The sequence below is a fragment of the Pinus tabuliformis genome, chromosome 2_2 (genome assembly GCF_031772625.1).
Source record: "Pinus tabuliformis cultivar Carrire ecotype Pingquan chromosome 2_2, CPIR1, whole genome shotgun sequence".
NCBI classification, from domain to species: Eukaryota; Viridiplantae; Streptophyta; class Pinopsida; order Pinales; family Pinaceae; genus Pinus; species Pinus tabuliformis.
In genome coordinates, this window is record NC_142300.1 from 392,074,186 (window position 1) to 392,335,617 (window position 261,432).

Sequence of the window (261,432 nt, forward strand, 5' to 3'; positions counted from 1 at the left end):
AATTGGATGAAACGTGGCCCTCAGATTATGGTGTTATGCTTCAGGAGTATCCAGTTTGAAAATTTATGAAATGTAGTCCCTGGAGGATGAGAGAAGATTGTAGGCCAGCGCCTACATACTAGTACATCAGCTAGTACAAGAGCTAAGGGGGTGGTATCTCCCTTCCAGTAGCAGCTGGAAAACGAGTAAAGAGTGGAGAATTTCAGTAGGTCGGCACCTACATACTAGTAAATGGATCGGCTAGTACAAGAGCTAAGGGGGTTGTAGCTCCCTTCCAGGAGAGTCTGGAGAACGAGAGAAGGTTGTAGCCGTCTACAAGTAGAAGCCCACGTACTGGTATAAGTCTTCACTAGTACAGAACTATTGTAAAAGAAGTTTCTTATTAAAAAGAAGATTGAGACGACTTGCAGCAAGTGGTTTTCACCCACATTGGGTTTCCACCTTACATCATGGTGTTCATGTGTGCTTCTTGTGTGTGATGATCTGTTCTATTTTACTACTTCTGTTTACTGTTCATATGGTTATTAATGTTCTGATGCACTCATTAAGGATCAACTAACTGAATCATAAGTTTACTGGATATACGCTTGTTGCATTACACACAGTTGCATATACACACTGTTTTCCTTAACTGAAGTAGTGTATATGAATCTTAATATGGAAATGAAAAAGTTATATTGATTTGATAATACTGATTCACCCCCCCAAGTATTATTTCCAACAATATCCTGTCTCGGAACCTGACCAATCCATCTGTCGTAAGACAATAATCTAATTCCTATGCACCTGCACATGTACCTATACATGTACATGTACTGCCACCTGTACCTATGCCTATACCTACACATGTACCTATACCATGATCTGTACTTGTACCTACACAATCACCTTGCTACAACCTGTGCACAATCTCCATATATCTAACATCCTATTGTCCTACCCGCAAGATCCTATCCTACAAATTTGTCCCATAAGAGCTCATAGCTGCCAAGTGATGTATCTGTATCCATCTACTGAGAGCATTTACCACCCTGTTCTCCTTACCTTTGATGTACCTGATCTCGAAGTCAAACTCGTTGATTGTGGCCAACCATCTAGCCTTCCTGGAGTTCAGATTCGGCTGGTCAAACAAATACCTCAACCCAATGTGATCACTCATAAGCACAAGCCACTTGCCAATAAGGTAGTTTCTCCACATCTTCAATGCATGTATAATCACTGCCAACTCGAGATCATGCGTGGGATAGTTCTTCTTATGCTCATTTAGTTTCTGGGACTCATAACATACCACCTGTCCATCCTACATAAGGACTCCACCAAGCCCTCTCTTTCAATCATTTGTACATACTACGAACTCTCTGTCCGGATCTAAAATTTGTAGCACTGGTGCATGTGTCAGCAACTGATTAAGCTTCTCAAAGCTAACCACACACTCTTCAGTCCATTTGAACTTCTTACCTTTCCTCTGCAATGATGTGATAGGATAAGAAATTTGTGAGAAGTTCATGATGAACCTCCTATAATAGCCTACCAAACCCATGAAATATCTCACCTCATCCACACTCTTAGGAGCTACTCACTCCATAATGGCCCTTATCTTCTTTGGATCTACTGAAATGCCTTCTTTGGAGACAACATGTCCCAAGTAGTGCACCTCTGTCTGAAAGAAACTACACTTGCTGAGCTTAGCATATAACTGATGCTCCCTCAACAACCTCAACACTGCTGTTAAATTCTCAGCATGTTCTTCCTCATTTTTAGAATATACCAATATATCATCAATGAACATAATAACAAACTTATCCAAATACGGACGCAACACACTATTCATAAAACACATGAATGTAGCTAGAGCATTAGTTAAGCCAAATGGAACAACAACAAACTCATAATGCCCATACCTGATCCTGAATGCAGTCTTGTATATGTCCTCCCCTTGGATGCGTACATGATGGTATCCGGATCTCAATTCAATCTTTGAGAACATTACTGCTTCCTTCAGTTGATCAAACAAGTCATCAATCCTCGACAAAGGATACCTGTCCTTGATAGTCACTTTGTTCAAATGCTTGTAATCATTACATAACCTGTGGGTACCATATTTCTTCTTCATAAACAAGACATGTGCACCCCAAGGTGATACACTTGGCCTAATGTACCCCTTGTCCAACATTTCCTCTAGCTACAACTTTGACTCAACCAACTTAGGTGTTCTCATCCCGTAAGGTGCTTTCGATGTTGGAGCTGCCCCTAACACTAGCTCAATAGAAAAATATGCCTCCCTATGAGGTGGAAACTCTGTAATGTCCTCAGGAAATACATCCCTGAACTACTCTAAAACTGGGTACTTGTTCAACACATTTGCACCCTCAACCTCCTTACACTTATCACTAGAAACATGTACTACAAATAGCTTGCACCCTTTCTTGCGGCTATGCTTTTCTTTCATACTTGTCACCATCCTAACCAATGTAGCTTTCTTCTTACCCTATAAGACTCTCGGTTCTCTATTGTCATCCACAAATTCATTAGCTTTTTCATAACAATCAACCTTTGTTCTATGTATATACAACTAATCCATGCTCAATAACATATTGTATGACCCCAACAGTAAAACATTCAAATGTGTTGCGGTAGGCATACCATTTAAGTCAATTGCGCAAGCTCTTACCTAATGATGAAGTCGCTTCTTCGTACGTATAGCCAGCTGAGCTAACCAAGACTCTGCATGCAAATCCTTATTCAACCCACACTTATCCACCAAGTTAGGACCAACATAGCTATAATTAGATCTAGGGTCAATCAAAATAGAAATAACTTGATCACAAAGCTTACTGTCCATCTCAATGATAGATGCCTAGTGCTTTGCTTTCCCGTTGTCCACAACTGCATGGATACAAGGAATACTCTGGACATAATCTCCAACAGTCTACGCCTCTTGTGCACTATATATATGGGGTTTACCACCTTGATTCTACGGACAATCTCTCTGTGATGGTCTTTGCCACAAGTCCAACATTCTATAGGCCTCCAACCTCCATCCTTGTTCTTCTCTTCAACTTTGTGTCCCTGTCCTCTATCTAATGCATTGAACCTCTTAGGTGGTGCAACATTCTCCTTTTCATTTGTACCCTACGGCCTTGCTCGCTTTTTATCCCATTTTCCTTTGTTCTTTACATTACTTCTCCAGTTTGGCTTAGTCTCAGTTCTGCGCTTTGATTTCTCATAGCAATGCTTTAGCTTTCGAATGGCCTCCTCCAATGATCTAGGCTCATCGAATTCAATCTTGTATTTGAATGCAACCGGTAATCCACTAATGAACCTATGAATCTTAGCCTTCTCCTCTGTGAGGTAAGGCACATACCTTAGTAACTCCAAGAACCTACTAGTGTACTCATCATATGTCATGGAACCCATCTTTAGTTCATAAAATTATTTTTCTCTATCATCAAAGTACCTTTCTGACAAGTATTTCTTCTTAAATAGCCGCTCAAACTCACTCCAAGACAAATCTTCCTCATGAATACACTTGACATTCTTCACATATTCCCACCAGATGTCTGCTTTACCTTTGAGACTGAAGGTATCTAGTCTAGCTTTCATGTTCTTTGAATAATCATGCAACCGGAAGAACTTCCTCATGACAAGCAGCCATGCCTATGCATCCTGTAGTTTCTTCATTGCCCCGTTAAAAGTACGTGGCTTCACTTTCTTAAATTCATCCAGAAAATACCCCCTTTCACTCCCCTTGTATGGTTGATACCGATGACGATCATAATGCCTATCTGAATCAGAACTAGAATCATACCTGTGCCTATCACTTCTCCTCTTCAGAGTGTCCAACAATCTACCATCTCGGATGGTGTTAGATCTATTTGACCCATGTCTACTATGAGGCTTGCTGCCATATGCCCCATTAGTTTTTTCCTCTTGCTCATGACTATCCGGAGCGGTCCTTGTCACTGCAAATCCAACAAGCTCTGAAGTATGATTACATTTACCTCTACTAACTTTCCCTGTGACTGCATGATTATGTCATTATTCACTTTACAACTCCTGATCTCTTTCTTTAAACTTCTCAATGTCACTACCAAGTCAGAAGAGTTCCCAACACCATACTGCTCTTCGGATTCGTAGGGAGAGTCTCTATAGTCAACCATCTTGCTAGTCATTTGATATTTCTTCCTGCAAGGCATAATATGTCAAATAACCAAATCACAATAAACCAACATACCTTAGTATAGCTCGGGGAGGATACTTGTCTGCAAGATTACCAATTCAGCGTGATACATGTATAACATAATCATAACAACATATAGACATGCACAAATAAATGTACCAACTCATAAACATTACTCTAACTAGGGTCCATTCATCAATGCAAGGCCATATCAATCAATGCATGTTATGACCCCATGCATGACAACAACCATTACTCCATTGTACACATTGCCACATGCAACCAGCAATATGCATAAGCAATTCCAAACCAACTACAAATATGCATAACCGCATGTAGTCGAACATAATCGATCAGTTCTTGTAATCAACCTACAAGACTGATGCATGTAATTAAAATATTCAAACAATGTAACCTAACATACAAGGATGTAAGTAGGTGCCATGAAATCAACATGTAAGTGACATATAATCCATACACAGTCAGTCACATACTCATTTCAAATACATTTCATGAAATCAATAACAAATTCTCCATGATAACCATACTACAACCCTAATCCGACATCAAGAAATTGCAACAAGTATATAAGTGTAAGAGACACACATGCAATTGACATGCATGCATAACCAACACATAGCCCATCCAGTCTGAGGGGTGAATTCTATGATAACACTCTGTAACACCCTCCTCCCACATCTACCCAAGCAACTGATCAGTCGGGGTAAACATGCGACAAGAGGCCACTATGATATGATTTGACCCCTAATTCACCTTGAGGAAGTGGACCGGACAGAAACACACTATACAAACATCCAACATCATCAACAAAACACTTAGAGGAAAAGTCAGCCACTCAGACAACCTGTCCATGGGTCCCACTGTTGTTTTAGGTCTCTTGGGCAATAGTTGCTCTCATGCCATGGGCAAGGGAGCGACCAGCAACCTAAAATCGCTCTCACAAGCTTGCCTGCAAGTGACTGTGGATGAAAATTGTCAATGCTATGCCAGTGACTCTGGGATTTGAGCCAATTTTTCAAGCCCAGAGCCCAGGTCACTACCCAAAACTAACCATCTCTTCAAATCAGTAAATTAACCTGGAAATGAAAGTACTAAAGAAAATACTTGTTGAAGACCTTAACCAGATCCCTAGTAGCCATGACAAGCATTTTGTCAAACATATCATCGACATAATCTACAGGTGTAAATAATAGAGTTAAGTGTAGGGATCTCATACTTATCTGAGAATCGCTATGAACCATTGTTCCCTCATGCCATTTGTTGCAATATCATCTATTTGGTCATAGACACATTATCCATTTACATACAAGTAAAAACATGTTGAGAGCCATACATAGCTGTTGTCATAAAATGTGCATATAACCAACATAATGGGAACATAAATACAATAAACATGACAGCCATCAAATCCATAAATACGTCAGTAACTTTACACATGGAAATCAAGAAAAGGATTTCTCATTAATTAATGCAATGAACCAACTAGAGATGGGACTACGACGTTCCACCCAACTGTAGAGTGGCTGAGCCAAATGTCTCTTCAACCATTCACCCCCGTGCTATATTCCAAGCATGAATGTGGGATCTCATAGAACACATCAATCAAAACTCATCCAGGGCTTCCACAGGCCATCCAACTCAACCCATCAAACAGTGATTCCACCTCACGGTTGGACATCACTAAAACCATCATCAGATTGGTCTCCATCCAAGCCTTCTAGGGCTTCCAGAGCGTTCATTCCAACCAAGGCTTCCAAGACTAGTAATTCAACCCACAATTGCTACCAGGCTTTTGGAGCGTTTGTCCAACCAAGGCTTCTAGGACTAGTATCTCAACCCGCCAAGGGATTCCAAAGTGTTTTTCCAACCAAGGCTTCCAAGACTAGTGACTCAGTCCAAGTTGTTACAGGGCTTCTTGGAACTAATAACTCAACCCAAGATAAGGAAACATGAGAGCCAACCAAAAACAAACAATGAAAATAAACCCACAATCACCATGACTATCCAGGAAATGGCAAGGCTAGGTAAACAACTATCAATCTACGCAATCCTCCGTCTCAATGATAGATCACAACCAAGAAACCACATGCATATGCCATGCATGCCAAAAATAGTGAAGAAATCATACATGCAACTCGGTACCTACAAGAAAATCTAATGTAGTTGGTGATGTCAATGCCTTCTTGCGCTTTCCTTCTCTTCCTTTACCTTCTTGCTCCAACAATCCAAGCATGCCACACCCTCTAAGAGTGCTCCAAGAAAACTCTAAGTGTCCAAGAGTACGAGAGAGAGAATTATGAGAGAAAGGTCTAACACTAAATTGAAAAAAGGTTCCCAACGGATCCTAAAAAGCCTTTTTATGGATGAGGCCTCTATTTTCTTCATTTTCTGTTATTTTTCTTCATTTTCCTCCTCACATGAAACCTGTGACCTTTCACCTCCTTTTTTCTCCTAATTTCCATTATTTTCATAAATAAATGTGCCAAAATGCCTTTTAATGCCTTAGCCATTTTCTTTTCCAATTTCCTTATCCATAAACAACCAAATGAACACCCCCTAGGATGTCTTGCCCAACACATCTTGGAATAAGTGTCTCAATAATCCATGGTTATTGTTTTTAACATTTATTACATGGAATTTTCACTAGGGCTATTATAGGTGCATTATGATTTGGATTGTAATAAGAGTAATGTGCACCTTACATGCCTTATTGATATGGCTGAGGTCCTGTTGTGCTCTACAACAACCCCCCATTTCATATCATTTTTATTCACAAACTATAATATGAAATGGGTCCCTTTTTTATTTTAATTGGTATCAACTTTGTATTATTCAAAAAGGTCCGAAAACAAAATGAGAACATTATAAAACCTTTTTGATAAACCGATTATTTGATATAAATGATTAATCTTTTATCATTGCGATAAAGCGATCGCAAGATCGCATGTCGCAATGACAAAGGAGGCATAATTTAAAGACCCATTGGTTTTCTCCGACGCGACAACATGCAATAGGCTATCGGATATCGGCAATTATAAGTTACCATAACAAAAGTGCCTTTTGCTCCAATGCGATGCGATAAAGTCCCTTTCGCTCCGATGCAATGCGATATCGCTATCGGCGATCAAGGATGTATCATGCATGCTTTTCAAAGTGCTCAATTAATATTCCCGATGCGATGCGATATCGCTATCGGCGATCGGGGATTCCAAAAGGAACCAATATAACGATTTAAGTTTTCCCTCGACGCCCGATTGCGATAAAGCCAAAAGCGCAAACTTCAAAGAATTGTTAAAGCGGGGATATTACGATTAATTCGTATTAAAGGCCTTATCTTCCAAACAGTGATTCACCTGCGCTCAACCGCCAAAACATCCAAGGCACGCTTAGACAAATCATTCGGCCAATAAAACGATATGATGGGCATTTAAAGGATTGGCAGGTTTTAACGGCCATTTAATGAAATAGTAAGCTTAAAAAATCTTTTCACAGATTGTATCCGCGGCCACTTTAAGTTAATCCTTCATCGTGCATTGATCAATATATCTCGCTCGTATGTGGTTTTCGCTACCAAGTCTCTGTATTACGTTCATTTTCACTCCTGTGCAGAACTCTTCCGAAGTGATAGATTCAAGCAGAATGGGGAAGAAGTCTAAGAAAACTGCAATCGCTTCTGCTTCACCAGCCCCAAGACAACCTGTCGCTGATCCAGGAACTAAAAAGAAAGGGTTGATATCTGATACTACATGTTCAGGACTCGACAGAACTACTTGGAAAAGTACCTATAATTTGATTGAGGCCGAAGAACCAGAGGTGACAGCAGTACAAGCCACAGCAGATACCAATCGAAAATCTGATGCTACTTTAAAGGACTTAGCCGACTCTTTTCTTCATCAGATAGCAGCTCGGGAACAAATTCTCCCATATACGGGTGTAGTGAGGTGGGCAATTGAGGAAATCCCAATCACAGATAAAACCTTCTGCACCAGAGATGGGTGAATCTTCGGTTCATTTCAGGCTAATGATTTGAGGCAAATGTATCATTTGCTTGTGCCAGAGAAGAAGTACAACAAGGCATTTCTGGAGAAATTCTGAAATGAGAACGAAACTAAATCCGAACCCATTCGGGATTGGAGGCAAAATCTGGAAAAACACAAGCATGAATCCTCCGGTAAGTATTCTGTTGATTCCCTATGTTCTCCTTATTGTTATGCTGGGATAATGATGTGTAGATTGTGGGGATTGCACGATTCCGCTAATTTCACTATAGAAATGGTTCCCTTGATGGAAGCGGCGTGTAATAGTGAAATAATGGATTGGGCAACTATACTGTCAGATAAGCTAGCAACAGCAGTTCTTGATTTTAGAACCAAAACCCGCGTCACTAAAAGGCTTATTCCCCCATTCTACTACAGTGCTTATATACTAGACACCCTGTGTTTTAATTCTGAATTTCCCATGTTTGGCTGGAGGTGGACTTCACAAGACTCCATGCCTATTCACATATACCATCAGAAATTGTGGAAAACTTCCTATAAGCACCATTTATACCAAGTCTGCAACGGCTTTATGTTACCCATTCATTACTCTATTTTTGATAAACCTGCTCCCAAGATTTCTTACCAAGCAGGGATTGATTTGACATCAATAGGAAGATGGTCCGGAGAGGAAAAATTTACTTATATAAGAATTTTCGGCAGCCAAACCGAACCTCATGTCCTTCCTTTGTACATACCTGATAAATTGTTGGCGAGGGAGATAGCCTATCAGATTATCTCCGAAGGAGTTACACAAACTCTAAAGAAAAATAAGAAGCAGGTCTGGCCCTCTTTTCCTCTGAGATGTGGTGTATACACTTTGCATGATTTCAAACATGCAGAGAAAGAATCTACAAAGATGAAGTCATTAACTTTAGCAACTCTCCCTAATAGGAGATTTGATCCCAACAAAGTTGCCTATAATGCACTTGAACAGGCCAAATTGACAAAGTTTGACCATAAAGAAGATAATTTTGATGACCTGTTCTCCTCAGCTGAGTCGATGTCCCAAGTTAGATCGCTGGCCATAATGGAATACAAAGATGAAGGGTTAGTTGAATTCAACAGACTTAGAGAACAGAGGTTGCAAACTCTACCTCTAGATCTGTTAGCGACAACCCCAACAACAGAATCAAGTGAGCCTGAACAACAACATACTAAGGAACCTCCTGTTACATCAAAAGAACAGGAGGAAGTGCATATGAAAAGACAAGAGGAAACCCAGACGAAAGAGCAGGAACAGAGCAGCATAGAGGTGAATGTAGATACTCAAATTGACCCGAAATTGCTCCAGGAATGGCAGCAATTCGATTCAATTATCAGTAATCTTGAATGCTCAAAAGATGCCAAGACATCAAAAGCAACAGATACACAGGAGACCACTTCAAAACAGGTTCCAAGTGGAACCAGCGTCCTACCCAGTTCGAAAGAAGTAGAGATAATACCAAAAGATCCCTCCAATCAGATTATTTTGCAAATAGAAGAAATTCCTCCCTTGGATGTATTCTATAGCCTAAGACACAAAGCTGTGGTAAAACGACAGAGGAAGAGGAGAAGGACTGATCAACCTTCTCTGTTCCCAGAAAAAATAGTGACGGGCAACGTGGTTTGGAAGGAGGAATTTGACCCCTCTGATGACCTAACAAAACTATCACAATATGTTGGAGCCTATTCGGCAACAACAATAGATAAGGCATCAGAGGTGAGCCTTTTATTGAAAACAAAAGACCAGGAGATCTTTTCATTGAAAGCGCAACTATCAGAAGCACAACAGAAGGCGGAACAGGCAGAGCGACAATTGTTAACACAACAACAAATAAATAATCAATTAACTCAACAATTGCAGGAAGAGAAACAGAGGATTGATCACAGCACAGTCCAAAAGCAGAAAGAGTTGTCTGAGGCATTGGCACAATTGAAAGCAGCGAATGAACAAATGTTGAAGTCAAAAGATGAGCAGATTGCTCAACTATCAGCGCAGCTAGAGAAAACAAAGAATCTTCCACAGATAGCAGAATTCAAAGTGGAGGCATTACAGATAAACAAGGCATTAATAACACAAATAAATCTTTTATGTGAACAAATCGCCCAGGCGGAACCATTATGCGATTTGACAACGTCAATAAGTGAAAAATCAGAAAAAGCTAGAACAGACTTGGATCAAGCCGATGAAACATTAACTAATTTTCTTGAGTGGCAAGATACCGATCAGGGACAGGCAGCTAATTTACCAAAGATTTTAAAATCACACAAGGAAATATTATTTACAGAATGGAAGTCCCAGTTAATGAAAGCAGAGAGAGCAATTTCAAGATGCAAATCAACCACAAGTAATTTGGTTGAATTGGTCAATAATACTCTCTACTTGTCTAACATGATTTCCCAATGTACTCCAGGTAAATTGATAGCAGCGAAAACATTGGAGCAGTCATGTTATCCAGAACTAGAGAAAAATGGGAGATTAATCACAGGAATTAACAGTTTGACATGGGACGCCTATTGGTTCTTCTTAGTCAAACCACACAGCCAGAGAGCCGCCCTCAAATGCCTTACAGATGCAATCGGGTATATCATTCCCGATATTCAGGATGCCACCTATGCCGCCCAACTCAACTCTCGCCTCAACAGACCGCCCGAAGTGGAGCCAATGCTTGCGATATGTCAGCTCAGGTTTAAAGGCAAACAGCCTAAATGATGATTCATCCCGCTGACTGCCAGATTGCTGTGAAGGAGATATTCAAGATCAAATTGATACCAATTAAGTAGGATTTTAGTTTCATAGATAGTTAGCTTAATTAAGTATTTATAGACCCTTTCATTGTATTTGGAAAGGGTCGTAAGTTTTTTACATGACTTAAAGCCTGAAGTTGCACTACTGTACTTCAAGCATATTCTTTTATAAAACTGGACCAATTATTCTGATTTTGACAAAGAAAATTTTATGCGAATGTGCACTACCGTCTTTGTTTGAAAGTATTTCTGAGTCGGAAGAAGAATCTCAAATAGAGATTGATATTGGGAGTGACTAGCAGCTCATATGGTACTATTATCTATGTCTGAATTCATTCTTTTTATATGAATTGTCATTTGATCGCTTTTGCTATCATCGGATATATGTATGTGCTTTAACAACATTCTTTATTCCTTCCACTATTGGATGTTTACTGTATGCTTTTCTTTTGATCATATATGTATCGATGATATAAATGATAAGTGTAGCAATATTGTGTTAATCACTTTGTTTAACTATTTAAACAAAGTAATCCTTAAATGAATGAATGTCCATGTTTATTAGATAGAGTCATCTATATGCCTGTCAATAGACATAGATCATCAAGCGCTACATTTCAAAGTACAATAGTTCCCGGGATTAGTAGTAGTTCTTTTATTTTGCTGATAAATTAAGTTATTCGCCTATCATTAGATTAGACAATCAATCATTCATACACCCCCTTTTTTTATTCTGGGAAACTGGTCCCATTATCCCCAGTCGGAGCCACCATTCCAAACGGAAAAGGAGCTGTATTAAGGTCCGGACCGGGTGGTTATCCCCCAATGTTGATACAACGATTTTCAGGGCATCAACAGGTCCTTAAGACCTTCTTTGATTAATGAAGCAAAGTTTCTCTGACTCACCTTTTGCACCTTGGTATACAAATTTTAGGTCTAACAAAGAGGGGAATTTGTTTGTTGCATGATTTTCTTCATAGACTAGGCAAAATTTTATGACATTCAATTGGCATTCATTCCTAGGATGTCTTTTAGTGCATCTAGGATAGAAAATAGCTAGTGCCCTCTATGTTTCCTCCTGATGTCTTTTGATTTTCATGGTATACATTTTCAATGCAAAGGTATGCAAAATTTCACTCTTGAAATCATCCAACATGTTCCATGTCTCAGTCTTGTTGGATGTTGTGGAGGGAGAGGAACTGACCAAGCCTTGACTAGCCCTACCCTTCTTCCTAGTAGCCCTAGAGTGATTCTTGAATACAATTTTGATGTCAACACAGGGTAATTGATATATATCTCCTCCAAACAGCATGTTGAGGGTTTCCAACATATCCTCCCTTATCCTTCAAATAAGAACTAGCTTGAGTGACTCAGGATCAAAGGTACAGTTGTGTTGGGTGTGGAGCCTGATTATCTTCTGTATTCAAAGGTATCGCCACATTGGACCCCATTTCGAAATGGGGCAGCAATGTCGCCCGTAAAATATTCGCTGCAGGGGGGGCAGTTGCAACCTTTTGGGAGCCCCCCCCCCCCGGCGGGGGGTTTCGGGGGTAGCGCCCCCGAAGCTAAAAACAAATGTAAAATTGCCTTATAAAAGTATAGTAATTTCTAGTCAATCTGGGCCATTCATTAGGCAGATGATCTGATGGTAGAACTTATGTTTAGTTTAGGGTTTTTTGCCCTAGAAGGCAACCCCTCTCTTTGTATGAGGGCATTGTATTGATTCTGTGTAATATATGTGTATTCTCTGAGCGAGAAGTAGTGATGTGAGACTGTGAGAAAAAACAGAGGATTTTACAGCGGATCTGTTGTAGGTTGTGTCTCTTCATTTTGCTGGATAATAGAAAGGAAGAACTGGCTGTTCGGGGTGGACGTAGCCCAAACTGGGTGAACCACATATATCTGTGTCTCACTTGTTTTATGTGTTTTCTGTGTTTATATCTCTGCGATATTTTATGTGTTCCATTGCTTCGTAATATATAATTTTCTAACAAGTTGGCCCTACTATAACTAAGTTGAAATATATCCTCATTGTCTTCTAGGGATTCATCAGGTCTAAGAGTCATCTTAAACATTTATTCCTTGGTTTCTTTGGACCTGCACTAGTCCCTATACTTGCTATTGAAGGCATGTTTCATTTGGGCCCATGTAGTGATGTGATCCTTAGGCAGACCCATAAACCAGTGCAAGGATGCATCTTTAAGGGTAGAGGGGAACAACTTCAGCTTCTGGTCATTAGAGGCATAGTCATAGGTCCTACAAACAACAAAAAATTCAAACATGAAGGTGTCAGGATCCTCAGAGGTTAAGCCATGGAAGTGTGGAAAGGAAACGTGGCTTATATTCTTCATTCTAGCCTATCCAATGGTTTCTCTGATGAGGAAAACCTAATTGTTCCTGTTTTCAACCATAGTTTGGGTAGGTGAAACGGGTTCTTCTTCTTCCGTAATAGGTTCTTTAAAAATTTCGGGTTCCTCACCTAGAGGGTCTTCTAAATCCACTACATTCAAAGAGGGAATTTCACAGTCACCGAAGAAGAGTGAAGGTTGACTGCTTGAGGGTGTGGGGGTTTTTGGTAAAATATTTCCTTGACTATCCCTACTCCTATGATGCATGAATGAAAAATTGTTTTGATTTTTCACTTTTTTCAAAACTAAATGGAAAACAAAAAACAATACTCAAGTGGAAACAGCATCTACTTAGACACCTCCCCGGAAACAGTGCAAAAAAGTGGTGAGCCCTGGTATTGCACCAAGAATGTTGCAACTCCCAAGGGCTCCTCAACTAAATTATCAACCTGGGTTCATACAAACTTAGAGGTGACAATGATATATGCATAGTAGATTATATTCTACTCATGCCACCCTCAGTCATGACATTATATCAAGGTGTTCAAAGACCATTCCTCCTACTGTACTATGGTGAAAGCTTGTTGATGAAAGCACAATTGAAAACTGATTCTAGCTATGAAAGTGGAAATGCCATTTGTTCAACTTGTCGATGCTAATTAATCATTTCATGAAAGGAAAAGGGCTAATCTACTTGTTGAAAGAAAGTAACTCTATCTTTCATAATTCATCAAACCAACAACATAATTGCATGTATCATCTACCTATTTCACACTTGAAAATCAGAAACCTAACTTGCATCATACTTGTGATTGAAAAAAACTAATTATTGTATGTTTTGCAGTGAGGAAAAGGAATGGTTGGAGTGGTTTAGGATCTTCCATTTATCATCAAATCACAAATTGGGGTCATTATTAATCTTGACTAAGCTAAGGTTGAAGTGGGGAGCAAAACAAGTGAAGAAAAGTGTTTCTACAGGTGTTGCTACAAAAGGTCTTATATTGCTACACGAGGGCCTATAATGTTACAGGAGGGGTTTTGAGAGACTTTTTAGGGTGGATATGATGTCTTAAGGGAACGAAGAGGTGGCCAGACGTTAGACAGAGTGAAGGAAGGTTGGGTTGAGCCCCCTAGCAAAGCCCAAGACCTCTCAAAGGTTTGTCTTACGCCAAGATGAATGCACACAAAGTCCTAAATTTACTACGCAGAGCGACTTTGGAAACAGAGCTTTGGGACAGAATTCAGGGATGGAAAGAGAAGATAGAGGATTCCAAGATGGAGGTGATAAAGGTGCCCTCCCCTGCAGATTAATACAACCCTACAACCAACCACATGCATACATCCATTGTTCATTAACATAATGATATAAACTATGATGGAAAATATGAGTTGAATTTTAATAACATCTATTTTATGCCATAACACTTCTCTGACCACTGAACTGACTTCTAAGCTACAAAGAGAAAATGTGAAGAAGAAAAACTAACATTCATCTATTTCCAAGAAATCATAAACACAATATTTTTGGAATGAGATTGTTTATCATTCCAACCATTCTCCTACAAGAGAGGTGATGTAGAAGCTTGCAATCACAGGTTTTTATAGCTTAACCTCTACTGAAATGAAAGAAAGTTATGAAATGATTGGAACCAAGAACAAAACAAAAGTACAAAAGAGAGACCCAAGACTCTGGGTTGGGCCCAAACCCAAGGGTCTCAGCCCTCTGAAACTAACTCAGATGCAACTTAATAACCAACTTCTCATTATCAGAAAGTAAAAGTCTCATACATCACATGAAAGTATAAATAACAGTGTCAAGCTCTTAGCTCAATAGCTACACCTATATGAATCAAAACTTCGAATCCTAATGATCTTTTCATCTTGTTTATTTATAAGAAAGGGTAGTTGATAGAAACTCCCTTGAAAATAGGAGTGATTCCCTCCTTGATCTCGAAGATGGTGGATTTGGTCCCTCTTGAGCTTCATTTGTACTAGGAGTTACTCAGATGTCAATGAATTCGAACTGGTGAGAGAGGATGTTGTGATCCCAAGCCGAGTTAGGGATTTAAGGAGGTGGAAAAACCCCCTATATTCTCTCCTGGTTGTCTCCATCAAGCCCCTGCATAGTAAATGCCTAAAAATGCTTCTTTTTCCTGCAATTAAACCACATTAGGCCACATACTATGACAAAGACCTTTTACTCTTCTTTATAAGCCTATTGTAACAAAAAATTGAATTAATGTGAGAAAAGGATAGTTTTAAGGCTCGAGGATGGAATGATGATCTTCAAAATATACCTATTGATGGGACTCATCAATTTTTACAAATGAGTTTGTTGAGACATTCAACAAAATCCGACGTCAAATTGGGGATTTGTAACTCAAGGTTACAAAGGAATTTATTGTAGAAGCAATTGAATTTCCAATGGAAGGTGAAAACTGGTTTAAGAATCATAATATGAACAATTATAGCTGGAAACAGTAGCTTAAAAACCCCGAAGTGGTAGTCAATTGTACAAAAGGGATTCCTAGAGATATGTTAAAGAATAAATGACAGGATACCCTCTTCATCATTCAAAAATACGTGAACTGTGAAGGTCGAAATGGTTTAATTTTCCTCCACCATTTTATATTGTTGATGCATTTTGAATGTAACAAAACACTAAACCTTTTGTTTTATTTTCTTAATAGCTTGACTAGATGGAAAAGATAATACAAAAAAACCCTAGAAACCCTCAACAAAGTTTATACCATTCTGGTTTTGTGAAAATCTTAGTTTTGCATGAGCTACATCATAGAAGGGAAAGACAGGAACAATTCTTGCCCATAAATTTGTTTGTTTTACCACTAGAGGCAATGGAGCAAGAACAACACCATGAAAATATTCAAGGAAAAATTCAAGAAGTAAAAAGAAGGGTAAAATGAAGGGGAAGAAGAGAAAAACATAAACAAGTTAAACCCTTGTACACAAATAGTCAACTCCGCTAAAAGAACATGAATACCTCGAGCTCCACGAACAAGGTCTTCTCCAAAGGAAACGAAAGAGAAAGTATTAACAACAAAATCCAAAAATTGAAGAGAGCAGTTAATTAAAGAAAAGGGGACTCCTCTAGAGTGGAAACCTCTACAAGGAGAATAACTGAGAGAAATATGACTAAGAGTCAGAAGTAATAGAAAAGTGAAGAAAAAACTTAGTGAAAATAATTTTATTAAAGTTGATGAGTCAAAAGAGGAACACGTTGATGATGATATATTGTTGAAAAATCTAGTAAAATAATTCAAGAAAAACCCTATTTCCAAACAATGTCTGAAGAAGACCCTCATGAGAAATATGAAGATAAAGAGAAGCACGTTGTAGAACATCCAATTTTTTCACATTAGGATCTGAAGATAGTTATGTACTTGAGTAAGGTGCAATCGATTGGCCACAAGAAGAAGAAGTGTCACCAAAAGGTCTACCACATGGGTAGGGTTTAAAATAACAAGAATTTGCACCTTCAACAAACCCAAAACCGAAGGTAAGAAAAGTTAAAAAGTTGAAGAAAGAAAATTAAGGCTATAAGTATGCTTGTATATTCACAAAAAATAATCATACATGATTCTCACTCATAAGGCCTCGCATTATAGAATTGAGGTTCTCATAACAAATTACCAATTTGGCGCATTGGTTGAACATTCTCCAAAATATCTCCACGAATATCTCCACAAATATCTTAGCTGATTTTGTGTGATCTCCATCCCTAACTTCTCTCATTATCCTCATCCTTGGTCATACATAGACTTCTAAAGTAAGTCTACTTTCATGATTAATACTTTCACAATTTCATTATTTTGTGAATACGTGGACTTATTGACTGTTTATATGAGTATGAGGCTAACAAGAAATCCTTGATAAACAGATCAAAGAGGAAAATGAGAGATTAAAATCTACTATGGAGAAGTTACATAAAGAAAAAGACCAACTCATAAAGGAAAATAAAATTCTAGTGGAGCAAGCAAGGAAATGGTACAAAAGGAGCATATGCAATGTCAATAGAAACATAAGGCTACAGATCAAGCTCATCCAAATAGGAGAACAATAGGCCAATACCTTAGATTTGAACGTGTTATTGGATGCTACATATAAAATTGAGAAAGAAGAGTAATAGGGGGAAACCCATAAAAACAACATAGGATTTTTGCAATAAAATCGTTGCATAAGGGACATGCAACACCTTCGATGTGGGGGAGATCTTGGGGTCAGGAATTCAATCACTTTTGTTACAAATTTCACCACATTAAACCCACAAACTCCAATTTTATACCTTTTATCACCCAATCACTTGATTTTCGATGGTTTTTCCATTAACACATGACCATATTACATGATGAATTTAAGGTAACTTTGCTAAGATTTTATACATATATTGTCTTATGATTTAGCACTACGTGTTAAAAATGATCCTCTAATAGGTCATTATATAAATTAACACATTTTTTGTAACAACCATGTTATTTAGAGGAACAAAAAAAGGGTTGATGATTAAGGTAGTTGCAACCAGCCAGGTAACAAATTGTGAATTGAGAAAGATTAATGGATCAGTGAGGATGGTTCAATGTTCATCCAATAGGGCATACATGCAAGCAAACACATGCCATTAGATGGTCAACACTAAATGTCAACAAGCATGGTCATGTGTTCAAACACGCAGGTGAAAAAGTGGCCAAGTTGACAGTTAATGCGTCGATTGATTGGATGCATATGATAACAGTAAAATTGAGAGTATAGAGGAATGAATCGAGATTCGAGATACTCTAGCTTAGATCCCCTCTTTTGTGGCACAAGATATTCATTGAATTGGATTCCCTTTTATAGCTATAAGAATAATTCAATTTCAAATCCTTGAACGATTTGAGGGTGTTTTGTGTAATGATTGCTATAGAAACCTATTAAGGAGACTCGAAAGACGGTCAATAATCTCTTTATTTTGGTGATATTCATAAATGTTTATACCTCTGTTCCTTTTTTCTTTAATATAATCAATAGTAGTTTGCAAATTTAGTCTTTGATTTGGAGCATATTTGAGCGTGTTATTCTAATTGGTTTTTAGGTAAAAAATAACCTTGAAGACATGGCCCACTATGTAGGAGATTTGGTTTCCATTCCATTTAATTTATCCATTACTTTGTTTTTGTAGTTTAATTACAACGATAATTTCAAATAGTGTGGTGTGGTTTATATTTACAAAAGAATATTGTTGTGTTCAAAATTTCAATTATTTTTGAAGCATATTCCTAGTAACTCCAATGGATCATATGTTAGGTCCCTATACTACTAGTGTAACCCCTTATTGTTATTAGTACAACCCCCTTATAATATTGTTGTGCCCATGTAGTCCCCATATTGTTATTAGTGTGCCCCATAGAAGCTCATTAATGTTATTATTGTGCCCTTACATTATTATTTTTATGTCAGCTCTGATTATATTATGACCCCTTAGACTCCTATATATAAAAAGGAGATCTTATCATTTATATCATCAAAGAATTGTTCATTTGTGTAATGTAAAGGAGGTTTCCCCCTCGAAGAGGCTGAATTCTAAGGTGTTTATCTCTTTTTTCTATCTTTTTGTGAGCTGGTTTCATAACATTTGGTATCAGAGCTTTGGATTCTAGGGTTTCGCTGCTCCAAAACAGGTCAACATGATATTTTCGCTATAACTTCTTTGCTCTAACATTTCAGAATCTACAAAAAAAAACCATTGAGAAGAAATCGCGCTGAATCTCGCGTCGCAATTTCAGATCTTTTCTCGCTATATTTTCAGATATATGATCTGCGGAAGTTAAGGTTTTTGAAAGCTCCATAATTTCATCTAAAATAAGTCATCGTGGAATTCTCGCTATAACATTTTCGCTATGAAGTTTCAGAAGCTAAAGAAGAAACCCATTTGAGAAGAAATCGGTCTGAAGCTTGGGTCCTAATTTTAGATCTTGTCTCGCTATATTTTCAGATATATGATCTGAGGAAATTCGGGTTTCTGCAGACTCCCAAATTACATCCTAAACAGGTGACCTTGGGAAAATCGTCATAACTTTCTCTCTGAGCATCAAATTGAAATTTCGTAAGAAGTTGCAGAAAGAGGACAGACTTTAGTTTTCTGTGTATCAATTTCAGGTCCTAATGTTGAAACAGTGACACGTGGAACTTCGTACAAGTTCACTCTACTGAACCAGTCTATAATCGAGTCATCATGGGAGATCTGACATAACGCTTCCTTACAGAATCCAATCTTGATCAGACTTTCGGGGTTAGAAATAGGACTTAGAGGGCTATTACAGGCCGAAATTTCAGAACTTAAAGATCCAAAATTACAGAGTTAGTTGTTTCAAGATTGAGCTCCTAAAATCAAGAAAAAGTGAGATGAGGAAGTTTGATGGCAAGGATCCAGTAAATTGGATACTACATATGGAGAAATATTTTGATCTACATGGTGTACCACTGTTAAAAAAGGTACATATTGCATCTAATTATTTAGAAGCGGATCAATTTTTATGGTATAAAGGGATTTGTTCTCATAAACCACTTGTTACGTGGTCAATTTTCACGAAGGAAATGATAGCACATTATGAGGATACAAAGAGAAACACCTTCTTTAGCCAATTGATAAATCTCAAACAAAAGGGTTCAATGGCAGAGCACATTGAGGACTTTCAAAAATTGAATATAAGGGTAAATGATATTCCAGAGAAGCAAAGGATTGATGTCTTCATAGGGACTTTAAAGGATAACATTCAACATGAGGTTCATCTTTGGGAACCTGATTCATTGGAGAAGGCATTCAGGTTGGCAAGAAAAATTGAAAGCGAAATTATGGAAACAAGGAAGCCCACCACTCACAACTATAAATATGGAAGTGTTTTTTCTCCTAGCCTTCCACAACCTACAAGGTTTACACCACAACAATTTGAAGAAAAAAGAGAAAGAGGGCTTTGTTACATTTGTGATAACAAATACACTAAAGGTCATAAGTGTGCTGAGGAAAAATTATTTTACACGGATTATGAAGAGGAGGAAGAAAAGGATCAACAAACATCAAAAGAAAGGGATATACACGAGGAACCAACCCTAGATAAAGAAGAAATGAATCTGACCATATCTTGTAAAGCATTGGCAAGAATTACCATCCTCAAACTCGCAAGATAGAAGGACATATCAAGAAGAAAAAGGTTCAAGAAGTGAAATATCACATCGAGAAAGAAGAAATGAATCTGACTATATCTTGTAATGCATTGGCCGGAATTATCACTCCTCAAACTATCAAGATAGAAGGACATATTAAGAAGAAAAATGTTCAAGAAGTGAAAGATCACATTGAGCATCAAGAAATGAATCCAGCCATATCTTGTAATGCATTTGAAGAAATTACGACTTCTCAAACTCTCAAGATAGAAGGACATATCAAGAAGAAAAATATTCAAGCAGTGAAATATCACATCCAGCATCAACAACAAGTTCTCCAAATTTTAAAGGATAACACCACTTTGGTGCAGAATCAAATGAAACAACAGGCAAATCAACATCGCAGTGAAAAAAGTTTTGATGTAGGCGATTGCGTATTTTTATGGCTACATCTCAAGCAAGCTATTTATGAGAAGGAAATGTTGGCAATACTACATGCACTTAAGAAATGACGACCTTACCTAATGGGAAGACACTTCAAGGTAAAAATGGATCATGGTAGTCTTAAATACTTTTTAGAACAAATATTATCTTTAGAAGAACAGGGAAAATGGGTCACAAATATGTTGGGTTATGGCTTTGAAATGATCTACAAAAAAGGGAAGTAAAATGTTGTTGCAAATGCACTTTCAAGAAAGGATGAGGATGTGGAAGCATTGTTTTGTACTATTTCTATTATCCAACCAGATTCAATAAATGAAGCAACGGATGAATGGAAGAAGGACGAAGAAGTGTGGCCACTCATTCAAAAGTTTCAGAAGGTCCCAGTTCAAACAATATTGCCAAAACTTGACGAGGAAGGAAAAATCATATTGGAGCCTGGAGCAGTCACAAAAACAAGAACCCGACAGCTACGAAATCGATCAATTTCAGAGTATCTCATCAAGTGGAAGAACTTACCCGCTGAAGATTCCACATGGGAGGACAATAATTTTATATAGAAGCATCGAGAACTACTCAAGTGTTGAGGACAACACTTTTTGAACGAGAGGGGCATGTTAGGTCCCTATACTACTAGTGTAACCCCTTATTGTTATTAGTACAACCCCCTTATTATATTGTTGTGCCCATTTAGTCCCCATATTATTATTAGTGTGCCCATAAAAGCCCACTAATGTTATTATTGTGCCCTTACATTATTATTGTTATGTCGGCTCTGATTATATTATGACCCCTTAGACTACTATATATAGAAAGGAGATGTTGTCATTTGTATCATCCAAGAATTTTTCATTTGTGTAATGTAAAGGAGGTTGCCCCCTCGAAGATGCTGAATTCTAAGGTGTTTATCGCTCTTTTCTATCTTTTTGTGAGCTGGTTTCATAACATCATATTTGTAACATGATTTCCATTGCTTTTACAAAATTAGAAGTCTATAGCATTTCAACATGCTTAGATTAAAACTGATACCTAAGTGTGATATTTTTACATAGTTACAGAGGATACAACACTTCTTTTTGCATAGATTAAATTGTTAATTGAATTTGAAGAAGACTTGAGTCATAGGAGCACGCTATCCTCTGTAGTAGAATGCCTTGTATTCATTTAGTAAACCAATTCATGCATACATTGTGTCTATGCTTAGTAAGGTTACGAACTCTGGTTGACAAATTCAATTCAGTAATTTAAAATAATTAAATTACCAGACAATAATTAAATAGTAAGATACAAGATAATTAAATTCCTTATTAGTCAGTTTCTCTCTTACCCTAGATCCTTCAAATGCGCAGTGAGTGAGTGAACTTCTGTGAGAATGGTTGGTCTATTAGTGTTTCCACACATCTAATCCACCTAAGGCTTTTCCACTCACATGTCAATGTTATCTTCAAATTACAAAATTGACATTCCATACCATATGATAAAAGAGGTTGATAAAGACAATTTCCATTTCCCTTTCATGGAATTTTTGAGTAAAATGTCTGCAATATTTTAGAAACAAAAAAAAGTGGGACGATGGACGAAAAATTGTAACTACAAGTCTCGGTACTTAACAAAAAAATTTAGTGTTTAAGTTTGAAATATTAAATAGGTCCAACACAAAAAAGGAGCTAAAAACATACATAAGGAAGTAAGGAGCTAAAAGCAAACAAACATGAGTGGTAGCTTGCTAACCATAATAAAGATATCCACCAATCTAAGTAGTAATGGACCCCTATTAGTCATTATCATGAATGATGGGGCCCTATCTAGTATATGTTTGATCAATAAGATGTTGGTTAATGTTTCATTCACATCACTTCTTCATCAAGATAGTAAGTTTTGTTTAGCGAACTTGTTGTTCAGTGGTTGAGAGGGAGTAGAGCCACAGTGCGGCTCATTGATTTAGCTTTGATATTCATTGTTCTTTCAAACTAGTGGGCTTCTATTGTTGCATGTCCTACAATGAGATTGATGTGAAGGGGTTGAGTGGGGGAGATAATGAACTTCTAAGATGAGTGGTATGATAATGCATGTGGCTAACCTGAGTATTACATTAGTGGTTTTAGATGTACCAAATCCAATTCCACCTTCCTAAACTATACCTAATCCAGAATAGCATAGCTTTGCACAAATCAAAGCTTTAACATATTGGGTGAACTAACCATTTTTTAAATAATATATATATATGTTGACATGGTATAACTTTAATTTCCATCATACCATTCTTTTAAACAACGCAAATCAATTTCATCAACAAATCTAATTCCCGACCATCCATGGGAAAGCAATGTAAATTTTAAGTGCACACCCTTATCATGATCTGACACATATCTATATATTTCTTGATATGTATTATTGAGTGAATTGAATTGAGAGTCTCAAACCATGTTCCTCTTTTTTCATTTTCTTCATTTTTTGCATTATATTCATGCATTTATCTATTGTTTAGAAAATACAAAAAAGAAAAAAGAACAACCAACAATATAAAAATCCAGGGAAAAAGATATTGGGTTCATTACACACAAATAGAAAGATAACGCAATATACTAGAATTGTCTAGTACAATCTCTCAAGATAATGTTAGCAATGATACACTTGCTAAAATAATACAAGCACAAACGAGACTTAAGCATTCTTTATGAATATCTTTTCAGACCACTTATGATGTGGACCCTCACTCAAGTAGATTCATCTCTCAAATCTACCATAGAGGATTCATATACCATGTATCTAAGAATTGGATCTACTAGACCTAAGACACATTAATTACACACCAAAGAGTTTATCATTTCTTTATATGTAATCATCTACTACAAAAACATTGTAAAATAACAAAAAAATAAATCAAAATAATTTGTTTATTTATTCACTAACCATATAGATATTGTATTTGTTTGTATACATGTCACCGACAAAAGAGACCCCAATCATTACAAGTTGGGGAAAATATAGTAGATTAATGGGTTGTTCTTTAATGAAACAACAATGCCATGAAAGACCCAACAACAATCATAATAAGAAGGCATTCACTCATTGAGGACCTATATTGATGTCCATGAATGACTTTTGATGGAATAGATGGTGATACCAAGTCATATTTGACACCTCCACCTACAATTGACATTGTTTTAGACACCAACTCATTAGACATATTTTGAATCTCCACAATGTAATTTATGATACAAAACTGAAATTAAGAAGTAGTGTTTCTTGCTTGTCTAGGAAGAGGTTTTAGATTGTATTTTCAAACTTGATAAATGCCTTTCATTTGGTTACATATTAATTCCAAGTTGGTGAATAACATAATGTCATTAGCACTGTATTTTTTTTGTTGCTTTTAGCCTTTCAACAAGGGCAATATAATATGCCTCATTATTTGTAGTCCTTCCAAGAACTTCTCTCTTAGTTTGGAGCACTTGATTTAGTGCCCTATTACGAAGAACATTTGTGATAATTGTTCGAATAGGTTTGGATAACAAGAAACTTCAATGCATAGTGGCCACTTTTGCACCAGATTTATGCTCGAAGGATTTGGAGAATAAGAAAACAAAAAAAATTATCAGAAAATAAGCATTTAGAAAAGTCAATGACTTATTTGAGTATCATTGTGATCATGTTCTATTGAAAAGAAAAGGAAAACAAGGGAATTAATAAAAGGGCGAGGGTGGAGAGACATTTCCAAGATAAAAGTTCAAGTTTGTGCTACCTAAATAACCGTGTAAAGGAAATTTGGTCTTGAGGCCTTTTGTGATTGGTAGTATCTAGAGGTTGAAAATATGAGGTAAATTGTAATGAGCTTGGAACCTGCATATGTGATGACCTATCACTGAATAGTTTGCTAGAAGTGCAACATAACATGATGGCAAAGCTCAATGCCTTTGTAGTTGTGTGCATATGTGTAACATATACCATATTGTGAGAGGCCCATTTTATCTTGGAATTGCAATCCAAGGTAGCATTAAGTATAGGTCTCAACGTTTGTGCATGTTTTACTTGGGTATGGAGACTAGGCACAAGGGGCTTGAATACATGAGAATATCAATGTACCATAGTTGCATTCTTGTTGTGGAAAATCCAAATGTTTGACATATACTTTGATGACATTATGGAAACTTTTTTAGTAGATTGGAAACATACTCAAAGAAACATAGAATGCCTATATCTAGTGGTTTGACTTCTAGATGTTGGTTATTGATAAATCCTTCTAATCTCGCTATCACATTAGAGCCTCTTATTATATACATCCAAGTTTCATTTTATAGGAGCATTTTGTATGTTGTTTACAAATTTCAACTTTGAAGAGAGTAATGGAAAATATTGCAGTCAAGTTGGAGCTTGTTCCTTCTATAAAGATCACAAGACCCATCTTTGGGGATTATTTTAGATGTTAATTTTGTATAGCAAAAGAGTACTAGCTTTAAAAACTTGTTGATTTGTAACTTTATTACTTATATTCTATGAAATTGCAACATCAATCCAGTTTAGGAACTTAACAAGATGCATTAGTATGAAGGAAAGATTAAGGTGGAAAAAATATACTAGTTAATACTCAACAATTTTTTCTCAATAGATATTTTAAAATAGAACTCAATAGTGTTGTAATTTGTTAAGGAGAAAAGGAGGGAAGGGTAGGGATATGAGCATTGGGAAAGAAAATAATTGATGTTCAAGATATATAGCATAAGAATTCCTAAACCAATCATTGTTAGGTTCGCTCTCTCACCTACAACTCTTTCTTCACTAATTAATAAAGTTCCAAACGAGACATCTTTAGAAAGTCAGAATTGGGATAAATGAAACACTGCCTTGAAGGTGTTTTAAAGCCACTTTCTTATTTTAATGAGTTTGTTCCATTTCTAATTCTATGTGTTATATAAAGGTCATATTCTAATTGTATGCATTCTACATCTACTCATTCTACACGTCCAAAGTTAAGACATGTCATCCAAGCAAGAAACATGTGGTTTGCGACATCAACTATTCATGTTCCAACTAGCTTTAAAAATGTCTAATAACACTAGTAATTATTACGGTATTATTACAAAATATGAGAATTGATGTCTAATTAGTGCTTCTACGATAAGTGTTTATACTCCCATTGAAATTTTTTCAATCCATATAAGACATTTGGAAAGTATGAAACTTTGCTATTATGCTTTTATTTCACCAGGAATATGTTCAGGCCAACAATTATATATCTAGTTTACATTGGATTGTCACATGCTTTGATGACCAATAACATACAAGGGCATCCAACTTTTCCAAACCCAACATTTCCAAATTCTGTTTTGCATTAATGAATTCAACATACAGGAGCATCAATAGACAGACACCATAGATATACATGATATACAAAGATGCACTCCTTATATATATATATATATATATATATATATATGTGCTAGCTTTGTTAAGTGCCGAGCACTGGATCGAGTTGAATGCCGAAATAAGGAGGAGGAGAAGGTGCATGGGAATAAAAAGCATGAAGGTCCAATTTCATTTCGTTGCAACAAGGTGGTGTCATCACTGTTTGCACATTCTCTAGCTGAAAAGAAATAGGAGATGGTGTAAGTTGTAGTAACATAGTTAGCTTTGTAACGAAGATTGAATATATGGTGGTGATGAAGAGGTGAGGGTGCAAGATTTGAGGTTGTCGAAGGACAGAGAAAAACGATTGTCGGGAAGTCAAAAACGTCTAATGGATAGACCACTCTATTCTATTATCAAATTTTTATAATTTTTATTTTATTTTATAATCTAATAGAATGATGTTCAAAAATCATATTGATTATTATTTCTTTTAAATGAAAATTTAAAGACAAATAAGTAACTTTTACTTACAAAATTATAACCATCACATTCTTAATATTTAAATATATATCTATAAAAAAATAAAAAGTGAAATTAATTTTCACATTAAATAAAATATATAATCTCAACAATAAATATAAAACAATTTTAGATTTATTTTATATGATTTTAAAAATATAAAAAATATAAAAATAATTTCGAGATTTTTATAATATAATTTTGTTTAATAAAATAATAATTTTTTATTAATGTATATTTAAACTAAATACTATGATAATTAACTTAAAAAAATGATATGTATTTTCGGTTCTTATTTATCCATATGTATCTTTGGTTTTTATTTATCGTCGCCATGTTATTTAGGAATGACACTAGCCACAAAACAAGGGATCATTAGTTTGAGTAGTTTTTAAGTGCATTGAAACAATAAACTTAACATAGTAATATTGTCTATGCCAAAGAACATCAAAATAACTATGGACCCATAACAAAGTTGCCTTAACAAGCTTTAAAATCAATGCAAACAAAAGTCAATAAGAGTGCATGATCGTAATATAGACTAAGAAGACATAGACACATCAACTTCGATGGACACATACACTTCTGCTACAGTGGTTGGTAATGGGACTAGGAACCACAATTGCTTCAATGTGTACCATCCAAGTGTATAGATCTTTTAGTTGATGCCAAATATCATTAGGAACCAAGAGAATCTCATCCTTGGCATCATTCTTGTTGAGCAAGACTTTGCCTAGAAGGGACTTCATACACCATAATAGATCAAAAGTGTACAAATATTGATTTTTCCAACCACAAGTGTGTTCCAAAGTTAGGGATCTAGTCCTCGACTATTACAACCACTTTTGAATGTAACAAACAAGCCCACTCACCAACAACCTTCTTTGCTTTTATCTGTAATTCTCCTTGGATTGCTTATAGTATGTGCTTATGATAAATTCCAACAACAACAATTATCCAGCATGCTGCGTGATAGTTAATACATAACCACTGTATATGTGCATCATTAAATCTAAGCGAGTACATTTAATGTTGGGGATCCAATAATACACATATACAACCATTGCACATTAACTTCCGCAACAAAATAAATAATTATTGCCTACTCCAACAACCATCTCAAAAACAACGAGAAAACCATAGCCACATTATAAAGCAGTAGTCTATAACGCGACTTTTTGAAAGCCTTTCCGGCGGGTTTTTCCGGTCGAAATCCGGCAGGAATTTATTGGAATCGCAAGTTTGATAGCTAGTTTCTGCACAATGAAAGCATCCCAGGGGTTTTCGAGGGTGCTGAATCCAAATATGCAGTTAAAAAACCATTTTAACTGCAACAAATCAAGATTTAACCTCAATTTCTTCCGCCGGATTCCGTCACCAAAATCTCCAAAAAGTCACATTATAGACAACTCCCATTATAAATCTACACCTAACTTGCAGGTGAGTCATAGCTATCGGAACTACGAGGGAAAGTAGCTGGAGAGCAACACGCTGGAGGGCCAGAAGACGATACAAGCACTCGAGGAAGCTAGCGGAGGATGGAAAAATACCAAAACGCGACTACCTTGCAGCCATTTTTTATTAATATTTAATTATTTTAAATCCATTTGTTATATGAGAATTTAAATCACTTGGATAACACTGTTATCCCTTGGCTTGAAATTTAAACCTTACTTTATGAAACCGATTAACTAGAAAAACCAAAAACAAAAGATTAACTCAGCCACTGATATAAAATGAAGAATCTTCACACTACAATCGCTTCAAAATTTAAAATGGGAAAAGGGAAACTAACAAGATACGAAATCATTCCGAATCCACACGTTGCTTTTAACAATTGTCTATCCTCTTGCCAGTACACCGCAGTTCGATGAGCGACCATGGATTTCCAAATTCTCTCCTCAGGTCGCCTAGACAGATTCTTCATACACCCAAGCTACGTAATCAGATGTGGTGAACTGCCACCTGCAAATTATTATGCCAACATAGCTGCCAGATCCACCAGGGCTTCCGCACCCAACATTGCTCTTCTGTCACGGGAATCTTCCCTTACAGTGGACAGGAGGGCTTCCTGCATTAATGTCGTTAGAAATGGTGGGAGGCATTTGTTTGATCTTGCCGAAGAAAATACTGGTAACAAAGAAGAAGAAGAAGGGCCAATTGAATTACCGCAGGGACTTAATCCCTTTGAAGTTCCGGATGCCTCTCCACTGCAAAAAACAGCCAGCGTTCTGCTCACAGGTGCCATTGCGGTTCTCCTCTATCGCTCCGTGAAAAGAAGGGCCAAAAGAGCCACTGAAATGGTATTAGCTTAGCTGACATGTTATCATATCAATGGACTTTTTATAGTAATGAATTCTGTCACTGGGGAGAAGGAAGCTGTCTAATGCATGGATTTGATTTACTGTATTTTGAGGCAGAAATTTCGATCTTCAGGGGTTGAAAGTGTGAGAGAAGAAGCCAAGTCGGAAGCCCTGAAATCCCTGAAAAAACTGAAGGCTGGCCAGGAAGTGAAGCTAGAAGGCTCTCCTTCAGCAATTCAGACCTTGTTGGGGGCAGTTATAGCGGGAGTGATTGCATTTGTGCTTTACAATTTCACCATTTCTGTAGAATCAACCTTAGACAAGCAAGTCATTTCAACAAACTATTCGGTTTGTTCATTCTCTTCCCATTTTAGTGAATAACTAGATTGCTAATAATTGCGCTAGGATGTTGACAGACATGGTTAACTCTTTGTCATGTTAATTGCTTGTGCTTAAAATTGACCATCAAGGATAAGGCCACACATTCGAATTTGGTATTGTTTGAAAGTTGAAATTAGTGGAAAATTTTACCTCAGGACTCGGGAGGTATAGATTTGGTGCATTACAATAGGTTGTTTTATTTTGCCTAGCTGCCCATTATTATTTTCACAAGTCAACAAAGCTAGAGTGCTAAGCAGGGTTAGTTTGCTGAATCCTAGCCAAAGGGCAGGCAGGTCTTTTTTTTAATTGTTTCTCTCTTTTGATCGTTTTATAAATAAATAAAATCCAAGCTGGTGAAGCTTATGGTTCAAAGGGAAATTCTATGATTATCAGGCACTTCATTGGTTTGTGGACTGCTGATGAATACTCTTCTCCAGGCTCTGTCAGTGCACAAACTGCATAACAATGATGGAATTCTGAACTTCCTCCGCCTTAGGAGTGATTAGCTTAACCTTATTTATTTCTAATAACCAAAGAATACTTACACCCAAAAAATTGTACAGGAAATATAACTGCGTGCACTATCCTCAATTTCTTTTGAGCCTTTTTCAATATAAAGAGAGATAAAACTCAGAAGAGTTTGACTCTTACACCAACAATAACCAGAAAAACTGCAGACAGGTTTTCAAATAATATTTACAGAGGACTGAAAACATATAAGGATTCAATGCGTGTATAATTACAATTTCCCAACATCTCATTTTTAAATCACGCTAGATTAACAAGATAAAGAAATGGTCGTTGAGTTCCATTTCGGACAGGCTCATCAGTGCTATTTGTCCTGATAGGCACACTTATGGATGTTGTTCGTGGATGTTTTGTGGTGGTTTTGATGGGGGAAGACCAGAGGAAAAATCAGAAGAAAGAGGCCAGAGAGTTAAGCAACATTGTAGCCCATCAAATGGAAAGACCACAACGTTTAAATCGCAGATCAGATTCAGAAACTAACACAGGCATTTCATCATACATGATTGCATACCCTCGGAATCTAGTTCCTGATACACTTTTAATTTTTCAAATTGGAGCTATGGTTGAAATATCGTGGTCGTTTTACTGAAGGTTGTACAGGAGGAAAGTATGATTAAACAGCAAGCCTCCTCTCACCATTGTGATGTCAACAATCTGCATGATGATGTCAACATTTTCTTCTTCATAAGTTAATGGTCACCTTGCTATGTCATTACCCTGTCATGGCATGACCATGCCATGTCATGGAATTTTCCATCAGCATTCGACAACATAAAAATAGAAGTAACTAAGGAGAAACTTCCGTGTGATTTAATGGCAACCTATTGAAGATTCATTCTCAATCGATGCTAGAAAAATGATATAAAAGAAGTTATAATTCATATAACCACTCAATACAGATATTGGTAAAGGGAAGAAGCTTAAATATCATTGATTTTCAAAATAGGTCCAAAATTTCTTAAGTCCCAAAGGAATATAAAACCATTTATCAAAGTTCAGTAACAGATTGAGCTTGAGCATGAAGGCGGTCACTGAAACACTGAAAAATATTTTGAATGTCTGGATAATGTTCAAATAACACGACCAATATGGATCTTCTTCCATTACAAGATTTGGAATGACATACACAGGTAGACTGAGAAAATGAACACAAGGCAACAGAAGACACGGCAGATCATGCATAAATAAAAGACAAATGAATGACATAAAAGGGTGACTTAATACCAGCACTGCCAGGTGGGAAAAGGCCTTTCTCTCTGGATCTCCAACTTTAATGAGCTCCCCTCCAAGAAAAGTTGACAACTTCAAAAACCATCTTTACTTCTGCAGCCTTGGGAATAACTGTTGGAAGGTTTGAAGGAATTCTTCAATCTTCATCATGTCAGTGGTGGCTAGGAACCTGATACGAGCTCTGGCTTTGGTCAATTCATCTTGCATTTCTATGATTTCTCCATCTTTTCTCTAAGTAATGGAATGGAACGTTGATTAAAATGGTATATACTTAGGATGCGTGCATGCATACCTGGCTTGTTAATAATTCTTTTCTCTTTTAGTTGCTTCAGGACCTCCTTTTTACTTTAGGAAACTGATTGAGAAAGCGCCCTTCTACTCTTCATAATGTATTAGAGGTAACTATGTGGTTCTTGTCACATGCTAGAGATTTCAACACAAGCACCACTCTCCCTGTGGCATGATGTTCCAGTTCGCACTTGGTCATGAGCACTTCAAATTCGTCTTTTAGAGCACATATGTCGGAGATCTTGTTGCATGATTATTTTTCCACATAGTGGATATGCCCACCCTCGATGATTTTATGATGATGCTAGCATGGTTCAGTTGATCTGGCATTGTGATGATGATGCTGTACACATGATGAGAGCACCTCAGCACTCTATTGATGGTTATGATGATGAGGCTTAATGTATTGGATACTGTCATATCTTTTATTCTTGCTCATGCATGGTGATAGTGTTTCATATATTGTCATGACCACCATGAACATTGTTGAATTTTAATTTAGGATCATAATGCTCTATTTTGTTATTATTTGCCTTCAATGGTGGATCATAGTCTTCCTTTAGATGAGTGTTGTCACTCTTGGGTTGAGTTGTACTGCCAGAGACCTAGGATGTTGTAGTGCATCCATTACCCCCGACCATATTTCATTTACGTGCATGTATTCCATATTCCCTCTCATTGTTGGCTTGTCATATGTCATAGCAAGGTCCATTCTTAATAGTCCCATGAGGAAAGCCTCATCTAAAGGGTCAGAAGCCCAAGGCTGATGAAACCAAAGTAAAAATCCAAAGATGCCACATTGTGAAAAGATACAATGCCCCAAGTTCCATGCGGAAGAATGCATATCTTAAGAAAGGGATTGGTCAAATAAAGGAAAAGTAAAGAAAAGGGGCAGTAAGAAAAATGGCTAAGCAACGGTACTCAATGCTAAGTGTATCCTCTCTTTAAAGGCATTCATGTTGATGAATATCTTTAACCAACCTTATGTGGCTATGAGAGTCAACTCACGAAGTTATTGGCCTTAACCTCGCATCCATCACATTACATAATCCTCCCTTAGTGTCCTAGGAAATGCCTTTTATCTTAGGAGTTTCCACATGTAATAGTGGTTGATGTTGTCCCTACTGTTGTGACTCGTACTCTCACCAAAAGCTAAAAGTGCTAATCCTAGTGGGAGAACTAAGGAGCAACTATCAGGCAAGCTACCACCTGCTGTCTCCTTGGTGGCATTGCCTCTTGCTTTATGGCTAAGGAACATAGGTTCCTAACCAAAAGAGGGTTTTCCTTAAGGGATAAGCTAAGTGAGGTCGAGCAGTAAAAAGGGCAAGTTCCTCTAGCTAAGCTTGACGAAGACAATTTGATATTCAATCTCAAAAAAGATGTAGGAAAATATTTTGGCAGTATGAATACCAACTTATCAATGTGAATAAATTGGGACGATATTCAATGTAAAACAATAGCTCATTTAAGTACTGCGTGGAAACGAAAGAGATTTCTGCTCAACAAACCAGTCAAATTGTTCAATTCATACCACGGAACTCAAAATTTTCAAATATTTCAATGCAAGACAGAATCACATATCAATATTCAGTGTTATCATGAAGCCAATCTAAAGATGCTACCCCGTTTCAAGATTGTAGTGTTTAGAATAGAACTACACCACCATGAGTAAAAGCTACAAAAGATAATATGCTGACAGAAATTGTAGTGAAAACATACCGAAAACAACATCAATCTTTGTCTGTAAAACAATCCACAATCTTTGTCATGCAAGCAACAAGTTTCATATTAAAAAAGCCTTTAGCAATATTATTACATGCAAAGTTTGACCACAGAAAAATGAAGAACTTCCTTGAGCAATGATGTCGTATATTTATTCTTAAAATTGATCAAGAACTAGGCACTAAACAATGATGAAAAGTTACATCAAATATCAACAGTGCATTAGCATATTATCATCATTAATTCAGGTTGAGATATGCTCATTCAACAGTGATTCGAGGTGCATTTGTGTTGTCAAGCAAATGAGAAACCATTTCACATATCTAGCATCATTAATTCATATGTGCTCAGGTATATTATGAAAGAAGGTTAGACTTATGCCGCTAGTGTATGATAATGTAACTGATGCTTAACACATGATTAGTGCTTAAGAATGAGAAGAGGTGCTAGGACTTAAGCCTCAGTTATTAAGTATTGTATAACAACACTCAGTGGTGAAGCTCAAACAACGAGTAGAATAGTGTTCATGTAAATACTAGATGTGTCTGCCAACGGACATCAAAAGCAGTATTCAAACACTCAGCGCATTTCTTGTCATTGTACATCAACAACCCATAACCTTGATCTCTATGTGCCAATGGTGCATTCAAAGCATACATCATAGGGAACTGTTACCCATCCACATGCATAGGTAAACATAGGAGAAGAATTTTCTCCTATGATGAAAATTTCCAGCCTGTAGTTATATATGTTCTTCACTTTTCCACAGTGCATTTGATGCCTTTGATGCCTTGCTTAGCTATCATTGAGGTTAGATGGATATGGTGCTACATTCTCACATGGAACATTATTTCTATTGTTCATAATGCGTGCTATTTTCATATATAGGGGTTATCCAACTGATTGTTGGGAGATTTGTTTAATGGATCAAGACACTCTTTATTTGTGCCTTCTATCTTGTTTTTAGTTCAATCGGAGGCCATCACCCTTTTCTAGTGAAGTGTGGGATTTCTTGGAGCCAGTTGTGATATTAAGAAGTCCCTAAAAGGGGTATTGTGTCCATATCCGCACCATACATAACATTTTCCCTCTTTCCTTCATACTCCAATTCATGGTTGAATTGTACATGTTCCCTACCAAAGGTCCACTTCTTAGTAGTCCCATGAGAAGGGGCTAATAAGCTGGAGGATGATGCGAATGAAAAGAAAGTTAAAGAGTAATTATGAAATGTCAAAATGAAAAATATTAGTAAAAGGGATACATAATGCCATAAAAGCCAAGGCAAAGTGAGCAATGCCCCCTCATATGAGGCCATCACCTTTAGTCCTATGCATTTAATGCATCTACTAGAAAAGGGCTAATGAAATATCTCAATGTCCCATGAGAGAAATTGCATATGACCCGCTAAACATGATTATAAATGTGTGTTTATATACGATCATTATGAAAGGAAAAGCAAGATGCCCTAATCAAACATTGAGGAAGGGCAAAGAAAGTTAAAAGGCAAAATAAAGGGGTGGAAAGACATATAGTGCTGAGGAGAGGGTAACTCAAAGCATTAGGGAAATCCTCTACAAAGACACTTAAGGGATGAATATTCATTGACCTTACATTGTATAAGACAACCAATGAGCACTTCCTTTTTCACCTTGACCATACTCATCTTACACTTCACATATGTTAATTTTTCTTAGGGCATCATTGTTCTTTACTATGATAGTTGCATTTCTTCATAAATACAATAAATTCACCCCATATCATCATTACATTATTTAGATCTACACCATTATACATCAACATGTGAAATAACATCGAAAGAAACAACATCACCATCATCATCAATGCATCGGAACATAAAAGGAATAGTAGAAGAAAACATGCACACATAGAGACACTAGGATTGGTTCGAGACGAGGGCAAAACCCACTATGGGGAAAGCCCTTGCAAATCTTCTTCTTCTTTGATCGTCATCAAATGATGCAGCGAAAAGAGAGTACAATGAGCCCAATACATATAATCAACAACAGGAAACAGTAAACCAGATCTACAAATCTACAGATCTGTTATAGCAGCAGAGAAAACCAAATCTATCAGATCACTGAAGACAGCTGATGCCAAGATGCCAAAACCCCAGATCTGAACTGGGTTGCCCTCATCAACACTGTCTGTGAGCGACTAAACACTTTAGGGTCACACTCATGAAGACAGTACACGAGCGACTGTAACTGCAAAGTTGCTCCTAGGAGGTCTCTATTGCTGCGACTATGGCTCATAACAGTAAATACCCAATGTTGCTCTCTTGCTGGGCTGTCCAAGCGACCAGAAAGGCAAAGTCGCACCCTCACAGTGTTATCCGAGCGACTGTAATGACAGAGTCGCTCCCGGGGCTACTTGAAGCGAGTGACCGGGGACCGGAACTTTCCGATCTGCCTTTGAACCCAAAGTCGCTCCCTCTGAACTGCCTCCGAGCGACCAGAGGGCCAAAGTTGCTCCCTTGCCCACTCTGTGCCTGCGACTATGGGTCTATAGTCACTCTCATAAGCCTCTGTGCCTGTGACTATGGACCAAAATGCCCAGTTCTGTGCCAGCGACCGAGATCCAGAAGACCCTAACCCAGAGCAAACCTTTCGCCTATGATTTCAGACCCTTGAGCGAACTCCTTCCGTCAAACTTGTGCGAACCAAGACAAAAGAGAAGAGAAGATGTGTGTTCAAATGATCTTGAGGTCTCTTCTATTTATAGGATTTCCTGAGGGGTCACTTGGGGTTAATACTGACCCAAGCAATTACTCATGTGGTTAGGGTCGACCCATTCCATAATACATGTGTGAATAAAATAATTCATAACTTAACTTTCGCTTAACCAAATTGGGCGATCTTTAGGTCGATTTTGGTCCTCTTGAAAAGAGGAATCTAATGCAATCATTATATCGGTCATTTGAGTTGTCCAAGGTGGAATTTTACCACAATTGCAAAAATTAACACTCCCTCTCAACTAGGGAGAATTCCACTTGCCAATATCTGTCCATCGAACAATATGCCGTTCTGGAATCTTCGAGTGTCATTACGTATCATCACGGATCATCTCTGTCATGTAGTCGTCGTGCTATGTCCATCTCAAGTGTCTAATTATCACAAATCATCATTGTACATCTCGATCTATCCTTTGCTTATTCCTGCTTATATGCTGAACATTCTCGGATCTAGAAGAAGAAGAATTTGTTACCGGAGGGGAGCTCAATCTACCACCCTCTATCCATCAGGCTGCTATCTGGAATCTCTGCTAGTGGGCTACTACCTGGAATATCATCAGGCTACTACCTGGAAATGTCATCGGGCTACTACCCAGAAACACCAGCGGGGAGTCAGATCTATGACTCGCATCATCATCGGAGAGCATATCATCAAGGAGCACGTCTCAACTTGGAACCACATCGGGGAGCAATAGCTTCCACCCATACCGAGAAATAGGATACCTCATCACATAGGGGAGTAAACGGTCGACCCTGGAATTTCATAGGGGAGCTACACTCTCAACCCGGAATCATATCGGGTTATCTCAACCCATCCTATTGCCTACTGATCTTCCCATCGATGGTAGAACACCTGCATCATAATCAACTTGGGTTGTACACCCCAAGTACACTCTCAACTCGTTGGCCAAAACGAGGAGCGGTATTCCCATCAAGCTGGCCTGCTTGAGGGTATGATGTCGACTGGGGTATACTCTGCAAAGACCAAGAGGGGAGCAGCATTCTTCGACCCTATAAAGATAGGGGAGCAACATTCTTCAACCTTGGGTAACAGATAGGGTATTGCCCTATTGCCCAAAGTTCCCTCAACCATAGGATCCCTCTATCTCAATTCCTCACCCTAGGACCTCAGGCAGGGTGGGAAGAGTATGCTCATTGTCCTCAATCAGCATTGCTCTCATCATCATGTTGTCTCAATAGCAGCTATTTCCTATTCATACAAAACATCAAATCAAATATCATATCAGATCATATATAATCATATGAATCACAAAAGGAGGCACCATATCTGCTAAGGATTATCCCATCTAGGACTTCAACAAATCTCCCACAAGTGCTTGAGCATTGAACATACTATACCTCATGTAGTTTCCATAAACCAAGGTTTTCTCTCCAACACTAACATCATATAATCCATCAAACCCTAATCATCAAGATGCCTAGGGTTTTCTTCAAACCCTAGAATTCTTTTAGGTCTCCACCATCCTCTTCTTGCTTCCATCAAAAGTGTCTCCATGGGGGTGATCTTCATGGCTTTTCTTCAACCCAACTCTGATACCATGTTAATTTTTCTTAGGGCAACATTGTTCTTTACTATGATAGTTGCATTTCTTCATAAATACATTAAGTTTACCCCATATCATCATTACGTTATTCAGATCTACGCCATTATACATCAACATGTGCAATAACATAGCAAGAAACAACATCACCATCATCATCAATGTAGCGGAACATAAAAGGAACAGTAGAAGAAAGCATGCACACATAGAGACACCAGGATTGGTCTGAGACCAGGGAAAAACCCACTATGGGGAAAACCGTTGCAAATCTTCTTTTTCTTTGATCGTCATCAAATGATGCAGCAAAAAGAGAGTACAATGAGCCCAATACATATAATCAGCAGCAGGTAACAATAAACCAATTCTACAAATCTGTTACAACAACGGAGAAATCTAGATCTACTAGATCACTGAAGACAGCTGATGCCGAGATACCAAAACCCTAGATCTAAACTGGGTCGCCCTCATCAACACTGTTTGTGAGCGACTGAAAACTCCAGGGTCACACTCATGAAGACAATATGCAAGCGACTGTAACTGCAAAGTTGCTCCCAGGAGGTCTTTATGCTCGCGACTATGGCTCAGAACAGTAAATACCCAAAGTCGCTCTCTTGCCGGGCTGTTCGAGCGACTAGATGTAAGAACTAAGAATAATGAATAATTTAAACAACTATTCCCTGTGAACAGAATATGAAATAATAGAATATTACAGCCATTGCAGAAACAATAAAGGCTTCTAAAATTAAACATCATGAGCCTGTGATAAAAATTCCTGAGTTTTATAAATTTAACTGATAGAACCAATGAGAGTACTTACCTGTAATCCTATGGTTGATGATGCCTCAAACTGCTCCTGCTTCGGTTACCAAAAGACCGAAACCACCTAGCCAAACTGAGCAGAACCTCGCTTACTCAGTCCAGTAAGCTTCTTAGTTGAAGCAGACTGTTCCCCCGTGCCCAGAAACCTCAGAACAAGCAAGGCTCAATTGTTTCTCATGAACTCTGTGTGCCAATTTTTCCTCCTGTTTCTTCCCCCCTCTCAAAATTGTTCCCTGCTCCTTATATGTTGTTTCTTGGTGGTGGTCGCTCCCTCCACCTGCAACCCACTGCTTCACCTTCTCGTGACACCCTTCCCATGTCACGTGATATAAATATTCTACTTCACCTTCTCGTGACACCCTTCCCATGTCACGTGATATATATATATTTCTTTTTTTTAAAGGTATATTGATTTTTGATTTAATATCCTTTTGTTTGTTTTTAATATAATATTTTATCTTTAATTTATTTTTATTATTTTATTAACTGATTAATATAATTTATTTTTATTTATTTTATAGATAGGTTGTTACACCAGAAAGGCAAAGTCGCACCCTCGCAGTGCTATTCGAGTGACTGTAATGACAAAGTCGCTCCCTGGGCTACCTGAAGCGAGCGACAGGGACCAGAACTTTCCAATCTCCCTCTAAACCCAAATTCACTCCCTCCAAATTGCCTCCGAGCGACCAGAGGGCCAAATTTGCTCCCTTGCCCACTCTATGCCTGCGACTAAGGACGAAAAACCTCAGATCTGTCTTTGAAGTCATAGTCGCTACCATAAGCCTTTGTGCCTGCAACTATGGACCAGAATGGCCAGTTCTGTGCTAGCGACCGAGATCCAGAAGATCCTAACCTAGAGTGAACCTTTCGCTTATGATTTCAGGCCCTTGAGCGAACTCCTTTCGTCCAACTTGTGCGAACCAAGACAAAAGAGAAGAGAAGATGTGTGTCCAAGTGATCTTGAGGTCTCTTCTATTTATAGGATTTCCTGAGGGGTCACTTGGGGTTAAGACTGACCCAAGCAGTTACTCATGTGGTTAGGGCTGACCCATTCCATAATACATATGTGAATAAAATAATTCATAACTTAACTTCCGCTTAACCAAATTGGGCGATCTTTAGGTTGATTTTGGTCCTCTCGAAAAGAGGAATTTAATGTAATCATTATCTTAGTCATTTGAGCTGTCCAAGGTGGAATGTTACCGCAGTTGCAAAAATTAACAACATATCCCTTGATGAGCTTTTGGGCTCTATTTCCCTCCTCGGGTTTTGTTTCATGTGATAGGGGTAGGTAATGGTTGTAGTATATACCATATTTAGGATTGTAAATTGTATTGAATATTGTGCTATTGTGGATTTTGATGAGGATTCTTGGTGTGGTCTAACCTAATGGCCCTTATATATGGCATGACACACTTATTATGTTGTTTTGGAAGTATGTGCCTCAAATGTATGATGATAGGAGACCACACAAATGATGACACACGATCATGGAGAGAACCTTCTTACCATGATGATGATGATTACACTCACTCCATGATGCTTGAGGATGTTCTCCAATTTTGATAATGATTTGGACCATTCTTAAGGACATTGGGCTTCCTCCTGACCTTGTATCCCTTGGAGATGGCATGACACCCCCATGATGGTATTGTACCTATTCGATGGACGTTGAGCCTTCTCTTGACAATGATGAATGTGATGATGATAACACACCCATTTAGAGGGGTCATGGCACCTTCTCCCTTGATGGTGTCATGCCCTAGTTGGAGGGTATTGCACTTATGATGGGATGTTTCACTTGATGATGATGTATGACTACTTTGGAGTTGACCTAGCATGATGAGCAGACATGACATGTTTTGGTGATGAGGTGTGATTTTGGATGAGGAGACATGACCTTTTATGAGACATTGCACCCTTTCATGGAGAACACACAACTTTTGGAGCATCACCTTTGTTTGAAGATGATGTCACACATTTCACTCACTCACTCACATGGGTGACTTTAGGAGAGTATTTATGGTGGACATATTGCATTATGGCATCTTTTACTCATTGATGAGGCATCTTTCTTCGGGTATTTCTTGATCTATCCACCTTGTATCATGTATGTTATGCACATATGGGCTTTTAGAGGATATTAGCCTATTATAGAGGAATAGTGCTTAGTTACCTCATATGAATAGAGGGAGTGCTTTCCTCATTTGGATCATTGCACATTGTGGAGACTTCTCTTCTCTTGCCTTCTATCTCTTTTCTCTTGTGAGCTATGGTTGTCTAAGTAGAGTCACCTCTGAAGGAGGACTTGTTGATGTGAATGGTTCTTTTTTCTTGGATGCTTATTGGTGAACTTTGATGGATCCATGCTAAATTGAGTATGTTGTTGTTCTTTATATTGTTTATGTTGATGGATAATGGTTATTAAGTATTCACTAGAGTAATTGTTGACACTTTTATCTCATTATCTTCCTTGGACAAGATTTTTCATTAAGTTCTTTGAGGTGACCTAAATGAACCTCCTTCCCCCATTTATCCTTGAAGATTGTAGGATGCCTAGGTCAAACCTGTAAGGGACACAAGTGATTCTCCCTTAGTCTTTGAACTTGTTACCCACCAAAATGGGTAACCCCACAGGAGAAAACTTTTCTCTGACATTTGACAACCAATGAGACAAACAACCAGCTAGCAGCTCTTGACAACCACTATTTGACGATGATATGCCATGTGCCTCCACCATTTGCATCAACCATGTGCCTCTCACCATCTGACATTACCACTTGAATGAAGGTGGGCTACTATTCAAAAGGTACTTGGATCATTTTGCAATTGGGTGCTTATACTTGTTTGTTTGGGCATTTAGTATGGATAAAGGGGTGATCCGAAAGATTGATCGATCTTGATTGTAAATCTATTTTCTCACCTTACAAGGGGGTTAATCTTTATCCCTAGTCTAGTGGGACTTCTCTTACGGCCTTGGGGTTATAGAAGCGGCACTACTTGGAAAACCCAGATTGAGATAGCGTGTACATTATCCCTATACCATACTTGACACTTTCCATGACACATTACAAGCCCCATATACCACATCCGTTCTTCGGGTCTAACTTGTCATTGGTTCATTGGGATGTGGCACCAATATGATAACACTCCTTGAGTAGGGCCAGAAAGCATTGCCTTAGAGGTTGTTCCAGCTAAATGAATGAAAAAGCTTATCATGGGCACAAAAAAAAAGAAGAGAAGAAAATCAAAATGTAAAAGATGGCTAGGGACATAAATTAGCGTGTGGAAAAAAGCCTAGCATGAGCTCTCCCCTCCTCAATAGTCGTCACCCGGTTCTTGAGCACATGATGCTCCTTTACATAAAAAAGAACCCTTGTGTGTCCCAACCCTGATGAGTGATGAATTGTCTCATCTTAGGGGGTAATAAAAATGCTACAGCATAAATAGCAAGCTCTAACCCTTGAGCTATATGTGATAATACAAAACATTAATAAGAAGAAGTAAAAGGCCCACAAGAGGTGTGGAAAAGACAGGACGAGCAGGGTAACTCATGCAACCATAATTGCTCCCTCCTTTACATTCATACACTCAAGATGTGGACACCACATTAGATGGTCCCCTTAACCATGGCACTTGGCCATGAAGCCTTTCCCCTCCATCATCATACATCTACATTAATACCTATTGATTGAGGGGTTGACTTTGGAAATGCCACTCCCCCTTGAGGGTTGGAAGCACCTAAGAGGGTTGACCATTAGCCACCTCTATTAAGGGAACACCTTTATAGGACTTGGTGTAGTTAGATATCAAAAGGTGATCCTTGTTTGAAATATTAATATGCCCTTAACATTCAATTTTGGTCCACTTAGATGCATATATGGTCTTAGTCTCTAATGGATGGTTGCTTTCACTTGAGTTCATGTTGTTTTTGTTAGGTGGTCCACAGTGGTCGAGGCCTTAAGGGCACCCTTTCCATAGGTACTTAGGTCTCTTTAGAGAGATAGATGGCTTAACAGATGCAACGTTGAGAGAGTTGGGCCTCCTAATGACTTGAGCAGATGTTACATGTCCCAGAGCACCTTCAGTACCCAGGATGTTGGTCTACTTTGACCTAGCATTGAGGATTCTTCATGATGACACCACTGGACCCAACATGCCACCAGGCTAGCCTTGACATAACCTAATAGGCAAGACTTGATTCAGAGCCCGGATGAGGTTGGTCTGCCATTGAGAGACTTGAGAGGGCTTGTTGCATGTGGAGAAGCCCTAACATTGGATAGAGGAGCCCCTATTTTGATAGTTGGAGACCCATGGAGATGACATGATGGCACCCTAGCTGGACTTGGGACCCCAAAGGAGGATTTGAGGGGCCTTCCTCAAATTTTGGATGATTCTAGCACTATGACACATTTTCACACCATCACACCTTGACTTGACATTTGGAGCCCTAAAAGGGCATGATGTCATCACTTTTGGAGGCTACGACTCACACGTGTGGGCAATTATGGTCTATTTTGTTTTTAGCTAGTGGGTTGGCTTGTAGCCCAAGGTTATTTTGTGTCAAAATGTAGCGGCTTTATTAGTCATAAATTTGTTGAGGTAGACCTCAGATAAATAGAGGTCACCTCATTTGTATTTGATCCGGATTTAAATAGGAATGCAATAAATTACAGAGATAACCATAAACACAGAGATGCAGCGGAAAAAATACTTCATTTCATTAATGTAAAATACTAAAATATGCTTACAAACAGAAATGGAAATACACCAGCTAGGGCAATGGTAGGTTATCTCTGAGAAGAGATGTGGCAGCTACATGTCTCTGAACTGCCTTACAATGAGGCTCAAGGGCCTTTTTATTATTGAACAATAAGAGGAAACCCTAAACAACCAAAACCCTAACCCGAGGAGATGTAACACCAAGAGTTTATGAGCCCCGTTGGGGTGTGTTAGACAGCTAACTTCCCGGGGTCACGAATTGGTCATATTATCTCCGTTTGACGCGCATGATAACTCGTTGGAAAGATCTCTCCGAGGACTACGACAGAAAAGACGATTTTAGACAAAAAATTGCTGGTGGTAGATTGCCAAAAAAACGTTGTTTAGGGCCTCAAAACGGCTTTGTAAGTTTAGGACCCGAAAAACTGCTAAAAATAGTAAACTGTATTACAATGAAGGAAACTGAAAAACTGAAAGAAGCAATGGCGGGGGTCCAGGTGGAATTGGCGGGTGACCACCAATATCCACCTGGATCATTCCTCCCCCTTAAGGAAGTAATGGTCCCCATTGTGTTGAGTTCTTCCATGAGATGAGGAAACTTCTGCTGAACTTGGTCCTTGGTGAGCCACTTGCCTTGGTGAAGGAGTTGCCCTGCTATGACAACTCGATACAGTTGGATATTCTGCTGGCGAGTGTGCTTGATCTGTGTGTCCATGATCCGATCAGTTGCAGCTTGTTCCATGCAATCTGGATTCAACTTTGTGGGTGTGAGCTGTTTTTCAATGTCGGATGTGTCTAGTAATGGTGTAAGGACTATATCGGAGTGGTCTGAGTTTTCGATAGGCTCTGGTAAGGCATTCCTTTTGCAAATGCAACCAGACTTTGTCGCGCACCTGAAACTTGTGTGGCACTCGATGTTGATCATGTCGCTGCTTGTACTTGGCATTTGATTTCTCCAGAATGTCATGGACCTGCTGGCGAATATGTTGGATGTGCTCAATGAAGTTGTTTTCCTTATCTGTTTCGGACTGGACATGAGCCGAATCTGTGTGAGTAGCTGCAAATGGCATGGCCACATCAATGGGACATAGTGGCTGGAATCCCAAGCCCACCTGAAAAGGGTTGTGGAGAGCCCGGTTGTAGCTGTGCTGAACATAGGGGAGGCTCTCATCCCATGTGCGTGGATGCTTTGAGTTGTACATGCGCAGAATGTGTACGATCATCCTGTTGACAACCTCTGTCTAGCCATCAATTTGAGGATGGAAGGTTGTGGACTTAGTGAGTTTGGTGTCCAGCATCGACCAGAGACTGGACCAAAATGTACTGAGGAACCTACTGTCCTGATCTGAGATGATAGACTATGGGATCCCAAAGTGTACCCACACTCATTCAAAGAAGAGTTTAGTAGTGGCTTCTGCTGTGATATTCTTCTTGCAGGCCGCCATAATGGCCATCTTCGAGAACCTGTCGACAACCACAAAAACACAGTCGTTTCCATGCTTAGTGGAAGGAAGGCCTGACATGTAATCCATGGAGATGGATTCCCAAGGTCGACTAGGGGTAGGCAGTGGGGTATAGAGGCCTTGCTTCTTGATGGTTGATTTGGCAATGACGCAGGCAGTGCATGATCTGACGTACTTCTCGACATCTCGTCGAAGATTCGGCTAATAGAAATACTTTTGCAGTACTGCCACCGTTTTCTCGACCCCGAAATGCCCAGCAACCCGACTGTAGTGTGCTTCCCAAATCATCTTGGCACACTTGCTTGAAGGAACACAAAGGTGACCCAGGTGGCATAACAGGGCATCTTGGAGGTGAAAATTTGGAACACGCTGACCCTCCAAGAGTGTCTGGTATGTGTGGCCGAATTCTGGGTCGCTTTTGTAGAGAAGTGGCCAATCAAAAGTCTCGTGCCCACAAGAGTTGAGCACGGTGGTTAATGCCATGATCGATGGTCGACTGAGGCAATCTGCAACATTATTGGTGCTGCCCTTCTTATACTTGATATTCAAATGGAACTGTTGCAGGTATGTGGACCACTTCTGATGGCGATCATTCTGCAATTTCCCTTGGGTCTGTATGAACTGCAGGGGTCGGTGGTCTGTGTGGATGACCGTTTCCTTCCCCAAAATGTAATGCTTCCATTGTCGGCAGGCCTGCACAATGGAATACATCTCTTTGTCACAAGTGGGATGCTTCCGGACTGTGTTTGAAATTGTCTCACTGTGATATGCCACTGGATGCCCGTGTTGAGTAAGGACTGCCCCAATAGCATAGTCAGAGGCATCTGTCTCGACCTCAAATGGTTGTTGCAAGTCTGGTAATGCGAGCACTGGTGCCGAGCAGAGGCGATCTTTCAACTCTGTGAATGCCTTCTGTTGAGATTCAGACCAAAAGAATTTTGCTTTCACTCCTCCCTTGGTGACTTGACTCAAGGGCCAAGTGATATGAGAAAATCCCAACACGAACTTGCGGTAGAAGTTGGCAAGACCTAGAAAGCTACAGAGCTCTGTCAGAGTGGTTGGAGATGGCCAATCCCGAATGAATTGGATCTTGGCTGGATCCACATGCACCCCCTGTTCATCAATAATGTATCCCAGATACCGAACTTGGGTGATGCCAAAAGTGCATTTCTCCAAATTGGCACATAACTTGTGTTGCGGCAGTGTTTGGAGAACCTGTAGGATGTGGTGGAGGTGCTCTTCCCAACTCTGGTTGAAGATCAAGATGTCATCCAAGTATACCACTACAAATGAGTTGGTGAATGGCCACAAGATGTCATCCATTAGCCTCATGAAGGTTGCAGGAGCATTCGTTAATCCGAAAGGCATAACCAACCATTCGAAAAGGCCCTCCTTGGCTTTGAAGGCAATCTTCCACACATCGGAGGGTTCAATTGGTACCTGGTGATATCCTGACTTCAAATCAATCTTGTTGAAATATTTTGCCCCCTTCAATTGGTCCAGGAGGTCATAAATCTGTGGGATCGGATACCTATTACGAACAATGATCTTGTTCAGTGCCCGATAGTCAATACAGAGTCTCCAAGGCCCATCCTTCTTCTGTACTAACATGATTGGGCTACCACAGGGCGATGAACTCGGACGGATGTGACCTTTCTGTAGCAGCTCCTAAATTTGCCTCTTGATTTCATCGTTCTCTAGAACGGAGCACCGATAGATTGGTCCATTGGGCAGCGGCGCACCTGGGGTCAGATCGATGGAGTTCTTGACCTGACAGTGCAGAGGAACCCCTACGGGGGAGGTGAAGATGTCCTCGTACTCCTCCACAACCTTGTCCATTTGTAGTTGTCGTGCGGAGGGGCCCTGTCTGGAGGTTGTGGCCACCATCATCTTCTTTCCTTGAGGGCGTATCATCAGGAAAACAAATTTCCCGGTTTTGGAAATGAGCTTACTGCATTGTTTTGCAGTAACTAGAGAGATGGCGGTAGGCGGTGCTACCTCCGATATCTTGTACAATTTATTTCCCAAAGTAACAATAACAACACGGGGCCTTGATTCATACACGACATGTCGCTTCCACAAGTATGGTTGTCCTAATAATACATCACAAACTTCAAGGGGAGCAATGTCACACAGTACTTCATCCGTGAAGGGCTTGATGTTGTGGAAGGCGACACTGCTGGCTCACGAGAAGATCCTGTCCTTGGTGAAGCCATCTTATGGTGTACGGTTGTGGATGTGCTGTGGTCGGTAAGCCCAGCCGCTTCACGATCTCTGCCGAAATGAGGTTCTTTTGGCTCCCACTGTCGACAATGAACTGTAGCGGGGAGCCCCTTACCCACATCTGAGAGTGGAAGAGACACTCCTCCTCCTCTGGATCTTCGGGTTCCTCCTTCTGGATCTTCGTGGTGGCAACGGTGGCGTTCGGCTCCGCATTGATAATCTGCTTCCCTTTGTCATTCTCCTTGTCGGGTTCTGACTCAGAGTGGGAACATGCATCTGATTCTGAAACCTTTAGCTCGGCCACCAGTGACTGCTTGGCCCGACACTCACTTGTGTTGTGAGTGGAGCTCTCATGGAACTCACACCACTTTCTCGTGTCGTTTTTCAGCTTCGCGGCGCTGTTCTTTGCTTGCAACTTTGGCGGCTTGTCTTGTGCCACCCCGCCTTGGCTTTGTCCTTTGTTCTGCGATTTGGGGGCACCTTTCCCTTGCTTCGGATTCGCAGATCTAAAGTCTCGCTTCTTCTGTTTAAACTTTTGCTCAACCTTGACAGCATATCGGTATGCTGTGTCGAGTGAGGAGATATTTAGGAATTCTATTTCTTCCTGGATGTACTTGTGCAAGCAGCCGCGATATTTGAGTACCAAATGGTGCTTCGAATCCTTGATACCCAACTTTGTGCGAAGGGTATGGAAAATATTGGTAAACTCCGGCACGTCTTGGTCCCTTCCTTGCCGCAACGTGGTCCACTTTATGTATTGATCCTCATAGCTTCCGACAGGGTAGTACTGCTCCTTGATGGCATCTTGGAATGAATTCCAAGTGGGTGCGGCTGAAAATAGTGAGCCTGTACTTTCATCCTTCTGCTGGCAGTAGGTTTCCCATCAGTCCTTGACGTGGGGGGGCTGCTTTGAGAAAAGAGAAAATAATCTTTTCCCGACTGGAAAAATCATGAACAGAAAAATAACCCTCTTTCAGATTTAACTATTTATTGACAGCATCTGCGTCTATCTGACCATCGAATATGGAGATTTCAAAATTAACTTGTACCTTAAACGGTGTGGCATTTCCAGAGTAGCTGTTGGAAGCCGATGCGTCTCTCCTGGGTAGCCGCTGAAGGATTCGGGCAAAGCTGTCCATCATCGCGTTCCTTTGTCGCTCGAGGGCTTCTTCAAGCAAGATTTTGATAGGATCTCCTGCCCCCTCGTCTTTCTTTTCATCCGCCATGGGACGCCGTCGGGATTTGCGAGGCTGGTCTTGCAAAGGTTCAACCAGTTCAAGCCCTAACTCCTTATATCCTGACTTCGTTCGGGACATGCAAAGAAAAACAGAGAACAAAAGCAGACTGCTCTGATATCACTGATCCAGATTTAAACAGGAACACAACAAATTACAGAGATAACCATAAACACAGAGATGCAGCGGAAATAATACTTCATTTCATTAATGTAAAATTCTAAAATATGCTTACAAACAGAAATGGAAATACACCAGCTAGGGCGATGGTAGCTTATCTCTAAGAAGAGATGTGGCGGCTACATGCCTCTGAACTACCTTACAATGAGGCTCAAGGGCCTTTTTATTATTGAAAAATAAGAGGAAACCCTAAACAACCAAAACCCTAACTCGAGGAGATGTAACACCAAGAGTTTATGGGTCCCATTGGGGTGAGTTGGATAGCCAACTTCTCAGGGTCACGACTTGGTCATATTATCTCCGTTTGATGCGCATGATAACCGTTGGAAAGATCTCTTTGAGGACTACGACAAAAAAGACGATTTTAAACAAAAAATAGCTCGTGGTAGATTTCCAAAAAGACGTCGTTTAGGGCCTCAAAACGGCTCCGAAAGTTTAGGACCCGAAAAACTGCTAAAAATAGTAAACTGTGCTACAATTGAGGAAACTGAAAAACTGAATGTAGCAATGGTGGGGGTCCAGGTGGAATTGGCTGGTGGCCACCAATATCCACCAGGATCAGTATTGTTCATCATTAGTTATGGATCAATTCAACCTCTTTGAAAGATTTCAACCTAGCTGAAAAGACTTGTTTCTTATGGAGATGTGATGTTTTGTGGAGTATTTGCTTAGGATACATTCTCTTGCTTTGGAGACATCATTTTGGAATAATAAAGGATTGATTCATGCATTTTCTTGTAATTAATGTATGTTGTTGAATATCTTTATGGCTATTGCATGGAATGGATATTGTTAGGGTTTCTATGTGATAGTTTTATTGAATATTTTTCTATGAAATCTTAACAATGTATTGTATGCAATGTGCATTACCCTTTAAGATTTGTGTGACAATCTCTTGTGATTCTTCATGTTAAGCTCTCCTCAATGACTTTATTCCCTCATAAAATGATAGCTAGGGTATGAAAACTAGGGTTTTTCATTATCCTCGACCCCATTTTGGGGTTTTATTTTTCATAAGTGGATCTCCCTCTAGACTCCATCACCCAAGATCAAGCACGGGCCTTTCCACATAGGTGATCACACCACAAGAATGTCTTTAAAACAAATTCTTCTCTCTCCTCAAAATTTCGGCCCTTGAAGTCAATGGGTGCTTAGCTTGAGTGGTAGGGATGGTGGTTTGCCATCCCATCCACCTGGGTTCAAGTCCCCGTAGATGTGGCCCATCATAGTAAGGCTGGAAGGATAGGCGTCCTGTTGGAGTCTGGGATCTCGGCTTCAGTTCCGGTGGTATCTGGACGTCTCGATCCTAGGTTGAACTATGAGTTCCTGATATATGTGGCTTGCAAATTGTTGCATATATCTGGAGAGGTTGCTAGTTCCCTATCAAAATTTCCTTTTAAATTTTTTTTTGGCCCTTGAAGGCAAGTGGCTAGGCTAGGTTTATGAAAAATTCAACTGGGTAGGTGTGTTGTGCCTTTGGAAGGTTTCTACTTGTGTTTTCTGACTCATTGCCTCAAAATCACCCCATTTCCATGGTAAAATCTTCCATTTTAGGGTTGACATCATAAGCCCTAGGCAATTTTTCCCTAAGGTAAAATGTAATCTAGTCCTAGGCTTCAACTTAGGGCTTTTTGGAGCCTTGTTGTCCCAAACATTGATCATATTCATCTTATCAAGCCTTTTCTTGGCCTTGTGTACCTTGGTAAGCCTGTTATCATTGCTTATTCACTAAACCCTAGGTCACTTGTGCCCTAGATAGGTCTTTGGAGGACACACTTTGCCTTGTCTATGCTAGTTTGAGCTCTGTCCTTAAGTTGAGTGTAATATCCCCAATTTTGTGAGCATGAGTCACTAGGGAGTTTTGCCCAATTTTAGTAATATTAATTAAAAAGGGGCAAATATTATTGGAGAAAGGTGGCTAGTATTATTTTATCGAAGAATAGTGGCAAATAATTATTTTATTAAATGGCAGCAAAAGTGACTTAGTGGAAAATGCCCCCCACCATAAAATAATATTAAAAAAGGAGTCTAGAGGCATGAGGAGAAATTATTAAAGGAGCATGGACTCATTTTGTGGATTATCTTTGGTCATTGTACAATTTCAACATTAGTTCTCTTGATCTGCTTAGCCAAGACAACCGTGTTGTTTAGCACAAGGAATTTCTGAGCGGGAATTCCACCTCTACCTTCGGTGAACACTGAACTTCGAGTGTCACCCTAGGGAAGTAAGAAGGAGTCCATCTTAGGACTTCTCTAGGAGTTACATTGCAAACCATTTCCAGCTGGAGCATGCTTCTCTTAGGGTGTAGAAGGAAATTCGAAGGGGCTGAGAGAAGCTATCAAACAATGGAGTTTTGGCCGGAGAATTTGCAGAGATTTATCCATAGGGAGGGCGAGTTTTTCCTTGGTGATTTGCAGGGCCAAGAGTGCTGCATTTTGGAGGGCCGGATTTATCTATTTCAGGGGTTTCTAGACAGCCACTGCACAAACATTTTGACAAGGAGATTTGGGGAGTTTGGGCTAAGAAGAAATAAAAAGGCTTGGAGAAGTGATTTGCCGAGGTTGGAGGAAATTTTTCCAGTAATTGATTGGCCTTCTATAACAAAATTCTTTCTACAGGGCGTTTTTTCAACTAGTTAGAACCATACACATTTCTTGGGGTCACCAGGGCACGTTGGATTCAACCCAAACCCTTTCTGTGTTTTTGTGGGTTTATTGGGAGGAGTCTTTGACTAAGTTTACAGAAAATTTCGGGCAATATTCGGTCCTGAAATCTTCATTCTAATAGCAGTGCGAATTGCTAGTTAGCTAGGGAATCTGCATCACTTGGTGAGCTCAGTTTTGGCTTGGAGTGGGGCCAAACCCTTTCTAAGTATTTCTGGGGTTTTGGAGGGAGTCCGTGGCTGCAATTTCAGTTTGATCCGAGCATTCTTCAGGGCAAAATCTTCAGTTCCATTCTAACAACAGTAATAGTAATTTTCTCGGTAGTGAGCAATACCAGTTTGGGCTAGTATTTCCTCCATATCAGAGTTGTACTACATGGAGTTTGCATAGCTTGCATAGCAGGCCCAAGTTCCAAAACTTCAGCTCATTTTATGTACTCTTTTATCATAAATTAAATAAAATGGCTTAGATTGTGTTGTTGGACATTTTAGTGTTTTAATTGTTGTGTATGAGTTCCAGTTTATTTACTGTTCCTAGTCCATTGGTTGGTATTAGCTGTTAAATTCCAATTAGGAATATTACAGTGGTATCAAAGCTGTGATCTTGGCCAGCTATGGGGCAACCAACTAGATCAGGGAAGATTTGTGCATGTATAAGTGTCGAGTTAAACCATAGACAATCCATGGCTCTAGGGGGATTTAATATGCACGAATTCTTGACTCAGTTGATGAAGTGTCGGACTAGATCTATCCTCTTTCTTACAAAAAAGACACTAGAGTTGCACTGGCCGTGGGGGTGCAGCCATCTACACAGGCTTGTGGGGAGCAAGTAGATACACCTAGTGTGACGCAGGGGTCACCCATGTTGGAGACTTCCTTGATTGTGCCAGTTGACATCTTAGTGGAGATAGTAGAGCATACCTAGTAGTGCCATTTGTTGATGTGGTGATCGGGTCATGTCTGGGTTTTTGGGTGATAACAACACACAACGGATGGGTGAGGTGCTAGGAGATGTATCCACCCTTGATGGGGCGCCAGGAGATATAAAGGTATTAGACAATGGTCACACACAACAGTGTCATCATTTTCAGGCTGACCTTCTAGCATTAAAAAGGAAGGCCACGTCAGTACAAGAGGCTATTCTGCTGCAAAATGAGGAGCTGGAGGGCATGAGAGTAGTTTGTGCCGAGTTAGCGGCCAAGCTGTCTTATGTTGGGGAACGATTGGATTCCCTAATGGTATAGTTAGAGGGCACATTGGAGAGTCGGAGCAACCCTCTTCAGGCATACATAGATGGGGCTAGCAGCACTATTGGGTCACCTTTGCCCATTGGAGAGAGAGAGACGAAACTACCTAGTCAGATCTCATGTGTTGACCTGGGTAGCGGGATGAGACGACCTGAGTTGCACAGGGTGCAGCATCCGCATGTTAGGGTTGTTCTATGTGTGGGAGTTCATGCATTCGATCCGTCTCTTGGGGTTGGATGGCGAGAGATTCTGAGTTGGTACCCGGGGGAGTGGGCTATAGAGATGGTGGTGGACTCGGGTGTAGCTCAACAGGAGCTTCCAGGCACTATGGATACCGGAAGCCCGGACTGGCATTGGGATCTGGGTGGGACTATCTATCATTTCCCACATATGCCGGTTGACTACGACCTGGATGGTACAGTTGACCTAGCACTAGTGATGGGATGGTTTGATAGGGTAGCAGACAAATTTCATGAGTTTTCTTGACATATTGATTTGCATGGAGTCACAGGGTGATTAGCTTACTCTGGCAGGAGTTGGTAGGAGGTGGCATCAACAAGCTATCAGACAAGGCATTGTATGGAGACAGTGCTCTCTTATTGGCATATGGGACGCATGAGCCACTGAGGCTAGGAACAGTAGTATCATTCCCGTTAGCATGTGAGGAGTTAGGCCGCTTAGGTCTATCTGGGAAGATGAGGAGATATAACTCACATCGTGGAGGGCTTACCAGTAGAGTGGTAGTAGAGATGGCGATCCTGACAGGATGTGAGATGTTGCCTATGGACTCAGTCTTAGACCTTGATATCCAGGGGTGTATAGGGGTATGCAATAGTGCAAAACAGTATGCGGAGGAGCACAAAGGTGTGCAGTGGTGCACAATGGTGTGCAGGGTTGCATTGTGGTGTAGGAGGAGTGGTTCACATCTTAGTGCATTCCCTCATAGAGTGATAGACACATCGATATAGGAGGGATACCAGTTGATCCAGGATGATGTAGTAACATGTAGCAGGGTCCGGCGGTGCACAAAGATGTGCGATTGGGTGCAGTTGTATGCTAGGAGACATGAGGATACATGGTTATATGCAGTAGTGTGCGGGGTTGCACTGCGGACTGAGGGAGTGCTACTAGCAAGGAGATTCCTTGACGAGGATGTCAGGCATGTCATTGGGGTGGACATACCCAGGTTGGGAGAGCGAATTGGTCACAGGATGGGCTGGGAGTGTCCACATGGGTTCTTGATCATACCCATCAGAACCCACACATCTTCCACTCGTTGGCACCACGTGCAGTTGAGGGGAGCCTTGTTGTGTTCGATCTAGACCCATAGTGTGGATAACAGGACTTGGGGGATTTTCTTAAGATGACGCTATGAGATTCAGTGCCTTAGGGGCACGATAGATATTCTCCAGTGGAGGAGCAGGGTCAATGCGCGAGTTGATAGCCACAGGCTGGGAGATGAGGTGATCTTCTACAAGGGTGGCATATTGTTCATCACTGAGCCTACACCTAGGGAGCTGGTCACGTGGGAGACAGTCACAGGTGCCACTCTTTTCATAGGGCATGTCGGGATCCTACATGAGCAAAGGATACCATGTATGATTGAGGCAGTTTTCCATTGGGTGTCTGGGCTCCAGACATTGCATTGGCACATTATCGAGAGGGTGGATGGTAGACTTAGTGGTGATTGTTGGCAGGAGCAGGATGGATCCACATACATTGAGTTGATTACGAGATCGAAAACCCATCTATTGGCTGTAGTCAGGGGGTAGCCATTTGGCACATACGGTTTCCAGCGGTCATCAGTACTATGCAGTGGCAGGCACAGGGCAATTTATCATGCATCATATTAGTTCATGATATATGGAGCATATATATTGATTTCATGCAGGGACTAGAGACAAGGCATGGATGGATTCCAACAACTATCAGAGCTATGTCGCAGCAGGTCTGGCTATGGGATCTGGGGATTCAGTTGGTTGATAGATCACTCTGTCTCATGATGACTAGAGTCATGGCATAGAGTGACCTAGTTCACTCGTGGGTTGACACATGGGGTTCACAGAGGCCTTCATCATATGGCGAGGCAGGCTTTCCCTGTTGTTGCACAAGTTCGGGTTTAGCTTTGGATGGGTAGGCTTTGGCATCATGGAGATGCCTGGGTGGGATGTATTTGGCATTTGTCAGTATTTCACCACTGGGTTCCAGGAGAGGAGGATACAGTATGTGCATGATGGGCAGTAAGTTGTAATTGGAGTGGCACAACTTCGACATTGTAGCATCTTTATGAGATTAACATGGGACCCTGGTATTGAGGGATTCATTTATGACAGGATGGTGTTGTTGATTTTGGGTAGCAGAGGATGTGCTCTAGCTTTGAAAATTGGTGGAGAGGCTAAGGCACATGAGATCTCCAAGACCCAGAAATCGTTTGGAGAAATTTCACTCAGATGTGGAGTTATTAAAATAATTAATATTTTTAATGGGTTCCTAAGTCTAAACTTAGGAAAATAAAAATATTAATGTGTATTAATAAAATATGGGTGAGAAAGTTCTAAATGATGAGGATCAAGCCAGTTCTAATCTTAGCTGTTGATTAGGGACTTAATCTCAGCTGTTGAAGACTACAGGAAAAGTATAAGAGGAGGCTTGAGGGTCAGTTGGAGATACACCAAGTGATCAAAGAATTCGATTTTCTGGGGTGAGGTTTGCTGAGGATATTGAGTTAGCGATCAAAGTTGTAGTGAGGGGCAGTTTAGCAAGGGATTTTCATCCGAGGTTGAAGAATACATAGCAGAGAGGCAATGCAATGCCGGGAGAGATAGCGCAAGCCCTAGAAGGGCTGACGCAGAGGTAGAAGAGATGATGCAGAGGACGTAGAAGGCTGGCGCAGAAGCCGTAGAGGCTGACGCTGGGCCTCAGAGGCAGCGCTGGGGAGGTTCTGTGGGGCAGATTGGGAGCAGATCAATAGACTCTGAGCCGGGAGAGGGTGGCACAGCTCCTGGAAGAGTGGCGTAGTTCCAGAGCAGTGCTTGGAGCAGCGTTCGCTGTCCAGCATAGGGAACAACCGGAGTTGTTGTGGGGTTTGATCATCCAGTTGTTGATTTGCCGGAATATCTGTCTCTGGATAAAGATACTACTGCCGAGGATATTCTTTGTTGGGTGAGCCATTTCTGGCACCCTAGTTGTATTCACGAAATCTGCTTAATAATATAAACCCTCTATATGATGTACCGATTTTCCCGAATTGGGTTTTTCGGGGACGATTGTCCAAAAATAACGGTGTCCCTTGTGTTATTGATTTATTTTTATTTTTATTTTATTTCAGTGCATGATCTGTATATTGGTGAAGGCTGTAATAGTGTTTACTTCAATGTTTATGCAATTAAATAACTTGTTAATGTAAAGAACAAGTAGGAGATTGTAAACCAATAATTGCAATAGGGGTTTCTTATGTGTTAGATTCAGGAATTTTCACATGGTATCAGAGCGATTGCAGATCATAGACGACTAAAGACACCAGCCGAGAAATCTGAGAATTTGCAGCAGAGAAGCAGCTGTCCCAAGACACAACGCTCTTCCAGAGCTGAAGAGGCAAGAGGACGAGTGACGCAGTGCAAAGAGTGTGACGTAGAGGCTCACGCAGTGCCTGTGTTAGCGTTCTGAGCCAGGAGAGGAAGACGCAGTCGCTGGGAGGAGCCCACGTAGTCGCTGCATCAGCCATCAGGGCCAACACAGAGGCAGAGGAGGGCAGATCAGGCTCACACAGAGCCACGTCATCTTTTTGAGCCAGGAAGGATTGATGCAGTTGGCTGGGAGGAGCAGATTCAGCTCACATAGAGATTGCGTCGAGCTTGAAGGGCTCAGATTCTTCGAGTTGCTGGGGCTAAGGGAATTGTGCAGATTTTGATTTGTGGAGCTAGTAGGACGTTATTTCTGTCAGTGCAAAACAGTGTCTAAGGAGATTGAACGAAGGTAGAGGGAAGCACTACTTCAATAAATTTCTAGCCAAGAAATCTAGATCCGGGTTGCAGCGGCAAAAGGAGGATTGGAGAGGAGTGATTCGGCAGTTGGCCGGAGGATTTCCGAAAGGAAAATTATGACACAGAGGGAGTCTAGAAAAGAGGAGCCTAGATGGCAGTGAATGGATTGAGGGATCAGAACAGATTGGATGGGGCTTCCAATTTTGTCATCTGGAAGGCCAGATCCAGGCAATCGTGGATGAATATCGCATCAAGGACGATGCCTTGAAAACAATAGCTGTCCCAGTTGACCCTGATGCAAATGAGAAGTATGAGGAGGCCTAGGCGAAGGCGAAATGCATGATTTTAGACAGGGTCAAGGATCATGTAATACCACATATTGTTTAGAAGACAACAATAAGGGAGATGTGGGAGACCCTAACCACCTTATACCAGGGCTCTTCTGTGCAATGGAAGATGTTATTGGAGAATTAACTGAGGTCATACCAGATGCAGAAAGGGGAGGAGATAGATCCATTCCTTCTCAGGTTGCAAGGGATTCGATACCAACTTACTTTCGTGGGGTCTACACCGGATCCAGAGTTCATGGTCAGGACTGCCCTGAATGCAATCTCCGAGGAGTGGGAGACATTTGTCCAAAGCATTTTGGGCAGAGCGACTCTCCCCAGTTGGGAGGAGATGTGGGCAACTCTTCGACAGGAAGAGCTCAGGAGATTGACCAAGGCGGGGAGTAGCGGTAAGGGAGTTCGAATCAAGAAGGAGGAGGAGGAGGATGCAGCTCTCGCATCAGCGAGATAGCAGGGGTACATAAGAGGAAGAAGAAAGACATCTCCAAGGTCAGGTGATTCAACTGTGGGGAGCTGGGACATTATGCCTCTCAGTGCCCCAGGAAGAAAGGCAAGGGAGAAGCTTCCGACTCAAAGGCTACTCCAGCGAAGGTGGAGAAGGATGTCGAGAGTGATGACGATTGTGCCATGAGTGCTCATGCGCCTCTAGAGAAGAGGTGGGGATACTTGGAGCTATAGCCAAGAGGACTATAAAAGTTGGGGCAGGATCCTTGAGGTGCCCAAACTCTTGCATCACATACGGCTACGGGAGCCCTTAACGATAGTAGCATGATGACAGTTGTCGGGTGGAGCAAGTTGTGATGGGGCGGCAAGGCAGCGCTAGAGTGTAGAAGTCTGTAGCAGCATAGTGGAGGTTGTAGCAGTGCGAGAGGCACAGAAGAGGCTGCAGCAGCACAGTGGCAGCAGAGGGAGCACAATATAGCTGCTGAGGTAGTTTCAACATCACGAGGCTTCCAGACTAACCAAGATGTCAATGTTTGGGTGAAGACAGTTACTTACTTCTCGGTAACTAAGTTGCAGTGCAGCAGTTAGCAGTGGCAGTGCTATGGGCAGCATGAGGCAACATTTTGAGAGGGAGTTGCAGTACAGATGTAGCAGTGGTAGTGGTAGTCATGGGCACCAGTACAGGGAGCAACAGTGCAGTGGATATGGGGCAGCAGGCCAAGCATCAGCACAGAGGACCGATGCGGAGGATCAGTGTGATGCTTCTATGGTGAAGCATTGCTAGAGCACATTCCTCGCTAAGAGAGAGTGTTGATTTTGGGTAGCATCGGATGTGCTCTAGCCTTGAAAATTGGTGGAGAGGCTAAGGCACATGAGATCTCCAAGACCCATTAATCGTTTGGAGAAATTCCACCCGGATGAGGAGTTAAAAAAATTATCAATATTTTTAATAGGTTCCTAAGTCTAAACTTAAGAAAATAAAAATATTAATGTGTATTAATAAAATATGGGTGAGAAAGTTCCAAGTGACGAGGATCAAGCCAGTTCTAATCTTAGCTGTTGATTAGGGACTTAATCTCGGCCATTGAAGACTCAATAGGAAAAGTATAAGAGGCTTGAGGGTCAGTTGGAGATACATCAAGTGATCAAAGAATTCAATTTTTTGGGGCGAGGTTTGCTGAGGAAATTGAGTTAGTGATCAGAGTTGTAGTGAGGGGCAGTTCAGCAAGGGATTTTCATCCGAGGCTGAAGAATACATAGCAGAGAGGCAACGCAGTGTCGGGAGAGACAACACAGGCTCTAGAAGGGCTGACGTAGAGGTAGAAGAGCTGATGCAAAAGCCGTAGATGCTGACGCTGGGCCTCAGAGGCAGAGCTAGGGAGATTCTATGGGGCAGACTGGGAGCAGATCAACAGACTTTGAGTCGGGAGAGGGTGACACAGCTCTTGGAAGAGCGACGTAGTTCTAGAGTAGTGCTTGGAGCAGCTTTCGCTGTCTAGCATAGGGAACAACCAGAGTCGTTGTGGGGTTTGATCATTCGGTTGTTGATTTGTCGGAATATCTGTTTTCGGATAGAGGTACTACTACCGAGGATATTCTCTGTTGGGTGAGCCATTTTTGGCACCCTAGTTGTATTCACGAAATCTGCTTAATAATACAAACCCTCTATATGCTGCACCGGTTTTCTCGAATTGGGTTTTTCTGAGGACGATTGTCCAAAAATAACGATGTCCCTTGTGTTATTGTCTTTTTTTATTTCAGTGCATGATCTGTATATTGGTGAAGGCTGCAATAGTGTTTACTTCAATGTTTATGCAATTAAATAACTTGTTAATGTAAAGAACAAGTAGGAGATTGTAAACCAGTAATTGCAGTAGGGGTCTCTGATGTGTTAGATTCAGGAATTTTCACAGGTGCAAAGATTCAGGGTGACTTAGTGGCACATTTGGGACCCCGTTATTGTTTGTAGTGACAGTTTGGTCAGCAGAGAGAGAGCGCTTGTTCGAGCATTGCTTGAGGACAAACAATTTTTGGTGGGGAGGACAATAATATCCCCAATTTTGTGAGCATGAGAGTCACTAAGGAGTTTTGCCCAATTTTAGTAATATTAATTAAAGGGGCAAATATTATTGGAGAAAGGTGGCTAGTATTATTTTATTGAAGAATAGCGGTGAATTATTATTTTATTAAATGGTAGCAAAAATGACTTAGTGGAAAATGGTCCCCACCAATAAAATAATATTAAAAAAGGAGTCTAGAGGCATGAGGAGAAATTATTAAAGGAGCATGAACTCATTTTGTGGATTATCTTTGGTCATTGTACAATTTCAACATTAGTTCTCTTGATCTGCTTAGCCAAGACAACCGTGTTGTTTAGCACAAGGAATTTCCGAGGCAGAATTCCACCTTTACCTTCGGTGAACTTCGAGTGTCACCCTAGGGGAGTAAGAAGGAGTCCATCTCAGGGCTTCTCTAGGAGCTACATTGCAAACCATTTCCAGCTGGAGCATGCTTCTCTTAGGGTGTAGAAGGAAATTCGAAGGGGCTGAGAGAAGCTACCAAACAGTAGAGTTTTGGCCGGAGAATTTGTAGAGATTTATCCATAGGGAGGGCAAGTTTTTCCTTGGTGATTTGTAGGGCCGAGAGTGCTGCATTTTGGAGGGCTGAATTTATCTATTTTAGGGGTTTTTGGACAAGTAATGCGCAGACATTTTGATAAGGAGATTTGGGGAGTTCGGGCTAAAGAGAAATGAAAAGGCTTGGAGGAGTGATTTTCCGAGGTTGGAGGAGATTTTTCCAGTAATTGACTGACCTTCTACAACATAATTCTTTCTACAGGGCGTTTTTCCAACTAGTTAGAACCATACATGTTTCTTGGGGTCACCGGGGCACGTTGGATTCAGCCGAAACCCTTTCTGGTTTTTGTGGGTTTATTGAGAGGAGTCTTCGGCTAATTTTATAGAATTTTTCGGACAATATTTGGTCCTGAAATCCTCATTCTTATAGCAGGGCGAATTGCTAGTTAGCTAGGGAATGTACATCACTTGGTGGGCTCAATTTTGGCTTGGAGTTGGGCCAAACCCTTTCTGGGTATTTATGGGGTTTTGGAGGGGAGTCCGTGGCTGCAATTTTAGGGTGATCCGAGCATTCTTTAGTGTAGAACCAATGTTGCACGAATGGGGACGAAGCGGGGATGTTTTTTGGAAGCGTCATTTTCAAAAAATCTAGGAAGCGAAGCGTCTGCGGAAACGTCTGCTATATATAAATATTTTTTTTTTATATTTTTTTGCATTTATACTCGAATAAAACATCCCAAATACCAAATTAGTTGTAGAAGACATGAAAACATGCATATCTTTGCATAAATCAAGATAGATATAACATCCATTGTACATTAATGATTAATTATTCGAGCATCGACCATTTAGATGCATCAACCATCTAGAATCTAGATTCTTATCCTCTTGTCTAGCCTTTGCCTCTACCTCGATTGTTTAGGGATATTAGTCAACATTGCCCAATTTTGATCAAACTACCTAATTCAAGACTTAAAATATGGTAGAAAAAGCTTAACATGCTTGATCGATGATTTTTACTTGATTGAAAGGTAATTTTTTGCTAAGGGCATGCCGCATGACAAAGGAATTCAACAATTAACACCACCAACACTAGGGTACATATAGGGCTTGGTGCTCTTGATTAAATGCTAATCGCATACCTTCATACTTGATATAATCTAATGAAATGTGACAATCCCATTGATCCTGAATTTCTGAAAGCTGTTAAGTCTGCTAAAATTTGAATAGGATATGAAATTCTATTTTCTCCATATGAAGTCCAATGAGGCTGGAACCACTCTCAAACATCCTGAGTCATTTCATCGTAATGTTAAAATTTAAGTAAAAGGATGAAAATGAAAAATAAAGGACAATGTCACTTTTACTTTAAGAATTTAACATTACCATGAGGGAGCATTTGCTATATTTATATTTTTTTTTATATATTTTTTGCTTTCATTCCTCACCCTAACCCAATGTGGACCCACCCCCAACAAGCAAACTCACCTAAAATAAAAAAAAATGAAAAAAAAGCAATTTTCTAAATAGCACGACGCTTTTCCGGAACCGTACAGAAGTGTGCGGGAAGCGTACGCTTCGCCCTCCGAAGCGTCACGCTTTGTACTGCCGAAGCGCCGTACGAAGCGCGCTTCGGAGGAAAGCTTCCGAAATTTCCAAGAAGCATCCAAAATAGGCAGAAGCGCGCTTGCGAATTTTGAAAGCGCGCTTCCGGGGACGCTTCCTGGACGCATCCGCAAGAGACGCGCTTTAGGCCTTGGAACCGGGGGGGGGATGCTTCCTGCAACATTGGGTAGAACCTTCAGTTCCATTCCAACAGTAGTAGTAGTAATTTTCTAGGTACTGCGCAGTACCAGTTTGGGCAAGTATTTCCTCTAGATCAGAGTTGTACTACATGGGGTTTGCATAGCTTGCATAGAAAGCTTAGGTTCCAAAACTTCAGCTCATTTTATGTACTCTTTTATCAATTTTAATTAATATTACTAAAAATGGGCAAAACTCCTTGTGACTCTCATGCTCACAAAATTGGGGATATTACGCCATTCACCTCTTTATCACATGCCACCACCATTCGAAGGATGTACCTTGGACATACTATCCCCTCTAAGGGCATAAACCACCTAATAAGGTACTTGGTTAACTCCCTTTGGAGCTTGGAGACATTAGCACATGCCAAAGCCCACTATGGAAGGGCATGCCATTATGAAGTGTCCACCTGTTGTCCATGGTTTGTAAGCTCTTTTACTTGATTACTTTAATGACTTGTTGTGCTGGAAGGCTAGGGGACACATTGGATCTTATGCAGGATTGCAGATGGTTTCCATTCTGAGTTTGGTCTCCCTATATGGGGTCCTAACTCTCCAAAGGGCTACATTGGCACATGTAGGGTGTGTGTAGAGAGCCATGGGCCTCCACAGTAGTATACAACACTCCATGGATCCCCACAGATGGTCAGAGGTTGCTCGAGATTCACCTAGTGGACAAGGAAGATGCATCTGGTTCATCATGCCCAACCGACCCCATAATTGTACCATGCACTTGGCAGATGACCCAAGACTTGTATGCTGATGTGGCATCACTTATATTATCATTTGAGCCCTTACAGATGGTCTGCAAGCATCTTCGATCTACTTGGAGACCCATGAGGTTATTTGGGTGCCCCCACACCCACTAGGAGCACCACAGGTTTATTGTTTGGAGAACAAGGGGCCACCCCTTGTCCATCACTTTTGAGAGTCCTATTCATTAGTATGGCACTTATGGACTTCATCAGGCCTCTTGGAGGGCCCAACGACATGTATTATTCATCATTTGACCTCTTGAGAGGCTTATTATTTTGTTTTTGAGCTAGTTTGGTGGGCTTGTCACCAAAAGTTAGTTATTTTGCACTTTATTTCATTTTAGGGGCTAATGTAGGCCTAATTAGGTAATTCGAACTCCTAAGAAGTGTATAAATAGGAGTGATGTGAATTCATTTTGAATCATCACTTGGATTGGATCATATCTACTTGTGAGATTTTCACTATTTTTCGAGGATGAGATTTTTGGGATATATGGATGAATGATGTTTGGTTAATCCTCTTTGTCTTGGAGCTTCTATGATTGGCATATCTTGGTGATTGGATATATACATGTAAGTACTATGTTAATGCTATTTTGATTCTTTATGTTGTTGCATTCATGATATTGGGATTTTTGCTATTCTAGGGTTAATTTGCTGCTTTCCTTGAACGAAATTGTGGAAATTGAATCTGTAAATATTGACATATCATGTATGGGCCATGCTTGAATGAATGAATGTTCCTAGAGACATTTTGTCCTAATAAGTCACCAAATATTGTTGAATGGAGTATAAAGACCTTGAAGCTCCTTCCATTAAGCCCTAATGCCCAACAAAGTTGCTTTTTAGGCCTCCTTGACAAGTGGAAATAAATCCAAACTCTTGATCTTCCATAAATCCATCTCTCTCGAAGGATTAGGCATTGGTCCTCCATAGGTGATCACCTTAAAGCATATTTTTTGCACCTTTTCCTTATCTCCAGGTCTAGCCACGACGGGTCACCTAGGGCATCATTTTCCCGACAAAATACCCATAAAAAAAGTTGGATCTACTGGTCTCTCCTGCTCTAGTGTGTCCTCAAGGTCTCCTCCAAATTTGAAGAAATTTCGACAGTGGGATTGTGAGATATCCCAAGCCCTAGCCCTGAGATCAAACTTTGCCCTAGGTTTCCTTAGAATAGCACCTCATAGGATCATTTTGGCATCTTTAAGTGGAAATTCTTTCTTTGATCCTCTTCCCCTCTTTGTTTAGGTTAAAATCATCATTGGTTTCTAAACTCTCTCCTCTTAACGTAAGATGGGTCCACTTGGTCTCGTGTGGTACCATTTCTCATCAAATTCAATTCTTCAAAGACAACTTGGGAATCCAAGTGTTTGCAAGGATGCGATGGATTGGGGAGCTCCTTCACAGGTCACACTCCTTTAACCGAACCCTTTAATCCTCGCCTCCTTCTCCTAGAAATCCTTGTACCTTGCTTAGGAAGCAAGCAAGCCCCACTCTTGACTCCTTTCTAGGAAAGGATCATTGAGGTCACTTCATATCCATTGTTGATCTATCCTTCACAAGTGACTCTCTATACATCGGGTCTCCTTCCATCGGTGAAAGTCCGTAAAGAGTAGGGAGCCTTAGCTGAGGTGACAGTGGGCTAAGTCTCCATTGTTGCCCTTGATCTAGCAGTTGCCCCTTTAGGATTCCCTCTTAGGTCCCCTGTTAGTTTGAGTGGTAACATAGCCTATTTTTAATTATTTCCTAAGTCTAAACTTAGGAAAAGGGGTTAATTAATCATCATTAATTGAGATAAGGTGAGAATCATCTAGAAACTCACATAGATCGACTCTGATATGATCTTGGCCCTTGATTAAGTTTTAATCTTGGCTGTTGGAGGTCCAACAAAATATTATAAGAAGTCAATGGGTAGATTGGGAACACACTTGAGACACTTGTGAGAACCACAAAGAGTTCGATTTCCTTGGAGGTTTCGGTTTTACAGAGAGCCAACAATGTTGGAAGAGTTTGAGCTTCAGTAGGGAAGCAGAGACAAAGAGGGGTAGGGATAGTTATCGGAAGGAAGTTTTCCAGATCCAGAGAGGCATCGGCAAGAGGCCGAGTTATTCCTAGCGAGGCAGTGCAGAGGAGTGCGCAATCAGCCTCAGAGGGCAATTCGATTTGGCTATGGAGAAATTGATTCAACATCCAAAGGCCTGGAAAGTCTGCCAGAACGTCAGAGAATCATTTTCCTCAGTAGGGACAAGCATAACGACTTGATCAAACGCAGTTCCAGGCTAGACGTCTAAGGGTTTGTGCAAGCATTGCGCAGAGGGTCCAGGAGGATGAGTTTTCTGAGGCAAAGTTTTGCTAGGGTTGCTTGTGGAGTAGGGGAATTTCCCTTAGATAATTTTGGCCAACTTTTCTTGTTGTGGATTGCCAGTTTTCATGCATCCCGATTGTACTCAGAATTTCACTGCTGCATAATAATAAAATCCTCAGTTGTTGCACTGGTTTTTCCAAGTTCGGTTTTTTCTAGGGACATTTGTCCAAAAATAACTTTGTTAATTTTTATATGTGTGTTCTAGCATATTTCTCAGTTTCTAGTTTATCTTCCGCATAATTTAATTTGGTGAAAATTGTAGTAGAGAATTATTTGCTATTTGTGTAGGCAAATAAACTGTTAATTAATTTACAGTTAGAAGAATAATTTCCAGTTGTTGCAATAGAAGTTAAAAATTTCACTTGGTATCAGGGCATGATTGATCAACTGGGAAGTTCAGAAGCGGAAGAGGAGGATTTCACTGTTCAGAGGGAGTAACAATGCAAAATTCTTAGAGGTTGCGCAGTGCTTAGCTAGGCAGTGCAAATTACTGGGCAAGGGTTCGATTTTTAGCTGCAGGGTGGAAAAAATTTGATTTGCCTGGAATAATGATTCTAGCAGGCAGAGGGAGTAGTAACAGCTCAGATTTTTGAGAAGATTCCTTGGTTGGACGCAGAAGGGTTTTGTAGTAGTTTGCAGTAGCAGAATCAACGTTGGGTGTAAGAGAAAAGAACACACAAAGGGAGATTTCTCTCAGAGGGTTTCTAGCCGAGAAATTCGATTTTCCCAGTTGCAGGTGGCAGTAGCAGCTAGCAGGATTGCGCATTCCAGAAGGGAGTGCGAGTAGCAAAGCAACAACCAAACAGAGGAAGAGGGAGTTTCCAAACCAGATTTGAGATGGCCACAACTGGGCTTAGAGGTCAAGATAGGTTGAAGGGAGCCTCCAACTATGTCATCTGGAAGGCTAGGATGTCCTTCCTTCTAGATGAATATGGCCTAAAAGCCTATATGAACAATGTTGTAGCAGTACCCTAGGATGCGAATCAGCTGAAGGAGTACAAAAAAGAAATGGCGAAGGTGAAGCAGATGATCTTGGATGGAGTTTGAGATCATATAGTCTCACATGTAGCTGGCAAAGGGATTGCCAAGGAAATGTGGGATGCTCTCTCCACACTATATCAGAGTTCTTTCAAGCAGCAAAAGATGTTTCTCCAAGAGAAGCTGAGAAGCATAAGGATGCAGAAGGGTGAGAGCATAGACACCTTCCTCACCAGACTTCAGGAAGTCTGAGATCAACTAGCAGCCGTTGGGGAAGCACCCCAACCCACATAGCTTGTATGGTATGCACTGAATAATGTCTCAAATGACTGGCAAGTGTTTGTCCAAAGTATCTTAGGCAGAGACACATTGCCAAGATAGGACAGGATGTGGGCCGATTTGCAGCAAGAGGAGTTGAGGTGTTGGAGATACCACCTTCCTCGCTAAGAGGGAGTGTTAGTTTCTGTAGCATCAGATTTGTTCTAGTCTCGAAACTTTGTGGAGAGACTAAAACACATAAGTTCTCCATAACCCAAAAATCGTTTCTGGAAATTCCACTTAGAAATGTCTCAATTAGATTATTAGCCTATTTTTAATTATTTCCTATGTCTAAACTTAGGAAAAAGGGTTAATTATTCAATATTAATTGAGATAAGGTGAGAATCATCTAGAAACTCACACAGATCGACTTTGATATGATCTTGGGCCTTGATTAAGTTTTAATCTGGGTCGTTGGAGGTCCAACAAAAGATTATAAGAAGTCGATGGGTAGATGGAGAACACACTTGAGATACTTGTGAGAACCACAGAGAATTCGATTTCCTTGGAGTTTTCAATTTTCTAGAGAGTCAGTAGTGCTGGAAGAGTTCAAGCTTCAGTAGGGAAGCATAAACAGAGAGGGGCAGGGACAGTGATCAGGAGGAAGTTTTCCAGATGCGGAGAGGTAGTAGCAAGAGGCCTAGTTATTTCCAGTGAGGCAACGCAGAGGATTGCGCAGTCATCTTTAGAGGGAAATTCGATTTGGTTGTGGGAAAAATCGATTTAGCTTCTAGAGGCTTGGAAATTCTTCTAGGAGGCCAAAGAATCATTTTCCTCAGCAGAAACAGGCAGAACGACTTTATCAGAGGTAGTTTCGGGCTAGACGTCCAAGGGTCTGTGCAAGCACTGTGTAGAAGCCTGCACGGAGGGTCTAGGAGGATGAGTTTTTTGAGGCAAAGTTGTGTCAGGGTTGCTTGTGGAGGAGGGGAATTTCCCTTAGATAATTTTGGTCAGATTTTCTTGCTGTGGATTTCCAATTTTCAAGCATCCAGATTGTACTCAGAATTTCACTGCTGCGTAATAATAAAACCCTCAGTTGCTACACTAGTTTTTCCAAGTTGGTTTTTTACAGGGACATTTGTCCAAAAATAACTGTGTTAATTTTTATGTGTGTGCGCTAGCATATTTCTCAGTTTCTAGTTTATCTTTCGCAAAATTTAATTTGGTGAAAATTGCAGCAAAGAATTATTCGTTATTTGTGTGGGAAATAAACTGTTAATTAATTTACAGTTAGAAGAATAATTTCCAGTTGCTGCAATAGAAGTTAAAATTTTCATAGTACATTAGGGAACTATGTTTCCATGTTAGCCAAAATCTCTACAGGATCTATCTATTCCCAAAATCCTAATGGAGAAGGTTGAGATGCCTCTAGAATCTGCATTGAGTTCCCAGATTCCTCGACATTCTATGTATCTATCATATTCAAAAGATTTCACTCCTAGACTCCATTTTGTTTTCCTGGCACAAAAAATCCTGTGATACTCTTGGTTGATGTGCTATGGTGAAACAAAAGCCTCAAGGCTCTCATACTTGATAAAATTACTATATAACTCCTAGAATCTTCTCTTGAAGATTATACCAAAGCCTTTCCAAGACTGGAACATGATGGATTATTATTCTGTGACAGGCTAGAACTGCTATTTTTATCTTCTTTTATTGATGCGACTAAAATATGAGTAGGGCCACTGATAAATGGCTCCTTACAATGACAATATTTTAATCATGAATTGAAGAGTGCAATGAGGATTCTTTAACTGATCTTAGAGAGGCAAAGGTTAAACTGAAAAGAAGTTCATCATCAATGTATCATTGCCACCTTTGCTATTCTTTCCTTTGTGTGCTTCTTGAAGCCAATCATCCTTAGTGAGTAGCTCACCAGGTTGGTGAATTGATTAAGACTGTCATTCCTTTATTTGCACTGTCATCTACACGTTCTTGCATCAAATAAATAAGATGCTCAGTTCCTTCTAAGAACCTAATACAACCATGTTGCTCAGCATGGCATGTATTATCCCCTTGAGTAACCAACAAAATGGTGGGTAACAGGGTCTACTTCCCCTGCATGAATACTGTTGTAACTTAAGGTATCCTCACATCAATTCCATGCCTCCATGCAAGCATCCAAGCTGTCCCATGCTGTCTAGGGCTCAATGCCCTCTCTTGAATGCCAAATGCTGCTCTAACATAGGGCATCCTCCAAGCAAGCAACCTCCTCCATGTGGCCAACTTGTAGAATGTCACCAAGATATATTAAGATCTCCAACCCTCTAAGGAAGAATTTCATGCCAACATGCAACTCACATCGAACAATCATTTAGTAGGCCTTTTCCAATGTGCAAGTCCATCACGGACCATCCAAGGGTTGATCATACTCCATTCACACTAAATCTCATGAAGCACACCCAAACATGGTGTAAACACTTTCAAAGCAACCCCCCAAAACTAAAATTTTTAGCCTCCCCTTCTTGAAGAGATTATTCTTCATGTTGTTATTTTTTGTTGCATCAGATGTGTTCTAGCCACAAAATTTGGTGGAGAGGCCAGAATACATGAGATTTCCAAAACCCAGAAATCATTTCTGGAAATTTCGCCTAGAAATGACTTAATTAGATTATTAATGAGTTTTTAAATATTTCTTAAGTCTAAAATTAGGGAATATGGTTAATTAATCATTATTAATTAAGTCAAAGTGAGAATCATCTAGAAAATCACATGGATCGATATAGAGATGATCCTAGCTATTGATTGAGTTTTAATCTTGGCCGTTGGTGCTCCAACAGAGGATTATAAGAGGAGGTCGATGTGGTGATGGAGGATACACTTGAGCAGTTCGATTTCTAGGCAGATCGATTTCCAGAGTAACAACAGTCAGTTGCCGAAGAGAGCTAGAGATCGAAGTAATGAGTGAGGGGCAGAGACAGTGAGGCTGGAGGAAGTATTCCAGATCTAGCGAGTGCATTTGTAGAGAGGTAGAAGAGCCACAGAGAAGCTGACGCAGGGGCTGTGCAGTAGCTTCTAGAGGCATGTTTGATTCGCTGAGAGGGAAATACGTCTTCAATTCCAGAGGTCGAGAAGGAGTCCCAAAGTGCCGGACAAGCATTTTCTTAGCCAATAGAAGGAAAAACGACTTCATTAGAGACCAGTCAAAGGCTAGACGTCTAGCAGGTTGTGCAGAGCAGCGCAAAGGCTGACACAGATGGTTAGAGGGCCGAGTTTTTGAAGGCAAATTGTGCCGAGAGTTTTCCTGTGGGGTGAGGAAAATTCCTCACATTATTTTTGCCAGTATTTTTTCTCTATAGGATTTCCAGATTTCAGCACCCAGTTGTACTCAGACTTTCTCATTGCTGCTTAATAATAAAACCCTCAGCTGCTGCACTGGTTTTCCCGCATTGGGTTTTCCAGGGACTTTTGTCCAAAATTAATTGTGTTAATGTGTGTACTAGCATTTCTCAACTTCCAACATTTTATTTTTCCATAGTTTTTTATTTGTGACGGTTGCAGTGTGATTTATTCAGTATTTGTCGTAGCAAATTGCAAATAAATTGTTAAATAAAATTAACAATTAGGACAATAATTCCAAATTGCTGCAATACGGTTCTAGTTTGGAATTTTCTCATGGTATCAGAGCGCAATTGATCAACGGAGAGCTCAGAAAAATGAAGGAAAGGAATTTCGCTGCTCAGCAAGGGTAGCAGGCTGAAATTCCGAAGGGCAATGCAGTATTTTGCCAGGGGCAGAAAAATTCGATCCTTCCAGATTGAGTGATTCCAGAGGCAGAGGAGCAACTCAGTACTTTTGTTGGGTAGATCTCTAGTTGGATGCAGAGGTTTTTGCAGCAATTTGCTAGAGTAGAGCCAGCTTTGGGGTGGAAGAGAGAAGAGCACGCACATAGGAAAACTTTTCCTCAGGGAACTTCTAGTCTCAAAGAAGTTCGATTTTCCTTGCAGATCAATAGTAGTTGTGAGAAGATCTTCTCACTCTAGAAGGGAGTGCGAGTAGCAGAGCAACAACCAAGCAAAAGGAAAGAGGAAGTTTTCGACAATTTATTGAGATGGCCACTACTGGGCTTTGTGATAAGGATAGGTTGGATGGAGCTTCCAACTATGTCATCTGGAAGGCAAGGATGTCCTTCCTTCTAGATGAATATGGCCTGAAAGCCTATATTGATGCAGTGGTGGTGGTTCCTCAAGATGTAGATCAACAGAAAGAGTACAAGAAGGAGATGGCGCGGGCGAAACGGTTGATCCTAGATGGAGTCCGGGATCATGTTGTTTCACATATAGTTGGCAAAGATACTGCCAAGCAAATGTGGGATGCTCTCTCCACATTGTACCAGGGTACTTCCGAGCAGCGGAAGATGTACCTAGAGGAGAAGCTGAGACTCATCCGGATGCAGAAAGGGGAAGGCATAGACCCCTTCCTTACCAGGATTCAGGAGGTCCGAGACCAACTGTCAGTTGTTGGGGCAGCGCCTCAACCCATAGAGCTAGTGCGATTGGCACTCAACAACGTCTCAGAGGAGTGGCAGGTCTTTGTCCAAAGCATATTGGGCAGAGATAGATTACCAGACTAGGATAGAATGTGGGCCGATTTGCAACAGGAGGAGTTGAGACGAGCTTTGTTGAAGAGCTCTATCAGTGGTAACAACAACGAATTGAAGACGATGAAGGAGGAAGAGAATGTAGCCCTCACATCAAAGGGTCGCAGTCAGGGATAGGGGGAGCAGAGAAAGAAGAAGAAGGACCTGTCAAAGGTCAAGTGCTTCAGGTGTGGTGAGCTTGGTCACTACAGTACCTAATGTCCTCTCAGGAAGAAGGAAAAGGAGGAGAAGCAGGACCAACATGCAGCTTCAGCAGAGATTGATAGGCTTTCCTCCAGGCTGGAGGAAGACTTCGCTATGTTTGTCGATATACCTCCAGGAGTGAGGTGGGGTGACTTGGTGTTGTAGCCCCAGAGTGCTACAGTTGGGCAGGATCCTTGAGGAGTCCACCTCATGGATCATTACCTGGCTATGGGGGCCCACAATATTCAGTAGCAAGATGGATCAATGGCAGTTGATGCAATTAGTACCATGTGAAAATTCCAAAACCCGGAATCCTACTGCAACAACTGATAATATTTCTTCTATTTGTTAAATTAATTAAACAAACTATTTGCAGTTTCCTACGACAAATATTGAAACATATACACTGCAGCCTTCACAAAACAAATACTACGGAAAAATAAATGCTGGAAAATTAGAGAAATTCTAGCACACATAAAAATATTGACACAGTTATTTTTGGACAATTGTCCCCGGAAAAACCCAACTTGGAAAAACTGGTGCAGTAGATGAGGGTTTCTTTATTAATTCTTCAACAGAAATTCAAGTACAAGAATTCAAACATCAGAACAGAGGAAAAATACTGAGAAAAATTTAGTGATAAATTTCTCACTCTCCACAGTGACTCCCTGACCCCGAGATGAACCCTTTGTCCATACGCTGGGTCTCTGCATCACCCTCTGCGCAGTAGCTGCGCAAAGCTCTAGTGGACTGCGTCTCTCCTCACGTTGTCTCTTCCGGAACTCGTTTTGCACTTCCCGGATCACTGCTAATACCCTCTCTCTCTCCCCCTTGCAACTCACCCTCTGGCTCTATCTCCTTTGTTGAACTTCAGCCACTGAGAAAATCGATTTGCCTGGGCAACTGAGTAGCTACTGGTGTGTATTCTCCAAGTCCCATCGAGTTTCTTCTTATAATCTCTCGTTGAGACATCAACGGCCAAGATTAAAACATAATTGATGGATAAGATTAACTAGAACTTGATCCATGTCTTTTTCTAGAAGATTCTCACCATGAATTAATTAATACCCTTTAATTGATCAGATTCACTAAATTTAGACTTAGGAACCATTAAAAAATGATTAATTATTTTAATTAAGTTGTCTATAGGTGGAATTTCCAGAAACGATTTCTGGGTTTTGGAGAATACATGTATTCTAACCTCTCGACCAAATTTTGTGGCTAGAACACATTTGATGCTACAAAAACTAACATACCAGAGTGACAGTTGCAGACTAGTAACAGTCAGATGCTGGGGAGCGTAGTGCAGAGTTGGCAGTGGTGCAGTTGGCATAGTGCAGAGTTAGCAGCAGTACAAATCCTTCAATGACAGTGCAAATGCTAGTAGCAGTCAGAGAATCGGGAGATAGATGCATCATACTGAACATAGTTGATTCAATATTTTGGATGTTTTTCAATTGGAGATGTCGCAGTTGCAGCAACCACAGATGAGAGGGAGTTGTAGTGTTGGCAGCAGTATGACATCGTCAACAGTAGCACAGATGCAACATAAATCAGAGTTGCGCAGTGGTTGGTAGGTAGTATGGACAGACATCAACAACGTGACAGGAGATGATGCAAAGACAGGGTGTTGTGGCAGGGAGTGCAACACTAGATTATATTCCTTGCTAATAGGGAGTGTTATTTTTTGTAGCATCAGATGTGTTCTAACCACGAAATTTGGTGGAGAGGCCAGAATACATTAGATTTCCAAAACCCAGAAATCGTTTTTGGAAATTCCGCCTAGAAATGACTTAGTTAGATTATTAACGAGTTTTTAAATATTTCCTAAGTCTAAACTTAGGGAATATGGTTAATTAATCAGTATTAATTAAGTCAAGGTGAGAATCATCTAGAAAATCACATGGATCGATCTAGAGATGATCCTAGCCATTAATCAAGTTTTAATCTTGGTCGTTGGTGCTCCAACAGAGGATTATAATAAGAGGTCGATGTGGTGATGGAGGATACACTTGAGCAATTCGATTTCTAGGCAGATTGATTTCCAGAGCAGCAGTCAGTTGCCGGAGAGAGCTAGAGATCAAAGCAGTGAGTGAGGGGTAGAGACAGTGAGGCTGGAGGAAGTATTCCAGATCTAGTGAGTGCATTTGCAGAGAGGCAGAAGAGCCACAAAGAAGCTGATGCAGGGGCTGTGCAGTAGCCTCTAGAGGCAAGTTCGATTTGCTGAGAGGGAAAGACGTCTTCAGTTCCATGTTAGTTTTTGGTAGCATCGGAAGTGCTATAGCCTTGAAAATTGGTGGAGAGGCTAAGGCACATGAGTGCTAAAGAACCCAGAAACCGTTTGGTGAAATTCCACCCGGATTGTATTTTATTAAAATAATTAATATTTTTAATGGGGTTCCTAAGTCTAAATGTAGGGAAATTAAAATATTAATGGGTATTAATCAAAATATGGGTGAAAATAATTTAGAAGGTGGATCAAGTCATGTTTTAATCTTAGTCATTGATTAGAGACTTAATCTCGGCCGTTGAAGTCTCAATAGGAAAAGTATAAGGAGGCTTGGGGTTCATTTAGAAACACATAGAGAGATTGAGGAAATCGATTTTCTGAGGTGAGAAGTTCTCAGGAGGAAAATCGATTGGGGAGATCTTGCAGCAGAGGGGCAGTGAGATTCCGGGAGAAGGACTTTTTGGAGAATACAAGGCAGAGAAAGGACAGAAGACGTCCAGAGGAGGGCTGCCGCTGGACTATGCAGTGCTGACGCAGAGACAATGGAGTTAGTGAGGGAAAATCAAAATTATGTAGAGGGAATTCGAAGTTCAAGCACCAGGCAAGAAAGTCGAATTCTCAGACAGCAGAAGATCCAAAGCAGAGAGGTAGCGTAATACCCAGGAGGGGTGATGCAAAAACTGCCCAGGGTGACGCAGTTTGACGCAAAGGCCATCAGAAGGTGGCGTAGAGCCTCCGAGAGCTGAGGATCAATCATTGATTCTCCAGTGACAAGGTGAGATTATTTCACCAGTGTTTTGTCTAGTATTTTCTCTGTAAAGGATTGCTAGTTGAAGAATCCTAGATTTGTATTTAGAATTTTCTCCTGCATAATAATAAACACTCAGAGCTGCTGCATCGGTTTTCCTGAATTGGGTTTTTTCGGGGACATTTATCCAAAAATCACTGTGTCCTATGTATCTTGCTTTTTGCTCAGTTTCCTTGTTTCATGTAAATCTAATTTAAGTAGTGTAGGTTGCAGAAGTAATTTGCTTTAGTATTAAGAAGAATAACTTGATGAATGTAATTAAAATCAAGTAGGTAAAGTAGATTCAGATTTGCTGCAGTAGGGGTTCCTTGAGGATTAGGAATTTTTACATGGTATCAGAGGGTTGATTTTGAAACAGGAAGAGCAGATCCAACGCTGAGCAGTGAGGCCAAAAGCTGCACTTGGGAGCAATTCAAATCCCCTTGAAGGGATTGCGTAGTGCTTGCCAGGAAGCATAAATTCCGAGGAAATCTCTTTCTAAGAGAGTCAATAGAGAGGTACGATTTCCAGCTCGTGAGTTTGCAGACGCAGAGGGAGTGACGTAGAGCCTCAGCACAGTGCTTGAAGGCCGTAGTTTCTATTGGGGCAGAAATCCATCGGAAAAGAACAAAGACACATAAAGGGAGAATTTTCTCCTCAGAGAACTTTTCACCATAAAGTTCAAATTTCTCACTTGTTGAGCAACTGAGCAGTGACTAGAGGAGTCAGTTCAACAGTTGGGTGAGATGGCATCGCATGGGCTCAGAGATCAGGACAGGTTGGAAGGTGCTTCCAACTATGTCATATGGAAGACTAGAATCTTAGTTGTTCAGGAAGAATATGATCTCGAAGCCTACGTCAAAAGTGTTGTAGCTGTTCTTGCTGACAACGATCAAAAGAAGAAGTCTAAGGCCGAGCAAGGGAAGGTGAAGAGGCTCATTCTCGATGGAGTTCGAGATCATTGGTCCCATACTTGCAGGGCAAGGATACAACCCGAGAGATGTCGGAAGCCTTGTCTTCTCTGTATGAAGGCTCTTTCGCACAGTGGAAGTGTAATATTCCTAATTAGCCATGGCTAATTGGAATATTCGATTTTGTTCAGTTTTGATTTCTATAGTTATTTGTAAATGAAAAAGTGAAGAAGGGGGACATAACTCACTTTTAGAATAAAAAAAGTCACTTCCTAGTAGCACAACGTTGTGACTTAAAGGGGAGCCAAAGGGGCCAAAGGGGGACGCAAAAATGGAGCCCACGCAGACACATGGAGGGACTGTGCAGGAGGGAAGAAACATGTGGCAAGAGAGGAATCATGTAGGAGGAGGTGAGCCTTGGGATTGAGAGAGGCAAAGGCTATAAAGGAGAGAGGATCCCTCTCATTTTGATCATTCTTTTATGAGCATTTGTGATAGTCATTTCGACTTAGAGCACGTTGGCTGTTTAGCTAGTCTGCAACACTGTTTAGTGCATTGAGTGTCTTCGTTCGGAGATCTCACCCTTAGCACCGGGGGACTTCGAGTGCCTGCTCGGGCAAGGTATTTCCATTGGCATTTCAGCAGTAGTTTCATCAGCGTTTCAACAACAGTTTCATCAGCGTTTTGGAGGACTGTGCAGCACTAAGAGAGGACGCAGTTCCTTTTTGCAGGGGTTCTGGGTTGAGGGTTTGCAGTAGGAGTTGTGCTGAGAGGTAGAGTAGGGGATCAGCCCTTGCATATTGGAGAGTTTTGGCAAGGGTTTCAGGCAGATTTCTGGAGGGTTCCATTCAGTGGCAGCGTAGAGTATTGAGGGACTGTGCAGAACCCTAAGGGGGTGATTTTCGAGGGTCGGCCATTTCAGAAAATCTTTCTGGGCTTTTCTGGGTTTCTTGGGTAGAGTCCGATTCCAGAGTTTCAGCCTTTTCTGAGGAGGGAAGCAGCCCCCCAAATCCTCATTCGATTTCTAGCAGCAGCAGCAGCAGCACAACAGTTCTCTAGCAGTTTGGACGCAGTTCAGAGAGGGGTCATTCCTTTGCTATTCTGAGTGTATTTCTTCACTTGCCTTGTGCAAGTCAAGGTTCCATCTTCCTGATCACCTCCTGTACTCATTCTATTACTTAGTATAATAAAATGGCTTAGCATTCTCTCTGCATTTCTTGAGTATTTGCTTATGGTTATATTGTTATATGTTGCACCATTGTTATTTGTATCTCTTTGAGCATTCTCGGTTATTATACCACTTGTGTGTTTCTCCTATACTCTTAGACAGAGTCTGGAAAGGGCCAGGTAGCCTCCGGATCTCGTTTTCTTTTTAGAGGCGACATATCTGGTAAATGCCCTCCCAGTCCATCTTTGGTTGGAGTTTGCTTGTGTTTGAGGAATATTCCTGATAAGGGATATTACAGTGGTATCAAAGCATAGATCTGGCTCAACCTGTGGAGCTAGCAATCGATGATACTGGGGGAAAACCCTACATCTGTCATAGAGGTCGGAGATACAGAGACACTGGGCGTAGGTTGGAGAACACTTACAGAGAGGGAGATTGTGTTCCGGTGGTGGACGCAGAACATGAGGAGCCTGTGGTGGACACAAAACAGAAGGAGCCTGTGGTGGATGCAGAGCAGGAGGCTCCGATGGCAGATGATGACGGGGAAGAGATTTGCGGATATGCTCCTCAAATCGGTGCAGGATTTGTCGAGGCAGATTGAGGTGATGGGGCAGAAATTCACGACAGTAGAGGCCAGACAGCGTGAGAGCCCATGAGTTTCTTAGGTTGGTGAGGGATTAAGCGCATCCCACCATTTGCCAGAGCAGCGTGATACTGCGCAACAAGTGGCCTCACATGCCCCTACATGCTCTACCATGCCCACTTTCTTAGGAGCAGACACGGGGGCTGTAGCCTAGCAGGAGGCAGAGCCCGGACATATGGGTGATTATTTTGCAGAGTACCAGGCCCATGGGCAGGAGTTCAGGGAAGCCCTCTCATTCAGAGATTTTGTTCAGCTCCAGCAGGATAGCAGACCCCGCGACCATCAGAGAGGGTATCGACATTACCATGATGGTGACACCCACCGTGCAGCAAGTAGATTCCACTTGCCTACGTTTGATGGTTCATCAAACAGTTCGGCAAAGTCTTGGGTGGAGAAGCTGGACATTTATTTCCAGCTTAACCAGATGTTGGAGACAGAGGCCATCAAGGTGGCAACATTGCATTTGGATGGTGAGGCCCAAGATTGGTGGTTTCATGGGATGGTTACACTCGGGCACTTTACAGTGACGACATATGCTGAGTTTACCAGGAGATTGATGGAGCGATTTGATCGGAGGGATTCGGAGCAACATTTTGTTGAGCTGACGAGGCTCAAACAGACAGGGAGCCCGGAGACCTACATTGCAGATTTCTTGAGGGTCTCCATGATGGTGCTAGACCTATCCATGGCGTGGAGGGTCTATATGTATGTTGAGGGGTTAGCAGAGCCACTTTGGGGTCTAGTCCGATCCACTAGACCAGCCACACTCTAGGACGCTATCAGCAAGACCCAGGACTTACAGGATGTCTTACCCAGGGCCTGGACACCTTACCCCCAGAGACAGACTTTCCAGTCTAAGGGGAAGGATGTGAGGATTCCACCTCCAAAGGGGAATCCAGGACGGGTACAGATGGATGACGATGTCAGGAGGGCGCTGAAGAAGAAGCAGTTGTGCTTCACATGTCAGGAGCCGTGGGCACCAGGACATAGATGTGCTGCTGGCAAGGCACATTTTATTGAGGTCTTCTCCAAGAGCAGTGGAGAAGAGGATGATGAGGATGATGTGGAGGCAGGAGATAGCCATGCCGTACAGGGACCTTTGCCACCTCCACTGCTAGCAGTAGGAGGTGCATCTTTTGCACCCACTGGAGGGGCCCTTGCAGCCTTGCGAGGAGTGCCCAAGTATCTGATGCTACACGTACGAGGGACAGTACATGGCCAACGAGTATCAGTTTTGGTTGACACTGGGGCGACCCACAACTTCATCGATGCACAGATGGTTGAGCGGAGCGGTATACAGACAGAGAGCTTCGATGGTTTTTCAGTCTTGGTCCCAGGAGATCAAACCATGATGTGTTCTCGTTATGTTCCAGAGCTTTCAGTGACGATGGGCACTGACACATTGACTGACCACTTTTTCGTGGCCGATATTCTGGACACCAACATGATACTAGGTGTTCAGTGGCTTATCACTCTAGGGAAGGTCACGACGGATTGGAAGACTCTAGAGATGGAGTGGGATGATGAGAAGACAGGGAGGCATGAGAAGATATGGGGACAACACACATATCCGCTTTAGACTGTTTCGGCTCATCGGATGGAGGTAGTCTTCCGGAAGGGAGACATATAGTGGGTAGTGGAGCTGCGTGCATTAGAGGCAGGGACTACAGGGCAGACGGTACATCCAGAGATACAGTCCATCCTTGATCGGTATGCCATATTGTTTGGGGAGATTCCACCAGGACAGCCACCGGATCGGGGGTTTGAGCACACCATCGAGCTTGAGCAGGGCATACAGGCAGTGATCAGCACCCCCTATAGGCACCCCAAGGCATATCGGGATGAGATTGAGCGGGCTATCTATGAGTTGCTGGCTCTTGGGCACATTCGACTGAGCACGAGTCCTTTTGCTTCTTCTGTGGTGTTGGTGAAGAAGAAGGACAATACATTGAGGATGTGCATTGATTACAGGGGCCTGAACAAGAAGACCCTGAAGAACAGGTACCCCATACCCAGGATCGATGAGTTGATGGATGAGTTGAGAGGAGCACGTTTCTTCTCAAAGATTGATTTGAGATCTGGGTACCATCAAATTCGCGTGAGGGAGTAGGACATTCCCAAGACCGCCTTTAGGTGTCACTATGGGCACTTTGAGTTCTTGGTGATGCCTTTTGGGCTAACCAACGCCCCCGCTACATTTCAGTCTTGCATGAATCACATCTTCCGTAGTCACTTGAGGAAGTTTGTGTTGGTATTCTTTGATGATATTCTCATTTACAACAAGACTTGGGAGGAGCATCTCTAGCACATTGAGACAATATTGTGTATCTTACGGGAGCAACAGTTCTATGCCAAACTCTCCAAGTGTGAGTTTGGGTTGACGGAGATGTTGTATCTAGGACACATCATAGGGTTGGACAGAGTGAGAGTCCACGAGGAGAAGATCAGGGCCATCAGAGAATGGCCGGAGCCGAGAAACGTGATGGAACTTCGAGGATTCATTGGCATTTGTACTTACTACCGGAAGTTCGTCAAAGGTTTCTCACAGCTTGCTGCACCCCTGACAGATTTGACGAGGAAGGGGGCATTCAGTTGGTCGGATATAGCGCAGTGAGCCTTTGACAGGCTCAAGGAGGTTATGAGCAGTTGCCCAGTGCTTGCGTTGCCAGATTTTACGCAGCCATTTGTTTTGGAGTGTGATGTGTCGGGAGAGGGGATCGACGTAGTGTTGATGCAGGGAGGTCACCCTATAGCCTTTGAAAGCCGGAAGCTCCTTCCACACGAGAGGTTGTATTCTATATACGACAAGGAGATGCTGGCCATCATGCATGCATTGGCTAAGTACCGGCAATATTTGGTGGGTAATAGGTTCAGGGTGAGGACTGATCACAACAGCCTCAAGTTCTTTTTGGAGCAGAAGTAGCTACAGGAGAGGCAACAGAAGTGGATCAGTAAGATCCAAGCATATGACTTTGACATTGAGTATGTCAAGGGTAAGAACATCGTGGTAGCAGATGCCCTTTCATGTAGACCAGCCACATTGTCTCTTATGAGCTTGGATACAGATTGGAGGGCTCGACTCTTAGTAGAGTACTCCAAGGACAGGTTTGCATGTGAGGTCCTGGATGGGCAGGTGGCAGATGACAGGTACAGGGTGGTTGATGAGATCATCTATTACAGGGACCAGATCTTCTTGACTGAGGGGTCTCAGCTCAAGAAGAAGATACTCCATGCATCACACGATTCACTATTGGCAGGACATCAGGGGTTTACCAAAACCTACAGGGCCATTAGAGAGAGGTTCTCATAGAAGGGCCTCAAGGAGGACGTACTCCAACACATCCGGGAGTGCGATGTTTGCCAGAGGAACAAGGGAGAGATGAGCCATCCCGCGGCTTTATTGCAGTCTCTTCCCATTCCGGAGGGGAAATGGGAGAGTATTTCGATGGACTTCATCACAGGGTTACCCCTGGTACAGGGCAAGGATTGTATCTTTGTCGTCGTTGATCGACTGATGAAGTACACACATTTTTTTGCCATATCCGCACACTATACAACAGCACAGGTGGTTGAGCTATTCTTCAGAGAGATCTTCAGGCTACACGATCTTCCTAAGACCATCATCAGTGATAGGGACAACCGTTTCATGGGCAGGTTTTGGTAGGAGCTTTTCCAGTTGGTGGGGACGGAGTTGACACCGAGTACCAGTTATCACCCAAAGACGGATGGGCAGACAGAGATAGTTAACAAGTGGCTGGAGGGCTACTTGCGTAACGATGTCAGTGGGCAGCAGCGAGCATGGCTGAAGTGGCTGCATCTGGGGGAGTACTGCTACAATACTTTACATCACATGACCATTGGTATGTCACCATTCTATGCCTTATATGGGTATCATCCTTTATTTTTTGCTGATGTGATGTTTGGTGATAGCAAGGCTCCTAGAGCCAAGATTTGGATCCAAGAGAGTCAGGATATCCTCCAAGCTCAAAAGGATAACATGGCTATAGCGCAGAACCAGCAGACATATGCCGACAGGGGTCGAGTGGAGAGATAGTTTGAGGTAGGGGACATGGTCTACCTATGATTACAGCCATACTGACAGTCGTCACTGAAGCAGAAGGGGGCTGAGAAGCTCAAGCCCCGCTTTTATGGGCCATACAAGGTGATACGCAGGATTGGACAGGTTGCATATGAGTTGGAGCTGCCCCAAGGCAACAAGATTCATAACGTTTTTCATGTATCATGCCTGAAAAAGGCATTGGGGCAGCAGGTGACAGTGACGGATGAGTTACACCCATGGATGATGAGGGGCATTTGGTATTGCAGCCGGAGGCTATCATTGATACTAGGGAGCAGAGCAGGACGGTCCAGGAATTCTTGGTGAGGTGGAAGAATTTGCCGGATGAGGATGCCACTTGGGAGAGTGAGAAGATCTTGCAGCATCCATCACTTCAGTTGCTTGCGGACAAGCAACATTTTGCCGGGGGAGACTGTAATATTCCTAATTAGCCATGGCTAATTGGAATATTCAATTTTGTTCAGTTTTGCCTTCTATAGTTATTTGTAAATAAAAAAGTGAGGAAGGGGGACATAACTCACTTTTAGAATAAAAAAAGTCACTTCCTAGTAGCACAATGTTGTGACTTAAATGGGAGCCAAAGGAGCCAAAGGGGGACGCAGAAATGGAGCCCACGCAGACACATGGAGGGACTGCGCAGGAGGGAAGAAACACATGGCAAGAAAGGAATCACGCAGGAGGAGGTGAGCCTTGGGATTGAGAGAGGCAAAGGCTATAAAGGAGAGAGGAGCCCCCTCATTTTGATCATTCTGTTACGAGAATTTGTGATAGTCATTTTGACTTAGAGCACGCTGGTTGTTTAGCTAGTCTGCGGCACTATTTAGTGCATTGAGTGTCTCCGTTCGGAGATCTCACCCTTAGCCTCGGGGGACTTCGAGTGCCTGCTCAGGCAAGGTATTTCCATTGGCATTTCAGCAGTAGTTTCGTCAGCATTTCAACAACAGTTTCATCAGCGTTTTGGAGGACTATGTAGCACTGAGAGGGACGCAGTTCCTTTTTTACAAGAGTTCTGGGTTGAGGGTTTGCAGTAGGAGTTGTGCCGATAGGTAGAGCAGGGGATCAACCCTTGCATATTGGAGAGTTTTGGCAGGGGTTTCAGGCAGATTTCTGGAGGGTTCCATTCAGTGGTAGCGCAGAGCATTGAGGGACTGCGCAGAACCCTAAGGGGTGATTTTCGGGGGTCGGCCATTTCAGAAAAGCTTTATGGGCTTTTCTGGGTTTCTTGGGTAGAGTTCGATTCCCGAGTTTCAGCCTTTTCTGAGGAGGGGAGCAGCCCCAACTCCTCATTCGATTTCTAGCAGCAGCAACAGCACAGTGGTTCTCTAGCAGCTTGGACACAGTTCAGAGAGGGGCCATTCCTTTGCTATTCTGAGTGTATTTCTTCACTTGCCTTGTGCAAGTCGAGGTGCCATCTTCCTGATCACCTCCTTTACTCAGTATAATAAAATGGCTTAGCATTCTCTGTGCATTTCTTGAGTATCTGCTTATGGTTATATTGTTATACGTTGCACCATTGTTATTTGTATCTCTTTGAGCATTCTTGGCTATTATACCACTTGTGTGTTTCTCCTATACTCTTAGACAGAGTCTGGAAAGGGCCAGGTAGCCTCCGGATCTCGTCCTCTTTTTAGAGGCGACATATCTGGTAAATGCCCTCCCAGTCCATCTTTGGTTGGAGTTTGCTTGTGTTTGAGGAATATTCCTGATAAGGGATATTATAGGAAGATGCACCTAGAACATAAGTTGCAGCGGACATTCATGCAGAAGGGGGAGTCAACTCCTATCTTCAACGTCTTTAGGACACCAGAGACCAACTTGCTACAGTGGGGTCTACTCCTCATTCTACCGCGATGGTAAGGACGACCCTGAATGGAGTCTCAGATGAATGGCAAGTCTTTGTCCAAAGTATATTGGGCAGGGAAAAACTACCTTCATGGGAGGAGATGTGGGCAGCCCTTCAACAGGAGGAATTAAGGAGGGACCTAGTAAAGGTCAACCTCAATGGCAGCAGTGGGAGTGGCATGAAGACCAAGGAGGAGGAGGAGAACGCAGCTCTAGCATCAAAGGGACAACAGAAGCATAAGCAGAAGGACATTTCAAAGGTGAAATGTTTCAGTTGTGGCGAGATGGGCCACTATGCATCCCAGTGTCCTTTGAAGAAAAAGGATAAGGATGAGAAACATGATCCTAAGGCTGCTCCAGCAAAAATTGACGAAGATGAGTTTGCCATGAGTGCCCATGCATCTCTAGGAGGGAAATGGGGCGATATTGAGTTGTAGTCGGGAAGACTACATGTGGGTAGGATCCTTGAGGAGTCCACCTCTTGGATCAATTCCTTGCTACGGGAGCCTGAGATTTAACAGTAGCGAGACGGGCTTAGTGTCAGAGATGCAGTGGATTGTTTGGAGGATAGATGCAGTGGCCGGAGACCAGAGACTGATCAACGTAGAGCAAGGTTGGCAGTAGTGCAAAAGTCAGCAACATCGCAGAAGATTTAGAGGGTCAGAGATTAGTAGCATTCAGATTCCAACATTCATGGTATTATGCCGAACACAGTTAAGTTCAGTTAATTTTGGATGTTTTTCAGTTGCTTCTCTCAGCAACTGAGTTGTAGTATGAATGCAGGGTTAACAGTGGCAGTGCTATCAACATAGCAAATGCAACATTTGAGAGGGAGCTGTAGTACAGATGCAACAGTGGCAGTGTCATGGGCAATAGTACAGTAGCAGCGGCAGCACAGTGTTGGTGGCAACAATAGTGCAAAAAGGAGGTGCTTTAGAGACAGAGAAGCATGCAACTGGACATTGTTGCTAGAGCACTTTCTTCGCTAAGAGGGAGTGTTAGTTTTGGTAGCATTGAAAGTGCTCTAGCCTTGAAAATTGGTGGAGAGGCTAAGGCACATGAGTTTTAAAGAACCCAGAAATTGTTTGGTGAAATTCCACCCAAATTGTATTTTATTAAAATAATTAATATTTTTAATGGGGTTCCTAAGTCTAAACTTAGGGAAATTAAAATATTAATGGGTATTAATCAAAATATGGGTGAGAATGATCTAGAAGGCAGATCAAGTCATGTTTTAATCTTAGCCGTTGATTAGAGACTTAATCTCAGTCGTTGAAGTCTCAATAGGAAAAGTATAAGGAGGAGGCTTGGGGTTCATTTAAAAACACATTGTGTGATTGAGGGAATCGATTTTCTGAGGTGAGAAGTTCTCAGGAAGAAAATCGATTGGGGAGATCTTGTAGGAGAGGGGTAGTGAGGTTCCGGGAGGACTTTCTAGAGAATACAAGGCAGAGAAAGGACAGAAGACGTCTAGAGGAGGGCTGATGTTGGCCTATGCAGTCAGTGAGGGGAAGTCAAAATTCTGCGGAGGGAATTCGAAGTTTAAGCGTCGGAAGCCAGGTGTGAGACTGGAGGCAAGAAAGTCAAATTCTCAGCCAACAGAAGATCCAAAGCAGAGAGGCAACGTAATACCTAGGAGGGGTGACGAAGAAACTGCCCAGGGTGATGTAGTTTGATGCAGAGGCCATCAGAAGGTGACACAGAGCCTCCAAGAGTTGGGGATCAGTCACTGATTCTCCAGTGACAGGGTGAGATTATTTCACCAGTCTTTTGTCTAGTATTTTCTCTATAAATGATTGCTAGTTGAAGCATCCTAGATTTGTAATGACCAAAAACAGTAACTAGAATCTGAAGTACAGAAAGCCTGAAGAATTTAAATTTGTACTTACCTTAACTGCGGCTGATTCTGCTGGTGCTGTCGTGGCTGTTTTGATCCAGTCTCCGGGAGACCAATACCACCCATCCAGATTGAGCAAACCTAGCTGCTCAATCCAGAAAACTTCACAACAGAAGCTCTCTGACCCTCCGTGCCCAGAACCTCAAACAGCTTAAAGCTCTTCCAATGGATAATTAACTTCCTCCTGGTTTTCTCCTGGTGAATTTCTGCTCCTGGTTCTTTTTGCTCCTCTCTCGTTTTCCCCCCCCTCTCTCAGTTCAGGCCTCTGCTATTTATTTACCGACCTGTAGTCATAGCAAGATTCTAATTCTACGAGTGCTTTAATCTAGAAATGAGTATGTAGTTCAGAATTTTCACCATTACCTAAATTGCCTCCCAATACGCATTGCAGATAAGAACACATAGAAAAACAATCTGTAAAACACCATCATAGCTTAGCTTACATGTTTATTCTTTACAGCAATAGAGTTTTGTTTGTGCAGTTTGATGAATTGCAAAGATATACTGTTTATAGCATATACTGCAACTATACACCGTCATGCAATGCAATAACGACTGACAAAAAGAAATCCAATAGCTAAAAGTAGATATTAAATCATTCCCACCTCTTATTTGACTTCAGAATGCATACTAAAAGTTAGAAGAACATCGATATCATACCATGGCATCGGCATACATTGGTTCGTTTGGACCAAGTTTATAAAGCTCGCCTAAGATACTCTGGCAAATTGGTTGCTGTTAAAGTGCAAAGGCCTGAGATTAAAGAAGCCATTGGATGAGTTTGCTAGAAGAGTATACCAGGAACTCAACTATGTACAGGAAGCTAAAAATGCAATAAGGGTTAAAAGGCTGTATGGAGACAGGCCAGATGTCCTTGTCCCTGAAATCTTCTGGGATTATACTAGTATGAAAGTTTTGACAATGGATTGGATAGATGATGTCAAGCTGAATGAGCAGGAAGCTATACAAAGTCAAGGCCTGAAGCTTATAGACATGGTGAACATAGGCATCCAGTGTAGTCTCAGGCAGCTACTTGAACATGGCTATTTTCATGCAGACCCACATCCAGGGAACCTTCTTGCCACAGCCGAGGGAAAGCTTGCATTTTTGGATTTTGGGATGATGAGTGAAACCCCTCAACAGGCTAGATTTGCCATCATTGGTCATGTAGTTCACATGGTTAACCGGGACTATGAAGCTATGGCTCGTGATTACTATGCCTTAGATTTTCTATCACCTGATATAGATGTATCACCTATTGTTCCAGCACTAAAGGGCTTCTTTGATAAATGCGCTAAATGCAACTGTCAGCGAGCTGAACTTTAAAACTATTGTGGAAATTCTTATGGGGACATCATTTATTATCCTTATTTTGCTTGAGGTGAATTGCTTTTGCTAAAACTGATAAGTACCTACTCCTCATTCTTTGTACCAGACTCTCTTAAAATAAGACTCGGTTTTGTATTGTAAGAATCACTGTGATGGCTTCGATATTTTACTTCTATTTATAGACAGGATTATTTCTTAGTGTGAGCTTACCATTAATTGGAAACCCAGCTCTTGCAATTTAAAAGAATATATGTTGCATATATAAAGGGCATAGAAGTGTGTACTAGACCAAATTGGAGTTTTACGATCTACTGATTAGATGTATTTGGAAATGACTTCTATTCCTTAATCTTAGTGTCATGTGCTGTAAAGTATACACAATATTTCCTAAATTATGCACTGTATAAAGTCATACATGCAGTTTTGTGCTTCTGTACTTCAATTCGAAATCCCTGTTTTTAAATAAACTAATCCCAAGTATACCTCAGGTGACACTGAATGGTCCATTGAGCAAATTTTGACTATCTTGAGGTGGCATGAAGAAATCAGTATATATATATATATATATATATAGAGAGAGAGAGAGAGAGAGAGAGAGAGAGAGAGAGAGTCTACAGTTCCATGCGAAAGGTCTTTTCATATGGTCTGAAAACTGAGAATAATGAAAGAAGAATGAAGAAATATAACAGACTTCTTCAACATTCACCTGAATATATCGGCTATCTGATATAGCAGAAAATACACAGAGTAATATTATAATGGTTTAACAAAAGAACAGAATTTAGTCACATGAAATCAAGGCAACAATTTATGTCTGGAGAGGTATGATACAAACAACCTGATTATATCATAGATCTCAGTGTAAAATATAACTTTGCGAGGAGATATAAGGGAAACTGATCCTCAGCTTAACCTCTCAGGTGTTTCATATAACTTCAAAATGTTCACATGAAATAGAGTATGAAACTTACAAGAAGCAATCATTCACAAAAGAGAACAAACTGTCATATGCTGAATGAGGAATCTTTTGATTAAAGCTCTATGAAAGTAGTGTCTTTGAATACAAATTAGAAACTTTTCTCTCCAAAAATGAACCCATTTCATGAGTTATTCATGAGTTTTTTTTTACAAAAAGCACATAACAACTAATTGTTGCAAAAAGGCATTTTCTAGGATCTAATATTCTAATAGAAAATGTCTTCCTCGGTCCAATCATAAGCTGTCATCTGTCCTACTTTAGCTGAATAAAGAACTCTGTTGTAGTGGTTGAGAAACTTATGGACCCAATTTGATCAACCATTCCCATTCTGATCCGGCTGGATAATTATAAGATAATCGAACTCAGTCTATTTTTGATACGCTGGTACAGTAGGAAACACCATTTGAACTTGACAATGAATGTAAAAGTCATTCATCATTTTATCCACTAATCATGTCCACTCAATTTGCCAGTCATATCTAAGAAATCACTTGAATCTGCCTTGACTTAAGGAACGGATACCTGTAAACATTTGGAGGTAATAATTTTCCTTCCTTATCCCAGCAGGATGGCATTCCCATTGCTTCCAAAATGTGAAGTTTTGCATTAAAAGCATCAACCTCCTTTTTGACCAACTTAGATTTATCTTGTACTTGTTGTATAAAATTCCTTTTCATAATTATTTTGTTGGCCTCCATAAACACCATAGTCCTGTCCTGCACACTTGCTTTTCTGAGTTGTTCTTTACTCCTGGAATTCAGATATTTTACCAGTTTAATAGCAATTTGTAGTTTGTCTCCCAAGTGAGCCTGAACCTGTCTTAATTGACCGCTCTGTATTCTGTAACAATAGTGCTTCTTCTCCAATCACAAGAATTGATTCCCACTTTTCAGCAACATTATTAATTATTTCATCTTAAAGTAACTTCTTAGGCTTCAATCAGTGACTGTGTACCTGTTAATTGGTTTCTGAACTAGTCAAATTCTTTTTGCATTTTAGCCTTTATTTCTTGCTCCTTATTGATGATCGCATTTTTATCTACTAAATCATCCTTGAAATCCCTTATCTCATTATTCTTTATAGAAAGCATCTTTTTGAGATTTTCAATTTCTTGGTATTAAATGCTTAGACGTGACAAAGTCTCTGCTAACTTCTCTGATGGATCCCCCTCTGTAGTCGTTGCTTCAGTTGTGATTGCTGCACATATATGCTCACTCTTCTCTTTTACTTAACTTTTGATCCTGTTTTCATATCTGTTTATTTTGGTCGATAATCAGGGATAGCAATTGTTGTTTCTCTTTCTGTACTGTCTCTGGTGTTTGGACATGTTCTAGAGCTGATATTTTGAGTTTTCTCCTGAGCACTTGAATATCTGTAACTCTTGGTCTAATCAAGGCTTGTATTGAAGAGGAATCATTTGGATTTGCACCCAATTTGATTACAATCTGCTCCAAATTATCTATTCTCATCTGTTTTGTTTTCGTGGAAATTTTCTCTTGTTTCAGCTGGTTGGTCCTTTGGTTAACATATTTTCTAATTTTAAAGCATTAGCAGCTGTATTAGCTAAGATTTTGCGTAACATTTCTCCTATTGCCTGTGAAGATCCATTTGATAAACCAGATGAATATGTTTCAAATCAATAGTCAATTTGGTTGCTTTGTAGTCTTATGTAGTTTTAATAACCTGAGACGTAGGTTTGAAAACTGCCATTTTTTTTTGTCCTTTCTCGGAGTCTAGGGCTGAGAGAAAATCTCACTCTTCGATACCTATCTCTTTACAAGGATGACGATGTTGCTGACATAGCTCGAGTATTCATAAATGAAGTTATTAGATTTCATGGAGTACCTAAGAAGATTATATCCGATAGAGATTCGCGATTCACTTCTAGATTCTGGACTTGCATGCAGACAGCCTTAGGTACTCAGTTAAATTTAAGCACTGCTTACCATCCTGAGACTGATGGGCCGACTGAAAGAGTAAATCAAGTACTTGAAGACATGTTGCGAATGTATGTTATGGATCAGCAACTTGGGAAAATACTGAGGACATATGTCAAAGATACCCTAATCTATGTCAATTTTGAAAGAACTTTAAACTATGTTTAGTATATATTTACTTCACTGCAATCAGAGACCCAGAAACATTTTGAATGATTATAGATAAACGTGAAATTTTGTGACATAATATATGTTTAAATGCTGCTGGTACATGGATACCAAAACGATATATGTGGTTCATTTTATTAAATTATAGTTGTCGAAGGAAAGTTAAGACAGTTAAAGGATTTTACTTCTAATAGAAATTAAGATATTGTAAATCTGTTTTGTTTTTACATGTCAATATGATCAATGGCATAGAAATCAGGAAGTGAATACATTTTAGATGGAAGTCAAAAGACATGCATAGAAAATGGTAAAATATGTTATACTGTAGTATCATATGTGGATAATACATGAGTTATTTTGAATATGCTGATGCACATTTTACGAATGCATGAGTGAGTGTATGATTGCAGATTCAAGTATCCAATTACCGGGATGACCACGTGATGGCAAAACCTCAGAACAATTAAAGCTCCAAGTGATTCTATGATAGGGTGTTAGCCCTAAGTTCTATTGAGAGGGGTGGAGGTGTTGCCCACCGTTTATCCTCCAAACCCTGGGGTCATGGGAGGACTGTGTGAATCACGCTCCCCTAGACGTGTGATGATGACTGCCGGATGCCTACTGGGAATCAGGTCGGTATAATCGACGCTGCCACCTTAGAGTTTATGAATGGTTAGGTCAGTAAAACTGACGCCATGGCATACTCCAGTAGAGGACGGATAGGATGGGAGCGGAAGAGATTAGGAAGGATAGGATGATTTTAGAATAGCTTGGGAACTTGGATACGGTAAAATTTATCCATCAAAATCATAAACTTAAAACTCTCTAACTTCGGGACGAAGTTTTCTGAAGGGGGAGTGTATGTAACGACCCATCTTTAATTGCACATATTATGTGCCCCTGTATAAAAAATAATAATACTAAAATATAATAATAAAGGAATAAAAATGATAATTATAAAATAGAATAAAGATTTAGTATGGTATCAATAATTAATTAATTAATCTAAAGTTTTAAAGTTATATTAAAGCAAACATAAATAAACTTTATATATTAGAAAAAATATATATATAAATAAAGCAAAGTATATATATATAAGGTACATATGTATATAATGATCAAATGTTATAATACCTTCAACCTTATAAATATAAACCATCGCATAAAAGAAAAACATAAAGCAAAGCAGAAACGTCTGTACGGGAGGATGACTCACAGCTGGAGGAAGCTGTCACCGCGAGAGTAAGCGGTGGAGTCGGTGTACAGGGCGGCCACCGCTTAGCCCTGACTATAAAATCACCGGGATATGGCTGAGAAGGGGGACAGAAAAACGGAGAGTGGAGAGGAGGAGAACCAGGAAATCAGGAGTTTAAACCAGAGGGAGCTTTACATTGATCTGAGGTTCTGGGCACGGGGGCAGTGAGCTTCGGTGAGAAGCTTACTGGATTGGCTGGGAGGAATTGGTTTCCCGGTAATCGGATCAGAATAACCGCGGCGTCATCAACTACATCGGAGCAGGCAGCAGTTCAGGTAGGTGTTCGAAATTCCTTACAGTTACTGTATTTCTGTTCTGTTTTGGTTATTACCGTATTTACTGTATTTCTGTTCTGTTTTGGTTATTACCGTATCTAGTTCTGGTTATTTTCGAAGTTCAGTAGATGGTCTCTACAATTTTCTCCTGCATAATAATAAACCCTCAAAGCTGTTGCACTGGTTTTCCCACGTTGGGTTTTTCCGGGGCATTTGTCCAAAAATAATTGTGTCCTATGTATCTTGTTCTTTGCTGAGTTTCCTTGTTTCATTTAAATCAAATTTAAGTAGTGTAGGCTGCAGAAGTAATTTGCTTTAGTATTCAGAAGAATAACTTGATGAATGTAATTAAAATCAAGTAGGTGAAGTAGGTTCAGATTTTCTACAGTAGGGGTTCCTTGAGGATTAGGATTTTTCACATTTTAGACGCTGAGAAGGAGTCCCAGAGTGCTGGTGAAGCATTTTCCCAGCCAGCAGAAGGCAAATTGACTTCATCAGAGACCAGTCAGAGGTTAGACGTTTAGTAGGTTGCACAGAGGGTCAGAGGGCCGATTTTTTGAAGGCAAGTTGTGCCAAGAGTTTGCTTGTGGGGTGAGGAAAATTCCTCACTAGATTTTTTCCAGTGTTTTTTCTCTGTAGGATTGCTAGATTTCAACATCCAGTTGTACTTGGAATTTCTCACTGCTGCTTAATAATAATACCCTCAGCTGTTGCACCAGTTTTCTTGCATTGGGTTTTTCCGGGGACTTTTGTCCAAAAATAATTATGTTAATGTGTGTGTGTTAGCATTTCTCAGCTTCCAGCGTTTTATTTTTTTGCAATTTTTTATTTGTGAAGGTTGCTATGTGATTTATTTAGTATTTGTCGTAGCAAACTGCGAATAAATTGTTAAATAAAATTAACAATTAGGAGAATAATTTCCAGTCGTTGCAATAGGGTTCCAGTTTGGAATTTTCACACATGTCAGCGCCAGATCCATTTGGCAATGTCACGTCACCACTCACTTGGTGGGATGCAAAGGCACCTTAGCCCATTCACGTCAAGTGGCTGCCCCAATTAACATTTGAGCAACAATTTCCCCCTCTACAACAAAGTTAGGAATGATTCTGTCTTTAGTGGGTAGGAGTTGATGCGACTTAGTCTAGTGAACATTTATTATATTTCTACTTTAGTAGACTTTGTACTTTATTCTTTTGTCATTAAAGTGACTTAGTGTAGACTATAAATTTATTGCTGAACCACTTTGTTGTATTTTATTGGGGACTTGGTCAACTTTGATCACCCTCCCCACATTGTTGTACTATATATAGTTACACAATGATACAAATGAGTGTAAAAATGTTTACAGTTATGACAATCCCCTCTCATGCTTGGTCTCTTGTGCTTTCTTGTGTTTGGGTATCTTCTTCTATTGTTGGTATTATGCTCATATCAATGTCTTAACTTTATTACTGTGTGTAATTGTTACCCACCAAAATGGGGAACCCCATAGGAGAATTTTTTTTCACCTACCTTGGACAGCCAACCAACCGAAAACCCTACACATTTGCTTAATGATGATGATATCCTCATTCCTTCACTATTTGCACCAGTCATACATCTCTCACCATCCGACATTCTTCTTGGATAAAGGTCGGCTACAACTCAACATGTACTTTGATCATTTTGCAATCAAGTGCTTTTATTTAATGTTTTAGGCATTTAGTATGGATAAAAGGGTGATTTGGATGATTGATTGATCTTAGCTCTAAACTTGTTCTCTCACCTTACCAGGGGGTAATCTTTGGCTCTAGTCCATTGGTACCTCCCCTATGGCCTTGGGGTTATAGTAGGGGCACTACTTGGAAGACTTGGATTGAAATAACATGTCCATTCTCCTTTGTCATGCTATAACATTTCCCATGTACATTATTATCCTTTGATATCATCTCCGTTCTTCGCTTAACTGTCATTGGTTCATTTGGGATTTGACACTATTATCCACATCCTTGCGTAGGGTCAAAAAACATTGCCCTGGAGGTTGATGTAGCTAAAAGAATGGAAAAGCATAAGATGGCCACAATGAAAGAGAAATAAAAATTAAAATGCAAGATGGTTAGGACTTAAGTTAGCATGTGGGAAAAAGCCTAGAGTGAGTTCTACCTTCCTCATTAGCCATCACCTGGTTCCTAAGCACTTGATGCTCCTTCCATCAAAAGGAACCCTTGCATTTCCCAACTCCGATGAGTGATAAATTGCCTCATCCTAAGGGGTAAAAAAAATGTTGTAGAGTAAGCTTGGATCCTTGAGCTATGCACTAAAATAAAAGTATTATAAAAAAGAAGTAAAAGGCGCATTAGAGGGGTGGGAAAAGCAGGCCGAGCAGGGTAACTCATACCTCCACGATTGCCCCCTCCATTACATTTATACACTCATGATGTGGACTCCCATTAGCTGGTCCCCTAACCATGCCACTTGGCCATGGAGTTTTTCCCCTCCATTGCCACTTACTTTCATTAGCATTTATTGATTGAAGGTTTGGCCTTGGAAATGCCACCTCCTCTTGGGGGCTGGAAGCACCCAATAGGTTGACTACATAGCCACCGGACTTGGTCTAGTTAGATATTTGAAGGTGATCTAGGTTTGAAGTATTAATATGCCCTTGACACTTAAGTATGGTCCACTTAGATGCATATATGATCCTATGGTTGCTTTCACTTGAGTTTGAGTTGGTTTTGCAAGGTGGTCCAGAGCAGTAGAGGCCTTTAGGGCACCCAACTCCACATGATGCCCAGGCCATACATTACATGTTCAAAGATCATGATGACTTAGTAGATGCAACGTTGCCCACTTTTGGCAAAGCGTTGGGATTTTGATGACTTGAGTAGTTGATGTACATCCCAGAGCTGATCCGAATTTAAACAAGAACGCAACAAATAACAGATATAACCATAAATACAGAGATGCAGCAGAAATAACACTTCCTTTGATTAATATCAATATATGAAATATGCTTACAAACAGTATGGAAATGAGACTAGCTCAACGATGGTAGCCTAAGTCACATGACACGAGGACACGAGACACGAAGGACACGTAAATACGAGTATTCGACACGATACGCAGTGACCCCGGAAACAGGACACGGGGGACACGTTTTATATATATATATATATATATTAAAAAAATACTGGAATATAGTGCTTGATCCATATAGATATGAATCATGATGATATCTATTTAGTATTTAGTAATTTACTAGTTAGTTTATTAATTTACTACATCAATGATGTTCACAGTTCAATGTTCATTGTTCATGTTATAATTTTAGTTATTAACTTCAAACAAGTTTGATCATGTTCAAACTTCACATAGGGTAGTTTATGAACTATAAATTTATATGTCTTCAAACTTCATTGTTGACCAGAGCGTTAATCGAGCTTTCCCTCCCTTTAGACCTCGAAGGTGTAGTGAGCAATGAGCACATGACGGGGAGCTGGGATTTTTATTTCAACACACGATCTATACGTGGTCACTCGTGTATAATTAAGCTAAGTTTCGTAGGCTATAACACAACTTACAAGAAATTTAAGTGCTCCAAACTCTCAACAAAGCATGTGAACACTTGTCTCCTACATCTCCAGGTCTAGGTCGATGTGAAGTTGTGAGCATTGCGCTCGAATTTGATGGAATTCCTCACACTGCACAACAAATTGGATTCCAATGACGAGCAAACTCAACTTCGGTGGCGAACAATGACAAAAAAACCCAAAAATAAACCATGTTGCAAGTTTTAAATGTCACTTTTCATGGGACACGTGTCCTAAGAACCAAAAATGTTAGGGCATGTTTTCGACACGTCCAAAACACGTGTCTTGATTGGAGGACACAAAAAAAAACATTTTTGACACGTTTTAGGGCAATTTTCGCGTCCGACACGTGAAATACGGGACACGAGACCATGAGGGACGTGTCCTGTGACTTAGATGGTAGCTTATCTTTGAGAAGAGACGTGGTGGCTACATGTCTCTGAACTGAGTTACAATAAGGTTCAAGGGCCTTTTTATTATTGAACAAAAAGAGAAAACCCTAAACTTGTGCAGGGAAAAACCCGCACACAGTATGCAAAAATCTGAATAACACAACTTTCCCAGGTATTTGAATCTATAATGGAGTCAAATCTTCATACATAAAATGGTTAAGGCCCTCTTATCACAGTTCCTTTGTATCGGAACCAATCACCCCGCCTAAAACCTCCTATCGGGACTATATTCATCCTTAAGCCTTCGTATGAGACTTTGATTAAAGCTTTCCCTCTAAATACTTCTATCGGGAATTAAAACCCTTCAGAACCTTAGTTCAAGCCTTTAGCCCGCATATATATATATATATATATATATATATATATAACCAGCCCTCTTTCAACCTTTGGTTAATACATATTTAACACACAAATTACATATCAGCGTTAAATCCCTTTAAATCCACTTACAAAGGGAAACGTATGCAAATCATACCTTTCCGCCTATGGTACAACTTTTCCACGGTTTCCGAGGCTAAACCTCATCGCAATTGGCATTCATTTCCATTCCGACACCCCACATATAAGGTTGCATCACCCCTCTGACTTTGATATTCAACTATCGGAACCGTTAACTCTATGTTTGAGTCTTAAAGACTCAACAACAATATCTCGGAAATACACGAGAATATGTTGAAATCCCGCTTCAAACCCTTATACGGTGGATCTCAAATTCTATGCATTCGCTGCTATAACTCCGTCGGGTCCACACCTTTAGTCGCTCACACAGTGCTGCTCCTCCGAACTCTGATTCACCGATATTTAATCTCCGCCGTCCATTTCAATCCCCGATCCAACGGCTATCGACGCATTGTTGATCGGCCTATCGACGTTCCACTGTCTTTGCGCTTGGCCTCTGCGACTAGTCCGATATGCGATTAGCGCTTTAGATCTGGACCGTCGATCTTAACTCTTGATCCGACGGTCCAGGATCCATCGCATTATCACAATCGCTATAACTCAATGCTCGTTCCGATGACTTAAAAGGACTCCCACCGATGCGATTAAATCTCAGCCGTTGATCTATGAGATCTACAACTGCTGAGCTTCACTTTACACACCTTCGTTTGTTCCTTTTAATTGGAATTTTACGCTGTTTTCCTCAATTTCTCCATGTTTCAGGGTTTTCCTGCGGTTTCTTCAAAGGACTTCCTTCTTCCACTGCGCTGCTCAACTTCTCTGAGCTTTACTCATTAGTGAATCCTCACTCTACAACCTCTCTAGAGCTTCATTTTGATGCTCCAATTGGACTCGATGATCCATTTCAATTCTTCTAAATCATGTTCCTCTCTCTCTGCTTGTTCTTCACTAGAACTCTGCCTGCAACCACAACTATAAAACCTATGGGTTCACACCATAGTCAATCATAAAACTCACGTTTTATACGCTCTGACACAGTGAGGAAAAATTCTGCATATATTAATGTAAAAGCAAATATTACATTTGAGACACCTCGGTCTCACACAGACCCGATTCTCAACATTTGTGGCCTCTCCCTTCGACTCTGCCCGTAGGCTTACATATCTCTCATCTGTCTCGCTCTCTCTTCTTCTTGAACGCGCAGGATCATCACACACATATTTATATGGAAACATTGGATTGGATCACTGTGAAGGATCTGATCACATCCTTTCCTTGAATCACTCAGCTAAAGCCCTAAAGCTCGCTATAGAATACATATGTGGCAGTATTTAATAAGTCTTCTCGAGACTTTTATCCATTCCATCTTTTTCTCTGTTTTAAAACAGATTTGTCCCCTATTTTTCCCGAATCTTGCAACTGTTTAAGAGTCCTATTTGACTTTTGACTCTTGTCATTACTGCCCACTCATGTTCTCATTTATTTGAGAGCATTTACAGACAACCTCCCTTCTATCTAATGAAATCACTTAAAGCCTAAATATTACATTAACTTGAGACTTAGGAAACTACTTCTCTAAAGCTACATGACCCCCTATGTCTACTTAATTACAATGGTTTTTCTCTTGGGTGAATGCTCCTGTATCATAAACAACCAAAACCCTAACCTGAAGAGATGTAACACCAAGAGTTTATGGTCCCCGTTGGGATTAGTTGGGTAGCCAACTTCTCAAGGTTGTGACTTGGTCATATTATCTTCGTTTGATGCACATGATACCCTGTTGGAAATATCTATCCGAGGACTACGATGAAAAAATGACTTCTCAAAAATCGCTGGCGGTAAATTGCCAAAAAAACTTCGTTTAGGGCCTCAAAACGGCTCCAAAAGTTTAGGACCCGAAAAACTGCTAAAAATAGTAAACTGTGCTACAATTAAGGAAATTGAAAACTTGAAAGAAACAATGGTGGGGGTCCAAGTGGAATTGGTGAGTGACCACCAATATCCACCTGGATCATTCCTCCCCCCTTAGAAAGCAATGGTCCCCATTGCATTGAGTTCTTCCATGAGATGAGGAAACTTCTGCTGAACTTGGTCCTTGGTGAGCCACTTGCCCTGGTGAAGTAGTTGGCCTACTTTGACAACTCGATTCAGTTGGATCTTTTGCTGACGAGTGTTCTTGATCTGTGTGTCCATGATCTGATCAGTTGCAGCTTGTTCCATGTAATCTGGATTTAACTCTGTTGGTGTGAGCTGTTCTACAATGTCGGATGTGTCTAGTAATGGTGGAAAGTATGGCCGAAGGCGATCCACATTAAACATTGGGTGCAGGCTAAGGAATGGGGGAATGTTGAGCTCAAAAGCATTATCTCCCACAGCCTTGGTGATGGTGTATGGCCCATATTGAAGTGGGTGAATCTTGCGGTGGGGTCCAGTGAGGCGCTCCTTCTGCAAATGTAGCCAAACTTTGTCGCCCACCTAGAACTTGTGTGGCACCCGATGCTGATCATGCTGCTGCTTGTACTTGGCATTGGTTTTGTCCAATATGTCATGGACCTGTTGGCAGATGTGTTGAATATGCTCAATGAAGCTATTTGCCTTGTTGGCTTTGGATTGGACATGAGCCGAATCTCCTTGAGTCGTTGCAACTGGTATGGCCACATCAATGGGACATAGTGGTTGGAATCCCAAGCCCACCTGAAAAGGGCTGTGGCTAGTCGAGCTGTGGAGAGCCCGGTTGTAGCTATGTTGGACATAGGGAAGGCTCTCATCCCATGTGCGTGGATGCTTTGAGTTGTACATGCGCAAAATGTGTATGATCATCCTGTTGACGACCTTTGTCTGGCCATCAGTTTGGGGATGGAAAGCTGTGGACTTAGTGAGCTTGGTGTCCAGCATCGACCAGAGACTGGACCAAAATGTACTGAGGAACCTGCTGTCTCAATCTGAGATGATAGACTGTGGGATCCCAAAGTGTACCCACACTCGTTCAAAGAAGAGTTTAGCAGTGGCTTCTGCTGTGATACTCTTTTTGCAGGCCACCATAATGGCTATCTTCAAGAATCGGTCGACGACCAAAAAAACACAGTCAATTCCATGCTTAGTAGAAGGAAGGCCTGACATGTAATCCATGGAGATGGATTGCCAAGTTCGACTAGGGGTAGGCAGCGGAGTATAGAGACCTTGCTTCTTGATGGTCGGTTTAACGATGGCTCAGGCAGTGTAGGATCTGATGTACTTCCTGACATCCTGTCGAAGATTCATCCAATAGAAATACCTCTGCAGTACTTTCACTGTTTTCTCGAACCCGAAATGCTCAACGGCCCGACTGTAGTGCGCTTCCCAAATCATCTTCGCATACTCGCTTGAAGGAACACAAAGGTGTCCCATATGGCATAACAGAGCATCCTGGAGGTGAAAACCTAGAACTTGCTGACCCCCCAAGAGCATATGGTATGTGTGGCCGAATTCTGGGTTGCTTTTGTAGAGAAGTGGCCAATCAGAAGTCTCGTGCCCACAAGAGTTGAGCATGGTAGTTAACGCCATGATCAGTGGTTGGTTGAGGTAGTCTACAACATTATTTGTGCTGCCCTTCTTGTACTTGATATTCAAATGGAACTATTGCAGGTATGTGGACCACTTCTGATGGCGATCATTTTGCAACTTCCCTTGCGTCTGTATGAATTGCAGGGGTCGGTGGTCTGTGTGGATGACCGTTTCCTTCCCCAAAATGTAATGCTTCCATTGTCGATAGGCCTGCACAATGGAATACATCTCTTTATCATAAGTGGGATACTTCCGGACCGTGTCTGAAAGTGTCTCACTGTGATATGCCACTGGATGCCCCTGTTGAGTAAGGACTGCCCCAATAGCATAGTCAGAGGCATCTGTCTCAATCTCAAATGGTTGTTGCAAGTTTGGTAATGTGAGCACTGGTGCAGAGCAGAGGCGATGTTTCAACTCTGTGAATGCCTTTTGTTGAGATTCATACCAAAAGAATTTTGCTTTCGCTCCTCCTTTGGTGACTTGACTCAAGGGCCAAGTGATATGAGAGAACCCCAACACAAACCTGCGGTAGAAATTGGCAAGACCTAGAAAGCTGCAGAGTTTTGTTAGAGTGGTTGGGGTTGGCCAATCCCGAATGACTTGGATCTTGGCTGGATCCACATGCACCCCCCATTCATCAATAATGTATCCCAGATACTGAACCTGGGTCATGCCAAAAGTACATTTCTCCAAATTGGCACACAACTTGTGTTGCCGCAGTGTTTGGAGAACCTATTAGATGTGGTGGAGGTGCTCTTCCAAACTTTGGTTGAAGATCAGGATGTCATCCAAGTATACCACTACAAATGAGTTGGTGAATGGCCGTAAGATGTCATCCATGAGCGTCATGAAGGTTGCAGGAGCATTCGTCAACTTGAAAGGCATAACCAACCATTTGAAAAGGCCCTCCTTGGCTTTGAAGGCAGTCTTCCACACATCGGAGGGTTTGATTGGTACTTGGTGATATCCGGACTTCAAGTCGATCTTGTTGAAATATTTTGCTCCCTTGAGTTGGTCCAAAAGGTCATCAATCCGTGGGATCAGGTACCTATTCCGGACAATGATCTTGTTCAGCGCCCAATAGTCAATACAGAGTCTCCAAGTCCCTTCCTTCTTTTGTACCAACACGATCGGGCTCCCACAGGGCGATGAACTTGGCTGAATGTGACCTTTCTGCAGCAACTCCTGAATTTGCCTCTTGATTTCATTGTTCGCGAGAAAGAAGCGTCAATAGATTGGTCCATTGGGTAATGACGCACCTGGGGTCATATCGATGGAGTGCTTGACCTGATAGTGTAGAGGCACCCCTGCGGTGGAGGTGAAGATGTTCGTGTACTCGTCCACGACCTTGTCCATCTGTTGTTGTCGTGTGGAGGGGCCTTGTCTGGAGGTCGTGGCCACTGTCTTCTTCTTTCCTTGAGGGCGTATATCATCAAGAAAACAAATTTCCCGGTTTTTGAAATTAGCTTACTGCATTGTTTTGCAGTAACCAAAGAGATGGTGGTAGGCGGGGCTACCTCCGGTATTTGGTACAACTTATTTCCTAATGTAACAATAACAACGCGAGGCTTTGACTCATACACAGCGTGTCGCTTCCACAAGTATGGTTGGCCTAATAATACATCACAAACATCAAGGGGAGCAACGCCACATAATACCTCATCCATGAAGGGCTTGATGCTGTATGGAAGGCGACATTATTGGCTCACGCGCAGATCTCGTCCTTGGTGAAGCCACCTGATGGTGTACGGTTTTGGTTATGCTGTGGTTGGCAAGCCCAGCCGCTTCACGACCTCTGCTGCAATGAGGTTCTTTTGGCTCCCACTGTCAACAATAAACTGTAACGGGGAACCCTTCACCCACATCTGCGAGTGGAAGAGACGCTCCTCCTCCTCTGGATCTTCGGGTTCCTCCTTCTTGATCTTTGTGGTGGCAACAATGGCGTTAGGCTTCGCATCAATAATCTGCTTCCCTTTTTCATTCCCCTTGTCGGGTTCTGACTCAGAGTCAGAACATGCATCTGATTATGAAGCCTTCAACTCGACCACCAGTGATTGCTTGGCCCGACACTCACTTGTGTTGTGGGTGGAGCTCTTATGGAACTCACACCACTTTCCCGTGTCCTTCTTCGGCTTTGCAGTGTTGTCCTTTGCTTGTGGCCTTGGCGGGTTGTCTTGGGCCGTCCTGCCTTGGCTTTGTCCTTTGTTCTACGGTTTGGGGGCACCTTTCCCTTGCTTCAGATTCACATATCCAAAGTCTTGCTTCTTCTGTTTAAACTTCTGCTCGATCTTGACGGTGTATCGGTACGCTATGCCGAGAGAGGAGATGTTTAGGAACTCCATCTTATCCTAGATGTATCTATGTAGGCAGCCGCGGTACTTGAGTACCAAATGTTTCTTAGAATCCTTGATGCCCAACTTTGTGCGCAGGGTATGAAAAACATTGGTAAACTCCGACACATCTTGGTCCCTTCCCTGCCGCAGCATGGTCCACTTTATGTATTTGTCCTCATAGCTCCCAACAGGGTAGTACTGCTCCTTGATGGTGTCCCGGAATGAATTCCAAGTGGGAGCGGCTGAAAACAGTGAGTTCGTACTTTCATCCTTCTGCTCACAATAGGTTTCCCACCAGTCCTTGACATGGGGGGCGGCTTTGAGAAGAGCAAAAATAATCTTTTCTCGGCTGGAAAATTCATGAACAGAAAAATATCCTTCTAACAGATTCAACCATTTATTTATGGCGTCTGCATCAATTTGCCCTCAAATACAGGAATGTCAAAGTTTACTTGTACCTTAAAAGGTGTGGAGCCTCCAGAGTGGCTGTTGGATGTGGATGCGCCGTCGGTGGGCAACCGTTGAAGGATTTGGGCAAAGTTATCCATCACCGCGTTTCTTTGTTTCTTGAGGTCCTCCGAGAGCAATATTTTGATAGGATCTCCTGCTCCCTCCTCTTTCTTTTCTTCCTCCACGGGAGGCCGTTGGATTTACGAGGCTGGTATTGCAAAGGTTCGACCAATTGGAGCCCTAACTCCTTATATCCCGACCTCGTTGGGGACATGCAAAGAAAAATAGAGAAAAAGTAGACTGCCCTGATACCAATGATCCAAATTTAAACAAGAACACAACAAATTACAGATAGAACCATAAATACAGAGATGCAGTAGAAATAACACTTCCTTTGATTAATATCAATATATGAAATATGCTTACAAACAATATGGAAATGAGACTAGCGCCGCGATGGTAGCTTATCTATGGGAAGAGATGTGGTGGTTACATGCCTCTGAACTGAGTTACAATGAGGCTCAAGGGCCTTGTTATTATTGAACAATAAGAGCAAACCCTAAACAACCAAAACCCTAACCCGAGGAAATGTAACACCAAGAGTTTATGGGCCCCATTTGGGTTAGTTGGGCAGCCAACTTCCCGGGGTTGTGACTTTGTCATTTTATCTCTGTTTGATGTGCATGATACCCTGTTGGAAAGATCTCTATGAGGACTATGACCAGAAAAAACTACTTATGAAAATTTGCTTGCGGTAGATTGCCAAAAAAACTTCGCTTAGGGCCTCAAAACGTCTTTGGAAGTTTAGGACCCGAAAATTGCTAAAAATAGTAAACTGTGCTACAATTAAGGAAACTGAAAAATTGAAAGAAACAATGGTGGGGGTCCATGTGGAATTGGCGGGTGGCTATCCACCTGGATCAAGAATACCCCTAGGATCCAAAATGTTGAGCTTTTCATGCTTAGCATGGAGGATTCCTGGTGATGTATGACTGAACCCAGCATGCCCCTCAGTTTTCCTTGACACTACTTGATGGGCATGCCATGATCCGAGGCCCAGATGAGGATGGTCATCTTTAGGATGATTGAGGAGGGCTTGTTGCACTTAATTGAGCCCCAATTCTATAGAGAGAAGGCACCATGTTGCCTACTTGGCACCCATAGAGATGATGTGTGGCACCCATAACTAGATTTTGGACCCTTGGAGCTACTTTGAGGCTTGATTTGATGATTCTCCTCAAATGGAGGATGATCATGATGCTTGGAGACATTTTCTGCCTTGAATTTGCCTTGATGGATCATTTGGAGCCTTAAAATGGCATGACGTCATCACTCTTTTAGGCTAATGCCTCACATGTGTGGCCTTATTTTTGCATATCTTGTTGTTAAGCTAATGGGTTGGCTTGTAACCCAATTTTACTTTCGTCCACTCCAAAATCAAACTCATGTAGGGACTTTTAGTCATAAATTAGAAGAGGCAAACCTCATATAAATAAAGGATTACCTCTCTCATTTTTTCATAACCACTTGTGTGGAATTCAGCCTCTCTAAAAGAGACCTCGACCTAGCTCTTTGTACTTTGCTACTTGTGGAGATGTGATCTTATGTGGATTTTTGCTATTGGAGACTAATGCTTGTTGTGGAGACTTCATTTTGAGAAGGCATGTTCATGGATATATTGTCAGTACTTTTTATTGAATACCTTTTATGGTTATTGCATGTAATGGAATACTGCTAGGGTTTCTATGCTCCTTTTCTAAATGCTTATGTTTCCATGAAATGCTTGATAATTATTGCATGACTTAATATCGTATCTTTGAAATCCCTAGAAAACCTCCTAGAGAGCTTTCTAGTGAATTTCTCCCCTCATAAAGTGATAGTTAGGGTTAGCAAGTGAAAACCTAGTGTTTTCCCCCTTACTCCCTTCAAGGGTTTGATATTTCCATGGTTAAAGTTCCTAAGATTCCATCACCCAAGTAGATAGAAGGCATTAACAACCATCTTGATGATCAAAAACCTTAAAATTTAACTTTTTCCCTCTCTTCCTAAAATTTCAGCCCTCCAAGGAAAGCCACTAGGGTTAGGGCTCAAGTTGAATTCAACTAGGGCTTGAGCACTTAGGCTAATTTGGGACTCTTTTACCTTGCTGAATCTTAGATTATCAAAATATAACAATTCGCATGGTTATAGATGTCTCTCTAGGGTTGATGTCATCAAGCCTAGGCAATTCTAGGGCTTGTAAAACTCTAATTCTGTGTAAAAAGCTTCAATTTAGGGCCATTTGAAGGTTTATTTCTCCATTGGTTTACTATATAATAATATATTGCAAACAAGCCTTTTCTCCTTCTCTTGTATGCCTAGATGTGCCATTGTTGTGCTACAATCTTGAAACCCTAGGCTACAAGCCTTATCTCATAGGATTTTTTGTAGGTACGCTATTCCTTACTACAAAGAATTCTGCCTTGTTCCTAGGGTGAAGTACCTTGATCTAGCCTCCAAAGTGTCACCTTGATCCTATCAACCTAGAATACCCTTAGGTGACCTATATTGGGAAACCTCTTGTGTGGTAAAATTCCACTAAAGAGCAGGAGTTAGAGTATTGAGGTGATAGTGGCATCCTCATTGTTGTGTCTTAGTTTGGTTTTTGCCTTGTGAAGCCTCTCACAAGGCTTGCTAGATTTTGAGGCAACAATAACTATATTACATTATCCACTATGACACTTTATTATAAAATAGGAACACCTAATAAATACATATGATCATTTAACTATGTTAAGTTGTTAACATCACTCTTATGCTTATCATGAAAGAATGATATCCTTCTCTGACTTGTGAAGGTGGACGTAACTTGTCTGCAACTCTTTGTTGTTTAGAGATTTTGGTTAACTATCAGAAAGTACATTGATTTCATTATTGAAAAGTGCTTCCATTGCATGTATCTTATGGACATATCAATAGTCATATTGATATCTTGCTTCATAAGGTCCAGATCAAATTCTACATTCCAGGACTGTATACTCTCTTTCTCACCCTCAAACTTCTTTGAATGGATCTTCAATGATTTGATTATATGTAATTGCTGTACCTGGTCTAATATATTGACTTCTATAATTGTTGCAACGTTTTGAGTGGGTTGGACTGAAATGTGAGGAGACCTCAAAGCATTATCATATGTTTTTAGTCCATTTTCCTATTCTTCGGCTCTCTGAAGGAATCTTTATTTCTTGGACCTGGTCATGCATCTCATCTTTGACAATCTCTAGGGAGGTGTCATGAAACTTAAGATTTTCCATGGGATTCAAACTGCTCATATCAGCTTGTTGTTACAATTGCATGTTAGGGCTGTTACCACTCCATTTAGCGGATTGTTGAAGATTGTACAATCCACTATGGTTGGCACACAGAATAGAGGCCTATTGTCACCTTGGCCTAGGTCCCCACTCATTAAGCCTTAGTTCTTGCCACAAGGCTATGAGAGACTTCTTGTGAGATACTCCAACCAACCCACTACAAGACCAATGCCTTACAATTGGCTGACGGGAGGAGTTTTATACTACTGCCCTGCTAGCTTAATGTAAAACGTTTGCAATATGAATTCAACTAAACCAACATACAAGTTCAGTAAAACTTGATGAAATTTAGCAAATAAGTAGCCAAAATTATTGTACTTGAAATATATACTAATCAGAAAATAAATCTAAACCAACCTACAAGTACACTAAAACTTGATGAATTTTAGCAAATAAGTAGCCAAAATTATTGTACTTGAAATATATACTAATCAGAAAATAAATCTATTCTATGACACAATACCTGGTTAGGGGAGTTGCTAAACAATTATGCTTGCTGTGCTCTTTAAGAGGGCTACAAATCTGCAAATAAATTTTCAATAGCAAGCAAAGATACTCAAAATTGCGTTAGATACGGCATGTGAGTAGTCATTTTTGATGTATTTAAAATATCTTAATCGAATTTAGAAATGATTCAATGATTGAACACTTCATTAGGTGGGTTCTTTTTTAAAATTACCTTCTTCCCTATCTTAGCAGATCTGTAATTTCTGTAGAAAATGAAGAAATTAGCAAATAAACCCCTTAATAAACCACCCAAAAGTGCCATAACACTTTTAGATCTTAGATCTATGGGTGGGCAAGCTAAAGGAAGATGATCAATTTAGACAACTTTTAGGCCTTGGACCTGCAATACAATCGAACTTCTAGCAAGATGAAAATTATATTTTAGAGGTCCCAGGGTTAAAACTAGTGTTGCGAACATTGCGATTTTTTCGCCAAAACGATTTAATCGCCGATTTTTTTTATTTGTAAAATATTGCGAAAAATTAAAAAATTGCAATTTTTATGAAAAAATTGCGATCCGATCTTTAAAAATCGTGGATGGTGGAAACAACGAGTTTAAAGGGCCGATTTTGGGTTTGTTTGTCATTTTTTTCAGACAGTGGGCAAGTTTGCGAGCTGAGGAGAATAAGTCATCTACAAGGGCAGGAGAGTAGAAAAGCGAAGGAATTTAGCATCCCAACCAAGAAAAATTCGAGGTTGTACCAAGTTTCTTCAACAAAGTGTGGTTTCCAAGTATGGGCATCAAATTTGGCCTTTTTTTTTGCCTGGGTTTCTATAACCCATTGATTTTGAATGATTATTGAGTGGATTTGATGTTGTTGTTGTTTTTTTTTTTTTTGCATAGAGTGGAGAGGGTTCATTTTAGTCAAAAATGCAAAAACTTGATTGTTAGATTTATAAGTTTAATTTCTTCTTGTGCTCAAGTTTTTTTGCATCATTTTTGCTTGGTTGAATGTGCATTTTTTCCATTATTGTTGCATTGAGTTGAGTTTTTTTTTGTCAAAAATTCAATGTGTTGTATGTAAATTTTATTTTTATTTTTTTAACTTGCAATTCTTCTTGTGCCCTAGGTTCAACTTCAAATTTCATATTACATTAAAACTCAAGAGTTCAACAAAGCTACAAACATGCCAAGGAAATTGGACCCTTTGTGGGAATTTGGTGAACCTGATAGAGGGTTTGACAGATCAAACTTGACATGCAAGTTATGTGGGCATCATATGACAGGGGGGTATAAAGATTGAAGTATCACCTTGCACAAATCCTTGGACATGAGATAGGGCCTTGTTCAAATACAAATCCGGAAATCATCCGAAGAGCCCTCAAATTATCCGAAGAAATAGAGAAAACCAAACTGTCCAAGTCAACTCTGAAGAGTCAACTAGTAGGGGGTAGAGTGTTAGGAGGTGAACATGAGAGTGGCACTGATTCTACTTCAGCATCAATATCTACAACCAACCCTGTAGCTGCCTCATCATATTTTGTTCCTAGAACCACACCTGGTTCACAATCATCTATCTCTTCAATTATTAAAAAAAAGGAGAAAGAAAAAGCTGACAAGTTGTTGGGCAAGTTTATTCTTTGGAGTGATATTCCTTTTAGCGTTGCAAGGAACAATCCATTTTTCCAGCCCGTTGCTAATGCTTGTGCAGTTGTTGGCCTAGGGTACAAAGTCCTTTCTTATGATGACTTTAGAGGGCACATTCTTCAAAATGAAAAGGTTGATTGCACCAAGAGATTAGAGGAGTTTAGGGCATCATGGGCACACACAGATGCACTGTGATGTCAGATGGTTGGAGAGTGTTGTTAAAATCGCGATTTTATCGGAAAATCGCGATTTTTTCCCTTTCCCGCTTAAATCGCGATTTTTATACGAAAAAATCGCCTACTTTTTTTTTGCCGATTTTTACTGAAAAAATCGCGCTTTTTTCAAAAAATCGCGATTTTTTCGAAAAAAGCGCGATTTTTAACGAAAAAATCGTGGGGGCTCAGGACAACATAGTTTTATAACTTTTTTTGGGTTTTTTCATGCAATGTTTTTTGAAAGAAACAAATAATTTTTGAGTGGGGTAGCTTAATGATCAAGTCTAGGCCCTAGTATGGATATGCTATTCATGGTAATGTTAAATTCTTAAAGTAAAAGTGACATTCTCCTTAATCTTCATTTTCATCCTTTTACTTAAATTTTTAACATTACCATGAAATGACTCAGGATGTTTGAGAGTGGTTTCAGCCTCATTGGATTTCATATGGAGAAAGTAGAATTTTAGATTTCATTTAAAATTCAGCAGACTTATCAGTTTTTCAGGATTTCAGGATTGGGAGATTGTAATGTTTCCAGGTGACAACACCTGCCCGGGCTACCCCTGCCACCAGTAGAGGACGTGGTCTACCTCCTATAGCTCCTACTTCTAGTTCTTCAACGTCTAGAGCACATCAGACTCCACTGCCATTTCCACCTGCACGGGCACCAGCATCTACATCTAGAGGGAAAGGGAAAGCTGTGGCATTTTCTCGCAAGAGGGGCAGAGGAAATCAATAGGATTAGACTTTCATTTTATTGTATATGACGTTATGACATGATGAGATACATTATCATATTTTTTGTTGATATTTTGAGGCTGAGTTGGGACTCAGGAGTCAGGACTTACTATTCAGGACATGATTCAATGTTATGTGTGATTTTAGCGCTAGAAATGATATTAAACATCTTATATATTAGTTTTTTTATCATATTTATGTGTCAATGTATTTATTTTATGTTGTAGATGGTTTAGATATTAAAAAAATTGAAAAAAAATGAAAAAAAATGAATATTTTTGTGCCAAACGCTTTTTTCCCGCTTTTGTCGATTTTTTCCGCTTTTTTCCCGGCGTCGATTAAATCCCGATCGCGCTTTGTGCAACATTGGGTTGGACCGATCAAAATGGTAGAAGCCTTATAAACTTCTTGGTTAATTGTCCCAAGGGGACAATGTTTAACATATCAAAGATGCACGATTATTATGTGATTTGTTGGATATGTTTATTCTGGAGATGGGTCCAGAACATGTAGTCCAAGTCATAACGAACAATGCTGTAAATTATGTTGTTGCTGACAAGATGTTTATGGAGAGGCATCCTACCTTATTTTGGACACCTTGTGCTGCACACTGCATTGATTTGATGTTGGAGGACATAGGAAAAATTCCTTTTGTCAAAGATATTGTTGACTCATAAAAAATAATTACAAAATTTATATATAATCATGCATTTGTGCTTCATTTGATGAGAACATTCACCAACAACAAGGAGTTGGTGTGCCCTGCGATTACACGGTTTGCCACCTGTTTCATATCTCTTCAACCCCTCTTGAATTCTATGTGGGATGAGGGGTTTCAGAAACAACTCCTCCTATGGGAAGTGATTGATGAACGATGGAACAATACACTCCATTGTCCCATTCATGTTGCAGGGATCTACCTGAACCCCGCATTTGCTTACTCCTATGGGTTCTTATTTGATGCCCAGGTCATGGATGGATTTTTCTCCTGTGTTCAGAGCATGGTGCCATCTCCAGCAGAACATGCAGAAATCTCCAAAGAAATGGAGATATACAGGATGGCAGGTGGCACATTTAGCTTTGACATGGCTGTGGTTGATAGGAAGAATAAAATCCTAGGTATGTTTTAGTTTGTTTCAAATTTCATTGTCTCTTCAAGCTCATAACTTCATACTTTGCTTCAACTTTCAAATTTCATTTTTTTTCTTATGTTTATCTTATTTGTAATTTTGTTGTAGATGCATGGTGGAGAAGCTATGGTGGCAGAGTACTCCATTTGCAAAGGCTTGCCATTCGAGTGCTCAGCCAAACATGTAGCTCCTCAGGATGCGAGCGCAACTGGAGTGTATTTGAAAAAGTACACACCAAGAAGCGCAACAGGTTAAAACTTAAAATATTCAAAATTTCCAATTAATTTTTTGAATTCATTAAATAATTTTTTTTTTTGAATTATTATTTTATGACCCTTGTACAGATTGGAGTCCCAATGACCTAATGACATGGTCTACGTCTACTACAATCTTCGATTATGCCATGTGGGTGAAGCAACTTGAGATGACACCTTATGTGGAGGCCATCTCATTGGATGGGATTGCCACCACTGCTGCATGGAGGGTTGAGGCTGAGAGGCCTCTCATGGAGTTTGCCACTGATTGGTTAGAGGAGGAGGTAGTGGAGGGGGTAGAGGAGGAGGAGGAGGAGGAGAAACAGGAGGAGTTGACACCACCTACCTAGGCTACCCCTGTCACCAGTAGAGGACGTGGTTTACCTCCTGTAGCTCCTAGTTCTTCAGCTTCTATAGCACAACAGAATCCACTTCCAACTCCATCGCCATTTACATCTAGAGGGAAAGCTATTGCATTTTCTCGGAAGAGGGGCAGAGGAAATCAATAGTATTAGTTATTTGGTTCATTTCATTGTATATGACATTATGACTCATGATATGAGATACATTATTATATTTTTTGTTGATACTTTGAGGCTGAGTTGGGACTCATGACTTACTATTCAGGGCATGATTCACTGTTATGTGTGATGTAGCACTATAAATGATATTACACATCTTATATATTAGTTTTTTTTATCATATTTATGTGTCAATGCATTTATTTTATGTTGTAGATGCTTTAGATATTAAAAAAATTGAAAAAAATGAATATTTTTGTATTTGTCGATTTTTTCCCGATTTTTACCATTTTTTCCGGATTTTTCCGACTTTTGCCGATTTTTTCCCCTCACCGATTTAATCCCGATCACGATGTTCGCAACATTGGTTAAAACCTCTTGGGTACTCAGCCAAAAAATTATTTAAGGTACCAATATAACTTTTAAATGCTGAAATAAGTTATTTTAAGCTACAAATGTAAGATAGAAGCTAGTAAAATAGATCTGAGCTAATATAAGGAAAATTAAAGTACTTACTTGGTATATGAAGCCTTGTTGATTATCGTTTTGTGAAATCTGCAATATGAAATTTTATGACAATTCCAGTAGATATGCACATAGAAAATTGTATATATCCGAGTAAAATATGCAAATTAAGTTCAAGAAAAATATATATATCTATGTGTTGGTTAAAATCTTATTTTAGGCTCTTTTCTCCAAGGGTTTTTCTAGCTGAAATGATAGGAAAATTTGAACAATTTAGTAAAATAAAAATAAAAATAAAGTAAAGGGAAAAAGTGTTTTATTGATGAAAATGGTTTTTGGGGTTCCTTCATTTATTGTTTTTATGTTTCATGATCTTGGGACTTATGGGTTATGGGCCCACGAAAATTGGTTATTTTTTACCATTGTGCAACAACTTAAGCTTGCACCCTTCAACTTAGTGTTCCCACATTCTTCGACCTTTAACCATGATCACGTACAAGCCCAACATTTAGGTTTTTAGTGGCCTCAACTTGTGACCAGGCGTTGCTCGTCAAGCTTGTATTATGAAGTTCATAGGAACTTCATAGGACCTTCACTTCCATCATCAATGCTCTTGTTATAGGCACGTACAAGTCTGCGTGGAACCTATTCAAGCACCTCAGAATTCCTATTCCCAATGTTCATTGTACATCGTAAGACCTTTGACAATCTGGCACTCCACTCCTTATTGCGTCACACGTTATTGTTTCAATGGTTCACCATTGATCTTCTGAACAAATGGCTGATCGGATCTTCCTTTTCTCAATACTATTTGAAGTGGATCATGGTCGATCTGTAATATTCCTAGTGGAAATTTACAATGATAAACAAAGTAAACATAGCAAAAACACACACAAAAAATCACAACACATTAAACACCCAGAAATTTCCATAAATTGCACTGAGCCGAGCCATTTTATTGATATAAACGCTGGGTACAAAGGTAATGTGAAAATTTCTGAATCTAACAAACCAGAAATCCTATTGTAGGAAATTGATTTGCATTACCTACTTGTGTTCTTCATTTAACAAGTTATTTTCAGAATTATTCAGAAAATATTAGTGCAAATACTCTGCATCCTACACCAATATACAGATCAAGTATTGAAAAATAACTGAGACTATCACACAAAAGACACACTTATTTTTGGACTAAATGTCCCCAGAAAAAACTCAATGCGGGAAAACCGGTCAGTGTTGTTAAAATCGCGATAAAATCGCGCTTTTTTCACCTTAACGCATAAATCGCGCTTTTTATCCCAAAAAATCGGCGGATTTTTTTTATAGCGCTTTTTTCCGAAAAAAGCGCGATTTTTATGGAAAAAATCGGCGAGGCGCGGGGCAGCGGGTTATAATAGCCAAAATGCGATTTTTTTTAATGTCATTTTTGACTTGGGCGCGCATTGGAGGAGGAGAAGTGTTGGGAGAGAGGAGCTGAAGGGTTTGGAAGCAAATCCAAGTGCTTGTTGGAGAATTTCAAGAGGAGATCACAAATTTCTCCATAAAAACGGTATGTAGATTATTTTTTTTTTGTTTTCCTTGTTTAAAAACTTTGTTTTTCATTGTTTTTGGTTGGCAAATTTCATATGGGCAGTGGGCACCATTTTCCTTTTGTTTTTAAAGAATTTATTGTATTTTTTCATTGATTTGGGATGGGTAACTTGGTATGAGTATGGGAACCAATTTTATTTTATTTTTCATTTTTTTTAAACATTGTTTATGTTTTTTCATTGTTTTTTGGCATTGCCATTTGGTTGGGTAACTTGGGTTTGGAACTTTGGATTTTGGAAATTTGTATTTTGTAATTTTGTAAATGCTAAATTGTAATTTGTATTATGTAATCCTAAATTCCTATTTCCTAATCCTTATTTTTCCATAGGTTTGCAAATTCAAAATTCAAAAACAAACATGCCAAGGAAATTGGATCCTTTCTGGGAATATGGTGAACCTAAAGCTCCGAATGATAGACAAAACTTGAATTGCAAGTTGTGTGGAAAGGAGATAAGTGGGGGGGTGTACAGGTTGAAGTACCACCTTGCACAAATCCCTGGACGTGATGTGGGGCCCTGTATAAATACAAATCCTGAACTTATCCAAAGAGCCATGAGAGCATTGGGAGAATTAGAGCACACTAGAGAGGCCAAAGAAGAACTCAAAAGGCAACTAAGAAGGTCAGCTGAAGGAGGTGGACCAAGTGGCACTGGTTCTACTGCAGCGTCAGTCAATCCGGTAGCTGCATCATCATTTTTTGTTCCTCGAACCACACCTGGTTCACAACCAACTATCGGTTCAATGCTAAAAAGAACTGAAAAAGAACAAGCTGATAGGTTGATGGCAAAATTTCTCCTCTGGAGTGATATTCCTTTCAGCATTGCAAGGAATAATCCATTTTTCCAACCTGCTGTTGATGCTATTGCCAGTGTTGGCCCGGGGTACAAAATCCCTTCTTATCATGATTTCAGAGGCCGGATTCTTCAAGAGGAAAAGCGTGACTGCACCCAAAGATTGGAGGATTTTAGGGCATCATGGGCACAAACAGGATGTACTGTTATGTCAGATGGTTGGACTGACCAAAAGGGGAGAACCCTTATAAACTTCTTGGTTAGTTGTCCCAAGGGGACTATGTTTATCAAATCTATTGATGCAACTCATCAAATCAAAGATGCAAGAACTTTATGTGATTTGCTGGATGTGTTTATTTTGGAGGTGGGTACAGAAAATGTTGTCCAAGTCATAACGGACAATGCTGCAAATTATGTTGCTGCTGGTAGAATGCTTATGGACAGGCATCCTACTTTATTTTGGACACCTTGTGCTGCCCATTGTATTGATTTGATGTTAGAGGACATAGGGAAAATTCCCTTTGTCAAAGATATTGTTGACTCATCAAAAAGCATCACAAAATTTATATATAATCATACATCTGTGCTTAGCTTGATGAGAAGATTCACCAACAACAAAGAGTTGGTGCGCCCCGCCATTACACGGTTTGCGACGAGTTTCATATCTCTTCAATCCCTTTTGAATTCTATGTGGGATTTGAAGAGAATGTTTCTTTCAGAGGAGTGGCGTGCTTCGTCAATGAGCCGCAAACCAGAAGGAGAGGCGGTATGCAGACTAGTTTCATACCAGGAAGACTTCTGGGCGGGAGTGCAGGAGGTGTGCGCCGTTACTGAACCTTTGGTAAAGGTTCTTCGGTTGGTTGATGGTGAGAAGCCCGCAATGGGCTATTTGTATGAAGCCATGGACAGGGCCAAAGAAGCCATTCGGTCCTACTATGATGATAAGGGAGATGATGGGTTTCAGAAACAACTCCTTCTATGGGAAGTGATTGATGAGCGATGGAACAACACACTCCATCGTCCCATTCATGCTGCTGGGCTTTTCCTGAACCCTGCATTTTCTTATGCATGTGGGTTTGATTTTGATGCTGAGGTCGTGGAAGGATTATTAACCTGTGTCCAGAAGATGGTGAGATCTCCAGAACAACGTATAGAGATCTCTAGACAAATTGAGATTTATAAGATGTCAGGTGGCACATTTGGCTTTGAGATGGCTGTCACTGATAGGACGATTAAAATGCCAGGTATTTTTTAGTTTGTACTTTGTAACTTTGTTTCAAATTTCATTGTCTCTTCAAATTCCATTTTTTTCTTATGTTTATTTAAAATTTTATTTGTAATTTTGTTGTAGACGCATGGTGGAAGATGTATGGTGGCAGAGTACCCCTTTTGCAAAAGCTTGCCGTACGCATCCTCAACCAAACATGCAGCTCCTCAGGATGTGAGCGCAATTGGAGTGTATTTGAAAAAATACACAACAAGAAGCACAATAGGTTAACACTTAAACATTTAAAATATTGCAAATTTCCAAATAAATTTTTGAATTCATTAAAGTTTTAAACAATATTTTTTTTATAATATTAATTATTAATTATTATTTCATGAACTTTGTACAGGTTGGAGTCCCATAGACTTAATGACATGGTCTATGTCTACTACAATCTTCGATTGTGGGTGAGGCAACTAGAGAGGACACCTGATATGGAAGCCATCTCATTGGATGGGATTGACACCACTGCTGAATGGAGGGTTGAGACCGAGAGGCCTCTCATGGATCCCACTGATGATTGGTTAGTGCAGGATGAGGGGGCGGAGGAGGGGGAGGAGGAGGAGGAGCAGGAGCAGAAGCAGGAGGAGGAGGAGGAGCAGGAGGAGGAGGTGACACCGCCTACCCGGGCTACCACTACCACCAGTAGAGGACGTGGTCTCCGTCTACCTCAGCCTCCTGTAGCTGCTACTACTAGTTCTTCAGCTTCTAGAGCACGTCAGACTCCACTGCCATTTCCACCAACACAGGCACCAGCTTCTACATCTAGAGGGAAAGAGAAAGTTGTGCCATTTTCTCGCAAGAGGGGCAGAGGAAATCAATAGGATTAGACTTTCATTTTATTGTATATGACATTATGACATGATGAGATACATTATCATATTTTTTGTTGATATTTTGAGGCTGAGTTGGGACTCAGGACTTACTATTCAGGACATGATTCAATGTTATGTGTGATTTTAGCGCTAGAAATGATATTAAACATCTTATATATTAGTTTTTTTATCATATTTATGTGTCAATGTATTTATTTTATGTTGTAGATGGTTTAGATATTAAAAAAATTGAAAAAAATGAATATTTTTGTGCCAAACGCTTTTTTCCCGCTTTTGCCGATTTTTTCCGCTTTATTCCCGACGCCGATTTAATCCCGATCGCGCTTTTAACAACATTGAAACCGGTGCAACGGATATGAGGATTTTATTATTAAGTAGATTTCTCAATACAACTAGGGTGCCAAATCCAGCTCACCCAACAGAGAATAAACCCGACAAAAGTGCCTCTATCTGGAGACAGATATTTTGGCGAATCCAGCAACTGGATGAACAAACCCCACAGGTGACTGCGCTATCCCCAGCACTGTGCAGCGATGGCTGCTCCAAGCTCTACGTTGGAATTGCGTCACCTCCTCTAGGAGCTGCGTCACTATCCCAGTGAGCCTTCCCAACTCAAAAATCGATCTGCTGAACTCTTGCTCTATCTTCCTCACAGAAACCCCAACGCTGCCTTTAAGTGACTGTGTCAGCTCCTCTAGCCTCTGCGTCACCCTTCTGGCGCTGTGTTCTCTCCCTGGCGCTATGCTGTCTCTCCCTGGTGCTGTGCTGCCTCTCTGCTATGTATTCGTGGCCTTGGACTAAAGTCCCTCTGTCGAACTGCCCCTCTGCTCTCTCGGTTTATGTTCTCCAACTGACCCCAAGCCTTCCTTTATACTTTTCTTGTTGAGAAATCAATGGTCGTGATCTAATCTCTAATCAATAGCTAAGATTAAATTAGACTTGATCCTCATCTCTTAGAAGCTTCTCACCCATATTTTGATTAATACCCATTAATATTTTAATTTTCCTAAGTTTAGACTTAGGAACCCCATTAAAAATATTAATTATTTTAATAAAATACAATCTGGGTGGAATTTCACCAAACGATTTCTGGGTCTTGGAGATCTCGTGTGTTCTAGCCCCTCCACAAAATTTCGGAGCTAGAGCACATTCGATGCTACCCAAAAAATCAACACTCCCTCTTAGCGAGGAATGTGCTCTAGCAATACTTCTCAGCAGAAGTATCACACTGATCCACGACATCGGTCCTTTGCGTTGCTGGTACTTGGCCTGTCGTCCTTCATCCATTGCATTGCTGCAGTCTGTACTGCTGCCTATGACACTGCCATTGTCGCTGCTGCATCTGTACTGCAACTCCCTCTCAATATGTTGCATCATGCTATCCATAGCATTGCCACTGCTAACTGCTGTACTGCAACTTAGTCGCTGAGAAGTGAGCAACTGAAAAGACACCCAAAAGCTGACATGCTGGTCAGTCTGGATGCCCCTTGACGCTGAAGCTACTTCTATTGCTAATCTGTGCTGGCCCTTTGATGCTACTGCGCTACTGTTGTATCTGCTATGTGCCTTCTGCAATGCTGCAACACTCTACTGCACTACTTCAGACTTTGGCACTCTAGCTCTACCATTGTTGCTCCATCATCTCTCGCACCAACTGAATCCCGTCATTCTGCTACTATCATTAAGGGCTCCCGTAGCCGTATGTGATCCAAGAGTTTGGGCACCTCAAGGATCCTGCCCTATTATGTAGTCCTCCCGACTACAGCTCAATATCACCCCACCTCTTCTCTAGAGGTGCATGAGCACTCATGGCACAATCATCATCGTCCTCTTTGTCAGCTTGCGCTGGAGCAGCCTTTGAGTCAGACTTCTCTTCTTTGCCCTTCTTCCGAGGGCACTGTGTGGCGAAATGACCCATTTCTCCACATATGAAGCATCTGACTTTGGATATGTCCTTCTTTCGTTTCTGTTGCTCTTGTTGTCCCGCTGATGCAAAGAATTGCATCCTCCTCTTCCTCGTTCTTGATTTTGATTTGTTTGCTACTGCTTCCTGCCTTGGTCAATCGTTTGATCTCTTCCTGTCGAAGAGCTGCCCACATCTCCTCCCAATTGGGAAGAGAAGCACTGCCCAAGATGCTTTGGAAAAAGGTTTCCCAGTTTTCAGTGACTGCATTCAGGGCAGTCCTGACCATAAATTCAGCATCTGGTGTAGACCCTACGGAAGTTCGCTGGTCACGAATCCTTTGCAAACTGAGAAGGAAGGGATCGATTTCTTCTCCCTTTTGCATCTGAAACAGTCTCCGCTGACTCTCAAGCAACATCTTCCGCTGAAAGGAAGTTCCCTCGTATAATGTGGTCAAGGCATCCCACATTTCCCTTGCTGTGTCTTTCTCAGCAATATGTGGGATCACATGATCCTTGACCCCGTCCAAGATCATGCACTTTGCTTTTGCCTGAGCTTCCTCGTACTTCTTGAGAGGATCAACATCAATTGGAACAACAATCGTCCTCAAGGCATAATGCTTGATGCGATTTTGATCTAAAACTGCCAGGATCGTGGCCTTCGAGATGACGAAGTTGGATGCTCCATCCAACCTGTCTTGATCCCTCAGTCCGTTAACGACCATCTCTGCTCAAATGAATGTCAAATTGGTTCTCTTCTTCCTCTTTCACTGCTGCCCCAACAAAACTAGGATCTGGATTTCTTTGGCGATAGAAATCCTTTAAGGAACAAGCTCCCTCTGAATTTCATTTTCCTTCACGGAAATCCTTGTGCCAACCACTGTCGAACCACCCCTCTCTGATCTCTCTTTGCTGCTGCTCAACACTGGATCTAGATTTCTTGGCAATAAATCTTTTGAGGAACTTATTCCCTCTACTTTGCTTCTGCCCCACTAGGTATTGTTTTGCACCAATAGAATCAACACCCCACTAGCAACTCCAGATGAAATCTGCGTTGCACCTCTAGCCACGACAACCAAAAAAACGAGACTCAACAGTCTCTGCATTGGCCCAGTAACCACCGTGCTGCCCTCTGCAACAACAACGTCACCCAATCAGGCTGTGCAGGCTCTGCGTGAGCCTCCCTTGGTGACTGCATCACCTCTCCTCTGCTCTCGGCCAAAAACCGTGCTATCTCTCAGAACAACTGCCTTCACACACAGATTCTCCTCTGTCCTTTTGCCGATGGCTTCAGTCTTTCCTTGATCTGCAATTGCTCTGATACCATGTGAAAATTTCTGAATCTAACAAACCATAAATCCTACTGCAATGAACTGATTTGCATTACCTACTTGTGTTCTTCATTTAACAAGTTATTTTCAGAATTATTCAGAAAATATTAATGCAAATACATTGTAGCCTACACCAATATACAGATCAAGTACTGAAAAATAACTGAGACAATCACACAAAGGACACACTTATTTTGGACTAGACATCCTAGGAAAAACCCAATGCGGGAAAACTGGTGCAGCAGATATGAGAGTTTTTTTATTAAGCAGATTTCTAAATACAACTAGGGTGCCAAATCCGGATCACCCAACAGGGAATAAACCTGGCAAAAGTACCTCTATCCGGAGACAAATATTTTGGCGAATCCAACAACTGGATGAACAAACCCCATAGGTGACTGCATTGTCCCCAGTGCTGTGCAGCGATGGCTGCTCCAAGCTCTGTGCTGGAACTGCATGACCCTCCCAGTGAGCCTTCCCGAATCAGAAATCGATCTGCTGAACTGTTGCTTGATCTACCTCACAGAAACCCCAACGCTGCCTCTAAGTGACTGCGTCAGCTCCTCTAGCCTCTGCGTCACCTTTCTGGAGCTGTGTTGTCTCTCCTTGGTGCTGTGCTGCCTCTTTGCTATGTATTCTCGGCCTTGGACTGAAGTCCCTCTGCCAAACTGCCCCTCTCTGCACTAGAAGCTTACTCCGAAATTCTCAGCAAACCACGCCCCAGAATTTTGAACTAGCTCAAGTGTTGCTCTCCCTGTGTATGTTCTCCAATTGACCCCAAGCCTTCCTTTATACTTTTCCTGTTGAGAAATCAACGACCATGATCTAATATCTAATCAACGGCTAAGATTAAATTAGACTTGATCCTCGTCTCTTAGAAGCTTCTCACCTATATTTTGATTAATACCCATTAATATTTTAATTTTCCTAAGTTTAGACTTAGGAACCCCATTAAAAATATTAATTATTTTAATAAAATACAATCTGGGTGGAATTTCACCAAACGATTTCTGGGTCTTGGAGATCTCATGTGTTCTAGCCCCTCCATAAAATTTCATAGCTAGAACACATCTGATGCTACCCAAAAAATCAACAGGCAAGATTAGAAAGCATGCACCTGGTCTTGCCCAAGGCAAGCTAACAATGCCCAGGGGATGAAATTAGATGCTCTAACATGTAATGTGGCTGTCCCCAACAAGCTCTGTGCTGTACCAATGAAAAATGCACAGCTGGCTGCAAACAATGGCTGCTAGCAGTGTTGATAATATCGGTATCGGGAAAATATCGGCGAGGGTCCAGAAAATATCTTATCGGCAATATCGGCGAAAATATCGGCAAAATATCGGCAAATATCGGCAAGCATAAAAAATGCATAATATATTCATTTTTTTCAGATTTTTAAACATATAAAGCAATAACAACATCAAATAAACACATTGGCACATAAATATGAAGAAAACATTGATTTATATGATGTCAAATAGAAATGATACATCAAAGGCGATACCAAATCTTGCTGATCCCTGATAATTGTCCATTCAAGGACTCAAATGTGGAGAACCAATACAAAATAACATCACATATATAAAAGTATCTCATCATCATGAGTTATATATAGCACAACAAGTAAAACTAACAGCTATCTATCTGAAATCACTGCCCTCTCCCCCTTTTACAGGAAAACATGATGGGCTGTTTGCCAGACCTGCCCCTAGTAGTAGGAGGCCCTAACCCTGCCTCTGCACCTAATGTCAAATAATGAGTGCTAGGTATGGGGCTATGCTCTCCTATATCTATAGCAGATGGTGTTGATGCTGATGCTCCCGCAGTGTCCTCCTCCTCCTCCTCCTGCTCCTCCTCTGAGTGTTGCTGCTCCTCTGACTCCGAGTCCTCCTCTTGCTGCCCCTACTCTAATGGATCATCTGCCACTGGCTCTAACCATGAAGGTGACTCCTCCAAGAGGGGCTCCTCAGACTCCACCCTCCACGGAGACAATACATCAATATTGTCTAAGCTAAGGCATATGACACGAGGACACGAGACACGAAGGATACGTAAATACGAGTATTCAATATGAAACACAATGACCTGGAAACAAGACACGGGGGACACGTTATATATATATATACCAAAATATAGTTTTTTATCCATATTAAATTGCAGGTTGCAGCTTATCTAATCAAATTAAAATATAATTACTTCTCAAAGTTCATAGTTCACTTTAAAAAGATAAATAGAATCAAAATTTACTATTTAGAAATTAGAATGTGATATGCTTGGTCTTGATTCTTGAATATTCAATGTTCATTGTTCATGTACAACTTACAAGCACATAAGAAAATAACTAAAGTCTAATCCTATTGATTTCCTCTGCCCCTCTTGTGAGAAAATGCCACAGCTTTCCCTTTCCCTCTAGATGTAGATGTTGGTGCTGGTGGAGTTGGCAGTGGAGTTTGCTATGCTCTAGAAGCTGAAGAACTAGAAGTAGGAGCTATAGGAGGTAGACCACATCCTCTACTGGTGGCAGGGGTAGCCCGGGCAGGTGGTTTCACCTGGAAACATTACAATCTCCCAATCCTGAAATCCTAAAAAACTGATAAGTCTGCTGCATTTTGAATGAAATCTAAAATTCTACTTTCTTCATATGAAATCCAATGAGGCCGGAACCACTCTCAAACATCCTGAGTCATTTCATGGTAATGTTAAAAATTTAAGTAAAAGGATGAAAATGAAGACTAAGGAGAATGTCACTTTTACTTTAAGAATTTAACATTACCATGAATAGCATATCAATTCTAGGGCCTAGAACGCTCAAACCCTCCTTGGCAGCAACCACATAGCTCTCCCCTTCCTTCTCCAGCAATGAAAAATGAAAATGATATGAAAAAAAACCAAAATCGGATTTTTATAGGCTGTGCAGAAATTTTTTGAAGTCACCGGGCGATATTTTCGATTGTCGCGCGATATTTTCCGAAATATCGGCGATATTTCGGAAATCTCGCGATATTTTCAAAAGCCGAAAATATCGCGATATTTTTTCGGCGATATATCGGCTTGCCGAAAATATCGCGATATTTCCGAATATCGCCGATATCTCGGCGATATTATCAACACTGGCTGCTAGGGCCTCCTCCGGTGCTCAGAAAATTCTGGGAAATTAACTCCAGGCTCTCCACCAATAACCCACAAAAACCGACGAAGGAATTGGCCAAATGTTGAACTTGGAATTTCAGCCCAATTTCCCCTAGCCCCTCCAACTGTTGGGTATTTCGACCCACTTGTAAATAAGGCTGCCAAATGCTCCCAAAATGGCTAAGAAACTCAACAAAACTCCCTTCCGGGCTGCTCCCACAATCTCAGCCCCAAATTCCTCCTCCTTGTGTCCGATGTGTGGAAAGGAAAGGGACTGTGTAGGCCCATGCAGTCTCTGCTGAAGCTGCTCCAAGAACATGTTGAAATGCCCCTGGATCACTCTGAAACTGATGAAATTCCCTCTTGGGGCTGGCACTTGAAGTCAATCGAAGGAAGCGATGAGATTCTCGCCTGAAAATCTCTTGTGCTCAACAACACATGCAGACTTGGCCTCCAGCTCAAGCGTGCTAGTCAAGGTGAATGCTCAAATGATCAAGAATGCCCAAAATGAGTGCCTCTTCTTTTGTCAATGTGCCTTCCAATTGTCCATGTGGGCCCAACCATTGAACTCTCGATCGTTTTCCCTCCAAGGAGTGCGTCTTTCTTAGCGGGGCCATATTTCACCATGAGTGGTCCCCACCTTCCATCAACACTTTGATTTTCTTCCTTTTCTCCTAAGTTTGGGCCTTTCCTTAGCTTCAAAACTCAAGTGGGGCCCCATAAATCACTTTTCCTAATTGTAAATGCAAAATAAGACAAAATTGGCAAAAATGATATTTCCCCTTAGCAATATTGCTAAGTGGGAATATCACAGTCCTCCCCGCCAAATGTTGCTTGTCCTCAAGCAACTGCAATGAAGGATGCTGAAGTATCTTCTCTCCCTCCCAAGTGGCATCCTCATCAGGTAGATTCCTCCATCTGATCAAAATTTCTTTGATGGCCCTGTTCTGCAAGTGTCTCTCATGGGTTTCCAGCAGTGTTGTTTAAATCGCGATAAAATCGCGCTTTTTTCAAAAAATCGCGATTTTTTCACCTTAACGCATAAATCGCGCTTTTTATCCCAAAAAATCGGCGGATTTTTTTATAGCGCTTTTTTCCGAAAAAAGCGCGATTTTTATGGAAAAAATCGGCGAGGCGCGGGGCAGCGGGTTATAATAGCCAAAATGCGATTTTTTTTTATGTCATTTTTGACTTGGGCGCGCGTTGGAGGAGGAGAAGTGTTGGGAGAGAGGAGCTGAAGGGTTTGGAAGCAAATCCAAGTGCTTGTTGGAGAATTTCAAGAGGAGATCACAAATTTCTCCATAAAAACGGTATGTAGATTATTTTTTTTTTGTTTTTCCTTGTTTAAAAACTTTGTTTTTCATTGTTTTTGGTTGGCAAATTTCATATGGGCAGTGGGCACCATTTTCCTTTTGTTTTTAAAGAATTTATTGTATTTTTTCATTGATTTGGGATGGGTAACTTGGTATGAGTATGGGAACCAATTTTATTTTATTTTTCATTTTTTTTAAACATTGTTTATGTTTTTTCATTGTTTTTTGGCATTGCCATTTGGTTGGGTAACTTGGGTTTGGAACTTTGGATTTTGGAAATTTGTATTTTGTAAATGCTAAATTGTAATTTGTATTATGTAATCCTAAATTCCTATTTCCTAATCCTTATTTTTCCATAGGTTTGCAAATTCAAAATTCAAAAACAAGCATGCCAAGGAAATTGGATCCTTTCTGGGAATATGGTGAACCTAAAGCTCCGAATGATAGACAAAACTTGAATTGCAAGTTGTGTGGAAAGGAGATAAGCGGGGGGGTGTACAGGTTGAAGTACCACCTTGCACAAATCCCTGGACGTGATGTGGGGCCCTGTATAAATACAAATCCTGAACTTATCCAAAGAGCCATGAGAGCATTGGGAGAATTAGAGCACACTAGAGAGGCCAAAGAAGAACTCAAAAGGCAACTAAGAAGGTCAGCTGAAGGAGGTGGACCAAGTGGCACTGGTTCTACTGCAGCGTCAGTCAATCCGGTAGCTGCATCATCATTTTTTGTTCCTCGAACCACACCTGGTTCACAACCAACTATTGGTTCAATGCTAAAAAGAACTGAAAAAGAACAAGTTGATAGGTTGATGGCAAAATTTCTCCTCTGGAGTGATATTCCTTTCAGCATTGTAAGGAATAATCCATTTTTCCAACCTGCTGTTGATGCTATTGCCAGTGTTGGCCCGGGGTACAAAATCCCTTCTTATCATGATTTCAGAGGCCGGATTCTTCAAAAGGAAAAGCGTGACTGCACCCAAAGATTGGAGGATTTTAGGGCATCATGGGCACAAACAGGATGCACTGTTACGTCAGATGGTTGGACTGACCAAAAGGGGAGAACCCTTATAAACTTCTTGGTTAGTTGTCCCAAGGGGACTATGTTTATCAAATCTATTGATGCAACTCATCAAATCAAAGATGCAAGAACTTTATGTGATTTGCTGGATGTGTTTATTTTGGAGGTGGGTGCAGAAAATGTTGTCCAAGTCATAACGGACAATGCTGCAAATTATGTTGCTGCTGGTAGAATGCTTATGGACAGGCATCCTACTTTATTTTGGACACCTTGTGCTGCCCATTGTATTGATTTGATGTTAGAGGACATAGGGAAAATTCCCTTTGTCAAAGATATTGTTGACTCATCAAAAAGCATCACAAAATTTATATATAATCATACATCTATGCTTAGCTTGATGAGAAGATTCACCAACAACAAAGAGTTGGTGCGCCCCGCCATTACACGGTTTGCGACGAGTTTCATATCTCTTCAATCCCTTTTGAATTCTATGTGGGATTTGAAGAGAATGTTTCTTTCAGAGGAGTGGCGTGCTTCGTCAATGAGCCGCAAACCAGAAGGAGAGGCGGTATGCAGACTAGTTTCATACCAGGAAGACTTCTGGGCGGGAGTGCAGGAGGTGTGCGTCGTTACTGAACCTTTGGTAAAGGTTCTTCGGTTGGTTGATGGTGAGAAGCCCGCAATGGGCTATTTGTATGAAGCCATGGACAGGGCCAAAGAAGCCATTCGGTCCTACTATGATGATAAGGGAGATGATGGGTTTCAGAAACAACTCCTTCTATGGGAATTGATTGATGAGCGATGGAACAACACACTCCATAGTCCCATTCATGTTGCTGGGATTTTCCTGAACCCTGCATTTTCTTATGCACGTGGGTTTGATTTTGATGCTGAGGTCGTGGAAGGATTATTAACCTGTGTCCAGAAGATGGTGAGATCTCCAGAACAACGTATAGAGATCTCTAGACAAATTGAGATTTATAAGATGTCAGGTGGCACATTTGGCTTTGAGATGGCTGTCACTGATAGGACGATTAAAATGCCAGGTATTTTTTAGTTTGTACTTTGTAACTTTGTTTCAAATTTCATTGTCTCTTCAAATTCCATTTTTTCTTATGTTTATTTAAAATTTTATTTGTAATTTTGTTGTAGACGCATGGTGGAAGATGTATGGTGGCAGAGTACCCCTTTTGCAAAAGCTTGCCGTACGCATCCTCAGCCAAACATGCAGCTCCTCAGGATGTGAGCGCAATTGGAGTGTATTTGAAAAAATACACAACAAGAAGCGCAATAGGTTAACACTTAAACATTTAAAATATTGCAAATTTCCAAATAAATTTTTGAATTCATTAAAGTTTTAAACAATATTTTTTTTATAATATTAATTATTAATTATTATTTCATGAACTTTGTACAGGTTGGAGTCCCATAGACTTAATGACATGGTCTATGCCTACTACAATCTTCGATTGTGGGTGAGGCAACTAGAGAGGACACCTGATATGGAAGCCATCTCATTGGATGGGATTGACACCACTGCTGAATGGAGGGTTGAGACCGAGAGGCCTCTCATGGATCCCACTGATGATTGGTTAGTGCAGGATGAGGGGGCGGAGGAGGGGGAGGAGGAGGAGGAGGAGGAGCAGGAGCAGGAGCAGGAGGAGGAGCAGGTGGAGGAGGAGGAGCAGGAGGAGGAGGTGACACCGCCTACCCGGGCTACCACTACCACCAGTAGAGGACGTGGTCTCCGTCTACCTCAGCCTCCTGTAGCTGCTACTACTAGTTCTTCAGCTTTTAGAGCACGTCAGACTCCACTGCCATTTCCACCAGCACAGGCACCAGCTTCTACATCTAGAGGGAAAGAGAAAGTTGTGCCATTTTCTCGCAAGAGGGGCAGAGGAAATCAATAGGATTAGACTTTCATTTTATTGTATATGACATTATGACATGATGAGATACATTATCATATTTTTTGTTGATATTTTGAGGCTGAGTTGGGACTCAGGACTTACTATTCAGGACATGATTCAATGTTATGTGTGATTTTAGCGCTAGAAATGATATTAAACATCTTATATATTAGTTTTTTTATCATATTTATGTGTCAATGTATTTATTTTATGTTGTAGATGGTTTAGATATTAAAAAAGTTGAAAAAAATTGAATATTTTTGTGCCAAACGCTTTTTCCCCGCTTTTTTCCGCTTTTTTCCCGCTTTTGCCGATTTTTTCCGCTTTATTCCCGGCGCCGATTTAATCCCGATCGCGCTTTTAACAACATTGGTTTCCAGAATAGCCTCTGGTTCCAAAACCAAGTGCCCCACATCATCCATGGGTGGTAACTCTGGAGTCTGTAGCTACTGTCAGCCGTTGACCTAGTGCCTTTTTCAAGCAAGACACATGGAAAATGTTGTGAACTTGGCTCCTCGGGGGTAGCTCCATCTCATATGCCACCTCCCCAACTCTCCTAGTGACTTTGTACGACCCATAAAAGCGGGGCTTGAGCTTTTCGACCCCCTTCTGTTTGAGTGTTGACTGTCTGTACGATTGAAGTCTCAGGAAGACCAAATCCCCAACCTCAAACTGCTTTTCTACTCGGTCCCTGTCTGCATAGAGTTTTTTCGGGTTCTGTGCAGTCTGTAGGTTATCTCTGAGAGCCCGCAAAATATCCTGTCTCTCCTCGATCTAATCCTTGGCCCTAGGGGCCTTGCTGTCTCCAAACATTACATCAATGAAAGATAATGCATCATAACTGTACAAAGCTCTGAATGGGAACATACCTATGGACACGTGGTACGTTGTGTTGTAGCAATAGTCGCCCAAATGCAACCACCGTATCCATGCATGTTGATCGCCCGTCACATAGTTGCGTAGGTAATCCTCCAGCCATTTGTTTACGATCTCTGTCTGCCCATCAGTTTGGGGGTGGTAACTAGTACTTGGGGTGAGCTCTGTGCCCACTAGTTGAAACAACTCCTGCCGAAAACCCCCCTTGAACTTGCTGTCCTGATCACTGACAATGGTTTTAGGAAGACCATGAAGCCGAAATGCATCCCTGAAAAATAGTTCAGCCACCTGTGTGGCCGAAGACCGGGCTAAAATAGCAAAGAAGTGGGAAAACTTTGTCAATCTGTCTACCACCATGTATATGCAGTCCTTGCCCTAGACCGTAGACAACTCGGTAATAAAATCCATTGAGATGCTCTCCCATTTCACCTGAGGGATAAGAAGAGGTTGTAGCAACCCAATAGCGTGTGTTTGCTCACCCTTGTTCCTTTGGCACGCATCACACTACCGGACGTGCCTCATAACATCATCCTTAAGGCCCCTCCATGAAAAGCGCTCCCTGATAGCCCTGTATGTCTTGGTAAACCCCTGATGCCTTGCTAACGGTGAGTCATGGGCAACTTGCATGATCTTCTCCCTCAACTGGGAGTTGGGCACTAAATAAATCTGGTCCCAAAAGTAAATCACCTCGTTCATCAACTTGTACCAGTCATTTGTCACTGCACCATCAAGGACCTCACATGAAAATATGTCCTTGGAATACTCCACTAGCAACTGCGCCCTCCAATTTGGCGTAATGCTCATCAATGAAATGGTGGCCGACCTCCTGGACAATGCATCAACTACCACATTGTGTTTACCCTTGACATACTCAATGTCAAAGTTGTATGCCTGAAGCTTGCTCACCCACTTCTGTTGCCTCTCCTGCAGTTGCTTCTGCTCCAAGAAGAATCTGAGGATATTGTAGTCCGTCTTCATCCAAAACCTGTTTCCCACCAAGTACTGCCTGAACTTGGCTAGCGCATGCATGATGGCTAGCATCTCTTTGTCGTAGATGGAGTACAACCTCTCGTGGGGTAGTAACTTCCGACTCTCGAAAGCTATCGGGTGCCCCCCCTGCATCAAGACTGCTCCTACGCCCTCCCCTAATGCATCACACTCAAGTACAAAGTGCTGTCGAAATTGGGAAGTGCCAACACCGGGCAACTGCTCATATTGCAGCAACTAGATGTTGGACACAGATTGTCATTGATGTCAATATGGCAATATTCAAGAGGAGGAGACAGAGCATATCGAAGCCGAAATATTATTCAGCGCTCCCTATAAAGCGTCGGGTCCGTCGTGTTCAGAGGAGGGAGTGTTATTGTCTGTGGCGACCGCCGATAAGTGGACCCGCCGAAATATATATAGCGTGGCATCTAAACCTTTTCGGGTCCGAAAGGAACCTCAGCGCGGTTAAGTGACGAGCTCCGAAATTCGGAGCCGAAGTATTATATTGAGGATGGTTTAATGGGTCGTCGGGTCCGCAAGGTCCGTTAGACTTTGAAACTGCCAGAAGGGAAGTCGCCGAAATCCATCGGGACCGAAATCATAATAAAAGGCAGCCTAAAGGTGTGTCGGGTCCGCACCTCGTCGGAGGTCAGGCCTTAACAGTTTTGTAGTGATCGCCGAAATCCGGATCCACCGATAATTATAAAGGCGGACGGATAAGAATTGAGATCCGCGTCTGTTGAATGAGAACAGGAATTACGTTATTTTCCTGTGTGTTAAAATATATGTGGCTGCGGGGTTTTTATAGTGTTGGCCATATATTCCATATGATATATGGCTTCCGATGGTTGATTAAAACGCTCGGGTGGTGGCTTCCGATGGGTGATTAAAAGCACCGATAAAGCCTGTAAGACAAAAAAAAAAAAAATATGGAAGCCGAAGTGTCAAGCGGCTCCAGTGTATGCCTGCGATCATGAGCAAAACAGGAGTGTTGTTATAATTTTGATGTATGTATCTTGTGATTATTGGAACGGTTGGAAAAACAGAGGTAACTGACAGGGCAAGCAAGCGCTGAGGAAACCGAAGAGCCTATGGAGTAAGGAAGCTGAAGAGCCTGTGAAGAAAGGAAGTCAAAGAGCCAATGAGAAAGAAGAAATGAAGGGACAGAGGCATGGAGTATATGAAAAAAAACAGCAGAAAATAGGGAGAGTAGTTGTTGTTGTTCGGGGACGGAATAACCTGAGCATGAGATAGTGGAAGCAGCAGAAGAAAAAGGGGGCAACAGAAGCAGTGGAAGCTGAAAAGAGCGCAGCAGCACACCAGTGTATACCAAAGAGGTTGGAGCCTTAGAATTGAACAGGATTGAAGTCCTTGGGAGTTGGTGCTCCTAAGTCCAAGATTGGTGTCTTGGCAAAATAGAGTTGGTGCTCGGAGGTTGGAACCTCACCAAAGTCCAAGTTGGAGCTTGGCAACCAATTGTGACAATCTATTTGTTGTATTTATTTTTACTGCACAGTTATATTAATAAAAGCATTTATTCCTGCTGTTCATTTTGTGTTTCTAAACATATATGTTTTAACTAGTAAAACAATAGTGAGAAAAAAAAATACTGATTCACCCCCTCTCAGTGTTTCCAACAATTGGTATCAGAGCCAGGTTCTTCATTCTAGCCTAACAGCTTGAAGAAGGATCAGCAAACATGATGAGAAATCATGAAGCATCAGGAAAACCACCTCTGTTCGATGGCACTAACTTTGGGTTTTGGAAGAAAAGAATGACTTACTATTTAATGTCCCTTGGACCTGAAGTCTGGCATTTTTGTCAAACTGAATACCCAGCGACTTCCACTCTTCCAACAGACCAAGACGAGAGGAAAGCCTACATTGCAAATGCAAAAGCCATGAACTCTATCACTAGTGGAATCACTGATTCCGAGTTTACAAAAATCATGCATTGTAACTCTGCCAGAGAAATGTGGGAGAAGCTAGTCGGCTTGTACGATGGAGACTCAAAAGTCAAAAAGGCAAAGCTTCAAACTCACAGAAGACAATTTGAAAGTTTGAAGATGGAAGAGGAAGAAGACATTGCAGCATAGTAGCATACCTCCTCCGAGTAGCTGAAGTGGTAAATTCCCTGAAAGGATTGGACGAAAAAGTTGAAGAAAGTACTATTGTACAAAAGGTATTAAGGTCTCTTCCAGACAGATTTGACTCCAAAATAAGTGCTATAGAAGAATCAAAGGATCTTGACACCCTCAAAATGGATGAACTCCATGGAATTCTCACTGCCTATGAAATGAGGAAAGGTGGACCTAGCTCCAAAGATGCAACATTCAAGGCCTCAAAGTCAAAGAAAGGGAAAGAAAGGAATGACTGTAGTGATGAGTCAGATGTGGAATCCGAATTGGCTCAATATGTACGAAAGCTGAAGAGAGGATCTAAGCTTAAAGGCAAGTATCCTCTTATCTGTTTTAAATGTGGTAAAATAGGTCATTATGCAGCAAAATGTCCTCATAAACATGACAGTGATGATGAAAGAAATTCTAAAAGAATGACATACAAAAAGAAAGGGTTCAATAAGAAAAACCTTCTCTCCAAGCAAGGTGAGTCTGATGAGGATGAGTTTATGGTCATCAAAAAGAAATCAGATGAGGAAAGCGATCATGATGAAAGCCAAGAAGCATTATTCATGGCACTCACAGATGATGATGACTCGGGGCCAGGAGGAAATGTGGATGAACTGTTAATAAGTGCCATTGAAGAGAACGAGAAACTACGGAACAAAATTATCTCTCTCAAAGTGGAAAACGAGGAAACAAGAAGGAGAGAAGATCTCTTGGAAACAAAGCTTAAGGAAAAAGAAGAGACTTGTGAAGAACGTGAGGCCGAAGTAGTATCTCTGAGAAAGGAGTTGGAGCAAATTAAAAAGGGTTGTAAAAGCTCTCAAATACTTGATACTATTCTGAAAAATCAAAAACCTCAACATGATAAGTCTGGAATAGGTTTCAAGGGAGAATCCTCAAGCACTAAGAATAGTGTGAAAAGCTATGCCGATGCACTTTCCTGCAACCCAAAAGATGAAGAAGTATCTTATCAAAAGTGCATCCCAGATTCCAAGAATAAAGAAAGAGTTACTCCAAAGAAGAATGTGGAGTCGAATCATGGACACTACAGCAAATACAAACCTGTACTCCACCAAGGGCCCATCAAAAATCCAAAGGATGAGGGAGGAGTAATTTTCAAAAAGGAAAGCGAATTAAACCGTGGTTGCTTCAAAACCATATTTCTTGGACACTGTTTTCATTGTAAAAACTTCGGTCACCAAGCTAGACACTGTATGGCTCGCAGAAGTGAAAAGACAACGCAAAAGGACCGAGTAATCAACTCATATGCTCCCAAAAGACAGGGACAAATCAAAACCTTCAATTCATTCGATCCCTTGACTAAATTTGATCTGACTTGCTCTTTTTGCTACAATAATGGACACTATGAACAAAACTGCCCACTCAAAGGAAGAAAGACGAGTAGCAAGATCTCTGCAATGGACAAATGCGGTCTAGCTCTATTTGCGCAAAATAATGGAAACCAGTGGTTTGTGGATAGTGGGTGCTCCAGACACATGACAGGAGACAGAAGGAAATTTATCTCACTGAGCAAAAAGGAAGGGAATGTGTCCTTTGGAAGCGGAACTGGCAAAATTGTAGGAAGAGGAACAGTTACTCTGATCAATGGAAAAAGAAAAGCTCAAGATGCTCTGCTGGTTGACGGACTCAAACACAACCTTTTGAGTGTTAGCCAAATTTGTGATCAAGGACATAAGGTTGTTTTCAGCACCAAAGACTGTGAAATAAGGAACTCTGCCTCAGGGAAACTTGTGGCAAAAGGAGTGAGAACACCAGACAATATTTACGTTATGAACAAGATTCAGGAAAACAAATGCTACTTGAGTCAGGCAGATGAGAGTTGGTTGTGGCACAAGAGACTTGGACATACCAGCTTCGAAAATCTAGTCAATATCAGCAAGATCAAAGCTGTACAAGACATCCCAAGGTTGTCCAAACCAAAGCAAGCAGTGTGTGGTCCATGTCAACATGGAAAACAGACCAGAACCAGCCACAAGACAAAGGAACACTATACATCAAAGCCCTTGGAGATCATACATGCTGATGTGTGTGGGCCAACTAGAAATCAAGCACTCCAAGGAGAAAGGTACTTTGTATTATTTGTTGATGATTATACTAGAATGATGTGGATATATTTCATAAAATATAAATCTGAAACTTTTGAGTGTTTTAAGAATCTAAAAGCCCTTGTAGAAAATGAAAAAGATTCAAAAATTAAGTGTCTCAGAACAGACAGAGGAGGAGAATTCACATCAAACGAGTTCAGAGAGTTCTGCAATATTCATGGAATTAAAAGGGAATACTCGGTTGCCAGAACACCTCAGCAAAATGGGGTAGTTGAAAGACGAAACCGAACTGTCCAAGAAATGGCAAGAACCATACTGTTAGCAACAGACCTACAACCTAAATTCTGGAGGGAAGCAGTAGGGACAACTGTCTATACATTGAATCGGACTCAATTAAGGCCAAATTGTGACAAAACTCCTTATGAGCTATGGAAAGGGAGACCTGCTTCGGTGAATTATTTCAAAATATTTGGAAGCAAGTGCTTCATAAAAATAAATGATGGTTCACCTGGAAAATTTGATTCTCGGGTTGATGAGGGGATATTTCTTGGATACTCTCCACGGAGCAAGGCTTACAAGTGCTACAATTTTCGACTGAAGAAAATAGTGGAAAGCATCGATGTAAAGGTTGATGAAGATCTTCCAGAAAAGGAAATTGAAGAACAAGAAGATGACTTTCTCATTGAAGAAGAAGAACCTAAAGAAGAAGAGATAGATGATGAAGAAGAAGAAGAGGAAAGAGAACCACCTCATACCCCTTCAAAGATGAAGTATGTAGAAAGATACCATCCAGAAGAACAGATCATTGGTGATAGAGATGAAGGTGTGCAGACCAGAAGAAGGACAACAACCTCACCCAAGAGAAAAGCCGTTGCCCTCCTATCTATGATAGAACCAGAAACATTCACAGAAGCAAGTAAGGATCCTCATTGGGTAAAAGCAATGGAAGAAGAAATGTCCCAAATTGAGAAGAACAAGACATGGGAGCTGGTATCTCGTCCAAAGGACAAAAACATAATAGGAACCAAATGGGTGTTCAAAAATAAAATGAATGAGGAAGGACAGGTTATCAGAAACAAGGCAAGACTTGTCTGCAAAGGCTATTCACAAATTGAAGGAGTTGACTTTGAAGAGACATTTGCACCAGTGGCCCGTATGGAAGCTATCAGGATGTTCTTAGCATTTGCTTGCTCGAAAGGATTCAAAATCTATCAAATGGACGTGAAATCAGCATTTCTAAATGGGGAACTCAAGGAGGAAGTCTACATGGAGCAGCCAGAAGGTTTTGATCTGACAGCAGGAAAGGACCTAGTCTGTAAGTTGAAAAAGGCTTTGTATGGGTTGAAACAAGCTCCTAGAGCTTGGTATGCAAGACTGGATAACTATCTCCAACAACAAGGCTTCAAAAAGGGAGTGGCTGGAAGCAATCTATACATAAAGATAGATCAAGGTAAGTTACTAGTTGCTCTTGTTTATGTCGATGATCTGATTTTTGCTAGTAATAATGATGAAATGAGCCATGAATTTTCTCAAAGCATGGCAAAAGAATTTGAGATGTCAATGATAGGAGAATTGTCCCACTTCCTTGGACTTCAAGTATCTCAAACCAGAGCAGGATTGTGTATATCTCAAGCCAAATATCTAAAAGACATGCTCAAAAAATATGGAATGGAGGACTGTGCACCCATGAGCACTCCCATGACCACAAACTACAAACTGAGCAAAGATGATGACTCCCCTCTAGTAGATGCAACTCATTACAGGTCAATGATTGGAGCCCTTCTATACTTAACAGCTACACAACCAGAGTCCCAGACATAATGCAAGCAGTAGGAATGGTGGGAAGATTTCAATCGGCTCCCAAACAATCCCATTTATTAGCTGTAAAAAGAATCCTCAGATATTTGAAGGGAACTTCTGATTTCGGTCTTTGGTACCCAAGGAACTCAACACTGACTGTAACTGCATACACCGATGCTGATTGGGCTGGAAATATAGATGATCGGAAAAGTACTAGTGGAAATGCATTCTTCCTAGGAGACTGTTTGGTATCCTGGCTCAGCAAAAAACAGTCATCCATATCATTATCCACAACCGAAGCCGAGTATATTGCTGCAGCAGACTGTTGTACTCAGATACTATGGATGAAGGAAGCGCTAAAAGATGTCGACATATGTATAGATCAACCAATTACCTTTTATTGTGACAACACTAGTGCTATCAGTCTCAGCAAAAATCCAGTGATGCACTCAAGAACCAAACACATACCAATCAAGTATCATTCCTTTGTGAGCAAGTAGCTGAACAAAACATCGCTCTGGAATATATCAGTACTAAGGAGCAGATAGCTGATATTTTCACAAAACCTCTTCCTCGGGAAGCATTCGAACATTTGCGACAAAAGATGGGGGTTATTTCTTTATCATCACTCAAGTTTATTCATAAAGATGCAGTAGGACAGGGGGAGCAGCTTGACAGGGGGATTTCGTATGCATGCCTTTGCTATTGATGTCAAAGGGGGAGAAGGCAGAAGAATATTGCCATCAATAACAAAGGGGGAGATTGTTGGACACAGATTGTCATTGATGTCAATAGGGCAATATTCAAGAGGAGGAGACAGAGCATATCGGAGCCGAAATATTATTCAGCGCTCCCTATAAAGCGTCGGGTCCGTCGTGTTCGGAGGAGGGAGTGTTATTGTCTGTGGCGACCGCCGATAAGCGGACCCGCCGAAATATATATAGCGTGGCATCTAAACCTTTTCGGGTCTGAAAGGAACCTCAGCGCGGTTAAGTGACGAGCTTCGAAATTCGGAGCTGAAGTATTATATTGAGGATGGTTTAATGGGTCGTCGGGTTCGCAAGGTCCGTTAGACTTTGAAACTGCCAAAAGGGAAGTCGCCGAAATCCATCGGGACCGAAATCATAATAAAAGGCAGCCTAAAGGTGTGTCGGGTCTGCACCTCGTCGGAGGTCAGGCCTTAACAGTTTTGTAGTGATCGCCGAAATCCGGATCCACCGATAATTATAAAGGCGGACGGATAAGAATTGAGATCCGCGTCTGTTGAATGAGAACAGGAATTACGTTATTTTCCTGTGTGTTAAAATATATGTGGCTGCGGGGTTTTTATAGTGTTGGCCATATATTGCATATGATATATGGCTTCCGATGGTTGATTAAAACGCTCGGGTGGTGGCTTCCGATGGGTGATTAAAAGCACCGATAAAGCCTGTAAGACAAAAAAAAAAAATGGAAGCCGAAGTGTCAAGCGGCTCCAGTGTATGCCTGCGATCATGAGCAAAACAAGAGTGTTGTTATAATTTTGATGTATGTATCCTGTGATTATTGGAACGGTTGGAAAAACAGAGGTAACTGACAGGGCAAGCAAGTGCTGAGGAAACCGAAGAGCCTACGGAGTAAGGAAGCTGAAGAGCCTGTGAAGAAAGGAAGTCAAAGAGCCAATGAGAAAGAAGAAATGAAGGGACAGAGGCATGGAGTATATGAAAAAAAAACAACAGAAAATAGTGAGAGTAGTTGTTGTTGTTCGGGGACGGGATAACCTGAGCATGAGATAGTGGAAGCAGCAGAAGAAAAAGGGGGCAGCAGAAGCAGTGGAAGCTGAAAAGAGCGCAGCAGCACACCAGTGTATACCAAAGAGGTTGGAGCCTCAGAATTGAACAGGATTGAAGTCCTTGGGAGTTGGTGCTCCTAAGTCCAAGATTGGTGTCTTGGCAAAATAGAGTTGGTGCTCAGGAGGTTGGAACCTCACCAAAGTCCAAGTTGGAGCTTAGCAACCAATTGTGACAATCTATTTGTTGTATTTATTTTTACTGCACAGTTATATTAATAAAAGCATTTATTCCTGCTGTTCATTTTGTGTTTCTGAACATATATGTTTTAACTAGTAAAACAATAGTGAGAAAAAGAAATACTGATTCACCCCCCTCTCAGTATTTCCAACACTAGAAAGTATTCTCCTAATTATTAATTTAATTTAACAATTTATTTATTGTTTGCTACAATAAATACTGAATAAATCACACTGCAATGTACACAAATAAAACTGCGAAAGAATAAACATTGGAAGAAATGCTAGCACACAAATATAAAATAACACAATTATTTTTGGACAAAAGTCCCCGGAAAAACCCAACTTGGGAAAACCGGTGTAGCAGCTGAGGGTTCTATTATTATGCAACAATGAAATAATCTGAGTACAACTGGTTGCCAAATTGGCAATCCTATAGAGAAATACTGGCAAAAAATCTAGAGGAAGTTTCCTCACCCCACAGGCAATCTCCCGGCACAACTTGCCTTTAGAATTTTGGCTCTCTGAGCCTCTGCGCTGTTCTGCATAGCTGGCTGGACGTCTAGCCTTGAACTGGACTTTGATGAAGTCGTTCTGCGTTTTGCTGACCAGAAAGACACTTCTCCAACCCTCTGGGACTCCTTCCCGGCCTATGGAATTGAAAACATCAATCTCTCCTAGCAAATTGACTTTGCCTCTAGCGGCTACTGTGCTGCCCCAACGTCAGCCTCTTTGTGGCTCTCTTGCCTCTTTGCAAATGCACTCACCGGATCTGGAAACCTTCATTCGGCTTCACTGTCTTTGTCCCTCTCACTGCTTCGATCTCAGGCTCTCTCTCTGGCAACTGTCTGCTGCTACTCAAGAAATCGATCTGCTCATGAAATTGAACTGCTCAAGTGTCTTTTCAATCACCACATCGACTTCCTCTTATAATCCACTGTTGGAGCACCAACGACTAAGATTAAAACTTAATTGATGGCTAGGATCATCTTGGAATCGGTTCGTGTGAGTTCCTAGATTATTCACACCTTGACTTAATTAATACTGATTAATTAACCATATTCCCTAATTTTAGACTTAGGAAATATTTAAAAACTAGTTAATAATCTAATTAAGTCATTTCTAGGCTAAGTTTCGAGAAATGTTTTTGGGTTTTGGAGATCTCATGCATTCTGGTCTCTCCACAAAATTTCAAGGCTAGAATACATCCGATGCTACAAAAACTAACGCTCCCTCTTAGCGAGGAATGTGTTTTAGTGCTACTGCACAACCTGTAGCAGCAACCTGTCTTTGCATCATCTCCTGTCATGCTGCTTATGTTTGGCCATGCTGCCCACTAACCACTGCTCAACTCTGATATACGTTGCATCTGTGCTGCTGTTGACCCTGCTGAACTACTGCCAACACTATATCTGCACTGCAACTCTTTCTCATCTGTTGTTGCTGCCACTGCAACATCTGCAACTAAAAAGCATCCAAAATACTGAATCAACTGTGATCAGTATAATGCATCTGTCACCCAAGTCTCTGACTACTGCTAGTATTTGCACTGTCACTGAAGAATCTATGCTGCTACTGACTCTGTATTGTGCCAACTGCACTATTGCCAACTTTGCACTGCGCTCCCCAACATCTGACTGCTACTAGTCTCTGCAATTGTCACTCTGGCATCTGACTGCATCAACTGTCACTGATCCATCCTGCTACTGAATATTGTGGGCCCTTGTAGCAAGGTATTGATCCATGAGGTGGACTCCTCAAGGATCTTGCCCATCTGTAGCGCTCTGGGGCTACAACACCAAATCTCTTCACCTCACTTTTGGAGGTATATCAACAAACATAGCGAAGTCTTCCTCCAGCCTAGAGGACAACATATCGATCTCTACTAATGCTGCCTGCTGGTCCTACTCCTCCTCCTTGTCCTTCTTCCTGAGAGGACACTGGGTAATGTAGTCAATGTCACATGGTTCGAGTTCGAGTTTGGGTTCGACAATGATTGGGTTCAGTTTGAGTTCGAATTTTTTGATGAGGTTCGCTATTAGGTTCGTCTATATATATAAACATATATTAATTTCAAATGAATTATAGGATAAAATAGTAACAAATCAACATCAATAAACATAAAATATGCTACCAAAAACTTGGTAACTGCAAGGATAAAATATAAGCTTGAGTTGTGACATGAAGTTATGAGTTTTGAACTATGGACTTGGTCATTAGCTATGAGGTTCGATGAGGTTCGTCGAACCTCAAAACATTTTTGAGGTTCGCCAAAATTCGAACCTCAAGGTTAAAGTTCGACGAACCTTATGACATAGACTGTAGTGACCAAGCTCACCACATCTGAAGCACTTGACCTTTGACAGATCCTACTTCTGTTGGAAATACTGGGGGGTGAATCAGTATTTCTTTTCAATTGTTATTTTTACCAGTTAGATCACTTATAATTAGAACACAAAATGAACAATAAAAATAAATACTTTTATTAATCTCAATAAATCAAGTACAATATTTGTGTAGGGCTCCAACCCTAGATGAAGACACCAATCTTCAATCTCCCAGGCTCCAACCTGTATTTTGCCAAGCATCGACTTGGACTTCCCAAGGCTCCAACCTTGTCACTTTGAGGCACCAACCTCTAGGGCTCCAACCCTATCTCTGGTACAGGCACCAACCTGGTCTCTTGAGGACTCCTATCCTCTAGGGCTCCAACCCTATCTTCCAAGGCACCAACCTTGTCTCTTTGAGGCTCCAACCTCTAGGGCTCCAACCCTATCTTCCAAGGCACCAACCTTGTCTCTTTGAGGCTCCAACCCTTAGCTTTACTTCATCAAGATATGTTTGGTTATACTTCGCGGCTCCAAATGTCTTCTTCAACAAGCCCTATCAATCTTCAGCTACGCCTTCACTTAGTCTCCACGTCACATCATCAATGACAACCTTGTTCTTCACATGAAGGTGTCACCGCTACTTTTCATGTTACCCAAAAAAAATTCTTCAAGGTCACCTCATGATGGCTTCAATGCATCACGATCTTCAATGATCTCGACAAATCTTCAATATGTTGCCTCACAAAGTTCTCCAACTCTGCCCTATTATGTTCTCAAGAGAAGACTTCAACAAGCTCTATTTGTCCAATCCTAAGAAATTAACACTTCGACCACGACAACTATGACAACTTCAACCATGGCAGCTTCGACCACGACAACTACGGCAGGTTCGACCATGGCAACTTCGACCATGACGACTACGGCAACTTCGATCATGGCAACTACGACAACTTCAACCACGGCAACTACGACAACTTCGACCATGGCAACTACGACAACTTCAACCACGGAAACTATGGCAACTTCGGCCACGACAACTACGACAACTTCGACCACGACAACTACGGCAGCTTCGGCCACGGCAACTACGACAACTTTGGCCACGACAACTACGGCAGCTTCGACCACGGCAACTACGGCAGCTTCGACCACAACAACTACAACAACTTCGACCATGATAACTACGGCAGCTTCGACTACGGCAACTCCGACAACTTTGACCACGAAAACTATGGTAGCTTCGACCATAGAAACTACAACAGCTTTGACCACGGTTTTATGCCCAAACATAATTATCCTTTTTTTTCATCCTAAGCAATAGTCTCCTCGTTCTCCTCAGCCTTATGTCTTCTTCTATACTTCGTCTCTCTGAATTCTTGCCCGAATTACTTATCAAAATGAAGTGTTTAGACGTCTATTTATAGAGATTTCGTTTATAACTGAAGGGACACATATATTTGAAGTGAGGCCGACTTGTATGACTGAGTGTAGGTCGGCTCACTGTTAGGAATAATTTCCTTAACTTAAAAATTCAATATCTCACAAACAATTGGGAGTTTTGGGGCAAATAAAGGCTCATTGGAAGGATGCCTCCAATGTGTCCAAAATAACTTTTCTTTGTGATTGTCCTTAAATTTTATGCATAAAAAGTTTGGGACAACACAAGGAATGTTTGGAACAACGTGGCTTCTTCATTGTTATCAATGTCATCACAGGATCATAGATTCATTATGTAGGAGTGCAACATCCATGTAGCATGACGCATGAACAATGTCATCATATACTAGTGCAGTCATAGTGCAACATCATTAGGAGAACTCCAAAATAATCTTCCAACCATCAAATGATCTCCAACCATGTTATCAAGACCTCATCAAGTCCCATCATCAATTTTGGTCATTCATCAAGAATATGACATCATCAAATATAGTCCTCCATATGTCATCAAGGGCTTCTAAATACTTGGCACTTGACACTTCTTAAGACTTCTTCATTAACGACTTGACATATTAATTGATGATATTCTTATCAAACCAGATTTACGACATCATCATATGGAACCAGGCATCTATTGTTTTCAACCTTATCATCTCATTCTAGGGTTTCATGATATTCATTAGGCATATCAAGAGTATTTGCCATCTCGGCCAATGCCATATTGACATCAATGACAACATTGATTAACAACTTCTTCTGTCTCTGCTCCCCTTGTCCCTCGCTGGGACCCTTCGATGCGAGGGCCGCATTCTCCTCTTCCTTCATCTACTTCTGTCAGTTGTTGCTGTCACTGATGGAGCTCTTTAGAAGAGCTCATCTCAATTCCTCCTGTTGCAAGTCATCCCACATCCTGTCCCAATATGGTAGCTTGTCTCTGCCCAATATGCTTTGGACAAAGACTTGCCATTCCTCGGAGACACTGTTGAGTGCCAATATCACAAACTCTGTGGGTTGAGGTGCTACTCCAACAACTGAAAACTGGTCCCAAACCTCCTAAATCTTGGTGAGGAAGGGGTCTATGCCTTCCCCCTTCTGTATCTGAATGAGCCCCAACTTCTCCTCTAAGTACATCTTCCACTATTCAGAAGTGCCCTGATATAGAGGCGAGAGCATCCCACATCTCTTTGGCAGTATCCTTATCAACTATGTGTGAGACTATATGGGCCCGGACTCCATCCAGGATCAACTGCTTCGCCCATGCCATCTCTTTTCTGTACTCCTTCAGCGGATCTGCGTCCTGGGGAACTGCCACAACACTATCTATATAGAGCTTCAGGCCATATTCCTCCAACAGGAAGGACATTGTAGCCTTCAAGATTACATAGTTGGAGGAGCCATCCCACCTACCCTGATCTTTGAGCCCAGTTGTGGCCATCTCAACAAAATGTCGAAAATCTCCTCTTTCCTTCTGTTCAGCTATTCGCGCTCCCTTCTAGAGTGAGAAGAAATGCTCACAACGACTGCTGATCTGCAAGGAAAAATTGAATTTCTTGAGACTAGAATTTCCCTGAGGTAAATTTTCCCTCTGTGTGTGCTCTTCTTCCTCCACCCAATGTTGGATCTACTCTAGCAAACTGCTGCAAAAACCACTGTGTCCAGCTAGAGATCTGCTCCACGAAAATACTGAACTGCTCCCTCTGCCTCTGGAATCACTTGATTTGGAGAGATAAAAATTTTTGTCCCTCACTCAAAAAAATCGAATCTCCTCAAGTAACTCGGCCTCTTGGCAAAGTGACTGTGCTGCCCCCGGAAATTTTGGCCTGCTGCCCACAATGAGCAACAAAATTCCTTCTCTCTCTGCCTTTGAGCTCTCCAGTTGATCAACTGTGCTCTGATACCATGTGAAAATTCCAAACTGAAATTCTATTGCAACAACTGGAAATTGTTCTCCTAATTGTTAATTTAGTTTAACAATTTATTTACTGTTTGCTACAACAAATACTGAATAAATCACACTACAACCTACACAAATAAAACTGTGGAAGAATGAATGCTGGAAGAATTGCTAGCACACATATACAATAATACAGTTATTTTTGGACAAAAGTTCTCGGAAAAACCCAACTTGGGAAAACTGTTGAAATTTCTAAGTCTAACACATTAGAAATCCCTACTGCATTATCTGGTTTAGTTTGTCCTACTTTTTCATTCCATTAACAAGTTATTTATAAATATAAATACTGAAATAAAATGAAGCCTTAACTCATATACAGATCAAAAACTGAAATACTGAGACAAACACACAAGGGACACCACTATTTTTGGACAATCGTCCCCAGAAAAACCCAATGCGGGAAAACCGGTGCAGTAGTTCTGAGGGTTTTATTATTATGTAGATTCTTGATACAACTAGGGTGCCAGAAATGGCTCACCCAATAGAGATTGTTACACGACAGTAATACCTCTTCTCGGAGACAAATATTTCGCCTCTCAACTCTAGTCTGCCCCACGAAAATCCTTTCGACGCTTCCTCTTGGCCCTGCGTTAGACCTGCTAGCTTCAACTCAACTCCTAAAGCCTCTGCGTCAGTCTGCTGGCTCTCTGTGTCAGCTCTCTGACCCTCTGTGTCACCCATGCAGGCCCCTTAGCCTCTGCGCAGTCCCCAGCTGCCTCTGTGTAGCTCTAGTTGCCTTTGCGTCAGCCTCTTCGGTCAATGCCCTGACCCTATGGCACTATCCATGCCTCTCTGCTATGTACTCACTGCCCCTCGCTGTAATAGACCACTAGCTCGAATTTTCTCAACAAGCCCCGTTCCAGAAAATCGAATTGAATGATCAATTTGGTGTTTCTCCACATGACCCTCAAGCCTCCTCTTATACTTTTCCTGTTGAGTCTTCTATAGTCGATATTAAGTCTCTAATCAACGTCTAAGATTAGATTTGGCTTGATCCATGTCATTTAGAACATTCTCACCCAATTTTATATTAATACCCATTAATATTTTATTTTTCCTGAGTTTAGATTTAGGAATCCCATTAAAAATATTACTTATTTTAATATCTCTCCAACCAGGTGGAATTTCCCAAATCATTTATGGGTCTTGTAGATCGTATGTGCCTTAGCATCTCCACCAATTTTCATGGCTAGAGCACATCCTATGCTACCACAAATCAACGCTCCCTCATAGCGAGGAATGTGCTCTAGTAATGCTCCACCACTAAAACATCACACTAATCCTTCCACATCAGTACCTGTGCTGATGCTTGGCCTGTTGCCTCACATCACACTGCTGCTTTCTATACTGCTGCCCATGACACTGTCACTGCCACTGCTACATCTGTACTGCAACTCCCTCTCAATACTCTGCTCATGCTGCCCCTAGCACTGCCCCTACTAACTACTGCACTGCAACTCAATTACCTAGAAGAAAGTAACTGATCTACCCAAATATTGACATCCCGGTCAGTCTGGAAGCCTCATGAAACTGAAGCTGCCTTTGTTGCTATCTTGTGCTCCCTCTGGTGCCACTGCGCTGTTGCATACACCTCTGTGCCTCTTGCACTGCTGCAACCGCCACTACGCTGCCTCAAATTTATGCACCCAAGCACTGCCCTGCTGCTCCACTACACTTTTCTCCACCCAACCTCTGTCATCTTGCTACTGTCGTTAAGGGCTCCCGTAGCTGGATATGATCCAAGAGTTTGGGAACTGTTGGAATTTTTAAGTATAACTCGTTAGAAACCCTTCATGTACTTTCTGATTTATTCCTACCTACTTGTTCTGTTAATTAACAAGTTATTTACCATGTAAATACTGGAAATAAATACAAGTACATGCTCAACACATTACAGATCATCAACTGAAGGAAACAAAAAAAGCACACAAGTGACACCGTTGTTTTTGGACCAATGTCCCCAAAAAAACCCAATGCAGGAAAACCGGTGCAGCGATCTAAGGGTTTTATTATTATGCAGTTTCTCAATACAATATGGGTTCCAAAACCGACTCACCCAACATAGAATAATCTCGGCAGTAGTACCTCTCTTTGTAGACAGATGCTTCGGTCGAAACCCCAGATAAACACTTCGGCAGCTCCTCAGCTCCAATCTGCCCCACGAAAAACCCCAGCGTCAGCCTCTAGGGATTGCGTCAGCCTCTTCTGCCCTCTGCATCAACTTTCCCGGCAGTTCCGGCAGTTCCCGACAGTTCTGGCTGTTCCCGGCAGTTCTAGCTTCTGCCCTCTATGTCAACTTTTCCGGCTGTTCCAACAATTCTAGCTATTCCCAGTAGTTTCAGCTTCTGCCCTCTACGTCAGCGTTCCGACTGTTCCAGCAGTTCTCGGCAGTTCCGGCTGTTCCCGAAAGTTCCGGCTTTTGCCCTCTGTGTCAGCTTTCCTGGCTGTTGCGCTGATCCTCTCGGCACTATCTCTGCCTCTCTGCGTCTGTGTTCACTGCCCCTCAGCTGCAACTCCGATCACTCTCTCGACTTCTTCAGCAAACCTTGCCCCAGAAAGTCGAAATCTTGATCAATTCGGTGTGTTCTCCAAGTGACCCTCAAGCCTTCTCTTATACTTTTCTCCTTGACAAATCAACGGCCGAGATTAAGTCCCTAATCAATGACTAAGATTAGATTTGGCTTGATCCATGACTTTTGGACCATTCTAACACAATTTTATATTAATTCACATTAATATTTTATTTTCCCTAAGTTTAGAATTAGAGACTCCATTAAAAACATTAATTATTTTAATATCTCCCAAACTGTTTAGATTCTAGAATCTACCCAAACCCTTTTTGGGTATTGGAGATCTCATGTGCCTTAGCCTCTCCACCAATTTTCGTGGCTAGAGCACATCTGATGCTACCCCAAATCAACACTCCCTCTTAGCGAGGACTGTGCTCTAGCAATACTCCTCACTGAGTATCACCCTGATCATCCGACATTGGTCCCTGTGCTGATGCTAGGCCTGCTACCCATCATCTACACTGCTGCATCCTGTACTGCTACCCATGGCCCTGCCACTGCCACTGCTGCATCTGTACGGCAACTCCCTCTGCATCCATGCCCATGGCCCTGCCACTGCCATTGCTGCATCTGCACTGCAACCCCTCTCATCATGCTACATCGTGCTGCCCATAGCACTGCCACTGCTAACTGCTACACTGTAACTCAATTACTGAGAAGTAAGTAACTGATCTCCCAACTCTGACATCTCCGTCAGGCTAGAGACACCCATGATGCTGAAGCTCCCTCTGTCGCTGACAAGTGCTCCCTCTCTGGCCTCTACGCTACTGCAACAACTCCATGCATCTCGCACCGTTGCACACCTCTCTGTGCCATCTTGCACTGGTGCAACACTCCCGTGCTTCTCGCATTGCTGCCTCACGCTGTCTTGGGAATGTTGCACTGTAGCTCCCTCTGTTGTCCATCCGCATCCGTTTCTACTGACATCTGCCAGTCCTGCTACTCCTCTTCGGGGCTCCCGTAGCAAGGTATAATCTAAGAGGTTGGGTACCTCGAGGATCCTGGCCCTCATCGCCAGTAGTCCGCCTAACTACAGCTCGATGTCTCCCCACTTCTTCTCAAGTGGCACATGAGTACTCATGGCACAATCGTCATCCCTCAAGGCGAAGGCCTTGATACGATGTTTATCTAGAATGGACAGGATCCTAGCCTTCTAGACCACAAAGTTGAACGCTTCGTCCAACCTATCCTGATCCCTCATCTCATTCATGGCCATCTCTCTACTCTTCTCTGTCGACTTCTCTGAGTCTCTCTACTTCCTGCCTGGAAGTTCTTGGTTCGACTCCTGTTGAGTCTCTCTACTTCCTCTCTAGAAGTTCTCTGTTCGACTCCTCCAAGTCTCTCTACTTCCCGTCTGGAAGTTCTCTTCTAGACTTCCTCTGAGTCCCGATTTCCCTCTTGGAAATCCTTCTGCCAACCGTCAAGTTGCCCCTCTTCGATCGTCTATGCAACTGCACCACTGATTTGGATTCCTTGGCTAGAAATCCGCCTTAGCAGCAACTGCCTCCCCTTGGTCTTGCCCTGTTAGGTAGTGTTCTGACTACAACACCCCACCAACTTCACTTTGCAACTTACCCACAGCCTCCTATACCCCAACAATTGAAGGATTGAGCCACTTGGCTCTGCGCAATCCCGACACCGACAAATAAGCTCCCCCAGCCAATTGCGTCAGCCCTCCTGGCACCTAGATAGCTCTACGTGAGCCTGATTTTGCCTCCCTTAGCCTCTGCGCTGTTTTTCTATGGCCCAGAATGATGGCGTAGTCCCTCTGCATCACTCCCTCCTCTGTCGCCTTTTGCAAGGATCAACTCTGTCACTCGGGACAACTGATTTCTGCTGCTGCTGCTATGCGCGGTTGATGTCCTCAGTTCTCCTGTGATCTGCAACCACGCTTTGATACCATGTTGGAATTTCTAAGTCTAACTCGTTAGAAACCCTTCATGTACTTTCTGATTTATTCCTACCTACTTGTTTTGTTAATTAACAAGTTATTTACCATGTAAATACTAGAAATAAATACAAGTACATGCTCAACACATTACATATCATCAACTGAAGGAAACAAAACAAGCACACAAGTGACACCGTTGTTTTTGGACCAATGTCCCCGGAAAAACCCAATGCGGGAAAACCGGTGTAGCTATCTGAGGGTTTTATTATTATGCAGTTTCTGAATACAATCTGGGTGCCAAAACCGACTCACCCAACAGAGAATAATCTCGGCAGTAGTACCTCTCTTTCGGAGACAGATGCTCTGGCTGAAACCCCGGATAAACACTCCGGCAGCTCCTCAGCTCCAATCTGCCCCATGAAAAACCCTAGCCTCAGCCTCTAGGGACTGCGTTAGCCTCTTCTGCCATCTGCATCAACTTTCCTGGCAGTTCCGGCAGTTCCCAACAATTCCAGTTGTTCCTGGCAGTTCCGGCTTCTACCCTCTGCATCAACTTTCCCAGTTGTTCCGGCAGTTCCGACTGTTCCTGGCAATTTCAGCTTGGGCAACTTTCCCGGCTGTTCTGGCAGTTCCCGACAGTTCTGGCTTTTGCCCTCTGTGTCAGCTTTCCCGGTTGTTGCGCTGATCCTCCCAGCACTATCTCTGCCTCTCTGCTTCTGTATTCACTGCCCCTCAGCTGCAACTCTGATCACTCTCTCGACTTCCTCAGCAAACCCTGCCCCAGAAAGTCGAAATCTTGATCAACTCGGTGTGTTCTCCAAGTGACCCTCAAGCCTCCTCTTATACTTTTCTCGTTGACAAATCAACGGCCGAGATTAAGTCCCTAATCAACGACTAAGATTAGATCTGGCTTGATCCATGACTTTTGGACCATTCTAACACAATTTTATATTAATTCACATTAATATTTTATTTTCCCTCAGTTTAGAATTAGAGACTCCATTAAAAATATTAATTATTTTAATATCTCCTAAACTCTTTAGAATCTACCGAAACCCTTTCTGAGTATTGGAGATATCATGTGCCTTAGCCTCTCCATCAATTTTCGTGGCTAGAGCACATCCGATGCTACCCAAATCAACAGGCGCCTAAAGGATCCTGCCCCTAGTATGTAGTCCTCCTGACTACAACTCAATGTCTCCCCACCTCTTCTCTAGAGGTGCATGAGCACTCATGGCACAATCGTCATTAGTCTCGACCTCTTTCTTCGCCTTAGCTGGAGCTACCTTGGAGTCAGAGGCCTCTCCCTTGTTTTTCTTCCTTGGATACTGGAATACATAATGTCCCAGCTCCCCACAATGGAAGCACTTCACCTTGGAGATGTCTTTCTTCTTCCTCTTCCCCTGCTGTCCCGCAGATGCTAGAGCAGAATCCTCCTCTTTCTCGATTCGACCTCCCTTGCCACTACTCCCCGCCTTGGTCAACCGTTTGATCTCTTCTTGGCGAAGAGCTGCCCACATCTCCTCGCATCCTGGAAGAGTAGCTTTGCCCAAAATGCCTTGGACAAATGTCTCCCACTCCTCAGAGACTGCATTCAGGGCGATCCTCACTATGAACTCTGGATCCGGTGTAGACCCAATGGAAGTAAGTTGGTCACGAATCTCCTACAATATTAGGAGGAATGGATCTATCTGCTCCCCCTTCTACATCTGATATGACCATAGCTAATTCTCCAATAGCATCTTCTGCTGCACAGAAGTTCCCTAATACAAGGTCGTCAAAGTATCCCACATCTCCTTTGCTGTGTTCTTTTTAGCAATATGTGGTACGACATGATCTTTGACCTCGTTAAAGATTATGCACTTTGCCCTCGCCATTGCATCCTCATACTTCTCATTATCAGCTGGGTCGACTAGGATATCCACGGTTCTCAAGGCAAAGCCTTTGATGCGATGTCGATCCAGGACTGCCAAGATCCTAGCCTTTCAGATGACAAAGTTGGAAGCCCCATCCAACCTATCGTGATCCCTCAGTCCGTTCATTGCCATTTCAACTCCTCTTTTGGAATCCCTCTGAGTTTTGACTTCCCTCTTGGAAATATCACTCTAAGTCTTGATTTCCCTCCTGGAAATCTTCTGGCCAGCTGTCGAACGCTCCTCTCCAATTCTCCTTCCAATTATAACTCGGATCTGGATTTCTTGGCTAGAAATCCGTCAAGGTAGCGGCTCCATTTACCTTGGTTTTGTCCCCTTAGGCACTGTTCTGTATCGACAGAAACAACACCCCACCAGCTTCCCAACCATAATCTGCCCACAGCTCCATAGGGCCCGACAACTGAAGAAACTGAGCCTTCCAGCTCTGCGCAATCCCAACAAAGGCTGAATTTCTCCTTTGGCCAACTGCGTCAATCCTACCTGGCTAAGTAGGATGACGTGGCTCGTCTTGAGCCTCTTCTGCCTCTCTCTACCTTTGCGTTGGCCCTCTCTTTGGCTTGAAATGATGACACAGGCCCTTTGTGCCACTTCTTCTCTGCTACCTTCTGCTTAGGAGCAACTTTGTCTCTTGGGACAATTGCTATTACTGCAAATTTCCGATATCGCTGATGCCTTGAGTCCTCCTGTGATCTACAATGCTCTGATACCATGTTGAAATTTCTAAGTCTGACACGTTAGAAATCCATACTGCATTATTTGGTTTAATTTCTCCTACTTGTTCATTCCATTAACAAGTTATTTATAAATATAAATACTGAAATAAACACAAATGCAGCCTTAATTCATATACAGATCAACCACTGAAACACCGAGACAAACACACAAGGGACAACGTTATTTTTGGACAATCGTCCCTGGAAAAACCCAATGTGGGAAAACTAGTGTAGTAGTCCCGAGGGTTTTATTATTATGCAGATTCTTGAGTACAACTAGGGTGCCAGAAATGGCTCACCCAATAGAGATTGTTACATGACAGTAATACCTCTTCTCGAAGATAGATATTCAGCCTCTCAACTCTAGTCTGCCCCACGAAAATCCTTTCGGTGCTTCTTCTTGGCCCTACATCAGCCTTGCTAGCTTCAGCTCAGCTCCTGAAGCCTCTGCGTCAACCTCCTGGCTCTCTGCATCAGTTCTCTGGCCGTCTGTGTCACCCATGCAGGCCCCTCAGCCTCTGCATAGTCCCCAGCTGCCTCTGCGTAGCTCCTACTGCCTCTGTGTAGCTCTAGCTACCTTTGCGTCAACCTCTTCGGTAACTGTGCTGACCCTCTGGCACTATCCCTACCTCTCTGCTATGTACTCACTGCCCCTCGCTGCAACATATCACTAGCTCGATTTTTCTCAGCAAGCCCTACTCTAGAAAATCGAACTGACCGATCAATTTGGTGTATCTCCAACTGACCCTCAAGCCTTCTCTTATACTTTTCTTGTTGAGTCTTCAACAACTAAGATTAAGTATCTAATCAACGGCTAAGATTAGATTTTGCTTGATCCATGTCATTTAGAACATTCTCACCCAGTTTTATATTAATACCCATTAATCTTTTAATATATTAATTATTTTAATATCTCTCAAATCGGGTGGAATTTCCCAAACCATTTATGGGTCTTGGAGATCTTATGTGCCTTAGCCTCTTCACCAATTTTCATGGCTAAAGCACATCCGATGCTACTAGAAATCAGCACTCCCTCTTAGCGAGGAATGTGCTTTAGTAATGCTCCACCACTGAAACATCACACTAAGCCTTATGCACCAGTACCTGTGTTGATGCTTGGCCTGTTGCCTCACATCATTTGCATTGTTGCTTCCTGTACTGCTGCCCATGACACTGCCACTGCCACTGCTGCATTTGTACTGCCGCTCCCTCTCAATATGCTCCTCGTGCTGCCCCTAGCAATGCCACTGCTAACTGTTGAACTGCAACTCAGTTACCCAGAAGTAAGTAACTGATCTACCCAAATACTGACATCCTGGTTAGTTTGGAAGCCTCATGAAACTGAAGTTGCCTTTGCTGCTATCTTGTGCTCACTGTGCTACTGCATACACCTCTGTGCTTCTTGCACTGCTGCAACCTCCACTGCGCTGCCTCAGATTTCTGTACCAAAGCACTGCCCTGCTGCTCCACTACACTTTGCTCCACTCGACCTCTGTCATCCTGCTACTGTCGTTAAGGGCTCCTGTAGACAGATATGATCCAAGAGTTTGGGAACCTCAAGGATCCTGCCTCTAGTATGTAGTCCTCCTGGCCACAACTCGATGTCTCCCCACCTCTTCTCTAGAGGTGCATGAGCACTCATGGCACAGTTGTCATCAGTGTCGTCCTCTTTCTCCGCCTTAGCTGGAGCTGCCTTGGAGTCAGAAGCCTCTCCCTTGTTTTTCTTCCTTGGACACTGGGATGCATAATGTCTTAGCGCCCCACAATGGAAGCACTTCACCTTGGAGATGTCTTTCTTCTTCCTCTTCCTCTGCTGTCCCGCAGATGCTAGAGCTGCATCCTCCTCCTCTTTCTTGATTCGACCTCCCTTGCCACTACTCCCTGCCTTGGTCAACCGTCTAATCTTTTCTTGGCGAAGATCTGCCCACATCTCCTCGCATTTTGGAAGAGTAGCTCTGCCCAAAATGCCTTGGACAAATGTCTCCCACTCCTCGGAGACTGCATTCAGGGCGGTCCTCACCATGAACTCTGGATCCGGTGTAGACCCTATGGAAATAAGTTGGTCACGAATCTCCTGCAATCTGAGGAGGAATGGATCTATATGCTCCCCCTTTTGCATCTGATACGACCGCAGCTGATTCTCCAATAGCATCTTTCGCTGCACGGAAGTGCCCTGATACAAGGTCATCAAAGTATCCCACATCTCCTTTGCTGTGTTCTTTTTAGCAATATGTGGTATGACATGATCTTTGACCCCGTCAAGGATTATGCACTTTGCCCTCGCCATTGCAGCCTCATACTTCTCATTATCACCTGGGTCGACCGGGATAGCCGCGGTTCTCAAGGCAAAGCCCTTGATGTGATGTCGATCTAGGAATGCCAGGATCCTGGACTTCCAGATGATAAATTTGGAAGCCCCGTCCAACCTGTCCTGATCCCTTTGTCGATTCATTGCCATTTCAACTCCTCTTCTGGACTCCCTCTGAGTTTCGACTTCCCTCCTGGAAATCTCCCTCTAAGTCCTGATTTCCCTCCTGGAAATCTTCTGGTCAGCTGTTGAACCGCTCCTCTCCAATCCTCCTTGAAACTGCAACTCGGATCTGGACTCCCTCTACCTTGGTTTTGTCCCTTTAGGTACTGTTCTGTATCGATAGAAACAACACCCCACCAGCTTCCTAACCACAACCTAACCACAGCTCCCTAGGCCCTGACAACTGAAGAAACTGAGCCTTCCAGCTCTGCGCAATCTCGGCAAAGGCTGAATTTCTCCTCTGGTCAACTGCGTTAATCCTACGTGGTTGAGTAGGGTGATGTGGCTCTTCGTGAGCCTCTTCTACCTCTCTGCCTCTGCGCTGGCCCTCACTTTGGCTCAAAATGATGACTCAGGCCCTTTGCGTCACTTCTTCTGTGTTGCCTTTTGCTTAGGAGCAACTCTGTCTCTCGGGACAGTTGCTACTGTTGCAAATTTCCGATATCGCTGATGCCTTTAGTCCTCCCGTGATCTGCAACGCTTTGATACCATGTTGAAATTTCTAAGTCTAACAAGTTAGAAATCCCTACTGCATTATTTGGTTTAATTTCTCCTACTTGTCCATTCCATTAACACGTTATTTATAAATATAACTGAAATAAACCAATGTTCCACCAAGACTCCGGGACGGGGAGACGCGGGTGCGGGGAGATGCACAAGGTGGATGTGTGGGAGTACCCTCAAATTTTAGGGAAATTTAGGGGGGGACGAGGGGATCTCAGGGTATATATTTTCTTTCCTTTTTACTATATATATATATATATATTCAATAATGAAAGCATAAATACAATAATACATACATATTTGAATTAAATAATGAAATGCATTGATCCATACTCATCATCCTTACTAATACATACATGATTCATCCATAGACCACGAGATTCAATATTGAAATACTCTGATCCATATTCATTATTCATTATTCACCATTCTAGAATCTACATTGATTTAAAAATTAAATTCATCATTCTAGATTCTAAGTTGATTTAAAATTAAAATTCATCATTCATCATTCTAGAATCTAATTAGTACTAAGAAAAATAGACTATAATAGATACTGAAATCTGAAGTTTGGAATAGTAAATTGATATAGCTAAAACTCAAAAACATTGGAGTGATGAGTCTAAAAGTCACTCTAAAGTACACAGAGGGCTTGGCGCTCTTGATTAAATACTAATTCCATACCCTTGTACATGACAAAATGTAATGGAAACATTGCAATCCATTGAATCCTGAATTCTTGAAAAACTGTTAAGTCTGCTGGATTTTGAGTGAGATCTAAAATTCTACTTTCTCCATATGAAATCCAATGAGGTCGAAACCACTCTAAAACATCCTGGGTCATTTCATGGTAATGTAAAAAATATAAGTAAGAGGATGAAAATGAAAGATAAAGGAGAATGCCACTTTTACTTTAAGAATTTAACATTACCATGAATTGCATAGCATTAGTAGGGAAATGGTCAAATACTAGGTTTTCCCTATCATAAATCGTTGTTTACAAGAAAATTTAAGGGGGACACATAGCCCATTTTGAGAGCGTCCCCCCCGCGTCTCCTCGTGTTTCTCCAAAAGGGGGACGTGGGGAAACGTTTCCCCAGACATCCCCCTGTCCCAAGTGCGAGGGGTGCGCGCACCTAACCCTGGGGGACGCGTCCCCGTGGAACACTAAAATAAACACAAATGCAGCCTTAACTCATATATAGATCAACAACTGAAATACTGAGACAAACACACAAGGGACACCGTTATTTTTGGACAATTGTCCCCGGAAAAACCCAATGCGGGAAAACCGGTGCAACAGTTCTGAGGGTTTTATTATTATGCAGATTCTTGAGTACAACTAGGGTGCCAGAAATGGCTCACCCAATAGAGATTGTTACACGACAGTAATACCTCTTCTCGGAGACAGATATTCAACCTCTCAGCTCTAGTCTGCCCACGAAAATCCTTCCGGCGCTTCCTCTTGGTACTTCGTCAGCCTTGCTAGCTTCAACTCAGCTCTTGAAGCCTTTGTGTCACCCATGCAAGCCCCTCAGCCTTTACGCAGTCCCCAGCTGCCTCTGCGTCAGCCTCTTTGGTCACTGCGCTGACCCTCTGGCACTATCCCTGCCTCTTTGCTATGTACTCATCGCCCTTCGCTGCAACAAACCACTAGCTCGAATTTTCTCAGTAATCCCCGCTCCAGAAAAGCGAACTGACTGATCAATTTGATGTATTTCCAACTGACCTCAAGCCTCCTCTTATACTTTTCCTGTTGAGTGTTCAATGACCGAGATTAAGTATCTAATCAACAACTAAGATTAGATTTGGCTTGATCCATGTCATTAAGAATATTCTCACCCAGTTTTATATAATACCCATTAGTATTTTAATTTTCCTAAGTTTAGACTTAGGAATCCCATTAAAAATATTAATTATTTTAATATATATCCAACCAGGTGGAATTTCCCCAAACCATTCTGGGTCTTGGAGGTCTTATGTGCCTTAGCCTCTCCACCAATTTTCATGGCCAGAGCACATCCGATGCTAGCACAAATCAACAAAACCGGTGCAGCAACTGATGGTTTTATTATTATGCAGCAGTGAAACAATCCGAGTACAACTTGATGCCAAACTGGCAATCCTACAGAGAAGTACTGGCAAAAAATCTGGAGAGGAATTTTCATCACTACACAGGCAATCTCCTGGCACAACTTGCCTTCAGAATTTCGGCCTTTTGAGTCTCTACGTCAGCCTCTGCACTGCTCTGAGTAGCTGGCTGGATGTCTAGCCTCGGACTGGACTTTCATGAAGTCGTTCTACCTTCTGCTGAACATAAAGACGCTTCTCCGGCACTCTGGGACTCCTCCTAGCCTCTGGAACTGAAAATGTCAATCTCTCCCAGCAAATCGACTTTGCCTCTAGAGGCTATTGCGCTGCCCCAGTGTCAGACTCTCTTTGGCTCTCTTGCCTCTTTGCAAATGCACTCACTGGATCTGGAAACCTTCCTTCAAATTCACTGTCTCTGCCACTCTCTCACTGCTTCGATCTCAGACTCTCTCCGGCAATTGACTGCTGCTACTCAGGAAATCGATTTGCTCATGAAATTGAATTGCTCAAGTGTCTTCTCTATCACCACGTCAACTTCCTCTTATAATTCACTGTTGGAGCACCAACGGCCAAGATTAAAACTTAATCGATGGCTAGGATCATCTCGGAATTGATCCGTGTGAGTTTCTAGATCATTCATGCGTTGACTTAATTAGTTCTGATTAATTAATCATATTCCCTAAGTTTAGACTTAGGAAATATTTAAAAATTGGTTAATAATCTAATTAAGTCATATTTAGGTTGAATTTCCAGAAACGATTTCTCGGTTTTGGAGATCTCATGTATTCTGTCCACAAAATTTCAAGGCTAGAACACATTTAATGCTACAAAAAATAACACATATGTCCACTCAAACGCCCCCTTCTTCGTCAAATCGGTGAGGGGAGATGCTAACTGAGAGAAGCCCTTCAATAACTTCCTGTAGTAGGTACAGATACCCACGAAACCTCTCAACTCTGTCACATTTTGGGGCACTGGCCAGTCCCGGATGGACTTGATCTTCTCCTCATGTACTCTCATGACATCCTCCCCAATGATATGCCCCAAATAGAGCATCTCCATCAATCCAAACTCACACTTGGACAACTTGGTGTAAAACTGATACTCCTCCAAAATACGCAACACCGTCTCTAAGTGTTGCAAGTGCTCCTCCTAGGTCCTACTATAGATCAAAATATCATCGAAGAACACCAACACAAATTTCCGCAACTTCCCACGAAACACGTGGTTCATGCAGGACTGGAAAGTGGCAGGTGCATTGGTTAGCCTGAAGGGCATAACCAAGAACTCGAATTGCCTGTAGTGACACCTGAAAGTTGTCTTAGGGACGTCCTGATCCCTCACTTTGATTTGGTGGTACCCCGAATGCAAGTCGATCTTGGAGAAGAACTTAGCCCCTCTCAGCTCGTCCATCAGCTCATCTATGCATGGGATGGGGTAGTGATTCTTTAGGGTCTTCTTGTTGAGGGCCCAGTAATATATACACATGCATAATGTCCCATCCTTCTTCTTCACCAGGACAACTGATGAAGCAAAAGGGTTGGAGCTAGGCCTAATATGCCCAACTGCCAACAACTCATGAATGGCCCTCTCAATCTCATTCCTGTAAGCCTTGGAATGTCTATACGAGGTGGTAATCACGACCTGTACCCCTGGCTTTGACTCATTCTTGTGCTCAAACCCTCAGTCAGGTGGCTATCCTGGCGATATGTCTCCAAACACCATCGGGTACCTGTCTAAGATGGCCTATACGTTAGGGTGTGGTGGTCTAGGCTGATCCCCAACCTCATAAATCCTCAACTCCACCACCCACTCAATGTCAGCATGCCTCAAGTTAGCCTCCATCCTGTTTGTTGAAATAGTCTATGGTGGGTAAGAGTGCATGCCCCTAAGGACAACCAAGTTGTCATCTGGTCCTATAAAATCCATCTCCAACTTCCTCCAATCAGTAGTGACCCGACCAAGAGAATAGAGCCACTAGACACCCATCACCACATTGGTGTCTAGTACATCCACCACGAAGAAATGGTCCATGACTGAATAGTTCCCCATAGTCACTGTTAGAGCGGGAACATAGCATGTACACTGCATGGTCCTGTCCCCCGACACAAGGACTGAGAGCCCCTCAAACTCCTCGGTCGTGATGCCTCTCCTTTGCACCATCTGTGCATCAATGAAGTTGTGGGTGGCCCCATTGTCCACCAAAACTTAGACACACTACCCTTGCATTGTGCCTCTGATCCTCAACGTAAAAAATTTAGGTACCCCAGGTAAGGACGCAAGGACCCCTCTTGCTAGTGCAAAAGGGGCTCTCCCTGGTGGTGGTGGTCCCCTCTCCACATGTGTCATGCTGTCATCTCCACCTGCGTCCAACTCTACATCGTCCTCCTGGTCACTGTTAGAGTAGACCTCAATGTAGTGGACCTTGCCCGCTGTGCATCTATGCCTTAGTGCCCACGGTTCCTGACAAGTGAAGCATAACTTCCTCCTCTAGAGATCTCTCCTGTCTCCTCATCCAACTGTCCTCGCCCCTGGTTGGCTCTCGGTGGTGGAGCCCTAGTGTCTCTCCCCGTCTGTTGGAATCCCTGTCTAGGTGGTACTAGAGCTCTAGTCCTGGGTAGAGCATCCTACAAGTCTCGCTCTCTCCCAATTGCGTCTTGGAAGGTGGTGGGCTTGTTGGACTTCACCAATCCCCTCAGTGGCTCTGCTAGCCCCCCTATGAACATGAAAACCCTCTTGGTCTCTAATAGGTTAGGCATCGTCATTGACAACCTCAGAAACTCAGAGATGTAGGCCTCAACACTCCTCGTCTGCTTGAGCCTTGTCAACTCCCCAAAATGCTCCTCCGGGTCTCTCCTCTCAAATCGCTTCAACACCCTCCTAGTGAAATCCTCATAGGATATAACCCCTACATGCGCTATCCTGGTTAGCCCATGGAACCACCAGTCTTAGGCTTCTCCCTCTAAATGCAATGTGGCAATATTAATTTCCTCCAACTTCATCATATGGTTGAGTTGGAAGTAGACATCTAACTTCTCAACCCATGCTTTCACTGAGCTCTTAGACAAACCATCAAAATTCGAGAGGAACAATCTCCCCATGATGCGCTGCAAATCAGTACCATGCGTGTAGCCTCTTCCACCTTGCCCTTTTCACCTGTTGTTACCCTTCAATTGACAAAAGTTCCTGAAGGTAATGACCTCTCTAGAGTCGGGCCCAAAGGACTGATACTCCACAAAATAGTCCCCCATGGGCATCTCCTCTTGCCCTTTCAACCCTTCAGCACCGGATGCTAGAAACGTGGGAATAGTGTGTGAAAATTTTTGAAACTAACAAACTAGAAATCCGACTACAGTAAACTAATTTGCATTACCTACTTGTGTTCTTCATTTTAACAAGTTATTTTAAGAAATATTCAGAAAATATTAATGCAAATACACTGTAGCCTACACCACTATACAGATCAAGTATTGAAAAATAAATGAGTCAACCACACAAAGGACACAATTATTTTTGGACTAAACGTCCCCAGAAAAACCCAATGTGGTAAAATTGATGCAACAGATATGAAAGTTTTATTGTTAAGCAGATTTCTGACTACAACTAGGGTGCCAAATCCGACTCACCCAACAGAGAATAAACCCGACAGAAGTACCTCTAACCGAAGACAGATATTTTGGTGAATCCAACAACTGGATGAACGAACCCCACTAGTGACTGCGCTGTCCCTACTGTTGGGCAGCGATGGCTGCTCCAAGCTCTGTGTTGGAATTGCGTCATCTCCTCTGAAAATTTCTGAATCTAACAAACCAGAAATCCTACTGCAGTAAACTGATTTGAATTACCTACTTGTGTTCTTCACTTTAACAAGTTATTTTAAAAAATATTTAGAAAATTTTAATGCAAATACACTGTAGGCTGTAGCCTACACCACTATATAGATCAAGTACTGAAAAATAAATGAGACAACCACACAAAGGACACACTTATTTTTGGACTAAACGTCCCGGAAAAACCCAATGCGGGAAAATCGATGCAGCGGATATGAGGGTTTTATTATTATGCATATTTCTAAATACAACTAGGTTGCCAAATCTGGCTCACCCAACAGAGAATAAACCCGACAGAAGTACCTCTAATCGGAGACAAGATATTTTGGCAAATCCAACAATTGGATGAAAAAACCCCACAAGTGACTGCGCTATCCTCAGTGCTGTGCAGTGATGGCTGCTCCAAGCTCTGTGCTGGAACTACATCACCTCCTCTGCTGGAACTGTGTCACCTCCTCTAGGAGTTGCGTCACCCTCCTAGTGAGCCTTCCCGCTCAAAAATCAATCTACTGAACTGTTGCTCGATCTACCTCACATAAACCCCAACGCTGCCTCTAAGTGACTGTGTCAGCTCCTCTAGCCTCTGCGTCACCTGTTTCTCCTTGTTGCTGTGTTGCCTCTGTGCTATGTATTCTCGGCCTTGGACTGAAGTCCCTCTGCCGAACTGCCCCTCTCTGCACTAGAAGCTTACTCCGAAATTCTCAGCAAACCACGCCCTAGAATTTCGAACTAGCTCAAGTGCTACTCCGTGTGTGTGTGTTCTCCAACTAATCCCAAGCCTCCATTTATACTTTTCCTATTGAGAAATCAACGACCGAGATTAAGTCTCTAATCAACGACTAAGATTAAATTAGACTTGATCCTCGTCTCTTAGAAGCTTCTCACCCATATTTTCATTAATACCCATTAATATTTTAATTTTCCTAAGTTTAGACTTAGGAACCCCATTAAAAATATTAATTATTTTAATAAAATACAATCCGGGTGGAATTTCTCCAAATGATTTTTGGGTCTTGGAGATCTCATGTGTTCTAGCCCCTCCAAAAATTTTTGGAGCTAGAGCACATCCGATGCTACCCAAAAATCAACATAGTGGTCTTGGGTGGTGTACTGGGAATGAGGGGTGCGTTGGGGCCATGAACCCCGTGGTGATGCGAAGTGCCAAAGCCCTTTGCCAAATTGGAATTCCCCTTGAATCCCTTTGCCCATGTTGTTGCTGCAAGTTTGTTGCTTCAACTCCTTAATACCCTTAGACAAATCCTAAATGGTCTTCAGAAGCTGTTGGGAAAACTCCTCCTCTTTACTCCTTTTGTCTCCCTCATTATCCCCCATGTTTGGCCTTTCAACCTCTGGTTCAACTATCACTGGATCTAGTGTAATTTGTAACTTCCTCTCTCTGCTCCTGTACCTCTGCCTTGGGTAAGTCACGTTTTGTTGGCTTTTGGTGTCATAGACCAATGCTGCTCCCACAGGTTGAGCCAAGACTACGAGCTCTGATACCATTGTAATATTCCTAGCGGAAATTTACAATGATAAACAAAGCAAACATAGCAAAAACACACACAAAATTCACAACACATTAAACACCCATAAATTTCCATAATCTGTGCTGAGATGAGCCATTTTATTGATATAAATGTTGGGTACAAAGGTAAGATTAGCAAGCATGCACTTGGGCTTGCCCAAGGAAAGCTAACAATGCCCAGGTGATGAATTCAACTGCTCTAACATGCAATGTGGTTGTCCCCAACAAGCTCTGTGTTGTCCCTGTGAAAAATGCACTGCTGGCTGCAAACAATGGCCACTAGGGCCTCCTCCGGTGCTTAGACAATTATGGGATATTAACCTCGGGCTCTCCACCAATAACTCACAAAAACCCACGAAGGAATTGGCCAAATGTTGACCTTGGAATTTCGGCCCAATTTCCCCTAGCTCCTCCAGCTGCTGGGTATTTCGACCCACCTGTAAATAAGGCTACCAAATGCTCCCAAAATGGCTGAAAAACTCAACAAAACTCCCTTCTGGGTTGCTCCCACAATCTTAGCCCCAAATTCCTCTCCTCCTTGTGTCCCACATGTGGCAAGGAAAGGGACTGCGCAGGCCCAAGTAGTCTCTGTTGAAGCTGCTCCAAGAACACGCTGAAATGCCCCTGGATCGATCTGAAACTGATGGAATTCCCTCCTAGGGCTAGCACTCGAAGTCCATCGAAGCAAGGGGTGAGATTCTCGCCTAAAAATCTCTTGTGCTCAACAGCACATGCAGACTTGGCCTCCAGCTCAAGCGTGCTAGTCAAGGTGAATGCTCAAATGATCAAGAATGCCCAAAATGAGTGCCTCCTCTTTTGTCAATGTGCCTCCCAATTTCCCATGTGGGCCCAACCATCGAACTCCCCATCATTTTCCCTCCAAGGAGTGTGTATTTCCTAGGGGGGCCATATTTCACCATGAGTGGTCCCCACCTTCCACCAACACTTAGATTTTCTTCCTTTTCTCCTAAGTTTGGGCCTTTCCTTAGCTTCAAAACTCAAGTGGGGCCCCATAACCCACTTTTCTTAAGTGTAAATTCAAAATAAGACAAAATTGGCAAAATTGATATTTCCCCTTAGCAATATTGCTAATTGGAAATATCACATGATCCATCTTATATTCGATGGTGAATCTTCTCACGGGAATTCCCATTTTTGCAATGCTCTCGATCTGCAATTCCAATATATGACGTCAACTCACACTCACACGCATTCACTTGGTTCATGGATGTACAAACATGGCAATATAAAATTCACACACAGAATGGCACAAACACACTCAATAAAACAAGTGTACACGGATTTTTATATATTAAATCTCCAGCCTGATATTATATTTCTTGTGGCGTCTCAAGGCCCTGGTCATCTCTCGGCCGATCTACATTGTAGTTGCCCCCCCGCCACATATGTTCACAGGCTTACATGTATAAAGAAAATAAAATATTGTGGACGTTTCAGATCCAAGATTCCTCCCGAAATCTCTAACGAATTTCCACAAACAACAATTAGACAACAACAAACCCTATCGTACTAGATGCATGTAGACCCAATTCATGAGGAAAATGACGTCCGCTTTAATGATTATGTGTTCGTTTTTTTAGCTTCCTCGGAGGTGGGTCATTATTAGAATAACGTGGATCATTTTAGTTCCATAATTTTCTCCACACAATCAATTAACCACTCCACTAAGGATCTCAATTTCAACCAATGTGGAAAATGTCAAAGTCAGGATTAAATCAGCAAGAGTCCAAAAGTTGAAAAACTCGTTAAATTCGGGAGTTTTTGAAAAAGTCGGCACAATTAAAAAACACAAAAATATTCATTTTTTTTTTAGCATCTACAGTATCCACAACATCAAATAAATGTATTTCCACATAAACATGTAAAGAAAGCTAATATATAATATGTATATGAAGTCTAGTGCTACATCACATATCAAAATAGTGAATCAACTCCTGAATCTTGAGTCTTGTCTGAGTCTCAACTCTCAAGAGTCAAAATATCAACAAAAAATATAATAAATGCATATCACGAGTCATCTACATGTGATAAAGTAATCAGTCACTGAGATCCTCTGGTCCTTTTACGGGAATAGGGAACGACTTTGCCTTTTCCTCTAGAGGAAGAAGGCCCAACGCCTGGAAATACCAATGTTACCAGACTCGGAATCGGCAATAAATTAGTGAGGCAAAAGAGCGAAGAGTTTTAATCGGATCAGGAAAAAATCGGTGAATTCAATAAATAAAAATATACACATATATTGAATTAAAAAAAAAAAAAAACATTTTTCATTAATATTCGGTAAAGCCATGTCCAAACAATGCATAATATCAATAGATGTCCAAAATATCATGAATGAATAAGTATCTCATATATGTTATGAGTCCAAACATGATCCAATGTACTGAGTCTTGAGTCTTGACTCCTAACCAGTGACTACATAGAACCAAAATTCTAAAAGTTTACAAAAAACTGCATACTAATAAAAAAAAAAATCAGTAACTAAGAGTTTAAGACTCTTAAGAGTGAGAACTAGAAGCGATTCCTCCCATTCCTTTGCTTGCTTGACTCTCAAAGTTCTCCAAGTCATGTAGGCTTAAAAGAGGAGCCTCCTCTAATTGAACCCATTCTGCCGCATTTGTAGTTTGCAAATCTATCTCTTCAAGGTTGATTGGTGAATGATCCAAACCTGTCATTATCATGAGACATTGAAATGTGAATTAAAGTTTGACTTTGAAGTTTGAACTTTAAAGTACGAATTAGATTATGAAACCTTCAAATTCAAGCTCTCACCTAGTATTTGCTTGTTGCGAAGTTGTAGATTGTAATGGACAAATACAAGGTCATTGAAGCGTTTTTGTGTCAATCGGTTGCGCTTCTTAGAATGTATTTTCTCAAACATGCTTCTGTTACGCTCACAACCTGAAGCACTGCATGCTTGGTTTAAGATTCGAATGGCAAATCTCTTCAAATCTGGCGTATCACTACCAAAGTTTTGCCACCAAAGACCTAGCAAGTGGCAAGGGTTTGTAAGTAGAAGTACTAAATACTAAATAGTAAAAACTTAAAAAGACAAGAAAATTTAATAAAACATTTAACATACGAAATAAAGTTTAAACAAATTTAATGAATTGATGAAGGCTTCAAGCTGGGTACCTGGCAACATCTTAGACCTTTCTCGTATAGCACTGGTATAGGCAAACAATTTAGATGGTGCCCTCTAATCTTGTAGTTGGGAAAAGACACGACTTTGAAATATTGGATCAGGGAAGCACCTTTCCATTCATGTCATAAGTCCTCTGCCAACCTCCCCATCCTCATTAAATTTGCTCTTATCATAAAAATATTGTGCGTTTAAGAAGTACCCAGCAGCATGTAAGGGGGAATGCAATTGCCTATCCCAACGTGCATCAATAATGTCCCAAAGAGGCATATACTTTGCCTCCTCATCCCCATATCTTCTTTTGATGGCCTCCTTTGCGAGATCCATCGCCTCATAAATGTAACCCATAGCGGGTTTGTCACCATCAACCATCCTGAAAGTTCAAGCATTCAAATTTAAAGAAATATGAAACATTGTAAATAAAAAGAAGCTTGAAATGAAATTTTAAAAATGAAAAAGTTAAAAGACTTGAAGTACTTGAGAACTCTAACAAGGGACTCCATCACAACAATAATCTCTTTGACATCTTTCCAGAAACTGTCATTAAACACAAGTGCAACAATTTCAATGCCTTCAAGGGTCTTGGAATGTTTAGATGCCATCCACTCAGGTCCCAAGAACATCCTCTTCAGATTTATCTTTTGCTGAACCACAGATTGCAAAGATATGAAATTTATTGCAAATCTAGTCACTGCAGGTCGAACAATTTCGTTACCTTCAGTGTATTTTCTCATGGTGTTTAGGACAATAGTGTGGTTGTATAGGTATTTGGTTATGGTTTTTGCCTTCTCGACAACCTCATGTATCTAATGAAGCTTACCAATGTCCTCAAGCATTAAATCTATGCAATGGGCAGCACAAGAGGTCCAAAAAATAGTGGGGTGCCTAATCTAAAAAAGTCTACCAGAAGCCATATAATTAGCTTCATTATCGGTGAAAATTTGTACAACATGTTCTTCTCCCACTTCTTGAATGCCTTCCTCCATCATGTCATAGATAATTTGGGCAGTCTTAACCTTGTCTGAAGCATCCATTGATTTGAGAAACATTGTGCTTTCTAGACAAGATACAAGGAAATTTATTAAAGTTCTATTCCTCTGATTTGTCCATCCATCACTCATGTTGGTGCACCCTGTTTCTACCCATGATGAACGAAACTTAGATAGCACAAGCATGACATCTTCAACACTCTTTAACAACAAATATGTCCTAAGGATCTCTGATGAAGGGGCTTTGAACCCTGGACCTGCAATAGCAACTGCATCAATCATAGCTTGCCAATAAGGACTTCTGGCACAGTGGAAAGGTATGTTAGAATAGTACCAAAAGTTAGAAATGGCCTTCTTTTCCTGACTATGGATATTTTTTTCCAACCAGTGGCATGCAAGGTAGGTTGGGAACCAGGTTTTGTGTGGGGACCAAAAAGGGTGTTTATGTTTCCACCTCCAGTGTTGAAGGAAGGAGGATTCGTTTGGCCTTGAGTTTGACTTGGACTTGGAGGCATGTGTGGGAAACTTGGGAACGACATTGAGGATTCAATAGAGGGAGGTGACAAGGGGGTAGTGGAAGAAAAACCATCAACTCCAAGAGTTCCTATTTCAATATTTTGCTTTGCTTTCTTGGCATTATGCTGACGCAACATAACAACGGCCAAGGTTGCTTGGTGTTTGACATTTTCGCCAACCTTGTTGCAAAGACCTATATCATGGCCAGGTATTTGTGCAAGGTGGAATTTGAATCTATAAATGCCTCCACTACATTTCGCTTTGCAAAATTTACAAAGGAGCTTGGCGTCTTTGAGAATCTTGTCACAATAAGCCGAAGCAAAGCCCTTCTTCCTCGGCATTGTTGTTGTTTTGGACTTGTGTTTAAATGGTGGATTCTGTTAAGATTTGGAGTCGTGCCCACTGCCTTTTGTTTAATTTGGCTCCTGTAAACAATGAAAGACAATAAATGATTAAAATTAAAAATTCCATATATGTGCTTATCGAATCATCCATGGAGACTCAAATGATGTATATGCAAGCGTGATAATTTATTTGTTGTCTTATATTTCAATAAAACAAATTTTCATGTATGATTCTAGTCAAAAGTATGCAATTCTTTCCATTATGTTTGATAACAATTAAAAACTTTTAACTACAGTTGCTCAACAAGTTTGGAGAGTATGAAGTTGGACCTTCAGATGCGCATATTTAAATTTTAAAGCATTGTCTCTCTAGAGTCTAGAGTCGACCATGTCTGTCTGTTGAATGGGCTTCAAGAAAATTCCAAGAGCAGGACCAGTAACTGTGCGAATGTGCCTATCATGCTGGAGTATAGGGACTCAGATCAATGGGAAAAACAGGTGAAGGAAAAAGCCCAATCATGCATGGAAATCCATCCCAAAGCCAACTCTTGACTTCAAAGTTCAAACCCCATCACAAACACAAAGGAGCCTTGATCAAACCCAAAAGTGGCACTCTCACGTGATAGAAACAGTAAGAACAGGTGTGCCCTCCTTATGGGCTAACTTGTCTCTCATCCAATTTTGAAGATAGTGCTGAAAAGTGGAAACAAGTAAGAATGCAGCTCCCTTGTTGCTATGCAAGGTCTTCATTGAAAGCACTAGAGTACCTTTTATAGGCCCTATCTTATTTTCCATGGCTGGACTCCTTTAATACATCTAGAAGCTTCTCATAGCAAGTATAGGGAAGGTTCTGCACATCAACTATACCAGATACACATCGAGCAATTATCTTTATCTCTCAGTCTATAATAGCATCAAAAGCTGATTTTCAGAGTTGAGTTGAGAGGGCTCTGAGGTGCATGCTTCGGACATCAGGAATCTATTCAACTATCTATAGATAAATATTATACTTCTCTTCTACCAATAGTTATTTTTATGTAAAACCGTAAAATAAACTTCATAATTTAACTGTAATGCTTCCATTGGCTTATTGTTCGCTCGTCGCCCGTCTCAACGTCTCTCGTCTCAGCGTCTTTGCAAAGCCCGTGGCACCCTAGCAAAGTCTGGAATGCGGCGTCTATGGAATGCGGTGTCAGTGCAACTGCAAACTGCAAAGTTTGGAAAACTAACGCAGTGTCTCTGCAAACCCGAAACGCCTCAGCGTCGCTCGTCTCAGCGTCTCTGCAAAGCCCGTGGCGTCCTAGCAAAGTCTAGAATGCGACGTCTATGGAATGTGGCGTGGTTGCAAACTGTAAAGTTTGGAAAACTAACGCAGCTTCTTTGCAAACCCGAAATGCTTTAATGTTTAGAAATTGGCGACAACGAGCGGCAGCAACCCTAAACGAAATCGGAAATCGGGAATAAACGCCAAAAACACGGGGAAGTCGCGGAAATCGCAGACTCGCGAGTCAAACTCTCGTTGACCACGAGTCAAACTCGGTCAACGCAAGTTTGACTCAGAGTTTTGAATCAAATCGTTTGTATGCTGAGCCAATTTATACTCGCGATCACTTGCGATCTATGTTGCAGGAAACGTGGGGGGGGGCCCGTTTCCCGCTGGAAACTGGGACGAAACGCGGAAACGCGTTTGGTACGGCCAAGAAACGCGTTTCCGGCCGTACTGCCACGTTTCCCAAAACGGAAACGTGGCAGTACGGCCGGAAACGCATTTCCTGGCCGTACAGCCCGCATTTCCCAATTGAATTGTGTTTTTTTTAATTTTTCTTTTTTTTTCAAATTTGTTTTTTAATTTTCTAGATGTGTGTCTAAAGTTATAAAAGTGAATTTTTGCCCTACTGTTGATATGCAGTTCATGGTAATGTTAAATTCTTAAAGTAAAAGTGATATTCTCCTTTATTTTTCATTTTCATCCTTTTACTTAAATTTTTAACATTACCATGAAATGACTCAGGATGTTTGAGAGTGGTTTCGCCCTCATTGGATTTCATATGGAGAAAGTAGAATTTTAGATCTCACTCAAAATCCAACAGACTTATTTGTTTTCAGGATTTCAGGATTGGGGGGATTGCAATGTTTCCATTGGATTTTATCATGTACTAGGGTATGGAACTTGTATTTAATCAAGAGAACCAAGCCCTCTATGCAGGGGAAACTCCCAAAAATCAAGATCATGTAGGGTACTAGGGTATGAAACGTGTATTTAATCAAGAGCACTAAGGTCGTTCGACTATGTAGGAGGAGACTCCTAATACAACAGTGGTCCTTCTAAAGAATGGGACAACTAACCAAGAAGTTAAGAAGGGTCCTACCCTTCTGGTCAGTGCAACCATCTGACATGATTGTGCATCCAGTGTGTTCCCATGATGCCCTAAACTCCTCCAATCTAGAAGTGCAATTAGTCTTTTCATCTTGAAGAAGAGGCCCTCTCAATTCTGCAAAGGTGGGGGCTTTGTACCTCGGGCCAACGACAACAACAACATCAAACATAGGTTGGTAGAATGGGTTTGTCTTGGCAATGTTGAAAGGAACATCACTCCATAGAAGACACTTACTGACCAACCTGTCAGCTTCCGCCTTTTCCTTTTTTTGAAGTGCCGATTTGATGTTAGGTTGTGCACCAGGTGTGGTTCTAGGAACAAAAATAGTTGAGAAAGTTGAGGGGTTGGGACATATGGGTGTGGAAGGTGATGCTGAAGAAGCACTCTCACTTCCCCCCACTCTTGACGCCCCTACAAGTTGGATTTTTAGCGTTGCCCTGGTGTCTTTGCCCTCCTTTTTATCCATCAACGATTGAATGACTTGTCGGATGATTTCTAGAGATGGATTTGGGCAAAGGTCTACATTTTGCCCCAGAATTTGCCCCAAATGGAATTTTAATCTGTTGATACCTCTTGACATATGCTTGCCACACAACTTGCAAGTCAAATACATTCTATTGATCCCCCCAGATTCGGGTATAGTATCAGGTTCACCATATTCCCACATAGCGTCCAAAAGCCTTGGCATTTTGTTTTAAACTTTGAACTTGAATTTGAACCTGGGCACAATTTTTTTTTGAAAAAAATAAAAAATTTCCCATCACATAAGAAGCAAACACAAATGCAATTGTTGATTTTAGATTTTAAATGCCTCTTCTCACTCACTTGAACACACTTAGATTCAGTAAACAAGGGTTTGAATTTTTGTCATTTGATTCTTGAAAGTTGAAGTTTTGCTTCAATCTAGATTCTAAACAATGTTTTGATTCAAAATTCTAGGCAAAAATAAGATAAAAACAAACTAATAGAATTATAGAAAGATTTAAGAAGCCATTTGTGTAACAAAGACTAAGAGAGAAATTAAAATACATACCTGGCAACAACAATTCGACACTTTGAATCTCTCACATTGAGTAGTGGACAAATCTCCAAATCCCCACCACAAAACTAGCAAATCTCATCCTCTTGGGCAATGGAAAATAGCTACTCTCTCCACAGGGATGAATGGGAGCAAAAACAACAAACAAATGTGTTTTTCTCCCTTTTTGGCCTCTTATCCGTGACCTAGGAAAGAGGGATCAGTCAACTCCTGATAAAATCAGGATTAATTCGATGAAGTCGGCAAAAAGTCGGCTGATTTAATTGTTTTGATGAAAAAATCAGATCTTTGGGATTTAATCCCGACCTTTTGCCAACTTGGTCCTCACTGATTTCAACATTCAACAATGATTTGGTGCCAATAAAGTAAGAAATTATCTCGTCATTTAACAACAATGTATTCGAGAAGCTCGTATACTTGCTTTAGATTGAGAGTAGTCGATGCTCTTGCATCAAACTCCCGAGGTAAAAAAAAATTATGACCTCCTAGTCATATGCATCTCATCGTCTCGTAACTAATTTAACTTGTGAGTTGCAACAAAACCTCTATAGTAGCAAGTCTTCCCTTCTCGCTACATGATATCTCACTGACCTTCTCTCCTCTGAGCTCAGTCTTTTGGCATCTTCCTGGTTCTCTCCTTTGGAACCAATTGAACACTCCTTGCTCTAGGTTGCTGCAAATATTCTCACCTTCCCTGCTGCTACCTGCACAAAAACAAAGACCATGCACCTACCAAGCCTCAACATATTTGTATCTCCTTCTGCTGCTCTCCAAATCTTCATGTTCTTTGCTTCTTCACTCAGGAAATACTTCCTTGCTCTAATACCACTTGATGAAAATGGTTTTTGGGGTTCCTTCGTTTATTGTTTTTATGTTTCATGATCTTGGGACCTGTGGGTTATGGGCCCATGAAAATTGGTTAATTTTTACCATTGTGCAAAAACTTAAGCTTGCGCCCTTCAACTTAGCTATTCCCACATGCTTCGACATCTCACCATGATCACGTACAAGCCCAACATTCAGGGTTTCGTTGGCCTCAACTTGTGACTAGGCATTGCTCGTCAAGCTTGTATTATGAACTTCATAGGAACTCCATAGCTGCTCGTCAAGCTTATATTACGAACTTCATAGGAACTTCATAGGACCTTCACTTCCATCATCAACGATCTCGTTCTAGGCATGTACAGGTCTGCGTGGAACCTCTTCTAGCACCTTGGAATTCCTATTCCCAATGTTCATTGTACATCGTAAGACCTTTCACAATCTGGCACTCCACTCCTTATTGTGTCACAAGTTATCATTACAATGGTTCAACATTGATCTTCTGAACAAATGGCCGGTAGGATCTTCCATTTCTCAATATTGTTTGAAGTGGATCATGGCCGATCCATCTTATATTTGACGGTGAATCTTCTCATGGGAATTCCCATTTCTGCAACGCTCTTGATATGCAATTCATGACCTCAACCTCACACTCACACACATTCCCTTGGTTCATGGATGTACAAACATGACAATATAAAACTCACACACAGAATGGCACAAACACACTCAATAAAACAATTGTACACATATTCTTATATTAAATCTCCAGCTTGATATTACATTTCCTATGGCCTCTCAAGGCCCTAGTCATCTCTCAGCCGATCTACATTGTAGTTGGCCCCCTTGCCATATATGTTCATAGGCTTACATTTATAAAGAAAATAAAATATTGTGGTCATTTGAAATCCACGATTCCTCCATAAATCTCTAACGAATTACCACAAACAACAATTAGACAACAACAAACCCTATCGTACTCAATGCATGCTAGCCCAGTTCATGAGGAAAATGACGTCCTCTTAAATGATTATGTGTTCTTTTTTTCAATTTCCTTGGAGGTGTGCCATTATTAGAATAATGTGGATCATTTTAGATCCATAATTTTCTCACACAATCAATTAACCACTCCACTAAGGATCTCGATTTCAACATTCAACAATGATTTGGTGACAATAAAGTACCAAATTATCTCGTCATTTAACAACGGCACATTCTAGAAGCTCGTATACTTACTTTAGATTGAGGGTAGTCGATGCTCCTAGATCATTTATACTTTTTAAAAGTAAATGGGGGTTGAAGAGTGAGCTTTTACCTTTGCCTTCTTACCTCACCAATTCATAAAGTTGCGATCATAACCATTCTTTTCTCGATCTTTACCTTTAGAGACTAAAGAATGAGGAGTTCGGGGTGAAACTATCCCACTCTCTTAGCCTTGAACTTGCTAACCAAAAATTCTTACTCACTAGGAGGATTTGCTCATTTGAGATGCCCCAACCAAAGTAAAAATTGTAACACTAAGATCCCATGATTCCAGATGGAGATTCACCCTAAAGGGCTTGTCCACCACATAGAAAAGTGTACTTTTAGTGGCTAACAGAGGGCAAGATTGGAGCCTTCTCTTCCACGTGAGTGTTTGTCCCCCAATGGATAACTACTTTGATCTTGTGATGAAAGAGTTGTACCTACAAAATAAATTCATGAAGGATAGTGATAGAGGCGAAAGGTCAAGAAAGGAAAGAATAGAAAAATAAACTCAATATGACTCGAATGCACAAGAGAGTAGTTTTTGCAAATTGGTTTCTTTGTATTATGGCATCAAATGATCTCAGAGACCAAAACAGTTACTAGAGGAGAGGCTAGCCTTTTATAAAACTTTTTTTGACGACTAGACAATGGCTAGTTTGACTCCCTCTAGAAAATAATGTTTACTAGTCATCCACATGTTGGAGAATTAGTAATGTTTTAATATATTAAATTAATTTCTTGACTTTTCCCACAAAGGGGTCAAATTGACTCTCACAAAACCCAAGGAAGTCCAACATTCCACTTGCAAAGGATTTGGAAGTCAACAAGATGAAAAATAGTATCCTTTAGTGCTCTAATGTTATCCTTGACTTTTCCAAAGCTATCTCTCATACTTTTACTTGAATTTTCCATGCATAGTAACTCAAAATTGACCACCTCTTTCTCTCCAATGCCTTGATGAATTTTCCAATTCTGCCACCTAGATTTGTTGTAACTCAACCTGATTTCATTTGGGTCTTGCTTCTTTGACCAAATTATGCCTTGTGTTGCCACATCATCATTGTTCACCATGTCATCATGCCCTATGTTGGATATCTAATATCCTTGGGAATATGGGGAAACTGAGACATGGGTTTTGTTCATCTCATTTTGTAGACAAATTTTGGCATACTACATGTCAAATTCTGACAAAATCTACCCCTTAAGCCACTTGGAAACCTGTCCTACTATGTTATCATGCCCAAGTGGATGATCTCTAATTCCCTTGAGGATTTGGAAGATTTAAAACATGGTTTTTTTGTTCCTCTCGTTGAATAGATCACTTTTGACGTCATGCATGTGAAGATTTGCCCAACACTCCCCTGTTCTGTTGCCTAGAAACATGTGCCACCTGTTTGATCAGCTTTGACGAGCCATATCTTGAGAATGTCTCATCCAAATGGGAAAATTTCATGTGGCATGTCATACTCTCATTGAGCTCTGCAATTTGACACCCTGTTGACTTTTTGACTTATGAGACCACTTTGCATTGGGAAGCGTGAATGGGCTTGGGAAGTGTGAAAATGTCACTCATTGGGAGACTGCTATGTTTGAGAGACATCTGAGGGATACGTCACCAAAGTCAAGGCCACCTATAGACTTGATATACTCATAACCATGTGGAAAGACATAAGTGCACCCGATGTGGGTTGGATAGGCCCCTACATTGATGATCACCCCGACATTACAAGGCTCCCATATAACCATGAATCCTCATGTAAGTGCTCAAAGGCCCTTCAATCAGATACAAGGCAAAGAGAACCTGAAATGAACTCAAAAGGACCGACCATGGTCTGACCAAAACAAGACTGGCTCAACATGACACATGGTCTATGATGCCAACAAGGCCTCACATGTTTGGTACATGGCTTTGATCTGTGACCTTGGGCTTACAATGGTGTTTTAAAATGTTGCAACAGATATAGCTACCTCTGCTGAAAGAGGGTAACAAGGGCCTTTCCTTTTCTTTAATGTCACCACTCAAGTAAAGATATATTGGGTTTTGTATGCAATAGCGGAGTTTGTCCAAGTCGATATACTTCTCTCTTTTTTGAGCGAGTCCTGTATCCTTCCATTTTGTAGCGATAGGGTCTTGGAATTCTTCTCATCTTGCTTTCCCTCAACTTGTATCAATTCTGTTTTCACTGAGCAAGTCATGTACTTCAACAATTGAAGTTTTCCAGCTTCTCAGATTGCTCCTCACGGTGCTTATCATTTACCAGGCTAAACTTTGAGGGTTTTTTTTGTTTGCTAGGAACTTTTTGTTTGCTGCACTTGGCCATCTTTCATATTGTAGTTTTTGATCTTGATTGAAGGCTTTTGCAACGTCCTTGGAATGTTCTTGCAGTTGTATACTCTAACTCTTTATTTGCTCAACAAATTAGTTCTAGAATATGTCTTTTTCTTTAATTTAAATTATGTCAGTGGCAATATATGTGCTTATTTATTAACATTTTACTTTCCTGATTTTGTTGGACAGATACGCCAGATTACAGTAACAATTCGGTAAGAATTTTCATTTCAATATTCTTTTTTTTTTCCTGCATTATAAGTATTTTATACTAAATAAATTTTGTTTCCATTAAGAGGTAATTTATATTAATCTCAGCTACATTTTGAAATATAACTCTAGAAAATTGTGGACAAATTTTGTGGCTTTGGAAAATTGCATGTGAGTCAATGATTGATACAGTAGTGAACTATTATATCATTGCTTTTGAATATTATATAATACAATTTGTGTCCGGTAGTGTACTTGAAAGTGCAATGCATGTATCCAATTTTTTGAGCAGAGGAAATGCGTACACAAGTTGAATATATGAAAATAAATAAGCTGGACAAAGTATTAGAAACTGCAATGCATTTCATTCATTTGGGATTGCTTCCAGCATCAGATCAATACTGCTTTAGATCTAGTAAGTTATCCCTAAAAAGCATATACAGAAGTCAACAGTTATATCATTGCTCTTGAATATTACATAATACACTTTGTGTCACGTAGTGTGCAAATGCAATGCGTATGCAATTTTTGAGCCAGAGGAAATGGGTACAAAAGTCGAATAATATGAAACTAAATAAGCTGGACAAAGTATTAGAATTTAGAATCTCAATACTGCTTTAGATCTTGTAGGTTATCCCTAAATAGCATATATAGAAGTCAACAATTATATCATTGCTTTTGAATATTACATAATACAATTTGTGTCATGTAGTGTGCTTGAATGTGCAATGCATGTATGCAATTTTTGGGCGAAGGAAATGGGTACAAAAGTTGAAAAATATGAAAGAAAATGAGCTGGACAAAGTATTAGAATTTAGAATGCATTTCATCTATTTTGGATTGCTTCCGGCATCAGCTCAATACTGCTTTAGATCTTGTAGGTAATCCCCAAAAAATATATCTTGAAATCAAGAACATACAAAATAGATCAATTTCTAAAAAAAAACTGGGCCAATCTACTGCATCCCATTTTTTCTTTTTAGGTGGCTCAATGAACTTCTATTTTGATTTCTGTTTAATGTGTTCATCCATATATAGGTCCATTCTAGGTCTTCCTTTCACAGCCATCCATACAGATATCTCCTTGGCCTGTCATTATTATTGCATACCATAAGGATTGCTCTCTAAATAGGTCATCTACCAGTACAACACTGGGAGCAACAAACTACATCTACTGAATATATTGACTGGAAGAAAAAATTAAAAAAACCTTCAAATACACATTTGCAAGTTTTGTCTCACTTGTAAGTTCAAAATCAAGTTTTCGCAAAAGGCATGCTATGGACGAGTTTAATTTCTTTGCACCTAACTCTTCAACAATCACAAAAAAAATTGTTTTTAATATGCAGTTTTCAATCTGTGTCACTGGTCTGTTTTGCATCCAAAATTGGCTTGGCCCTGTCAGCTTAGTATATTACATTTTATTCAAGGCTTCTTATATTGATTTATAGGCCGACAAATTTACTATGGGTCAGTTTGAATTCCATGGAACCCGTACAACACTATTTTCCTTCATCTATTACCGCTGGGACTGGCTATAATATCCCTAATTAATTAATATTGTTAAGAAGAATTTCCATTTTTGCAATTTTGGCAATTGGGAGATATTTTGGCATTAGAACTTAGGAAAGGTGGGTTAGGAGGACCCCACTTGAACTTTTGAGAAAAGAAGGCTTCCAAACATTAGAAAAGGAAATAAATCAAAGTGCAAGTCGAATATGGGGGCCACTCCAAAGGTGTAAATTTTAGGTATGTTCTATGCTAGAGTAATTTATTTAAGTTCTTTTCCATATTAGCAATCACATCAGCATAAAGTAAACTGCAGATAGAACATAAATATAAATCGCAGAAGACAAGCCAAGACAAGAGGACACAAGATGTGGCGCTAGCCAGGGACAAACCCCACAATGTGTGGGGAAACCCTTGATCAATTCTTCTTTTATGTTCTTCAAAGTTTAGCAGAGAAAGAGATAGAGTACATTTACAATAGAAGTCAATACTTTGACTTTGGATATCGGCAGAGATCAGTTGAAGACATATTGCTACAACTGATTCTCTAAGGTGACTCCTTCACCTATCATAGTGCTGCATCTCGTCCATTTGCTGCACCTTACTGTGAGGTACCATCATGCTACATCTTGCATCATCATGCTGCTCATGCTTTCATCACTATGCTGCCCATAGATCATGCTGCCCCATTCTCGTATCATCATGCTGCCCTTGCTAATGTGCCCATCATGCAGCTGTCCTTCTATTGCTTCATCATGCTGCAACATAGTCCTTCTGTTGTTTCATTATGCTGCAACATAGTCCTTCTGTTGTTTCATTATACAGCCATATGCATATCAGCCTTAGCTACTTGCTATGGCTTGCAGCCTAGCAAAGCAACGAGGCTATAGTTCCAGAATCTACACAATCCTTCTTTAGTCATGCTCTCACCTACAACAATCCGAATTCATACATTGTCTAGGATATCTCCTCAATGCCGTCTTGACACAAAGAGATCTGCTACTAGAATGGACTGCTCAGACAACCTGAAGATGACATTGATTTGCTCTTCAAGGTCTACTTTTGCCTTGCTTGCTGGGAGCTATCCAATGATTGAGTTCCTTAGGCCTAGAACCAACCCTATTCCAGATTTTCACCTTAGGACTCTTCTAGCCTTCATAAACCCTCAATACAATGGTTAACCTTCTTCACATGAGTCTGCCTTTTAACCAAACTCAAGACCAGGCATTTTCTGTGATAATGAGGGTAGACAAAGTGATGCCCTAACATAATGCAAATCTGCTTCTTATACTAGCGGATCCCTGCACCCATCTTCATAGGAAATATGAGATCAGTTCCTCCCTTTATGCGAGTTCTGTCCTTCCATTATAGCGTATACCTGTACCCAAGATTCACGTGGATTCCAGAGATGAAACCCGAGTTCTGTTCCTCGTTTAAGCGTATACATGTTTCCATTGACTAGCGTAATGAACAACGTATCTATTGAATCATTGACCAGCGTAAAGAACAACGTAACTATTGATTCATTGACCAGCGTAATGAACAACAGCCTCATCCTATAAGGTGTTTTTGATGCTGGAGCTACCCCTGGCACTAATTGAATAGAAAAGTCTACCTCCCTGTGAGGTGGCAACTCTGTAATGTCTTCAGGAAATATATCCTGAAACTGTTGCAAAACTAGCCTAACTAGGTATCTTCTCAACACATCTGCATTCTCAAACTCCTTATCCTTATCACTAGAAATGTGTACTGCAAATAACATACACCCTTTCATGCGGCTACGCTTTGCTTGCATAGCTGTCACCATCCTATCTGATGTGGTTTTCTTCTTAGCTTGCAAGACTCTTGGTTCGCCATTGTCATCAACACACTCAATAGCTTTATCATAGTAGGCTACCTTGGTTCTATGAAGATACAACCAATCCATGCCTAACAACATACTGTATGATCCCAACGGTAATACATTTAGATGTGTTGTGGTAGACATACCATTCAAGTCAAATGCACAAGCTCTTACCCAATGATGAACTTGCTTCTTTGTACCTGTAGCCAACTGCACTAACCAAGACTTTGCATGCAATTCCTTACTCAAACCACACTTATCCACCAAGTCAGGACTAACATAGCTATAATTAGATCCAGGGTCAATCAAAATAGAAATAACTTGATCACAAAGCTTACCGTCCATCTCAATGATAGATGCCTGGTGTTCTACTTGTCTATTGTCCACTGTTGCATAAATACGAGGAATACTCTGGCCAACATCCCCAACAGTCTGTGCCTCCTGTGCACTGTATATCTTAGGCCTACCACCCTGATGCTGCAAACAATCTCTCCTAAGGTGTTCCTCACCACATGTCCAACACTCCAATCGACCAGTGCCCTCACCTCTATGTTACTGCTGTTGTGACCCGTGTCCCTGTCTAGCTGCATTAAACTTCTTTTGCAGTGCCATATTTTCTTTCCCATCTGCATTCTGAGGCCTTGTTCTCTTAGGCTGCCATTTACCTCTACCTTTGTCTTTTCCCTTCCATCTTTACTGAGATTCATTCTTACACTTTGACTGTTCATAGCAATGCTTCAATTTCCCAATGACTTCCTCAAGTGACCGAGGCTCGTCATACTCAATCCGATCTCTAAATGCTAATGGAAAACCACTGACAAATATCTGAAATTTAGCCTTCTCATCAGTAAGATACGGTACATACCTCAATAGCTCCAGAAACTTGGTCATGTACTCTTCATCTGTCATTGATCCCATCTTTAGCTCATAGAATTCTTTGGCCTTACTGTTGTAGTACCTCTCTAACAAGTACTTCTTCTTGAAAAGCCTCTTGAACTCCCGCCAACTCAAGTCATCTATCTTGATGTCTCTGACCCGCTTAACATCTTCCCACCAGATGTTTGCTTTACCTTTCAAGCTGAAGATAGTTATTATGGCCTTCATGTTATCTGTGTACTCATGCAACTCAAATAATTTGTTCATCCCAAGTATCCAAGCCTCTGCATCTTCCGGCTTCATTACATCTCCATTAGTAGTAGGTGGTTTTGCTTTCTTGAATTCATGCGGCAAGTATCCCCTATTACTCCTCTTGTAAGGATGATAACGATGATGATCATGATGTCTATCAGAACCATAACTAGAATAGTACCTGTACTCATCGCCCCTTCTATCCGGAGTGTCTAACAACCTGCCATCCCTCACTGTATTAGATCAATCCGACCTGTGTCTACCAGGAGACCTATTGCCATATGCCCCATTGGTTCTATCCTCATGTGCATGGTTGATATGAAGCGGCCCTTGTCGTTGCAAGTCTGGCAAACACTAATGAAGTATTGCATTAGCCTTTGCTTTCTTCTCTTGTGCCTGTATGGTTTGGTCATTATCTGCCTTACAACTCTTTATCTCTTCCTTCAAACTCCTCAATGTATCTGCCAAATTAGAAGTGTGCCCCGCACCACGCTGTTCATCTGATGCATAGGGAGATTCTATGTAGTCTACCACCTTGCTAGCCATTTGATTTTTTTTCCGCAATGCATAATATGTCAGATAAACCAAATCACAATAAATCAACGTACCTTAGCATAATTTGGGGAGGTTACCTCGTCTGCAAGATCAACAAATCAACATGATACATGTATAACATAAACATAACAACACAGAAATAAATGTATCAACACATAAATATCGTTCTAAATAAAGTTCAATCATCAATGGAAGGCCATATCAACAATGCATGCTATGATGTCATGCATGACAACAACCATTACACAATTGTACACATTGCCACATGAAACCAATGACATGCATAAGCAATTCCTAATCAACTACACCTACGCATAAATGCATGTAGTCGAACATAAGCGATCAATTCTTGTAATCAATCTACAAGACTGATACATGTAATCAAATCTACAAGAATGTAGCCTAACATACAAGGATGTAAGTAGGCGACATAAAATCAACATGTAAGCGACATATAACACTATGTAACCAACGATATACTCATGACAAATGCATTCCACAAAATCAACATCAAATTCATCATGGAAACCTTATTACAACCAAAATCAATCATCTAGCAAATGCAACAAGCACATGGAATGCAACTGTAAAAGACACACATGCAACTGACATGTGTGTTGTGAAAATTCCTCAATCGGAATCCCTACTGCAGCAATTGATAATATTACTCCTATTTGTTAAATTCCTTTAAACAAATTACTTGCAGTTTCCTACGACAAATATCATAATACATACACTGCAACCTTCACTTAATTAAATTATATGTGGAAACAAGAGATTGAGCAAGAAAGAAAATACAACACAAATGACACCGTTATTTTTGGACAAATGTCCCCGGAAAAACCCAATGTGGGAAAACTGGTGCAGTAACTCTGAGGGTTTTATATTATTAAGCAGTAGTTTCTAAATACAACTCTGGATGCCCTTCCGACAATCCAGTTACAGAGAAAATAAATTGGTAGAAAAACTTAATGAGATTACCTCACTCTAACCGACAATTCCAGCCGCTCCGGCAGCTGAACTCACTGTTCCCGACTATCTCTGCGCTTGCCCTACGTAGGCCCCACGTTAGCCTCAACAGGCTCTGCGTCAGCCCAACTGGGAAACATTTGCCCTTTGGAGCAATTTCTAGCCCTCTCGGCTTAGAAATGTCAGCGCCTCTGTAAAACTCAGATTTCTGCATGGGTGACTGAGTTGCCTCTACGTGAACCCTTCTAGCTCTGCGTGGGCCCTTCTGCCCCAACATCAACCCTTCTGGCTCAGCATCAACCCGTCTGGTGTCTCTTTGCCTCTCTCTGCTTTGTATCTTGGGCTCTGGAGAAGATACCAACCCAACTATCCATGCCCCTCACGGTAAAAGAAATCTATTCGATCAAAATTTCCTCCTGAGTACTTCTCACTTCAGAAATTTGATCTCTTGATCTCTCGGTGTGTTTTCCAAATGACCATCAAGCTCTCTTAAATAATCTTCTCGTTGACATTCAACGACCCAGATTAAAAGCTAATTAATGGCTATGATAATTTTAGCTTGATTCTCGTCTTCTTCTGGAAGTTACACCCACAATTAGATTAATACCCATTAATATATTTAATTTACCAAGTTTAGACTTAGGGCCCCATTAAAAAATATTAAATATTTTAATAAAATTCTCCCTGGGTGGAATTTCCCAAAACTCTTTCTGGGTTCTTTGGAATACATGTGCCCAAGCTTCCCTACACAATTTGAGGCCTAGAGCACATCCGATGCTACCCCAAATCAACACATGCATGACCAACGCACACCGGCCATCTAGTCCGAGGGGTGAACCATGCTATGATACCACTCTGTAACACCCTCCTCCCACATCTACCCAAGTAACTAGCCAACCGGGGTAAACATGCGACAAGAGGCTACTATGATTGGATTCGACCTCCTATGTGACCTTAAGGAAGTGGAATTGACGAAAACATCACACACAGTCATCCAACATTAGCTTCAGGACCCACAAAAACCAATCCAACACTTCAGACAGCTTGCCCTTGGGTCCTACTGAAGTTTTGACCATCTTAGGCCTCAGTCGCTCTCATGCTATAGGCATGACAATGTCCAGAAACCCAAAGTCGCTCTCACAAGCTTATGTGCCAGCGTCCAGGGACCCAATTTGCCAGTTCTGTGCCAGTGACCCCAAGATTTAAGCCACTTTTTCAGGCTCAGAGCCTAGGTCACTGCCTAGAATGGAGTGATAGCTTAATATCAGTGAAAGAACAGGAAAACAATGATGCCAAAGAATTAATTTGAATAAGACCTTAACTAGACCCCTACTAGCCATGACAGACATTTTGTCAAACATATCATCAACATGTAACCTACAGGTGTAAACAATAGAATTAAGTGTAGGGATCTCATACTTATCTCAGAATCGCTATGAACCATTGTTCCCTCATGTCATTTGTTGCATTATCATCTATTAGGTCATAGATACATTATCCATTCATTCACAAGTAAAAACATGCTGAGAGCCATACATAGCTGTTGTCATAAAACATACATATAACCAACATAATAGGGACAAAAATATCATAAACATTTCAGCCATAAAATCTACATATACATCAGTACATTTACACATGAAAATCAAGGGAATGAATTTCTCATTAATGAATGCAGAAACCAATTGGAGATGGGACTACCACGTTCCGCACAACCATACATTCATTGAGCTAAGTCTCTCTTCAGCATATCACCCCTGTGCCATATTCCAAGCATGAATGTGGAACACATAGAACACACCAAAAAACACCAACAAGCATGGATGCCACTAGAGTTCTCGGCCTACATCATGAGGAATTTGAGTGCCTCCTTGTCTCTCAAACTTTATCGTAATCCACAGTCCAATCCAGGGATCACTAGGCCCTACACCGAGACACATTCTCTAGGCTTTATCGTACATCCCATCCCAGGACTACTAGGCCCAATGGAGAGAAATCCACCTCTTCGCTTTATCGTATATCCCACCATTCATTGGCAAGGATTCCTAGGCCCACCGAGGCACACAATCTGGCTTTACCACAACCCACAGTCCAGTTCAGGGGTTACTAGGCCAATGGCTTTACCGTGATCCACAGTCCGGTTCAGGGACCACTAGGCCATGTGTTTGTTAGTTCAGAGATCCACCCCACTCAGCTTCGAATCCATCTGGCCATCCCACATTAACCGAATATGAGAAACCCATCTCATCAAAGCTATTAGGAAATGGCAAGGCTAGGCTGAAGAACACTGTCACACCTAGAAAAACCCATGCCATGATAGAAAAGAACCACATGCAATACCATGCATGCCAAATCTAGCAAGGAAAATACACATGCAAGTCGATACCTGCAATGAAGCCTATTGTAGCTGCTTGATCCCGCCTTTCCCTGCTTGATATTTGCTTCCTCTTGCCTTCCTTGCCTTTCTTGCTCCAATGCCAAAGTTCTCCAAGCAACTCTAAGTGTCCAAGAGTGTGTGAGAGAGAGAATAATAATAGAGCTGCAAAGCTAAATTGACAAAAGGTTACCAAATGATCCTCAGAATCTTTTTTGTGAATGAGGCCTCTATTTTCTTCATTTTCCATTATTTTCCTTCATTTTCCTTTTCACATGCAACTTGTGACCTTTCACCTCCCTTTTCTCCTAATTTCCATTATTTTCATAAATAATTGTGCCAAAAATGCCATTTTGCCTTTCCAAAGCCTTAACCATTGCCTTTGCCAATTTCTTTAGCCATAAACAACCAAATGAACACCCCCTAGGATGTCTTGTTCAACATTCAACTTGGAATAAGTGTCCCATCAACCGTGGTTAATGTTTTTAACTTTTATTACATGGAATTTTCACCAGGGCTGTTACAAAACCCTCCCCCTTGGGGGACACCTTCCTCTGTGTTCAATCACACATATACCTCAACAACCCATTGAAAGAAGACATATTGTTGATGGAGCTTTATAATATAGCTCGATGCAGTGTTTATAATGAAGGACCTGCTCAAAAGCAAAACATCATAACAACATACCACATACTAGAGCTTTATGACATAGCTCTTTACGGTATTTACAATGATCATCCTGCTGAGTGCTAACCCACATGACATCATAACCACATGATAACATAGTAACATGGCAACATAATCATAATGACATGACACCCATACCGCTGAGTGGAACTTTATAACATAGCTCATGGCGGTATTTACATCCAAAGACATGTACATATCATAATATCACCAAAATATATACCAAAAAGATGTACCAAAACATATACTAGAACATCATATCACAACATATACCAAAACTCCATATCAAAGCATAAACCAAAACACAATATCAAAGTTGCTTTGCCTCAACTAGAAAACTAGGAAGGATACATAGCCCGCATCTGAATTGCCATCTCACATGTAGCTTCATCGGGCCCAAGGTGCTTCCATTGCACTTTAACTTGCTCGATTGCTCAGTTCCGAAGCATGACCATATTTTTCTGTAATATATACTGAAGCTCCGACTGGATTCTCCATCTGGTTCCACCTGCAATACAAACTAGTCAATCACATGATCAACATCCTTAACATACTTCTTAAGCAAATATACATGGAAAACATCATGGACTTTCACTGTCGGAGGCAGTGCAAGTCGATAGGCTACTGGCCCAATCCTCTCAATCATACTGAATGGTCCACAAAACCATGGTGCGAGTTTGGCACAAGATCCAATCCGCAAGGAGCTCTTCTTCGGTTTGATGCGCAAGTACACCTGTTCCCTGACTTGTAACTCTTTGAACAACCTGTTCCTATTGCATAACCCTTCTGCCTATCCTGTGCTACCTTTAGATTCTTCTTGATCACCTACATTTCCTGTTCCATGTTTGCCAACATATCTGGTCCAATCAATACCTTGCTAACCGGATCACTCCAACTGATAAGAGTGTTACAACTCCAAACATACAATGCCTCAAAAGGACTCATCATCAATGCCTCCTGATAATCGTTGTTGTATGCTAACTCTACCAAAGGAAGATACTCTTCCCACTTCCGCTGCTGATGCATCACATACATCCTCAACATGTCCTCCAATATCCTGTTGACCCACTCTGTGTGTCCATCTATCTACAGATGATAGTTTGTACTGAAGGCCAACTCTGTGCCCAAATCTACAAATAATTCCTTCTAGAACTTGGAAATGAACTTCGCATCATTGTCTGAGACAATCTTCTTTGGAATAGCATGTACCCTGCCCACATCTCTAATGAATACCTGTGCTACATCGCTAGCTGAGAATGTAGACTTCACTGGAATGAAATGTGCAACCTTTGTCAACCTGTCCACGATAACCATGATGGAATCATGCTGTCTCACTGTGTGCGGCAATCCTATGATGATATCCATGGAAATAACCTCCCATTTCCATTTGGTAATTGTGATCGGCTGTAACAGTCCCCCTGGATGTTTTCACTCTCTGACAGTCGAAACACCTCGCCACAAACTCTGCTACATCCCTCTTCAAGTTCGGCCAATAGTAAAATCTTGTCATTACTGTCAGTGTCTTCTGATAACTTGGGTGACCCGAATATGGTTTTGCATGAAATTCTCGCAAGATCACCTTTTTGATCTCACTGTTATCCGATACATATATAACCTGTCTCAGAACCTGAACAATCCATCTGTTGTAAGACAATAATCCATACCTTGTTCACCTGCGCTTGTACCTGTACCCATACCCGTGCCTGTACATGTACTACCACTTGTACATGCACCACTACATGTACCTGTACCTGTACTACCATCTGTAGTTGTACCAGTACCCTGCTGCAACCTGTGCACAATCTCCATATACCTATCTTGTAGATCTGTTCCATAGGAGCTAGTAGCTGCCAAGTGATTTACTTGAATCCGCATGTTGAGAGCGTCCGCCACCCTGTTCTCCTTACATTTGATGTACCTGATCTTGAAATCAAACTCACTGATCGTGGCCAACCATCTAGCCTACCTGGCATTCAGATTCAGCTGGTCAAACAAATACCTCAACCCAATGTGATCACTCATAAGTACAAACCTCCTGCCAAGAAGATAATGCCTCCACATCTTCAATGCATGTATGATCGTTGCTAACTCAAGATCATGTGTCGGGTAGTTCTACTCGTGCTCGTTTAGTTTCCAGGACTCATAGCATACCACCTGTCCATCCTGCATAAGGACTCCACCAAGCCCTCTCTTGCAAGCATCTGTGCATACCACAAACTCTTTGTCCGGATCTGCAATTTGTAGCACTGGTGCATGTGTCAACAACTGCTTAAGCTTCTCAAAGCTAGCCTCACACTCCTTTGTCCATTCGAACTTCTTACCTTTCCTTTGCAATGATGTGATAGGATAAGCAATCTACGAGAAGTTCTTGATGAACCTCCTATAATAGCTTACCAGACCCATGAAAGATCTCACCTCATCCACACTCTTAGGAGCTACCTACTCCGTGATGGCCCTTATCTTTTCTGGATCTACTGCAATGCCCCCCTTGGAGACAACATGTCCCAAGTAATGTACCTCAGTCTGAAAGAAGCTACACTTGCTGAGCTTAGCATACAACTGATGCTCTCTCAACAACCTCAACACTGCTTCTAAATGCTCGACATGCTCTTCCTCATTTTTAGAATATACCAATATATCATCAATGAACACAATAACAAACTTATCCAAATATGGACACAACACACTATTCATCAAACACATAAATGTAGTTGGAGCATTAATTAAGCCAAATGGAACAACAACAAACTCATAATGCCCATACCTGGTCCGGAATGCAGTCTTGTAAATGTCCTCTTTCATGCGTACCTAATGGTATCCGAATCTCAGATCAATCTTCGAGAACACTTATGCTCCCTTCAGCTGATTGAACAAGTCATCAATCCTCGACAAAGGGTACCTCTTCTTGATGGTCACTCTGTTCAACTACCTATAATCGATGCATAGTTTGCGAGTACCATTTTTCTTCTTCACGAACAATATTGGTGCGCCCCAAGGTGATACACTTGGCCTAATACATCCCTTGTCCAACATTTCTTTCAACTACAACTTTAACTCAACCAACTCAGGTGTGCTCATCCTGTAACGTGTTTTTGATGCTGAAGCTGCCCCTGGCACTAAATCAATAGAAAAGTCTACCTCCCTGTGAGGTGGAAACTCTTAATGTCCTCAGGAAATACATCTTGAAACTGTTGCAATACTGGGTACCTGCTCGTCACATATGCATCCTCAACCTCCTTACCCTTATCACTAGAAATGTGTATTGCAAATAACATACACCCTTTCCTGCGGCTGCGTTTGCTTGCATAGCTGTCACCATCCTAACTGATATGGATTTCTTTTTACCCTGCAAGACTCTTGGTTCTCCATTGTCATCAACACACTCAATAGCTTTATCATAGTAGTCTACCTTGGTTCTATGAAGATACTACCAATCCATGCCCAACAACATACTGTATGATCCCAACGGTAATACATTTAGATGTGCTGCAGTAGACATACCATTCAAGTCAAATGCACAAGCTCTTACCCAATGATGAACTCCCTTCTTTGTACCTATAGGCAATTGCACAAACCAAGACTCTGCATGCAATTTCTTACTCAAACCACACTTATCTACCAAGTCAGGAGTAACATTGCTATAATTAGATCCAGGGTCAATCAAAATAGAAATAACTTGATCACAAAGCTCACTGTCCATCTCAATGATAAATGCTTGGTGTTCTGCGCGTCTGTTGTCCGCTGCTGCATAAATATGAGGAATACTTTGGCCAACATCCCCAACATTCTGTGCCTCCTGTGCATTGTATATCTTAGGCCTACCACCCTAATGCTGCAGACAATCCCTCCTAAGGTGTTCCTCACCACATGTCCAACACTCCAACCGACCAATTCCATCAGGTTTGTGTTGCTGCTGTTGTGACTCATGTCCCTGTCTCGCTGCACTAAACTTCTTTTGCGGTGTGATATTTTCTTTCCCATCTGCATTCTGAGGCCTTGTTCTCTTAGGATGCCATTTACCTCACCTTTGTCTTTTCCCTTCCATCCTTTGCTGAGATTCATTCTTACGCTTTGACTATTGATAACAATGCTTCAATTTCCTAAAGAGTTCCTCAAGTGACCGAGGCTCGTCATACTCAATCCGATCTCTAAATGCTAATGGCAAACCACTGACAAATCTCTGAACTTTAGCCTTCTCATCAGTAAGATACGGTACATACCTCAATAACTCCAGAAACTTGGTTGTGTACTCTTCATCTGTCATTGATTCCATCTTTAGCTCATAGAATTCTTTGGTCTTACTCTCGTAGTACTTCTCTGACAAGTACTTCTTCTTGAAAATCCTGTTGAACTCCTGCCAACTCAAGTCATCTGTCCTGATGTCTCTGACCCGCTTAACATCATCCCACCAGATGTCTGCTTTACCTTTCAAGCTGAAGATAGCTATTCTGGCCTTCATCTTATCTGTGTACTCATGCAACTCAAAGAATTTGTTCATCCCAAGTATCCAAGCCTCTGCATATTTCAGATTCTTCACATCTCCATCAAAAGTAGGTGGTTTTGTTTTCTTGAATTCATCCGGCAAGTATCCTCTATCACTCCTCCTGTAAGGATGATATCGATGACGATCATAATATCTATCAGAACTAAAACTAGAATAGTACTTGTACTCATCGCCCCTCCTATCCGGAGTGTCCAACAACTTGCCATCTCTCACTGTATCAGATCTATCCGACCTGTGTCTACCAGGAGACCTACTGCCATATGCCCCATTAGTTTTATCCTCATGTCCATGGCTGATCTGAAGCGGCCCTTGTCACTGCAAGTCTGACAAGCTCTGAAGAAGTATTTCATTACCTCTACTTGCTTCTCTTGTGCCTGTATGATCTGATCATTATTTGACTTACAACTCCTTATCTCTTACTTTAAGCTCCCTAGTGTATCTGCCAAATCAGAAGTGTGCCCTGCACCACGCTGCTCATCTGATGCATAGGGAGATTCTGTGTAGTCTACCACCTTGTTATCCATTTGATCTTTTTCCTGCAATGCATAATATGTCAGATAAACCAAATCACAATAAATTAACGTACCTTAACATAATTTGAGGAGGTTACCTCGTCTGCAAGATCAACAAATCAGTGTGATACATGTATAACATAAACATAAAAACACATAGAAATAAATGTATAATCACATAAACATCATTCTAATTAGGGTCCAGTCATCAATGGAAGGCCATATCAACAATGCATGCTATGACCTCATGCATGACAACACCATTACGCAATTGTACACATTGCCACATGCAACCAACATGCATAAGCAATTCCTAATCAACTACACCTACGCATAAACGCATCTAGTCGAAGATAAGCGATCAATTCTTGTAACCAACCTACAAGACTGATACATGTAATCAAATCTACAAGAATGTAGCTTGACATACAAAGATTCAAGTAGGAGACATAAAATCAACATGTAAGCGACATATAACAATATGTAACCAGTCATATACTCATGACAAATGCATTCCACAAAATCAACATCAAATTCAACATGACAACCTTACTACAACCATAATCAATCATCCAACAAATGCAACAAGCACATGGAATGCAAGTGTAAAAGACACACATGCAACTGACATGCATGCATGACCAACACACACTGCCCATCCAGTCCGAGGGGTGAACCATGCTCTGATACCACTCTGTAACACCCTCCTCCCACATCTACCCAAGTAACTAGCCAATCGGGGTAAACATGTGACGAGAGGCTACTATGATTGGATTCGACCTCCTATGTGACCTTAAGGAAGTGGAATCGATGGAAACATCACACACAGTCATCCAACATCAACTTTAGGACACATAGAAACCAATCCAACACTTCAGACAGCTTGCCTTTGGGTCCTACTGAAGTTTTGACCATCATAGGGCTTAGTCGCTCTCATGCTATAGGCATGACAACGTCCAGAAACCCAAAGTCGCTCTCACAGGCTTATGTGCCAGCATCCATGGACCCAATTTCCCAGTTCTATGCCAGTGATCCCGGGATTTAAGCCATTTTTTCAGGCCCAAAGCCCAGGTCACTGCCCAGAATGGAGTGATAGCTTAAGATCAATAAATGAACAGGGAAACAATGATGCCAAAGCAATAAGTTGAACAAGAATTTAACCAGACCCCTACTAGCTATGACAGGCATTTTGTCAAACATATCATCAACATGTAACTTACAGGTGTAAACAACAGAATTAAGTGTAGGGATCTCATACTTATCTGAGAATCGGTATGAACCATTATTCCCTCATATCATTTGCTGCATTATTATTTATTAGGCCATAGATACATTATCCATTCATTTACAAGTAAAAACATGCTGTGAGCCATACGTAGCGACTGTCATAAAACATAATATTACGAGCATAATACAGATAAAAATATCATAAACATATCAGCCATAAAATCCACATATACATCGGTACATTTACACATGAAAATCAGGGGAATGAATTTCTCATTAATGAATGCAATAAACCAAACAGAAATGGGACTACCACATTACACCTGACCATAGGTTGGCTGAGCCAAGTCTTTCTTCAGCTAATCACCCCCGTGCCATATTCCAAGCATGAATGTGGGACTCATAGAACACACTAAAAAACACCAACAAGCATGGATGCCACCAGAGTTCTCTGCCTACGCCGCGAGGAATTTGAGTGCCTCCTAGTCTCTCAGACTTTACCGTAATCCACATTCCGATCCAGGGATCACTAGGCCCTACACCGAGACACACACTCCAGGCTTACCGTACATCCCATCCCGAGACTACTACGCCCAACGGAGAGAAGTCCAACTCTTGGCTTTACCTTATATCCCGCTATTCCCCGGGAAGGATTCCTTGGCCCACCGAGGCACACAATTTGGCTTTACCTCAACCCACAGTCCAGTTTAGGGGTTACTTGGCCAATGGCTTTACTGTGATCCACAGTCTGGTTCAGGGACCACTAGGCCATGTGTTTATCAATTCGGAGATCCACCCCACTCAACTTCGAATCCATCCGACCATCCCACATTAACCAAATATGAGAAACCCATCTCAGCAAAGCTATCAAGAAATGGCAAGGCTAGGCTGAAGAAAACTGACAGACTTAGCAAAAACCATGCCATTATAGAAAAGAACCACCTGCAATACCATGGATGCCAAATCTAGCAAGGAAAATACACATGCAAGTCAATACCTGCAATGAAGCCTGCTATAGCTGCTTGATCTCACCTTTCCTTTGTTGATCTTTGCTTTCTCTTGCCTTATTTGACTTTCTTGCTCCAATGCCAAAGTGCTCCAAGAAACTTTAAATGTCCAAGAGTGAGAGAGAGAATAATGAGAGAGATCCAAAGCTAAACTAACAAAAGGTTATCAACTGATCCTCAAAAGCCTTTTTATGAATGAGATATTTTCTTCATTTTCCTTCTCACATGCAAACTGTGACCTTTCACCTCCTTTTTCTCCTAATTTCCATTATTTTCATAAATAATTGTGCCAAAAATGCCATTTTGCCTTTCCAAAGCCTTAGCCAATTTCCTTAGCCACAAACAACCAAATGAACACCCCTTAGGATGTCTTGCCCAACATTTAGCTTGGAATAAGTGTCTTACCAACCGTGGTTATTGTTTTTAACTTTTATTACATGGAATTTTCATGAGGGCTGTTACAAAACCCTCCCCCTTGGGGGACAACGTCCTCGGTGTTCAATCACACATATACCTCAACAACCTACTGAAAGAAGACATACTGCTCATGGAGCTTTATAACATTGCTCCATGTAGTATTTACAGTGAAGGACTTACTCAAAAGCAAAACATCATGACAACATACCACATACTAGAGCTTTGTAACATAACTCATTATGGTATTTACAATGATCATCCTGTTGAGTGCCAACCCACATGACATCATGACACCATGATAACATAACCACATAATAGCATAGTAACATGACAACATAATCATAATGACATGAAACCCATACCGCTTAGTCGAGCTTTATAACATAGCTCATGGCGGTATTTACATCCATATACATATGTACATATAGTAATATCACCAAAATATATACAAAAAACATGTATCAAAACATATACCAAAACATCATATCAAAGCATGTACCAAAACACCATATCAAAGGTGCTTTGCCTCAACTGACAAACAAGGAATGATACATAGCTCGCATCTGATTTGCCATCTCCCATGTAGCTTCATCGGACCCAAAGTGCTTCCATTGCACTTTAACTTGCTCGATTGCTCAGTGCTAGAGCATGATCATCTTTTTCTACAATATACATTGAGGCTCCCACTGGAATTCTGCATCTGGTTCCACTTGCAATATAGACTAGTCAATCACATGGTCAACTTCCTTAACATACTTCTTAAGTAAAGATACATGGAAAACATCATGGACTTTCACTATCGGAGGCATTGCAAGTCGATAGGCTACTGACCTAATCCTCTTAATGATACTGAAGGGTCCACAAAACCGTGGTGCCATCTTGGCACAAGATCTAATCTGCAATGAACTCTTCTTCAGTTTGATGCGCAAGTACACTTGTTCCCCGACCTGGAACTCCTTGAACACCATGTTCCTATCTGCCTATCGTGTGCTGCCTTTAGATTCTTCTTGATCACTTGCATTTCCTGTTCCATGTTTGTCAACGTATCTGGTCCAATCAGTACCTTGCTAACCGGATAACTCCAACTTATAGGAGTGTTACAACTCCGCCCATACAATGCCTCAAAATGACTCATCCTCAATGACCCCTGATAACCGTTGTTGTGAGTAAACTCTACCAAAGAAGATACTCTTCTCACTTCCGCTACTAATGCATCGCATACATCTTCAACATGTCCTCCAATATCCTGTTGACCCTCTTTGTCTGTCCATCTATTTGTGGATGATAAAATGTACTGAAGGCCAACTCTGTGCCCAAATCTTCAAATAATTCCTTCTAGAACTTGGAAGTGAACTTCACATTCCTGTTTGACACAATCTTCTTTGGAACACCATGCAACCTGACCACATCTCTGATGAATACCTGTGCTACATCTCTAGCTGAGTATGTAGATTTCACTAGAATGAAATGTGAAACCTTTGTCAACCTGTCCATGTTAACCATGATGGAATCATGCTGTCTCACTGTCTTTAGCAACCCTATGATGAAATCCATGGAAATAACCTCCATTTCCATTCCGGAATTGCGATCTGCTGTAGCAGTCCACATGGATGTTTATACTTTGCTTTCACACACTGACAGTCGAAACACCTCGCCACAAACTTTGCTACATCCCTCTTCAAGTTCGGCCAATAGTAAAATCTCTTCACTGCTGTCAGTGTCTTCTAATAACCTAGGTGACCCGAATATGGTTTTGCATGAAAGTCCCGCACGATCACCTTCTTGAGTTCACTGTTATCCGGTACATATATCCTGTCTTGGAACTTGACCAATCCTTTTCTTGTAAGACAATAATCCATATCCTGTGCACCTGCACCTGTACCTGTACCCGTACTACCACTTGTACCTGCACCATTACCTATACCTGTACTACCACTTGTACCTGTCCTTGTACCCTACTGCAACCTGTGCACAATCTCCATATACCTGACATCCTGTTGACTTTCCTGCAAGATCCTATCCTGTAGACCTGTTCCATAGGAGCTCATAGCTGCCAAGTGATTTACCTGTACCCGCCTGCTGAGAGCATCTTCCACCCTGTTCTCCTTACCTTTGATGCACCTGATCTCGAAATCAAACTCGTTGTTCGTGGCCAACCATCTAGCCTGCCTGGCGTTCAACTTCGACTCATCATACAAATACCTCAACCCAATGTGTTCACTCATAAGTACTAACCTCCTGCCAAGAAGATAGTGCCTCCACGTTTTTAATGCATGTATGATTGCTGCTAACTCAAGATCATGTATCGGTTAGTTCTGCCTGTGCTCGCTTAGTTTCTAGGACTCATGGCATACCACCTGTCCATCTCGCATAAGGGTTCTTTGAGTGACCACTTATTGGTAGACCAGTGCCTAATCCCTTGGGGAGAATAGAGTCTAGCAAAATGATGAGAAATGATTTCGTTTCTCTGTCACGGAGGCCTCAAGGACTACTACGCTTGGGCTTTAGGGCAAGAAGAAGTGACCTTAAAGCTTTATACTTTGCTTTGCAAAAGGAGATGGCTTATCAAGGTAAATTCAATGGTAGAATTATCCATAGGACATTTCATTCAACATAGATGGCCCATACATTGAGAGATGCTATATAGAAACAATAATTCCACAATTTCGCAATTATGCAATGCAACAATTAACCCTAGTATAGCGAAAATCCCATTTCAATGCATATGACAAAGTAAAACAAGAATAGCATTAAATGTGTGTACTTACATGTAAGAGAACCTGTCCAACCATCAACACATTTGCCAATAAAGAAGCTCTAAGATAAGAAAGTCCAATCCAAACATCAAAATTCATCCATGCTCCAATTCATCCTCCAAGAAAGAAATGCAAAATTCTCAAGACAGAGAATGATCCAATCCAAGTGATGATACAAAATGAATTCATGTCTCTCCTATTTATACACTCATTAGGAGTTTAAATTACCTAATTTGAGCCTACATTAGCCCATCAACTAAACTAATGTGCAAATAACTATCCTTTGGTGACAAGCTCACCAAACTGGCTTATAAACAAAATAATAAGCCTCCAAGAGTTCGAATAATCAATGATGTATGTCGTTGGGCTCTCTAAGAGGCCTGGTGAATTCCATAAATGCCAAACTAATGAATTTGACTTCCAAAAGTAATGGACAAGGGGTTGACCCCTTGTTCTCCACATAATAAACCTGTGGTGCTCCCAATGGCTGTGAGGGCACACAAGTGACCTCATGGGTCTCCAAGTGAGTCGAAGATGCATGTATTCCATCTGTAAGGGCTCAAATGATGGTGTAAGTATTGAGAGTTGGGTAGGGAAAAGATTAATTCAAATTCTTTTACATGATAACTACTTGTGTTATATCTTTATTTATTATATTTGTTCATCATTATTACAGTGTTCAATACATCAAACAATATCAAAACAATAACATTAGTGACACAATAGTTAGGCTCCAAGCCAGCGCTAAAACCTCTCCCTCGTGGAGAGGAAAGCCCGAAAGCAATTCTTCTTATATATTTTCAATTGACAAGTACCATTACCAAGACATCGACCCTTGACTTCAGTATGCCTTCAAAACCTTGTCACTTTCCTTTGTTACCCTTCTTGGCCTTTCCTAATTCGATCCTTCTTTTCTACAATGTATTGTACTTGTTCCTTCGACTATGCTTAGAGAAACTCGATCTCTATTTCGGTAGCACTAAACAAGGTACTCTTTCTCGACTCTCTTTAGTATATTGTCAATACTTTTCTGCACCCTTTAAGTTACACCTTGAATCCAAGACTGAGCTCTATAAGTGCCTCGACTCTTTAGTATCGTATCACAGTTCCCTTCTTGAGTAGATTCCTCCTTCGCATTCCTGTCTTTAGACTTAGCTCATAAAGCAATTCCTTTCTTCACACTTTTCCACAGAACTGAAATCGTTGGATGAGAACCAAAACAATGGTATATTTATCCTTCTTTCCTTCGCTGTCTTCCTCTTCTATTTTGTTCTTTCTGTGGTCCTTAAATAGCATTGTAATCACATAACTTATCCGAACTTCATGGTGCCAAATGATGCCGTAGTGCATTTATCTATAGAGACAATTTTACTGCTTCTAGGCCGACATGATGGTGCCAACCTAATCTGCAAATACTCCAATGATGCAGCCTAAGCCGCATATACCCACAGTATGCATACCAAATTCATTCAGTATGCATGTCACACTATGTGTGTCCTAGGAATTCCAAAGTATTCCTTACTTACGAAAATTTCTCTTACATTAAGGTTTTAGGCTTCTTAATTAAACTTCATGTGGAAACGTTTCATATGACTAACCCAAAGTCTAAACTTTAATAACTCTTTGATTAATTTCACCTTTGTGCTTATTAACCATACCCTGGTCTTAGACTTTGGTTAATTCTTAACTTAACCCGAATTCACCAATCCCGCTTATTTCTATTATAACTCTCGTATAATAGAAATATTACATAAATCACTTAACCCTTACCTTTTCGTCATTCCACGGGCTTTTGCACATTTATCGATACTCCCTTTATCACGTTCAACTTCCATCGTCGATTTCACTCCTTCAAATCAATAGCTATCGCGTGATCCCCAACCTTAACCCATTCACCCGCCAGAACTCAAAGAAGTTAAATTTCTTTGAATAACTCATTGGGTCCGCCTGAAATGTTAACATGTGCGCACATTTCCGCGCGATTACCGCCCAATTAATTACCGAATGAACGGTCATGATTATCGGAACTCAACGAGGTTTTAACCTTATTGTATAAACCCTCATCGTGTCCGAATTCCAAATTAACCTCCACGTGTATTAGCACACAATATCCGTCCGATCAATCACCCAACGGACGGTTGTGATCTATTCGGACTTCAACTGGATTTAGTCATAGTTCATAACGTTCTCGGGTCCGTTTTTTAATTACCGCTTACGGTTTTGAGGCCGCGCGAGAAACCACTTATGTCTTTTCAAGACCGCTTCGTCCTTCTGCTAACACGTGGCTTAATCTCCGCCATTCATCTTCTTCACTTTATGCTGCGCGACTTAATCCTCACCGTCTATCTCCTTCGCTTTCATTTGTTGATTTGATTGATCCAACGACTCCTGTGCTCCTTTGCTACATTCATTTGTTTCTTACCGTATAACATCGCATTCAACCTTCTCCCTATGTATTCGCTTCCGCCTTATGGTTTTCACTTGTTCTGATTCCGATCTTCAACTCCGTTATTTCACTCCTTCACACCTTCACTGTAACATTGAAGGATCTCTCCAATACTGACTATGTGTAAACCTGATACACTCTTCTTTGGTACCCCTTCTCTGGTTCTGCACACCTGCAACCTAAGTTATGCAGAATTACTCTAATCACACATTAGATGTTGCAGAGGGAGATATCTCTACAATGACTATCAGTAGTCATCTTCTTCTCCATCTCTTCAAGGATATTCAGAGAAAAGCCACAAAGTGAAGAAGGAGGATAGTGGCTTTTCTCTGAACCTCTACAATGACTATCAGTAGTCATCTTCTTCTCCATCTCTATGAGTTATTCACTCACTCACTATGAGCTGTACAAGTCTTAGCAACAGCAAGTCCTCCCTGTTGCATGACATCTCACTAAGCTTCTCTTCTCTGAGCTCAGTCTTTTGGCATCTATCTGGTTCTCTCCTCTGGAACCATATGAGCACTTCATGCTCTAGACTTCAACTCATCTGCACTTTTGAGAACACAACTTTCCTCTTGTATTTCAAACCCAAATGAAATACTAGGTTTTGGCCACCCTCTTTCAGAAACCCTTACTGGCTTCCTTCATCACTGCTCTTCAGGTTGTGATCTTCCTGCTGAGATGCTTCACTAATTACTGTTACCTGCAATGATATTTAAACAAAGATCATTCCAAGCTTTCAAAATCTTGCTGTTGCCAAATTTCTATGGTCACTTTAAAATGCTTCTGCTCAGCTTCCTTTTGAGAACAATCTTGCCCTCTCTGTCCAACTTTTAGTCAGATCCTTTAGGTTCACTGCCACTTGTTTTTCCAGTCTTTCATTCACTTTGCTCTTTAGAACGCATACAACTTTCCTTGTCTGTCTGCTTCTATCAATCTTTACTCTGTCTTTAACTTGCAAAACTCAAACTAGAGTTAAATAAAACAATACCTGTATGATTTCACAAGCAGTCTCCATCCACTTTTCACATTTGAGTGAACCTCCATTTTCCTCAAGAAAACAAACATCACTGTGCTTTATTTATGTTTTTGCAATCTCTTCTTAAGAGTATCACTTACTCTCATCTTATGTCATGCCTTCTACTTATCAAATTCAAATAACCTGATCTCCTCTTTCTTTCACAATCACACTTGCATTCTGCACAATTCTGCTTTAATTAAAATGAGCTTTAACCAGCTCTGATACCAAATTGTGCCAGCCTAAGCTGCAAATACTCCAATGGTGCAGCCTAAGCCGCATATATCCACAGTATGCATACAAAATTCATCTAGTATGCATGTCACACTATGTGTGTCCCAAGAATTCCAAAATAATGCTTACTTAGGAAAATTTCTCTTACATTAAGGTTTTAGGCTTCTTAATTAAACTTCATGCAGAAACGTTTCATATGACTAACCCGAAGTCTAAACTTTAATAACTCTTTGATTAATTTCACCTCCGCGCTTATTAACCATACCTTGGTCTTAGACTTTGGTTAATTCTTATCTTAACCTAAATTCACCAATCTCGCTTATTTCTATTATAACTCTCGTATAATAGAAATATTACATAAACCACTTAACCCTTATCTTTCCACCATTTCACGGACTTTTGCACATTTATTGATACTCCCTTTATCGCATTCAACCTCCACCGTCGATTCCACTCCTTCAGATCAATGGCTATCATGTGATCTCCAACTTTAACCCATTCACCCGCTGGAACTCAAAGAAGTTAAATTTCTTTGAATAACTCATTGGGTCCACTCGAAATGTTAACCTGCGCACACTTTTCCACTTGATTACCGTCCGATTAATCATTGAATGAATGGTCACGATTATCGGAACTCAATGAGGTTTTAACCTTGTTGTATAAACCCTCATCGCGTTCGAATTCCAAATTAAGCTCCCCTTGTATTAACACGCGATATCCGTTCGATCAATCACCCAACGGACGGCTGTGATCTATCTGGACTTCAACTGGATTTAGTCACAGTTCATAACTTTCTCGGGTCCGTTTTTTAATTACCGCTTACGGCTTTGAGGCCGCATGAGAAACCACTTCTGTCTTTTCAAGACCGCTCCATCTTTCTGCTAACACGTGGCTTAATCTCCGCCATTCATCTTCTTCACTTTATGCTGCGCGACTTAATCCTCACCGTCTATCTCCTTTGCTTTCATTCGTTGAATCTGATTGATCCAACGACTCCTGTGCTCCCCTGCTACATTCATTTGTTTCTTACCATGTAACAGCCCATTCAGACTTCTCCCCGTGTATTCGCTTTCGCCTTATGGTTTTCACTTGTTCTGATTCCAATATTCAACTCCGTTATTTCACTCCACACCTTCACTATAACATTGAAGGATCTCTCCAATACTGACTGTGTGTAAACCCGATACACTCTTCTATGTTACCCCTTCTCTGATTTTGCACACCTGTAACCTAAGTTACGCAGAATTACTCTAATCACACACAGATTATAATTCAGTTACACAGTACACATTATACAAACTCTAAATCGAGTAATCTGTATTAACAAACAAACATTTACACAGGAATTTCTTCCTTGGCGTGATCTTCTATATCAGCGGCCTTTTTCTTCTCTGCCCGTAGGCTTAACCAACTCTTTGACTCACTAACTACTCTCTAACTACTGACTCTTTATGCCTTTTAGGCTTACATTTATACAAAAGGTTCTATTGAACTAATTCTGGTTCAGATCCTTAATCTGTTGAACTAAATCCTAAATATCCTCTAAGTCCACTTTTGATTCCTACTTATCCCTAAGAATCCTCTCTAGCTCCTCAAATCATGAAACCACTTTCTAGTCCAAGACTTATAATTGATTTCTAACTCTCTCATCATCATTAATCACCCATGTTCTCCTACATTCGAGAGCATTTACAAATATCTTCACAATATCTAATTAATTCCTATTCTAATCACTCAAAACATTAATAATTACATTCATAGGAATCCAACTTCCTTGAAACACAAGACCCCCTATGTCTACTAAAATACAATGATATTTCTGAGCCGAATGCTCCAGCATCAGATGACCTTTTGCTAGGAAGCCGACTTGAACAAGTGTGTAGGCCAACATGAATAAGGTAGGATCTTCAACGTGTATTGAGCCATCTTCAAGGATAAATATGACAAGGTTTTGAGGCATACTTTTACATCAATAATTCGTCCTTTGAGTGTAACATCACTTCATATACATGACTTCTTTAATTATATTTATGACAAGATGAGAAATCCATAAAGACATCAAGAAGAAATCTTTGACCTATAATAAAAATTCCTTTCTCATGAAACCCATGAGACAAGTGATACAAAAATACATTTAATTATCTTGTCTTCTTCATAAATTCATAATTACAAGTCATTATGAAGACCGAACCTAGTTACATCCTACAACACTCCCTCTTCACTAGGGAGGCATTCATAATGGTACATGGTCAATCTCAATCTGAAGAATCTGATAAGAAGAATTTGATTGGTAATCCCATCTGTATAGCATCATATCAACCAACATTGTCACAGTGCAAGGCCTTGACTAACAACTCCATCTCTCCATGAGACCATGAACTACAATGCTGGCGAGACCAATGACTATAGACACCTTCATCATTGTCTCTGAAGGTACATACCCACCCGGGTGTTCACTGAGTATGACCTTCTAGGACTATTCTTATCTTGGGTTCCTAGCCCTCAAAGAATATTGGTCCTCTTGCCTACTCTTATCTTGGATGCCCTACATATCCTCAAAGAGCATCGGATGCCAAATGATTACCCAATCCTCCATTCTTTCTTCCCAAGTGAAGACGATAATGTTGTGTCTATCTCTCCCTCTCAACTAGGGAAGATATGCCTGTTCCTGTATAGGAATGTACCCAAGCTCCCACTTAATTAGGGACTTGTTAGAGCTCCCTCTTAACTAGGGACTCTCCTTTTCATTAGTAGCTTATTCTTCGTGGGTCTTTCTGCTGCTTGATCAATTTCTTTCCTTGATGTCATGAAATTCAGTCGAGTTTCTTCCTTGTAGGGCATTAGCCATCGATCACTTTACTCCTTGGTTCGTCATGTCATTCCTTTCTTCATGGAAAGTGGCCTTCTTGGTACATATCTAGAACCTTCTTCATATGGCTACTTCTTTCTCATCGCGCTTCTTTCTGGAATTTCCATCCATCACATGAATGTTAGTTGTACTTGCGCTTAAAACTCTTGTTCCAGTAACCCTGCATGAAATCATCCGAATATTATTCAAGAAATCAAAACATAACATTAAATCAAATAGTACCTTACGAGATGGCTCTTCATCATGACATCTTCCTGTAGGTATCAACATCCTGCATACATGTCAACACATCTCCCAAAGATATTCATTGTTAAGGGTCTCCATATTTTTCAAATTCTCATCAGAGTCTTCATATCTTTCCGGGAGATTTCCTAGTCAAATCTTCTTAGTCTTTTGGATGTTGATCGCCTTTATCATGATTGCATATCTCACGATCTCTTCTTCTTACACATTCCACTCCCAGGAGCTTCCAATCAAAGTTCCTTAATTGTAGTCAACCACCTCTACTTCATATGAGGACATATTATGTTGATTTCATCTAGTATGACTTATGCCTTCCTACATCCTTTCACAGGAGGAGATCCTTTTCCCTTGATCATGCTTCTCAAGATAGAAGTAGTGATCCATGTTACCTGCAACCATACGACATCACTTTATAATATTAAATACCTCATTTTACCGTTAGGTCATCTAGGCTTCTTCCAACAACTTCCTTGATTGAAAAGATCTTCAACCCCTTGATCTGCTTTATTTCTTATGTCATCATACCATCATCGGATGAATTCCATAAGTTGGAGTTCCTGATGAAACACTTGCTTCCACTCTAGATCTATGAATCCTCTGATGAGGATTCCATCAGAGAATCTTGAGGATCTCGCATATTTTTATTCAACAGATGTTTCCCTTTTGACTGGTGTATGATGAGACTTGTCCTAGATGACTTTTTCCTTTGATCTTTCAATAAGGTCACCAAGAGCTATATTGACTACCATAGATTTTGTTCCTTCTGTCATTCATGATTCCCCATGGTGATATCACGAGTTCTTGTTTCTAATGCTTCCATGATGCCACGATGCATCTTATTATTTATCATGGTCATATCTATAACAAAAGATTTAGGAGCTTATGATACGATCCTTTTGTGAGGGAGGCCATCTTAATCATAGTAGAGATCTGTTACTCCCTCTTTCCTTGGTATTTTTCCTTAATTTCCTCCATCTTTCCGGTGATATGAGCTTTCTTTCCATATAGCATTGAATCTTATCTATACTCTTCTTTCTTTTCTGAAGACCAAATTTTCTAAACTTCCCTTTCCTTTTTGAAAATGTTTGTGTTTTAATCTTCAACACTTTTGTCCTCAACTTGTCCTTTTCCATCTAGCATAGAAACCACAAGTTGTAGAATGAGGCAACTCTCTTTTCCCATGGACATTTGTTACCTTGCTTATTAGTTCATGATGATTATCTTCTTATCATCTCTCGAAATCTCACAATTGAGATTTTATGAAGATATCCCTTCATTCTTCGATACCTTCAATATGACCTGCTTCATTGCATCATATATCTTTTTGATGTCTCCAATATTGTTTTGTGAGAGAACCTTAAGAGTCCCTTCCTATGAAATTAGAGGAGACCCTTTTCATTGATATGCTCAATGACTTCTCTCATCTTTGAGGACTATGACTATCCTCCTTTTTTCATGCAAGGACCTTCGGTTACCCAACCAGCATATTGATTTCCTTGCAAAACAAAGTCATTTAAACCAATTATAAACATGAAAGATACTTACTTGGCACCTGAAGAGGAGATCTTTACCTTGATGCTTCCTTGAATGAGATCCTTGCTTGAGCTGCCTAGCATGACACAACTGGAATCCTTTTACAAGACTTCCTTTGAGACCTTCTTGCATTGTCCAACACCAAGCACCATAGCATAATTATGACATTGCCGAAATTGCTTCAGACTATATGTTATTGAGATCACTTGAGCCTTGAGATACTTTGACTCCTCATACATCTGATTCTTATGATCATTGATATGACATATGACACTGATCATCTTATGGTACTATCATATAGGTCGAACCAATCATTGTTTGAGATCAATTGTAATAAAGTAGCAACAACAAGGTGAATGATGAGATTACTCTTGACACCGAGCAACATCGTGTGGCATATTACTGCAACATTCTGTAGTATTAATATTGTCGTTGTTCTAGACTTCTTATTACCGAGGTTATAACACTGTCAAATGGAGCCTATTCAGTGAAGCACTGTCACTGTAGTACCACTGAAAGTTTACCCATCTTCTTGACAAGGTTTTGAGATCTTTCTTGAATGGATCCGAGACTGATGTCATTGTTATACTGAGCATTTGTCCAAACTGTGGTTAGCATCTGAACTGAATCCAGCATGTAGACCATCTGAATTGCAACACCTATACTTGTAAAGGTATACCGAGAACCGACTGAACCTAGATTGAGGGAGGTATTCGAGTATAGAGAGGACCCGAACCTGTGATTAATTCTGCAATGTATACTTGACTGTAATCCAACCTAGCCCGAGACTGTGGATTATATAGAGATATGCTAGATTTGCTTAGATGTCATTCTTGGAGTGTCACTGAAATGCACCATAGGGTTTAGAATTGATACTGAACTAGAAGTAAGATAGAGATATAGTGTTGAAACAGTCATTGTGGTGACTTCAATCCTTTGCCCAAGAGATAGCCTATCCCTTAAGTGTTACGAAGATGCCCTTGACTATAACCATACCTCTGATAGCATGTTGCGAATTCGGTAGGGCAAAGATTAATTCAAATTCTCTTACATGATAACTGCTTGTGTTATATATTTACTTATCATATTTGTTCATCATTATTATAGTGCTCAATACATCAAACAACTATCAAAACAATAACATTAGTGACACAATAGTTAGGCTTCCAAGCCAGGGCTAAAACCTCTCCCTCTTGGAGAGGAAAACCCGAAAGCAATTCTTCTTATGTATTTTCAATTGACAAGTACCATTACCAAGACACTGACCCTTGACTTCAGTATGCCTTCAAAACCTTGTCACTTTCCTTTGTTACCCTTCTCGGCCTCTCCTAATTCGATCCTTCTTTTTTGCATTGTACTGTACTTGTTCCTTCGACTATGCTTAGAGAAACTTGGTCTCTATTTCGGTAGCCCTAAACAAGGTACTCTTTCTCGGCTCTCTTCAATATACTGTCAATACTTTTCTGCACCCTTTAAGTTACACCTTGAATCCAAGGCTGAGCTCTATAAGTGCCTCCGCTCTTTAGCATTGGATCACAATTCCCTTCTTGAGTAGATTCCTCCTTAGCATTCCTGTCTTTGGACTTAGCTCAGAAAGCAATTCCTTTCTTCACACTTTTCCATAGAACCGAACTCGGTGGATGAGAACCAAAACAATGGTATATTTATCCTTCTTTCCTTCGCTATCTTCCTCTTCTATTTCGTTTTTTCTGTGGTCCTTCAATAGCACTGTAATCACAGAACTTATCCAAACTTCATGGTGCCAAATGATGTCACAGTCCATTTATATATAGAGGCAGTCTTACTGCTTCTAGGCCGACATGACCTTTTGCTAGGAAGCCGACTTGAACAAGTGTGTAGTCCGACATGAATAAGGTAGGATCTTCAACGTGTATTGAGCCATTTTCAAGGAACAATATGACAAGGTTTTGAGGCATACTTTTACATCAATAATTTGTCCTTTGAGTGTAACATCACTTCATATACACGACTTCATTAATTATATTTATGACAAGATGATAAATCCCTAAAGACATCAGGAAGAAGTCTTTGACCTATAATAAAAGGTCCTTGCTCATGAAACCCATGAGACAAGTATTACAAAAATACGTTTTATTATCTTTGTCTCCTTCATAAATTCATAATTACAAGTCATTATGAAGATTGAACCTAGTTATAGTCTACAACACTCCCTCTTAGCTAGGGAGGTATTCATAATGGTAAATGGTCACTCTCAACCTGAAGAATCTCATAAGAAGAATCTGATTGGTAATCCCATCTGTATAGCATCATATCAACCAGCATTGTCACAGTGCAATGCCTTGACTAACAACTCCATCTCTCCATGAGACCATTAACTACAATGCTGGCGAGACCAATGACTATAGACACCTTCATCATTGTCTCTCAAGGTACATACCCACCCGTGTGTGTTGATTTGGGATAGCATCGAATGTGCTCTAGGCCTCAAATTTCACAGGGAGTCTTGAGCACATGTATTCCAAAGAACCCATAAACCATTTTGGGAAATTCCACCCAGAGACGATTTTATTAAAATAATTAATATTTTTAATGGAGTTCCTAAGTCTAAACTTAGGAAAATTAAAATATTAATGGGTATTAATCTAATTGTGGGTGTAACTTCTAGATGAAGACGGAGATCAAGTCAAAACGATCTGCCTTTGATTAGGAGTTAAGTTAGTCATTGGTTGTCCAACAGGAAGATATGAGAAGGGGCTTGAGGGTCATTTGGAAAACACACTGAGAGAGATCAAGAGATTGAATTTATGAAGTGAGAAGTTCTTAGGAGGAAATCTGATTGAAGAGATTTCTTGCAATTGAGGGGCAGGGATAGTTGGGTTGGAGGATCTTCTTTGGAACCCCGAATACTCAGTAGAGAGGTAGAGAAGCACTAGTGGAGGCAACGCAGATGCAGGAAGGCCCACACAGTGCTTAACACAGAGCTAGAAGGGCTTGCTCAGAGTTGGAGTTGTCTTTCAGCAGAAGTTCGAAATTGCCAGGGCGCTACCAGACTAGCTGGGAAGGGTTGATGTCAAATCTCTAGGAGGCAAGGAGACGCAATGCAGAGCCGGCACAAAGCGTCAAGAAAGGTCAGCGTAGGAGAGCTAGAGGAAAGGTTAGTGCAGGAGACCCTAGGAGATCGATTTTTTTTATGGCTAGCTTGTTGGGAAATTGATGCCCTAGGTACCCCACCTTGGCTAGACCTGGAAGGAGGTGAAAGAATATGATTTTTAGTGACCACCCTTGGTAGCTTAGTGCCTTCATATTTGGGAGAACAGAATATATGACGAATATGAGGAGGGTTTCTTGGTTCCTAGTCAAGGAGGCCTCAAGATGACTTCACTAGCCTTCTAGGTCAAGAAGAAGCATTCTTGCAGCTTTTATACTTCGATGTGCAAAAGGAATGGCTTATCAAGGCCACATTATTTGATAGAATTACCTTTAGGAGATTTCGCTCATATTATATGACCCATACATTGGGGGATGCTATAATAGAGACAAATTCCACAATTTTAAGTAATGAATGCATGCAGCAATTAGCCCTAGAACAACGAAAATCTCAGTCCAACATATGTGACAAAAGTAAACAAGAATAACATTAAAAATCATGTACTTACATGTAACAGAGTATATCCAACCATTCACAATTGACAATAGAGAAGCTCCAAGAGAAGAGAGACCAATATCCACACATCAAAACTCATCCATAAAGCTCCAATTCATCCTCTAGAAAAAGTGCGAAATTCTCATGAGAGATAAGAGATCCAAACTAAAGCGATGATGAGCAAAGGATCTCATCTCACTTGTATTTATACACAACTTAGGAGTTCGAATTAGCCTCCTTGGCCTACATAAACCCCAAAAATAAAATAATGTTCTAATAATTCAACTTTTGGTGACAAGCCCACCAAACTAGCTCATAAATGAAAAAATAAGCCTCTCAAGAGGTCAAATAATAATCTATGCATGTTGAAAGGTCCTCTAAGAGGCCTAATGAGGTCTATGGGTGCCACAATGAAGAATAGGACCCTCAAAAATAGTGGACAAGGGGTTGGCCCCTTGTAATAACCTGTGGTGCTCCAAATGACATGTGGGGGCACACTAGTGCCCTCATGGGTCTCCAAACAAATCGAAATGCCTGTAGATTGCCTGCAAGGGGTAGGATGATGGTGTAGGTGATTCCATGTCATCATGTAAGTCTTGGATCATCTGCCAAGTGTGTGGTGTAGATTTGGGGCGAGTTGGGCATGATGGATCAGGTGCATCGTCCTCGTCCAATAAGTGAACCACGAGCAATCTCTGAATGGTTGTGGGGATCCATGGAGTGAAATCTGTTGCTGTGGAGGCCCATGGCTCTCAACGCTCACCCAACATGTGCCAGTGTAGCCTTCTAGAGGATTAGGACCCCGTATACGGAGACCAAACCCAAAATGGAAACCATCTGAAAATTCTCATAAGATCCAATGCGTCCCCTAGCCTTCTAGTACAACAAGTCATTAGAGAAATCGAGTAAATGAGCTTACCTAATTATGGACCATGGGTGGGGACTTCACAATGGCATGCCCTTCCATAATGGGCTTCGGGATGTGCCAATGTCTACTAAACTCCAAATGTGGTTAACCAATAATCCTATTAGGTGGTTTCTACTTCCAAAGGGGATAATATAGTCAAGGTACGTCCTTCAAAAGGTGGTGGCATGTGACAGACAGGTGAATGAAGTAGGGAATGAGAAGGGGCAACCCTGGGTCACATGTTGGGGTACAAGGGTAGCTAATAAGAGGGAAACCCACACTTGAGTTTATAATGTGCAGGAGGGAGCAATCGTGGTAGATGAAGTGCCTCGACCTTGATTTTTCCACCATTCTTTTTATGTTCTCTTCCTTTTTATGATTTTTTTTGATTAACTGCTCGGGGCTCAAGGGTTAGAGCATGATGCATAAGATATAGCAGTGAATTCCCCATTTTAAGGTGGGGCGGTTCATCGCACCCCCGGGATTGGGATAATTACGGGTTTTTATATGATGAAGAAGGCTCATAGAACCTGTAGGAACTAGGGTGATGGCCGTGATGATGGGGTAGAGCTCATGTATTGGCTTTTGCCCACGTGCTAAATGTATTTGTCCCGACCATATTTTGCATTTTGTGGTACATTTTCCTATTGAATGTGGCGATATATGCTTTTATCTTTCTTTTCATCTACATCAACCTTCGGGCTTTAGTCCAGGCCATGACCCAAGGTGTGGGCAAGGAGAAGGGGAAAGCTAACCCTATGTGGACCCAAATGGAGGAATGTGGACCGAGGCGGGAGAAATGATGAATGGGGTAATAATGAATGGAAAGAGGGTAATATAATTGGATAAGGGAGTGGGACCACGCAACCAAAATTGCGGTTTCCTGTGAAATACCATCCCTAGAACCAAATGGTCAGTAAAAGAGATGCCACGTGACTAGAATCCAAGGTTAATTCCTAAAAGGGGTCTAGGGAACAAAAGCAAAGACCTAGCCCATTCTTTCTGCCGAATCTTCCCATTAATCCATGCCCATAAATGTCCATAATAAAAAAACTACAATACAATTTCCAAATGACAAGGCATACCTTTAGATTCGGGAGGCCCGCCTTCAAACATACAATCGTGGCAGATGGGTGAGTGACCACATGCCTGTCTCAGGTGGTGGATAAAATGGCACAATGAGCTAGCTGGTGGCTGCAAGGGGTTGCTGGCTGTCGGCTAAGGACCATCTTGGAGAAAAAAAATCTCCTAGGGATATTACCCACAAAATGGTGGGTAATAGGGTCCTCTAAGAAGCCTTTTGAAGTCCATAAGTGCCATAATGATGAATAGGACTCCCAAAAGTAATGGACAAGGGGTTGGCCCCTTGTTCTCCACATAATAAACCTGTGGTGCTCTTAATGGGTGTGAGGGCACACAAATGACCTCATGGGTCTCCAAGTACGTCGAAGATGCCTGTAGACCATCTGTAAGGGCTCAAATGATGGTGTAAGTGATGCCACATCAGCATACAAGTCCTGGGTCATTTGCCAAGTGTATGGTACAACTATGGGGTTGGCTGGGCAAAGGTGAACCAGGTGCATCTTCCTCGTCCAATAAGTGAATCTCGAGCATTCTCTGAACATCTCTGGGAATCCATGGAGTGCTATCTACTGCTGTGGAGGCCCATGGATTTCAAAACACACCCAACATGTGCCAATGTAGCCCTCTGGAGGGTTAGGACCAATGTTGCAGTAATTGTTATCGGGATAATATCAGTGAGGGAAAAAATCGTAAAATACAAAAATATTCATTTTTTTTTCAATTTTTTTAATATCTAAAGCATCTACAACATAAAATAAATACATTGACACGTAAATATGATTAAAAAATTAATATATAAGATGTGTAATATCATTTCTAGTGCTACATCACACATTACAGTGAATTATGTCTTGAATAGTCAGTCCTGACTCTTGAGTCCCAACTCAGCCTCAAAATATCAACAAAAAATATAATAATGTATCTCATATCATGAGTCATAATGTCATATACAATGAAATGAACCAAATAACTAATACCACTGATTTCCTCTGCCCCTCTTGCGAGAAAATGCAATAGCTTTCCCTCTAGATGTAGATGCTGGTGGAGTTGGCAGTGGACTCTGCTGTGCTCTAGAAGCTGAAGAACTAGGAGCTACAGGAGGTAGACCACGTCCTCTACTGGTGACAGGGGTAGCCTAGGTAGGTTGTGTCACCTCCTCCTCTTGTTGCTCCTCCTCATCAAAAAATCGGAACAAAAAAAATAAAAAAAAATAAATAAATAAAATAAAATAAATCAAGATTTTATCCCAAAGAATCGCGATTTTTTGCAAAAAAAAATTAATGTAAAAATCGGGCGATAATATCGCCAAACTCAAAATCGCGATTTTCCGATATTATTGCGATTTTCGCAACACTGGTTAGGACCCCGTATATGAAGACCAAACCCAAAATGGAGACCACCTGCAATCCTGCTTAAGATCCAATGCGTCCCCTAGCCTTCCACTACAACAAGTCATCAAGGAAATCGGGTAAAAGAGCTTACAAACCATGGACAATAGGTGGGCACTTCAAAATGGCATGCCCTTCCATAGTGGGCTTTGGCATGTGCTAATGTATTCAAGTTCCAAGTGGTGTTAACCAAGTATCCTATTAGGTGGTTTCTTCTTCTAAAGGGGATAGTATGTCCAAGGTACATCCTTTAAAGGGTGGTGGCATGTGATAAAGAGATGAATGGAGTAGGGGATGAAAAGGGGCAGTCCTGAGCCTCATGCTGGGGTACAAAGGTAGCCAATAAAAGGAAAGCCCACACTTGGGTATATAATGCATAGGAGGGAGCAATCGTGGTACATAAGGTGCCTTGGACTTGATTTTTCCATCCTTCTTTATATGCCTATTGCTTTTTATGATTTTTCTTTAATTGACTGCTTGGCGCTCAAGGGATAAAAGCATGATGTGTGAGATATAGCAGTGGATACCCCCTTTAAGGTAGGGTGGTTCATTGCCCACTAGGGGTTGGAACAATCATGGGTTCTTGAATGATAAAGGAAGCTCATCTAGGGCCTGAAGTAACCAGGGTGATGGCCATGATGATGGGGTAGAGATTATGTGTTAGCTTTTGCCCACGTTCTAAAAGTGCTTTTCTCGGCCATCTTTTGCATTTTGTGGTACATTTTCCTGTTGAATGTGGCCACTTATGCTTTTACTTTTCTTTTTAGCTGCATCAACCTCCAGGCCATCATTCCAGGCTCGACCCAAGGTGTGGGCAAGGGGAAGGGGAAGGGGAAGGCTAATCCGATGTGGACCCAGTGGAGGAATGTTGACCCAGGTGGGAGAAATGATGAATGGGGGTTATAATGAGTGGAAGGGGAGTAATATATATGGATGAGGGAGCGGGACCACGCAACCAAAATCAGGGTTTCCCATGTAGTACCATCCCTAAAGTCTAAGAGTCAGTAAAAGAGATCCCACGAGGCTAGGGTCCAAGGTTAACATCCAAAAGCGGTCTAGGAGACAAGAGCACAGATCTAGCCCACTCTTTCTGCCAAATCCCCCCATTAATCCATGCCCAGAAGTGTCCATGATAAGAAAACTACAATTCTCAATGACAAGGCATACATTTAGGTTCGGGAGACCCACCTTCAAACATACGATCATGACAGAGGGGTGAGGGACCACATGGCTGGCTCAAGTGGTGGAGAAATGGCACAACGAGCTACTTGGTGGCTTCAAGGAGCTGCTGGCTGCCATCTGAGGACCATCTTGGAGAATTTTTTTCCTCCTAGGAATATCACCCACAAAATGGTGGGTAACAAGGACCATTCTTGTCTTGGATTGACACATCCTCAAAGAATTTCCTCTTCGACTACTCGTACCTATTTGATGCCCTACCTCATCCTCAAAGAGTATCGGAGCTCAGATGCTTACCCAATCCTCCATTCTTTCTTCATAATGTGAAGACAAGAATGATGTGTTTATCTCTCCCTCTCAACTAGGGAGGAGATATCAACCATTCCAAGCTTGTTTCTCAGATACACAAGCTTTTTATTAAGAAGAGATTTTGTCAAAATATCAGCTACCTTCTCATCAGTGGAGATACATTGTAGTTGTACTGATCCAGGTGGATATTGGTGGCCACTCGCTTATTCCACCTAGACCTCCAGTCGGTTTCATCAGTTTCCTTGATCATAGCAACATTTACTATTTTTAGCAGTTTTTCAAGTCCTGAACTTCCGAAGCTATTTTGACCCCTTATACGACGTTTTTTCGAGGTCCGCAGTAAGCCCATAGCCATAGGCTGGGGCCTACTACAAATCTTGTAGTACTCGGAGAGATCTTTCCAACGAGGTATCGTACGCACCAAACGAAGATCATATGACCAAGTTATGACCCCGGGAAGTTTGCTACCCAATTAACCCCAACGAGGCCCACAAACTCTTGGTGTTCCATCTCCTAAGGTTAGGGTTTTGGCTGTTTAGGGTTTCCTTTCATTCAATAATAAAAAGGCCCTTAAGCCTCATTGTAATACAATTTAGAGGCATGTAGTTGACACATCTCTTCTTAGAGATAAGCTACCATTCCTTGAGCTAGCTTATTTCCATTTTGTATGTAAGCATATTTAAATTCTTTGATATTAATGAAATGAAATTTTATTTTTGTTGTACCTCCGTGTTTATGTTTATATCTATATTTTGTTGTGTTCCTGTATAAGTCTGGATCATGCACCACCCCATCTTGCACCAATTTTCGTATGTAATGATACTTGTTGTTTATCTGCTTCATCTTTGCATGGAATATGGGGTCTTCAAACAACCTTATGCAACTTGTGTTGTCACAATGTATAATTGTAGGGTTTGTTACCGCTCAAACTCGCAGGGGACCTAAGGGGGGGATCACTAAAGGGAAAATGCTAGGCCAGGGGTAACAAATGGAAACTTAACCCATTGTCACCTCAGCTAAGGCTCTCTTCTATTTAAAAACTTTCACCGATGGGAGGAGACCCGATATATTATGGAGTCACCAATGAAGGATAAGCCAATGAAATGATGTGGAGTGACCCAAGCAATCCCTTTCTCGGAAAAGTTAGAAGGATAAAGCTTGCTTGCTTCCTAAGCAAAGTACAAAGTATTCTAGGGAGAGGAAAGGAGGATTCAAGGTTTAGGTTTATGGGATATGACTTATGAAGGAACTTCCAAATCCTTAAAATCCTTATTGTTATTGGTATCCCAGGTAGTTCTTGAAGAATTGTCTTTTTCAAAGGAATGAGACCACACAGCACCAAGTGGACCCTGTCTTGGATAGGGGGGATGAGTATAGCAACCAATGATGTTCTTAACCTAGACAAGGTGGGGAAAGGATTAAAGAAAGAATTTTCACTTAAAGGTGTTGATTTGACCCTTTGAGGTACTAGCCTTGGGGATGTTAAAGCAAAGTTTTATCCCGAAGCTAGGGCTTGGCTTTTCTCCCAACTCCACCGTTGGAATCGCTTCAAAATTGGAGGAGACCTTGAGGAAACAACAACGCAGGATACCCTAGGAGATCGAAATTTTTGGAGGGCTAGCTTGTCCGAAAATTGATGCCATAGGTGCACCAACTTGGCTAGACCTAGAAGAAGGTGAAGGAATGTGATTTTTGGTGACCACCTTTTGGTAGATTAGTGCCTTAGTCTTTGGGAGAATGGATTCTATGATGAATATGAGTAGGATTTCTTGGTTCCTAGTCAAGGAGGTCTCAAGACCACTTCGCTAGCCTTCTAGGTCAAGGAGAAGCAATCTTGCAACTTTTATACTTCGATGCACAAAGGGAATGGCTTATCAAGGTCAAATTCTTTGATAGAATTACCCCTAGGAGATTTCGTTCATATTACATGGTCCATACATTGAGAAATGCTATAACAGAGACAAAATTCCACAATTTTAAGTAGTAAATGCATGCAACAATTAGCCCTAGAACAACAAAAATCTCAGTCCAATGCATATGACAAATTAAAACAAGGATAACATTAAAAGCATATACTTACATGTAACAGAATATATCCAACCATTCACAATTGACAAGAAAGAAGCTCCAAGAGAAGATAAACCAATATCCACACATCAAAATTCATCTATAAAGCTCCAATTCATTCTCTAGAAAAAGTGTGAAAATATCAAGAGAGAAAAGATCCAATCCAAAGTGATGATGAGCAAATGAGCTCATCTCACTTGTATATATACACAACTTAGGAGTTCGAATTAGCCTCGTTGGCCTACATAAACCCCAAAAATAAAATAATGTTATAATAATTCAACTTTTGGTGACAAGCCCACCAAACTAGCTCATAATTGAAAAAGTAAGCCTCTCAAGAGGTCAAATAATAGTCTATGCATGTCGTAGGGCCCTCTAAGAGGCCTAATGAGGTCCATGGGTGCTGTAATGAAGAGTAGGACCCTCAAAAGCAGTGGATAAGGGGGCGCCCCTTGTAATAACCTGTCGTGTTCCAAATGATATGTGGGGATGCACAAGTGTCCTCATGGGTCTCCAAACAAATCAAAGATGTATGTAGATCGCTTGCAAGGGCTAGGATGATGGTGTAGGTGATGCCACATCATCGTGCAAGTCTTGGATCATCTACCAAGTGTATGGTGCAAATCTGGGGCCAGCTGGGCATGATGGATCATGTGCATCTCCCTCGTTCAATAAGTGAATCACGAGCAATCTTTTAATGGATGTGGGCATCCATGGAGTGTTGTTTGCTACTGTGGAGGCCCATGGCTCTCAACGCACACCCTACAAGTGCCAATGTATCCCTCTGAAGGATTAGGACCCCATATAGGGAGACCAAACCCAAAATGGAGACCATCTACAATTCTGCATAAGATCCAATGTGTCCCCTAACCTTCCATTACAACAAGTCATTAGAGAAATTGAGTAAATGAGCTTACCAATCATGGACCATAGGTGGGGACTTCAAAATGGGCTTAACCAAGTATCCTATTAGGTGGTTTCTACTTCTAAAGGGGATGATATATTCAAGGTACATCTTTCAATAGGTGGTGGCATGTGACGAATAGGTTAATGAAGTAGGGGATGAGAAAGGGGCAACCCTGGGCAACATGCTGGGGTACAAGGGTCACTAATAAAAGGGAAGCCCACACTTGGGTTTATAATGTATAAGAGGGATAAATCGTGGTACATGAGGCGCCCCGACCTTGATTTTTCCACCCTTCTTTTTATGCTTTTTGCCTTTTTATGATTTTCTTTGATTAACTGCTCGGAGCTCAAGGGGTAAGAGCATGATGCATTAGATATAGCAACGAATACCTCCTTTTAAGGTGGGGTGGTTCATTGCCCACTAGGGGTTGGGACAATCATGGGTTCCTATATGATGAAGGAGGCTCATAGAACCTGTAGGAACCAGGGTGATGGCCAACATGATGGGGTAGAGCTAATGTATTTCCTTTTTCCCACGTGCTAAATGTGTTTGCCCCAACCATCTTTTGCATTTTGTGGTACATCTTCTTGTTGAATGTGGCCAAATATGCTTTTGTCTTTCTTTTTAACTACATCAACCTCTGGGGCATCATTCCAAGCCTGAACCAAGGTGTGGGGAAGGGTTGAGCTAACCCTATGTGGACCTAGTGGAGGAATGTGGACTTAGGTGGGAGAAATGATGAATGGGGTAATAATGAGTGGAAAAGGGATAATATAAGCGGATAAGGGAGCGAGACCATGCAACCAAAATCGGGGTTTCCCGTGAAATACCATCCCTAAAGCCAAATGGTCAGTGAATGAGATCCCACAGGACTAGAATCCAAGGTTAATATCCAAGAGGGGTATAGGGGACAAGAACACAGACCTAACCCATTCTTTCCACTGAATCCCCCCATTAATCCATGCTCAGATTTGTCCATGACAAGCAAACTACAATACTCAATGACCAAATGACAAGGCATACGTTTAGGTTCGAGAGGCCCACCTTCAAACATACGATCATGGTAGATGGGTGAGGAACCACATGGCTGGCTGAGGTGGTGGAGAAATGGCACAATGAGCTAGCTAGTGGCTACAATGAGTTGTTGGCTGCTGGCTAAGGACCATCTTAGAGAAAAAAATTATCCTAGCGATATCACCCACAAAATGGTGGGTAACATCTCGCTCCAACTAGGACGTGATCTCTTGAAGAAGTGTATGAAGCTACTCGAGCGGGAGGTCACAAGAACTCCAACAATCTCTTGGTTACCATTGACTTGTCACCAACACATATAATAGATGGAAAAACATGGGGCAACATGCTTTTGCAGCGTCTCATGATCGCACATGCTATATGTTAGACCATAAAATCAACAAAAAATAAAATATGCAAATATGCATCTATCTACCATGAGAAATATCATATGACATTAGTTATAATGCGGAAATGAATATGCAATACATCCTACTCTACCATGCATATGATATAATACCAAGTGCTAGGTATAATCATAGACCCAATGCAACCAACATGTCAATTGATTAATACAAGAATGCATGCCTCCATGATTATTTTTGTAGTGGACCTGATAATGGGAATGATAATATGAGCGGTTGTGAGGGAGGGAGGTGGGAAAACAAGAGACCCATATGCCATAGAAAGGAACCTTGGACGAAGGAAAAGACACCAGCCGAGAGGATTGGATTTGATCCTTCAACCAGGAGATGGAAATGTCAATAACCAAGTATATGAATCTTTGATGGAGAACTATCTCAAGCCTATCATCCTTAGGGTAAGGAGTGAAAGACTCAGACATATTTAGAATGTTACTATTTTGGTCATTGGGAAACAAGAAGTGGACTCATCATTGTAGTTGGGGAAAAACCATGATTCTTGGTTCTTTGTAGGGGAAATCAGCTCTTCATCAAGACCAGGGGAATGAACATCATCACAAACATTTATTTCCAGTTTAGGGGAGGAACGCTCAAACATGGAGAAAAACCCTTTATCGGTGGCATGGCCTAGAAAGTATCTTCCTCAATTTCTTTTATATTAGAGTCATCATAATTTCCCACAATCTTGGAGGGCTCTTCTTTGATTGAATCATCCTTGAACATAAAGAAAAGACTTTTCCAACCACTAGGAAGGGCTTTATAAGGACCAACATTGTTATTCAGAAGGGGCGGAGCATTTTCATATTCCTCGAGCTCATTCTTATGGACTTGATGAACCATGGGTTCTTCATTCCTATAATCATACCTAATTCCCCAATCAACAGCCCAAAAGTCACTCACAGATTCTCTGTTTATTTGACCATCATGACCTTCCTTAGCATCCTCACGTTCTTCACTATATATTTGGTGTTGGTTAGGATGCTATTCATTCTCTTCTTTAGACAGGGAGGACTTGTCCTCCTTCATCCGTTCTCGAAGAATGATCTCCAAGGTATTTACGACATGATTTTGATAAAGTGCCTCAAGAAGAAGGTCATCGGTGGGACTCTCTTTATATTCACTCTTCATGTTATGGAGCCTTTCCAATTGCTCGCAATAGTGGGAGAAAATATCTTGGGAGTTATATGTGGCCATCAGTTTCCTGCAAGAGTTTTCATATTCCATCATCCATTCTTGTAATGTCAGAGGGCTCTTGGGGTTGAGATCTTCCTCATTATCCTCAGAGGACATGCTTTCCAATGCATGAATCTCTCTTTGGGCACTATTATTAAAGTATGCGTCAATAAGAGGCTCTTCTTCAAGCATGAAACCATATTTGATAAATTCCTCCTCCCGAAGGGCGATATCTAACATTTGGCATATGTCTTCATGAGATTGGAAACTCGGCCCTTCATGCAACAAGAAGTGCGTGGTCAACATTGGAAGAGAATGAATGTTATTAGGTTTACATGACTCAAGCCAATCAGTACTTGGGGCAATGGATAGGACAAACAATTCTATTTGGTCACAAGGTTGAGTTATATTTTGCTTTGAAAGGTACCTTATGAACCTTACCACGTGGTTGGCTGCGGAATGTGGATCCCCATTGAACATTGGCATCTTCTTCATGGATTTCGATGAAGGATATCTTGGGGTCCCTGTCATGTCTATGGCGGGAATATATGTGTTCAACATGTTGCTGGGTCCTTAATGACATGGGAGTCACCAAGGTGAATGAAATTGCCATAACAAATGCTTGCTTCACCCTAGAAGCATTGACTTTGAAGTTCAATGGAGAACTAGGGCTTCGTTCTTCCAATGGAGTTGACAATAATGATATGTCAATATGTTGTATGGGGAACAAAACACACATTTCATGTCCCCACCAATGGCGCCAAAATGTTACCACTCAAACTAACAAGGGACCTAAGGGGGGGATCCCTAAAGGGAAAATGCTAGACCAATGACAACAAATGGAGACTTAGCCCACTGTCACCTCAACGAAGGCTCCCTTCTATTTATGACCTTTCATCGATGGGAGGATACCTGGTATATTATGGAGTCATCGATGAAGGATAAGCCAATGAAATGATGTAGAGTGACCCAAACAATCCCTTTCCCGGAAGAGTTAGAAGGATAAGGCTTGCTTGCTTCCTAAGCAAAGTATAAAGTCTTCTAGGGAAAGGAAAGGAGGATTCAAGGGTTAGGTTTATGGGATATGACTTATGAAGGAACTTCCCAATCCCTAAAATCCTTATTGTAATTGGTATCCCAGATGGTTCTTGAAGAATTGTCTTTTCAAAGGAATGGGACCACACGGGACCAAGTGGACCTGGTCTAGGATAGGGGGAATGAGTATGGCAACCAATGATGTTCTTACCCTAGACAAGGTGGGGAAAGGATCAAAGAAAGAATTTTCACTTGAAAGTGTTGATTTGACCCTTTGAGGTACTAGCCTTCGGGATGCTAAGGCAAAGTTTGATCCCGAAGCTAGGGCTAGGCTTTTCTCCCAACTCCATCGTCAGAATGGCTTCAAAATTGGTTGATGATATGTTCAAGGTACATCCTTCAAAAGGTGGTGGCATGTGACAGATAGGTGACTAAAGTAGGGGATGAGAAAGGGGTAGCCCTAGGCCAAATGCTAGGGTACAATGGTAGCTAATAAAAGGGAAGCCCACACTTGGATTTATAATGTATAGGAGGGAGCAATCGTGGTACATGAGGTGCCCCAGCCTTGATTTTTCCACCCTTCTTTATGTGTCTTTTGTCTTTTTATGATTTTCTTTGATTAACTACTCGGGGTTCAAGGGGTAAGAGCATGATGCATAAAATATAGTAGTGAATACCCCCTTTTTAAGGTGGGGAGGTTCATTGCCCACCAAGGGTTGGGATAATCATGGGTTCCTATATGATGAAGAAGGCTCATAGAACCTGTAGGAACCAAGGTGATGGCCAAGATGATGGGGTAGAGCTCATGTATTGGCTTTTGCCCACGTGCTAAACGTATTTGTCCCGGCCATCTTTTGCATTTTGTGGTACATCTTCCTGTTGAATGTGGCCAAATATGCCTTTATCTTTCTTTTTAGCTGCATCAACCTCTGGGGCATCATTCCAAGCCTGACCCAAGGTGTGGGTAAGGGTAAGGGGTGAGCTAACCCTATGTGGTCCCAGACGGGAGAAATGATGAATGGGGTAATAATGAGTGGAAAATGGGTAATATAAGCAGATAAGGGAGTGGGACCACACAACCAAAATCAGGGTTTCTCATGAAATACTATCCCTAAAGCTAAATGGTCAATAAAAGAGATCCCACGGGACTAGAATCCAAGGTTAATATCCAAGAGGGGTATAGGGGACAAGAGCACAAACCTAACCCATTCTTTCCGCCGAATCCCCCCATTAATCCATGCCCAGAAGTGTCCATGATAAGCAAACTGCAATACTTAATTACCAAATGACAAGGCATACCTTTAGGTTCGGGAGGTCCACCTTCAAACATATGATCATGGCAGATGGGCGATGGACCACATGGCTGGGTCAGGTGACGGAGAAATGACACAATGAGATAGCTAGTGGCTACAAGGGGCTGCTGGTTATCAGCTGAGGACCATCTTGGAGAAAAATATTTCGCCTAGGGATATCACCCACAAAATGGTGGGTAACAGGGTCCATCGGTCCTTCAAACAAACTGGATAACAACTTCCTCAACCAAATAGCTTCTCTACTAACTTCACATGCTGTAATGTATTCAGCTTCAACACTACTTAATGGAATCGATTCTTGCTTTCTTCTCATGCATTTGATCATAGAGGATCCCAAGATAAAACATCCTCCGGTAGTGCTTCTTCCATCTGTTTCACTGCCTCCCCAATCGGAATCAATATTTCCCATTATTTGGATATTATTCTTTCCATCATACTTTAGGCCTTAATGTATTGTGCCTCGCAGATATCTCAATATATGTTTGGCTGCTATCTGGTGGTCATGTCTATGCTCCATCTAAAACTGACTGAGAATATTCACTACAAAGCAAATATATCTGGACAAGTGTTCACATGATACATCAGAGATCCAACCAATTGTCTATAACTTGTAGGATCCACAGGGCTTGATTCTGAACTAATTAATCTTTTCAAATTTGTGACCATGGGAGTTGTCATCGGTTTGCTATCCATCATGCCAAACCTTTGTAGCATCTTAATTACTTACTTTCCTTGACCTAGATACATTTCGCCAGGTTTTTGCCAAAGTTCCAATCCCAAGTAATATGGCATAAGCCCTAGATACTTCATATCGAATTTTGCTGCCAATTGTTTCTGCATTCTTGAATACGACTTTCCACACTTGTTATGAGAAGGTCATCCACATATAGAAGGATGATCACCGGTTCATCCTTCACTATGATATAAATATTTGGATCTGCAAAACTCTTTAGAAAGCCCATTCTTTGTAGATATGTATCCATCCTGGCATACCAATCCATTGGGGCTTGTTTAAGTCCATAAAGTGCCTTCTTTAGTCTGCAGACATGAGTTTATTTATTATGTACTTCAAATCCCAAGGGCTGTTCAATATATACTTCTTCATCAATGGTACCATTCAAGAAAGTTGTCTTCACATCCATTTGATGAATATTTCATCCCATAGTTGCTGCCAAGGAGACCAACGATCTTATAGTTGTCTGTCTTGTTGTAGGTGCAACTGTTTCTTCGTAATCGATGCCTTCTTGTTGAGAGAAACCCCTAGCCACAAACCTTTCTTTGTACTTGTCAATGTTTCCATTTGTGGCATGCTTAAGCTTGTAGAGCCTTTTTGATGTTACAACAAATTTGTCATTCGGCGTAGGAACGATTTCCCAAACTCCATCTTTCATTATAGATTGATATTCTTCTCTCATGGCATCTTTCCATTCTTGATGTTTGACAACTTCTTCAAAAGAGGATGGTTCTACTTCAATCAATTTTGTCATATAGGTTGCATACCCTGAATATCTTTTAGGCTTTTTACTTTTCCTGAATGTTTCTTTAGTTGCAACATGTTCTACTTCTTGAAGAGTTGATGTTAACCAAGTGGGTCTCTTATGAGTTTCAGGGATTATGACTTGTTGCATAGGGTCACTGGGACCTTCTTCTTCATGATTAAGTATAGTATCTTCTTCTTCCCTTGGACATTCTTCAAATATAGGTAGATATTCATCATCGAAATCAATAGGGAGATCTTTAGACTTCTTATAAGCAATGTTTTCATCAAAAATCACATCTCTACTTACTTCAATTCGGTGACCTTCCTTGATGTAGATCCTATATGCCTTTGATGAGGTACTATAGCCAACAAATATGCCCTTCATGCTTGTAGGATCCAATTTCTTCCTTTTATCTTTTGGAATGTGAATGTAGACAAGGCAGCCAAATATTCGAAGATGATCTACACTAGGTTTTCTTCCGGTAAACGCTTCTTCAAGAGTCATGTTGTCAAGTATCTTATGAGGACTTCGATTTTGAATATAGACAATTGTTTTGGATGCTTCACCCCACAGGAATTGAGGTAAGTCTTGATCATGTAACATAGCTCTAATGCATTCTTCAATTGTACGATTCTTCCTTTTTGCTACTCCATTTTGTTCTAGATTATATGGAACTATCAACTCTTCCTTAATTCCAGCCTCCTGACAAAAAGTTGAGTTCTTTTGATGTGTATTCCCCTCCATTGTCAGATCTTATCACTTTTATCTTTCTTTTTGTAAGATTCTCCACTTTTGCTTTGAATTCTTGAAAATTTTCAAATACTTCATCCTTGGACATAAGTAAATAAATCCAAGTCTTTCTTGAGTGGTCATCAATGAAATTTATATAGTACAGATGACCTTCAAGAGATTTTGTAGCCATGGGACCACAAACATCAAAGTGAATGAAATCCAAAGTTTCCTTAGATCTTGAAGCACTGCTTCCAAAGGGTTTCTTTACATTTTTACTTAGAGCACATCCCTTACAAATTCCTTCATTTTCTTCCTTCAATTCAAGGATGCCATTTACCATCAAGTTTAAGGATGGTAGCATTTTGTAATGAAGGTGTCCAAACCTTCTATGAAAAAATTCATATGGATTGATTTCAAGGTGAACCAAGGCTTGAGAGAGAGGTGTAAGTAATCTATAGAGCCTTCCCTCACGAATCCCAATTATTTTTGCATTATTAATGCTAGAGCCCTTACCCCATACCATAACTTTTCCATCTACAAAAGAAATTCTATCTCCTTTATCTTCTAGGCAAGAAATAGAAAGTAATTTTTTCTTCAAACTTGGGACATATAGGATGTTGTTGAGATGTATGTTCCCTCCATCTTCCAGTTGCAACGTGGTTGATCCAATTCCTTTGACTACATAGTTTTTCTTGTCTCCAAGCTTGACTAAATGAGAAGATATTCCTTTTGATAGGGTCTTTAGTTGTCCATGTTCACCTGTCATATGTCTAGAAGCTCCATTGTCAATTACCCATATGTTGTCATCTTCAAAAGTACCTATAAGTGCTGAGAATAATCCTTTGTTCTTTGTAGTGGAGGTCTTGGTCATATAGTTCTTGATAGATAATAAGAAATCCCCAAATGCTTTGATGCCTAGCTTGAGATGTGTTGTCATCATGGAGAGTTGCTCCAATGAGAACTTCTTCAAGGATGTAGTGAACTTCATTATGCCCTTTGTCAACGTTAGCTTCGATACCATGTTGAGAAATCGATAGGGCTACAATTGAAGTGATTTCTCTTAAACTTGATAATTTCTTGTCATATTCTTTTACTTTCTTTCTTATTAGTTGCTTCTTCTCTTATTATCATATTGTTCTTATCATCAAACAGCTACCAAAAACATGAAGGTCAATAGTACACAAGGAAACAAAATGTAGGTTGCTAGCCAAGGCCAAAACCTCTCCTAGAGAGGAGAACCTGCAAAAATAACTTCTCTTCTTATAGATTCTTCAAATGACAAATTTCAAGACCTCCAGACCAAGACCAAGACCCTTCCAAGACCAAGTCAAACCTTTTGGAGGATGTGCTTCTTCTTACCAAGTCAAACCTTTTGGAGGATGTGCTTATTCTTGCCAAGTCAAACCAAGTCAAATCTCTTCCAAGTGTAGAACTTCAACCCCTAGCTTCAGATTTCGACCGTCACTGCAGCCCTGAAATTTTCAGCCCTCCGCAACAAGCTGAAACTTCGCATGTGTGGGTGAATTAGGAATCCTTAGGATTCCTCCTTCCTTCACTTGGGTTGCTTCCACTTATAAGGCTTGTAGGTGACCAAATAGACTTCTTCTCTTCCAATTTTGGCTCTTCTTTGATTACTTGAAGACTTCGACCTTTTAGCTATAGAAACCCTAGCCTTCTTCGCACATGTGAGAGAGAGGGAGTGTAAAAATAAGAAATTTCGTTTTCCTTCTTTCTTCTAGACCTTCACTTGCCTTTTCCTTCTTATTCTTGCTTCCTTGATGAGTGAGTGATTTATCCTTCAAATGAGGTCGAAGGGTCTCTTATATATAGCCCTTCCAGGATGACGAATTGCCCTAATTAGGCTGACTTCTCTGCTACCAAGCCGACTTGGTGTCAGAGGGGTAATTTGACTTTTTTTGACTCAAATTAATTTTTTTGACTTGTTAAAGATGCCCAATGGTGTCTTTTATATGACAATGACTCAATTGACTTCTTGACTCTATGACAAACCCTAGAAGCACACAATGGGTGCTTGACCTAAAATAAATTGACCTTGAACATGAAACCCATGCTATAAAAATAATAATAATAATTTTCTTTTTTTTTACAATATACAAGAATCAAGAGTACATTACATTTAATGAAGACTAAACCTAGTTACATATTTCAACAGTTGTTGATGGTGTACAATCCAACAAGGGCATCATATATCTCCTTAGAAGATTTGAGATCAGCAACATAAGGAATTAGATGATCCCTAACAGATTCCACAATGATGCTCATGGCCAAGATGTCATCCTCATGAAACTTCTCCTTTCCTGCTTGATCAGTTGGTTCAGTGACTTTTCCCAAAACAATACCCAAGGCCTTATTACTTGCAAGCACTAAATCAATCCTACTCTTCCGTGCCCTGTAATTTGCAGCCCCTTCAAGCTTGTTTTCTGTCTTCATGACCAATAAAAACAAAAGATATAGAATCCCAATGCTCTTCAAAGTGCTCTCAATGCTCTTTGAGGTGCTATTCAAGGTGATCTCAATGCTCTTTCCCTTCACCAAAGCTCTAATACCATCTTGATTTTCTAGTGCAATCAAGACTAGTACGATTTTTCAAACTGATAATTACTTCCAATGGTACAATTAGACTTCTTTACAACATTCTAATCATTAAGCGGTTATACATGAAAATTTTCAACCATTAACGTCTTCAATAGAGCAATAGAGATCACAGTAAACAATAAGACAAGAGATACCAAAATTTAGGTCAGCGACTAGGGGAAAACCCATCAATATTTCCTGATGAGAGAGTTCAATTCATCAAAATGTACATCAGAATATTCCAAACAAAATTTCAATCTCTGACCTCAATATTTCCGAAGTCAAACCAGTCAATAGAGAGAGAAAATAGTCAACACTGGTCCAACTCAAAGTCTACAAAAGAGGGGCCAAATTTTGGCCTGAGGTAGCTGAACAGAAGGGGGCAAAATACGGTCAAATCACAGTCAACAAACCACAGTTAGATTTCGGTCAGAGCACAGAAGTTGACCTGCAGTCAACCCTCGGTCAACGAGCCAGAACAGGAGCAGAAATTTCGGTCAACCTCAGTCAATGAGCCATAGAGAATCTCGGTCTCCAAAACCAGTCAAAATCTCAGTCAAACAGAAGCAAGCATACCCAAGTCAATGCTGGTGAAACAGAAGATAAGAGAGTTGGTCAATGCAAAAATATTCTCTCTTTTCTCTTTTGCACGTTTGGATGAATCTCCTTGTTTCAGATCGAATTGATGTGATTGATGAGATGTCAAATAAGGTCAATCAAACTTCTATTTATATGAGTTAGGGGGGGTGTTTTGACCATAGGGTCAAAGTTCAAACCCATTCAATGAGTGGGGCCGACTTGACCAAATGAGGCCGATGTGGTGAACATGAAGAATACAAATTTCTCCTTTGATTTATCAATGAAAATACCCACCCTGGCTACCAATTTTCAACACCTTTTAGCCCAAATTAGCTTGCCAGTCTTCGTGTTTTTACTCAGAATCAAGGAGACACTCTAGTGTTTTTTTTTATTTGCATGCATTGAAAATCATACTTAATCATAAATCTACATTAATTTCATGTTTTCCTTCATTTTTGGCGTATATTACTTCTTGTTTTTGCACTTGTTACTGCAGAACAAGAAGGGTTATCACCTATTAGTGATCATACTTAATAATTTTATCACTTGGAATCCTTTATAGACTTGTTTGCTGGCTGCGTGCTCATTGCGTTTGTTGATTTTCCATCTTATTTGTTTGGGACAATAGCATACTTCTTTGATCTGAGGTCAGTTCAATCCCCTAGGAATACTTCTTTGATCTGAGGTCAGTTCAATCCCCTAGGAACCATAGTGCATAACTAGAGCATTTAGGGAAGTTCCCTTGCGGTTGGAAAAGCAACCGAAGAGAAAAAGGAATAGAGTGGGGTGACATTGGCTTTCTTCCTATGCTTATCCAAATTCCCAGGCATTGTAGGAAAGCAATTTTCTGGGTGATAACAATTATGGTGGTAGTAACAATGGGGCAGACGAGAGTGGTGCAGTAAAAGGTAAAATGGCATGGAAACTAAAACACTAATGGATAGTATACTTAAATATAACCTGTGCTTCTCTATTACTAGACAACCTTTCTTTTGGATGCGTTGCCATTTTAAAAGAGAGATGCAGATCACAAAAGGAGGATTTTAGGACATTTTTTGTGTTTTTTTTCTTCCTGCATATTCACAGGAGCTTAAATAACATAGGTCATTTAGCTCTTCGCCATCCTTTTATTCAAGTGCTGTTCTATATCTCTGTTCTCTATCACCATGCATAAAATATACCATTATTTAATACTGTCTTTTTTAATAGGAAATTTCGTTGTTTCCTATATAAAATACTCATCTTTTTTTTGGTTTGTAACTACAGAACAAATGGATCATTTTGTTATCCTTGCATAATTTTTTTGTAGAAAAATATGTTGGAATTTCAATGTTTGTTCACTAATTGTTTCTTTTAAAGTTAAAATGTTACCGCTGAATGCGATTTCGTAGCAGTTTAGAAATAAAATTCCTCCATTTTAATCTGATTAATGGAATTAAATAGTCGTTAATGAAAACTACTTAATGTTCTCTATTGACTAGTGACATCAACTTTACTGAATATCTGACACTGTTAAAAATGTGATTGTGATCTTTATTTTGATCATGCCATCGATATTCTCTATTAATTGTGATTTTTATTTTGTTCCTCTGCCATTTTAGTGGCTTTAACCATGATTTCTAGGTATATTAATTTAAGATGCTCAGAAGAAGAAAAAGGGTTTCCTTAACATATGGCCTTGATGATGTTTTGATTGGCACAACTGAGTAGATGTGTTTAACTTTCTGATACATTGATCTCTTCTTCTTTTTTTCTGTCACAGGACAATTGTCAATGGTATATGCTACCTTGCTACTTTTGTATTTGCTCTGAATTCAATTGGCTTGACTCTTTACTCAGGCCAGTTAGCTATCAAATCCTGGGTTGACATTTTTAAAGGTGAATCAGATTCCAGGCCCATGGAAGCAAAGAGTGAAATAGATGTAGACGTTAAAGATGAGAAAGAGTAAATACTCTCAGCTTGAAATCCCTTTGCTTGTCCTTTCCTTTAACCTCCTGGCAGCAATGCATTTCCAGAGGCTTTGCTGTCTTGAAACACGCTGCATATATTCATAATTACGTACATGGACAGAAAGCTAGAAAGGTCTGTAACATTAAAGAAAGTTGTCGCAAATCTGTCAAAAAAATTATTTGTTTACATTTGATTACCATCAACCATCAACAGAATTATATTGACAGATCAATTACCATTAATCCATCAATTGTTTAGAATTATATTGACAGATCAATTACCATTAATCCATCAATTGTTTAGCATAACAATTTTGACTGTGTTAGTCTTCGTTTACATCCAAATGATGTTTAGCATAGAACTGTATAGGTAAGCTCTTGTTTACGTTCGGAAAATGACTAGTTCAACTGCTCTTCTTCGCAACTGGATTAAGATGCTGGAAAGGGTTGGCTGATTTAAGAGTGGTTTTGTTTCATAGTTTTAAAATGATTTCTTGCTTCGGTGGTTGCCATCCAGTGCAAGGTATTTGCGAGTTCATTTCTAAGAATAAAATGCAGTGGCCAATCTACGTAATTTGTGTTATTGTTTATGTTTTGGTTATGTTTGCTTGAATCTTTCAATCAACATCATCAAAGGTTGTGTATAAAGTTTCTAGATAATCTCTGTTCTTTGATCCTCTATCATGGGCCATCAGATTAGTTGGCATTAGAGTGTTACTTTTATTTGCTTTCATATTGAGAAGGGTTAATGTCTTATGCTGATTTGAACACACTTGATGTATCATAATCAAGGGTTGATCCCTTCATCCACCTCATATAACATTTCCTTGCACTGAGCTAGCAACACATCGGAGATGAAGTAAATTCCCCGAATGCCTCCATGATAATCCCGCTTGTCCACGTGTAGAGCATGCTGGAAGAAGCACTATGACCACAGAGCGAAGAAATGTATGGCCACTTGGTTGGATTGATGAGAATTGTGCTGACAGACTTGACCCTTGAAATAAATACCCTAGAACTGATGCACTGTTTGGGGAGAGAAGTCCTTTGAAAGCTAGTGTGAACATATGTTCAAAGCTGATATCGACACAAAGGCTCTGTTTGGGGAGAGAAATCCTTTGAAAGCTAGTGTGAACATATGTTTAAAGCTGATATCCACACAAAGGCTCTAGATGAGTGGTTTCAACAATGGGAATCATACTTTGTTGTGAATAGCTTTTCCAATGATGAGAAAATCTTGTTTCCACCCTCAAGTTTGTCTTAAATGCGTCCTATATGTGGGATATTTGCCCCAGCGGAGATAGGACACAGATGAACTTCTGACTACATGGAAAGGTTTTAAAAGAATACAAAAAAACAATTTTTACTATGTGGGACACGTGGATGATGACAATATGCAGTGGCAATAGTTGGACCAAAAGTAAGGCTCCTTGGATTTCACTGCCTTGTGTGATCAAAGATTTTTAAGTTTAAGGTTGGGTTGCATAAGAATTTGCAAACAAAGCTGGAATTCTTAACTATTGATACTTGAAGGATGCTTATGCTTATTAATTTGTGAGAAAAAATGGCAATCATAAGGAGAATTGTGAGGTTTAAAATGGGCGTGGATATAATAATGTATTGTGAATTAGTCATTTTGTGGATAAGTTGTATTTACAATTCACTTTTATATGGAATATATGGAATTATCTAGTTAAATTAAATTGTAAAGTTGTCTATGGAATGATTTAGTTAAATTAAATTGAAAAGTTGTTTAGAAGTAAAATTAATAACAAAACTCTTATTGATATGACCAAAAGGAAAAAAACAGAAAACTTATTGATATGACCAAAAGGGAAAAAACAAAAATCTTATTGATATGACCAAAAGGAAAAATGTGATTATAAATAGAAGTGAGCTTTTCAAAACACAATCATTGTTGTTAACCAATTAATGCATTTGTTATTTATCCTTAACTAGGAGAATACACACTCCCTAGTTTGAATTACATGAGAGGGGAAGTTGATGGTTAAGTGTCGGGCCCATGATGGAGGGAAAATGGACGGAAAATTGCTCCACGAAATCTATAAAAGGAAGGCAGCTCTCCTCATTTCATCATCTTTGGCATATCGAATTTCTCTTTGGTTGCTCAAGATGCTTAGCCGAGTCACTTGTTGTTTAGCAAGAGTTCTTAAAGTGGAGATATCACCCTTTCTTTGGGGGACTTCGAGTGTCACCCTAGATAGGTTCATCTACATTCTTTCGGAGGAGGTTTTCATTGTGATTTCCAGTAGTTGCATCCATCATCTCCAGGTGATGCGTATTTCTGGACGACGCAATGAAGGGAGGTCAAGTTGTGATTGTGACATCTTCCAGTGGAGCTTTGGCTGGGAGGAATTCCAGAAAGGAGGCATAGATGTTTTTCTTCCATTTTGGTGAGTTTGGAGCTGGAGGAGAAAGCTCCTATTCAGTGTGACTTTCGCACTTCCTGGGCCAGCGCAGAGGAACCATATTGTGCACACGTGGGAGGTGTAGTCTCAGCGATTGGGGTTGATCTTTGTCGGGAGAGTTAAGGGAAGCACTTGTGGAGGATATTGCTACTTTTTCGGAGCCTTGGAGGAGGATTTGTTGGTACCTTTGCAGGTCATGTGCTACAACAGTCTTTGACGGCATGGGGCCTCTTAGAGGTCGATTTTGAGACGTTGGAATCAGAGCAAACCCTTTCTAGGTTTTTCTGGGTTTTGGTAAAGGAGCGTAGGGTTATTTTCTAGCATTTTCTAAGCACCGAAGGTGGGGTTTCTAGCAATTCCTTTCCAACCAGCAGTGAAGTTTTCTCGGCAGCGCAGAGCATTAGAGGAGCAGTGATTATCAACATTTGAGATCATTGTCATATCACCTGGGTTCTATCATGGTTTCCATTGAAGCAAGCCTAGGTGCATTTCTCCATACTATTGTACTTGCTCCATTCGATTAATGAAATGGCTCAACTAGTTCTTACTTCTCGAGTTTTCATGAGTATTTGCTGAATGTTTAAAATTTTTGTGTTGTAAATCGATTTTGCTTTATATATCACTGTTTATCCAAGTTTGGAAAATTACAGTAAGGCATGCATGTTTGTTGGTTATTCTGATGAAGTTAAAGGGTACAAATTGCTTGATATCAACATTAAAGTGATACTTATCGAAAGGAGTGTAAAGTTTGAAGAAGATGCTTTGCATGCACCAACAAATGAACTTGTTACAAAGTTTCCCTCATCATTAATTGATGAGTATGCAGATGATACTTCAGATCAAAATTTTGATATAGATGAGCCTTTTCCTGTGACACATGTTGGACCAGTAGTTGTTGAACATCGAGATCATACTTCCTCATGTAGTTTGGAATATTCTTGACCACTTTCAACACAAAAATGGTGTAGCATGTGTGATCTCCTAGATGATCCTACCACTATACCTTAGTTTGAGGAAGATTCACAAGCACTCTTAGCTATGGAGTCATGCATGTCCATGCATGGTTACATGATGCATGCATTTGATCCACATAATTATGTAGAAGAAGTTGGGCATCCTAAATGGGAAGCAACTATGGATGATGAATACAACTCTCTCATTGAAAACTAGACTTGGGATTTGGTTCCGTTACCTTCCAATCGTAAACTTGTGTGGTGAAAGTAGGGTTACCGGACCAAGAAATCAGTAGATGGCCAAGTTAGTTGATATAAGGCACAATTGGTGGCGAAAGGTTTTTAGTAGGTACATGGTTTCGACTATGATGAGACTTTTGCTATAATAGCAAAAGTGGATTACATTCGCCTAACTCTCTCCATTACAACAATAAGAGGATGGGAGATGCATCATATGGATGTGAAGAATGCCTTTCTTCATGGTGATCTCGAGGAGGAAATCTACATGGAGTATCCACAGGATACGTGAAAAATTAATCTCTGATATGCAAACTAAAGAAGTCTCTCTATGGCCTCAAACAGGCACCTAGAGCGTGGTATGCAAAGATGGATTCCTATTTGTTATCTCAAAATTTTGTACACTGCAAATTTGATTCCAATGTTTATTTTTTGAAGAAAATTGACTCCTTGTTGATCATAGTACTCTACGTAGATGATCTTTTGATAACAAGTAGTTCAACTTATGACATTGTTGAGATTAAAATTGCATTGCATAAGCAATTTTCTATGACAGACATGGGCTTGCTAAATTTCTTCCTTGGACTAGAGATCAATCAGAGTGGTTCTAGGATTACCATTTCTCAACCAAAGTATGCTAGATATCTTTTGGCACGATTTCACGAGTGACTGCAAGCCAACAGCCACACCTTTCTTATCAAGGATAAAGCTTGAGAATGGCAAAGACACACCATTGGTTGAGTTCATATTGTACGTCAACTTGTGGGAAGTCTTCTTTATCTCTCATATGTCGTAGGAGCAGTTTCCAGATACATGTAGGAGCCACATGAGTTACACTGGAAAGTTACAAAGCGCATCCTTCAATATGTCTAGGGGACAATCACCTATGGGATTCATTATGCAGCAAATTGTTCTTTGGATCTCATTGGGTTCACAGATTCAGATTGGGCTAGCGACAACATTGATCGCAAGTCCACCTTCGGTTATGTACTTAGTTTGGGATCCGACCCAATTTGTTGGTCAAGAAAGAAGCAGGTTGCCATTGCTTTATCATTAGCAGAGGTCAAGTACAGAGGAGCAGTGAATGCCACTATTCAGGCCATTTGGCTACAACATTTCCTATCTGAGCTTGGTATCAGTGTCCATCATCCAACTCTCATCTAGTGTGATAATCAAATTACGTTAAAGTTTTGCAGAGATCCAGTGCAACGACAGTGGACCAAACATATCGAGATCCACATGCACTTCATTATAGAACTAATTCATGATGGGATCATCAATCTTTAGTACTATCCTAGTTCTGAGCAGACTGCCTATATCTTCACCAAGACTTTCACTGAGCATAAGTTTCGATTTCTGCGAGATTGTCTCAGGGTGAAGGACACCACTACCTAGTAGTTGTATTTTCTCTACTTTTTGCATTATATTTTGGAGGGGGTGTTCTTCCCACTGGGTTTTCCCTCTTTTCTCTTTTAATGCAGTGTGTATGGGTACCTAAAATGGACTTGTCGAGACTTCTTCATTTTGTATCACACTCACCTAAGTTATGCTTAGGGGGGGGGGGGGGGCGAGGGGCGGTGTTGGTGTACATGCACCTAGTTAGCCTTAATTAGCTTCAATTCAACTCTAGTTATTGCATGTGATGTGCACTTGGCTTTAGTTAGTTAACTTGAGTGCTTACATGTGGTGTGCACTTGGCTTTAGTTAGTTAACTCGAGTGCTTACATGTGGTGTGCACTTAGCTTTAGTTAGTTAACTCGAGTGCTTACATGTGGTGTGCACTTGACTTTAGTTAGTTAACTCTAGTGCTTGCATGTGGTGCATGTGCACATTAACAGAACATAAAGCACACTTAACTTTAGTTAGCTTTAATTATCCATAGTTATTGCATGTACAACTAAGCTTAACTTAGTTGCTTTATGTATTGATTCTCAAACCAATATTGGCTAATCAAATTTATTCTTGATTCCAATTTTCTTTTTCAAATTCTTGCAAGTTTGTGCAATTATTCTTTAGCTAGATCCGTATTTGTGCTCTAATAATTTTACAAAAACTCTTATAACCCTTTTAATACCTTCACGACTTTATCTTTTATAATACCTTGTAATAAAAACATTGGACTAAATTGTATGTTTCCAACTTTAAATATATTCATTGATAGCTTTATCAGATACCAAATCTCTTTTCCACCTTTTAATTATAATAGTTAATTATACATTGTAATGGTTTTGACCATAGAAAGGACATGTTTGTGGAATCGGTTACATCTTGAATGAATTAGTGCAAAGTACGGACTATACAAAATTTACCATGACTAGTGACTCGCATGAAACAGGGTCATACCAGTATATGACAGAAATGGAAATGATGACAGGGGAGAAATTAATAGAGAATCATTTGGTTTTTGTATGGTTAAATTAATAGATCCGTATATAAAACAACTGCTACATAATACTTGTCAGTTAGTTTAAATATAGTAATATTGCAATTTGATAAATGAATAGTGGATTTTTTAACATTATAAAAATAAATGTCAAATAATTTTATTTTTTTTTTAATTTTATGAAATATATTATATAATTAAAATACATTTAAACTATAATTATTTTATATTTAAATTTAATTTAAAATAAATAAAATTATTATTTAATATTTAAATTTAATTTAAATCGTTAAATTTAAAAAAATATTTTATAAATATTAAAAGAATAAAATATAAATATTTAATCATAAAATAAAAAGTATTCAACTCAATTCACCCTAGAATAGTGTAATGTGGAAATTTTAAACGCACTTGTGTTTACAGTTTTAATGATGTAGAATCCTCTTAGTTTTAAATACTCACTCAAACATATTGATTAATATGAACCATATCTCACTTATGAAATAAGTTTTATACATTAAGATGGATTATATGTAAGTTATGAAATGTGAGATATAAAATACATTTTATACATTAAGATGAACTATATCTCAGTTATGAAATAAGTTTTATACATTAAGATGAATTATATGGAAGTTATGAAATGTGAGATATAAAATACATTTTATACATTAAGATGAACTATATTTCACTTTTGAAATATATAGAATACAAATAATGCACATATATTAAGATAGACTATATGTAAGTTATGAAATGTGAGATATAAAATACATTTTATATATTAAGGTGAATTATATTTTACTTTTGAAATTTATAGAATACAAATAATGCACATATCTTCAGATATATTTATAATAAAAATATTATTTTTATGTTTATATATTTGTTTAAAAAGATGAAAAAAAATAATAATAATAAAGAAAATTTTGAAAAAGACAAGTATAGTTGGAGCTTGTTTATGTCGTTGTTAGAAACACATTAGAGTTAGTTGAAAGGTAGGCTCTATTTTAATTATTGAAATTGAATAAGAATAAATGATTTTGTAAGTTTTTGTTCATCACATATAAAATTTATAATTATAAAACTGGATTGTTATATAAATTTTAGTAAAAATTTTGAAAATCTTAACATTATCAAACTTGGTTCGGTATATAAATAATTTGAATAAGTAAAATGTAATAGAATTTTGATATGATAGACTTTACAAGTAAAAAAATATACAAATTATATAAGAGAATTATGATATGGTGCACACCACTTAAAAGATATACAAATTTTCAATATTCTACCTATAAAGTGTGTCAAATCAAACACATAACCAAAAATGAACACTAAACCTTAGGTGAGACGAAACATTCCTCCTATTTATTACATGAATTCAAAGATTTTGTAGCTCACATCAAATGGGAGTTGTAAAATGGTTGTTAGTGACAGAGAAAGGGCAGTGGATGAAATGTGAGAGAGTTGGGAGATGGAAGGATGGGAGTGTACTTCCAACTGCTAGCAGTGTAAATCGAATGATCACCACTGATGACATGGTTGATTACATAAACAGTCATAAGTGAGGACATTGGAAAAGAAAAACCAAAATTAATTAAAAAATTGAAGAGATAATGACGGTGAAATAAAATAAATGGAAGGACAAATAGAAAGTGGAGGTTGTAAATTAGATTGTAAAATACAAATTAATGATGAAGTACATTTACCATCATTACAAAATAAGATGTGAAAAATTTGAATCAATAGTGTTTTAGATAAATGATTTAAATATTATTTAAAAATAATAAATTTCAATTTATAATGTTAAACTTTGGATAAGTTTCAAATTTTTTTGGTCAAAAGAGAAACTAATACTTGGTCAATGCAAAAATCAATGCATGAGTATACAAAATAAAAATGGATTATATAATTGTGTATTATTGCAGTAATGAATTGCACAGAGAGAAAATATAATTGGTTTGTTTTTGTTTTTATTTTTATTTTTTCCAATAAGAAAAAAAAAATCATCGAGTTTTCATTAAAATAAAAGGTGTTGTCTACCTAGAACAATGTAAACTTTGAAACCTGAACTGATACAATTACCCAGAGGTAGCAAAAAAGTGACCCGATTTTGAAAAGTGGCGATGCAGAATACACTTTTTTTTAGGAGCATATTTTTGACACTTTAAATTTTCTTATGTTTCAAATATAATTTTTTTTTTAAGTGCTAGTGATTTTCATGTTGATTTTGAAACGTGTTGATGCAGCATCAACCTTTTTTAGAGGGCTTATTTTTGACACTGATGCAACATCAACTTTTTTAGATGACTTATTTTTGACACTTTAGGTTTTTTAATGTATTAAGTGTGGATTTTTTTTTTTCAAATGTTACATTTTTTACACTTAAAATTTTTTTATGTCAAATTTGCTTTGACATTAAAAAAAGAAAACAAATATATATATATATATATATATGATAAAAAAAACATCAAAAAAAATCTACAAAAGAAAATTATCTAGTGAAAAAAAAAAAAAAAATAGAAAATTTTAAAAAGGCATTAACAAAAAACAAAAAAATGATTAAAATTAAGATTAAAAACATAACAACAAAAAAACCCAAAACATACTTATTAAAAAAAAAAAAAAATTAAAATAAAATAAAAATAAATTAAAAAAAAAAAAAGATAGATTTTAAATTTAAAAAATATAAATATTTTGGATTCTAAAAAACCATTTAAAAATTAAAAAAAAAAACATATATTTTGGATTTTTAAAAAATTAAAAACATTTAAAATTATATATATATATATATATATATATATATATATATATATTGTTGAATTGAGGCTTTTATGATCCATATCAAGTTTTATGAGAATATTTTTTGGCATAAATCACATTATAATACATTTGTCAAAAATATTATAATGTGATTTACCTCGAAAAATCTTCTCATAAAACCATATATATATATTATTGATTAAAAAAAAACATTTAAAATTTAAAACGTATATTTTTAATAAATAAAAAACATTTAAAATACATATATATATTCGATTAAAAAAAATAAAAGACAAAATTTACTTTTGATTAAAAAGAAATAAATTAAATTAAATATTTGAAAATTTAAAATATTTAAAAAAAAAGTACATTTAAAATATTTAAAATATATATAATATTTTTTTTGGTAGGTAAGCACTCATAGGGGATTTGAACCAGTGACATATCGCAAAGAGTGCCTCAACAATGCACCCATTCACCGTCAATCCCAAGCCTCATGGGCTAAAAATATATATAAAATTAAAAAAACAATTAAAAATTAATTTTCTTTTTAAATTTGTTTAACATGTTAAAAAAAATATATTTTTTTATTTAAAAAAAAAAAATAGTCATTTCCCTGCGGAGACCGTTTTTTTTTTTAATATATATATATATGTTAAACGAATTAAAAAAATAATAATAATAATTTTAATTTATTTTATATATATATATATATATATATATATATATATATATATATATATATATATTATTAATATGTTAAACGAATTAAAAAAATAATAATAATAATTTTAAATTTTTTTTTTTAATTATATATATATATATGTTTTTTATTTTATTTTTTTAGTTTTTAATATAAAATTTTAAATGTTTTTTTTTTTTTGAAAATATGTATATTTTTTTAAATTCTAATATTTTATTTTTATTTATTTAATTTTAGTGTTTTTTTCCTAAATTTTTTTATGCTTTGCGAGATTATATATCTATTATTATTATTATTATTATTATTATTAGTATTAGTATTAGTTTCTTTATAATTTTTTTGGTTTTTTTTTCTTATCTTTTTTTAACATCTTTATGATTTTTTTTTATTTTTTTTATTAATATATATTTTTATTTACGTTTTGTTATTTTTTTTATAACTTTTTTTTGTTCATTGTTTTAATTTTAATTTTTATGTTTTCATTATTATTTTGAAATTTTAATGTTTTTCGAAATCATGATAAAATCATTTACTGCATTATTTCAAAATATTGAAAATTTACATTTAAAAAAATAAAATAAATAAATATGTTATTCTAGCATCAACACTTTTCGTTTTGAGGTGTTTTTTGCATAATTTTTGCACAAAAAAATTATTTTCATTGCCATTTAAAAAAAAAAAAAAAAAAAAAAAAAATTTGAAAATTTACCCTAAAAAAAAAGTGTTATTCCAACATCAACATTTTTTGTTTTGAGGGTGTTTTTTGCACAAAAAAATTGGTTTCACTGCCATTTTTAAAACATGTTGAAAATTTACCCTACAAAAAAAAGAAAAAGAAAAAAAAAAAAAAAAGTGTTATTCCAACATCAACATTTTTCGTTTTTAGCACTGTTTTTCATGTTTTTTGGCTAGAATTCTCATTTTGAGTTTATAGTTCCCATTTCAAAGTTTACATTGTTCGAGGTGGAAAATTTGTTCAGACGAAAAAAAGTCATTGCAATATAACCCGTTTTTCCTCAAAAAATCTAATAGTAGCAGTGCTTGAATCATGGTTTTGATGGTGGAAACAGATTTAACACCATCAGAAACCCATGGGGCACCCAAAGTCTTAAAACTTGACAGTTGTAACCCAGATTTCCCAAAAATTTTGTCCGATTTCATCAAAATCTTACCAAAATTTCAATTGTTTTCCAGGCAAGTTTATAGCCTCGTTAGACTATGCGAAACTAAAAGTTGTTTAAATGTGCATGGTTGCTTATATATTTCTCATATTTCCTATGTGATCCAGGTGGATATTGGTGGCCACCCACCTATTCCACCTAGTCGGTTTCATATATGTTTCCTTGTTTATTTCAGCATTTACTATTTTTAGCAGTTTTTCAGGTCCTGACCTTCTGGAGTAGTTTTGACCCCCTAAACATCGTTTTTTTAGGTTCGCAGTAGGTCTGTAGCCATAGGCATGGGCTTGCCACAAATCCTATAATACTTGGAGGGAAATTTCCAACAAGGCATCGTACGCGCCAAACTGAGATAATATGACCAAGTTACGACCCCGAGAAGTTGGTTTCCCAACTAACTCCAACGAGGCCCACAAACTCTTGGCATTACATCTCCTGGGGTTATGGTTTTGGTTGTTTAGGGCTTTCCCTTGTTGTTCAATAATAAATATGTCATTGAGCCTCATTGTAACACAGTTTAGAGGCATGTAGCTACTACATCTCTTCTCAGGATAAGCTACCATCACTTGAGCTAGTTTATTTCCATTCTGTTTGTAAGCATATTTCAGTATTTTGATATTAATGAAATGAACTGAGTGTTTTTTCTTTTGTTGGTTTTCCGCAGAAAAATCGAACCAGCTATTGATATAAGAAGGTTACATAGCATAATGCAAAGCATTTTCGTTTCCCTTCTTTCAGAGAAACCAAAAATAGCTGTTTGTAGAGATTTCCAGATATTCCTCCAAACAGCCCTGTCAAAACCATTCTTTAGGATAACTAGATAAGTTGTGGTTTCCCCAACCCCCGAATTCCTAGTAGGAACAACCGAAATAGGGTGAGGGACAAACCACCATGTCAAAAAACCAAATAGTAGGCACTGTGCTGGCTGTATGATAGTTTAGTATCAAAAAAAGACAGGAACTCAGGCCTCCAATGAGAGGGAAGCAACACTGAGTCCTGTTACAGTTTATATAATAACAGAAAGTTTTGCAACAGTATATACAAAGAAATAGAAAGCTAGAAAGTGAAAGAGAACTGTGGGCAGCTCACAAGTTATGCAAAAACGGGAGGAGCAAGTCGCCTTGCCACCCCGTCTACCACTTCTTCTACTGACCATGCGCCCAAATCCTGCTCAGTGCCTTTTCAGAAAGGTTGTCTGCTTCTGTGTTTCTTTCCCTGAAAATATGACAAATTTGAAGCTCAGAAAAACAATTTTTAAGTCGAACATTCTCATTAAGCAAAGGAGTTAAAAGAAAATTCCTGCAATGATGCATTCCATTGGCCCACTTGATTGTATTCAGAGAGTGACCAAATATCTAAGCCTCACACTCATTGCGCAAGGAGAGCCAGCAAAGAAGCAAATGTAAGGCTTTTAATTCAGCAAAATTATTTGTTCCGGTGCCAAGTCCAATGGATGCTTTGAGGAGAATCCTTGAGGGAAAGTGGATAACCAGACCAGCGCCACATTTCTTATTCATATCTGAGGCCCCATCGAAGTAAGCCCACAGGATGGAGCCCTTTATTTCTTCTATCTGAACAGGCCTAGTATGCTGAGAAGAGGAGGGAGAGGGGATGCTTTCATAAATGGCCACTCCCTCTGCTGCTAATCGGGCAATGGGAAAGAAAGTATCTGTGAAAATCAGGCGGTTTCTGGCAAGCCAGATTCCCCACACAACCAATAAGGGCAGCGTTCTAACTTTATCATTGGGAGCGTGCTGCCACCAGCTGTTCCAGGCCTCAGAAATCTCCTCCCCCTCCCAACTTAGGGGGATATTAGTCAATCGTAGCATTTCATTCCAGAGGCTTTTAGAAAAGGGACAGGCAAGGAAGATATGCTGGGGAGTTTCCTCGCTCTCCTTACACAAAGAACACCACCCGGGGCCATTTTTCCCCCTTTTTTGGAGAAAATCCCAAGTGGGTACTTTTCCTTGTAGAACACACCAGAAAAACAGCCGAGTCTTGGCTAGCCCTTTCAATTTCCACAGTGACTTGGCCCACCAATTTGGTTCCTCCCACCCCTTTTGGGACATAAGCCAGTCATATCCCTTCTTAGGAGAGTAGAAGCCCGTCTGTGAATGCACCCATCTCAGCTCGTCTGGCTCATTGGTAATACGAATGTGAGAGTTCAGCAGACCAGCATAGAAAGCCCTCCATTCCTCTTGCCATCTTCCTTCTAGGGCGAGGAAATCCCCTGATAACCACTCTTGTCGCCAAATAGATGAGTTTACAGGATCAACAATTTGACAGAGAAAGAAAAAACCTTTGTTATTTAGATGTTCGATCAAATCCCGTGAGAGGGTGTATGAGTCCGAGCAGCCCACCCACGGATCTCTTCCAAGCCTTACTGAGCTGCCATCACCTACTTTCCATGCCAACCCTTTTTCAATAATCTGTATAGCTGCCACCAAAGCTTTCCAGATAATAGAGGCGTTTTTTGATGATTTGATGGGTTGTCTGATCCATTCCAAAGGAGAGATTGGGTCGATATACTTTCTTCTGGTCACAACAGTCCAAATATTGTCCGAAACTACTAGCCTCCAGGCTAATTTAGCAGCTAATGACTGAGAGAAAGGAAACAAGTCCTTTATCCCCCATCCACCCCAACATTTTGGTCTAACAATTTTATCCCATGCGACCCAGGGAGTAACATGGTCCTTCTTCTGTCCAGTCCATAAGAACCTGCTGCAAATTTTATTTATTTTCAGCATAATGCATTTCGGCACCCAGGTGAGACTAGCCCAGTATACAGGGATGGCCAAAACCACAGATTTAATCAAAACTAACCTGCCAGCCCTTGACAGCCATTTAAAGCTCCAATGTTTCATTCTGTCCTCAATTTTCACCAAAAGCCAAGACCAGTCTTGAACCCTGTAGGAGTCAGGCTTAAGCAAAAAACCGAGATATTTGAAGAGGTCATGAAGGGACTTTGCTTCAAAAGAGAGTGGCTCTTTTGCTTTGTTCACTTCAGAAAGTGAGAGCCCTGCAGTAGTGATGGAAGATTTCTGATCATTTATGACCAGACCCGTGGCTTTTAGGAAAATGTCTAGAATCCTTCTAATGCAGCGGCAATCATCCCGGCTCCCATCACAAAATAATAGAATATCATCTACGAATAGGAGGTGAGTTACCCAAAGATTAAGCCCAACTTCAATCCCTTTCAGATCACCCTGTCTCTTTGCCGCTTTGATCATTAAGCTTAATCCTTCAGCTGCGAGTAGGAACAACAGTGGGGAGAGAGGACATCCCTGGCGCAGACCCCTTTGAGGATTGAAAAAATCTGAAGCAGCACCGTTGATTAGGACAGCAATCGAGGTCGAAGAAACACACCCCATAATCCATCTCACAAAGTCATACCTGAACCCAAGGTGCGTTAGGAGAAGCCTTAGATACATCCAGCTGATTCTGTCATATGCCTTAGAAAGATCTATTTTGATGATGGCCCCTTTTTTTTTGACTCTTTTTGAGGCTGTTAAGGGTTTCCTAAGCTACTCCAACAGCCTCATGGATTTGTCTTCCATCCAGAAAGCCAAATTGTTCCAAGGAAATATTTTTGGAGAGGAAAGGTTTTAGCCTGGAGGCAACAATTTTTGCAATAACCTTGTATAAGCAGGGGCACAGTGAAATGGGACGAAAATCATTAAAGGAAGAGGGGTGGTCAGACTTTGGGATGAGGGTCAGGAAGGTAGCATTGAAGGGCTGGTAGACCAAACTTGAGACCCTGGATTCTTCCACCACCGCAGTCAGATCTTCGCCTAGGGCGTCAAAAAATTGAAGGAAGAATTCCACCATCCAACCATCTGGTCCCGGGCTTTTCTCTTTTTGCATCGACTTTAGAATAGCTTCCACTTCATCTTTAGAGACCAAAGACATCAAAAGATCATTGCCTTCTTCATCAATGAAGCTTGGGAAGAATTGAGCTACTCTTATAACTTCAGTAATAGAAGCTTCTGCTGGAGCTCTAAACAGATCTTTGAAGTAGGCAACCCCAAGAGAGGCAAGCTCTTCAAAGGACTGAGCCTTTTCCCCATTCTCTTTTGGCATTTCCCAAATGGTATTTAAATTTTTCCTTCCTTTGGCATATTGCTGGAAGAATTTTGTGTTTTCATCCCCCGCTTGGAGCCAGATAGCCCTGCTCTTCAATCGCCCGCTTTCCTCCTTTACCTGAAGAATTTTCTTTCTAGCTGCTTCAAGCTTCCGGATTTTGTCTCTAGAGTCCAAGGTGGCATAGCCACCACCTTCCGGATCTTCCAAAAGCTCAAGTTCGGCATTTATAACCCTTAACTCCTCATCTTCCTTCAATGTCTTTTGAAGAACCCATGCTTTATTTGCAGTCTTCAAAGGTTTTAGGTTATTCATGAAAGCCTTACTCTGACTCAGCCCCTCCTCATCAGCTGGCCCATCCTTCCTCCAAGTAGTATGAAAGAGAGTTTCAAAGGAGTCATCGGCAAGCCAAGAGGCATTGAATTTGAAAGGGGACCCAGGTTTTTTGAGAGTTCCTTTTGCCTCCATCAGAATTGGGAAGTGGTCGAACAGGCCCCCTTCACCCACCCAATGTCGAAAAATGGAAAATTTTTCAGATAAATCTTCACCTATGAGAAAACTGTCCAATTTCTTACCCACCCAGTCATCACCCACTCTTTTATTTCGCCAAGTAGGTCTGGATTTGAGGAGCGTAAGATCGACCAGACGGGAAGAGGCTATCTTGGAAAGGAAAAAGTCTGAAAGAGGGTCCGAGACGAGCATTTTCTCCCCAAGATTCCGAGACCCCTAGAGAGAAATTGAGGTCCCCTCCAATGATCAGATTAGGGTGGGCAAGAAAAGATTTTTGGAAAAATGAAGACCAGAACAACTCCCTCTCCTGACAAGGCCCATAAACATTAAGGAGAAGAAGAGGTAGACAGATCTCCTTAGAGTAAAGCTCCAACGCCAGAGAGTGATCATATCCCCAAGTAGAGATTTCCTGCTTTATAGCCTGTGACCACCCCGCCAGAGCGACCATTTGCATCAAGGGCTTGAAAGAGCCAACCAGGAAGCAGTTTAGATAAAAGAGCTATAATTTCCTCCCCTTTACCAAGAGTTTCTTGAAGCATAAGAATGTCTGGATTATTTTGTCTGATCAAATCCCTCAAAGCTAGCTTTTTGGGCTGACTAGCTAACCCCCTACAGTTGTAGGAAAGAAGGATCATTTCAAATGTCAGGGGGTGGCTTTGCTGCTCTAAGCACCCCAGTCAGGGATTTTTGTTTTCCATCAACGATATCCATAATTGCCTTATGTTGAGCCTTTGAAATGTTTGATTTCCTTCCTCTCGATTTTCTGGGCCCATTGGCACCAAGTCCTGCTCTAGACCACCAAAAGCTGTCTTTCCCATGACGATTTGCCAGCGATCTCAGGTTGTAGGGGGGAACAACAGAGGAGGGTACCGACTCCAAAGTTTTGCAAGGGACCAGGGGTTTAACCGAGGAAGGAGAAGGGACAGTAGAAGGCGAAGGCACCGAGACAACTAGGTTGTCAACCAGGTGGAAATTTAAGTTCAAAGAGGAGAACTCCATCTGAAGCTGCTTAGAGGGACCACGCTCAGAACCAGCAGAGGCAGAAGCTAAAACAAAAGAAAAAGGGGAAAAAGGGGGAGATAGAAGCATACCCGCCTGTGAAACCCCTGCTGTCTCAGCTGCTGAAGTAGTCTGAGAGGCAGTCAACACAGGTGCGTTCTCAGGGAGCAGATCGGGAACAGGCTGCTGCATAAGGGCGCTTGATGTCACAATCTCCAAGCCGGCCTCTAAGTCTTCCTCCAAGGGTTCCTGTGGGGCATCCAAGCCTGGGTCAGGAGTAGGAAAAAACATTGGCTTTCTAGTCACTCTAAAAGGACTTCTTCTACGGCGATGTCCCAGAGGGCACTCTTTGGCCAGATGCCCATATTTGTGGCATCTGTGGCATCAGAAAGGCAAATTCTCATAATCCAGCGTTTGAAGGAACTCCATCTCTCTGTATTTTAACGTCATGGAATCCGCAAGCCCTTCTCGGGGATTTAGACTCACAAGAATTCATGCCACACTAAGATCATCAGTTTGCTCAAAAGACCTGTCAACCTCCAGAAACTTACCCAGAGTGTTCCCAATGGAAGTGAAAATTGAATCAAACCAAAACTGAAGAGGAAGCCCTGGCAATTTAACCCAGACTGGAGATTCGTTCATTTTTTCTGTCTGGGCATCAAACAAAGGAGTCCATCTGCGAAGGAGGACTAGACGTTTGCTAAAACACCAATTCTTGTCAAGAACCCAATTAACATGATCTTTATGGGCAAAACGTAGAGTAAACCAACCTCTTTCCAGGGCTTTAATCTCCACTGGTTTTCCTGGCGCATTTGTCCATTCCGATTGAACCCAGTCCCAGATATAATCAGCCATGTATTTCCTCCCACGCACTCTGCCTACTAGTCTAGACTCAGAGGCTGCCATAGCTTCTTCTACCCGGATGTCCACTCCCAGGGTGCAGCAAGGCCGAAGCTCCTTTTTTCTGATAGAACTCTGCTTTTTGCACTCCCCCCCCCACCACCGTCATCTGCACATCACCCACCCCTGGTTCCGTTGATGGCCGTGCTTCAGAACCCTCTACACCGAGCAGCCCCTGGCTCCTGTCCTCCTTATCACTATTTGCACTAATGTCACAATTCTCCAAACCCTCAAGCAAGGGCTCCTTTGCTTTCTGTCCCTTCTCAGCAGCTGTGGCGACCCCAGATTCGGGAGCCCCCTGAAAGCTCGCCTCTATTCCAACTCCCAATATCTCCTGATGGATTCCAATTCCAGGTCCATGGCCTGTATCTCTGACCTGATTATCCTTCTGAGACTGAGCCCGACTCACTTGAGCAGAGAGATCTGCCAAGCGCCTAGAGATTGAATCCGGCTGTTTGCTTTGATCTGGGGCCCTAAAATCACCTCCTGACACCTAGGGAAACCCTTCTCCTATGACGGGCCTTTTCCCAGCCTTATCATTTGCAGCTAAAGGCCCTTTCGATACATGCAACCCACGACTTGCCACCCCATCCTCTAGTCCTCCTGTGAGATGGGGAAAAACTGAGAGATCGGACCCCAAGGATAGGGAAGGAGGCCTATGAACAACAATGTGATCCCTACCAAAACTTTCACCTCTCGAAGAGCCACCCCTTATGGATGAAACAGCGAAATCAGCCTTCCGATCGTCAGCCAAGTCAGGGAGAGCACCTTGTTCTTTGTTTGGAAAACCAGCTTTCACAGTCGCTTTGGGGAAAAAGCGTTCAAGGTTCTGGGCTGAAACTTCATGCCCCCATATAGTGAGAAGGTCCTCCGGCGCCGGATCTAAATCCACAAAATCACGATCGAGCCCCATCCCTGCCGTTTAAACCAAACCCTAGCCCCACACCGCTGAAACTGGAAACCCGTGGCAAATCAAAAGTAAACCCCGTCGCGCTGTGTAAAAAACAAAGAAAAAACTTAACCTGCATGCTGGCTGGGGTTAAAACCAAGCCGTTTTCCTACCTCAGACGACGCTATTCAATGCTGGCTCAAAAAATTCCTAATGGGGAACAAGGCCCTGACAGGTAAGGTACGCCTGTCACATCTCATCGCCCGCGTGGCCTGAGGCAGGCCTAGCCTGCAGAAAGTTACAGGTCCGCCATTCACAGGGAAACCCTAGCTCTGTTGTATGCATTAATCACCCAGATGTTAAGCAACATTTACTGATCAACTTTTCCTGGACTGGAACTACCTTTTTGACTCACATCGCAACCCAACCACACACATGCCAAGTTATCCATGCAACCAAAAGGCTCTAGCCACATGCACAGGTCGTCCTACCTGTGGCTACAACTCGAAAATCTAATGAAATGAAGTGTTATTTCTTATTCATCTCTGTATTTATGGTTATATTTGTAATTTGTTGCGCCCCTGTTTAAGTTTGGATCAGTGGTATCAGAGCGGTCTGTTCTTTCTCTGTTTTTCTTTGCATGTCCCCAACGAGGTCAGGGTATAAGGAGTTAAGGCTCAAATTGGTTGAAACTTTACAAGGCCAGCCTCGCGAACTCCGACAACCTCCCATGGCCAAAGAAAAGAAAGATGAGGGGGAAGGAGATCCTTTCAAAATATTGCTTGAGGAAGCTCTCAAGTGACAAAGGAATGCGATGATGGATAAATTTGCTGAAATTCTTCGACGACTACCCACAGACGACGCATCTTTATCCAACAACCACATTGGAGGCATCACTCCTTTTAAGGTACAATTTAACTTTGATATTCCCATATTTGAGGGCCAGATAGATGCAGACGTCATAGATAAATGGTTGAATATGTTGGAAGGGTATTTCTCAGTTCATCATTTTTCCAATCGGGAAAATATTACTTTTGGAATTCTCAAAGCCGCCCCACACTTCAAGGACTGGTGGGAAACCTACTGTGAGCAAAAGGATAAGAGGAAATCCTCACTATTTTCAGCCGCACCCACTTGGGATTCTTTCTGAGATGTCATCAAGGAATAATATTACCTTGTCAGGAGCTATGAAGATAAATACAAAAAGTGGACCATGCTACGGCAGGGAAGGAAACAAGATGTGTCGAAGTTCACAAATGTTTTCCATACCCTTCACATGAAGTTGGGTATTAAGGATTCTAAGCGGAATTTGGTACTCAAGTACCACGGCTGTCTACACAAGTACATCGAGGATGAGATGGAGTTCTTGGACATCTCCTCGTTCGGCATGGAATACAGATACGCTGTTAAGATTGAGCAGAAGTTTAAACAAAAGAAGTGATACTTTGGATCTGCGAATCCGAAGAAAGGAAAAGGCGCCCCCAAACCATAGAGCAAAGGCCAAAGCCAAGGCAGGGTGACCCAGGAGAACCCGCTGAAACCACAAGAAAAGAACAACACCATGAAGACAAAGAAGGACATGGTAAAATGGTGTGAGTTCCAAAGAGCTCCACTCACAACACAAGTGAGTGTCAGGCCAAGCAATCACTGGTGGTCAAGCTGAAGGCTTTTAATTCAAGCACATGTTCTGAATCTTAGTCAAAACCCGACAAGGGGAATGACAAAGGGAAGAATCATTGACACAGACCCCAGTGCCACCGTGGTCACCACCAAGATCCAGAAGAATGAGCCTGAAGATCCAGAGGAGGGGGGACACCTCTTCCACTCACAGATGTGGGTGAAGGGTTCTCCACTGCAGCTCATTGTAGATAGTGGGAGCCAAAAGAAGCTCATTTCAGCAGAGTTTGTGAAGCAGTTGGGCCTATCGACGATAGCACATTCACAGTCATACACTATTGGGGGCTTCACTAAGGACGAGATATCTGCGTCAGCCAATAGTCTCACCTTCCCTACAGCATCAAGCCCTTCACAGATGAGGTACTATGTGATGTTGCTCCTCTTGAAGTTTGTGATGTATTATTAGGACAACCATACTTGTGGAAGTGACATGCTGTATATGAGTCTAGACCTTGCTCTATGATTATTACTTTGGCCAATAAGTTGTACAGGATACTGGAGGTAGCCCTGCCTACCACCATCTCTTTGATCACTGCAAAGCAATGCAGTAAGATCATTTCCCAGATTAGGAAATTTGTTTTCCTTATGATTCTCCCTTAGGGCAAGAAGAAGGTTGTCGCCAAAGCTTCCAGACAGGGCTCCTCCACACACCAGAAGTAGATGGACAAGGTCGTGGATGAGTACAAGGACATTTTTGCCTCACCTATAGGGGTACCTCTACAATGTTAGTTCAAGCACTCCATCGATCTGACCTTGGGTGCGTCGCTACCCAATGGAACGATCTATCGATGCTTTGTTCTATAGAATGATGAGATCAAGAGGCAGATTCAGGAACCATTGCAGAAATAGCACATCAGGCCAAGCTCATCACCTTGTGGGAGCACGATTATATTGGTACAGAAGAAGGACGGGACCTAGAGACTTTGTATTAACTATTAGGTGTTGAATAAGATCATTGCCTGGAATAGGTACCCAATCCCATGGATTGATGACCTCCTGGACCACTTCAAGGGCGCCAAATATTTTAGTAAGATTGACTTGAAGTCTGGTTATCACCAGGTGCCTATTGAACCCTCCAATGTGTAGAATACTTCCTTCAAATCCAAGGAGGACATTTTTGAATGGTTGGTCATGCCTTTTGGGTTGACGAATGCCCCCACAACCTTCGTGAAATTGATGGACAACATCTTCCGACCCTTCATCAATGCATTTGTGGTGGTATATTTAGATGACATCTTAATCTTCAGCCAGAGTTGGGAAGAGCACCTCCACCATATTCGATAGGTCCTTCAAACCTTGCGACAACACAAGTTGTGTGCTAATTTGGAGAAATTCACTTTTGGCATGACCCAGGTTCAATATATGGGGTACATCATTAATGAGTAGGGTGTGCATGTGGACCCAACCAAGATACAAGTCATTTGGGATTGGCCAGCCCCAACCACCCTAACAGAGCTCCGCAACTTTCTAGGTCTTGCCAATTTCGATTGTAGGTTCGTGTTGGGGATCTCTCATATCACTTGGCCTTTAATTCAAGTCACAAAGGGCAGAGCAAAAGAAAAGTTTTTTTGGTTCGAGACCCAACAGAAGGTGTTTTCCGAGTTCAAGCATCACCTTTGCTCTGCACCAATGCTCACATTACCAGACCCGCAGCAACCATTTGAGATTGAGACAGACGCCTCCAACTATGCTATTGGTGCAGTTCTTACTCATCAGGGGCATTTAGTGGCTTACCACAGTGAGACACTTTCAAACACATTCCGAAAGTATCCCACTTACGACAAATAGATGTATTCCATTGTGTAGGCCTATCGTTAATGGAAGCATTACATTTTGGTGAAGGAAAAGGTCATCCACACAGACCATGGACCCCTATAGTTCATACAAACACAAGAGAAATTGCAGAATGATCGCCATCAGAAATAGTCCACCTACCTGCAGCAGTTTCATTTGAACATTAAGTAAAAGAAGGGCAACACCAATAATGTTGCAGACTGCCTCAGCCGACCACCAGTCATGGGGTTGATCACTATGCTTGACTCCTGTGGGCACGAGACTTCGAGGTGGCCGCATATTTACTAGAGCGATCCAGAATTCGACAGCACATACCATACACTCTTGGAAGGGAAACAAGTTCCAAATTTTCACCTTCAGGATGCATGGTTATGCCACCTGGGACACATTTGTGTTCCTTCAAGCGAGCGTACCAAGATGGTTTGGGAGGCGCACTACAGTCGGGTCGCTAGACATTTTGAAGTAGAGAAAACAATTGCGATACTGCAGAAGTATTTTTATTAGCCAAAACTTCGCCAGGATATTGGGAAGTACATTAGATCCTGCACCTCCTGCGGCATTACCAAACCAACCATCAAGAAGCAAGGCCTATATACTCCTCTACCTACTCCTAGTCGACCTTGGGAATCTATCTCCATGGATTACATGTCGGGCCCTCCTTCTACTAAGCATGGCAACGACTGCGTTTTCGTGGTCGTCAACAGATTCTCTAAGATGGCCATCATGGCGGCCTACAAGAAGAGTATCATAGCAGAGGCCAGTGCTAGGATCTTCTTTGAGAGAGTGTGGATACACTTTGAGATCCCACAATCCATTATCTCAGATCGAGATAACATATTCCTAAGTGCATTTTGGTCAAGTCTTTGGTCGATGTTGGACACCAAACTTACTAAGTCCACGGCGTTCCACCCCCAAACTGATGGTTAAACAGAGGTCGCCAACAGGATGATCGTACACATTTTGCGCATGTACAACTGAAAGCATCCACGTGCACGGGATGAAAGCCTCCCCTATGTCCAACACAACTACAACAGAGTTCTCCATAGCTCAATGAGCCATAGCCCCTTTCAAGTAGGGTTGGGATTTCAGCCATTATGTCCCATTGATGTGGCCATACCATTTGCAGCTACTCAGGCATATTCGGTTCACGTCTAATATGAGGCTGACTAGGCTAACATCTTCATTGAGTGCATTCAACACATACGCAAATAGGTCCATGATATATTGGACAAATCTAATGCTAAGTACAAGCAGTGCCATAATCAGCATCGAGTGTCGCAAAAGTTCCAGGTGGGTGACAAAGTTTGGCTACATTTGCAGAAGGAGCACCTCGTTGGACCCCACCGCAAGCTTCGCCCACTCTAATATGGGCCATACACCATCACCAACATTGTAGGTGATAATGCCTTCGAGTTTAGCATCCCATCGTTCGTTGGTCTGCACCAAGTGTTCAATGTAGACCACCTTCGGCCATACTTTCCACCATTGTTGGACACATCCGACATGCAAAATAACTCACACCAACAGAGCTCAACTCGGACTGCATGGAACATGCCACAATTGATCAATTCATGGAAACCCAGATAAAAAAAACTCACCAATAGAGGATGCAGCTCTATCGAGTTGGCAAAGCAGGCCAACTCCTTCACCAGGGACCAAGTTCAACATAAATTTCCTCACCTCATGGAGGCTCTGTACACAATGGGGACCATTGCTTCCTAAGGGGGGAGGACTGATCCAGATGGATATTGGTGGCCACCCGCCTATTCCACTTAGTCGGTTTAATCTGTTTCCTTGTTTATTTTAGCATTTACTACTTTTAGAAGTTTTTCAAGTCCTGAACTTCTGAAGCGATTTTGACCCCCTAAACGACATGTTTTTGAGGTATGTAGCAGGCTCATATCCATAGGTAAGGCCTTGCCACAAATCCTATAGTACTTGGAGAGACCTTTCCAACAAGGTATTGTATGCGCCAAACGGAGATAATATGACAAAGTTACAACCCCGGGAAGTTGATTGTCCAACTAACCCCAACGGGGCCCACAAACTATTGGCATTACATCTCCCAGGGTTAGGGTTTTGGTTGTTTGGGGTTTTCCCTTGTTTTTCAATAAGAAATAGGCCCTTGAGCGTCATTGTAACACAGTTCATAGGCATGTAGCTGCCACATCTCTTCTTAAAGATAAGCTACCATCCCCCGAGCTAGTTTATTTGCATTTTCTTTGTAAGCATATTTCAATATTTTGATATTAATGAAATGAAGTGTTATTTTTGTGCATCTGTATTTATGGTTATATCTGTAATTTTTTGCGTTCCTATTTAAGTTTGGATCACTATGATCCAAATTTTAGAAAATTTGGGCATTGATAGATATTGTCACTCTTTTTTAGATTGTACTTCTAAAATTATATCTCTGACTTCTTATAAAATATAATGTTTATCTAATTTGTCATTTGATCACTCCAAACATGCATCCACCTTGTCATTTTGTCATTCTTCTAGACATGCATGCACCTTTTGTACCTTGATAGAGTGAAGGCATTCTTGAGTAATGGCAACCATAATGTTGTATCTGCCTGTTGGCCAAGAACCCAAATTGCTATGGAAAAATGAAGTTTGAGATAGATGCTTTAATATGGGAGAAAATGATCTTTGAAATCATTTTGTATGCAGTGTTACATAAATAGATGGGTTTATAATCTTACCTAAATTATGTCAATAAGACATAATTTCAAGGTAAATTATCAATAAGACAAGTCATGATTCCTCACCCACTGTTCACCTTGGAAAATGTCTCTACTAAAAACAACGGTTTGCCAAATTAAGTCGATTCCCCTAACAAAAATGGTTACCATAGACAGGAGTTCATGAATTGAAAGTCCTCAACGTAGAACATATGATATGGATCGAAGCAAAAATACCAAAGATGTCAGCACATGTCTGTCCACAGGAGCCCCTTGAAATCTTAACTCCAGCGATGTAAACATGTCATGTTGCAATTCCTGTTAATTCTTTTGTAAGGACTCCCCGGAGCAATCCTATGAGCATGAGATAAATATCTATGATCTGGGATAAATGTTTAGATATATGAACAACTCGTGGACTAAAATGTAAAAGGTAAATGTGTGAGAGTCTACCCTCCTTTATACCAAAAGTTGATTTGGAAAATAATTCTTACTTGTCTCAATTGTGACTTTTTCAATGTAAAAGAGTTTGTTCTTAATCCTTAGAAATTGTTAAGAATTAGATATTTCTTTGATTGGTGTGTGGTTGAGATATTATCTCAACTAAATGATTTTGTTTCCAAGTTAGTTTAATTATCTTGAGAGGACACTTCATGTATATAAGTAAAATTTTAGGTTGGTATCGGAGCCCATTTGGGCCTAGGCCGAGGATCATGGAGAGTAAATAAAAATGTGTTGTTTGGTAGAATGTCTATGTTTGTCCATCGTCAAGAGACTCAAAGACTCAGATTCAAGCGATACAGAAGCTCGTCTGGTTACAATGGGTGTTCAGGGCAGTATCTGAGGGGAGACATTGGAAATGGGGTGCGATCTCTGGTTTTTGTGTTTCTGAAGCCTTTGTTTGAACCATTGGGTGAGAAGAACAAGAGTGTACAGAGCGGATATGTAATGTGCCTCTTGAAGCTCATTGAAAATGGCAAAGACATGCCAGTGGGAGCTATCCAACGACTCTGCCCACGTATTTGCAGTATTTTGAGCATTTGATATGTTCTGAGGGTTGGCGCAGAGGAGGAATGGCACCCTGTGGCCCTTGCATGTGAGAGAGGCGATGTGAGTGTGCGAAGGCTCTATGTCGGTTATGTGGAGGCTCTGCAGAACAGATGATGAGAGCCACGGTGTTGATTCATTTTCCTGCGTGAATATTTTAAAAGCGTAGACCAAAGTTCTTGAATCGAGTTGTTGTTTGGTGTTAGAGATTGTGGTTGGGTTTTGCAACCCGGATCAGCCGACGATAGGGAGCTCATTGCGGCGTGTTGTGTGTTGCTTGTGAAATCCTGGAGTCGGATTGCAGCTGGAGCGCATAGGAAGGAAGGGTGTCTCTTGTTTCTGTGATCTCGTTAGCTTCCCAATCCTACCTGCCCATATCGTTGACTAGTTCTACTCGTGAGATTAAGCCTCTCCATCCAACAATTCCAAATCTTAGAATGTGCAGAGAAGGGAAATTAATGACCCCTGCTTCCATGAGCATGAATTTGAAGACTATCGTATCTTATGTTGTTACTATAGGTCACATCGGCAATTACCATTCCAACCTCTGGGACGATGATTTCATACAGTCACTTTCATCACCTTATGGGGAACCTTCTCATCAGGAACATGCTGAGAGACCAGAGAAAAGTTGATTGCGCTTTTCAGCACTTGAACGGTCCAGATGGTGAAAATCTCTTCTGGGGATCAAGTGGAGTTTACTAGCAGCCAAAGGATGCAAACACCATATAGATTAGTAAGAACTGTTTCTTCAACTCGTATTTGTGATCAGTTTTAAAATTGCAGTGCAATGAAGATGATAAGGAAAATAGTTCTGCCTGACGATTGTTAAATAATAACGCAAATGAAAATTTGGTGTCCCGTAACTCTTCGCTGGAAGTCCAACCTGGGCGAGACCATCTAGAAGAGGATGTTACAGGAAGATAGAAAAAGTGTTACCATGTTTGCGACCTGAAGCTTCTGGAGCGGCTCGTGGTAATAATGAGCAAGGTCACCACATATTTTGTTGAGGCTCTTGCTCAGAGAATCTACGGGTTTGTCCCCTGGCACACCTTACGGTTCAACCAGAATGACCCCTTGCCTGATTTTCTGCAATTTCATGAAGGGTTTTATATAGTGATTGGCTCGTATGTGTATGGAATTAGGGTAGGTGTTTTAGATTATTCAATTTTTTTTTTACTGAGTTAAGCCAGCGCAATGGGGGGGCTGATTTTGTTAGAACTGGTTACTCTAACAAATCGCACACACCTATATGAAAATGGAAATCCAAGATAACAATCGGACAATATCACTGAAAATGCTAAAGACAATGTTGTGGATAATATAAACAATTTCAAAAGAGGATGATGGACAATAAAGTGAAAGTTTGTGGAATAGACTCATGATGATGGTGTAATATATGTCACATACATTTATTAGTAAGCAAGTCTAATATGTTTTGTAGTGGTCTTTGTAAAGTATGTACTCTAACTTCATGAGTTGGAGTGTGTAATGTAAGCCTAATGAGGCATGTGTACCCCCATGAAGTTTGTGGTAATTTTAAAACCACTTTGTGATTGCAGGTTTGTGGTAAGCCAGAAACCACTTTGTAGTGTCGGTTTGTGGTAAGCTAGCAACTGCATGTGAGAGTGAAGTGTACAGGGATTCCTGTAGGCATGGTTTAGGGTCAAACGACAAAACCATGGGCATGTTTTAAAGTGAGCCGAGAAAACCCTGAGCATGGTTGAGGGTAAGCTGATAAAACCCAGAGCATGGTTATGGGTAATCTGAGAAAACCCATGATGATGATGATGGAGGGGGATTTGCAGCGACAGGTACATGTATGCAGTTATAATGATTGATAGAACCATGTATGTGAAGGGAATCCTAATATGATGATGATGGAGGGGGATTTGCAGCTACAGGTACATGTATGCAGTTATAATGGTTGATAGAACCATGTATGTGAAGGGAATCCTAGTAGACTAGCGGTTGGGAACCCATCCATTCTAGTAGATGGTTGTTCCTTTATATGGATGCCAGCATATTTTTTTTTTTTCATGTTTGTAAACATCGGACCATAACTAGGCTTTGCAGATTAAGATCAAGACAAGTAGTCATTAAGGGGGTGACTTGGAAAATAATTCCTACTTGTCTTAGTTGCGACTCTTTCTATTGAAAGGATTTTGTTCTTATTCCTTAGGAGTCGTTAAGATCTAGATGCTTCATAGATTGGTGTGTGGTTGAGATATTCTCTCAACCAAGTGATTGTGTGTCCAAGTTAGACATACCTATCTTGAGACAACACTTCATGTATATATGTAATTTGATCAATGTAAGTTTAGGGCATGCATTAATCAATTTTAAGTGTATCGACATCAACTATATAGGAACCAAGCTTGGAATTTGGATTCCTCTTTACCTGTCATACAATTTTTCTTTACGTTTTAGTTTTTTATGCTTCCCTTCAATAAACCTTATGTTTAAATTTTTTCCCTTCAAGAGTGATGTTTTGATAATAAATTAACCCTTCACCAATAAAGGTTTTATTAAAAAATTATCCTTCAATAACACAATTATGTTAAAAGTTTTCACGTATTTATCATAAGGAAAAAAAATGGCCATTACAATAAATGACTTATTGTATTATGAATCTTGGCTTGAAATTGTATGGAACACTGACACTAAAATTTCCATAACTCTAAAATCAAATGTCATTGACCGAGTTATGTTATAGAATTTGTATATATGAGATATGAATGAGGAGCCCTTATGGAACATATAAAATGACTGAAAAATTAAAACTATAAGATGGGTTATCCTTTGCATCCTCTCTACAATCATAATCACATGGAATCAATGTGGGGGTCTGTGGTGGAGAGTTTGTAGTCAAGAAAGCACAATGTATTAAAATTGTTTTAATATTCCATAAGTGGTGGTAAATGTTGTTCTTCATGAGCCAGATCTTTTAGAGCTTTTAAGTGGTATGTTGGGACACTGGAGATTTAGTGCAAAATGTAGTGGAAGCAACACTTTCACTATTCCACATGTGACATTGTTACATAAGATAGCTTTCACAAGTGAGTGGTGAGTCAGTGACACTGTGATAGTTCCCCTACCCAAACAATCCAATAAGGGTGGGTAGCCAATACATTTAGGGAGAGCAAGTGACAACAAGCAATATTGTGGTCCAAATTCATTATGGCAAGGAAGAAGTTTTGTGCTTTTGGCTAAGTAGGTTCGATGATGCACTGGCACACTCATGGATTGATTGTTTGTTTCATTCAAGTGGAATTTGTAATCATTTTTTCATAAGAGGTAGATGCATATTCATTAGATTTCAAGAAAACTATGTGGACATGGATTCTAATCCAACTTGACCATATCAAATGAATGAATTCTGAGTTATTGAACGACATTCCTTCCAAGGAGTATGAAATATGATATCTTTCTTCCCCTTGTCATGAAGGTGAACTAGTGCATGTCTAGGTGACACCTATGGGAATTCAATCATACTAGATCAAGCACTTCATGAGATCTCATCATGAACAAAATGTTTCAAACCAAGCCAATTTTGTTGTGTTGTGGGCATATATATATATATAATCTTTGTAGACTAGATGTTTACTGATCTCTTATTTTTGTGGACATATATTTAAGGAGACTAGGTAATAGCCTTTGTTGAATGGTCTTAGATCCATTTTTCATGGTTATTTGTTGCACAAGTTGGATATTTTAATTGCTATTTGAATATAAATATGTTTTTCTTCTCTATGTGTGCACATTTGAATTCACTAGGTAGATCCATTCAATTGGCATGGTCCACTCACATTAACCTCAAGTTGCATCAACAAGGAAGCAAATCAATCAAAGGTGAAAAGGGGCCTAAATAGATTTTCCCATGGAAAATTGAAAGGTTACAATATTAATGACACAAAACTAAATAGAGAAAGACTAAGAATGTGAAGGTTAGGAGTACAAATACAAAAATTCTGTATCTACAAGTTTAAAGTTTCTATTTGTAATAATTCCTAAAACATTTTAAAAATCCAAACAAAGGCCATTTCTGGATGGTTTTGTTAAAAAGGTTTCCATGGTAAGATAACTACATTATTATAGTGTTTACAACTGAATTCTTCAACAACATTTATACTTATAGTTAGTCTAAAGCATTATACAAATCATAATTTAGTAAAAGAGCAAGAAAATAAAAAAGCAATTTGTTTACACGAAATTAATTAAAATATGTGTTGGTGATTTGATTAGGTCATAGACTAATTACAAACCATTTTGTAATATTGATTAGAAAATTTGTACTAGCAGTGATTAATCTACAAAAGCAATGTATATTATTATCCCTTTTTGTGCCAAACCACTTATAAGATAAGAACTATATAGTATAAATGCCAATGGTAAATAACCAAATAACCAACTCTGCAAATTTTAAATGGCCAATTAAAAAAAATGTATGAATCACATTACTTTATCAAATTCCATTCCATTACAAAACTAAAATTAAAATTGAAATATAAAGAGATCAAAATAATTACAAAACTAAAATCAAAATTAAAATTAAAATATAAAAACATTTTAGGATTTGAAATAGCTATAAATGCTTTGACTGGCATCACGATGCCATTAGAAATCTTTGGAGAAGCTCTTTTTCGACAGACAAGTAAAACCAATCAATTCAACCAAATTATTAAAACCATGTGAATAATAATATGTGGTTTTAATAAACAAGTCAATTAAATCATTTTGCAAAAAATAATGTGAATGATGGGGAAAATACTATAAATATTATTAATGTGTCTTCACCTTATGAAACCTTCTAATTGAAATTTGAAATTACACTAATCAGGCCATGCACCAACATTGACGAGCATTCTGGAAGCAACTATAAGTTGGAAGTATTTGGCAGTGTACAAAGTTTTGGACTGAAAATTCCATCATATCCATCAATTGAATAATATGTTTCAATGTGTTGTTTACACGCCATAAAATGTAAACGAATCGATTTACATGGAAATTGATAACAGTGTTGTGTCTTCATAAAGTGCAAGTGCAAACCAATTCATTTATATGGAGTTTATTAATCATGAAATCTCAGCTTCACATTTGAATCTTCGACTATCACATCCACCTATGATCAAAAGTGACTTTCACTTGAAGTATGGGGACAATCGACACATACCTCAATTCTTATTCAAGATCGAGACTTATATTTTATTCGAAGAGCCTAAAGTTGCCCAGGCTTATGCCAAAACTCACAGTGTTGTCTTCCATACATAGACTTGCCTCTGCTTTCAAATGGTAAGATTTTTTTCCATTGAAGGGATGATTTGGATTTCTCTTATTCCTTTGCCCTGCAACAAATTTTAAGAATCATCCCTACAATTAACAGTACAGTACACCTAAAATTGCTTTAAATGTAACTAAGAATACATACACAAATGCCCATTTCTTTGCTCATTATTAAGGTTATAACTGCAAGAATAGAATCATCGGGAGTTTCTATGAAGTAGAGTACAAACCACATTCGATGAGGCAAACTCTTAGGATTTCAAAGTTAAGTTTTGTAGTCATATATATGTTTGAATTCCAAAGTTTTATAATAATAGATATATTTAGATTTCAAAGTTGTACCAGGCAAATATTTGTTCAGATTTCAAAATTGTACCGGGAAAAGATTCGAAATTAATGTTTATTTGATGCCAAGACAATTCGGCACTTATGATACTACTTAATCCATTCCAAGTTGTAAGTGTTATAATTATTCAACACTCATGTAGTTTTGATGCTCTTATATGGCCTAGGGTAGCCTTTTCCCATTCAGACTTGATCATATATTAAAAGAAAAAAATTAAATTCCATATGTAACTCCGCCCTTATAAAAGAGAGTGTACATGTGGGTACCATAATACCAAACCCACGTATATAATTTAAAATATGAAGAAAAAAATTCCTATTTCTCGGGCGGGGTTTACGGGTTTCACCGAAAGCCCGCCTACAAGAGCCCGTGGCCCAACTGAATTAACGGATTTCTGGTGGTATTTATACACATCATGGGAAGGTCTAATGCATAGAAGGAGATAGGTTATCAACATTATAGTCCTTTTTTCCCCATATCAAGTCTGATTTTTCCTGTGCCTCCTGCACTCCCAGTGATAGGAAACCCTTGTTTCCTTGCATAGATGTTCATCTTCCATTATATGACATCCTTTTGCACATATTGAGGTGATCTTTGAGGCTTGGGTTGGACAGATCCAGAGGAAGGTTCGTTGGTGTTGCGTGGTTGGATCAGGTTGTATTCTTCCACTCCTATTTGTTTTTTGTTAATAAAGAAGCTTTGTCTTGTTCCTGAAATGTTGTGATCTCATGTTTTTATAATTCATGTCTAACATATCATGCTTTATATATCTATACTTGATGATCTAACATGTTTAATATGCACATTCTTTGAAATATTTGCTATGTATATGCTTCTTTGGTTTATGTTGCAAGTCTGAATGCATTGGAGGAAGTAGAGGGTTTGGACCCTACAAGATTGACATCAAATGCAGGACCTTCGGATATTCTCCCTAAACCCAACTTTAGCAATTTTCATATTTTTCTGGCTTGAATGAGTGCTTCTTGTTGATAGTCTGCAATCAATTTGTTAAGGTTCTCAAGCCTTACCTGAGGGAAGTTTCTCTCGCTAACAGTAAGTGACGAGAAACTTCAACTAATGGAAAGGTGCCTGATACAGTACTAATAACGTTTTTAAAAAAAAAAACATCAAAAACACATTTTTCCACCTTCAAAACACATCATCCAAGATGGTCATTTAAAAATTTTAACTGTATTTTATGTGGAAAATGGCCTCTGACGGGAAAAACGCCTGTTAAATTCCAACCCTGATAGGAACTACACAAGGCTCTGGTCATCCCAATATGTGGCCAAAACAGAGGAAATAGAAGAAACCAAGGACACTAATAAGAATAGACTCGACCAATTGTGCCTCATAATCACCATAGTTGACACCCACAAGTGAGGAACACCAAATATAACCAGGTGTCCCCCTTATATCCCTGAGAAAAAATAAGCAGATCGATATGTACACGTTATCTCAAAACCTAAGATAAACATCATATCCTCTGGGCCCCTTATACTAAGACCACCATAGGCAATAAAACTCCATATATATGCAACACTGACTAATGAAAACATCCAGCTAGTGGAAGAAGATAACAATGAACCCATCCATATGTTGGAGAAAAAGCTCCAGGATGGAAGAGATCATACTCCGTCATCGCTCTATCATGGTGTTTATCTATTTGACAATGCTTGCCGCAAAAATTTCATTTTCGTTTTCTGATTGCTCCATGATCGATGCATACTCTGATCTTCATGCTCTCAAAACCCTCATGACACCTTTGGTTGTTGCCTGTTTGAAACTCGGGTGGGATGAGAGTGAACCTAAAACTTGTTTAATAATTAACTGAGCCTTGGGATTTTTGAGAAGCATATGTTTCCAATTGATTCCTTATATTCTTATAATAGTAGCTAAAATTGGTTCCTATAGATCAAGTTGTTTTTTCCAAACTGAATTTAGGAAAAAAAATATGAAAGGAACAATTTTGTTTTATGTAAAAAGTTTCTTTTATAACTGCTTTAAAATTTGTGGACAAATTTAGAAAAAATCTAAGAGGTTTTTATTTATCCATGTAAACTTGTAAAGACAATAAGAACACATAAACAAACGGATATTGTCTTGAATGGTTGGATAATGTATTCCTATGAGTTAGTTGTTGTAAATCTCCCTTGAATAATAAGAATATTGATTATCATTGCCTCGTGGATGTTTCCCTCACAAGGAGGGTTAAATTACGTAAAACACTATGTCAATTCGTGTGTTTGATTATTCTTCTACCTTGTTTATTTACCATTATTTTCTGCAATTAAATATATTTTCATGTTATACTTTCATTGTCAACTCATCAAGTGGTATCAGAGCTTTTGGGAAAAGTTTTGTTAATGGCAAAGATGCAGAGTGTGAAGTTTGAAATCAAAAAGTTTAATGGAAGTAATAACTTTTAGCTATGGAAGGTTAAGATGCGGGATATGCTCGTGCAACAAGGAATGACAAAGGCGTTGCTAAGAAAGGCAAAGAAACCTATGAACATGGATGAATAATATTGGGAGGACATGAATGCAAGAGCCCTCGGTGCTAATCGTACGTGCTAGGCAGATGATGTATTGTTTAACATCATTGGAGAGAAAACAACAACAAGATTATGGACTAAGTTACTAAGTCTTTATATGATGAAGTCCTTGACAATCATAATCTTCTTGAACTGGCAGTTATATAGTTTGTGGATGAAGGTACAAATATCTCTGATCATTTGAATTCTTTCAATACTCTTTTATGTCAGTTGTCTAGTATAGATGTAAATCTCAAAGGGGAAGACAAAAAAAATTACACTATTTTGTTCTTTGCCTGAGTCTAGGGATCATTTTGTAACCTCTATCAGTTTTAGTTCTATTGATACCATTGATTTTGATGTTGTTGTGGGAGCTTTGTTGTATGAGGAAACTTGGCGGAAATATAGCCTTGAAACCTCAACATCATAAGCAATGGTGGCCAAAGGTCGATCAAAAGAAAAATATCAGAATTCAAGAGACACATCAAGAACGAAGTTAGGAAGCAAGAAGAGTAAGTTAAAATGTTGGTGTTGTAACAAATTAGGGTGTCTTAAGAAGGATTGTTGGAAAAGAAAGGAACAAGTTGCTAAAAAGGACTCTACAATGGAAGTTAATTTGGCTAAAACAAATGCAGGTATTGTTGATGAGGTATTATCCACTTCTACTGTTTCTCAACATCATCATAAGTGGTTTCTAGATTAAGTTGCTTCCCATCATATGAGAATTCATAGGAATTGTTTATCTTCATACCAATTTATTGATGACGGTGTGGTTTTCATGGGCAATGATGTTACATGCAAAATTCTTGGGATTAGTAGTATAAGGATTAAAATGATGACGATACTATTAAAACGTTAACAAAGGTGAGGCATGTGCCTTAGCCTAGAAATAACTTAATATCTTTGGGAGTTTTATATTATGCTGGTTATAAATGTATAGCTCGAGGTGGAGTTATGGAGGAGTCAACATGCATCTTGGTATTCATGAAGGCTAAAAGGTTTGGGAACCTGTATAAGCTTGAAGGAAGGACAAAAACATATCATGCACCAGTAGTATCTTAAGGTGAAAGTGACTACTCATTTATGGCATCATTTCTTGGTTCATATGAGCGAGGAAGGGTTGAATGTATTGGTTGATCGTAAGTTACTTCCAAACTTGAAATCTTTGAATTAGAATTTTTGTAAGCATTGTATTTATGGAAAGCAATCTAGGCAGAAATTTAAAACATGAAAACATGTTAGTAAAGGTATCCTTGATTTCATCCATTCATATCTTTGGGGACCATCTCCTAAATTCTCTTTTGGAGGATCTTCATATTTTGTAACATTTATAGATGAATAGTCTAGAAAGGTGTGGATATATTACCTAAAAGAAAATTTGATGCAATTGATGTTTTTAAGCAGTATAGAGCTTTGGTTGAAAAGAACACTAACAGGTCAATTAAATGTTTGAGAACTGACAATGGAACCAAGTTTACATCAAAGGAATTCGAAAATTATTGCAAGGAATCTAGGATCAAAAGATATGAGACCATGGTTTATACTCAGCAAAATGGTGTTGTTGAACGCATGAATAGGACTCTTCTAGAGAGAGCAAGGAGTATGCTTAGTAATGCCAAGTTGCAGTAGGAATTATGGGTAGAAGCAATTCTTATAGCATACTATTTAGTAAGTTAGTCATTGTCAACTACAATTAACTATAATATTCCAGAAAAGGTATGGACAGGTCAACCTTGTGATTATTCAAATCTCAAATTTTTTGGTTGTGATGCCTATGCTCTTATTCCAAATAATTAGCATTCTAAGTTAGATCCAAAATATAAAAGAAAAATACTAATATTTTTTAGATATGGTGATGGAGTTAAGGGATATAGATTATGGTATCCTACTACCCAGAAAATCAGCATTAAGAGAGATGTCATATTTGAAGAAGCATCACTCATAAAATCAAATGTAGATGGTGAAATGAAAAAGGGAAAAGTACCACAGATCCAACAAGTTCAATTGGAAACTCAATCATCTTCAAGGGAGGAGGATCATGAAGATGTTCATGGAAAAATTCCTATAGAAGCAGATCAGGATACAAAAATTTCTCAAGAAACTGAGGCAATACCACAACAACTTCTATGAAGATCTACATGGACCATATATTTTCCTAAAAGTTATGGTGATTTTGCTACATTTGTTTCTTTAATTGCTAATGATGGAGAACCTACTTATTATGAGGAAGCAATGGATGTCTCTGATAGTGATAAATGGAAAGTAGTAATGAAAGAGGAAATGGATGCCTTACAAAGAAACAAGACATGGGATCTGGTGGAACTTCCTAAGGACATGAAGGTTATCAGTTGCAAGTGGATTTACACATTGATAAAAGGTGTTGATGATGTTATTCAGAAGTACAAAGAAATATTGGTTGCAAAAGGATATTCTTAGAAGGAAGGTATTCATTTATGTTAGACTTTTTCACCAGTGGTTAAGCTTGTTTTAATCCGATTTGTGTTATCATTAATTGCATTACTTAATCTGGAGTTAGAGTAGCTAGATGTTAAAACAACATTTTTACATGGAGATTTGGATGAGGATATATATAGATGGAACAACTAGAAGGGTTTGTTCAAAATCGCAACAAGAGGTTTGATTGAAAACTCAAGAAGTCATTGTATGGCCTGAAGTAGTCTTCAAGGAAATGGTATAAGAAGTTTGATTCCTTCATGATGAACTACAATTTTACCAAAAGTGAGTATGATCATTGTGTTTACTTTCAAAAGTTGGAAAATGGCATATTCATTATTTTGGTGTTATATGTTGATGATATGCTTGTAGCAAGAAAAAGAATGGTTGAGATCAACAAGTTAAAGGCTCGGTTAGCTAGGACTTTCGAAATGAAAGATCTTGGAGCAGTAAAACAAATATTTGGCATGGAGATACATAGAGACAGGAAAAATGGTAATTTGTGGTTATCACAACAAAAGTATATGGAGAAAATACTTTTGAGATTTGGTATGAATAATGTGAAACCTATTCAAATCCCTTTATCTTCCCATTTCAAGATTTCTTCAAGTTTGTGTCCTAGTAATGATGAAGAAAAGGAGTATATGTCTCATTTACCATATGTTAATGCAGTAGGGTTCTTAATGTATGTGATGGTTAGTACAAGAACAGATATTTCACATGCAATTTGTGGTGTCAATAGATACATGACAAATCCAAAGCAATGGGTAGCAATGAAATGGGTGCTTTGTTATCTTAGGGGCACAAGTAATTATTGTATCACCTATAATGGTAGTAGTGATTCAGTCTATGGTTATGTTGATTCAAATTATCCAGGTGACTTAGACAAGAGGAGATCCACTTATGGATATGTATTTACTCTTGTAGGTGAAGTTGTTATTTGGATGTCAAAGTTTCAGAACATAGTTTCTTTATCCACTACTGAGGAAGAATACATAATTGTCTCACATGCTTGCAAAGAGGAAATATGGTTAAAAGGTTTGTTCGATGAGTTTGGAAGGGTGCATGGTAAGGTGAAAGTATTTTGTGATAGTCAAAGTGCTATTTATTTGGCTAACAATCCAGCTTATCACAGTATGAAAAAGCATATATCTATAAAATACCATTTTGTAAGAAAAATTGTTGACGAAGGTGGAGCGGTGCCTCTGGAAAAAGTCCATAGAAAGTAAAGTTGTACAGATAAGTTCACAAAACCAGTTTTGTTAGAGAAATTGAAATGGTGTCTAGTTTCTCTTGGCTTTCAAGGAAGGTGGTGAATGTTTTGGGCAAGATATATCAAGTGAATTGTTTCCAAGGTGGAGATTGTTAGAAGTTGCCAAATATTTCCCTATATTCTTGGGATAGTAGCTAAAATTGGTTCCTATGGTTCAGGTTGTTTTTTCTAATCTGAATTTAGGAAAAAAAATATAAAAGGAACAATTTTGTTTTATGTAAAAGGTTTCTTCTATAAATGCTTTAAAAGTTATGGATAGATTTAGAAAATTTCTGACAAATTGTTATTTATCCTTGAAATCCTATAGAGGCAACAAGAACACATAAATGAATGGACTAGAATGTGTTGAATGGTTGGATAATGTATGTCTGTGATTTGGTTTTTGTAAATCTCCCTTGAATAATAAAAATATTGATTATTATTGCCCCTTGGATTTTTCTCTCATAAGGAGGGTTTTACCACGTAAAACATTGTGTCAATTTTTGTGTTTGATTATTCTACTATCTTGTTTATTCCATTACTTTCTCCAATTAAATATATTTGCAAGTTGTATTTTCACTGCCCCAACCCAACAATATTTGTGACAAGATCCCTAGTGGACTTTGAAATCTGAGACCAAAGGCCAACTATGAAATCGAAGTGTTTATTTTAAAATATCAACCCAAAGCTTGGTCATCTCTTCTGATGTCAAGGGAAGAGTGTCGCCGCTATGCTGGAGACCTTGGGGGGGTGAGCGGGGGAAGAATAAATGCCCACGAACATCTTGTAAAGAAGCACTCTTGTGCTCCAGACGTCAACAACCTCGCAGTAGTCATTAGAAGCCACAACCTCTATGCAATTTTTACAAATTTTTCTTACAACATCTAACATGTCTTTCAATTTGAAAATCTAATTTTACTTTCGTGAAATCTACATAATATTGATAATTCTGATGCAATAAGAGGGGCAAAAGAGAGTGTGATATAAAAGGAGGTGACATTGAATAAGATTGTGGATGGAACCTATCAGAAGGTTTGAGAATGATGATAATATTGAAACATTTGCTTTAGATCAATTAGCAGTTACAACCACTGAATATGGAGAAGATACATGGCTACAAGAGCAGAGTTGAGATGGTTGATCATTTAGTGTTATCCCCACGTCATATCTTTTTCTTCTAAGAGCCCTTCACTCGAACTCAATAAACCTGCAGCTTGCATTGTTTTGATGGATCTAATTCAATTACGTTTTTTTTTTCAAAAAAAAAACTCAACTTTCTATTGTAAATAAAAAATGGTTACATTTTCATATATTTATATGTCCCCCTTATAAATGGTCATGTCCTCAAGAAATAAGTCGACCTATCCTCTACTTATACATATTGTATAAGAAAAAAGGCCATATGAAACCTGTCTATATGGACCTAAAAATAATTAGTTGTACAATGATTGGATATTGTAGTTAATTGAATCGTAGGAACCGTATAGTTGAAAACATAGTAGGATGGATATGGTATGGTGGAGTACGGATTAATGTAATGGATATAGTGGTACAATAATAATTAATATGTCCGATGTAGATTTGATTTGAACCATCACTAATTTGAATTGTATAATGGCAAATTCTATAGTGGTTAACCTGGTCAACTTCTACTAATGCAATTACAACTAGATTTTTGTAACTAAATGTTTCTTCAAAATCTTCCATGATATTTTCTTAAGTAGCATGGCTTCTCTTTATATGACTAATTTTTTCTTCCTTTAATTAAATTTTTTTATCTTTGAAAGCTCAATGACCTAACGTAATAATTCAGGGTTTTTTTATCTTTGAAAGCTCAATGACCTAACCTAATAATTCAGAAAAACTTTCCTAACATTGTGGTTATGGCTAAGGGTCAATAGATATGTTGCCAAGAGCAACCAACAATTTTATTTTTTAATAATTAACTTGTTATAATTTGATGATGTATAAATATCTCA

The 261,432-nt window shown here is 40.4% G+C and overlaps 2 protein-coding genes across 2 annotated transcripts; one reads left to right on the forward strand and one right to left on the reverse strand.

Annotated features, from left to right (window-relative positions):
* Positions 1–28,534: 28,534 nt before the first annotated feature.
* Positions 28,535–222,678, forward strand: LOC149192916 (uncharacterized). Its single transcript, XM_089404726.1, has 4 exons — positions 28,535–29,086; positions 29,204–29,434; positions 170,752–170,777; positions 222,172–222,678. Exons 1-4 carry the CDS (start codon positions 28,664–28,666, stop codon positions 222,356–222,358), a joined length of 867 nt encoding a protein of 288 aa, XP_089260852.1. The 5' UTR covers positions 28,535–28,663; the 3' UTR covers positions 222,359–222,678.
* An 11,682-nt stretch (positions 222,679–234,360) lies between these two features.
* LOC149192917 (uncharacterized) lies at positions 234,361–236,376 on the reverse strand. The gene has a single exon (XM_089407157.1). It carries the CDS (start codon positions 236,374–236,376, stop codon positions 234,361–234,363), a length of 2,016 nt encoding a protein of 671 aa, XP_089263283.1.
* Positions 236,377–261,432: the final 25,056 nt, after the last annotated feature.

What these genes read in the sequence shown, in the direction of transcription:
- LOC149192916 (XM_089404726.1), top strand. Translation starts at nt 28,664, where the DNA reads ATGGATTTCCAAATTCTCTCCTCAGGTCGCCTAGACAGATTCTTCATA. An exon ending in CCAAAAGAGCCACTGAAATG is followed by an intron (nt 29,087 to 29,203) that starts GTATTAGCTTAG and finishes ATTTTGAGGCAG; the next exon opens with AAATTTCGATCTTCAGGGGT. An exon ending in TCATTTCAACAAACTATTCG is followed by an intron (nt 29,435 to 170,751) that starts GTTTGTTCATTC and finishes TTTGTTGGACAG; the next exon opens with ATACGCCAGATTACAGTAAC.
- LOC149192917 (XM_089407157.1), bottom strand. Translation starts at nt 236,376, where the DNA reads ATGGGGTGTGTTTCTTCGACCTCGATTGCTGTCCTAATCAACGGTGCT.